The sequence below is a fragment of the Podarcis raffonei genome, chromosome 2 (assembly GCF_027172205.1).
Source record: "Podarcis raffonei isolate rPodRaf1 chromosome 2, rPodRaf1.pri, whole genome shotgun sequence".
Taxonomy (NCBI): Eukaryota; Metazoa; Chordata; class Lepidosauria; order Squamata; family Lacertidae; genus Podarcis; species Podarcis raffonei.
Window position 1 is genome coordinate 65297877 of NC_070603.1, and position 278972 is coordinate 65576848.

At 42.3% G+C, this 278972-nt stretch overlaps 1 protein-coding gene across 9 annotated transcripts; it reads left to right on the plus strand.

The window, feature by feature from the left end:
* Positions 1-7161: 7161 nt before the first annotated feature.
* Positions 7162-200445, plus strand: GRIA1 (glutamate ionotropic receptor AMPA type subunit 1). 9 transcript variants are annotated; one of them, XM_053377070.1, is made up of 17 exons: positions 7164-7683; positions 9791-9928; positions 110776-111015; positions 112543-112727; positions 117967-118020; positions 138844-139005; positions 141317-141484; positions 143345-143449; positions 144833-144943; positions 150297-150503; positions 152121-152491; positions 175501-175699; positions 176692-176939; positions 184260-184374; positions 194651-194785; positions 197360-197573; positions 197734-200445. In XM_053377070.1, exons 1-16 carry the CDS (start codon positions 7602-7604, stop codon positions 197549-197551), a joined length of 2712 nt encoding a protein of 903 aa, XP_053233045.1. In that variant the 5' UTR covers positions 7164-7601; the 3' UTR covers positions 197552-197573; positions 197734-200445. The 9 variants fall into 9 exon arrangements, 8 of the variants coding, with proteins under 8 accessions (XP_053233048.1, XP_053233047.1, XP_053233049.1 ...); XM_053377071.1 differs by having other exon boundaries at positions 7165-7683; positions 197360-197464; XR_008328948.1 differs by lacking the exons at positions 197360-197573; positions 197734-200445 and adding an exon at positions 183440-183554 and having other exon boundaries at positions 7162-7683; positions 194651-194757.
* Positions 200446-278972: the final 78527 nt, after the last annotated feature.

A 278972-nucleotide genomic window follows, 5' to 3' on the forward strand; every position in this document is an offset into this window, starting at 1 on the left:
CAAATATTTAAAGGTCACCCACCCGACATTTGGAGAAAATGAACAAAGTAAATGTGTGCCTAACAGCAGCCACCTTGGCAAACCTCTTATTTCCTGGCCCAGATTAACCTTAAACTATGCTGCTAAGCTGTTTGGCTTTAGGGTGCAATAACACCAAACAGTGTTTTCCAAGTTATAGCTCTCTTTGTCCAAGACAGTTTACTCATCTTAGGAGTTTAAAGATAGAGTTGTCCTCACCCTGATTTCCTTGACCCCCACCCACCCAAACACAGCATATTGACCATGGCAATGTGCTTTATGTGAAGTTGACCTTGAAGACAATGTCTGAATTTTGTAGCAGGGGCAGAATTCTGTGGGTAATGTGAGAAAGTGGGAACATATTCAGTCAGTAGTAAGCTTCTGGCCTCAACTCAAGATGTTGGTTGTCATAGCCTTAGACTTCTATATCCAAGAGAACAGCTCTGATCATAGCTCCCATTTCCCATATACAATTTGGTTCAGAGAATGCCCTACCTTGAGTACAATCATTGGGTTAGATCAGCCACAGGAAGGAGCAGGATGCTGGCTGTTCAGGAACTGTGGAACAAACTACTAGTGGAAATACATTGAACCTTTAGGAGCCATTAGGAGCAAAGCCCATCTTTGTAGAACTGCTTTTGGGAGCTGATGGGATTTTGCTTTGAGGTGTTTGTTCCTGTATTTTTATTTTTTTTTATTTTCTTTGTTGTCACAATGTTAGTTTTAAATATTGTAATGATCTACATTAGATTTTAAGAGAGACTTTTTAGAAAGCCATCATGACTCTTCTTGGGCCTATCTGAGGACAGAGCAACCTCTGGTCCTGTCTTATCTAGGAAGGACATCAAGGATTGGAGAAAGAAAGGTCTCCCATCTCTTTTAAAGTGGGCTGATTCTGCTTATCATACTGAATTTTAAGCCATAGCTCTTTTAAGTAACCATTTTTAAAAATCCTATTGATGGAATTCCCAGCATGAAGTAGGAAGGAGTAAGAACTTATTTGGTAGCAAGTCTAGAAAAGGTGTTTAAACTTAGATACTGTTCAGAAACCAAAGATGTGTTTGTTTGCCTCTTTTCTCTACATAATTTAGTTATCTGCCAGCAATTCAGCCTGTTTGAGCAAACATCTTCTCCTAGTTCTCAGACAGAGGTTAAATGTTAAAATGGGTTAAGTCTGGTCAAACAAGTGCTGTGAAATGAATAATTAAAGCAAAAAAGAGTTTCATTTTTGCCACATGGATATATGTATTTGGCCAGTTGTTCTCTGCATCTCACTCTGCTGCCTATGCTTTCTTGGCTTAATACAGTTTTATAAGGAGTAGGGAGGGGGATGTCCATTCTTACATGGCTGCCCATCAATAAATATTCCTCAGATAGAAATATACAATATGATTAAGCACAACAATAAAGGGGGGAAATTAATAGAACAGATTCAGTATTCAACAGTCTAGAATTGTTGTTGTTGTTTTATTGAACTTATTAGTTGCTTCTTACCCAAAGGTCTCCAAGTGACTTACACTGAATGTATATATATATATATATATGCACACATGCATGAATACCACACACATGGTATAAATTAATATACTATACAACATATCAGTAAACAAAAAATAAACCCCTATAACAATAATTTTTAAAAATAGCAATATGCAAACAATAAACAAAATAATACTCCCATCCATGAAATGATAAAAATAAAAAGTCAACACTGACACCTTCTCCCTAGCCCAATATCATTCACATCAACCCAGCAATGAGGATAATAATGATAATAATTTATTATTTATACCCCGCCCATCTGGCTGGGTTTCCCCAGCCACTCTGGGCAGCTTCCAACAGAACATTAAAAACACAATAAAACATCAAACATTAAAAACTTCCCTAAACAGGGCTGCCTTCAGATGTCTTCTAAATGTCAGATAATTGTTTATTTCCTTGACATCTGATGGGAGGGTGTTCCACAGGGCAGGCGCCACTACCGAGAAGGCCCTCTGCCTGGTTCCCTGTAAACTCACATCTCACAGGGAAGGAACTGGCAGAAGGCCCTCAGAGCTGGACCTCAGTGTTTGGACTGAACAATGGGGGTGGAGACGCTCCTTCAGGATTTTATCCCCCTACCCCCGTGAAGATATCTAGTGTCAAGGCCAGGTGCTATAAAACAGGAATGGTCCAGTATCTCTTCTATTTTCAAAGGGAGCAACTGCAAAAGCAGAGCAGGAATGTCATAGTCAAAGGGTTAGCTGCTCTGCAGGTGTCCTGGCTGCTGCTCATCTCCTGCCAGTGGTGGGGGTGCACCTGAGGGGTTTAAACTGCCATTTAAATACCTGGGATAATAAGAAGGCCTTTATCTGGTGCCAAGAAAGACCATAGAGAAGGCATCAGGTGCCTTATCTACCGAAATACCTTGCCTACATGGAAGTGTTTGTCTATGACATTATGTATTTAGCAACATGTGTCAGATGCCAACAACATAATCAGAAAGTGGTATCTAAATGTGGTACCTCCCTATGGATCAGGAGGATTCCCTAAAACAGGCAAAACCAGCTATGTCTGCACTATCAGAATAGAGAAATATTGTGTATATTGTGGAATTCATAAATAAACATCCTTATCTGTAGCAGTCCGATATCTCATTTTGCCTTACTGTACAATTGCATAATTGAGAAATAATTAAAGGAGGCAAGCACTGGTAGGGAAAGAGGAAAAAGCCATTTCTGGAATGAAGCAATAATATTCATATTCATTTACGCCGTCTCCGTACTGAAAGCTATACAATATTCTATTAAAAATTTAAAATGATCATCATAATTACATTCTGCCCCATATATTTCAAAGTAAATCTCATATAGGGATTATCCAGCCAGAGAACTAAAAAGAGTTTTTAAAAATGACAGTACTTCATAGGCATCCTTAGAGAAACGCGGGCTCTTCATATAGCATGTATAGGAAGAATCTATTCTGGCCAGAAACTGAATCATTTTGGGGTGACATCTTCCTTCAGCTGTGATATTTCTACCAGACAACTCCTATGACTTCTTAAGAGTCTGCCTGTGATGGTTCTGAAGGGAGCTGGTAATACTTGAGAAGGATAGTGGACTTCTATAAGGTGAAGTGGGCCAAGGAATTATGAACCATGAGGAATACTGCTGATGAATCATAGAATCATAGAACTGTAGACATGGAAGAGATCCTGAGGATCATCTAGTCCAACCCCCTGCAATGCAGGAATATGTAGCTGTCCCATACAGGGATCGAACCTGTGACCTTGGCATTATCAGCAGCACGCTCTACCCAACTGAGCTATCAGGAAGATGGGAAGTGTGACAAAGCTGTAGGTTCCAAATACTGCTGCTTTTAGCTAGCCTGGCAACAGCCCTAGCCAGTAGTAGTCACCCACCGGGGCCAGACAACCACATTTTGATGCCTAAGGCAGCAAATCAAGTTGCATAGTGCTGCAGAATGTGAACAGAATTGGCTTTAAATGAACATTTTCTTTCATATCAGTAGATAGAGCAAACACAATCTGCTATACTATGCTGTTAGCCTTCTTTTCCCATAGCACCAAATATATGGGCCCCAGCTGAGTAGTAGAGCATCTGCTTTGCATACAGAAGGTTGTTGTTTCAATCTCTGGCATCTTCAAGGTAGGTCTAGAAGCATCCTCTGCCTGGAAGCCTAGGAGCTCAGTGTAGACAATGCTGAGCTGGCTGAACTTTAAATGGTCTGACCTGGGAGAAAGTAGCTCCCTATGATCCCCAAAACCCAGCAAACTGAAGTGAGATCAGAGATTAATATTTGCTGTTAGGTACATGCTATGCTCTGGATCTGCACATGATTTGCCCACCATCTTTATTATTATTATTATTGCTGCAGTTATCCATGAGAAATGAACTTGTGCAGCTAGGGTGGGGGGGATACTCAGGTCTAGCTGCAGGGGGAGGGAAATCTGCTGCTGCTGCTGCCACCCCCAGCATCTGCCGCCTGAGGTGGCTGCTTCACTGTATCCAATAGAAGGACTGATCCTGCCACCCACATGGCATATGAAATGATGTGACTGAGAGAACTATGTAGGTCTCCCCCACGCATTTTGGTGTCAGGAGGCAAACTAGGTCATGATGATGCAACTCCTAAGGTGAATTTGTCTGCCTTGCAGAATTCAAATCAAGGATGCCTTGAATGAATCTTCATTTCAGAGATGCCTATCATGGAGAAAGGATTTTTTTTTAAGGATTCTGGTTTTACCAGGCACACACTAGTGTTTTGACCACTAGCTCGATCCTGAAGGTAGGAATTGATCACCCCTCCTCCCTTGGCTACGCAGAATAGAGTTGAAATCTACTATTTATTTACTGCTATAGGCACTTTGGAAATTCCTGCTGCTTAAGTGAGAAGAAGCAGATGCATATTTTCTATGGGAATATATTGTTGCATGCACCCTAATTTTGAGTGGTGAGAGACTCCAGGGATTCCAGGGTTCAGTTTCCTTGGAACAAAGGTCAATGGAGACTGTTGTGTCTTTTGAATATAGGGTTTTAGTTGCATATATATGCAACCTGAGCATAGAATGGATGAGCTCACAGCATTAACTCCCAACAGGTGTTGCTTCCTCATAGTTCTGGATCCAGCAGAGAGCAGGCATGCCTCTGTTTCTCCAGCTTCCCCCATCAGCCCAAACTCATGCACAGAACTCTGACTCTGAACTCAAAACCACAATTCTGTGTAAAGGGCAGTTGTCTGCCAGCTCCATCTGGTATGCAGGCTGAGACCCTACCTGCCCACGGATTATCTTGCCAGAGTGGTGCATGCTCTGGTTACTGCAATGCCCTCTACATGGGGCTACCTTCGCAGGAAACTACAACTAATCCAGAATGAGGCAGCTAGACTGGTGACTGGGAGTGGCCGCCAAGACCACATAACCCTGGTCCTGAAAGACCTACACTGGCTCCCAGTATGTTTCCAAGCACAATTCAAAGTGTTGGTGCTGACCTTTAAAGCCCTAAATGGCCTCGGCCCATTATACCTAAAGGAGCGTCTCTACCCCCGTCGTTCATCCTAGACACTGAGGTCCAGCTCCAAGGGCCTTCTGGCTGTTCCCTCACTGTGAGAAGTGAGGTTACAGGGAACCAGGCAGAGGGCCTTCTTGGTAGTGGCACCTGTGGAACACCCACCTATCAGATGTCAAAGAAATAAACAACTATCTGACATTTAGAAGATATCCTTTTTAGGGAAGTTTTTAATGTTTGAAGTTTTATTGTGTTTTTAATATTTTGTTGGAAGCCGCCCAGAGTGGCTGGGGAAACGCAGTCAGATGGGCTGCATATTATTATTATTATTATTATTATTATTATTATTATTATTATTATTATTTGTACTTCAAGGTCCGCCTCTCACCATATGAACCTTCCCTCATAATCTGAGGCCCTTCTTCATGTGCCTTCTTTGCAAGAGGTCCAGAGGGTGGCAAAACATGAATGGGCCTTTTCTGTGGTGGCTCCCTCCTTGTGGAATGCTCCCCCCCCCCAAGGAGGGAGCAGTACACTTGTTTGCTCTGCACATGGCAGGGAAGGACAAATTGCAGTAGCGAGGGCCAGACCACGAGTGTCCACAGGACTGCAGGTTTTCCTTTCAGGGCAACAATATCCCAATTTCCCCACATAAGTGAATGGCAATCATTCAGCTATATATTCCCAGAGGCACTATTGTGGTGGGATCCTAACTTGCCTCCTTCCTCTGGTTATCCCACCTACTAAGAATCAACCCTGCTTCGTTCTTTCCTAGCAATGAGAGCTATGCTCTTGCATTCAGGTCCTGCAATGAGGGTTTTTCACAGGCACTATTGCGAGAACAGGGTGCTGGACCATTGGACCATTGGCCTGATCCAGCAGGCTTTTCCTGTGTTTTCATGTGTATTGAGCCATGCTGAGTTCCCTTGAAACATAGAAGAGCAGGGTGGATGGGTCGGTGGGCATGCATTCAACTCCTGTCTTTTTAGTTTGCTGTTGCAGCAGGCGATGTTTTGGTTTTGCAAAGAAGAACGAGACTGTATAGATACAAAAGCCAGGATTGGTTGACTGGTTGATGAGTATGCCAATAGAGATGCTGGTGCAGCTGCAGCATTTATATATTTTTGCTAGGCAAGTCAAGCGCAGGATTGAGCTGCTTGGAGGATCCTGCTCTAGGCCGGCATGCCTGGTTGCTACTGTAGTATATACAAAGAATAAATAACAGCGATTGAACTGTGCCCTCCTCCGTTGCAGTGGATTTGCATTTACAAAATGAATGCCTGTGCCCTAAATGTTTTAAATCCCAGAAGAGATGTGGCGAGAGTGGGAAGGAAAGCTGTTCGCTGTAAGAGAGCCCGAACCTTCTCCTCCTCATCTCTCTCTCTCGCACGCACACAAACACACATAGAGACGCACACACCTCTCGTTAATAAGCCTAAGGTATATAAACTTCTAGCCTTTGTGCTGCCCTCTTTAGCCTGGATTCCTTTCCGTTGAAGGCAGGAACAAAATACATCTTCAGGAAGGCAAAATGGGACAAGCAGGTTAATGATGAGACAGGTGGGAGAAAACTCAGCTGGAAAGGGAAAAGACGAATGTCAGCCTCTCCTTTTGCCTTCCCCTGAAAATTACCCCCCCACACACACCTTCCTCTCTGGAGAGCCATTTGTTTCCATCTTACCCATCATTGTCTTAATGATCTGGACTGTAGCGAGCGACTTGGTGCTTCGCAGCCCTTGGATCCCAAGAGCCGAGCAACCCCGCCCGAGGACCTATTGATCTGTGACTAAAGAGCAGAGCCCTTTCTCGGCTAGAGTTTGCCGCTCAGGGAGCGGCGGGCAGAGAGGCTGTCCCAGCCAGGACCTGCCGAAAGAATGTGGAGGGAAGGCGGTTGGTGTTATGAGAAAAGGTGGTGGGGCTCAGTGGTTAGAGCACCCCAAGTTGGATGCCCAGTGTCTCCGGGCAATGCTGGGGAAAGAGCCCTGTCTGGAGAGCCGCGGGCAGCCGGTGTCGACAATGCTGAGCAGAGCTGGATCAATAGTCTGAGGCAGCTTCCGATGTTTCTATGGGAAACAGCACGTGGTGAAGGAGGGGACCCTCAGGAAAGAGGCTGCAAAAAAAAAAGTGGGGTGGACAGTAAAACAATGAGAGGGAAATGAGCAGGAGGAGAGAGAGTACAGTGTGTGTGTGTGTGTGTGTGTGTGTGAGAGAGAGAGAGAGAGAGAGAGAGAGAGAGAGAGAGAGAGAGAGAAGACTGTGTGTGCATGCATGTGTATGAGTGTGAGAGAGAGAGAGAGGAGGGGGGCTGTGGATGAGAAAGGGTTTCTCTCTCTCTTCCTCTCTCTCTCAGAGCTCAGTTAATCCTGCTGTCAGTTGGCGTTAAGGCAACGATCTAAGCGCTGGATTCCAGGAGAAAGAGACACCCGGCAGTATAGAAGGAAGTGAGGACCGAAAGGGGGGAGAGGAAAAGGAAAAAGGAAGGAAGAAAGAAAGAAAGCAAGGAAGAAAACCAGAAGGGGGGAACTACCAAATCTATGCTTGGACCTGGGCTTCTTTCTCGCCAATGCAAAAGGGAATATGCAGCACATTTTTGCCTTCTTCTGCACCAGTTTCCTAGGGGCAGTGTTGGGGGTCAATTTCCCCAGCAACATCCAGATAGGTGAGTGCGAAAAGGTTGCCCATTCTGGAGCGAACGCATTTTCCTGGATGGTTCTGTGTGTGTGTGTGTGTGTGTGTGTTAAATCTAGCCCATCCACCGCCTCCTCTCGCAAAGAAAGAATGGGGGTCTGGCCCATGCATGGGGTGGATTTGCTATAGAATTGGGGGATCGGGAAAAAAATAGATATTGATACGGGATGGATCTCTCCTTCTTAGTGGGTGGGGGACATGCCTGCACATGCCTGCTTCCGAAATGGAGGAAGCAAACAATTTCTCTCTCCTCCTAAATCTGGGACTCAGCATTTCATTTGGGGAAGGGTAGACCGGGGCACTTTGCATTCTTTGGCCATCCTTTTGTTTGGGGGAGTGGGGAATGGTTTCTACTGTCCGTAAGTAAAGAGATAACCTCGGGGAGAAACCAGTCTTTGTTGTTGCGCTGAAACAAAAGCAGAACAACGCCAGGAAGGTGTTGCACTCGGGCTCCTTCCATTCCATGCATCCACTTGTTTCCCGCCCCCCACCCTTCCCAAGCATCAGCGATACACCTTTCATTCATTTCGCCCCCCCCCCATTCAATCAGCAGGCAGCTTCTCTCCCCCACTCCAAATACATAATTGATAGTATTTGCTTCGGAGAACGGTCTCCCTCCTCGCCCTTATGTCTCTTTGCAATGCCAATTCCTGGCTCACCCTCGCAGTAAGGGCGGGGGGTAGAGAAACTCATGGGATAGCCTCACTTGCAGGATTGGCGCTTTTATTGCAGTTTTAACGTTCCCTCGCCGGCATCCTCCTTTCCCAGATTTCTTCGGGGAAACACAAAACCAACCTGCAAAATTAGCAGGCTGCCATTTCTAGCCCCCTCTTTGGCAACCACAGGCACCGAAGTGTGGGTTTAGTGTTTTTTATTTGTTTGTTTGTTTTCCTGGTGCAAAAATAAGCCTTTCCACGAAAAAACAAAACAAATCCAGAAATCGTGCATGCTGCTGAACGTGCGGAAAGTATCCTGCTATTATTCGTTGGAGGCTGCGCTTCCTGCTTTTGCTTTCTTTGCTGAATTAAAGTGTGAGAGCGATGAATAATATTGACGACGGTGATCATCCTTATGATGCTCTGTTCCATCCCGCCACTGACTCTTGTCTCTGCCTCATTTGCACATCTGCACCTTAGGGATGTCACACTCGATTTGCATTGCTGTCAAAACTCAAATGGACCCCCAAAGTGCCGAAACCGGATTCAGAGGTCTAATTGCACATTTAGCTACAATTAAGCCACTGTCAGCAGCACGCTTGGAGCCATTTGGGCAGTTACGCACTCTACCATGCATTTCTAAGATGGGAAACTAAATAAATTCAGTAATAAGCAGACCTTGTGGCACCCAGGTTTCTGCGAGGTCCTCTTGTTATCTGAATATACCCCTTGGTACAGCTAACACCCCTCGTGATACAGTGTGGCTTAATTTATTTGTAACAGTTATTTGGCCAATCCCCAGGCCCCATTGTCCAAAGAAAGGTGCTGCTTGGATAATGCAGGATTCGTTTTCCTTTGTTCCTTTCCTCTTAGTTCTCCAACAACTTGTTGAGTAAACATCTGCTCTGTGTGGGCAAATGTAGCAGATTCACATCTGGTGTAAGGGGGATGGGGGAAGGAGTCTCCCTTGGATGAAAAGGGGGTGGAGATGCTCATTCCTGTATTTGACCAGCTCCTTTTTAACCCTTACAGGAAATGAAGCCCACGGAAATGACCCCCCCACACACACACCCTCCCCGTTCTCCATAGCCCTGATTCACTCTTTGTTTACGATCATATTTGGGACCTGGTGGTGTGTTTTGTGTTTGCGTAATGGTCAGACTGCAGAGGATCCTAAAAGATCATGCCCAAATGCATTTGTCAGTCTTTAAGGCACAAGAGGATTCTTTGTTCTTTTTGCTAGCAGACACTGTCTGACATGGCTACCTTTCTGGAAACGTGTCTGGAGAAAAGTTTTTGCCACTCTACTATCAAAGCTGTGTCCTAGAATGCCTACATGCTGGAGTGTGGTCATAATAATGCCATTGTCACTTAATGTTTCACTGCTGATTAGTTTCCAACCTCTCTTCTGTTTTTCTCCAGGGGGATTATTTCCTACTCAACAATCCCAGGAACATGCTGCTTTTATGTTTGCGTTGTCTCAGTTCACAGAGCCCCCCAAGCTGGCTCCTCAGATTGACATTGTGAATATTAGTGACAGCTTTGAAATGACCTACACCTGTAAGTAGTGGCTCTCTCTACAAGCCCTCTCTCTCTCTCTCTCTCTCTCTCTCTCTCTCTCTCTCTCTCCCCCATCTTTTTTCTGCCTTTCCCATCTAGTTCACCATTGCAGAGGCTGTTGCTTTAAAATTAAAACACTTTATCAAGGTCTGTATGATGAGATCTCTAACAGAGTTCCACTCCCCAAGTTATGATTATTCCTCTTCCTTCTCCTTCTCCTATGCTTCCCACCATTCCTCTCTTAGTTCCCCCACCCATCGTTATGGATCTGTCATAACCCAAGTGTGCGATACATACAGAACAGAAAAGGAATTATTTTATGTACTGTATTTTGATAGCTATAACTTAATCGCGCAGCATCCTTTTTTTTTTTAAAGTAACCAACAGTTATCTGACATTGGCTGGAAGTGCAGTCAAAGCTCAGATCGAAAGTTAGCAATGCAAGCAAGGTGAGAGGTCTGAGCTGAAGCAGTTCTTCTTAGACTTTTACCAAGAGCTGTTAAAAGGTTTCTCAGATTAATAATCTTTTTTAAAAATGCAAAGCTTTTCATAGGTTTTGTGGGACATCTCTCCAGAAATCAGCATGGTGGAGGACTTCATATGATATTAGCAGGGCGGAAGCCCAACCAAGTTGATTAGCCATGAAGAGGCATAAAAGAAGTCCAGAAAACAAAGCCTTCTCCATTAAAATGGGATTGCCGTCACATTTTGGTCTTTGTAAATATATGCTGCTATATGCACAAAAAGGGGTTGATTCGGTATTACAGGGTTTATTTAGCTCAGTTTCCTGCTGTTGGTTACACATATGTGAGACCCAGTTTTTGTAACAAATTTGGTCTGATGTAGAAGCCTTTACCTTGTCTCTGACATGAATAATCCCAAGGTTCCCTTCCACCAACCAGACTAGAATCATTATTATGTTTAGAGTTGTAGTTTTGGCATGTTGTTAGTAAAGGATCGTGTGTGCAAATGGTGGATTTAGACTGTGACTATTATATATAGCAGAACACGAAGGACTCAGAGAAGTGTGGCATCAAGACGAGAAGATGAATCAGAATATGGGTCCAGAACAGATCTAGTTCTGTTGAATGGATAGAGGCTATGCTATATTGATGGGCTGACCTGAGGATTTGATTTACTGGATGCAGAAAACCACTGAATAGCATCAAAACTAGACAAACTCAGAGGAATGTGCTGCTGTTGGAAAGCTGATAATGACTTGGACAATTAACTACAGATATTAAGCAGGATATTTTATCTCTGACAACAAGAGTCTGACAAAGCTCAGAAGGAAACATTCTGCCCTTCCATCCTTTTGTTCAAAAACAGTTTGACTTTCTGAGCTTAACTAACTGTGTCAGCATCTGAGTTTACAATATCCTAAGGTGTCTAGGGTCATATAATATCATTGTTCATTTGGCTTGATGGGTCCAGGAGATCCCGCCCAGCCCTGTGGTTTGCCAGTTTCATGTCTCTAGTTGAGTTGAGTTAATCCACACAGAATTGAGATTATGCTTGCAATGGAAACTGCAAGCAAACCATCTCCCACTCCCACCCCCACCCCCGGTCCCAACGGAACAACACTTTTTGACTAGCTTATATTGGAGATTGGCTTTTTGTAAAACACTGTGTCCTAATGGCAATTGCATCCAACTGCAAACCTATTTGATTGCAGTTGCAATTAATTATCAGTGTTTTAGTAAATCAGAATCTTCCATCATTTTGTTCTCTGCAGATTGTAGGCAAGCTGTGCTTTCAGTAACAAAGCTAATCATGGAGTACTACACCTGTGCCTCTTAAAAATTCTACTAAAAATGGCCTTCCTTTCTTATATCACTTTTCTTATAACCACTGATTGTGTTGGAGAAACTCACAATTATTCATTTCCAGCATTTATATGAGTGCTGATTGCTTTGGTGGGCTCTTTCTATTCATAATGTGATGTAAATATTCTTATAAAGATTGTTTGTTTCCATGGAGATGCACAACACGCTCTTGGTTGCGTTTGGGCTTTTTTTTGTATCATGAGCTACCTTTGTCCTCAGATGCCCTGCCACTGATATTTTCAGCTATTCGTAAAGTAGGTGGCTCTTCTGATAAAGTTATTGCGTGGTGCCTTAGGACAGAACTGGCAGTAATACAATCAAAATGGTGTGTGTGTTCCTCATTAGTTCTTGTAAGACTAATGTGGGGGTGAGCAGCACTTGCAGGGATAAATTGGTAGGTTGGAATGGAGCCTCTAACCCTTTCACCACCTGTAAGTTACCCCCTGAAAATACGAGGGTATCCCCTACCCCCAAAAAACTGGAGTCAGCAGGGAGCCTGTCTTGGAAGGCAAAATAGCCTCTCAGGGCCATTTGCAGAATTGAGGGAATAGGACGGGTTAAAATCTTACAACCCTCCCTTTTGATCTCTAATCTTTTTGCTTCTCTTGCTCCTTCACTCCCACAGTGGGTTTGGGAACCACAAGGCAAAATCTGGAGGGCAGAAACTAGTTAATCGCCAGAAACAACTATTGCTATTGGATCTGTTCTTGCACAAATGGTTAAAAGCCCGATGGTGGTAGCTGGCAATCATTGCTGTAAAGTGGAAGTTTAGAGCAGGGGTCAGCAAACTTTTTCAGCAGGGGGCCAGTCCCTGTCCCTCAGACCTTTTGGGGCGGACTATATTTTGGGGTGGGGAAATGAACGAATTCCTATGCCCCACAAATATCCCAGAGATGCATTTTAGATAAAATGACACATTCTACTCATGTAAAAACACACTGATTCCCGGACCATCCGCGGGCTGAATTTAGAAGGCGATTGGGCCAGATCCAGCCCCCGGGCCTTAGTTTGCCTACCCATGGATTAGAGTCAGCATGATAAGCAAGAATCTAAAAGTATGTGTGTATGTGTGTTTGTGTGTGGTTCTTGAGACTAGTGGCACCAAAATGGAGTTTTATTTATTTAATGTGATTTCTAAGCCATCCTTCGTCTTAGAGATCCCAGGGTACTTTACTATACAAATATAGAATATCAAACATTAAAATGTAAAGATTTTTGAACCAAACTAAAGTTATTCCATTTAAAACAGTTGTCTTGAAGCATCTTGTGAAAATGTATTTTCTTTGTCCACATGTGCCACATGTGACAGGAGTTTTGCAAGGAGAATCCCCCAACCACCAGTGGTGCACAAAGTAAAAAGTCATCCACTGCCATCTAGCAGGTAATATTGAAATAGAACTAGGAGTCACATACAGTGGAACTGAGACCTGGTGCTGACAGGCAATAAGCCAGATGCAATGACTGACTGTTGCATGGTTGCCATGGCATCATCTTTGGTGATATAAAGCAATAATAAGCAGGCTATATATGATGCATTTAAATCTTGGGTGCTTCTGCAACAATATTGACTGCTACCTCCTAGGAAATGGGTCACGTTTGAAATTAAATTGTTATAGAAAGCATTTGTCTTCCCCTCAACATTAAAGCAATTTGAAAGGTAAAAAACCCATGATAAATACAAATATATAGCAATGTTGCTTTCATGCATTTTTCCTTTAACAATGCAGGCTTATGAAAATTTACTGGGTGCCTTTCAACAGTTGTGTTAATGTTAGCCCTTTAAAAAAAGAAAAAAAGTCTGTTATGGTGAGCACATTCTTTGTTTATGTTATATACCCCTTATAGGGGGCTGCTCAGAAGGAAAACAAATTAAAGGTGCATCTTTACTTCTGCTAATATCTGGATTTCAGAGACAGTTGCATGCTTCTCTAGGGAAAGACCTATCACCAAAAGCCATATCACCACCCAAAACATTTTTGTTGTGAAACAAAAAAACAACCAACTAGATTAATGAACTGTGTTGTTGTTTTTTTACATTAGGAATATTAATGGATATTAATGGAAAACACCACAACTGAACATGCCAGCCACAGCAGACCTAATCCCCAAACAGTCAAAATGGAGGGGCATCATAGTAGATAGTAAATGAAACAGTAAATGAGAAAATAAAACCTATGGGAAATGGCAGTATGTGAAAATGTAGGATGTGAACAAGTTAGATTTAGCTTGTAAGAGCAGGAGTAGCAAAACCAGAGCACTTAGCTTTTCTGTTTCCTCTCTTAGAGGAAATGGAATTGGTTTTCATTCCCTCCATTTCCAGTGCTCAGTCTCTTTCTGCCATGCTTTTTGAAGCAGCACAACATATGCTCTAGAGAGGAAGGTATCATCAGGGTAGGTGAAGCCTCAGTGTTTACAAAGGGGTGGGTGAGAAACTCTAGAAAGAAAGAAAAAGGTGAGACTGAACAAACAGCCCAGCGAGGACCAAGTGTGCTCAGTATTCATGGAATCACATAATTGTAGAGTTGGAAGGGACTATGAGGATCCTCTCATTCAACCCCCTGCAATGCAGGATTCTTTTGCCCAAGGTGGAGCTTGAACACACAACCCTGAGATCAAGAATCTTATGCTCTACCAACTGAGCTATCCCAGAAGCTGGCTAACTGTTTCCATTGGTGGTGGTGGTGGAAAAATAACATGAAGTAGAATGGAATGGGTGGTGGTGGTGGTGGAAACCTGATTAGCAACACTCCATGCTGGAACACTTTATTGCAGGCCTCACTTGTGGAGCATAATGTTCAAGCTGTTGGTTGCCAGAATGCTATTCCACAATGTATTGGACTCGGTCACTTGCAGGTATTCATCCACCAACCTCTTATTAACAGACACATGGCTCACACATACCATTTCTAGCAGGATGTACCCTTTCACCACATGAGCTGAAACAGGAAGTGCTACCCTGCCCTGCTGCCGCCACTGCCTTCACCGTCCAGTGGCAGAGGAGTGGTGCGGACATTGGCATTGCATTTGGGGGAGATCTTGCTGGCTTCCAGCAAGATCTCACCAAAATCACACCAGATCTTTTGTGATTTTGGTAAGATCTCACCCTAGATTGATGCCAGTGGCACTTCTCCACCAGCAGCAAGGGTGCTACCTTGGGCACTTCCACCAACTGAGGCAGCAGCCTCGTCTAATGGTTGGACTGTCCCTGATACTGAGCTGCACTTGGCAATAGCAACCATAATCTAGAAATCTGTTTGTAAATGCATCATCCACCGTGGCATGTCACTTCAGATTATAGTACGGCTACTTGTAGTGTTGTTTCTGTTGTTTTTACTGAATGAACGTAGAATTATGTTCATTCAATTATACTTACTTAGAAAACTGTATGCAAATTGCATGAAGCTAATTGTGTAAAAAACAAAAAACCCTAACTTTACAGTGGTACCTCGGGTTACAGATGCTTCAGGTTACAGACGCTTCAGGTTACAGACTCCGCTAACCCAGAAATAGTACCTCGGGTTAAGAACTTTGCTTCATGATGAGAACAGAAATTGTGTGGCGGCGGCGGCAGCAGGAGGCCCCATTAGCTAAAGTGGTACCTCAGATGAAGAACAGTTTCAGGTTAAGAACGGACCTCCAGAACAAATGAAGTTCTTAACCCGAGGTACCACTGTATTGGCAAGAGGACTTATATTTACCCACAAAATATAAGTAGCATTGCTATCTTGTACCTTTTATCAGCCGAGAGGCAATTGATCAGGATGAGTAGAAGGGTTTGTTGTTTTTTGGATCAGTGATTTGGGTCACAAGTTAACAATAACAAAAGGAAACGTATCATCCTACCCAGACTTTGGCATCAGCTGGGGTAATACCATCATTTATTAAAAACATAAGAGTCGGACATGACTAAACGACTAAACAACAACAAGATGAGCCCTACTGGATCAGGCCAATGGCCCTTTTGGTCCAGCATCCTGTTTTCACAGTAACTAACCAGATGCCTGCAGGAAACTTACAAGCAGGACTTGAGCACAAATCACTCTGCTCTTCTGTGGTTTCCACAACTGGTATTCAGAAACATACTGCCTCTGACCAGGGGTGCAGAGCAGTGTCTCCATCATAGCTAGCAGCTATTGTTATAAAGAGACAGGGGATCTATGGCCCACCAGAGGGCCTTCTAAGCAATAGCTTTGAGCACCCTCTTCCCTCCTGAGCTTTGGCTGGTGCTGAATTTATCTATCTTTCAGCACTAGCTAAAGACCATCTTCTTCTAGAAAGTATTTCAAGTGTAATATAGGGACTCCATTGTGAAAAATGAAATGCGTTTTAATAATCTGTTTGAATTGCATGCTTGATTTTTGGTTAATGTGTTTTGCTTTGTTGTGATCCACCCTGAGCTCAGTCTTGATGGATATACAATAAGTAAATTAGGGTTGTAAGATGAGAACAGATATGGCTGAGCCAAAACTTGGAGCTATGTTTATGAACATTTTCTTTACTCATCACATGTAACTCCCTTTTTGGTGACTTATTTTCCCCCAGGAGGTTTAGGGAAAGTTTACGCTCCCTGCCAATTCTGTACAGGAGGTTCTGCTAAGACAGTCTCAGGTAGTTCTGTCTTCCTGCCCCAATGTGGGTCATTCAGGTGGTGATAATTATTTTATTCTTCACCCTAATGATATTCAATTTCGGTACCTATTTCCCCCCATCAAATCAGCCACCATCATCTGAGGAACAGTGGCATCATCATCAGATATGACTATGTAAATGACACCAATGAGGACAATTCAAAGTAAGGGCAATGCTTCCCCAATGTGTCCTGTTAGCTTCATTTGTCCTCATTATGTCACCACATAGCCAAATCTGATTGCCTCTGGGTAAAGGGGAGGGGGTAACTGGATTGTTAAGACTAGTGCTGAAGCAGCAACCAGGTTGTACTGTGGACACCAGCCAATAGATGCAAAATAGGAGCAGTTTGGATTCTCCAAAAGCCCTAACCTTCTCACTGAAAATGTTTACTAGATAACATTTGGCTCTATCCTAATAACATGAAGCAATGGGGCATAGTTGGGTCAATGTATGAAGCAGCCTTCCCCAGCCAAATGCCCTCCAGATGTTGGACTACAACTCCCCTCTTCCTTTATGATGCTGCTTGCTGAGTAGAACTAGAAGTTTCGTGGGTGGTGGAAAAGCTGCAGTATGATTTGCTTAGACACCTGCACTTATTATGTGGAGCCTTCTTTTTTCTTTTTCTACAATTTTTGGTAGCCTTAATAAAAACACTTTTTGCTTCCCATGACAATCTTCAGATATCTTACTCATGCAGGAGCCTCGACATTTGCCTTAAAAAGTCTCTTTAGGTGTAAACTGCAATCTGGGTGCACGTTGGTCAATACAGTGTACCTGCTATCTAGTTTGGTGCCTTGTGCTCTGGATAGGATAGGCTGCTGGAGTTAGTGTACTGCAACCTTACGCCAAGGCAGTAGAGCAGATGGTTGTTTGACCCCTTTCCATTTTGGTATGATGACTTTATATACCAATCACACATTTTCCTCTTTATTTGAAACTACCAAGGTCATGCAATCATGTTGTTATTGTTGTTATTACTATATTAGTAGTGTTAGTTGTAGAAGATGCAGTGCTCCTATAAGCAATAGAGATGATGATGATGAAATGATAAATTTGTTATGATATTTTCTTTCATTTCCTTATACAACACACTGGAACCTTACTTTTCAGCTCTAAAATTGCCTTGTATTATTATTATTTTTAAAAAGCAATATGCACACACATCAATGTTCTCAACTGCAAGTCTAGATTTATTGCAATTAAACCATTATTCTGTTTGAGCAGGGGGAAATAGCCTCCGTTGATAAATGTGTACCAGCCACCATTTCTCAGAATAGGACTGTTGTAATTTATTCCACTAGTAATCAATTAAAATGCAGTTTTGTAATTAAACTTCCTCAAGCTTAGTTCTATGATACTATGTAAATTTGTGTGTGTTGTATTTGCTTATCCCAGGAGTGCCATAAAATTGACTGAAATGCATGTTCCCAACTGCAGTGATTCCACACACAGACCAATGATACTTATTGAATTTGAGCAGCCTAACTGTATGAAGGATTAAGATACAGATTACTGCATCTGGAGCCAAGCTGTCAGGAAGGCCATGGGTAATGGACTAGAGACTTTCTGGTTAGTGTCTGCTCTGTTCAGTCTCTAGCAATGGAATTAATGATGCTCTTGGTTCTTTGATGTTGCTGTTTTAAGGGCAGACAGAATAACAAAATAAAAATCTGGATCTAGTTCTCACCCTTGGACTCTTCAGAACTTCTTCTATCTGTGGATTTCGTATAATAAAAAATGTTCTGCAAAAGTCATTTTTGTTCACTTGTGGACATGGTAGGAACTCAGATATTGATTTGTGTCAAGGTTCAATGTTTGAAAAGTTGCTGTTTCAAATGCGACTTCTCAAAATATCGTCTGCTATCAATATTTTGGCTTGTGATTTCATCTCATTGACCCCCCCCCCCACTTTGTCTAGAATAGGCCATTGGCCATGGTGGCAAAGAATGATGGGTGTTGTAGTGCCACAATATTTGGGGGGGGGTCATGCTGGCTACCCTGACCTAGGATGCAGATGGACAACCTGCACCCTAAAGCTATATGCAGCCTTTGATCCCAGTCCTTGTAGCCTAATTTCATGTAAATGGTAAGGAGCAGGAATAGGAATTCAGGCAAGAATGGGGAGGGGGAGAAATATGTGGCCCCATTCTGCTATTCATCACTGTTGGACTTCTGGGTAGTGTAACTACTCTATCAAAGCCTCACTGTACATCCTCTGTACATTCTGAGCCCTAAAGATGATATTTACAGTACCCTAAAAACAGAATGAAAAGACAATTGCCTCCCCCAAATTATGGTAGCTCCTGGCTGATGCCCACCTTGTACCCTGAGAACATTCCCTCTTCTCCATCAGTCAGAATGCAAGGGGATCACTCAAAATTCCCCTTCTTCTGTAGTCTAACCCTATTCTCCTACAAATTTTCAGCTCTGCAGCACCTATTCCCTTTCTTTTCTCTTCTTGTGCAAGCCAAAGCTCTTCTGAGGGGCTGTACCATCAAATCACCCTACAATCCCTCCTTGTTCTCCCTGTCTCCTTTCTGAGAAAGCCAGCTAATTGCTACTTTGGTACTGTTTTTCAGTGAAACCCTTTGTTTTCTGGAAAAGCTCTGAATTGTTTCAGTGGCTTTATAATGTATAAAGTACTAAATGATCTGAACATTACCCACACTTGGCTCCTTAAAATTTGATTAGCATGCGAGTAAAACTGGCATCAGACTGTATTCCAGGTGAGTAAGGGAAGAGTTGCAGTGATTAGAGGTTTTCCCCTTGTAAACCATTTGAGCTAACTTCCCATCTACACCTCCACAAACATTCATTTTCTGGAAGGGCTTATTCCATGAAAATGGGCAAGTTGAATGTAGAAATGCTTTGAAACATATGACCTGAACTAACTTGGTAACACCATTGAAGTTAGCATTTCCCCTGTGAGGAGTTTGTCCCTTTAAAAAAACAGATTTTGCTATATAAACATGTCATGTAGGGTCATTTGTTTACTGGTCTCAAAAGAGTCTAGTAATATAATTTAAGTGCTATAATTTAAGACCCAAGGACTGCTAAATGAGGCATCTTCTTCTTTTTCCTTGTCCTTTTTTTTGTTTTTTTGCAGATTTCTTGAGACAGTTCTGTTATTAACCAACAGACCATCAAATCAGCTTGTCTTCTTCTGCTGTTTCATTTGGTTCTGTCTCCTGCTATGGCCATCTCAGAGACATTAGGAAAGGATGGTGGGACATAAAAGAATATCTTGCAGAAACAAATTGCCTGAGGGAGGTTAAAAATGAGTCTGAGATAGATTTTTATCTCAGCATTAGCATTCCAGCATCTTCTCAGCACAACATAGCTCAAAAATGATACAGCACATTACGTACACAGCAGTCTCCTTTCTGTTTGCTCAGTGTGTCAGTCATTATTCCTCACATCAGCTGCCTTTGTTCGATTTCCTCCATTCTGCTCTTTAAATGTCATTGCCAATCAATCCCGACAGCAAGATATTTTGGCTTGCTAATTTCCCCCACCGTGCCTTTCATCCCGAGTTGTTGAAAACAACCCCCATTTTCACCTAAATCATGGCATAACTCACACCCATAGCTGGAGAAAAGGAAGTAGAATATAAATCCACAAAATTGGTTGACATTTTTTTGAGAAAGTGATAGGAATAGGGTGATGAGAAAGAAAGAAACGGATTATTTACCCAGGCCCTGCTTTTGGCTTTTCCCCCTTTTGGCCAATGTGCAGCAATGGCGCAAAGAAAAATGGCAGAGGGAAAGTCTAAGATTAGTGAGTAATATGGGGCTGATGACAAGGGTCGTCTAATGAGCAAAAAGAGTCCTGACTCTCACTTAATAACGGAAGTCTTAGAGCTGTATCCTCAGGATAACAGATAGTGAATGCCTGGAAGTGAAGCTAGTTCCACAGAACCGGAGTGAAAATCAATATCTGAAATGATATGATACTTCCATTGGTTGCACTGCCTTTCGTTCAAGACAAAATATAGATAAGGCAAAAATGGGATAGGACCCCTGCAGTGTCGGAAGTTGTGATATTGTTCCATAGTGGAACATTGGCCATATCACAGTAGTCTTGTATGAGTCCAGTGTGGTCAGAGATGATGTGCGGCTGAATCATAGAATTGTAGTATTGGAAGGGACTCCAAGGCCCATCTACTCCAACACCTACAATGCACTAGTCTAACTAAAGCAGTGGTTCCAAGCCCATTTTTGGCCATGCCCTACCTAAGCATCTCTAAAATACTGATAAAACACTGGGATCAACACCCATATTAAAACAACAGTAAATATTATTGGTTTGAACTTGAGGACATTTCAAACTACCTGACCAAAGGCACTGAGGAAAGCATTTAAGGAAAAAGGAAAAGAAAGCACCAGACTGCATTAACTGAAGACAAAATATAAGTCTTCTATTACTGTACTACAAAGGGCCAGGGCTGCTGGGATAATCTGAAAATGAGAAACAGGCCTGGTCTGCTGGGAGTTCAGGGGAAATTTCTATGTACAGAAAGTGATTAATGCATTTAATGAACTATCCAAAAGAAGCACAAGATAGGAAACCACCACCAGGCTCTCTAAAGAATAACAATGAACGCCATCCCAGGCAACAAATTCAATAGCTATATCCAGCCTAGCAGATCAGCAGAGTAGCCCATGCAAGTCTAGAGCCATTACATCTGAGCTCCCTGTGCCAACACTGGGATCAACACCCATATTAAAGCAACAGTAAATTATCTGCATGCATGCAAAAAGTGTTAGGATATTTCCGTTCCACCTTAAAAGGGAGCAGGCTTTGTGAGTCACAGAGTCTGCGTATTTCCTGTTCACAGGATGTTTATGTTTTCAGTTGCTTTCGCTTGTTCTTGTTGCCTGAGCATACCGATGCAGGAGGTCATGTTTTTCTTTGTTCTGACCAACGCTAAATAAGTTCCTCAGTTTACTCTTTGCCCTTTCCAAATACAGTGGAACCTCAGTTTTTGAACTTAATCCATTCCAGAAGACCGTTTGGCTTCCGAAACATTCGAAAACCTAGGATCAATGGGCTGGCTGCAAAGTCAATGGGTTGGGGAACCTCCCCAGAAGCCGTTCGACTTCTGAAAATCGTTTGAAAACGGAAGCATTCACTTCCGGGTTGTCGGCGTTCGGGTTCCAAATTGGCTTCCGAAGCATTCAACAACCAAGGTACCACTGTACAAGGATTTCAGGCAGCAAGACTGAGAAAAACACCCTTCCTGAGATCTTGGAAAGCCACTGCCAGTCTGGATACACAATGCTGAATTAGATGAACAAGTGATCTAAATAGAAGGATGTATATGTTCAAAGCACGCTGACCATGCCAACCCACAGAATGCCAACCCACAAAATCTCCCAAGAATCAGTGAAGTATCCAAGGACACAAGGAACACACGTGTGGGGAAAAAGTCAGGAAAGATTCTGTTTGTGATTCTTCTACAAAGAGGGGGACCTGGATGGTTACATTAAAGGTAAAGGTAAAAGACCCCTGACAGTTAAGTCCAGTCGCAAACGACTCTAGGGTTGCGGCGTTCATCTTGCTTTACTGGCCGAGAGAGCTGGTGTTTGTCCGCAGACAGTTTTTCCGGGTCATGTGGCCAGCATGACTAAGCCACTTCTGGTGAAACCAGAGCAGTGCACGGAAATGCTGTTTACCTTCCCGCTGGAGTGGTATCTATTTATCTACTTGCACTTTGACGTGCTTTCACACTGCTAGGTTGGCAGGAGCTGGGACCGAGCAACGGTAGCTCACCCCGTCGTGGGGATTCAAACCGCCGACCTTCTGATCAGCAAGAGCTAGGCTCAGTGGTTTAGACCACAGCGCCACCCGCGTTACACTAATGTAACATTACATTACTTTACATTAAGCATGTACTAATTTGACCATGTTGTAACATGGGCAGCAAACTGCAAAGAAATTGTCCAATTTTCTAGGTTTCTAAACCAGATAATAAAATGCTGGACCATGACAATGCTGGGCTCTCAGCATCGCTGTAAGCCGATTCAAAAGACAATCGTGTATTGTTAAGATTCTTTCCTGATATTCCTCCCACCCGTGTGTCCTCTTCTGACTCTCCCATTTAAACATACCTTCTTCAGATTGGAGAATGATGCAAGGAACCACTGTTAACAATGTCTGTGGTATTGCAAGCAATTTCCTATATCTGATAAATTCAATCTTTCTTTCACTTTTTTCTAAAGTGCTCATAAAATCAACCTCCTAAGGAATTGTACAGGTTTCCTTTATTTTAATATGAATACAATTACTGATATAAACCAGGAAAGAATCTCTGCTTGACTGTCACAAAGTTCTGCTCATATATAGAGCTCAATCATCTTATCTAATGAGTGAGGTGAAGTCCAAAATAAAAGATTAGCATCCGTGAATTAACTTTTAAAACAAAACACATCCACAGTGTTTCAAATGTGTCCCCAGTCTCCACATAAGAAGTAATCTCCACTGTTTGTGTTATAGACACCCAGAAGTAAGTGAGTTCAATGGGGCTTATGCCCTGGTAACAGTGTTTATAGCACAACCCTCCGATATGTGATTAGATATCTTGCATTGGGTTCAATTGGCCTTGGCTATACCTGAAGGATAGCATACATTCAGGTATAACCAGGACTTGAGGTATACCCAGCCCGGACACTGAGGTCCACCTCCAAGGGTCTTCTGGCAGTTCCCTCACTGCAAGAAGTGACTTTACAAGGAACCATGCAGAGAGCCTTCTTGGCAGTGGCACCCTCCCTGTGGAATGCCCTCCCATCAGATGTCAAGGAGCTAAAGAAATATACAACTTTTAGAAGACATCTGAAAGGAGGCCTGTATCAGGAAGTTTTTAGTGTTTGACATTTTAATGTTGTGATGTGTCCTGGAAGCCGCCCAGAGTGGCTGTTCCAGATTAATTTCCAGGTTTAACTGGTTTTGTTCTTTAAAGTCCAAAACAGATTGGGACCTTGATATCTGTAGAACCATCTCCTCCAATATGAACCTATCAAGAAGCTTAGGTTTTTAGTGCAAGGCCTGCTTTGCATCTCGCCACTGTTTGAGGTTGAAGGTGGGAATGCCAAATAGCAGCTTCTTAACCATGGAACTTAGACTGTGGAAGACAAAACAGAGCACTGCTATTCATGCTGCATATGGATCCATGAATAAATTTTTGTACCTGCTTTTGACAATTTGATATGAAGCTATTGTCTTAGTTTTCCTTTTTATGTTCTGTGCATTTAGTCAGATGCTTTAAATTGTTGGTAGGCACCTTGATTAGATTTCCCTAGAGACAGAAAGTTGGTCTATGAGTGCTTTAAATGAAAAGAAATGTTTGTGGCATACATTGGTGAGAGAAGATATATGAAGCAAGCTGACTGCAAACTTGGTGTGGTATTGTCTTGAGTACCAATGCAAAGAGTTCCCATTGAGATTGTCATGTCATGAAGAAATAAGCCATCACTTTTATTACATGTAGATCCCATAATCAACAGGAGAATCCAAGCTGAGATTCTTCCATTGCAGGGGGTGGACTAGATGACTCTTGGGAAACCTTCCAGATTTACAGTTCTGTGATTCTGTGTGGACCTTCTGATATAATTTTGTGCAATAACATGCCACAGACATCAGTGTAACTCAGGAACAAACCTTAAAATCAGGCTGCAGGGTGTACATAAGCTAATGAATTGTGGCATAGTGTACATTCTCTCTCTCTCTCTCTCTCTCTCTCTCTCACACACACACACACACACACACACACACACGACTGCAGATGACAAGGAAGAGGGTTTCATGTTTAGGTGAAAATAGGACAGATCAATGCAAAATTTTGATTTGCTGAAGAGTTCAGACAACTATATAAATCAAAATGGACGGACGCATTGATCTGATGCCAAATATATTGAACTTAAGATATAGCTACTTCTCAGGTATGTGCTGCAGTCACTAAATGCTTAGTTTCCAATGCCTCAGCTCTTTGTTGTTGCACGATTTTACCTACTTGTACAATGTTTTATTAAGCATCAAATGTTCTCTCTCTTTCTTTTTGACAACAATCCTTATCCACAAGAAATATAATCAATGAATCAACTATGAACTCCTGGAATATTTTTTCTCATGAACTAGTCCATATGTTCACAGGAAATTGACTAAGTGTGTGTGTATATTAACTCATTTCCAGTTTTAGTATGAACAGAGTCTATCACTGACACATATATCTATCTCTATTTTAAAATTATTTATTATATCAAGTATGGTAATAGACCCTTCTCTGGCATGTGGTGACTAAAATTTGGCTAGCTTGTCACTCATCCGTCAGGTTGAGATTCTTTTTTTTTTTTTAAGAGAGTTTATTTTGGAAAGAGTCTAATTATGAAAATGAGGAGCAGCTGTGAGATCTTCTTTCGACGACTCATGGAATGTGAGCTCAATATCTTTCCTAGATATTAATTTATTACCAGGTGGTAGATACTTTGTGCTGAGCCTCTGCACTCTGTTTTGCTAAAAGGAAGCTGAGTTGAATTGAACACAATTTGCTTGGAGATTCAAAATACTAGGTCCTCTATGCAACTGGCTTGCCTTTTGCTAATTCAGACAGACCCAGACATATGTGTGCTCACACTCTCAGGGTATAGATGCCAAGACACAGGCAGAATGGTTACCCAGAAATGCCTTCCTGTAAACCCCAGAGCTGTTGTTACACGGGGAAGCCCCCTGATCAAAACCAAATGTTCCATACTGGAAATGTTAGTAGGGAAGTGGAGACTAAACACAAGGGGTAGTCCTATGTGTCAATGAGAGAAGAAACCAGTATTTCAGTACTCACAGCCAGTGTTCAAAACACTACATGTTAAATGCTGAGAAGATAAGAAGACCGGCCAACCAGGCAAGTAGAAATTCAGCAGCAGTTGCATAGTCAGAAATAGAGTTATAGAGATTTCGGTCAAGAAGTCAGGAAGGTCAGGTGGAAGTAGGGAACCAGGAGCAAGACAAAGACTAGCATGAACTTGGGACAAGGAACAGGAAAGATAGAAATTGAAGGTTGAGCTCAGGAATGAATTGGGCCTATTGGACCAGTTTGTGACCCTAGGTCAATATGAGTTAAAAAACAATGCCAAGCAATGCATAGAAAAGAACTCCACAAATAGTGTGTAAAAATATTAATATCAATTTGGTCTTGAGCATCACCATGTGTATTTCCTATCTATCTTTGTAATAAAGTGTGTGTGTTGATGTACCATACACCTCTTATTGCTTTTAAGCTTATTTTTCCCTCTGAAACAATTGACTTCTTTGTGGCATGCTGCAACTCTGGGTTAAAGATCCCATCCCATGTTTCTTGGGTGTTGTAAGATACGCTAGCAGGCATAGGCGTTTCCCCTTCTCTCTGGGAGCTTCCAATAAGATTCAACGAGCCTCTAACAGGTTTATAGTCTGTTTTATTTACAACAACACAGAGAGAGCTGCATCAAGCCACCCTCCCTCGGGATCTTAGTTGTTCACTCTGGATCCCCGCAGCAAGAAGGACGCCAACATCCTGCTCTCCCACCCCTGTACATCTGTTGAGCCTTAACCCTTTCAGACCTCCTAGTATGAGGGCTGGGAGGAAAGTCCCCGCCGCTCTCGAATGAAGAGTCTCCTAAACGCTCCCTCCCTCCTGGTTGCCTAGCTACTGACTCTAGCTCTTCCCCTGACTGTGCCATCGCTGAATCAGCTGCTGGGAAAGTTGAAGGAAGTGGGGGGCAAACTCTCTTCTTCTTCTTCTTCTTCTTCTTCTTCTTCTTCTTCTTCTTCTCAGAGGTTCCTCTGTCTGTGTCTGCATTCCTTCATCTTCAGAGTTAGAGCAGTCCCTGTCGTCCGATTCTGACCAACCTCTGACCAGGTGTTATGTGTATGGTGAGGTACAAAAATGTACAAAGTATATCTTGCTCAATATAATTTATGCTGGTGAAAGCTCTCCAGGGTTTTGGGAGGGGCTCTTTCCCACCCTTCCCTGGAGATGTTGGGAATTGAACCTGGGAGCTTTTGTGAATAAAACATGTGCTCCACCACCAAGCTGTGGCTCATCCCAAATGACTTAAGGTGCTTTCATGCATGACCACATGAGGTAGCCTTTCTCAACCTGTGGGTCCCCAGATGTTGTTGAACTATAACTCCCATCACCCCTAGCTAGCAAGGCCAGAGCTCAGGGATGATGGGAGTTGTAGTCCAACAACATCTGGGGACCCACAGGTTGAGAACCGCTGACATAAGGAGTACTTTTCCATGGGCTTGTCCCATGTCATTGCAGTAATGTCTGCGAATCAGAACAAGTGGGTGGAGCCTGTTGCATGTGTCCCTCCCATCAGATCATTTCCAAGCCAAGGGGCAGGCAATGAAATATTACGGCAACAGTATGGGATGAAGCCATGGAAAAGTACTCCCAGAGTGGTAATTCCTGAGGGGTGCGTTGTATTTCTTTCAGAAATTCCACTGTAATGTTTAGAGAAATGAATGACTTTAGACATCATATACAAGAGGCATGAAGAGAGGAAGCTTGGATCTTTATGGTTTCCTTTGCTGCTGCATGTTTCTCATATTTCTGTATGTAGCAGCATAGAGACTGTCTGTGTTCAGAAACTGCCAGTATGATAACTCATTTATTTGTGGCCCCATAATGGAAAGCAAAAATATCTCTTTCAATTCAAGCTGGATTAGTAAAGTTCAAAGAAGGCTACACAGTGAAGAAATTGACTTAGAAAGCTATTGTGAAGTTTAATTATTTGTCTTCCTTTTATTGACTTATGCAACAATATTTGAGAGCTGGTATAGCACAGTGGGCTGCACTGTCTCTCAGTTCATATCTCACCTCATCCATGAATGTGCTAGACACCCTGAAGCAAACAACTGTCTCTCAGCTTCAGCCCTCATTGGCAACACAAGGATCACACCAACCGACCTTTCAGGGTTATCACTTAGGTAATATATCTGAATTCGTTTGAGCTCTTTAAATGATATCATTATCCTCTTATAACATCACCATCAGGTTCGTCATTGCATGAATTTAGAGCTAGGGTTATTCTTGCATAACTTTTAAGAACATTTCTGTTGAGATATATCAGGTTACATTTGTGTACTTTTAATTAAACATTGGATTTGACCTTGTGACCCGTTGCAGACAGACAAAGATTTCAGGCAGGTTGTGTGATCAGGAATGGGAAGGAATTTAGAGGAAGCAAAAGATGCTGCAGTTGTCCAGAACTACCTAGTTAACTTTGATAAATTGTGCATACACAGACCGCTACTAATCAAATGGACTTCACACTTTTACCTATAGCAAAAGTATTTTTCTTCCTAATTTTATCTGCAGTCCTTTTAAAATAAAATCATTAATGGGAAAGGAATAATGATTAGCTCAAAGCAGAAAACAACTCATTATTAGCTCAAAGCAGGAAAGAACTCATTTATTTGTTGTTGACAGGTAGTCCCAGAAAAAGTGGTTGCACTGCAAAGTCTCTTTTACAATTTAAAATTTCTCTATCTGATCAGTGAAACTGTTTGCAAGCAATTATCAATGGCATGTTTACGATGAGATTCTGAAAAATACAAAAATCCCAGAACTGTGGCATTGAACGCAGGATTCATCTGTCTGAAAATGCCAGCATTCATATATGGAAAAGGAAGTTTATATGTGGTTGTGGCAATACACTTGAAAATTTGCTGAAAATGAGCCAGCTGCTAGCAAAAGCCCATGGGGTGGTTGAATGAGGCTGTCAGTGATTGAGCTTGGTGTTCAGCACCTTGGATAGCGCCTTGGTCCATATGTCAAGCAAAAGCAGAATATATGATGTAAAATAGAGGGGAAAAAGTACAGAGGGGAGGATGCAAAATAGAAAAACCATGCAAATATATCTAATTTACACAAGTTGTAGAATTATATTTGTGCAGAATTTGGATTGCCCTGGCCCAGAATAGTGTGGGATACACACACAGCTCTAACAGATTATAATTTAAACCACTGCAACTTTATTTACAATTTCTGAATGCTCTGATGCTTTATTCAATTAACTATCCCTGGTTTCAAAGAAATTTGGATATTATTATTATTATTATTATTATTATTATTATTATTATTATTTATTAAATTTGTATACCAACCCTTCATCTGAAGTTCTCAAGGCGGTTCACGGCATAAAAGACAATATTAAAAATACATGATACATAATATAAACAAAAACAGCCAATAACACACACACCCCCACACACAAGCACATTTAAAAGGATATAGAATTTTACCAGCCAAAGGCATGGTTGAAGAGGAACATTTTTGCCTGGTGCCTAAAGGTGTATAAGGAAAACACCAGGCAGGCCTCCCTGGGGAGAGCATTCCACAAACAGTGAGCCACTGCAGAAAAGGCCCGTTCTTGTGTTTCTGCCCTCTAGACTTCTTATGGAGGAGGCATACAAAGAAGGGCATCTGATGATGATCATAGGGTCTGGGTAGGTTCATACAGGGAGAGGTGGTCCTGTCACCACCATTGATAGTCCCATGCAAACCTCTCAGCTAAGTCATAATCTAGCACATTGTTTCTTCTGCATGGCTTTTAGCACAGCTGGCTGCAACAGGTGATAAAACAGAAATAAGTTCAAACTATGAACGTTAAACATCAGGAAGAACTTCCTGACAGTAAGAGCTGTTCGACAGTGGAATTTGCTGCCAAGGAGTGTGGTGGAGTCTCCTTCTTTGGAGGTCTTTAAGCAGAGGCTTGACAACCATATGTCAGGAGTGCTCTGGTGGTGTTTCCTGCTTGGCAGGGGGTTGGACTCGATGGCCCTTGTGGTCTCTTCCAACTCTATGATTCTATGATTCTATGATGCTGAAATAGTGGAGGCTTAAAGTAAGCTGAAGAAGGCTTGCTGTTTGACTTACATTCAGAAACATCCTAACTCAACTCTGCAGGCTTTGAAATGTAGCTGATCTATAGTCATTTTCTGTAGCTGCTAGAAGGATAGTACATTTCTGAATGTTAAAATTCACTCAGCAAATGAAATCATATCCAAGGTACATCTATTGTCCTGGAATATTAAATAAATTTAATATACAATGGTTGTTTCAGTGAGAAATAGATATAATCCCCAAGAACTTGTATATGACAGACACAGATAATTGTACTTTGTATCTTTCTGTGATGGCAGCACATTCTGGAATTCAGAGGAACCATTTTGGGCAGTGATGATAGCTGCTATTTGCCATCTGCTCTTCCAAACCCATTACAATTGTAGAGGAAATTTCGCTTATAATTAACATAGAGATTCATTCCTCTCCATTCTACTGAAGTGACAAGGGAGTGATTTATGTGCTCATTTCAATCTTCATCTTTATCCCATAACATGGCCCTGGAGGCCTGGCCATATGCCTGGGGCAGCCTGATTGACATGCTGGTAATCACCCTTGTGCAGATTCACCTGCGAGAATTTCAAGGAATTAAACTGTGGAGAAATGTTGACTTGGACAATCTGTTTTCTCAGAAGTGAATCTGATCCACATTTGTCACTGCACATACGCACTGATAAAGGATGTTTTATCTTTCAAACACAAACCCATATGGAAAATATAATACCTCAGAAATATTCAGTGAACAATGTGTGTGGAGGGGACTATGTTGATCTTAATATGCGAATATATATATTGAAAGTATACAAACAAGTATTGTGAATGAAAATATGACAGAACTCCAAAGGAAGTCAGCAGTGGGTTTCTAGCTTCTGTGCAGGACACCCAAACTAAACCAGAATCTGAACTTACCGCAATGTGCTGGGTTCTGCTTCAGGAGGACTTTTTGCCAATGAAGCAGGCATCCATATTTGCAGGTCATTTGTGTGTGGTGGGGGCAGAATAATTGTAGGCCATCATCATGTATTGCCAGGGCTTTTGCATACGTGTAGTCTACTACTCTACAGCATCAAAAAGGTCTCTGGAGCTGGCAGAAGCCCACAAACCTACAAACAACTTTTTCATTTCCAGATAATTTGGAACAACAGGATGCGCCCCTTCTAAGTCTAGATTATTATGATTACTGCTTATGCTGTGCACATCATATTTCTTTTTTATTCGAAAGGGTCAGCAAATAAAAACATGACTGAATTTGTCACAGCTAGATTAAAACTATGTGTGATATATTTGTCCTGAGAGAAATGCAGTGTATATTTAAGAATTATTGCTTTTTTTAAAAAAAGTATACTTATACTTTAGGGACAAAAAATAAATGGCATGTCCAGTTTCTACATTAATTAGCTAGCTAGTTTTTATACTGCTTTTCAGGGAAGCTCCCAAAACTCTGGGATTGCTCTGGGACAGAACTGAACTGCAAATATTAATGGCGTGTATACACTTCTGAATCCTACATGCAATGGTACTTAACATCTACAGCATTTTATGAGAAAGGTACATGCTTCAAAGACTGGAACATGCTTAGGCAGTATGCTAAGGATGTCTGGAATTTTCCATATAATTCAATCAATATGGATTGAGCTCATATTGTGTTTCTTGACCTCTGTAGCAGACTGAAGGGACTGCCTGAGCAGCCATTTGGGGGGACACTGTTAAAAGGCAGCAAATTATTTAGTAAATTATTATTGCATTTTTTGCTGCTGGGGAGGGTAGGAGCAGAAGCACATGCGGAATTTTCTGCCTTAGCTGGCATAATAATTTGGCTGGCTTTGGGTTCTATGTGCCTTAGTCTGGTGGAACAGCATTGTTGTTTTGCCTCAGGCAACAAAATGTCTTGAACCAGGCCTCCCAGAGGGATACATACACTATCACTAAAATTCTGTTCCGAGTTCAGAGATCCCAATAATCTGATCCTCAGAGCTTGTTTCATTGTCAATGCTGCTGCTGCTGCTGGTGGTGGTGGTGTTTTGTTCTCCAGCACAGTGCATTTTGCTGACAATCTTAGCTAGATTTAGCTGATTTTAAATCCTAGAGTAAGGCTATGATCACTGTGATCCCTTCCCAAATGGTCTACCAGGCTTATTTTAAAGTCTACATAAAAAGGCAGTTTGCACACTGTGTCAGATTACACCTGCCTCGATTGTACTGCATTAAGAGGGGAAATGGCAGCATAAATATGGAAATCACATTTCAGAGAATGAAGAATCAATATCTTTCAAGCAGCTCACTTTCAGCGCATTTGCAAATGATCGCTTTGTAATAGCCTATTCATATATATACATTTCAGTTATACACTCATATCATTTTCCATTCTTATACACTAGTTCTTTTGGACTTCCCATCCAGCATTCCATGACAGTTCTTTGTACAGTATATCTTAATTAGCTCCATATACAATAATACCTTCACTTTATTATCCACCTTCCCTTATCCTTTGTATTGTCAACTACTGGTCAAGAGGTAACCCCTACCTGGAATTCATACTTAAGATCAAATTCTTGTAAATATTCCCCTAAATACTCCTCATCTGTTTGTCGTTGACATTTCTTACTTTAGATGTTATACTTGCAAGCTCAGCATATTCGATTAGTTTATTTAACCATTGTTCTTTCCCTGGGATCTCTCTTTGTTTCCAGTTCCTTGCATATAATGTCTCTGCAGCTGTTGCTGCATATAAGAATAAATTATGGGCTTTTTTTGGTAATTCATTTCCAATTATGCCAAGAAGGAATGCTTCCAGTCTCTTGGGACAAGATTTTTTTTAACTTGTTGTACACCAGTTCCCAAAATTTCTTTGCCTGATTACATTTCCACCATAAGTGAATAAATGTATCCTCAGCTTCTAGACATTTCCAACAGATTTGTGAGTCTTTTCTATACATTTTGGCCAATTTGACCGGTGTCAAATACCATCAGTATTGCATTTTTAGCATATTTTCTCTTATCTGATAGCAAGCAGAGAAGTTCGTTGTTTGGTTCCAAAGTTTTTCCCACTCGACAGTTTCAATATTATGTTGTTGTTGTTTAGTCATTTAGTCATGTCGGACTCTTTGTGACCCCATGGACCAAAGCACGCCAGGCACTCCTGTCTTCCACTGCCTCCCACAGATTGGTCGAACTCATGCTGATAGCTTCGAGAACACTGTCCAACCATCTCGTCCTCTGTCGTCCCCTTCTCCTTGTGCCCTCCATCTTTCCCAACATCAGGGTCTTTTCCAGGCAGTCTTCTCTTCTCATGAGGTGGCCAAAGTATTCAATATTATACCCAATATCAATGGTCCACTTAATCATTGCTTCCAGAATTTGAAAAAGTGATTTTGGGGCCCAATAAAAAACTAATCTCTAAGATATATAAGTTCCTGTTAGAATGGGAAACTAATGATGAACTTATAAATGTAATAGCCTATTCATTTGGAGATCATAAACCTTGCTAACTCGTTTTGACCAAGAGTTTCCAGAATCCACATTAACAACAACAGCAACAAAATATTGTTCTAACACTTCAAAGATTGACACTTCTGAGAACTAGATGCATGGTGCATGTGATGAAATGGACTCTAAGCCATGAAAACATGCACCATGTTTAAATGAAAATATTGTTGGCTTAGCTGGAACAAATACCAAAGCAATCCCTGGCAGAATTAGCATGTTTACTCAGAAGTCTGTTTAGGTCACAGGAATGGAGCAGATCTGCTCTTGATGCTTTTGAATGATAGAGGGATGGTGTCCATCTGTGGTGTGTATTGTAAGGAGGAATATAGGAGACAACAGCTTAGGATGTACTTCGCAGCAGGAGCAATGGTGTCATCTGCTGGAGTGCCAGGGTAATTGATAGACTCTCCTACCTCTAGCAAGTGAATGAGGTGATAAAGAGGCTTTTCCATTTTGTTTGCAGCAAATTGGCATACAGGAAGTCAGCAAACAAGGAAATGAATCAAGCAGAGGCCAGATTCTTTTTTTCATCTTCTTTCCTACTGGGATTCTACTTCATGCTAGCACCTTGAATGATAATGCTTCTTTGCAGCATCTCTGATTTCAATTGAACTTACTTCCAGGAAACTATACATAGCATTCTTGAAACCAATAAACTGGGTCTTGTGCTATGTTCTGTGATTGTTCTTCTGAACTCTTCCTTGGGGGCATGGCTATGTGGGGAGTGATCAGTTCCCTATCATGATCAGTTCCTGCACTTCAAATTGCTTGCTTGGTTATTAGGCATGTTCGTTCAGATGATCTCTTCATTATTGTGACATATGAAAGAAAAAGAGCTCAGTCCTTTGGCTTTTCACTTCTAAGTTCAGCAGCTAATTCTTGAAGAGCAGAGGTGGCTGCCTTTAATCTACCAATCAAGACCCGTTGCAACTGCCTAATCACTAGGTCTGCCCCTACCTCCTGTTGCCTATGAATGCTCCCTCCCCCAGGCAGTAACTTTAAGATAGGTCAGTTTTTAAGACCATCCATTAGCTCTGAATTTGACTCTTGAGAATTAGCCATGTGAAGCAGGATCATTTTGACAACTGAATTGGTCCTTCTGATTATACTCCTATGAAATGGCCTAGTCACAGTCAAACACTGGAACTGGAATGAGTGGGTCCTCCGTCTGATCAGAAATACATACCATTTCATTTTCCTGTTTCACAGCTGATGTGTAAATATTTGTGTTTGCAGGATGTCAGTTGTTGAATTCCGAGGGCTGGATTCAGCCCAACAGTTGCACTAGTGGGAACCAGCAAAATGAGTCCTGCTAGCACAATGGGGCTCCCCCCCCCGCCCCTGAGCCCCACCAATTGAGCTCTGGAAGGGTAGGGGGACCCTGAGAAGAATGCAAGGACATAGGAGATAGCATTCTGTTTGGCAACAAAAATGCTTGTGCTGGCAGAATATAATAATGTTACAATGAATTCCTCCCTATATGGCGAGGCACTTGATGAAGAGCCATGATAGAGCAGCTACTTTGCATGCAGAAAGTCCCAGGTTTGATCCCTGGCGTCTCCAGGTAGGGCTAGGAGACAATCCCTGCAAGAAACCCTGGACAGTGACTGCCAGTCAGTGCAGACAATATTGAGCTAGATGGACCAATGGTCTGACTCAGGATGAGGGAGCTTCCTATGTACTATGTTTTGGAATGTGTTTGACTCTCACGTTATTTGAGCCGTGGTTTCTGCTTTGCTTCCCTGTACTCTCTTGGATAACCACACAATGCTTTTAAAGATGACTTAGATATGCTTGCTTTTCTGAATATCATCTGTGCATGTGACATTCATGTAGCTCTCCCCACCCCATAACCTGATATGCCCACTAATCTGCATTCTAGCAGTGAGATGGTGCATATGTGTTGACTAGTTATGGACAAGAATGCAAATCCAAGCAGAACATGCATCGCTCTCAGAGACAGCTCTACCATTAGACCAGGTGTGGAGGAGGTGGGTGCTGGTAGTGGGCAGGCAAAGAGCAGTGGCAATGTGTGGTCCAATGTTTGCCCCATGCTCCTTAAGCTAGTATGCTGCCTTCATATATGATGGGTGCTCTACTGTCACCAATGTTGAAGTAAGATTCAACTGCCAATCCCTATAGCTTTCCTAGGCAGAAAAGGGGTAGGGTATTGTCCTTCACCCCAGGCACCTCAGTCTTGGTCTAGCCCTGATCCCACTAAGAGTACAGTGGTGCTTCAGGTTACAAACTCTGCTAACTGGAAGTAGTTGCTCCGGGTTGCGAACTTTGCTCCAGGATGAGAAATGAAATCACGTGCCAGCGGCACAGTGGCAGCAGGAGGCCCTATCAACGCAAGCGTGCCTCAGGTTAAGATCAATTTCAGGTTAAAAATGGACCTCTGGAACGGATTAAGTTCATAACCCAAGGTACCACTGTAATGCAATACTAAGAAATATCCATTTTTATATACACATGCAGCCTTAGTTGAATACATCTATCATGCAAGGGGTTGGATTAATTGTATACACCAGCAGAAAGGAGATTGAATATGTCAGAAATATTATTATTATTATTATTATTATTATTATTATTATTATTATACCCTGCCTTTATCATAGAATCATAGAATAGTAGAGATGGAAAGGGACCATGGGAGTCATCTCTTTCAGCCTCCTGCAATGCAGGAATCTTTTGCATGGCACCACTATAGTTTTACTTCCATTTCTGCATGTGAACAATCTAGAGATTGCTCATATTGTTCACTATGAAAGGGAGAACAAGAGAGAGAAACAAATCACTATGGTAAGTGTTGCTAATAACATTCCTAAGGTTTCTGCCGATCTGGTAAAAGTCCAGTTACTTTCAAAGCCTGATTGGGGGTCTTCTCATGCACATATGGTTGGCCACCATGAGAAAAGAATGCTGGATTAGATAGGCATTTGGTCTGATACAGCACAGGTTAGTGGCATGGGAGGCCTTGGGTGCTCAATTTTGTGGGGGCATGAACCAGGCACCCCCGTGCAAGGATCCCTGCCTTGCCTGCCTCTGGGGGTCTATGGACCCCAGAGCCTAGCCTGGCCTGGCCTTGCCACCACATCCCCAGCCCCCTCACCAGAATCAGAGGATTCACTTGCCAAGGGCCATGTCGCCTGACTGGACTCCTTCCCACATGGGTGGGCAGGCAGCGCAGCACAGCCCTGCTTGGGTCTGGTGGTGAGGGCTGGGCAGGTATGGCAGGCTTTGTGAACCCTCCACGTCCCACACATGCCCACCTGGCAGTGTTGGCGGCAAGGGCTGGGCTGGCATAGTAGGTTTTGTTCACCCTCTGCTCCACATCCCTGCGCAGCATGCACACCATGTGCCAACAATCTCCACAAGGCCTCTGATACAGCAGAACCAATGGCCCATTTAGTCAGGCATCCTGTTCTCACAGTGGCTAACCAGATGCCTATGGAAAGCCCGCAAGCTGTGAATGAGTGCAGCAGCACTCTACCTACCCACAGTTCCCAGCCAGTGGTAGTCAGAAGTACAATGCCTTTGACAGTGGAGGTAGAACATAGTCATCATGGCTAGTAGGCACTGGTGGCCTTGCCCTCTGTGAAGATTCCATAAGAATCTTCTTAGGTTCCTGTGCAGTTGGGCTGTGAGTGGGGTGTGTATTCTTTTGTTCATTGAATGAATAAACATGAAGTAGTATTTTGCAGCCTGAGAGATCTGTGTCCAGGTTACCTACAATTACAATCAGTACTCAGTGTATGGTGGGGATAGTTTTTAAATACTGTGTCCTTTGACAAATGCAATAAGAACACACACACACACTATCTAGATAGTCTCAAGTGGGAAGAATAAGATATCTGCAAGGAACATCATGACAACACAAGCTGCTGGACTGAATAACTGCATCTGAACTGAAACTCAGGGAAGGAGGGGGAGGGCAATCCACATGTGGCTAAGGAAGCGAAACACAAATAGCATTCAAGGTCCCCAATTCTCCAGTTGGGATTGAAGATGTGTTTGCAGTTGTCGAGAGATGAGCTGTCTTGCCTCCAGGCCTTTTCTGTTCCTTAGTATGAATCAACCATAGATTGAATAAAAAATGAACCTAAGAATATGGGATTCCTGTAACAGAAGAAGCCCTGTATTCCCCTTCCCCCTCCTATGTAGGCTGAGTTGTGAGTTTTTTTAGAAGAAGCAATTCTTATTTTTTGTGCTGCTTAGGAAGCATTTAAAGCAGTGGTTCCCAATTAGCTAAATACTGAGGGCACCCTGTTTTTCAAAAACCAAGCCACAGGCCCCATACTTTTGAAATTTTTGATAACTGTATAGTAGTTACCTATGCAAAGCATTATTAATTTTTTTAAAGAAATTGTAGGATGGCCCCTAATAAGCAAAGGAATTTAGGTATACTAAAAAAAGAAAAAAAAGACCATAAAATTTGTGATATTACCACAAATTGCCTATCCCTAGACAGTAGGAAAAACTTGTCTCCATTGCTCTGCTACAACTGAATAAAAAATAAAGCAAATGTGTCAGTAACTTGCAAGTATTCTATATGCAGAAGGCTCTTTTATATGCGAGAGTATTCAAACATGCTATACCCTACTTGCAATCTGAGATGGTACATCTTAACAAAATTTTGCATCATATCGTTCTGCTAACTGAGGGATCTTGCACCTTCAAGACATAGGTCAGGTCTTGATAAAGTATTGGTGAAGACTGAGTAGAAAACAGCTGGAATTTTGTGATTTTGGTAGTAGTAGTAGTAGTAATTTATAATAATACAATCCTTCTGTGCTCAAGTTTCATCCCTGCCTTAAAGAGACTAATTAGTTAAATACAGTATTTATTTAGATGAGGTTTTTATTCTTGCTGATTACCCAACATCCAACTTTTGAATTTATTAGGATTCTTCTGTACACCTGTTTCCTTCCACCCTAAAATGTAGCCACATAGTTTCACACAGAAAACAAGGGGGGGTCCACATTTTGCACTAAATAGGCCTGGGTGATGTATTGATACATTGCCCAGGACTGGTCTGAGAGGCAGACCGCTATGGTGGCTTCACTCAGCAGTATATTGCAAGTGAAACCATCACCGCACTTGACTCCCTCCAGCTGGCACTGGAGGCAGAGGGACTAGTAGAGGATTCGCCAGCGATATACTGCTAAGTGAAGCTACCATCCCACTCTGACCTCATACTGGTGCAGAGGGAGAAACAAGCTGCATTTGTGAGGCACTGATACAGCTTGTTCCTCCCTCCACTGCTCAGCTGAGGAGTGCACAGCTGTCCTTGCCTCAGCCAACCAGTTTTACAGAGCCCTTGCCCCACCAACAGCTCGGAGAAGCTGGCAGCAGGGTGGGGGCTCCGTGAAACTTCTCCACTTGCCTCCCCTCAGCCAAGCAGTTAACGGGCTCCGTTAAAGTGCTTCCGCCCTGGTTGAGAGCAGAGGCTGGGATCTGTGGATCACCATTGTGCCTTTCACAATTAACAAGATAAGTGAGTCCGTGGCAGGGGGTGGTGCTGTGGACCCCCTGGCTGTGTTCCGCGGACCCCCGGGGTCCCCGGACCCCTAATTGGAAACCACTCATTTAAAGGATAATAAAAAAGAGAAGGCCATTCTTTATCCACCGATGAGAAAGAAAAGGCAATGTCATTTCTGTGTATATTTGTATAGATATTAAAACACAGCCTTTGTTAAAAGGAGGCGTTGAATCATAATTGCATTTCAGAATGTTTTAATTCAATTTTGATTTACATGGTTGTTGTTGTTTTTTAAAAAAACCACACCCTTTAATAGAATCATCACTCCCAAATTTTAAAATTGTAAGGGAACTCTTAAAGTTATATCTAAAGGTTTCCTCCATCTAGAAGAAAGAAACTGTTGGATACAACCCTAAACTGTAATCAATACCTTTAAAAACAGCATCTTCATTCTCATAATTTCTGGACAAACTTTTGAAAAATTGCACATGGAACAACAACAACAACAACAACAGTTTCATTTTCATGTCCATCACATGACTGAATGCATGGACACAAATGTAACAGGATCCTTTGCTCTCATTTTTCATATAAACAATCATTTAGCTGCACCACATTCCTATTTGGAAATAATAGTCATTCAAAACCTCTTTTGACCACCATTATTTTGTAAGATAATTTTTAAAGGAGAGTCATACAATGTGGTTATACAGGAGCTGTGTTCCCACTAGCATCCAATATTACTTCAAAATCTATTTTCCCACTTTATGCATGCCAAATAATATGACTGACTTGATTTTATTCTTGACTCCAATATATCATTTGCACAGTTGTCAACCTTCCCTTTTTTTGCGGGAAATTCCCTTATTCCAGCGCCGTTTCCCGCTGCTTTCCACTGCTATCCCAGATTGTTAGATATCCCGTAGACTGTCCCTAGGACAGATGAGGCTGCTGATCCCTTATTTTCGAGGCTGCTGATCCCTTATTTTCAAATCTTTGCTCATTCTCAAAAGAACAACTCACTGGATTATAGAGCAACCCAACATCTTTGTACTTTTGAAATTATTTCCATGATATCAGAGCAGCTCTTTGTCTAGCTTACACCCATCCTGAGAAATTCACTATAGGATTTGATTTCAGTCCTAATTAGATAAATATCCCATCAGTTATTTAAAACAAAAGTTGACACACTTATTAACTACATTGATGATAGTACAAAAACTTGAGAATGTGTGCCTGTACAGTCCGTCACAAATCTCATATACATTCTGCAAATGCCAGCTATGCATTTTCCTCTGCCTGGAAAGTCTCCTTTCTTAGACTTCGATTCGATGCCCACAGTAAAAGGGGAATATATTATTAACAGATGCAGCCAGGATGCAGCCATAAGCAAGTGTTAGAGGAATCCTCTGGTCAATCAACTGGCTGGTTGTCACATAAAAACTAACACAGCTTACTTTTTATATAGCATCCATCAAAAGTAGCATTGTGAGATGCTTTGTGGTGAAAAAGAAAGTCAAACAGGGAGCTAATGCTTTAAAGAGTACAGCGCTGTGTCTCTCCTGCAGGCAGGTGATGCACAGAGATGGGAGTAATTGAAATGGAAACAAGATGAAATTTAGACAGCAGTAAGGATGCTAATAGATGCTCAGGTCCCAACAGAGAGTTATAATGAGGGTGGAGTGATAGACAGGAAGAGTCTGCTGGGATTTCATTTCATGCTAATGTGGTTTGATATGTGGCATCCCTTCCATCTCAGCCCCAGGCCAATGTATGATATACCAATATACTTCAAAACTGACCGCAAGCACCTCTTACCCTACGTTTTAATGTCCCAACCTAGAGGGTACCCTGCCAATTCCAAGACATTTTTAACAGATGCACTACATGGCTGCACAGGTAGGCAGATGGGTAGGTTGGCTGGTTTGGGGTTGAGTGTATTTCATTGACTTATTTTGATTTCCTGCAATCTCTGACAATCCTACGAAATTATGTCTTTTGCCCCCACATTCATGGAATGAAAACACAAGAAAATAGATGGGTTGAACAGTAGACCATACCATCTCATTAATTTACAAGTCTGATCTGCAATGTTCTTGAATACTTAAAGTCAGTATTCCAAAATCTGGGTAGGTGTGCTTGCTGCATAGCTGGGTGATAGGAACTGTCATTCCTTTCAGCTACCTTGAATGGAAAACCCTGGTTCTAGGCATCAGATCCAGTGGTTGGCGTGTTGGGTTAGGCCCCTGGAGATCAGGGTTCAGATCCCCATTCAGTCATATATCTCAATAGGTGACCTTGGACTAGTCACAGTCTCCCAGCCTAGCCCACCTCACAGAATTGTTGTGAGGATAAATTGGAGAGATGGGGAGCCCTGCACACCCTCTTTAGTTCCTTGAAGGAAAGGTCAGATGTAAATAAGTTTTTTAAAAAAGAAGCAAACATAACAATAAAATAAAAATCAGATACAGGTGGTTTTTGCTTTTTAGTGCCCAAATCCCTTGAAGGTATAAAAAGATGGTCCTTCGGCTTCTGAGCTGGTAACCTTTATCATCCATGAGACCTGCAGAGCCCTGGAGACTCTTTACTCGAGGTCTCTTGTCCATCATAGGTTGTCGATCGAAGCCCATACTTGGCAACCCCTTAGGACTCACGACAACATTCCTAAAATGAATCAGGAAAAGTATCCTCAGCAGAAGCAAAATCAGCTGCAAAGGATTAGCCTGCAACTGTTTTAGGCTGAAGGAGGACTGACAGATGAAATTATCACTGTGATAGTTATGGACCAGTACTGTCAAGTTAATATTTTGAGGGGGAGGAATCAATGTGCCAAGGAAAAATAATGAGAGCAGATTAAAGAAATACTGTATAACTACATCCAAGGTTCAGGAGAACCACAATAACCTGTGCTAGGAATATGTATTCTTAAACTTCAATACCCTTTTTGGGTGTTAAGTGCAGAACTCAGATTGTAACATTATGGCTCTCGAAAGGTTTCCTGTGGAAAAGCAGTTGGATATTAACTCACCAACACTGCAGTCTTTTCCACGCTTATCAGCAGGCAGACCCTACTGAACTCAAAAAGACTTCTTTCTGATTGGACTGGGCAGAGTGGCAGGTGATGAGAGTGAGGACTACAAGTGGAGGAAATGGTGAAATGAAATATAGGGCGGAGGAATGGAGCAAATATAACAGATTGATCAGTATCTCATTCATTAAAATATGTGGAATGTTTTCTAATACAACTAAATTTGAGTCAGCTGTCTAACACAGATGAAACATGGGCTTGTTGTTTTTTACATGATACGTCTGTTTCATATGTTACCTCTTCTACTGAAATATCCATTACCAATATATGCATTCTGACAAGCATGAAAGCAGGTGCATATGTAGACTTGAGCCTATGTCAAACCAAAGCAGGAAATCAATGCTATTTCTTTCATACTTGAAAGGGCATGCATATATTTTTTCTGAAATATATATATTGATATACCAGAGTCAGAATCACCCTCTGGATTTTAGTTTTATGTTTCAGTTTGGTAACTTGAGTCTCCCCCTCCCCTTACTTCAAGATCATCACTGCCTTCTGCTTTTTTACTTTGCTTAGCATATTTGCTTCACTTACTGTATTTCCACTTATGCATTCTTTGTCAGTTTGTTTTCTTTCACAATCATAATCAGCTACAACAACCATTATTTAAAAAAGGATTCCTGTTATGCAGCCTGACACATATTCTTCACATTCCGAATTTCCCATCCACCTCTTTCTTGCTGTCTTCAACTATTTTATCTTCTTGGTACTATATAACTGTGACTCCGGGGAAGGTACTTTTTCTCTTGTCCTAGTTTCATGAAATGCTGGGTTTCCCACAGATTAGTCAGTATCAGTATATTATTTTCAAGCACTGCAAAGCAATCCACTATGTAATATCTCAATACCACAATATTACAATATTGCCATGCAGTAATTCCACAGTTGTAGTACTGTGCCAGAGAAAATGGTACACACCTCTTTATAGGGTTATTGCCCTGCATTTATCATTCAAGAAACCAGAAGGATGTTAAATTCTTATCCCAGTTCATCGGGTGATAGAGTATGTTTCATCATGGACAATATGCTTGGCGTTGTGATTCCACATTTAAAAAAAGGTAGAAATCCCTAAGCTAGAAATGCATTGAGAAAGCAAATTGGGCTATGATGTAGGACCCAATGAGCCACAATAATATTGCTTAGTTTGGAGGAATGGCTGTTGAAGTTATTGGAGGCAAAGTTGATATGTTTAATTAGAGAAAAACTATTGTTGAAAATTATTATGACAGATAAAGTAGCAATAACAAAGAAAGTAACTTGTCAAGAGTTGTGAGGATTTAAATGGGTGCTAAAATGATTCAGAGTAAATGTGCATAGAAGTTTAAATTTTGTGTAAATGAATAAATGAAATAGATGAGTTTTAAAGATGAGAAGCTGAGTGAAATTGTGCTTCAGATTTGACTTTCAGAATGAGGCTTCTTATTTTATGTGTTTCTGTGTGTATATGCTGTGTGTACATGGGTTGTATTCAACAACAAAAAAGTGTGACTGGAGCAACTTCCACATGCATAATGGGACTTCCCTCCTCTTCGGCCCCTGTGCATGCCCCATACCATCACCAATTCTGCTCCAGAGGTTTGGGAGAACCTCCAGAACAGATTTAGGGAGCACATGGGGGGGGGAGGGGAGAATAGTCCTGTTTCACAACGGACGTCATTCTATTCACACAAAGCACTACTTAGCACTACACTGAGTACAGCCTCATGCTTCCAGTTTTGTTTAAGCGTAGCAACTTGAGAAAGTCTGCACAAAGTTTAATTTTCATTAAGAAAAAAAATAGTTTCATTTCTTAGACAAATCAAAGCTAGTGTTTGATTACTTCGATTGCTTAATGAAACTAACTACCATGCACTTGATTAGTTTGCAAGGGTTTTTTTTTCATTTCAAAAAATCAGCTAATCAAATGTGAATCTCCTCAACACTATTAAGTTACACATTGAACTGAATGTCATAATTTTTTTTTGCTTCCTTTGAAAACAAGCAACCAATCACAAGCCTACCAACATGGCATGTTAATGAATAGCTAAGAGTAGATTAAACATCAGCAAGAGGTTTCTGACAGGTATTTAGCATCTGCAATAGGCCTGCTTGCTCACCTTTGCCTTAAAATTCTTAATTGTTATATCAAGCAGGTGTCAACAGCAAATGATGGGAAATATGCTAAAACTAGGTCGGGATAAAAAAAACACACCACCAAAACCAAAAACAAACCATTTAGGTGTATTCAAGGGCTTGTAAACACAATGGAACTTTTATCTTTTTCTCAGAAGCCAGCTGATCCCTCCAAGGTAGTTTGCCATGTAAAATGGATGAGGATAAAATAACTGCCAGAATTTTATGGACCAGAACAGCTATGGAGGCAAATTGACTTTTACCAATATATGCGTGTGCGTGGCAGTAAGCAAGAAAGTAAAGCAGAGCTGAAAAACAAATCTCCTTTACAAATGTAGGCATGCTTAAATTGAGCCACAGATAAGAAACCTAATATTCCTTCAGGTGAATGGCAGCAACAGTCCGAAGCTCATCCAAGAAGGGAGACATGTTGCAGGCATCTGAGCAAAGCATAGCTGAGGAGACAAAGGGGCAGATTTCACATTATCGTCCATGACAGAAACCATAATTTTAAGCTTTGTGAAAGTGTCTTGGTTCACTGGCTTCTAAAAACGAATCCTTTCTCCCAAGAGGGCATAATAGTCCTTTTACTGTCTCAGTAGCCTTGTATTGAAAATAGATAACAACCGGCATGCAATAATTTTATTTTAATGTATGTAACGGCTTCTTGCCATACATCCAGGTTCTGGTTACGGAGAGCAAAGTGTACATGCAGATATGGTGAGATAAACAGCAGCTCTGTTTAAGATGCAGTCCATACAAGTGTGGGGTGAGGCTTTCTTTGTATCACTCGCAATTAGTTTGGATGGAGAAGTCATGGAACCTTTCCCTTCTACCACATAGAAGCCTCTATGAAATTGCATCAGTGATGAGCTGCTGCCCTGTACTCATAACCAGGTTCATCACCATTAGTTTGAAATGCAAATTCACTTTGTTTGCCTGTACTCAGATATCTTGTGATGGGGCTGGCTTGAAAAACGGTGTATATAGTACTGGTGGAAATGAACCACTACGTTTACTGTTAGCGTTCCCCAATGGCTTGAAAGCTTGGCTCATATCCACCAGGAGCCATGTGTTCAGTAATATGAGCCCAACTCTGTCCTGGCTGAGATTAGATAGGCAGTTGAAAATCGGTGCTTGGTGGAGACTTTTTTATGTCAGCATTTTAAGTAAGTTTATTTCAGTATTTTAAGTAAGTTTTTCTGATTTTATAGTTACAGTGGTATCTCGGGTTAGAAACCTTTCGGGTTACAGACTCCACTAACCCAAAAGTAGTACCTCAGGTTAATAACTTTACCTCAGGATGAGAACAGAAATAATGTGCTGGCAGCATGGCGGCAGCGGGAGGCCCCATTAGAGAAAGCACACCTCAGGTTAAGAACGGTTTCGGGTTAAGAACGGACCTCCAGAACGAATTAAGTTCGTAACCCGAGGTACCACTGTGATTTCAACTGACTGTCATTTCTCCTGTTTTGTTGTTGTTGTTGTACATCACTTAAAGACTATGGTGTTTAGCAGCATATTGATAGTTACAGCAAACAAATAAAATTTAATTGGGAAGAGGGTGTGTGTCATTTTCTCTCAGGAGCAAAAAAGATATGTATTTGGAAACATATTAAAATAATGTTCTCAACAAGTCCATGAATTATTAGAGAGGTGGGTTAGTACTCTGTCGATATGAAACACTGTGGTGGGGGGGGTAGGGTGACCTGCTCCTTTAACAGTTTTGTAGCAGAGGGCAGTCCAACTGGTGTAGTACAGAATGCATGGTAAGCTTCGCCTGCTGAAATTCATCCTTTGACAAAACTATTTCCTGCTCTCCTCCTGAAGAAACAGGCTCATAGTCTGGGAGCACTACTGCTATTCAATCTGTCACTGGCATCTGAGGTGGCTTCTGTGTCTAGCAGTGCTTACGCCCAGCTTAGGCTGGTTAACCAGCTATGGACCTTCTGTAATCACCTCCCCTTAGGATTACTGCAATGAATGAACTCTGTGTGGAGCTGCACTTGAAGATGGTTCAGAGGCTACAACTAGTGTATAACCCGGCCGCTAGGCTGGTGAGTGAATCATCCTGAAAGGACCATGTGTGAGCTACCAGGCCCAAGTTAAGCTGTTAGTGCTGGTGCGTAAAGCCCTAAACAACCTGGCAGCCAAGTCCCTAATAGAGTACCTCCCCCCACAGCAACCATCTCTGCCCTGTCTCTTCACAGTTGGTGAAGCTACAGCTAAATGTTTGCAGATTGCTGTTAACTTGTGTCAGGGCCTTCTCAGCGACTGTTTCCCCATTCGTGGAATACCCTCCCTGGTGAGGTTCTTCTTTCTCATTATTAACTTCCAGGAGGGAGTGAAAAACATTCCCATTCAACCAGACATTTGATGGCTGAAAGAAACTGTTCCTGGCAACCTTGAAATGATTAACTATGCGGGTATATGACAAATTTAAAAATGTTTTAAAATACATTTCTATCTTATTTTAATTGTATTGTTTTATTGTACGGCTGTTTGTCACTCTGGGTTCCTTTGGAAAGAAGAGTTGGACAGAAATCTATCTATCATCTATCTATCTATCTGTCTAAAATATTAAGGGTGCAGGAGCCCAGTCCTCTTTTCTACTTTGCCACCATAGAAAAAAAGGAATATTATCTTTGGTAATGATAAATGCTGGGGTTCATATAGTACAGGGTGGGATTCCTCTTGCCCACTGTGGTTTGAAAGAAGTCAAATGAAGAAATCTGAATAGCTGAAGACTGCTTAGGAAATGCCACAAGCAAACATGGTAGACTTTGTGGCTATTTTGTCAGGGCTTGTTCAATCTATTGTCCTTTATTATATTGACTTACCGTGCAAGTCTTCGGTGGGCCTCACTACCAGCCAGGTGAGTGTGTATAGGAAACCATGTTGTGGGATTATGGCAATAAAATGAGAGAGAGAGAGAGAGAGAGAGAGAGAGAGAGAGAGAGAGAGAGAGATTGCTCAACATTAGGTTGAGAAATATATGGAATGTGATTGTTATGTGCAAATTCAAAATTAATTAAGAAAATCAATAATCAACTGCAAATCATTTATTAAGAAGTGGAAATAGGTCTAATGGAATAGTAGGTTAAATATCCTTGCTGTAATTTTCCTGTTGATTCCGAACAAGTTGTATTGTTGTCCCAAAGCAATGCTTCATTTTCTGGAAGCAACTCTCCGCCAGAAAAGTCTGTTTCATTCTCCCTTAGCTGGAGCAGGCTTTGTATTCTGCATCTTTGACGTTAGCAGTATCTGTACTTGCATCTTTAACATAAGCTGCATATCTAGACTTGGTAGGTGTCACAGGCTGCTCCTGGTCAGAACTTTGATTGTCATATAATTTGTAGCTCAAGGCTCTCATCAGATTGGTATGTAAATGGAAACAGATGCCTTTTGTAACACCTGTAATGGACCGTCTCAGCCATTAGATCTGGTGCAATCACGTTCTGAGGGCTCTTTCTCTCCAGGAGAAGTTTTTATTGCATTATTCATGGCTGCTATTTCCATAGTAAACTCTTGTCGTCTTATGATTATAGCTTGTTGGGCTGCCTCCCCCACCTCTTCTTGTTCATGTTTCTTGTTCCTAATGCAAAACCTAGGACCTTGGCATTTAGAATTCCTTACGGAGAACAGTCTTGTGCAGCAACAAGGGAATCTGAGATGCTAAAACTCCTTACTACATCTGTGATGAACAATCAAGATTTTCCAGTTTTCGTGGAGCATACTAGGGCTGTGCATGCCTCCCGCAATTCAATTCAGGGATTATCCAGTGTTTCAGAGCGGCCTCAGTCTGATCTAGGGCTAGCCCAAATGTTGGCCCCAAACTGATTCAGGGACTTTGCACAGGGATTTGGGTTTTTAAACCCTAATTAAACTTGGAGGGGAAAGAAGGAAACACACTCAAGGAGCCCATGGATCTCTTTCTCCTCACTGCCAGACTGTTGCCCTTCTTTACAGCTCTGGAGCATTCCAGGTGGACCAGATGCAACCCATTGTTACCTCAACCCAATCTGGCCAAATACTGGTTTCCCCCCCAAAAGACCCAATCCAGTTCAGGATCTAGATTCTGGCTGACTCAGGTGCACAGCCCTAAAAGATACATTGTGATTTATTTGTGGTACAGTTGTGAAGATTGCATTCACACCTACATAGGGTTGCTATGTAACTGTCTTAGTTTCAGTTGACTTGCCCACAAAACTCACCGAGATTCTCACACTAAAATGCTTGACAGCTAGACTGAAGATTAATTAGGATCTTAAGTTCCCAGATCCTTCTGCAAACAGTTAAAATCATTTATTAAGAGCAGCTAGCAGAATAAAATTCTGCTATGAGAGAGAGAGAGAGAGAGAGAGAGAGAGAGAGAGAGAGAGAGAGAGAGAGTAGAATAAATTATAAATAGTTTGCTAACAAAGACTTCCAAAGATCTGGGTGCAGCTACGTCCACCAACAGCCATCCTCCATTTTGTAAAAGAGAGCATTGGACTTCTGGATATATACTAGAAATTGTGATCATCAGGTGATGTTTTAATTATGTATTGTACTCCAATAAAGCAAGTTTATTAGGCATTAGTTCTCTGTGCCTTAATACAAATCACACAGCACAAAACATAGTCTTAAATATTTATCATCCATATGGGAGAATATTTAACATTCTGTTCCTTTATTGTGCATGGCGTTGATGAATATTTTATATCAATAGCAACAGGCCACAGGCTTAAAATGTGTTGCAAACTGGCTACATTTGCATGTAAAAGAATGAAAATGACAAATCAATTGGGGCTGAGGTTCTCAAATCACTTAGGTGTTGCAAACCTGTCCATTTCAATGATGCTCAAACCCTAAAGAAGAAGAACTTGTGTTAATGTGTGGATAGATGGGCTCCTAGGGCCCAGAATAATAACAGAAGCTTTGTGTAGGGCATGGCTAAAATAATAATGTGCTATATCAATAATAACCAGATGAAGTAAGACTGTGGCATGCAGCACAGGGAATTTCATTATCCACCAGCACACAGTAATTGTCCTTGCTTTTCTTCTATTTGTTCTTAATTCTTCTCATTTACATTTACACATGTTTTTATTTTTTTTGGGGGGGGGACATGGAGGGGCATGATGGCATGCTCTTATTTTTTATTACAGTTTAACAAAAATGAAATAAGAATAAGGTAAGCCTTCCCTGGTATGTACATGTTTGAGCTTCACGGGGCTCTAACGCAAACAGAATGGAAAGAACCAAAGGTAAATCAGAGCTTGTGTGAAAAGCAAGGAAAATAAATGAACTATGAAGGCCTGCAGCCACGTAGGAGTAATTCTGATATCAGCCTCTTTCTATATGAAACAGTTGCAGGTAATACAAGTGATTGTACTGGAAAACTCCCAAGCCTATCTTATCTTGTATGAATTCAGACAGCTCATCGAATAATGTCAAGATAATCAGTTATCCATGAGTGACATTTAGTATTGAGTGAAGATGGTTGAAACTGACAGGTTCCTGTATGCTGAGTTTTGGAAAAGAGCAGATTTCACTCCTCCCAATCTTTGGATTGCATGGCAGTGGAAGCCAGAGTGGTTTCTGCAACTCATTCTGATCCAGCACACATGCCTCTTGCAGGATCAGAAATTTCAGGTGTAAAGGCAGAAGCCAGCACACCGCTGAAGGTTTTTTATTCAGTGCAGTGCGTGTTTTAGTACTTCGTCCTTGTTTATTCTGATATCTTCAAGCAGTGGCCCCACTAGTTCCCTCCCTGTACCACAAGGTCTCTGGAAATGCTTTTACTTCCTACTAGCTGAATCTGAGGACTTCTTCATGAACCCCTACACCTCCAAGATAGAGGGGATAGGCAAAACATCACCTCCTCCCTTCGTCAGGTGTCATGTTGTTTTTTTCCAGAGTGGGAGAAGGCAGGGGTTGCCAGCCTGGGTTGCTTGATTGTCACATTATAAGAATGATATTTTTATGTTCTTTTATCCTTATTCCCATTTTCTTTTCCCTTTGTGTAGTACATCATTCCATCTGCCTAAGGTTCAGTACTGCCTTATATTTTAAAAACCTTCTATGAATACTCAATAGACTGAAAACAATAGAGTCATTGTAGCTGTGTAGGGAGAATGAGTGTCAACGGCTGGTCCTGCAGGAGTTCTGTTGCTAAGGAGAGCCTTGTGGCAGACAGATTAGCCTCCGCATGGAGATGGAAATACATAGGGTCTTTGTATGATTGGTTCCATTTCCTCCTTGCTTTAGGGTTCAGACAATTAAACAAAAAAATTGATGCCAAGAATGAAACAGGCATATCACTTGATCCCCAAACCTCCTGCATTATAGCATCTTTCAAACCGTGACATAGTATCCATTCATTCTTCATAGGGGAGCTACCGTTATTTCTGGGAGGGGAAGGGAGAAATGAAAGCATCTGCCATATAATCACTTTGCTGCAGCAATAAAACTGCTAGCACATTTGCAAAGCTAGCAGGGTCCATTATGGTTTCAAATTGCATGAGGGACCATGCGCTGAGATTCCTGCATTGCAGGGGGTTGCACTAGATGGCCCTTGGGGTCCCTTCCAACTCTACAATTCTACAATTCCATGTGCAATGAAGTTCACACTCCCATTCATATCAAGGCTGGGTGTTGCATGAGCATTTGGAAAGTGGGTCACAACAAGGAACAAGGCAGCCACAGCTTGCAAATTTATTACAGGTCTCCTAGTTTTCATTATCAAGTCCCAGCTGCTGAGGCTGTAAGATTATCAGTGTTCATTTTGTTAAGTAAGCATCTAACTGCTTTGGCTCCAGAGAAAATATAGAAAATGTACCAAGAAGTGCAATCAAGAAAGTAATGGAGAGAGGCAAACAATGCCCAAGTTTTTCCTCTTAAAACTTTGTGAGGGGAACCTTAAACAGCTCCCCCAAATTCCATTATTTTGCAATGCAGCTGATTAACCCATCAGTAAAATTATTGGCATTGCTGATGTTTTACAATACCCCAAATAATATAGTTTATTTCCAATGCATTTTGGCTTAAGCCACTGCCTTAAAGGATGTTGTGTGCTTCTGAAATAGTGAACAAAATATTAAGATGGTATCCTTCTGCCATGTGGAAGATCAGCAGTGGCAGATTTATTGTCTGTGGGGCCATGTGCACAGTCCTTGGGTAGCAGTATTCATTCAGCACCCACCCTAATGAATCAGCCTCCACTGCCTTTAATTGGGGAGACAAAAATGAAATATAGAAAAAAATTGCAATTCATTTTTTGTAGCCATGTTTCAAAGGTATCCTCTTACTTAATAATATATGCTAATAATTTGGGGGTTCCTTAGCCACTTGGGACCCTCATTCCCTGCAGACCTATAAATCCTCCACTGATATTCAGGCTAAGAAAGTCCCTCCAAACCTTCCTCTACTAGTTCTTGTGACTGACTGGTTAATCCAATGTGTCATTTAAACAGTGCACTAGCCAACTCTTTTCCATTCACAACCCCTGGTCACTTCTCATCTCTGTATTGTCATTGACCCATCACCCATGACTACTGATGAGCTGCTTTTGAGAGCAGCCAAATCAATGAATAGCAAAAGCTGCAAAAGAACTATAAATTCAACAATGAGGCTCTCAACATCTGGAAATCCTGACATTAAGGCAAGAGGTGTCAATCATGGAAAGCTTTCTTTGAAGTAAGACCCATCAGATTTCTGCTGAATCTTTTCTAAACTAAAATTCAGTGACAAAGTTGCAAATACTTCTCTGCAGAACTAGAAACACAATTTCCTGGGATGTTGCTGTAAATATGGCTCTAGGAGGTCTTGATTGATGCTGGGGGCTGAATAGAAACTTCAAGCACTGGTGTGAAGGGGTCCATGTGTGTGCCTGGAGACATCTGCAGCCTGCATGGCTAGCATTGGACCTTCCCTACAAGTCTCACCCATGTCAACTGGTAGTGGGGATAACCTGCTTGGGAAACCACCCGCACAAAAGGCTTGGGTGCTCCCATTCACAGGGAGTTCAGGTCCTTGGCATAACTGGGAGTACAGCTCACACATGCAATGGGAGTAAAGCACACATGCACTTTGCACAACCTGCTAACTGAATGCTGTCAATCCAATCATGCCCACTTTATCACCCTTTTCCATCCATGTTGCAGCTCTGTAGAGGGCTGTAAACACAATTTACTCACAGGTGTTCTGTCTTATGGATAGTATAGTATGAAGCAACACACCAGGTGAAATCCAGCAGGATTTCAATGAACTCCATAACGTCAACATCCTGGTGGGTGTTTTGCCACCTCTGGTTTTAGGTAACACACTACAAAGAGAGGCACTGTTCACAGACGCAATCCACAAAGACTTATGCCACCGTAGGTCTCTTAGCATTTAAGGTGGCACAAAACATTTTGTAGTTTTTGATGCAACAGATTAATATGGTTACCTTTCTAGTTACAGCATGGATTTTTGGAGCAAAGCTAAGTAAGCTGACTGTAGATGATTTGAGAAGAGAAAAGCACACCCTCCCTGCTAAATCCCTGTTCAAGAGGAGAGTTGGCTGGATCTCTCTGGGTGCACTCTATTGTCTGAGGCGCAGTCCATGCTGCTTCGCTTTTTTCTGTCAAATGTGACTCAGTCTGACCCTGTTTAACAAGGCCCTTCCAGACTTGGAGAAGGCAATGCAAAAGGATTTTGTGATAAGAAAGCACAGGAGAGTTGACCTCCTGCTAGCATGCCAGCCAGTCAATTACCTCCCCAGCCAGAAGCCATAGTTTAAGAACTTCTCATATCTTTCCTCACAGGGCAGAGTTCTAATGGCTTAAGCCAAGAACATCTTTAACAACCACATCCTGGAGAGACTGTAATCCATGAAATCTCTGCCTGGCTTGACTGAGCAAGCCAGTCTGTCTTGCAATTCAGTAACACTGAAGCCAGTCCCAGTGTGACTCACTTCCAGGTGAGTTGCTACCTATGACTGCAGACTCTCACAAATCACTTGAACTCCTGCAAAAATGCACCCTCTCTGAATGCCAGCTCCTTCCTTTGGGAATCTGGTTTTAGGCACCTTAGCTGAAGTCTCTTGTCCTTCCGGTGCTGGAGACAGAAGTGGCTTCTTTCAGCTCAAGGCTTTACTTGTCATAAAAATGCAGTAACCCTTGCAGTAGTAACGCTTTGATGGAGGGTATGAAAGGATTAAAGAAAAATATCTGAACCTAGAGTTATCTCACCCCAACCCTCAATCTCAGTCAACATTTTAATGCGAACCTGCCTAATTCACACTTCTTGAAACAGTACGCAATAAGCTATCCTTCCAAATCTGCAGTTCTCTAAATTTTGAAAGGTACTATTCTTTTTAAAAGTGTAAAAAATACCTTATTGTGCCTAAAACCTCTTATAAATAAACCCATGAAAATAAGAACAAAATGCATTCTATTAGGGGAGATATACAAAAATGTATATATTAGAATAAATATGCATTAAAATGCTGGGGGGGGGGAATCATGGGGACTTAACCAAAGATCACCAACTGCAGAACTGTCATGAACTGAACTTAAGATAGGAAAAATAAGAAACATAGAGAAACTGAAGTTGGTAGATTCATTCATCCCTACATAGCAGGCAAAAATTCTGCAGGTGATCTTCATGTAATTGTTGGGGCCAGCGTGGTACTTTGGGTAGAATCTGAGTTTGCTATAGGATACTCAGTTTCAAAGCCTTACCCAAGTGTGATCAAGTCCTGCAGCCACAGAGAAGAAAAAGAAAGTGCACCTTCTCAGATTCCCACTTCTTGTTACCTATTAGTGGGAGAACAGCCCTCTCCTCTGCTGAAATAAGACAGTTGTGTACTTTTGTTTTACAGATACAAATTGTCCTAAACTGTAAAACGAAATTTTCATTATCAGGGTGGATAAAATAAATGCAAAACTAGCTTCTGCCTTGGGGCAACATGTTTGCTGGTGGGTAGGTAATGGTGTTCCATCTAGGACTGCCTCTCTTTTTTAAAAGTCAACTTGCTCCTATGCCTGACACACAGAACTGCAGCAGGTGTGACTTTTGCTACCATGAAAAACACTGGTGGGAAAAGCCTCTCCACCTCATAGTCTGTAAGTTGAGCGCTGTTAATAACACAAAAATGGCTTCCACTAAATGGCTGGCAGTCCTCATTCTGTGTCAGGGGATATGGTCAATGTGCCATGATCTTCGTTTTTTTTTATGTTGAGCTTCAGACCATATTTTGCGCTCTCCTCCTTCACCCTCAATAAAAGGTTCTTTAATTCCTCCTCACTTTCTGCCATCAAGGCTGTGTCATCTGCATATCTGAGGTTGTTGATAATTCTTCCGGCAATCTTAATTCCGGCTTCGGATTCATCCAGCCCAGCCTTTCGCATGATGAATTCTGCATATAAGTTAAATAAGCAGGGAGACAATATACAGCCTTGTCGTACTCCTTTCCCAATTTTGAACCAATCTGTTGTTCCATATCCAGTTCTAACTGTAGCTTCTTGTCCCACATAGAGATTTCTCAGGATGTCCCTTAAATGTCCCTTAAATGATGTCCCTTAAATTTCAAAGGAAGCAGCTCCTCTCCCTCCCTCCCTGCCGGCCAGGGAGGAGGGAGGCTCCAACTGTGTTACTTGGCTGTGTTGCTCACCCAAGAAGAAGTCTAAGAACGACTGGGGGGTGGAGCTTGCATGCCTTGTGTGTGGCTAGTTAATGCAAGCTGAGGGGGGTTTTGAATGCTGGACGCCATTTTGTTGCACGTGCTGCTGCAAACTTTGCATTGCAAAGCCAGGCCGGGGAGCCATCTTAAGTTGAGGCTGCATAGGCCTTGTGGTGCTTGTGATTCGGATTCTATTCAGTTGAACCTCTGGTTACAAGGTTGGTTAGACAGTGTTCTCGAAGCTACCAGCATGAGTTTGACCAGACTGCAGGAGGACAGGAAGACTGGAGTGCCTGGAACAGGTGAGGCTGCAGGTCCTTTATTTTGGCTGCTGGTCCCTTATTTTCAAGGCTGCTGGTCCCTTATTTTCAAATCTGTAAGTTGACAGCTATGATGATTGAGTAAGCAGAAACTATCAAGATTTCAGTATTGGGTATAGGAGAGGAAAAACAGCATTGAAAGTGAATCCAACCGACTCCCTTCTGCATTGTTCAAAGATGATTTTTGTATTCGACCAGAGAACAGCTCGTCAGTATTTCTGGAGTTGTTCCCTGTCATGCAGATCCCACATGGGAGAAGAAGCAAAGCATGCCTTTCCCCAGATGGCTGTCAAAGAAAGCACAATAAGATGTTGTAGGAGGTGATCGTGCGGCAAGTCTCCAGCAAAAAAGGAAATGGAAGAGCTGGAGGTAGGCACAGTAACTCAGGAGGCTTTGCAATGGGATCCAAAGCTTTCCACCAGGGCTGTGAGTCAGCTACTGCAAATCCGGCTGTAGCCAGCTTCAGCTGGGTGAAATGCTGATTTATAGAGCAAGTTCATACCTAAAACCATTCTGTAAGGAATAGAAAACTATTTCCTGTCCGTCATGCTTCGCTTCCTACTCCTGCCGTATCCTTGACCATGTACAGTTGCCTTACACTGAGTCAGACCACTAGGGTTGTCCATGTTTCAACTGACAACAACTTCTCAAGGGCTAAGGCAGATGTTTGTCCCATCATATCCTACCTGAACCATTAAGCTGGAGGTACCATGGATAACACATGTCCCATGTGCTCTGCCACTGAGTTATGACCCCTTCACTCTGAGCTTGGTGACCCATCTTGATATTTTTTAATTCTCTCAATTATATTTGTTCTACTTAACCATTTGTTTGTTAGTTTAAAAAACTAAAATCCTCCAGTATTGTCCTAACAATCCGTATGTCTCTGCTGAAGATAATGTGGTCAGTGTTATCTAATAGGACCATATTGTTAAAGAGGTGTGGTTGTTCAGTGTGATGATTCATGGGATGTAGTCTTCAATCCTTTAAAAAGGAAAAATAGTTATCCCCGCCTCCAAAAATGCAGAGCTTTTGTCTCCTTCTGAGCTTCGTCCCCCCCCCCCTTTTTCCCCTTTTGAAATGAACAAAAGAAAATCTGTGTAAAACCTGTTGGCCTACTGGCTTTTCAATCTGTTTTATACTAAAAACCCAAGAGATACTCACTTAATAGGTAGCTGAAGCCTAGGGATTTCCATCTGATGCTTTGCCCTAGAAAGCGGGATCATGTTTTCTCACTCATGGAGGCAGACAGCACTTGATGGAAATATCAGCAGGGAAACAAAGGCGGGAATGGGGAAACCTCAAGTTGGATAAGCTTTGGGGCAATAATAAAGCTGATTTAATAAAAAAAAAATTCAAAATCAGCATATGAAAGCAGTTCATTATGTATGCATTTTTCTCTGGGGTGGGTGCTGAGGTCAGTATCTCAGATCAAGGCTGGGTGGGGGTACGTGGGTGCTTCTCAGGTAAAGCCGATCCCTTTAGGAGAAAAGCTAAACATTGGTTAGTGGTACAAAATGCTGAGAACAGGTTGCTTCTGATTTCCCTCTAGTGCAAGATTGTGGGAAGAAGCTGAGCATAATCAATCAGGGAAAGTGTTTACATCCAAAAGTAACGGGGCACGGGTGTCTGGAGGCATGATAGGAACATGGTTTATGTAAGACAGCAAATGGGAAATAAGTCTGCCTTTCTTCTCCCGATTCCTGAGGGACATATTTATAGTACAGAGTTAAACTGCTTTAAGAGATATTTCCTCTCCCCACAAGAGCACAGGAATTGTAGTTCTCTGAATAGGTCTATAGATTTCCGACAGAGAACTTTCAGCATTCTTAACAAACTACACTTTGCAAGATAATTCGTCCTGACCACTAAAAGCAGGAATTGCTCTATTTTCAGTTCCTTGGTGTTTAGGATCTAGATGGAGTCTCTCTTATGGCTTAATTCGGTACCTAAAGGGATTGTTTGTGCACTATAGTGCTACTAGCACTGATACTATGCTTATAGATATTATTGGACAGGTGCAGGGAGGATACAGGCAGATGGTTATGAATCTTCCAAACTTTTATGAACCCCTTCCACTGTTTAAAAGTTCTTCCTCTTCCCCAAAACAGACTCTGAATACATCTTTGCAGCCTTGTGGCTAAGACACTGGAGGCATTTTTCACATTCTGTTCTGGGGTCTGCATTAAACAAATGATACATTCAAATGGAAAGGTAATTACTAATTACCACTGTTGTTGAGAAACATTGTCTTAAAATGAACGCAAAGCTCTTTCCAAATGCTGGATAGCTTGCAATTTGCAACAGGGTAAAATTACCAATCACCAAATCTTATTAATATTCATATGTCCTCTTATGAAAACAAAAGCCTATATGATTATCTCATTCCACAAACCCAAAGTACAAATCACCTTGACTGCATATAGTCATTTTGACCTGTGACGGGTAAAGGCACCAGCAGTTCCTGATGAAATGGAAAGAGATAAATTGTTTGATTCTGGTGACTGGAGCAACATGGCAGCCATTTAAGTGTTTTTATGGCCATCACATCCTCAGTCTCCGCCACTTGGTGCCATGCCAGTTAGAACACAAATTCCACCGACTGACATTGTTGCTGGCAGGCTGTGAATCATAAACTGAAATGCATGTATATGAGATTTCCTATATGACAGGTGGGGATTCTTAACAGCAGTAAGGTATTTGGACACCAGTGGTTGCAGTGCACAATAAAAAAATACAACACACACACACACACACACACACACACACACACACTGTGTTATATTGACTTGGAGCAAACAGACGACCAAAGGCAGAATTGTAAAATTGTTCTGGCTGCCAGGATGAGAAGCAAGGGATGAATGTTGTAAGGCAGGCTTGGTCTTGGAGCTGTCTTATGAAATGACACAAGCAAAATAAGCAGCAGGTTTCAGGGGAGGGTTGGGGAGAAATTTCACACACTTCACATGAAAAGGTGAGCGCACCTACTCTGCTTTTTCCAAAACAATATGTGAACTGAAACAGAGTCACCCTTCAAAAGTCACACTTCTCCAACTTTTGAAGTGCAGTTCTCCAGCAAATTAATGTGTTAGGCTAAAATGTCAATGAAAATGCATGTATTAGTGAAAATATACAAAAATCCTTTCTTTTGCTATGCAAAATTGAGCACATTAAGTAAAATCACATACAAAAATGTGTATATATGGGAAAATTCACACTAAAATGCGGGCAAGTTTTCATGGGGACGTTTTAAAAAAAGATTTTGCAAACTGATTTGGAAATGTGGATAACTGAAGTTGGGATTGGGGGAAAAATAGACTTTGAGAGAAACTGATTCCTATTTCAGGGTCTGAAATTGGAAGGAAGGAAGGAAGGAAGGAAGGAAGGAAGGAAGGAAGGGCTCTTTGATAGTTCATTGTCACTTGGTTGGTGACCTCAGTATGAAATGAATTCATACCCATCATAGATGAGCTTGCTCTGTGTCTAGGCTTAATTTCTCTCTGTGTCTAGGCATGAGCTAAATTTCCACAGTTTTATTTGTCCTTGTATGTGTCAATATTTGCATGTTTGATTATGGGGAACCTTTTTTCAAGCAGCTAAGGCAATTTCACAGCAGTCAAAAGTGTTTCACTGTATTGCATGCAAGTCCTCAACCTTAATAAAAGGGAATAAAGCCCCACCATAGTCCCAGAGCGGGGGCATAGCTCAGGAAAGTGCCCAAAACACAAAGGGAAAGAAACTGTGTAACCCTGAGATTCTCTGACCAAGCTTCTGAAAGCTCCCCAATGTTTAAAGTTTAGATGCTTTCTTCACATAGCCTAAGAGAGAGCCAGTGTGGTGTAGTGGTTAAGAGCAGTGGACTTATAATCTAGTGAACCAGGTTTGCTTCCCAGCTCCTCTACATACAGCTGTTGGGTGGCCTTGGGCTAGTCACACTTCTCTGAAGTCTCTCAGCCTCACTCACCTCACAGAGTGTTTGTTGTGAGGGAGGAAGGGAAAAGAGATTGTTCGCCACTTTGAGACTCCTTAAGAGGAGTGAAAGGCGGGATATCAAGTCCAAACTCTTCTCCTCTTCTATGAGCTGTACCTCAAACAATATAACTAGGCAAAGTAGAAATAAAGTGGGTCTCTTATAAGCTTAATTGGGGGTTTGCTCCCCAAATTTGGCAGAGAAGCTGAGGGACTGCAAAGCTCCTTTCTACCCAAGACTTGGAAGATTTCCTGAGCTGTGGACTCCCTCTGGGATTAAACATTTCCCCCCAGTTCTTAAATATTAGCATTTGCACACTTTCTTTTAGTATCCAAGTAACCACCACCACCCCAACACACAAAAAGGCATAATATTAAGGTGGCAGCTGAAATCACAGTGAAGACTGGTGATTCTTTGGCACTCACTAAATTAAGAACTGGGACGTGGGTGGCATTGTGATCCAAACCACTGAGCCTCTTGGGTAGGGATAGGCAACCTAAGGCCCGGGGGCCAGATGCGGCCCAATCGTCTTCTCAATCCAGCCCACAGATGGTCTGGGAATCAGCGTGTTTTTACATGAGTAGAATGTGTCCTTTTATTTTAAATGCATCTCTGGGTTATTTGTGGGGCATAGGAATTCGTTCATTATTATTTTTTTCAAATTATAGTCCGGCCCACCATATGGTCTGAGGGACAGTGGACCAGCCCATGGCTGAAAAAGGTTGCTGATCCCTGCTCTTGGGCTTGCCAATCAGAAGGTCGGCGGTTCGAATCCCTGTGATGGGGTGAGCTCCCGTTGCTCGGTTCCAGCTCCTGCCAACCTGGCAGTTCAAAAGCATGCCAAAAAGTGCAAGTAGATAAATAGGTACTGCTCCGGTGAGAAGGTAAATGACATTTCTGTACACTGCTCTGGTTTCTGTGTTCCGTTTCACCAGAAGCAGTTTAGTCATGCTAGCCCCATGACCCGGAAGAACTGTCTGCAGACAAATGCCAGCTCCCTTGGCCTGTAAAGCAAGATGAGCACCACAACCCCAGAGTCATCTGCGACTGGACTTAACGGTCAGGGGTCCTTCACCTTTTTAAAAAATTAAGAACTAAATATGAAAGCCTGTCTTGCCACAGCTCTCATTTAATTGGCATTTGTAAATAACATCCATGGGTACAATATGGGCATAGTGCTACTGCTGCAGTGGCAGGTTGATTTGCCAGTTTAATTACCCTTGAAATATGTGCCTTCTCTCCTAAGCATTCCAATAAAATCTGCTTTCAAGAAACTGTCAAAAGTGCTCTGGGATTCAGAGAAACAACTTCTGACAGAAACCACTCCCTACACAGCCTCCTTCTCAAATATCTATTTCTCTGCACTGCAGCACCTTACAAAGGAACATGGGAGAGCCTTATTATCAGCATGAAATGTAGCAAAAGGGGAACTAGATTATCTGGTGAATATATAGCTAATAACTAAAGTATTTGGTCAAAACCATGGCTAAAGATATTGTGAGAGTAGATATATTCAAGTTATTCTGAGGGGGAAATGTGAAGCTCTTCAAACAAGACTCTTCCTATGTGCCATATACTGCTGTAATACTAATTCAATTAAGACTGAGGTTTCTTCCACCAAAAGCTGTGCCAAAGTAGCACATGGCACAATAGTGCATAAGAAAACCCTCAACTTCTGTTAGCCAGAGGTATTGCAGTATTTCTCAACCCATGCAGCCCCCAAAGCTGAGAGAGGGAATGCAGACCTGCCTTGTGTTCAGTCTGAAAATCTCTGCCTTGCTGCTGACTGAGTCACACTCTCTCTCCGCTTTATCCTGTTGATGTAAGGCTAGACCAGTTGTTTGGTGCATGGATTTCCTCAGGGCACTCCTGGAACCTGAGGAGGGAAATCACGATCTCAAGAGCTCCTCCCGACTTACATAGTGAGATTCTTGCTGCAGAATGTGTGTGTTTTTTATTGTTAATTAATTAATAAGATACTCAGCAAAAACAGTATTGGGGGAAGTGAGAGAAACATTCCACTGAAAGCAGCCATTAGATTCACACACTTTTTACAGACCAAAACAGTTGTTTATATGGGACTGCATAGAGAATCATGTAGGAGAACAGTTGTTTGGAAGAGGATAGAACAGAGCGAAGAGGAAGGCAGTGTGGGCACAAGGTGAGCTCTTCCCTCTCCTCTCCCACAAGGCCCTGTATCCTCCTTGGCAGTATATTGTTACCCTTCCTTCACCCTCAGGTCCTAGGATGGGTTACTACAACTTAAAATTCAGAATCAAAATGTTTAAACGGAGTACAGTCACACTCAGGTGTCAAAGGCCAGCGCATAAACTCCAACAAAATCAATCTTTTCAATGTCTGCCCTGAAAAATGCCAAGTAGCATTATAGAACTAAATATCATTGATTTAAGAGTCTCATGCTCTACCGACTGAGCTATCCCAGCTATCTGCATAAACGGTACTTCACTATGGTGTACTATACGGTGTTTTTGAAGAACCAGCATTCATTTCATAATAAAGATAATGCAGCACAAATAAGGCCTATGTTCCTTCATGCATCTACTCTAAAATTAATTTTTACTGGCAACCAGTTAATGGGTGTACTTGTAAAGCTATTACACTCTCCAAATAAAAGTGTCACGGTGTATTTTCACAAAGTGTTTCGAAATCCCTGGCTTGGATGGGAAATGCTGCAGAACTTCAGTTATAATAAAGCCACAACTGGCACCTCAGTAATTGTTGTTAAAGATATAAAAATATATTAACAAACAATTTCCAATCCCTCAGGGTTTCATAATGATGAGAGAGTGGGAAACCAAGAAGGGCATAACCAGTGAACTTGTTTAAAAGCTAGTCAATTTGATTCTACTAATTATAGATTAGATGACCAAAAACTGTACCATCACTGAAATCAAATCATGAGATTGTGTAAAATAGCATAATATTTTGTTAGCATTGTGGGATAACCAGTCTCATATAACCAACATGCTTAAGTCTAATTAATGCTTGAAGGTGTTAAGACCATAGAGTAAGCTGTCCTGCCAGGCTTAGCTCACTTTGGGAGGGACTAGGTAATCAAGCCTTTGTTCCCCTTCAGAGACACTCAGCATGTGAAGAGGCTAAGCAGGTTGCTGCAGCTTATCTGCATGGCTCTTATAAACCACCCTTGAGTTCCTACAGTATACCAACAATTTAGGAACTTTCACTACTGTATCTAGGCCAAGTTTTGCTGCCTTTGCAACTTTTGCTGAATGCTGTGTGGGAAAGCATATGAATCTGACCTTTGGAAAGTTTGTAAGTAAACCATTTTTAACTTACCAAACGTTTGGGTTTTCCCCCCTATGCTAGGGGAAATGGGGAACTTTGGAAAAATCTCAGAAGGGCATATTTTTAAGGCCTAACGGCGTATATATCAACACTTTACTTTGCTGCATATTTTTTTAATTTTAAATCTCAGCTGGGATTTTCTCACTAAAGAGTATTTGCCTCAAACCTGGATGCTGGCATCCGAGGAATTCTCCTTTATATACCTACCTATTTTTTTCCTTGCCAACCAACAAACATAACCTGATTTTATAAACCCTTTGGCCTGACAGCAGGCTACTAAACAGCATTAACTACCATTGAGCCCAGGTTATTCCACGAGAATAGGAGAACCCAGAAGGCTTATTCTAATTAATCAAAGTGTTAAATTAAAATTTCTGATCATACTGTGGATTGGTTAATAACATTGGTAAACTGTTTCATTCATTAGTTATTAATATTTAGTGTTGGCATCTGTACTATGAATACTTTATTAGAGTTCTATTTTTAAGCTGTTTTCACAACTATAAGGACAAGACCCTTAATGATATGAAAAAGAAAGAGAAAACTCACTTTCCCCTTCTATAGCATAATTCCAAGAGCTCACACAATATGGAAAATGCTACACATCATTAAACTAGCAATCAAGACCCAAGACTCTGTACAGTAAAGTATAATATCCCTTGAGAAATCACGCCTTCAGGAATATGATGCTAGTGATAACTCATTGCATTTTACAGGTAACAGACAATTAAGGTTATTCCTTGTTATAAGGAAGTATACAACTTTGCCCCTCATCTATGAGGTTTAAATTAGGATTGGGTCTGGTCCCATATAAGGATTTCATGAATGGCTTAAGCCAGCCTTTCTCAACCTTGGGTCCCCAGATGTTTTTGGCCTACAACTCCCATCATCCCTGACCACTGGTCCTGTGAGCTAGGGATCATGGGAGTTGTGGTCCAAAAACATCTGGGGACCCAAGGTTGAGAACCACTTAAGCCGTCTTCACACATTATTTATGTAAAGGATCAGTGCAGATACAAAAAAAAAAAAAAGGCTATGGAGTCATGTGTTGAGCTCCATCCCTGAAATTGCAATGCTCCCTGTAGATTCTCATGTACTGAAGGATAATCTCTGAAGCATTTTCTGTCCACATAGACTACATGCTTGATCTAAAGACAAGATTTTCCATGATTCTAAACTTCAGGGGAAGCCTACACAGTTAGAAAATAAATTATACCACAACATGTGAAGACTAGGCAGTGTGGGTGGGAGTAACCATACAATCTTAGTGGTGAGGCTAAATGTGTGGCCCCACATTGCTTTATAATTATACCCGTGATGCTCCCTTGCATAACTGACACATAAAGAGAGCTGTAATCTTAATGGTTTAGAATAAAATATAAAACCTTAATGGATAGGTAGATAGATAGATACATAAAACTTATGAGTTGTAGATTTCTACTTTCAAGCTGCTTTAACACGTGTGAGAATTACAATATTAATTGAGGAGGGAAAGTCGGTGTTTTGTGCATTTGCAAATATGTATGAGGGAAACTCTGTGAGTGCTGATGTTTACTGATAATTTGTAACACCATAGGGAGGTAATGAGAATATTTGGTTAAGTTACCAAATTCCCTCCTCTTCTCCATTATTTACAGATAAAGGGCAAAAGTTACCAAGGCCTAGCAATAAATATCCAGGAGAGGATTAATGAAACAAACATTTCCGACATATACCAATATAAATCTCAAAGTCAACTGGGCATCTTCATTAAACAAATAGATTTAATATACTGTTTAATCAGCTACTAACAAAGAACCATATACTTTGTGAAAATTAGAAATATTGGGCATATTCATAAATCAGTTCTGGTTCTCATCAGTTCATAGCATTAAGTTCTAATAGCCTTCTAAAAATGACCTAGTTTAACTCAAATGACCCAGTTTATATGTAATTTTTCAACATTTAGTCTTAAATGCCAACATTTAGCAGTAAATGCTAGGCAATGGCCAGAACAGTGAAAAAATCGGTTGCTTTTAAAATACTGGATTCCATGTATCTACCTGCTTCTAAAATAATGATATTATCCTCCAAATGCAAAATACTTAACTGAAACCTGTGTTTGTTGCTCCCTGACATTCCAAATCCTCAAATTAGTATACAGTTATTCCAACTCACCATATGTTTTAGGTTTTCATATTTTCACTACTCACTGATCACAAGATGAATAGTTTGGAAGGGGGCATGTTGATAGGAAAGTGTATAAACCTATGGAAGTGGCTTTACCATAATAGAATCATATCATTGCAGAGTTGGAAGGGATCCTAAGGGTCACCTATGCCAACCGGCTACACTGCAGGAATCTCCGCTAGATCATACATGACAGATAGTCATCCAACATTCTAGCTTGTCAATGTCCTTCTTAAATTGTGGTGCTCAGAAGGGACACAGTACTCCAGATGTGGTTTGACCAAGGCAGAATGGACTGGGACTATTACTTCCACCAGACTATGGATTTCTTGTTTTACTACCACAAAATTTGTAACCATTTCTTCTGTTACATCACCTGTTGAAGGGTATGAATGTGTGGCACATTCTGTGTCTAAATGAGTATCGTATTATACCGTATGCATTCCAATATAGCTGGGTTTAGGAGCCTCTGGATAGAGTTTGCTTCAGACAAACAGTTATTGGATATAGCAATCCTTGAGATTAGAGCACAAACACACACTCCCTTTAGAGGTGGCTGCTAAACTAGCACTGTCCCCTGCTGGTAGCTGAGCATGTCAGACAAAATCCCCACTAACCACACAGTCAGCAAGCACATGTGCCAACATGTTTTCTTTGGTGATCACTCATAGCCAAGTAAGATTGTCTTCCATAAACACGGTTTTAACAATGAGTCCATAAGTGACTGTGGAGGCCAATTCTGGATCCACACATCCTTCCACAGTGGGGACATTGGTTTCTGGGCGGGAGCTGATCACAGTGTGGATTTGCCAAGCTTGCCTTCCTCCTAGCATGTTTCTCCCTTGTGTCCTGAGTTTGGGTGTCTTCAAAGCCCTTGACACCTTTGGTAAAAGGCTGTTCTCCAATTGGAGCATTCACAGGCCAGTGTTTCCCAGTTGTCAGTGTTTATACTACATTTTTTAGATTTGCCTTCGAGACAGTCTTTAAACCTCTTTTGTTGACCACCAGCATTACGCTTTCCATTTTTAAATTCGGAATAGAGTAGTTGCTTTTGAAGACGATCATCAGGCATCCATCTGCACAACATGACCAGTCCAACAAAGTTGATGTTGAAGAATCATTGCTTCAACCCTGTTGATCTTTGCATCTTCCAGTACACTGATATTAGTTCGCCTGTCTTCCCAAGTGATGTGTAAAACTTTTTGGAGATACTGTTCAGTCAGCAAGCATAAGAAAAGGTCCTGCACATGTGCCAACATGTAGACATGCATCAACATACAGGGTGAGTCTTTTAAAAGAGGCCCCATGGAACATGTGTACTCTGTATCCACGGGGCCTCTTTTAAATGACTCACCCTGTATGTACAAAGAGTTCCTTGATGTAGGAGATTGTCTGAGTTCCTCTTCATTTGTAACATATTGAAGACTAAGCCAGAAAGGTTTGACTGCATAACATTTTTCTCTTGCATTTGTGGATTGGACAAGTAGATTGAGGCTGCAATTGCAGCCCCACTGATTACAAGCAAACATATAATCATAGAATTGTAGAGTTGGAATGTAGCAATGCAGGAATCACAGCCAAAGAACCCCTGGCAGATGGCTATCCAACCTCTGTTTAAAAAAACCTCCAGTGAAGGAGAAGTCCACCACCTTCTGAGGCAGTCCATTCTGTTGTCAGAATGTTTAGACAGAATTTCCTTTCTTGTAATTTGAACATACATGGGGCTGGAATGGATTTGACATTCCATTTCCCTGCTTACAAAGAGAGTTGCCACTAATTTGTGTTGGGCTAAAGAAGAAGAAGAAAGCAAACAGTTTGAAGTCTCGGCAGGGTGTGGGAAACAGATGCAGTCAAAGAAGTTTCATACAACAATTATTAAATTCAAAACCAAAGAGAAGAGCATGAAATTGGGCAGGTTTGTTCCTCCCCTGTCCCCTGTGGAGATCAAGATTGAGAGTGGAGAAGACAAAGAGTTAAAAGAGGCAAGGCAATGATTTTGTTCTTTCACAAAAGGTATCAATGCAAAGCTTTCTGAGCTAGAAATTAATGAAGATGGAGTCTGTATTATGAATTGCATCCCTTCTAGTCACAGTGGGAACCACAGAAGGAATCTCTCTGCTGTGGAGATGCTGTGGCTGTTCACAGTTTGCTGCAAAACCCTAGTGTTTTATCTTTTCTGCCAGTATCTTCTTGAAACATAAATAAATAAAGGCAAATACATACTAATGAGACCCCAGGGCTAAGGAATGGTGGGGGGACCATTGTGTTTTATCGGCCTGTGCTACTGGGTGAGGGGAGCCAGATAAGTAGCTGCCGAAGAAGCAATTAGATCTCCATCTTCCCCTACACAGAAGCCTGGATACACTAGGAAGAAAGCAGAAGTAGACAGACTAATGAACAAGTGCAAAAAATAGCCCAGTGATTCATGTAAGGACTTCCTTAGTCAACCTCCAAAGCCATGTCTTTGCTGCCAACTAAGAGAAACAAGCCTCCTAGTCTGCTTTCATTGGAAATGGGTTAGCAGGGAAGATTCTCTATTCTCCCTGGCTATTTCAAAGGTTTTGTGAGGTTGTGTGGGTTTCAGAATAGCTGCCAACATTCAATGAGCTGTCATCTAAGCCTTTTTTGACAGAAACCACACACTAGTGTTTTGACTAGAGGACAAACAATCCCAGCATAAAGAATGCAGTCTGCTGTTGCAGTGCTAGCTGTTAAGGGCAGGCAGTCCTCCTCCTGCTCAGCCCCAAAATGCTTGAGACTTTCCAAATATGTTTTTAAAAACCCTCAAGGGAATTCTGGGAACTTAGGAACAACCCCAAGTGCCTTGCCATTGCCTCCTTCCCATTGTGAAAGGATATGCTCTTCATTTCTGCATAGGCCTGGCAGAGTATAAAAGCTTGCAGCAGCCATTTAAAACACGACACAGAAGGTGCCTGCTGAATCTCTCTTGGCAGCGTGTTCCACAGGACTGGTCCAATGACACTAAAGGCTCAGTTTATCATTGTTGAGAATCAAATGAGCCTCACTCAGAGAACCTTTGTACTCATTTAATCCAACCCTCTTCTCAATGCAAGGTCTGAAATACAGGATGCAACTACAACATTCCTGACAGCGGATTTGATGAGCAACAGCAATCATGCTATCACTTCCTTTTTTTATATCATATTTTTTATTAATTTTAACATATAAATTATAAAATGTACCACAAAACTTATCACTTATACAATCTTTTTAGACTTCCATCAGCACCTCTGATGATCCACCCTTTTAACCACTTCTTATGCATTTCTTAACTTTATATTGCCTTTACATCTCTTAACAAATCATCCTCCCCCTTGTCCATTTTTACAATACTGATAATAATACTCCTCACAAAACTTCTTGCAACCCTACAAACGTCATCTGTTCTTCACAATTACTTTTCAAATAGTCCGTAAATTTACTCCAGTCTTCTGTGAATTTCTGGTCTCGCCGGTTTCGAATCCTTCCTGTTAGTTTATCTAATTCTGCATAGTCCATTAACTTCATCCTCCATTCTTCAATCGTCGGTAACACTTCTTGCTTCCATTTTTGGGCCAATAATATTATTGCTGCTGTTATTGCATATAAAAAGAGTGCTATCACTTCCTACCCAATCCCCTTACTCCAAAGTAAGGCAAAAGGGAAATGGGGAAGAAACAGTAGGACAAATCAGAGGTGGGTTCTCCAGAAATAAAAGCAGAATTAAACTAGAGAGGGTGTTCTCATAGCTAGCGGTAGATTTCCAAATTCTTGAAGGTAATATCAGGGTAAGAATGGTCACATTTTCACCCCAACCCTGCAATTAGCTGCTGCTGCTACAATGGGGAACTAATCCATTGGTTCTCAAGTATTAACACTGTGTTACTTCCTAGGCCTGCCTGCCTCTGTTTCATTTCCACTCCTTTTTAGTCTCACCTCAGAACCCACTTCTTCATCAAACAAGTTTAGCTTCACCTTAGCTTCATTGCCACTGCTACATAGGTCTATTCTGTCTTTTCTCCTTCATACTACTCATTATATTTGACCACTTAACCATCCCCATCCTATTTACAATGTGGTAGATTGCAAACTATATTGACAAGGACTGAAATACTCCTTTCTAACACACTTGTAGAAGCCAGAGAGCAGTGGCAGCAAACCGTCACTAGAATCTACTAAATAGAATACAGTGGAACCTCGGGTTATGGCGGGGTTCCGTTCCAGAGGCCCCGCCGCAACCCGAAAATGACACACATCGAAGCGCTGCATCTGTCCATGCACAAAGTTCAATTCAGCACTTCTGCACATGCATGAGTGGCAAACTCGGAAGTAACCTGTTCTGGTACTTCTGGGTTTGCCGCGGATGTTCGCTGAAGCGGACGCAAGTGGAGGCAGACGCAGAATGAGGTTTGACTGTATAAGATCTGTTTTGATGAATTAGACACTAGCCCATTCATGTCCAGTATTCTGTTTCTGCAATGGCTAGACAGAACTTTACAAATAAAGTATGAAGTCTTCATTGTCCTTAACTATATATCCCCAGAATTTGGTAATCAAATGTATTTCTCCACCTAAAGCAATGGATAAATGCAGGGCCATTCAGGACCTTTTGATGCTTGAGGTGTATCAGCAAATGGCCCTTCCCCAAATTAAGATGCACAGTACTCACATTATTTTGGCTCCTGAGGCAGAAAATCTCACAAGTGCCATTTCCCTGGCAGTAAATATATAATAATTATAAATTAAACACCCCAGAGTCATTTGCGACTGGACTTAACTGTCAGGGGTCCTTTACCTTTTTTTAAAATAGCTAACAATTTGCTGCCCTTTTATGGCAGCCAGTATCAGTTGCCTGAGGCTGCTGCCTCACTCTTCCTTATGGATGGATTTGTCCTTAATAAATTTGTGCAAAAGCCATCTAAGCTATTCACCATTATAATATCTTTAATTTCCATAAGTTAATTATGTGTGATAAGAGGGAGTTCTTTCCCTTGTCCAACAATTTCAATGTGTGACCCTGAGTTTTGGAATGATGAAGTACTATCTTCTCACCATCCAATCCTTCTATCCCATTCACGATTTTGCAAACTTCAATCATGCCCCTCACCTTTAAAGTCCAAAGGCACAAATATACTTGTCCTTCCTTGAAGGAAAACCATTGTTCACTGCAGTTCTCTTGAAACTTTCCTGTTACATGAACTAAGTCTACGACAGTAATAATTTTGAGACTGGTGACTGATAAATATGCCCTCGCTATAGATTTATATAATAGCATTATGAAACTTGCTGTTCTATTTTCCAACCCTTTCATCATTGTCATCGTAATCAGCTAAGGTCAAACTAGATGAGGCATTGGAGATCCTGTCTCCTTTAAAATCAACCTTGGGGTTGAGGTGGGAAACGGAATATAATTGTGGAGTGTTGCAGGAGGATCTAAACAATTTTCTCTCTTCCATTTTGCCAGTCTACATCTCTCACTCCCAAGCTGTTTGCCCCATGAAGGAAACCAAATGAGTGCATGGACAGAAAGTTTCAGTCCTGTTTGACACCCTTTCCAGTGGGTATTTTCAGAAGAAATTTAAAAAGAAATGTAAAATCCAGTCATGGATCTTTAGCATTTCATCTGGGTTGACACTAAGTTTGCTGTTTTCACTGCCAGGGCATACTGAGATGATACATTCTGCAGGATTTTAACCTCACATTTTCCTGAGTTGTTACAGTCTAGTCTGAACCCATCAACCTATGTGTGAAGATTGTTTTTGGTTAAATGTGTATCACTCTGCTCTTGATAATGAAACTTCTCTGCCCTTTCACTGTTCACTTTTGCAGTGTCTGTTTGCTCAGTTCTCACCTTTATCACTAACTTTGGCTGTGCTGGATCAAGCCAGTGGCCCATCAAGTCTAGCATCTTGTTCTCACAGGGGCCAGCCAAATGCCCATGGGACCTGAGTGCAACAGCACTCTCCCCTCCTGAGGTTTCCAGAAACTGGATTGCCAGCAACTGCCTCCAACCACCTCTGTCTTTACCCCAGAGTATTCATTTAGCACACATTACTTGGCTGGAGAATTTCTTGCAAAATTCAGACAAGCACAAATATTGAAGGATGGCTGTACCTTGCATCTTGAATGGCTTAGTTGACAAACGTTTCGGCTCCCGACTGATCAAAAACCGGAAGTGAGTGTTCCGGGTTTTGAACATTTTTTTGGAAGCTGAGCATCTGATGGGGCTTCCGCGCCTTCCGATTGGCTGCAGGAGCTTCCTGCAGCCAATCGGAAGCAGCGCTTTGCTTTCTGAATGTTTTGGAAGTCGAACGGACTTCCAGAATGGATTCCGTTCAACTTCCAAGATACAACTGTATTTTGGTTCCTGCATTGATTCACAAAGTGTGGATTAGGTAGGCTCGGCTTTAAATGCGAACTGGATCTAATCCCCCTCATCCATACTACTAGTACATAGCCTTCAGCTGGCATGATTTTTCTTTTAATGTTGGTCTTTGTTTGACCCACAAGCCATAACTGGCTAGTACCTTGCCCTTCTAGAGAAGGTGTGGCTACACGAATGAGCGATAGTTTCATCTAATCTGGTCTTAACCCAAGAAAATCTTTACTAAAGATTATCTTTTTTAAGAAATGTGAGATAAATTATGGATTTATTACATTATTCTTAAATTTACATGCTCATGAGACCAGCCCTTGAGATGCACCATAACTAGAGAAGCTTCAATGGCTGAGAATACTCTGTATTTTAATGCATTTGCAGCCCCTGATTCTTTCACTGAAGAGGTCAAGGAGACCTCTTTCTGCAGTCGTTGCTCTGCAGAAAGGTTAACGTGAACTGTTTTCTGCTGATTTCCCACTGCTGCTCATTAATTCCTTCCCAATATATTTATTGAGGAAATTTTGCCTTCGTGCAGCCCACTAAGGTATCTCTTTGCCTCACATCCATTCCAATTATGCTACACCATTTCCAATTATATTTTACCATTCTACAGTGGGAAGCCTGCATGCAAAAAGAAAGAAGAAAAGGAAAAATTCCACATTCTACAAAAATGATTAAAATTCCATTCCATTGCTGGCTCTGGGACTTGCACATGTGATTAAGTATTGCTTTGGATTTGACGAAGGGCTTGCTATCTTCAAAAACATACACAACCCTTTAAAAAAAAGATAAACATAACTGAGATTTAATCTTTCCATATAAAAACTCATCTTTCACTTCCTGGACATCTTTTCTCCATTTCCTCAGCACTGTTTTAAAAAGGAATAAAAAACATGCTAAGGCCTCAGCTAGTGGAGCCTCTTAATTTACTCACATTTAAATTAAGTGCTTGAATGCCACGGATTACAGTAAAACTATCCTCATGTTTATTGATGGTGCTAGATGATGGCCTCATTTAATTAATATTTATGGTTTTCTAACTAATCTTTGTACCATGTTGAGAAGGAAAGAAGAAGGAAGGAAATAGATTGTGAAATTCTCAAAGCTCTCCAATAAAGAGAAGAGGGATATATGAGAAAGCAACACTAGGCTGGAGAATATGTTCTTCGTTTTCAATTTTTGGAGAGAAACAAATTTTAGAGGAAAGGAAATGTTCTTCAAAAACATTTTGAATCTGTGGATGTTTATCCTTTTTATCCTATTCAGGATTGTTGATTCTGGTGGCTGGTGGCTGGTGGCTGGCTGCTGTTGCTGCCTCTGTGTCATTGTTGCTGTTGTTGTTTAGTCGTTTAGTCATGTCTGACTCTTTGTGACCCCATGGACCAGAGCACGCCAGGCACTCCTGTCTTCCACTGCCTCCCGCAGTTTGGTCAAACTCATGCTAGTAGCTTTGAGAACACCCTCCATCTCGTCCTCAGTAGCATGTTGGACGCCTTCCGACCTGAGGGGCTCATCTACCAGCGTCATAACTTTTATATGCCTGTTGTCTTTGTCCATGGAGTTTTCTTGGCAGGGATACTGAAGTGGCTTGCCGGTTCCTGCTCCATGTGGATCACGTTTGGTCAAAATTCTCCACTATTACCTCTCCATCTTGGGTGGCCCTGCACAGCATAGCTCATAGCTTCTCTGAGTTATTCAAGCTCCTTCGCCACGGCAAGGCAGTGATCCATGAAGGGGGTGTCATTGTTTGTTACCTCTTCCTTTTTCTGAAGTTTTCACCTAATCATAGTTTGCACAATGAATGGGATGACATCACATTACATAGCCCGTCAGAGTTGTCTATGAGATTGTGAGGGCACATGAGGGGAATCTAAGTGACTGGATAATTATTTTGATGAAGTATGTTGAAAACCATGGCAAGTACTTTCAGACATTGTTGAAAAGGTTCACAAAACTGAGCATTATCTGCTCAGTTCTGGATTGCTTCCTTCAATTTCAAGATGATCTATTAACATTTTGATCTTGGAGGTATTTGCAGTTGGAACACAGGACCCAGCAGTTGCAGGAAGAGTAAGGCAGCTGTCTTGAATAGCCAATTTTGGGTACCAAATTGTTCTAAATTTCAATGCACAGTTCTCCTAATATAAACATCTGGTTGGCCACTGTGTTGGCCACAGGATGCTGGACTTAATGGGCCATTGGCCTGACCCATCAGGCTCTTCTTATGTTAATTATTTATGTTTTACCTTGACTAGGGATTAGGTAGGCAGTTGTTGCTGTGTCATAGGTAACAATGTGCCTTCGGCCAGCCTGAATGGAATGTACCAAAACCAGTCTACCTCCTATAGTACCTAGATTTTTCCCTTGAATACTGAACAGAATTCATTTGTCCCTCAGAAACAAGAATGAATGAGAGAATCGAGTGGCATTTGTTATTCCATGCGCATCAAGGGCTCTATTAATAACTATTATAGACATTGTTCACAATGGTGCGTACATCAAAATAATAATCCCTTAATTTGGTTAACCTTGTTCGTATAATAAGGTTAAGGTAACTAAGAATTCCTGTTTTATTGAGTTATTTTGATTGCAAAGAACTTTTCTGAAAAGGGATGGATTAGAGATCAAAATAACTCCATAGATAAATGGCAGGTTAGGAATCTAATTAAATAAATAAATGCTTTCTAATTTATTCAATTGTTTTAAGGATTGAGGATCGTCTGTTGTAATAATTCTTTTGCCATTGAACGACTATTTCCTAATGAGGTTTGGTGTAGGTGTGACTATGTCCCCCCAGCAGGGGTGGAGAACCCATTAAGATGGTCCATACTCAGGAATTTGAGGGTTTCCTGAATGCTCTGTGGGATTTCCAGGGTGTCAGAACTGATGATCCTGTCAAGGCCTTAGACTCACTGAAGAATGAGGAGATTAGATAGACCATTAATATGACCATTCCCGAGTCTCCCTTCTGGTGGTATTGAGCATGTGCTGCCCCTCCAGGAAGTTGTGTACAATGAAGCAGGTCAAAGAATGGCTGGAGTACAAATAGTGTGAATCTTGTCCCAAAGATAAGCTGAACACCTATTTGAGCACCCCATTGCACCTACTGCATGATAGTGGGTGTTTAGTTTTCCACTTCCATTGCATCCTCAAGTAGCCATCCAGCAGAGTTGTTCCAATTGTACATGGATGGTCCTTGTGCATGGGATTCTCGAGCCCTCAGGTACTTGCTGTGACAAATTTCCTAGGCACTGTCAGCGTAAAGTCACTCCTATACATGCATACTGGATGTCCTGGTCGAGACATTTCCTAATGAGGTATCCAATGTGCTGTCTGATCTGGTATTGTGCGATCACTTGCTGTTCAGGTCAGAGGATGTGGACAAGGGCCTTTAGGCTGTCCATATAAATATACCCCCCCGACCTCGATTGTTGTGGCTGGTTCAAGGGAGCCAGGGAGCTGGACGAGGTGGGTTGAGGGTATGGTTAATGCATCTTTACACTACCGTAAAAGAGACGGTGGTAAATCCACTCCCCACCCCCTCTATCACATCTTTGCATGCCGTCTTACTGTTGTCACATATTGGCTGGGAATATAGGAAACTGTCTTACATCAAATAAGGAAGGCCACTGATTCATCCAGCTCAGTATTGTCTACGGACAGTGGCTCTCTGTGGTTTCAAATAGGGGAAATTCACAGTCCTACCTGACTACTGAGCTGTAGTCCTTACCTTTGTAGGGAAGAGAAGGTCTGAAGTGAAGCGTTTGCTCTACCAGTGAAGGCTGCACTGTTCTAAATGGCACAAGGAGTCTACCCACACACAACAGGTCTCCTCCTTCCAATACATAGAGTGTGTATGGTGTCTTGGTTAGAGTGTTTTACTGGAACCTAGCACACTAGGGTTCAAATCCCCACTCACTCATGAAGCTCGCTAGGTTACCTTAAGCCAGTCACTGGCTCTCAGCCTCACCTACCTCACAGGGTTGTTGTCTGACTGAAATGGGAATAATGTTAAGCATGTGTACCACCTTGATGGAGAGGTGGGATATAAATAAATGAAATAATTAAATGTGCTATTGAGCAGTTCTTAAATCACGAGTCCCATCTCTGCAGAACAAGAATCAGATCCCTTTAAGTAAAGGAAAACGCATTAAAGATTTCATATTGAACCACACCGACATCATAAGCCTTTTCCTACACAAACAGCAGGCAAAAGGGCAAAAAGAACTCCTGGATTATATTACTTTAGTATACTGGTGAGATTGTTGTATGACTGACGCTCCCTCGTATGGAAAAAAACCTTCTGCTTGGTATGCTAGGTTTTTTTGGGGGGGGGGTTAAGTGGCAAAATTTCCTACTCCTGGGGAAATGTTCAAATGTGTGACCAGCTTCCAACCACCTGCACCTGCAGTGTGATGTGATATGTATAAACTAGGAACAATTTTACCCTCTCATCCTCTGTGTGTGGGAGCTAGGCTCTTGATATGTGTGTGAAATAGGCAAAATGAAGGTATCTTAAGAGCTGAAGGCATTATGAACCATACACAGCAGAGAACATGGCACAGTCCTGTGAATGTCAATGACCCTTTCCTAGGCATGGGATAAGTAACTACCCACGACCTCAGGACCCTCTGTGCAAAGACATTTGCCAGTTGCCTGCCATATCTTTCTGCTGAAAACCTGCAAGGTCTGTCAATCCCAGACCCTTCCATTACAAAGACAGCAGATGCACTTAAAGTTATGAAGCCCAGAGTAAGCAAATCTAAAATGTTTAATCTATTATTAATCAGACAGTTGCTGAAATGATAGGGCTCTGGGGGACTTGAGAAAGACATCAATATTTATGGGCTCGTTAGCAAATGTTTCTCTCTCGTTTTTCTATTTATCTTTAAAGAGGCAGCAGGAGTATGAAGGATGTTTATGTTTTATGTCATTACATAAGGAGGCAATGTCATGTTTGGGGACAGGAAGATTCAGTACAAGGTTCTGAATATTAATCACAGAAATCAAGTGCTGGAGCTGGTATCAAGTCTTCACAGTCTTGTAACCAAGTACTTGAGCATTTCCAAAGGCATCAGGATATACCCAAATCAGAAAGTTGAAAGGTGGGCTTTGAAAAACAATTCAGTAGCCACAAGTGTGCATTGAACTAAAGATCAGGTGATCTCTGGCTTACAAGTAGAATCATAGAATTGTAGAGTTGGAAGAGACCACAAGGGTCATCTAGTCCAACCCCCTGCAACGCAGGAAGCTTTTGCCCGTCATGGGGCTGGAACCCACGATTCTGAGTTTAAAAGTATCATGGTCTACTGACTGAGCTATCTCAGGATCATGTAGCAGAAATGAGTCCAAGCAACCCCTTAAGACTGGATATCCTTTAGAGATGCCTGCCCTATTGTTGGTGAATGCTGGCTCCACAAACTGTTCATTTTAGGTTGGGTGGGGTGTTGCTGGTTTAGACCTACTTTGGGCATCTGAATGAAATCACCAGATTGCTCTACAATATTTTTATCCCACTTGATGCCCTATAATATATTTATCCCACTTTTCATCAGACCAGATTTCATAATACAGCATAAAACAGTTATAAAGAAACACAAAGGAAGCGGCAGATAAATTTTAATGCACACTGAAACTTGCTCAGTTAAAACGTTGCAATCTATTAACACGCTTCAATAATGTAAGTGTTGGAGCCACTTCAAAGTGATTTATGGCTTTAAAGGTAAGATCCAGGCACTCAAATTGAACCAGGTAGTGAACAGGCAGCCAATGAAATCCTTTTAATACTAGGACAATATGGATGAACTAGGCTGCACCTGCCAAAATTCTGAGTTGAATTCTTTACCAAATGAAGCTTCTGAGCTACCTTAAAGGCACTTACTAGTGTTCTGCCAAAAAATTATCTTGCATTTTTCAACCATTCTCAATCAATTAATGAGAAAGAACTTTCATTCAAAAATTATCAAAGGGGAGAGAAAATTATGTAATGTTATCATAGTTTGGATGCCAGATCTTGATATGCTTAGCTTACTTTCTGGGTGGCCAAGAAGTGTTTGTGGGTGTCTTTTCTTTCATTCCTCAAATCATCTCTTCAGTGTATGTGTTCTGCAGCCTACCTGGGTGTCTGTGCTTCCTGAAAGCCCCATGGTGGCTTGGTTGGACTTTTCTGTAAGTACAGTAGGTAGGGATGCCACCTATTGGCCTCTGTTCATTTTTTCAGCCAAGTCTTACTTTTAAAGAAATCAGTGAAGAGAAGGGGGTTTTTTAAGGTGAAAAATGCATCCTTTAAAACCACTGACTGCATTGGTCTCAGATACTCAGAAGCTACCTCCCAAGCTTAATACACATCAGTTAAAACCTAGGGAAAGAGGTTGTTCTTCCTATGGGTCTTTTTGAGATCAGGAACTGCAGGCAGCTTGGGAGGCTGCAGAGCCCCAGAGAAATGTTTAATGGAAGGAAAAGCACACATGGCTATGGCCACCTCACAGTAATAGAGCACGCTCAGTCCACACCTACTTGTATAACAAAAATCAAAAGAAAGCCTGAAGCATGCTGTGGAAGAGGAAGAAAAACAGAAGCCTCTTTTGCTTGTGAAGGAAACTTCTGAGATGTTAGAGAATGGGTTTTGGCACAGCACTACATAGACACTTTGCTGTAATCTAGTCAGAAGTTTAATACAATATGGGTCACCATGGCCATACTTTCTGGTGATCGGAGCTGCCGTATTTGGTAAAGGCAGTCCATTCCAGTGATTGCCTGGATCTCTGGTGACAGTGATGGCTAACTTGTGGCCACCCATATGTCACTGAACTACAACTATCAGCCCCAGCCAACATGGTCATTGGTCAGTGATGATGGGAGATGCAGTCCAGCAGCAACTTTGAGGCCCACAGGGGACCTACCTAAGCTGTTAACCTGCTCAGGGGGAGTTCGACCTGGTCCAGAATTGATAGAACACCCTCTCCCTGGTCATAAGAACCTGAACATCTCCATTGTGTCAGGATATATGCCCACACTAATACTATAAGATAAATATATAGTTTTGTGTGGCAGGACCAGGAATGCAGCACAAAGCAGTACCCAGTCATGAAAAAGAGTTCAGTTGTCCCCACTCTGCCAATTCTCATGCAAATCTCAGGAAAAATTGTATTTTTTTAAAAAAAGCGAAAATAGGCATCATCTCTCTTTCCAATGACTTGTTCTGCTTGAAAAGAAACATTACTGTGGGAGAGTATGTAGACCAATAAAACATTTCTAACTCTCTCATCTCCCTGAAGATTTCAAATTGTTTCCCTGAGTTTGTAAAGTATTTCTGGAAAGCTGAGCATGGCACCAAGCAGAGACCTATTGTTTACAGATTTCATTAGCTTGCTACTACTGTGGCTGCTCACACAGTGTCTGGGCTGCAGGACATCAAGAATGCATTCAGCTCTGTTTAGCTTATAAAGTGGTTTCTGACCCCTGGGCATAGAAGTCTATTGTTTGCCAGTTGAGTCATTTGCTGATGTTGCATCCCTTGAGGCCTTCTGCTGATATTGTTTTCTGCTGTCTAATGTTCCTTGTTCTCTTAGTCATCTATTCCAGTTTCTTCACCTATGCTAATATTATATATAATGGCTTCACGCCCACGTAAGCACAATATGATTTGCCTCAGAACCTATATAGAGAACTGTTTCCCCAAACTCCACAGCTGGAAGGTAGCAACACAATATGTTCATAGTGAGTTGCAGCTAAGTATATGAAAGCACAGAGGCATAGCAAGCTCAGGTGGTACCCGGTGCGGGGGGGTGGGAATTGTCAACCCCCCCACACACATTGACGGCTCGGGGTAGGCTTGGGAGTCGTGGGTGGGCGGCACGCTGAATGTTATCCCCGGGTGCGCCACTTGCCCACGACTCCTAAGCCTCCCCCAAACTGAAGGGAAAGCAGCACAGCTTCCCCCAACAGCTCGGAGTAGGCTTGGGAGTCACGGGCAGGCAGTGCGCCGAATGTCACCCCCCTCAGCGATGACACCCGCACCCCCTTTCCTATGCCTCTGTGGAAGCAGGCATGCTCATACTGGTCTTGTAATACTTTGCTTATTCTCTGCCCCTCTGAAAAAGCCAAAAGGACTATATGTGAGGCCAGTCCTAGACCAAATTACACCTGCTCCATTTCTCGAATACCTTACTTTTTATTGTATTTTGATGTATGATTGATCCCTGTTGTTTAAGAGGAGACATTTGCAAACGGGAATCTGCAAATCTGTACTTAATCATGCTATGTGAACAGTTTGTACTGTTTGTTTCAGCTGCTGGGTGGATCCTTGAGTACATGATCCATGACAGGCTCCTCCCGAGCTCTGCGCTCCCTGAGTCTGGCACCCTAGGCAGTCGCCTTTGTCACATGCCCGTAAATCCAGTCCTCGGTATGTCAGAACTGATCTTTGGAAAGAGAGACTGATATGCGTATTCTTAACCAAGAGTGTGGTTGTTTGTCGCTGTGGAGGGAAAGCCGGCCGTATCTGAAAGCAGAGGGAAAGCATTACTGTGACACATTTAGGGCTGCTGCATGAAACACACTGAGATGGCTGACACAGTAAATGGGGATCTTTTGTATGTGCATGTCATGCAGCAAGAGGCATTACAATGCCTGTCACTGAGAGGGAAGGATTATTGCACCTGTGACAGTCTGAGAAGGATTACCATGCCTATGATATGGGGAGAGGGATTACAGCACTTTTGATATAGCAGTGCGGTTTACTCCGCATATGGAAAGGCAGAGATATGCAGAGTGAGGGAACTTCTTTATGTGAAGGACAGTAAGAGCTTTCCAGCAGCTTTCCAGCTTCTTTACATATGAGAATTTCCAGGAGTTGCGAGTTAACTGGGAAAATTACTTTTTATTTTTGACATTCCCCTCAGGTATCTATCCTCTTCCTTTAGTATTAAATATATTTCTCTCCTTATTTATACTTCTTTTCTCAGTACTCAAATGTGTGCTAAAACATAGCTGTGGATCATCGTGTGCAGGCATTGCATCAGAGAGGAATGAGGGTTATTCCAGGGCATATTTTTTCTTCATTCACTCTCACTTACCTCCCCAAGACATAAACGGTTGTCATAGAAATCAGGGAGGAGTTCTTGAGAGGAATTTCTTAAATTCCTCCTCAACAGTTGCCTCCTACCTCCTGTGGAGTAATTCCTGCAGTAGTTTGAAGCAATCGGCAAAGCAATCTCATCTGGCTTCATGGAATACATATAGCAACACATATTTTCATGTTCTGAAGATGAGAGGTGTGATTACAGGAGATGGAGGTGAACATCCCAAAGGAAAAGACAGTGATGTTGTCCATGGCAAACAAAACAGAGTATGGGCTGCATAGTCACTCAATGCCTTTAGTAAAAAAGGAAAAAAAATTTGGCCAATACCGGTACCAGGGGTATGCTCCTGCAAAGGGAGGAATGGAAGCTGAATGGATTCATGGAACTGTATATGGGAAAACGTTCACTCTGAAAAACAAGCAAATCTCTCTGTGATCTTGTGGCAGATCTGCCCTTAGCTGCCCCTTAGCTGCCCAGTACCGTAATTCTACTTCATAAAAAAGCTTAATTCAATCAGTTTTCCTTTTTTTAAAACAAGCATTTCTCCTTGATTTTCCACCATATTGTGAATTCTCTGGTCTCTCCCTGTGAATCACTAAAGAAGGAACGTTCTCTCCTGACTTTTCTCCTTCAGCTAACCTTAAATTGCTGGCTGCTCTATGTATTGATGAGTAGAAGCAGTATTTTTACAGCTCACCCCTTTCTCTCATCTTCTCTGACTTCTCGTATCAGTGACTCCCCCTTTTAAGGAGGGAAACCAGAAACCCTTGTTAAAACATGTTTTATTATTTTGCCATCTCTGGAACTGCCAGTGACCTAAGTCCCCTTCATGTGCTATGGTAGATACACATATTAAGGAGGTCCACACATTGAAAGGTCTAGCAGCAGCCTCCAATATTGCACTGTTTCCTTGGTCCCATCCACAATTAGGTATGGGACTATGGACATCTGAAGAGGGGAAGTCTATGTTCATTAACTTCAGGTAGAATTCCATAACACCTAGAATACTGTACAACTGGTGTTCCAGCTCCCATGGAAACCTATATTGGCTTCCCCTTTCTGCTATATTGCATATGAACACTAGGGGCAGAGCCAGGGCAGCTGCACAATGTTAGAGTGGGGCCAGCCATATAGGCCCAATGGCCTTTTCCATACATGAAACATCTAAAAGCAATTGACATGTAGAGAAGGCGCTACATCCTAGACTATTCCAGAAGTAGGCCTGTACAAGCAAACCTGCTGGACTGATCATGCTCATACAGAGCTAAAAGGAAAAAGAGGAAAGTATTGTCTATGCTATGAAGTCATATGATCGACACCATTTCATGACACTAACAGTTTCAAAGCAGTAACATTGGGAGTGAATAATTAGACCCTGTTTACATAAATGATAGAAGGCTTGGAGACCATCTTTATGCCAATAAAGAGGGTTTTCTGCTTCTGTGGAATAACATTTGTTAGAAATATATTGACATAATGGGGGGGAAATCCTTTTTAGGATCTTAGAAAGAATGGCCTTGTCCTAACATTTGTGGCCACTCAGAGTGTCACCAATTTCAGAGAGGGGAAAGATTCTCAGTAGACCTCCTGAAACTGGTGTAAAGCCCAATAATACAGTTTAGGAAACTGTTACCTAAGAATAATTTTATATAGTTCTGGTCCATAGTGAATATACTTCTTCTATGCAGTGGGCATTTTGCCTCTATTTCATGAACACTGTCCTGAATATATCATCTGTGTGGTGCCAAGCATACTTCCAGGGCTTGGCAAGTGTCTCCAACAATGTTGTCAGAGTTGACATGCTGTGAAACAGATATGAGAATTTGCCTCAGGGCCATTGTGAGGTCCCATATACCACTGGAACAGATGCTGCTGCAGTTGACTGAAAAACTCATCCGCCCTGCCACACACATACAGTTCCTTCTATTATACATAGATTCAAATTGATGTTTAAGCAGCTGCAACATGCAGGCTATTTTGTGACCACGTAGCAAAAATTCTTAGCTCATTTGCACAGCTTACTTATACCCCATAAATGGCCACACAAATGCTGTTTCAGTATGTAGAGGAAGTTTGTTCAAACATTTAGAAGCCTGCTGGGGATCCTTGGTTCAGTTTCTTTGCCTCTAGATGTAGGCTCTCACAACCACCACTGCACATTTAGATCAACATTCTTATATTATTTGAGGGTACAAAGGCCTAGCCAACCTTTTCATCCCATGTTGCAATCCCAACAAAAACTGCCCCAAAACAGCTATTTAGTACATGGGGGATGTGGTTCAGTTCATGCTAGTAAGAGCTTCCCTCCCCTGTCAAAGAGAGCTTTGAGGTGGATTTTCATCAGGACCCCCAGTGCAGACACCATGTTGCAAAAGGAGATCCTGACTGGGGCCCCCAGCAGCTGCTATATACAGTGTTTGGGTTAAAACAAAAACACACACACACACTCCTGGAAACTTTATACTTTGATTTTTAGCTCGGGTGAGGAAGTGGAGTGGAGCCCATTGGCATTTTTCTCCTGTGGATAAAAGATCAGGCATTAATACAACAATGCATGTTTTGAAGACCATGTCAGTTCACAGGAATAAGGTCATACATATCTAGGCACTGGCTGTTCAAGGCAGCAAAGTGGTGCAGCAGTCAGATTGCTGAGCTAGGTCTGGGGGAGACTCGGGTTCAGATCCCCATTCTGCCAAGTTCTTTCAGCCTAACATACCTGATAGAGTAGGGTGAGGGGAAAAGTTGGAGGAAGGGCAAGGTATGTTGCATGGAGCTTATTGGAAGAAAGGTAGACTGTAAAGAGAATACATGTATGTATGTATGAATAAATAACCTTCCAATCCCTCATGTAGACTGGTTAGCTGAAACCATGATGCACCCAACTATAAAAGCTTTGTATATCCTGTTTGTTGAAGACCATTTTAATTGTGCTACCAAAAAATCAATCCCCATGGCCCAATTGAAAACTCATGAGATCTTCAGTGAAGCTCTACCTCATGGATTATATATTCTTGCCTTGCCATTTTATGATCTGGAGAAATTACCAGCTTCCTTTTTTGTCACATTCTATATTTTATTTCATGTTTGTATATTATCTTCTTGCAATATCAAGAAGAAAGTCACACCAGGTTGGAAGGTGTTAAGAAAAGTCCTTCTCAGTGTATGAGAAATTGGAACAAATTAGCATCCTTCAAGCAGCTTCTGTGAGTTTTCTTTTGTTCTTTCTGCAGAGGTTTTCCTTAAAATTTGTAGGTTTTTTCCCCCCAGGCGCAGGAACTAACTAGTGAGATGCTATTTGCTTTCCAAAAACTAATTCCTAATATACATGTAGAAACAGTGCTAATATGCCAGACTCCAAATGTCAAATGGCAGTTGACTTATTGTACTTTTCAAGTTGCTGTTTGAATTGAGCATACAATTGTTTTTCTTTTTTAAAAAAGAAAAATCTTGACAGTGCATTTATCTGGAATGTTTATGCAATTTCTCTAGCCCTCTGTTTCTAGAGAATCTTCCTTCACTTGCTAAGAATCTTTATTTTCCCAAACAGAGGGGAAATATAAGAAATAGAGAGAATATCTAGTTTTCTGAAATAGGGATGTCCAAGAAAAAAAATCAGTTCACGATTCTTTTCTTTTTCATTATTGTGTCTCTTATTTGTCCAATTCTCATTATTTGCAATTGCATTCATTTGGTTATGAACATCTATTTTCTTTCATTAGTTTACTGTTTTTACCATTTCTTCCCACTATTTGTTAGTGACAGGAGCTGCTGAACATACACACATACTGTATTTTTTCGTGTATAGCTCGCCCTCGTGTATAAGACGCCTCCTATTTTTAGGGACTCCAAATTAACAAAATGGGGGGAGATTTCCCAGAGTTGCTGAGCCTTTCGGGGGGCAGGAGGATTGCCCAGAGTTGCGAGCTTTTTTGGGGGGGTTGCCAAAAATTGCTCACTCGCCTGACCTACACTGCCACTCATACGCATTTCAAAAGCCACCTATCGTTTGTCCCCTCGCCGGCAGAAGCCGCCAGTCACCCACCCAAATGCCACAGCGACAACAAATCAACACCAGGGCTTGCCGCAGCCACCAATAACACGCCCAATAGCCGCTGACAATCTCTGGCTCGCAGCAGCAACCAACCCAATGTTCCCCCTATGCATTATCAGTGTATAAGATGAGCCCCGATTTTTAACATAATTTTTAAATTAAAAAACCTTGTCTTATACATGGCAAGGTATGGCATATGCTGCAGATCATATCAAACCAACCATTTCTGGTTGGAAGGAAGCTTTAAAAAATGGAAGCTCTGCTGGCAGCCACTACTTTGTCCCATACAAAGCACCCCCTTAATAGCAGCATCTGGGGTGTTTAGAGTGGAGGGCATGGCAGTGACCAGGAGCGGCCACAGAAGTCTGCTTTGTCCCTGCTGAAAACAGGTAAGCTTCTCTACTCCTAAATGGTACAAATGAGGAACAAAGGGATTATCAATGAGAGTCCCCAGTAAAACTCTTGTACTTACCTTTCCCAGCCATTCTGCATTTGTTTTGAAACAAATTACAATTGAATCAAATGGGCCCCTTTCAAGTCCCATGTTTCATTTATTCTACTGTAAATAGAAAATGCTATTAATAGCAGTGGACTGGCCACAGGCCTTTCATTTTAGGTCACACAAGTGTCCTATGTTTAGATCCATCTTTTCACAAGCAAATAGAATTTCTAGGCCTTGCCCATTTTTTATTAAGATTCTGATCTACCTCAGCAGGGGCACAAGCTCTTTATAATTGGATAAGTGATTTATTTATTTCTTACATTTTGTATCCTGATCTTTCTGAAGTGAGCTCAGAATATCACAAAATATCTCTGCTCTAGCAACAGGCCAGGAACAAACTAAAAATAATGATAAAAAGGTCCGGTCCTTGTTAAAGCAATAACTCAAATGTGCTCAGAGACCTATTTGAAGACCTTACCTATGCAAGAGTGTAGGTATAATGAATTTTTGGCATTTAGAAGATTGACTGATCAATCCTGTTCTCAAAGACTTTCAAGGGCAGTCTCCATAAAGATTGCATTCCATTTGAATTAATTTTATTCAGAAAATATCCCCTGGATGTAGGGCAAATCATTTTCCCCAACTATTTTGAATTTTTTAATTAAGTTTTTAATAATTGAAATGCATTAGATGTGGGGGCTTTTCATGCATGCCCATATAAATCTGTGAGTGTTGGTTCTGCATTTCCCACCTAGCTTTCAATGGAATAGCAGCCAGATTATTTGATCATTCAGATGTCAAATATTTTTTTCCAGAAGTGGAATTAGGCTAGTAGATAATGGCATGTCCATGGATACAACAGAACAGATCGAAGATGAGCCCATGAAACCAGCTATACTATAGCAGCAAACAAACAAACAAAATAGTAGTTTGTCCTTAGTGACATGCACTGAAAGGTAAGTGTGCTTTAAACTGCCTAAGAACACTTACTAGGGACTAAATAAGTCTTATCCAACTTATTGGGATTTTGTTTAGAGCAAGCACCATGCTGCATGTGTATCAATCTTATAAACTCACTACTCTTCTGGAATATGTAGATTACATAATACTTGAGATGTCAAGGCTGCAATCCTATCAGCCCCTGAAAGGACATCCCAGGGACTGTAGGTGATACTGGATCTCTCTCTCCCTGATGTCCAAGCTTATTTTTTTGACAAGGGTCATGAGTGGGTAAAAACAGGTACAGTGGTACCTCTGGTTGCGATAGGGATCCGTTCTGGAGACCCATTCACAACATGAAAAGCCCGCAATTGGAAGTGCCGTATCTGCGCAGGTGCACGGCATGATTTGGTGCTTGTGCGCATATGTGAAGCGTGATTTAGCACTTCCGCGCATGCGCAAGTGGCGAAACCCAGAAGTAACCCTTTCCGGTACTTCCAGTTCACTGCGGGACGCAACCTGAAAAAACATAACATGAAGCAAACGTAACATGAGGTATGAATGTAGATGCACTGGCAGGGGAAGGGCATGCAGTGGGTGTGGGCCGCCCCGGGTGTCATCCCTGAGGGGGGTGACATTGCTGTGCCGCCCCCCTGGGACACTCGCCCCACCCCTGCTGCTGGCTAGCACCGCCCCAGGGTGCCGGAGCAGCTAGCTCCACCTCTGGGTACATGATGCTGACCTGAGAGCAGTGGCTATCCATATAGCTATAACCTGTTCCTTCATGAAACATATGCTATAATCTGTTCCTTCATGAAACTTAACAAGGCAGCTTACAACATGTAAAATGCAATAACATCACTCTATGAATATGCATTAAACATAATTGAAAACTTCAATAAAACATCAGTAGATACTGGTTGGTTTAAAAACAAAATTGCATGGTGGTGCCCTGACTGAACTGTGAAGTTTTCAGAAAGATGGCAGGAATGGTTCCTGCTGAACCTCAACAGGTAGGGAGTTCCATGGGCAGGTCAGAGTTCCACATGGGGAATCACCCATGTGCCCTATCAGTGGGCACATGTGCCCTATCAGTGCCCTATCAGGGGATCTCAGTGAGTATAAGGGATCAGGGATTCAGGTGCTCTGGGTCTAAGTTGTTTAGGGTTTTGTGAATTAAGATGAGAACCTTGAACCCGATAGCAAATTGGCAATCGCTAGTTTTCTCAGCCATGGAATAACATATCGGCAGTAATCTCCTACTGTGAGCAGTGGGTCCACTGCATTCTGCATTAGTTGCACCTTCCAGATACATGTAAAGCGGGTCACCCCTGGCTTCTGGATCCCCACCCCCACCCCCACATAGGGTTGCCATGTGTCCTCTTTTCCCAGGACACGTCCTCCTTTTTCGGGGTAGCATTTGAGACAAATTGCATTTACTAGCTTTGAACGGGCGTCATAGCATCCTCTTTTTTGCTCTTCAAAATACGGCAGCCCTACCCATGAAGCACTCCTTTGGGTCTACAGACCCAATTCACAAATGCAATCTACGGTGAAAGCCTCTTTCTTCATGTCGAATCCTTTCCTGGATCAGGCCAAAAGTGTCTGGTAGCATTTTACGCTTGGCTTACCTAAGCCCTGAGAAAACCTTTACAATGCTGCATTCATATTTGCACTACACTTCTTGCGATATGCAGTGATGGATCTGTAAATTATAGCAATGAATCATTTCCTGAAGCTCTCCTAGCATGTTAGATTTTGCCTGAGGAATCAATCCTGCCAAGATGAACACCCATGTGGAACAGTACTTTCTGAGACAGCTTCCACTGACTTTGTTGACAGAACAGGAATGTGAGACAAGAAATCTGGGTTTCTAGTGATGGATTATAATACTGGGAGGAAAATAACAAATCCTTAGCCAAAAAAAATCATCTGTGAAAATATTTCTGTAGAAAAAAGATTGTTGTGAACACCAGGCAACAAATCTATATTCCCTACTTAAAGGTAAAGATAAAGGTACCCTGACCATTAGGTCCCGTCGCAGACGACTCTGGGGTTGCGTACTCATCTCACTCTGTAGGCCGAGAGAGCCAGCGTTTGTCTGCAGACAGCTTCCAGGTCATGTGGCCAGCATGACTAAGCCGCTTCTGGCGAACCAGAGCAGCACATGGAAACGCCGTTTACCTTCCCGCTGGGGCAGTACCTATTTATCTACTTGCACTTTGACGTGCTTTCAAACTGCTAGGTGGGCAGGAACTGGGACTGAACAACAGGAGCTCACCCCATCGCGGGGATTCGAACTGCTGACCTTTCAATCGGCAAGCCCTAGGCTCTGTGGTTTAGACCACAGGGCTACCCACATCCCTACTTTTTCACATCCATATATAGCTGTGTCGATGTGTGCTTCTTCTTTTTTTGGAAGTTTATTGTTATTATCAATTTTCTGGGGAACCAGTGAGTGGCCCCTCTTGAAGAGGTTTGGCCCAGGAAAAAGGCCCCTTCCCTTCAGCCTGCTCCTGGGTTCTAACCCTGTGCTGCGAGGCTCCAGCAGAGTCGTTTCCAGCACCCCTACTCAGCCTCTCTTGTTCGTAGCTGCTTGTGTTTGCATGGAGTTTCACGTAATTTCATTGTGTCAGCGGACAGTGTTTGGCCACCAGGTAACAGGACTGGGAAAGGGTTCTTTCTGTAGCATTTTCTCATAACACTGGAGAATATACTGTTACAACTTCTAACTATTACAACTTTTTTTCTGGCACGAGAGAGGCTGCAGGGGCAAAATGACCTCGCTACATTTCAAGCCGCTAAAAGTATACATGGCCTAGTACACTTTAGAAGCAGCCAAGCACACTGAAAGCAAACTGTGTGGTGGGTTAGACCCCCCCCCCCCAACATGATAAATCAGTCCTTCTAATGGCAGTTTGCAAGCAAAAGAAGAAAACTTGGCAAGCCTGTGAGTCCCTGTTTGGCTTGATGCAACACAATTGTACCTGTTTTCATCTGTCAAGAACTGCAAGGCATGATTAATGCCACTGCTCGGGCTGGGTTTTGACAGTGTCTGAGTATGAAATATCGAGGGCTCCTAAGCTCTTAAAAAAGAAGGAAAGAAGAAAAATCCGCCACCTTCCTCTACACTACAAACGGCTGCCAACACCAAGGAATATTGATTATGCAAAACCTTCCCAAGGAAATGGAGAGAAAACCCCTGTCTTAGAACATCAAAGCTTTCACGTTGCAACCTGTAACAAGTTCAGAAACAACCCATTTACAAAGCCTTCATCAAAAGGGAACCTTGCGCCGGAGATAGTCGCAGCCTTTTATGTCTCACAGAACTGCCACAAATGACTGTTAAGGGAAATCTTCAGCACTAAACTGTGTGTGCATGTGTAGGAAACCCAAGTTGTTAGTGACAATATTGTTCCTGCTCTTGCATTTTGTTCCTGCTCCCTACTTCCTCAGAGATCACTCAAGAAAATGGCTCCCAAATGGAGGGGGCTGAGGGGTGAAACATGTGTGAGCTGATGGCAAATTGGAAAGGGGTTGGAGTCTCCTACTCCCTTGAGCTTTTCCTTCCTTCATTTTGCTATGGCCTCCCTCCATCCTTCCTTGTACTCATTGTGGATTTTTGCTAGTCCCCTCTTATTAAGTAGGAATTGCAGAGAGGGGTGGATTTCTTGATTGGACATTGGGATCCCCCCCCCACACACTCCATACTGCTGAGAATAAATTTAAGAGGAATTCTGGGGAGTGGCATGTCTTAGTTGCTGTTGGAGCATTAAGACTGGGCAGATTGGGGACAGACGCTTTAGAAAAACTGAGGCATTGTTGTGTTATGAATACCCTTTAGCGATCTGCCAGTATTGTCTGCATAGTGAAACTTGGGGGGTCCCCATCAGCCCTGACATGTGCATTTGGGGTAATGCTGGACAATAGGGTCTGTGTGCGTTGAGTTTATACTCAAGATTCACATAGCAAGGAGGGAGTTGTTTCCTCCCCATTCTTTGTTGGGGAGCCACAGCCTGCCACGCTATCGCATGCTCAGGGGTCTGAGCGGATGCTTCCCTGCTGTAGTTAGATAAAAATCCTAACCTACCATACTTTTGGGCTTCAGTTAATTTGGTTTGCAGTTCCTCCAATGTGTCATTTTAATTAATAAGGCTATTGCGTGGGATTCAACTAAGTTGTTGCATGCATGGAAGGACCATTTGTGTAACAGGACTTTCCCCTCTCTTCCCCCCACCCCCTAAATCTGCTCTGGAGAGTCAGGGGAAACCCATGAACAGGTTTGGGGGGAGGGTTCACACAGGAAGGGAAAGTCTCATTGCACGAGTGGACCTTGCTTCGTGTACACAAGCCCTACTTAGCGCTATGTTGAATTTCAACCTTCATCCCAATGTTTGGTCTCATGAGACTTCTTTGTGGGTGTGGGGGCAAATTATATTCATTCCCAGGAAGTCCTGCTGTTATATAATGGATGTGACCTCTGATGCTCTTTTTACTTAATAGGAGAGCTGTTTCATGCAGTAATAGGTTACAGCAATCTAACAAACACTAGACATGTGTGGGCTATTGTCCTTCTGTGTGTTGGGTTCATCTGTTAGGAAATCATTCTTCAAGGCGTGACATTCCAGGCTGATTGGTTACAGCTGGGGATGAAAATAAAACAGAGGAAGTTGCAGGTCGCACTTGCTTGCACGAGGAAAGAGTACCCACATGCTGTGAGTTTATACAGCAGTGGAAAGATGTATGTAAATAGCTTTGTATATAAGGTAAAGGTAAAGGGACCCCTGACCCATTAGGTCCAGTCATGACCGACTCTGGGGTTGCGGCGCTCATCTCACTTTATTGGCCGAGAGAGCTGGTGTACAGCTTCCGGGTCATGTGGCCAGCATGACTAAGCCACTTCTGGTGAACCAGAGCAGCGAACGGAAACGCCATTTACCTTCCCGCAGGAGTGGTACCAATTTATCTACTTGCACTTTGACGTGCTTTCGAACTGCTAGGTTGGCAGGAGCAGGGACCGAGCAATGGGAGCTCACGGGGATTAGAACCGCTGACCTTCTGATCGGCAAGTCCTAGGCTCTGTGGTTTAACCCACAGCACCACCCATGTCTCTATTAGCTTTATATATAGTCGCAACTAAAATGCTTATGAACCAGCCAAGAAATAAAGTAACTCTTGACTGTGTATTTTGCACAAGTCTCGTAGTCTCTTGTCATCTGCTGCCAGGAAGAAACTCTGCTGTAAGCTGTTTAAAGCTGGTTTGTTGAGGGGCCACCACACATGCAGGTAAGCGCAGCAAGAGTGTGTGGGCGGAAACCTCTAATATCATCAACTGTTGTTGATGAAGGGCAAGTATGCACCTGATTTAGGGCTTTAATGTAAATGTGTGGGAAACAATATTCTGTCCCCAACATGCTAAATTGAATGGGGCTTATGTGCGTCCTTAAACCCATATGGACAATATATTCATACTGATCCCACAGGCTAAATCAGAGGTGGGAAAACAACAAATGAAGGTCTTGAAGCACCTTCTGACCTGGTTTTGCTTCTCACCTAGTCTTTACTGGTAGCTATGGAGGCAGGGGTGTTGTGGCTCAAGATGGCTGAAGTTGACCAGTTCCTGCTCCCATTACAGGCTTCATAACATAAAGCAGCAAAACTAAGGATACGATGGTACTCTACCATTATGATGAGGGGTGAATCATAACATGTATGACTAACTTGGGTGTCCCTTAAAGTAGCCAGTTGTTCACATGGATATGATCTGTCAAAACATACAGTATTAGCCCTTTCCTCATCGTTGATGTCCAAAGATATTAAATGCTTGGAGAAGGAATGGAATTGTGCCTGATGTTTGCAGTGATTGTTGTTGCTCTACCCCCAACTTAATAGAGAGACAGACACTAGCAGTCAATATGCCAACACTGAGCTCCCCCGTTCCAAACCTGGAAATTTGGTTGGGAAGAACTATTGTACTGCTTTGTATTAACCAGCTGGTTGGAGCCCAGCCTTCCACTTGTTTGGGGAAGTGATAATTAACTGATACAAAACTAATAATGGAGATGGGTGAATCGCTCTATTTATGGTCCATGTCATTTTTGCAGGTGTTCAATAGTGTCCCATTCAGTTGCTGCATTGATCTGTTGTTGTTTCAAATCACACTAAAAATTTGCAGCCAGTTGTATTTTTAAGTACTGTATGTATTTTTAAACATATTGGGAGATATCCAGTGTGAGTCATATTCAGAGCAGACCCACTGAATCAATGTCCTTAAAAGTTATTTAATTTTAATGAGTCTGTACTTATTTGGATATCACCCATTTCCTGTAAAAACAAAACCCCTTTCTAAATATATTTTCTCTCAAAATACACATGTTAAAATGTGTTTTGATATTTTATTTTATTTTAAGCCAGAAACTGCATTCAGGAAATGTGAAAGCCAGGAAATAACTAAATTTGAATATGAGTGTTAGTCCAGGATGCCAATTTGTGCTGGAATTTACAAAATTGAATTCCTCAAACACTACTATATATAAAAAAGATAGCCTTTACCTATTGCATGTGACTATTCCTAAAGGTTTCAACACAGTGATCCCATGGAGCACACTATGCTTTCATTGTTTTATTATGTGTCATTAGACCTTATACTTTTTATTGTATATTAACCCTTAGGTTTTGCCCTAATGTTTTGAAGTGACACTCATCTTAGCGCTGCTCACATCTTTTTTTCCCACAAGAAAGCAAAGACATTTGAGGACATCTCCAAGCTCCCCTTCGCTTTAATTTCTAGGCAGACAGGAAGACATTCTCCTGTCTGCAGCGTTTTGGGAAGGGATGGAGTGGGCCATACCCTGATGAAATTCCCGTGAACAGCTTGAGCGTAGGAAGAGTCTTTCAAGAGGAATCCATATGCTGCTTCCGTCTTTGCTTCAATTAGTCTCCACATGAGAACATTACAAGAATTGAAGGCAAGTAACTGAAGCATTACAGATAGAGATGGGGTTATCATTTGAGAGAGGATGGTTGGAGATGTGAAAAAATCCTCCCACTCAAATAGGGTGACTCCAGTTTGAAGGAGTCATGGGCTTTCTAATCCTCAAGTTTGAACCCCATTATTCATTTAGGGGCATTGATACAGTTATTGTCACCGCACTTCAGCAAAGAGATTGCAGCAATGTCGAAGCTGGAATTTGGCAAATTCATGGTGGATAAGATTTATCAATGGCCCCTGTGTTCATTTGTTCGTTTTCTTTGTATCCAGTTTTCCACACACACAAAAATCATGCTGAAGGTGGCTTACAACGAAGAAAACACAGATGCTTTTCAAACAAGCACTACAAAAACAAATTCATAGTAGCATAGTAACAATTTTGTAAGAAAGGAAAACAATAGCAAATACACTAACATAACAAAAAGACCACATTTCAATACTATCAATATAACAAGACTACTAAAACAACATGCAGCATCCAAAAGCAAAAGTAATAAGGGAGCTTCACAGTTTCACCTTAGTCGTAGACACACTCGTCCCATGATGTTGCTCACAGTCCCTCTCCTGCAGCCACTTGCACCCCTCCCATCATATATCGCACTTCCTGGATAACTGTTAGCAGAGGCACTTGAATAAACCAGGAGGAGTCCAGGGAGAAAATCCTGGCAAAGCTCTAATCAACAAGAGAGTAAAATAGGAGACAACTAGAAAGAAACAGAGGGACTGTGTGATTTTGACAGGCCTTGTCGAACTCAGGGAGAGATTCAACTAAAACACCCACAAGTAAACTCTACTGCAGCTAGAGAGCCTTCTGGAGCATTTGTTACCTCACTAAAGATCATCCCATGCATCCCCTTGGCTTAATGCCAACAGAGTTATTAAATTACACAATGAATGATATCTGCTGTTGCACTTTCAGCAAGAATAGGAATGGGAGAGCTATTGCATTCAGGTCCTGCTTACCATAAGCATCTGGTGGGCCACTGTGTAGGCCCTAACGTTTTGGTCTGATCCAGCCAGCCTTTTTTTAAAAAAATGCTCTTCCATCTGCTTCGCCTCCTGCCAGTTCCTGGAAAGCAAAACATTCTGATTATCGGTTACCAATAAGGAGAGGCCACAGGGGGGCTCTTCTGTACACATGGGAGACTTCTGCTGTCTGCTACCTCCCTTTCCCCAAGGTAAGGTGTGTTTTTTTCCCTTGGAAAAGGGGGATGGCGTAGTGGCAGAGAAGAGGATGGGTTGCCCATGGGATTTTTAAGCTGAGCACTTGGAAGCATCCCTCAAGGTTTATGAGAATGATCAATATGTAAGTTCAAAATCCTGTTTTATTTTTTTAAGCTTATCAGGAGGGGGGAAAGAAGCATTACTGATACAGAATAGATGCTTGGATAGAAAACCAGCCATTCTGTTCTAGATATCTACAAACAGTGCTATTTTTTTCTAGAAAAAGAGGTGCCAGAACTCACCACGAACACCTCCCTTGTTCTCTTACAATGGCAATGGCACCCACCTGAGAGGTGCCGGAACTGAGTTCCGGCTTTAAAAAGCCCTATCACCATAATCTTCTAAAATAATATTTGCAAAGAACAAAGACTCCATGGATCATTGTTAATGTGTTGTGGGCTGCACTTGTCCCCTCTTTATAGTCCGCTTTTAAACAGACAAACAAACAAACAAGCCAGAAAAAGGGACACGACAGGGGTGCCCAATCTCTCCATTGCTTTTTATATCGGTCCTGGAGGTTTTGCTGAACATGATTAGAAGGGACCAGTTGGTTAAAGGTATACAGGTCGGAGCCAAACAGTACAAATTGAGAGCATTTGCAGATGATTTAGTACTGACATTACAGGAGCCAGAATCTAGTGCTAAGAATTTGGTCAAGTGGCAGGATTTAAACTGAACAAGTCAAAAACTAAGGTTTTAGAGAAAAATTTAACACCGATTGAAAGAGAGAGGTTTCAGAATGAGACAGGTTTAACCGTGGTCAAGAAAGTGAAATATTTGGGGATTAATATGACAGCAAAAAATGGGAACTTATTTAAAGCTAATTATGAAAAATGTTGGACGGAAGTGAAAAAAGATTTAGAAATTTGGTCAAATTTGAAGCTTTCCTTGTTGGGTCGAATTGCAGCTATAAAGATGAATGTTTTGCCTAGAATGTTGTTTTTGTTTCAAACATTGCAGATTGTGGACAAAATGGATTGTTTCAAGAAGTGGCAGAAAGATATTTCTAGATTTGTCTGGCAGGGCAAGAAGCCCAGAATAAAATTTAAGATATTAACTGATGCAAAGGAAAGAGGCGGATTTGCCCTGCCAGACTTTAAACTTTACTATGAATCAGCAGCATTCTGCTGGCTAAAAGATTGGCTGCTTCTTGAGAACACAGACATTTTGGACTTAGAAGGTTTTAACAATGTTTTTGGTTGGCATGCATATTTGTGGTACGACAAGGTTAAAGCACATAAAGCATTTAAAAACCATGTTGTCAGGAAAGCATTGTTTAATGTTTGGATAAGATACAAAGATTTATTGGAAAATAAAACCCCAAGGTGGTTGTCACCAATGGAAGCGAAGGCTCAGAAAAAGCTCAATATGGAGGCCAAATGGCCGAAATATTGGGAAATTTTGGAACAGGAGGGAGATAGACTAAAACTGCAGAGCTTTGAGAAATTAAAAAACAAAGTGCGAGATTGGCTACACTATTATCAGATAATGGAGGCATATAATTTGGACAAGAAAATCGGCTTCCAGGTGGAAAAATCAAAATTAGAAACAGAACTGTTAGAACCCAGAACTAAGATTTTGTCAAAGATGTATAACTTGCTGTTGAAATGGAATACTCAGGATGAAACGGTGAAATCTGCTATGATTAAATGGGCACAAGATGTTGGACATAACATTATGTTTGCTGACTGGGAACAGTTGTGGACCACAGGTATGAAATTTACGGCATGCAATGCCTTAAGAGAGAATATTATGAAAATGATATACAGGTGGTACATGACCCCAATCAAGCTTGCAAAAATATATCATTTGCCCGACAATAAATGTTGGAAATGTAAAGAAACTGAAGGTACATTCTTTCACCTTTGGTGGACGTGCCCAAGAATTAAGGCTTTCTGTGAAATGATCTACAATGAAATGAAAAAGGTATTTAAATATACTTTTCTGAAGAAACCAGAGGCCTTCCTTCTGGGCATTGTCGGCCAATTGGTGCCAAAGAAGGACAGAACGTTTTTTATGTATGCTACAACAGCAGCAAGAATACTTATTGCAAAGTATTGGAAGACACAAGAACTACCCACTTTGGAAGAATGGCAGATGAAAGTGATGGACTATATGGGATTGGCAGAAATGACTGGCAGAATCCGAGACCAGGGAGAAGAGTCGGTGGAAGAAGATTGGAAGAAATTTAAAGATTATCTACAGAAATATTGTATAATTAATGAGTGTTAGAATGATGTTGGATTGAAATTAAGTGGTTTCCAGCTGTAATGCTTTAAGAGAATATGAAAAAAAGGATCATAAATAGGTAATAATATAATGGTAAGGATTTGCTGAACTAACAATTTGGGGTGGAATACAAAAAAGGGAGGTATGAGGAGGTCCGGGAAACAAGTTAAAAGAAAACAAGTAATCGAAAATGTATGTGTGTTTTTCTTTCTTTTTTTCTCTTAAAAAGTTTTTTTATTCTGTATCTTTGTTATTCTGTTTTTTCTTTTTTATTTTATTGCAACATTTTAACAAATCTTAATAAATATCTTATAAAAAAACAAACAAACAAGCCAGCAAACAAACACAAAACTATTGTGCACATGATGTGGTCAGATTAGGTGTATCAAACACATTTGCAGCAAAGAAAGGAAATCTTACATTTAAATACCATATGGCCATTAGCAATAACCACACTTTAATATTCATATATATGCCTCTCGAGACTTGAGATGTGGAAACGTCGGAGGGTAAAGCAATCATTTTTCTATTGACAGAAGAGATGGGCTAGAGAGACGTTAATGTATACTTTGCATGTGGTATATATCTTTTCTCAACTGCATCCCATTTCATGAACAGATTCTCTATTGACATTGCACAGTCCCATTTATTCACAGTGATTTGGCAGGGCATCCAGGTCTCTGAAATGTGCTAGTTTAGTAGATGAGAAAATAAGACATTGTCGATTTGGAAGGATGAAGGGAGGGCTAGGTGGGAATTATCCCTTTTAAAAATCTCAGCTTTTGAAAGGTGTAAACATGAATGCTGATGAAAAGTTATATGCAGGGGGGATACACAGGGAGACGATTAGAAGTGGTAGAGAAGAGAAACTCTGCAGTTGTACTACAAGGCTTTAGGGACAAAACATGCCAGATAAGACAAACTAGATCTTACACACAATTTGCTTATATCCTGACTTGATATGGCCTCCTGACATTATGGCTTGGTCTATGCCAAGTAAGGTCAAGCTGTGGCTGATGAGCAGCATGTTATTCCCAAACACACTACAGTTTGTGAAGTGCACCCCAGAGGGCAGCACATTCGGTTCCCTTGCATAGGGCACAGGGGGCCAAGGGGGTGCCTTCCTGCTTCCTTCCCAAAGCCTGGTAAGTGCTGGGCTTTGGGGAGGAGTGTGAGGGAGGTGTGAAATGACCCCAGGGCACCCCATGTGGAGGACTATCTACTCTTTGGATCTAAAATCTAAATCGGGAGTTCCATAGTGATGTGAGGCTTAAGTGGATGAGAGACAGAAGTTCAACTCTTTCCCTAGAGCTTAGCATGAAAACAGACCCCCTTTTTCCTGCAGGATGACCACTTAGTAGAACAACTCTAAGCCTTGAAGAAAACTGGTCATTCCAGGCATACAATGACAAATGTAAATGCACACCCAGAATTTATGCAGTGCTTTAAATCCCACTGTGTGGACAACACAACTTCAGACATTGCATACGTAAAAATAAGATAATATCCCCAGGAATCTATAACAAGAACAAAGGCTATTCTTTTATGCTGGGAAAAGGGGAAATTGTCCCAAATGGGCTTTTGGTTTATTCATACTTAATTTATATGCTTCTAGACCGCTGTGGGTAAAACCTCAGTGCCTAGGACTTGCTGATCGTATGGTCAGTGGTTCGAATCCCCGCGGCGGGGTGAGCTCCCGTCGTTCGGTCCCAGCTCCTGCCCACCTAGCAGTTCGAAAGCACCCCTAAGTGCAAGTAGATAAATAGGTACCGCTTTATAGCGGGAAGGTAAACGGCGTTTCCGTGCGCTGCGCTGGTGCTGGCTCGCCAGAGCAGCTTCGTCACTCTGGCCACGTGACCCGGAAGTGTCTTTGGACAGCGCTGGCTCCTGGCCTCTTAAGCGAGATGAGCACGCAACCCCAGAGTCGGTCACGACTGGCCTGTACGGGCAGGGGTACCTTTACCTTTACCTTATAGACCATTGTTTACCACAAAGATACCAGGGCAGTATAGAAAGGTTAATAGAAATAAAGCAAACCTATCCAGTATAATACCATTAAGGAGAAAACAATGTAAATAAAAACACCGAAGGTGGCTAAAGGTATACATTTAAATGTCTGACACATTTTGAGCCCTCAAAGGCTTTCCTTCCAGCTCCTAAAAGCTGCCGGAAGAAAAGCTGGCTTGCTTCCTCCAGTGTCCAGAAAGCTCTTCTTGAGTAGCCATAGCAACCCAAAGTTACCCATCTCGTTCTCTCAGAGTTGTCTGATAGATCAGACGCTAGACTTCACATTTTAAATGCAACCACCAACCCGTGGTCATGTCTACAAGGCAGCTGAATGGCAATGCTGGGTTTTTAATAAACAACAGCAATAAAAGCACTTCAACCTCTGTTTGGCTCAAATCCCAGCTTGCTATTAATTTACTCATGAACTAAAAAGGTTCAGATGTGTTGTGTTATTGTGCACAGCAATGGCCTAAGCACGAGAAGTCTCCTTACTTTGGATTTTATAGCTGGCATTTATAGCACTTAACATTGATTTACTAAGATTCCTTCCAATAGGAACATATTTCAGGCTTTGCACTGAGGCAAAGGCTAAGAAAGGTGCCTAACTTAGTTTTTGGCTAGCTTAGTTTTAATAGTGACAATCTAATCCTATACCTGTCAATTCACTGTCTTTGGACTTACTTCCTAGTAAATGTGTATAGGCTTGCGGTCTGAAGCAGCAAAGTTCTGCCACTGCAAAATCACACAGAAAAGTCAAAACATATATATTTTTTAATGCAGCATTAGCACAAAGGGAAGCTTTGACAAATAATGTAGAGGTCTAATATTAACAGCCACTCTCAATACCCTTCTGTGGCATTTAACTATTAACAGAAATGCCTGAGTTCTAAATTGCACAGGGAGCCTTCATGAGTGGAGGACATTCCCCCCTTTAGAAGACAGTTCCATGCAGGCTTGTAAGGATGGGAAATGTGGCTTGCTGGAAAGAATGGGGCTTGCCAGTGCCTCATCATTTGGTTATCACCATGTGACATAAATGAACATCTGAATAGGGCTCATGATTGTCAGAAACGTAGGTAAGACCCATGACATTTCTCCCATATCTCATATTTAGATAATTTTGGTGCACTGATTGGATGCTAATGTGAAGACAAATGATGCATTCTTGCTTCTAGAAAGTTTAATTTGTGAAATAATTCTATGTCAATGAGATATTATGAGATATTTCTGTTTATATAGCCGCATACAGTACATTTTACTATTTACAAATCCAGATGATTACATAGCAACAAGAACTGTGAATACCTTCCTGTATTTGTGTTTTTGTACATATATGTGTGTGTGTACACACACACACACACACACAGATATAATAACACCATTGCTTCCAGTGATTCAAACGTTCAATGGAAGCATGCATTTTAATAGAGAAAAGGTTAATAGCTGTGTAGGGGGTTGCAAGAAATTACACATTGAAAGCCAGCATGTTGCCTCTTTTGTATTCAGCACCTTGAACACCTCAAAAAGCTTTGTGCAAGTCTCCCACCCCAGATTCCCCACCACATGCTGATTTGGGGACAATGTTCAACATTTTGAAAATCCCAGAGTAAAGAAAGCATGCAGAACACAAAGCATGCAATTGGTTTCCTCTTGGATGTTGTTTCCATTCAGATGAAACTGTCCTTTGACTCCCGCTTTTTTGAGCCAAGTTTATTGGTCCATCCAGCTTATTACTCTGACCTGCTCAGCTCTTTGCGGTGTCTCTGAAGTTCTTGGCTCTACCACCTCATACCCTTATTAAATGGAGAGATGCAAAGGATCAAACTCTAAGACCTTCTGCACTCCCTACTGCCCTTTGCCCATGCCTTCTCTCTTAAAGATTAGCATTTAATAAGACTGGTGTAGCAGAGTGAAGAAAATGATGGTTTCTGGGATACTCGCAACTCCTTTTTAAAACATATGCAGCCAAGAAATGGTTTGTTTTGAAGGCCACAAGAGACTATAGTGATAGAATCAAAAAAAGGCAGGGAGAGTGTGTTGCCTTCATACAACTGCCTATATCAAAGGTCGGGAATGCGAGGGCGGGGGGGGGAGAATCTATTTAACGTGTGAGAGAAATGTGAGTGAATTTGTGGGATGCTGTGAAGAGATGCACTATGACACCTCTGCCATCTCAGAGCACCACAAGGACAAATGTTTGCGAGGGGAGGCAAGTTACTCATAATTCGAGCAGACATTTGCACCTTGTGATCACAGTTCCACCAGCTTCTCTGATGCAGTTTCAGGTTTCTCCATCACCATTTGAGGGACTGCCCTCAGGCTGAGCATGCTAATAATAAACTACACATACACATACATACAAACCAGGCAGAGCTAGAGTCCTTGGCACTGCCTCTTGACCCTGCAGATATCAACAAGCTAGATTGCTCACATCACATTTCTACAAAATTCAGTTTTTCATAGAATTAATACAACAACACAATTGTGCATTGGCATTCAGCCCAGATAAAGAAGTGGTATATTGTAATGCACTCACTGTGAGCCTGCCCTTAAAAACTGTGTGCAGGCTGCATCCAGTATAGAGCCAATATCTACCCAGTGCCAATGGGAAAATATTATACTGTTGCTGTGAAATTCCAGCGGGACCCAGAACAAATAAACGTTTTCTTTCTTATTTAAATGCATATCCTCCAGCAATATATGATAATGCACTCACCATGTGCCTGCCCTTAAAAATTGTTTGAAGGCTACAATATAGTACAGAGCCAGTATCTACCCCATGCCAATGGGAATATATTAATCTGTTGCTCTGAAATTCCAGCTGGACTCGTAGCAAATGAATGTTTTCTTTATTATTTAAATGCATATCCTACAGCTTCAGTATTCAAATGTTCTCCGAGAGGCAGTAACATAATCAAAACGGTACAAGCAATTAAAAGCCAACAAAAACGGCAGAATAAATGGGGAATACATGAAGTTCTGGAGGTGGAATGAGTGGGGACAGTGACACAGAAGGCAGCGACTGCAATTCCACCTCCACACATCTCAAATGGTGCTTTCTTATACCAGTGCTCCTGGGGAAATGATTTTTAGTAATTTCAGTGGGTGAGATCCAACTTTAGTCATACTCAGAGAATACCCATTGAAATCCACAGACCTCAGTTACCCATTGATTTCAGTGGGTACGCTCTGATTATGACTAATGTTGGATGTTACCCAGTTTCTTTGTCCGTTGACTGGTTGGCAACTGTGAAATAGGCTGCTGGTCTAGATGGGTCTTTGGTCTGACCCAGAGGTAGTGACACCCACCTTAACATTTTATGAAAACCAATAGGATTTCTATAGAGGACATAACCACTTCTCTTCAAAGAATTAGAACGTTAGAACACATTTCTAAAACAGAGGAGGGCAGATATATGCTTAGGAGCAACAACCACCACAGCTGGTGGCAGTGCTCCAAACTCAGCTCCCAGCTTTCCTCACCCAAAATTCATCCTGGCGATCATGCTTCATTGATGCTTTAGCTCTAGCACTAGGCCTGGTGCTTATAAGGGGGGGAAGGATAGGAGAATTTACTATTTATTTAAGGAAAGTGCTCATTACAAGTTAATAAAGGGCTCTGGGCCCTCTTTACACATTTCAGAGTACAGTGGTACCTCAGGTTAAGTACTTAATTCATTCCGGAGGTCTGTTCTTAACCTGAAACTGTTCTTAACCTGAAGCACCACTTTAGCTAATGGGGTCTCCCACTGTTGCCACGCCGCCGGAGCACGATTTCTGTTCTCAACCTGAAGCAAAGTTCTTAACCTGAAGCACTATTTCTGGGTTAGTGGAGTATGTAACCTGAAGCGTATGTAACCTGAAGCGTATGTAACCTGAGGTACCACTGTAAAACAATTCATGAAGATTTGAGGCTGGTGACAAAGTTATAGAAGGTGTGGTTTTTTGTTTGGTTTTTTGATTGTGAGGAAATCACCAGCTCTCTTGCATTTATTTGAAGCCCCACCTAGAAATGTGGCAGCCCCTCTAGTCACAAGAGAGCTGACTACCGACTACAGCCCTGGCATAATAATGTTTCCAAATCTGATCAGAATGATGGGTTTTCTAGGAAATGATAAAGTAAATAGAAAGGTGCTGTGGAATAAAAAAAAACTGCTGCCATTGTGAAAGAAATGGAAGAAATAAAGAAAAGTGGTGCCAGATACAGGAGGTCTGTAACTAAGTGATAGAGCACCAGCATCTGGAGGCCAGGCTGTAAAAGACTCCTATTATGAAGCTAGTTTTAAAAGAATGTCATGCATGTATTTCTATGTTGTACAGAATATGCGGTTTAGAATAGTGAAAGAAAAGAACATAACATTATTTCTGCAATGAATTAGTGTCATGTTTTTCCACTTAAGATTGTCGGCTAAGTATGGTGTGTCTGCTACACTTGGAGCTTTTTGTATTTGGACAAAATCCTCATGCCTCAACTATTGTTAAAGAGGTGGTAAAACTGTCAGTCTGGAAGGAGAGCATTTTGACAGGATAAATAGCAACCTTCTCACATATATTTGCAACTGCTTATAAGTAGACCTGCAATGTTCTCTAACCATCTGGTTAAGGGGCAGACTCCTGCTAATAATATAACACCTGCAAATAATATAACAGAAACATAGGAAGGTGTCTCATACTGAGTCGGACAGTATGCTCCATCCAGCTCAATATTGTCTGCACGGGCTGGCAGAAGCTCACCAAGCTTTTGGATGAGAGTCTGACTATAGCATGAAGTCTCCTGTTTTCCTCTTCTCCTCTCCTGTGCTCCTCCTAAAACCAACCCTCTGAAGCAAGGGCAGGGGGGACGTCCCATTGCACAAGAAGAAGTCTTTGCACTGATGGGACATGGCAGCTGAATACTGTCTTGTATGCAAAGCAAATGCTCTAACACTGCACTACAACACTTGATATCTATTTGTTAATATTATTTTCTAGAGAAATGCTTTCAATAAAGAGTATTGTCATGAGTGTTGACCATGATACTAGCATCTTCTGACTTTCAAGCATTCTGACAGGCTACTTACTGGACGAGTTTGGATAAAGCTTTGTATTAGCCTCACACCTTTACTTCTTAACACCTGGGTACACCCCTTAGCTACCTGCTGGATTTGTGGGGTCAATGTGCTGATATGGTTTGTACCAGTCTAGGCAAGTTAGCTTTTGTTCGTTCCCCTTTTGTCTTCTAATTCCCAAACTAGTTCTTAATTGTGTTCTAAAGGTTGTGCTGCTGTTTTTAATTATTTTTTTAATTAACATACCCCACCTATTTCTTGCATGTTTACGGGGTAAGGTCTGCAGTACTGAATCCAGTTACTTGTCCTTTTGGTCAAATTGCTAGAGAGTAATTGAAAGCACCATCACTGCCTCCTACCTTAGGCTGCTGAGATGAAGAAAGCTTTGGAGGAAAATTAGGAGTGGAATTTTGTGAAAACAAATTCCAAAGCTGAGCAGGTGCTTAGAGGCATCTTGCCCCTAAATTCTAATAATATGCCCCTGATCCCTGACCCCTCACCCCTCACCCCTTCTTCCTGGTCAGTATTTTTGGTTGTGGGTGCTCAATCTCAGGGTTCTAGTGAAAAACAAAAACCCTAAAGTAGCTTCTATAGATTAAGTCTCCCCCCTTGATTTCAAATAATTTAACACAGTGCTTTTTTCTGGGGGGACGCAGGGGTACACATACCCCTAAACATTTTGTGAATCTAAGTTTGGCCTCATTGAGGGGCAGTATTTCAATATGAGTAAGAAAATGAGAGTACCCCTAAACATTTTTTTAAGAAAAAAAGCACTGATGTAACAATAATTCATTGCTCTTTATGAAATACAGGCATCTTGGGAGTAAACCAGAATTGTGAGGTGAGATAGAGGGGCTGGCAAATATCAACAAATAAGTGGGTGCAGCACACATACATTAGCCAAAAACTATTATTCTATCCTATACAGCAGCTAAGGTAGCCCTCCAGTTATTGTTGGACTACAGCCCCCAGCATCCTAATAGGCAAGTGCACTGGGGTTGATGAGAGTTTGAGTCCAACAACATCTGGAAGGCCACGGGCTACTTACTCCTGTTATACTGCAAACTTGTAACTATTATATGCTTCATACCATCGTTTAATTTATATGTTACAGGCTTCTGTAGTACTCCATTTTAAATTACTTTTTAGTTAGGTCTTAAATGCAAAGAAGAAAAGGTTTATTGGAGCCATTCAGAAATAAAAAGGATGCTTGCTCTTTTTTTTAAAAAAAATGCTTTCTTCAAGGAAAAGCAATGTTTAAATTGTGTTATCTCTTATCCTAGTTACCGCTTTAAATAAAACACAGTCAGTATTCAGTGACTAATAGACATCTAATTAAATAGTACAATGTCCAAGTAACCTGTTCCATTAAACAAATAAGAATTACTCCCACAGCATCTTTTTGTTTTTCCCCCACAGGATTACTATTACTGACATTTAATATGAATTGCAAACTACCGTAGTTATGGGAGTATAACATGTTACCTCCTCAACAATGAATTTAATTTAACTAATTGAGATATTGCAAGGAAGATTACTGCAGTGGTTTAAGTTGAGATAGATTATTAAGAAAGCCAGAGAGTTCTCCATATTGTTCTGTTGAGTTATCTAATCCACAGGCAGTCCTTTCTGCAAATAATCTAATGGGCTTCAACCATTTGAAAAGACAGAACTCTGAGTTCTTTGCTGCTGCAATCTGTTTCAGAGGCTGGGATTAACAATTAGCTGAGAACAGCGTAGGAGGCGTGCTGAATGCTAATGACTGATACAGTGTTGAAGAAGGTAGAGAGATTGAAACGATGTGAGTGTTATAGAAGCAACTATAATTAATGTGTTTAGTGGCATCATAGTCTGCTGTATAAGGTATGTGGACCAGAAGACATAAAATAGCTTCAATTGATGGATTATTATTTTTTGTTTAGTTGTACCAACAATATTTCTTTAACAGGACTACTGACAGTGGGTTACACATGTACCAGACCCCGTCAGCTTTCTTTTTTTTAAAAAAAAGTACAGGAAACTTGCATCTTACACTTATTTAACTTATGCAATCACAGCTTTGTGCAGGTGGGTAGGTGGGGGGGGATAAACAAATAAATGGAGAGCAAAGGAAACCCACTCTCTGTTTATTCCCCCAACCACCTGCACAAAGTTATGATTGTGGGATTACCTGTTTTAGGGAAGGCAGTGTGAGGGCGCTGGCAGTATCCCAGAGCCCTCACACTGCCTTCCCTCAAAACAGGAGTGCTTAATGGGTTTGAGGAAGGCTGCAGGAGGGCTCTGGGATCCAGCCAGAGCCCTTGCACCACCATCTCAAAGTTGGGAAAGCAGACTTCCATCTAGCTTTACATTTTATGTGTAAAAAACCCGAACCCTAGTATAAGATGTGAGTTGCCTGTGTGTCAATTGACATCTATAAAGAAAGTTGGAAAGCAAAATGTGGAGGTAACTGTCTAAGGCTTCGGCAGGCAGCAATGTTGTAAAGGATTCTAAATCATTGTTGCTAAGCTCTCAGAGGAAGGAATGCTGATTAGCCACTCTCAGGAGGGAGGTCTCCCAGAGCAGCAGAAAAAAATTAAGAGAAGCTGGTTGTTTTTGCTGAATAGAGGAAAGTCTACCTACTGCATATACTGAGATATGTTTCCTTAAGCATTCCTTTGAATCCACATTATTTCATTCAAGTGTGCTTTATTTACAGTATAAAGTACAAAATCTGTGCCATTCCACATGTGCAGTGGGCCACTGTTTCCTTATCTGCACATCTATGGCAGGGAATGAGCTTCCATGCAAAGAGCTCAAGTATGATTTTCAGGCAAGATTGATTTCATACCTCTTATTTAGAAATTAAGCCACACCACACGGCATAAGCTTTTGAATTTGTGTCTTCACTTGCACACCCTTTGCCCAAAAAACTAAACATGCAAAAATGTTTCAGGGTTTTTAATTAGTTAAAGATGGGTGGATGAGGAAGTACTAACTGAGGGGAGAGCATAGCAACAACAGAGTGTGACTACATCCTACTGAGCACAACCCATAAGCATGGATGAGAAACACTGTGGTAGAGTTCAACTGAAAGTGCACCAACATCCACAAAAGGACACATGGATCTATATGATTCATGTGTGTTTTAAGACAGTCACATTTTTACATATTGTTATCCAACAGAGCGGTTCCATATGTATAACAGGAATGGGGGTGGGGGTGTCACCTATGGTTTTATTTCCTATATGCGTATTCATGTAATGTGAGAAGCAGCACTCAGATGCAATTTCTTACCACTCCCAACAGCATACATCACATCTAAGAAATTTAATGTGATTATCTTGAGACTCAACAGGAAGAAAAAGGAGCAGTATTGACCTACTTAACAATTCCTCAAAAGTAACATCTGCTAATTAAAGTACTTTGGGAGCTTATAACTGGTTTGCTGGAAGTCTGGTTTGCTGCAATGCGCTCTATGTGGGGCTTCCCTTGTGCTTGATCCGGAAGCTGCAGTTAGTGCAGATTGCTGCAGAGACCTGCATGGTTGCCAATTTGCTACCAGGCCAAGTTCAAGGTATTACTGTTAATACATAAAGCCCTTAACAACTTGGGAGCAATTTACCAGCAAGATCACCAGACCACTCAACCACTTTGTTCTACAGAACCAGCAATTACAGGTGCCACGTGGTATTCGTTCCACATGTGTGCAGGCAGACCCTTTCACTACACTCTTTTCAGTGCCTGCTAAAAACACTTGTTTAGACAAGCCAACCCAGATATTTAGAATATTGACATGTGTTTTAATCTGTTTTTAATTTATCAATGATCTTAATATTTTGAATGTTTTCAATAGTTGCTTTAGCTGCTTTTTACTGATAATTTTATTCTTTTGGGCTCTTTATAAACTGCTTTCAGGGTTGGGGGTTTTTTTAACAATCAAACAGTGAATAAATTTTATGAAGTAAATAAAATAAACTAGCACTCATAATCGTCCAGTATCTTTAATGGAATGCCTTAGTTGGCAACAGGTGTTTAGCTGTGCTGGTATCTTCAACCTTCTCAGACCCAGAACCCAAACATGCAATTGGGAACCCATTTCTTAATCTTTTAACATATATTCACATGTTGGAAATGCTTCTGTTGTGACCCACCTTGGTTCAGGATACAACCCATTAGTGGATTCCTACCAGTAAACTATGTGTGTCAAAAAAAGAAGAGCCACCATATTTTCTTCTAAGATACTCCATTAAATATATGCAACAGTCCCTTTTGCACTCTCTGAAAAAATTGGGAACACTATCTTGGAAAGTGGTATGGTGAAGGCTCAGGAGTATAGTCTGTTGAGGAGTTGTTTTTTAGCGGATTATTATTTTGTATTTGTCCCAATAGCTTTTCCATATTTGCTGTGAGGGAGATACCCAGTCAAGTTAACTTGTTAATCAGAAGACATGAAGCCTGAATGTGCACGGGAAACTGAGGAGCTAGGAAAAAGAAAGATAGGAAACTGCCTTATTCCAGGTCAGCATTATCTGTTCTTGTCTTGCAGGAGCTGTCCATGGTCTCAGTCAGTGGAGGTCTCTTACAGTCTCTGTTCCTTGGTGCTAGGGACTGAATCTGTAGCCTTCTGTGTGTGAAATGTAATCTGCGTCACTGACCTATGCTCTCTCTCCCATTTGAATTATGTTGGTATGTTTTTGGCTGGGGGTCCATGAGTATATTTGCAGCCAGAAGTTATCCTTGAAGAAATGCAGCATTAGTCTACTCGTGTTAGTTCTTGAAGAATATACAGGACAGCTGCTTGAAGAGGCATGAAATTGATCCCTGCCAGTATGGTTTTGATTGAGGGGTGGGATAATTTTCAGGCCAGAAATCTTACAACGATTCAGATTATTGTAAGAGTGGAAACTATTACTTACTTTTCCTCTTCTATATTCCCATACCACGAGCTCTGTTAGCTGATGGCGCTTAATATTCATGGCAACTTGTTTCATGGTGTGTTTTTAGATACCTTCTTCAGGTTTCCTCTTCAGAATTCCTAAAACAAACCAGAGTTATTACGTCTTCACTTCTTACATTTCTTTCAATTGGGGTGGAAGAATATAATTCCCCATAGCTATACTTTGGCCAGCTCTAGAAGATGTGTGTGTAAATACACATACAAACACATACATACAAAAAAGGAGGTCCATTTGGAATTAGTAAACTAAATGAACCACCTAGCTAGTGACAAAAACCCAAGCAAAATGAGCAAGACATCAAAGTAGGCTTTGTATAAGACCAAACCCCTTTCTTTGATAGTATTCTTCACACAGGGGAATGTAAGTCTGGATGATAAATCAAGGAGAACTAATTCAGTCCCTCCCCCCCCCAAGTTTCCCACCCATGTTCACCACTAATGTTAAAGCCAAGGGCTTGGTCAGAGGAGGAAAGGCTCTCAGCGCTAGCACCTAAGAATTTGATTTAGAATAATTGGAATGTACCATAAGCATGAGTGAAGTTAAATGAGCTTGACAGTATATAAGCCTGAGGTTTAGCACTCAAGATATGCTGCTGTCCCCCACCATGCACTTTTCCCCCAGAAAATTTGTAGCTATCAGCCTTCAAGCACTCCCATGGTCTCTTTCAAGTACTCTCCTGAGGAGATGATTGACAAGAGACCACGTCCTGCATAGCAGCAATGGGAAATATTGAAATTATATTCAAAGAAAGCTAGGCCTATCTGACATTTTGAAACCTTGGTTTCAGTTATGTAAAAATGCCTGTTTTCAGCCATTCTGCATTCTTACACACAGCCAAAAATATATGACCAAACTATCACGGTGTGAGTGTTCACTCACTCCCAGTCAGACTTGGTTGTCTGAATAACAAGTGATTTTTTTTAAACCAAATTTCAGGGGCAGGGATGGCATATTTGAATTACAGTTTGGACGGATAAAAGCTGATGGGTGTAGCACAAGTCATGCAATCAGTTATACGTTATATCTGGAAACTGATTGTGTGATTTTAGCCTACATGGCCCAGTTGGTGTCATTTGAATTGCTCCATGGCTCTGAATTAGATTAATATATAGCTCTTAGTAAACCTAGATCATTGGCTTACAAAGTGCAATGGAAATAACAAATTAATAGAGAATGTCAGCCAATGGCTACCAGTCATGATGGCTATATAACCTCCAGTATCTGAGGGAGGGAGTTTTCCTTGCATAATGGAATGCTTCCCCCTATGTCTCCCCTGCATATCCCCTCTGTGGGTGAATGTTTTTAATGTATTTCTCTTTACTCTTTGTTTTAAATGAATCTACAGTATATGGGGTTTATTGTCTATTTGCTTGGTTGTTAAGTCGCTTTGAGTTGCCTTGGGCAATATAGAGCAAGAGACAAATTTAATAAATAAATGAATCTGCTCTAGGGATTCCTTAGTTTGGAAAGCATGAGGCACATATAGGGACAGGAGAAGAGGAAAATCCAGTTGTATGAGCAGAAATCCTTGTGAGGATGGGACTCTGTAGCTGAATACTGTCCAGAGGCAGTACGCTTCTGCATACCAATGCTGCGATTTGTGAACCCTCTTTGTGGGCTTCCTATAGACTGACTGGCTTCTGTGAGAACAAATGCCTTCAGCCTGATCTACCAGGGCTCCTTTTATGCTATGTTCTTTAAATATACAGTGGTACCTCAGGTTACATACACTTCAGGTTACACACTCTGCTAACCCAGAAATAGTGCTTCAGGTTAAGAACTTTGCTTCAGGATAAGAACAGAAATTGGGCTCCGGCGGCGCGGCAGCAACAGGAGGCCTCATTAGCTAAAGTGGTGCTTCAGATTAAGAACAGTTTCAGGTTAAGAACAGACCTCCGGAATGAATTAAGTACTTAACCTGAGGTACCACTGTATTGTGTTGTTGTGTGGTAAGGTGTTATATATATATGATTCATTAATAAAAACCCAGTTTACTGTTTGAGGTAACATTAATGGTAATAACTCTTCTTTCAGCTTTTCAATGCTTCCTTTATGTTTCTTCCATAAAAACATTAGAATTCTGAATGAGACCAAAGGCTATCTAGCCCAGTATTCTTCAATGAGTTGATCATTCAGTATTTCTTGGCCTGGAAAAGTGAAGTCTGTTTCATTTACTCACATGTCCTTAAAGATAAATCAGCTTCAAACACACAGACTACTAAGGAAGCCACTGCAAAGTGGTAGGATAAACTGACATTTTAGAGCTTTATTGGATGGCCGAATGTTGATTTTATCATGAACTTTTTAAAGCAAAATTCAGGTTTTGAAATATGAGGCTTTAATGTGAATAGACAGGATTCCAGTCCTAACTTAGATGTTTTGATAACTACTAATTCTCCATGAAAGAAAAAAGTGCTCGCGTAGATCTGTACAGTTTGTTGCTATGATAAACTAACACCTCTTCTCAGTGAACTGTAAGTTTCCACTGGCTGTCAGAAGCATGTTGCTTTCATAAATGTTTATTATGTTGACTTCTTAGAACCATTTTTACCCAGTCCCTATGTGTTATATGTCACAGGATGATAGAGTCAGGCAACTCATAACACCACCCTTTTTTCCCTTTGCTTGAGTGAGTGTGTTGAATGCAACTGAAACCTGATACACAGCACACGCTATGACTAATATTCCACATGTGCAGGAATTCAATCTTTCCAGATAGAAATCTCTCTCCTCTCTCTTCCCTGCACACACTTTGGGGGTTCTCCTGACCCCTACCAACCCAAGAACCATTTTTTTGGGGGGGGAGTTAGTCTGCTTGCATAGGGCTTACACTGATGTGGTTCATTAGGGGAGTCCTGCCCCCTGCTTTTTAAACCTAAGTTCCTCTGTTAAGTATTTGAGAAACCATCACTCCAGGCCTTTTAATCTCACATGAGAGCACAGACCTGCTGTTTCCAAAATAAATCATATAGAATGGACAGAAGTTATATTCTATTAGTCAATGGGCCAGCAAGTTATCAACAAATGCACACTCATGATCTCTGATGAGTTCAGATCCAGAACAGACTTCCAACTCTTTGTTCCTCCATGCTGTTTTTTTAAAAAACATGTTTTGTTGGTTTCACACTTAAAACAGAATTACATAATAACAACAAATAAAACTCACTACCACCCTCCCCTCCCAGAGTGAGGTTTTGCCTCTATGTAAGTTCTAAGTAACAAATTGAAAGTGTCGTTCCACAGTGCTCCATGTGTTTTTGGTGAAGGCAACTATGTGCAGTGGATTGCACATACTGCATATTGCATGGGGGGGGCGTGTCCATCAAATTGTCAGTTGTCCTCAAGTTGGAAGGTGACTGTCTGTAGTGGGAAGCCTCCCTGCATATTTCTAAACCAAGATAATTCCTGAATAGGCTAAACTTTCTTGATTACTTCAGACCTTGAGGCTTTCATTCAATGAGATGTGGAGTAGTTTTGAATCATACATATACTTGCAAAGATAAAATGAAAATGAGTCTAATCTTTTTGCTGCCTCTCTGACTGACTTCTACCCCCCTCCCCCCCTTCTTAGTCTGTTCACAGTTTTCCAAGGGTGTCTACGCTATCTTTGGCTTTTATGAGAGGAGGACTGTCAACATGCTCACATCCTTCTGTGGGGCACTCCACGTCTGCTTTGTAACACCCAGCTTCCCTGTCGACACATCCAATCAATTTGTTCTTCAGCTGCGCCCAGAACTACAGGATGCCCTCATCAGTGTTATAGAATATTACAAGTGCCAGAAATTTATGTATATTTATGACGCTGACCGGGGTGAGTCTGAGTGAAGTGTGACACACAGCAGGATTGGTGAGGGAGGGGGAGTAGGGAAGAAGACTCCTTGTTAGTCATAGAATGCACCAAGGCCATCGGATCAAATTTCATTTCCCCCATAATTGTACTTGTTTGTGTAATTATTTTAGTCATTTCTTCCTTTTTTAACCAATTTTCACTTCACAAAGCGTTATACATAACATTATTAAAACAGTGAGCACCAGTGACAATTATACAATAAAATAAAAAATACAAATGGGGCAAAAAATAATAATAATACCTTTTTAAAAGCCCATTTCAGCATCTTCTCCCATCCCGTCAGGGCAAGAACCACTGGTGGCAGTTGGGTGGGGAGGCCCATCTCTGGGAGCAGAATATTGGCAGCTCACTAAGCATCTTTACTAGCCTGAGTTAGGCAAGTCACCATGAAACGGCTTCAGCATCAGTCCTCTCCAAACCTGCAGTATGGGAACAACAATACTAGCCTATCTTACAGGTTTGCTGAAAAGTATGTGACATGAGTCATTGCTTTCCCTTCAGTATATAAGTGGGGCTTTTTTTTTAAGGCCTGTAATTCCCTCAGATGGAAAACTTGAGAGGTTCTCACAACAGGGAGGCCACACTTTATCAGATATTATTCTTATTATTCTTATTCTTATTCTTATTATTATTATTAATACCCCACCCATCTGGCTGGGTTTCCCCAGCCACTTTGGGTGGCTCCCAACCGAATATACTATGCTTACAGAACCCCTCACAATTCTGTTCCTATATTAATGGAGTTAACTTGACTCACTTTATCAGTGCATTCTTTGGTGTCGGTTTGTGGGTCTGGTATGCTAAAGAGTCCATCTGTCTTTAGAATTTAAGGTCAGTTCCTTTCAGTCATGTATTGAGCCTTGCCCATGGCCACAACCCTGCAGTGGAGAAGAACAGAACCTGTACACTCCTCAGCTGGCGTCGTCTCACATAAATGTTTGAAACTTCAATCAAGCTGTATATATAAATGTTACATATTAAATTGCCCTGAAGCTTATAGATATACAGCCATACCTTGGTTCTCAAATGTAATTTGTTCCGGAAATCCATTCAACTTCCAAAAACGTTTGAAAACCAAGGCGCAGCTTCCGATTGGCTGCAGGAGCTTCCTGTACTCAATCGGAAGCCGCTTAAGCCGTGTTGGACATTTGGCTTCCAAAAAATATTTGCAAACTCATTTCTGGGTTTGTGGCTGTCGGGAGCCAAAATGTATGAGTGCCAAGGCATCCCAGAATTAAGGTACGACTGTAGTGGTAGACTGTACTTCCAAATAAATCATTTACAATGGCCACAATATTACTGACATTTGTACAAGGAAAGCCATTTAGAAGAACTAACCCTGGGATTCATAGATTTGATATACTGTGCATGGTGGTTTTGATATAAGTCACACTGGAAATGTTCTGCCTTAAAAGGTGGCATATGAATTTTTTTTGGGAGGGGAATGATTTATTTCTTCTTTCCCTCCCTCATCTCATCCCATCTCAGGTTTGTCAGTACTTCAGAAAGTGTTGGATACAGCTGCAGAAAAAAACTGGCAGGTGACAGCTGTTAATATAATGACAACAACAGAAGAAGAGTACAAGTCACTGTTCCAGAACCTGGAGAAGAAGAAGGAGCGGGTGGTGGTGGTGGACTGTGAATCAGAACGGCTCAATGCTATCTTGGGCAAGGTGAGTGCCAATATTAAGTGCTGCTGAGACAGAAAAAACAAGAAGGTGTCTTATGGCACCCAAAAGGCTACCATATTTATTACAGGGAAGTGGGTTTTAATCCACAAACATTTATGTCAGAATAAACATGTTACCCTTTTAAGACACTTTATAGTTTTCCCCCCCTACTGCAGACTAGCAGGCTCTGAATGTTTTCCTGAGTCAATAAAATTTATTTGAAGGAATTTAATAAGTAGATATTTGTATGGGATTTTCTTTGTTGATTTGCTAATACTTTTATTCTAAGCCATTGGGGGGGGGGCTCTTTAGGACTGCAACATATGACATGATATAGTCTCTCCATAAGATGGCTTTTTTTAAAAAAGGGATATCTCAATAATTAAGTTCTATTTAATCCAATACATTTTGCAACCTTAAATTCTGCTAGAGTCCACTAAATTTCCAGAAGTCACTTTTATGTCATGTGAAAGATTACATAAAAAGGGAGAAATTAACAGGTAAGGAAACAGGAAGATGGAATAATGTGCCATCTGATTAATAATAATAATAATAATAATAATAATAATAGCCCCACACTTCCTGGTCTCCCATCTAGTTCTCAGTCATACCATAATATTATTCTGGACCCCTGAAGCTATCACCTTATTTCTTCTAAATTGCCTTCAGCGTTCCCAAGATTATTTATTTCTTCATTCATTATTTCAATTTATATTCCTCCCTTCCTGCCAAAGGAGGCCAGAGAGGCAAACACATTATTTATTTTAAAAAACAGTTAAAAATATTATCTCAACCAGAGATCTCAGGGCTATCAGGATGGATGTCTTTTAACCATCAAATGTGTGGGTAAACCGGAATGTTTGTAAGTTCCTCATGCAAATCCACAATGAAGGAGACAGACACACCTCACCAGTGATGCCATGAATATGAAAATGATTTTTCACTTCTGATATGAAAAGCCCTTCTTCACTGTTGTGGTTCAGTGCTCTGAACAGACAACAGGTTTGAAACTATCATCATCTGTTCTATGTAAGATATAAACAACCAAATGTGTAAATGAGTCACAATTAAGTCAATTTTGCATGTGACACAACAGATATGAATTGTAAAAACACCACAGTTGTATTCACACAAAGTGGCCCCAGTAGGCCATACCAGTATATGGGAAGGCAGAAATAGCTGCAGAGATAAATGGATACCTTTTGCAAATCCATATACAGGTAGCTTGTTTGCACTGGTGCATGAAAAATTGCCTATGACAAAACAGCTGCTGTGCTGTAATTCTGGGATTAGAGTGTTTATCAGATTAATCTCACTGTTCCCCTGGGCTCATCCCATCTGTTTATTTGTAGTCACCTGTTGCCTTATGCCTGAAACCTGAACTGTGATTTATGCTGCTGAGGAGCTATGCTTTCATTCCAGAGATATTCAGCTATGATGCCAGAAATTTGATAAATAGTAGAAAATACAGATCCACAATTCTTCAGTATACACTTTACAACTGAAACATAATAACAGAAGGGAAGTCAGTAGGATTTGACTCAGGTTTCCTTCTCTGGGTGAAAAAACTTTCATCTTTGGACTACAAAATAAACATAGAATGGTGAAATTCACAACATGTTCCAGGCTTGTAGGTTTAACTTTCCTGCATCTGCATCTGGTTCTTACATTTTAAGACACAGTGGTAGATAGAAGTCCTTTAAAAATTCATTTTTCATCGCATTTCGTTTGATTTGCATTTGGTGGATTGCCAGAGATGATTGACAACATGTGTAACTTGAACCTGTTTCTTATCTCTTTCAATAAATAAAGACACACACAAGCCAGCCTTTTAGGTAACAGGCCACAATCCAAGCTTCCTCACGCAGAAGGAAAAAGGAAATAGCATCAGGAGGCACAACATGTTATTTGACCATAAAGGCTAACGGAAACATATAGCTTCAGCCCAAACATATATTAATTGTTTGGATATATGTTAGTGTCTTTTAAGAGATCTATGGAAGAAAAAGGTTCCTCAGGGTTTGTTTTTTATCGCAGTGCCACAATCTTGAGAGGGAACTAGGCAGTTGAATTTATACCCAGCATATAAATATTAAGGGGGGGGGGAATAGTAATTGTATACACACTGAAGCAAGTGGGCCTGTATGCAGGAGTTCTATTCACATTCTTTTTATATAAAATATATCTTATGAGATAGCAGTTTTCTGGGTTTGTTTTGGTACATACATCTGCAAACAGTGAGAAACAGACGACATAATTTTAAAACAACTGCCTCGCTTCCCATATTCATTTTGTTCTAGTTATTTCCAATCTGCACTGATGGCTTGTAAGGCAGTCCTATTCTTTTCCTGCCTGGCAATTGTACCCTAAAATATCATGAAGCTTAAGCCACTTCCTGGGTTCAGGAGAAATCCATGCAACTGAAATGAGCCTTTTGTGAAAGATCATGCTGATCTGCAGACGTTCCAGACTCATTTGCTGCAGTCATTATTTAATTATCCCACCCAGGAGATCTGCCTGGTGTGAAAGGTGGTGGAGCCTTACTTATTTGTATCCAGAAGTGCTAACAAATGTCTGCTCTGATAACACTAATTGAGGTGCTGGGTTATTAGCATAGGACTCAGACAGCTTTTAATGTATACTCAAGAGCATTTCTGCAAAAGGCTAAGGCAGGTGAGCCAGTTAACATATGAACAAGTGTCCAATAACCACTAATCCATTTGGTGATAATTGTAATGCCAGGGATCTTTATGACATTGTTGAGTATTCCTACAGATCCCACCTGGGCATTGATGTTTAATTGAAAACCCACACTTTTTCATTCTGTGGTCACGTGCTCTATTAAAAAGAAATCGAAAGGTCCCAGAATTTAATTTGTATTGTACCTATTCTTGTCTGTAGCTAAAAAAGCTCATAAAGATGCAGGAGTGGGTGGGAAGAAATGGACAGAAATAGCTCAGGGTTGCAGTCCTGCCGCTCTCCTCTCCATTTCCCAATAGGTAGCATTGCCAGTGTTTTGGTTCATGCAAATTCGATAAGAGCTAAGCCCAAGCATATTACTGTGCTGGTAGGGGACGGGGCGAAAGTGGATGGAAAAAACAATGTCAATAAAAGCAGATGAGGAAGAGTGCAACTAACTTTGCCCTTTAGAAAGAGTCTCTTCAGTTCTGCAAAGGCAATGGAAAGATATCTATTACTGGCAAAGGAACCCGACAGCATTATGAGCCATTCAGCATTTATAGTGACAAAGAACAGTAAAACTGTCTGCATTCAGCCCTGCAAAGGTCATGGTGCTGGGGAGAGAAATTCACAGACAAAACTACACATTTGTTAGAGAGGAATGCCATATATAAACTTATAATGTTGCACAGGCTAGATCTGTGTGCCCTTGGGGCCACCTTTGCTCTCCAGACATGGCGCAGATTGTCCACGGTTAAATGCTGCTGTGCCCATTTAACCGGAATATAACCTTTAAGGTGAGCCGGAACCTGAGAATGTTTATAAACCCCGTAACCCTGGAACAAGGCATAATGGTGACGGTTTCCATCCCATTTAAGGTAAAGGGACCCCTCACCATTAGGTCCAGTCGTGGCCGACTCGGGTTGCGGCGTTCATCTCGCTTTATTGGCCGAGGGAGCTGGCGTACAGCTTCCGGGTCATGTGGCCAGCATGACTAAGCCGCTTCTGGCAAAGCGGCACACGGAAACGCCATTTACCTTCCCGCCGGAGCGGTACCTATTTATCTACTTGCACTTTGACATGCTTTCGAACTGCTAGGTTGGCAGGAGGTGGGACCGAGCAGCGGGAGCTCACCCCGTCACGGGGATTCGAACTGCGACCTTCTGATCAGCAAGTCCTAGGCTCTGTGGTTTAACCCACAGTGCCACCCATGTCCCCTTCCATCCCATTTACAGACCTGCAATAGGCTCTTCTTGCAGACTGTAGGTGCTGACCAGAAAGGAAATGACTTGAGCATTAATTGCACCCAGGGATACTCAATTTAGTACCTTTCTGCCTTTTAGTGCCTATGGGTGAAGACCCCTGCCCTTAGGCCATTCAGCCAGTCCTTTAGTTCTGCTGGGGAAGTCACTGATGGAGGCTCAGAAAAAATAAAGTATCATCCCAGAACTGTCATAGAAGGCACCCCCAAAAATATTGAAGAGTGTGGCGGCTGAGAGTGGCACTTTCTCAGGAGTAATCTGTTGTGGGGATGGGAGCATACATGCTGGGCCAGAGCCAGTAGGTGAGGTCAGAGCCCAAAATGGGCAGGGTCACTCTTTTAATCTATTTCTGCTACCTTCTTTCTATCTCTCTGGCACCCTGTTTCCTCTTGCCCCTCACAGAAATGAGGGCTGAAAGTTTCCCACCTCCTATTTAAACCATGACAAACTGCTACAGAAGTCAGACATGTTAACCATGGCGGGGAAATGAAACCTCCATGTGCAGAGACATCCTACCTCTGAATATCTGAAAAATATTCTGGGGAGGTCACACCCTGTTTGCCAGGTTGATACACTTAGCTGGTTGCTGTTGAAACCTCAAGGCAGTTTTTATATTGTCCTTCTGCTCTCACAAAGACATAGCTTGTGCTTCTTTTTTCACCTACTTCTGCTGGCATACAAGAAGTAAGCATTCCACCTCTTCCCCCATCTGTGAGATGGTCTGTGGGCCCCCTATAACCCCAGGAGTTCATGGAGGCCAGTCCAGATGAAGTCTGCAAGTCCCATTTGAGACATTACGGCAAAAGCTGAGAAAGCAAAAGGCAAACTCCCTCAGCCTTTTGTGTGCTCTACCATTGTCTAATACACAAGCCAGCCCTGGAAGATATGACAGCAAACTGCTCCTGTCAGTAGCGGTGATCATCATCGCCCTTTGCTTGTGAGATAGAGAGCAGCATAATTTTCTAAAACATTTGCGATGCATGAGGATAATGTATTATGCGTTTGCACCCTACTTTGGGGATATAGTAACTGTACTCATTTTGCAACTTCTTCCTTGCTTATTCCGATCACGTAGCAACTGTAACCCCATGTGTCATTACAGACAGTTTCTTCTAGTTTGAATATGGGAATGGGTTTGTGTTTTTTTAAGTAGCTTCTCAGTAGTCCTGATGCAAATATTCTCATTTATAGTACAACTGAACTAAAATAATTGCAGAAGCAGGAGAGACATTGTGAAAGTCTCCTTGTTTTACCAGTAAATTATACTGCTAAATAAAATGTTTTGTGTTTCACCACCACAGATCATCAAGCTTGGAAAAAATGGGATAGGCTACCACTATATTCTTGCAACTCTGGTAAGCTGGATGTTGTTTGCTTTCTATTGCCTACATGTCTTTTCTGAGCATTTTTTAAAATTAGTTATAAATTCAGCACTTAGGGAAACTTAGAGTGGAATTTAGGGTGGCTTTAAACACACAACAGTGCAACATAGTGGACAGTTATCCTTCATCCAATTATACACAATGGTACATATAGATGTGTTCATCTGCATGTGCGGTGTTCCAACATGACTCTTGAAAATAAGTGCTTTTGTTTTGGAGTGCTGTGTTAGCACGAGATGTTGCATACACCACAAGAGTTGTGTGGTATAACAAACCCTATCTGTACGTTCCTTACATTTAAATCACATGATCTTTCCAAATTATTCTGGGAACTGTAGTTTAATGGTGCTTGGGATTGTAGCTCTGTGAGAGGCAGACTATGGTTCCTGTGAACCTTTAAATGTGTTTTCAATGTAGGGTGTGTATGCAGCCTGGAACTTGCTGAACCAGCCAACACTTGGTAGAAGTTAGTGCGATAATTCAGGTGTAGGGTGAAAAACAAGACTGAAGACAAAGTTAAACCAAAACAAATCAGCTTTTACCAAAGGTAAACAGTTATTTTATTAAAGGCAGTGAGAAATTTATTTAAAATCATTTGGGTCAGTTAACCACTCACAGAACTACAACTCTCAGAGTGGTTTAATAATCAGTCCCTCTTCCCAGGATCTTTGGGAATTGAAGCTCTGTGAGGGAAATAGGGGTCACCTAACTCTTAGGATATTTCCGTTCCACCTTAAATGGTCAGGCATGATTGTTGTGTATCACATGCCTGTTGACTTCCAGCTTCTTGCTGGGAACTTCAGTTTTGTATATAGCTTTTGTTCTGGCTGTTTTCCTGGACACGGAGGCAAGCAGTCATGTTTTTCCTTTGTGCTAATCTACGTTGAATAAAGCTGTAAATATGCTCTCCTGTCAGCGTCTTTCGTTGTGGAGACTCTGCAGAAAGGGTGTGCATGAGTCTTGGAATGTCTCTGAGGCTCGTGTCGCAAATTGACTGATCCTGTTCCACAGGAGACCGGTGATCGTCTGGAGATGCCTGGGGCCTGCCTGATGGCTCCATCTCCCTGGCAGTATCCCAATACTAACAACTCTCAGCACCTGTCACAAACCACAGTTACCAGGATCCTTTGAAGGAAGCTATGATTGCTTAAAGTGGGATGATACTGTTTTAAATGTATAGTGCAAGTGGGCCCTCATAGTCCGGCCAGAGCAGGAGAAGAAAAGATACCAGTCTTGACTGCATTGCACACTTTTGCAAATATGCATTTAGATTAATTTATGGTTATACTATTTTCAGATCCTGAAATACATGAGGTTTTGATTTTTGCTTTCAAAAGTCCTTTTAACATTCCAGTGGGGTTAATATTCAGATGCAGGAACTAGCATGCAAATTCAAAATACCTTGTTTGTGTGTGAACCTGGATAACAGGCATTTGGCAGGTCCCTATGAAAAGACTGTTCATTCTCCAGAGATGTTTAGTCTCTTAGTTCTCTGGTGAGAATGCCAATAATGGTTTAAGAGTTTGTTATTGTGTATGTCATGGCCACATGGCTTCAATATGTCCGCACTTCCAAACTCATTTAATCTAGGCCACCACACAGCTATAAGCAGGCAGTAATGACATTCACTTTCTACTAAACTGCACTGCATTTTAGTCAGTGTACCAAAAGTGAAGTGTTCCATGTCCCATTAGCAATCCCAGGAGCCCTCTCAGCAAAAGAACAGATTGGGACTTCAGTCAACTACAATATTCTAGTTAAAACTGACTCAGTGGTAAACATCATTTTATTGAAGTACTCCAGTGTTAAAGAAAGAGAGCCTGGGCTCCCCCTCCCGCCACACTCCCACTATGCCAGACAGAACCAGGGCAGCATGTAAATAATGTGATAAACTGGGGTTTGGAACCACAGGACAAATGTGGTTCACCCAGATCTCTATATTTGGCCCTTAGGACTTTCCATAGACCACACCCCTTACCACACCACTCCCTCCTCTACTTAGGCTGCTTTGACACTGCTTTGTGTTCCTTGGGTGCTTTTGGGTGGTTGAAAAATGTCCTTTTTGAGGCCTGCACCCTCTTTTGTTCCATTTTTTTCTTTTGGTGATGCATATCCTCTTTTTTGTGATCTGAACTGTTATGTACTGAACTTGGATCCTAGAACAATAGGCAGGTAGGATCCTAGAAGGCAGCAACCTGATTGGTCTGCAGGAGCCACCCAATCCAGCTCCAGGAAGAAGTGAATCAGCAACCTGATTGGCCTGCAGGAACAGTCCAATCAGGCTCCAGGAGGGGAGTTCAATCAGCCAATCACACGGGACTCATTGTGTAAATAATGTACAGTGGTACCTCGGGTTAAGAACTTAATTCGTTCTGGAGGTCCGTTCTTAACCTGAAACTGTTCTTAACCTGAAGCACTACTTTAGCTAATGGCACCTCCCGCTGCTGCCACGCCGCGGGAGCACGATTTCTGTTCTCATCCTGAAACAAAGTTCTTAACCCGAGGTACTATTTCTGGGTTAGCAGAGCCTGTAACCTGAAGCATCTGTAACCTGAAGCATCTGTAACCCGAGGTACCACTGTATATATAGCCAGAGGTTTTAGGGGAAAGCACTCACTCACTGTTTACCATGAGCTGAAATAAAGAGCATGAAATCAACACTCAACTACGAGTATATTTCATGTACCTAAAGTAAGAAATTTGAAATGAATTTTGTAAGTTCTTCCTCCTGCAAAACATGATGCATTTCATTGGTATTTTTCACAGAGTGTTTTTTTGGGGAAGGGATTTTTCATGCATGCATGCATGCATAAAAGATGGCAATTGAAAGGTCCATCTGCATATTTTCTGTTGAAAATACTTGGTGGTTGTTTTGGTTTTAAGAGATTGCCTGGAACTCCCTTTGGGGTATTCTGCTCAGCTATAAAATCTCCACACACGCAGAGAGAAAGAGAAAGAGAGAGAGAGAGAGAGTGAAAATGAAGGGAGCTAAGCTCTGCTCCCTCCACCTCAGTTGCTACCCCAACCACCACCCTCCATCTCAAGGAAGACACAGTTCTGAAATGTGGAGTTTCCTCCTAACTGTTGACACACTCCGTCTGATTTTGAACCCTGCACTCATTCGTATTTCCCCGCTCACGTTATCGGTGTTGCACCTGAGCAGAATACCTGAATAGGGCTTGAGTTTACAGCTCAGTTTTTCCTACCCTCTGCATGTGCTGCTATCAAATATATAATATGACTTATGTTCCAAGTGCAATGATTTGCCATTGCTACAGTTCTTCACAGTCAGCAATTGTGAAAGAGCAGAAACCGAAAACACACCCAGGCTAGTGAAATGCATTGTAATTTCCACCCCTGGGCTTCTTGACATAGTGAAAATGCAAGCCACACTCCATCTTGTTTAAGAAGTCTGTGCATGTATGTATGCCTTTGGAAGGTAATTCTAGTAAAATCATTTGGTGCATTATATCCTTTCCTGCAGCATGGCACTGAAAATCAAAGTGTATGGCCATCACTCATTAAATATTATGCTACCATCGAATCAAACTGTAACTACCATTTCCCCCCCAGCTAGTCCTGAGACCCGCGGGACGCGGGTGGCGCTGTGGGTAAAAGCCTCAGCGCCTAGGGCTTGCCGATCGAAAGGTCGGCGGTTCGAATCCCCGCGGCGGGGTGCGCTCCTGCTGCTCGGTCCCAGCGCCTGCCAACCTAGCAGTTCGAAAGCACCCCCGGGTGCAAGTAGATAAATAGGGACCGCTTTCTAGCGGGAAGGTAAACGGCGTTTCCGTGTGTGGCTCTGGCTCGCCAGAGCAGCGATGTCACGCTGGCCACGTGACCCGGAAGTGTCTCCGGACAGCGCTGGCCCCCGGCCTCTTGAGTGAGATGGGCGCACAACCCCAGAGTCTGGCAAGACTGGCCCGTACGGGCAGGGGTACCTTTACCTTTACCTTTAGTCCTGAGACCTTGCTATAATATATAAGATAAAAGTGAATGCACAATTGTTACCAAATACTATAGGCTGTGTGCTAAGTGGATAGTTGCATAAGCTTCAGAATATAGTTGCCATTGTTTTCAAATCTGTACTGGATCATTCAGTTGCTTTTAGTTAGGAACGGTTCTTGTGATAGGACTGCCAAGTTCATACGTGGTGAGCTGTCCGAGTGAACTGGCTCTCCTTTGTGGACTGGCTTGCATTGCCTTTTCTGTATCCACATGACTGCAAGCAGCCATCTTGCAGAGGCAGTAATCAAAAGTTTACCCGTGGTGCTCAGATTGTGAGATGTGGTCCTAGTCAGGCCAAAACTACAGCATTTTCAGCTCCGGCTGTTGCACTCATAAATTAAATGCTTAAAAATGACCTTCACCCCTCAGGAGCACCATTTGCTTTGATTTTATGCAACACGGAGAAGAAAACTGTGAATTGTGCAGCTCTTCAATGGGGGGCAATCAAGCATTTGGGGCTTCCTCCAAGCAGGTGGCCAAGATGCTGCGCTTCTTAGGAAAATATGTCTACATGCACAGAGTAAGAAAATTCACCCTTTGGTGATTTTTTTAAACACCCTGATTAACACCAAGCTAAAGGAGGTTCTTAAAAAAATCAATTCAAGTTCTATTATCTTAAGCATGGGCCTTAAGAAGCCTCTGGTAAGCTGGGTTAAAGGTAGTTTGAAGATCAGCACAGGTATTTCAGAGTGGAAGCACATACTCTTCCTGTCCTAGCCATCACTGAAAAAAGAAATTGTGCGTACAGAGTGAAGGGAGGCAGGAGGAAAGAACCATGGGGCAGAGAAGAAGCGGGGGGGGGAGTGCTGTCCCCTTCTTGCACTCATGCACTGTGCGCACCTAATTTTCAGCAGCTAAAATGGCTCATTTTGATGAGCAAACAGGAGTTTTCACAGCCCTGCTTGTAAGCAAACATTGTATAAAATGGAGTGATGTAATTTTTTTGCAGCCAACAGCACACAGAAACTGATGTTTTCCTGACAGGAACAGCTTTTCTAACAAAACGCCTGTTTACTACATGAAACTGCAAATGACTTTTTCATGTTCACAGACAGTTTTGTATTCCAGAAAAGTGCACGAGTTCTGATCCAAAGGGCCTCTTCAGCTGAGCAATGCACAAGGGGATGCACAAACCACTTTCCCTCCATTTCTGTCTTTTCCTGCATAACGTAGGAAGCAGAGGCTTGTGTATCACCACTGTAAGAGAGAATCATGTAGTTCTACCCAAGACGCCCATGATTTCTCATGTTACACAAGAAGTGCAAGGGGGGGCGGGAATCACACTTCGTTGTTATTGCAAAATGGCTTTCAGCACCATTCACATATTATGAGACAAGATAATGTGTTTGCCACGGCATGCACATCTGACTTTCTGCAGTTTTCTGAAATGTAGTTCAGATTTCCTGCACCTGAATACTGTGCCCCATTTGCAGCTCATCATGATGTGCCGAAATTACTTTTTTCACATATAAACAAATATAATGTGAGAAGCTGCTTCCGGTTGCATAGGAAAGATACATTATGAACACCAGCTTACAGAAAGCAGCCGTTTGGGGGGGGGGAGGAAATAGTCAAACAAAACTATTTGGGTTATCCTTCCTTTCTTTTTTTTGTAAAACGTTCATTCAAGGAGTCTTCATAAGGAAGCAAGAGGTGAGCTTTGGTGAATCCTGTAAATTGCTCAGCCGTGTGCTTTTAAAGTCAAGGAAGAAAGGGAGGATCACAGCCAGCTTTAGCAGAATGGGAAGCTTAGAAACCTTTAAGACCCATCTCTTTTGCCATTTCCCATCACCCCAGATTCAGGTCTCTTTGCTTCTGATGCCAGCGATTTAGCTGGGGGTGCTGTCTTTTGTGGGAGGAACACTGGTTTTCTGCTGAGCGAAAGAAAATGTGTGGCTAAAAATACGACACTTTCAAATGGTTTGCAAGGGGAAAGTGTTAGGGTTGCCTTACATCTAGAATGTTCTCCTTTTTGTCTGATCCCAAACCTTCCTTTGGAAAAGGTCTTGGTTGCAGGGGTGGAGGAAGGGGGGTACAGTGGAGGCGGGCTGCCCCGGGTGTCATCACTGAGGGGAGTGACAAAATGCCGGGTGGCACTCACCACAGGGCCTGCAGCACCCCCAAGCCACGTGTCTCTCCTGGGAGTGTTGTGGTGGCTTGGGCGCCTGCAGGTTCCACGCTACCCAAACGATCCACCTGCCACCTCCCCTTCAGCTGTAGGGTGGCTGAGTGGCAGACTCTTCCGAGACCCCACAGACCGTCCTGCCCCAGCTGGCCCCACCCCCGTGGGCAGCTGGTCCCACCCCTAGATGCAGGGCACACGCACCACCTCAGGTACCCGATCGGCTTGCTCCGCCGCTGGGTCTTGGTTGTTATCTTTTTTGTATTCTATGTCATCCACTCAAAGGTCAGTCATGATTAAGTGGTATATAAGTCCTATTCAATAAAAGATAGTAAATGAAGCTAGGACAAATATACAGAAAGTACATCTTAGGCATAATTTGTTGTTGTTGTTGTTTAGTCATTTAGTCATGTCCGACTCTTTGTGACCCCATGGACCAGAGCACGCCAGGCACTCCTGTCTTCCACTGCCTCCCGCAGTTTGGTCAAACTCATGCTGGTAGCTTTGAGAACACTATCCAACCATCTAGGCATAATTAGGATAATGTATTTATTAATTTAAGGATTTGTAACCTGCTTCCCGGTATATATTTCCAAAGCAGTCTACAACGTGAATGATCAACAACATAGTAAAATGAAGTATACATAGCAATTAAAAACAGATTTTAAAAAGCATCAGATCACAAAATTCACTACAGTAATACCATATACAGTGGTACTTCGAGTTACAAAACGCCTCAGGTTACAAACGCTTCAGGTTACAAACTCCGCTAACCTGGAAAAGTTACCTCAGGTTGAGAACTTTGCCCCAGGATGAGAACGGAAATCGTGTGCCAGTGGCGCAGCGGCAGCAAGAGGCCCCATTAGCGAAAGCACACCTCTAGTTAAGAACAGTTTCAAGTTAAGAACGGACCTCCGGAACGAATTAAGTTCATAATTAGAGGTACCACTGTAAAATGGCTGAGTCACTCTTTCAGGAAAGCCTCCTTAAAAAGATAATTTCCCAATAGCCATTGGGAAAGCAAAAGTGCTAGGCCCTTGTCTCAGTTCTAAGGCAAATATGAATGCTAACTGTGATATTCAGGAAAGAACATGTTTCATTACTTTTGAAAATCTACAATGCCTCCTAATTTGTTTCTGGGCAAAATTCAACATTCTGGCCTTCATCTACAGAGCCCTACATGCCCTGAGATGGCGAGCACTGAAAGAGGAGTCCCAGTGGCACAAGGGGTCAGTGTGTCTGTTAACCAGAAGGTTGGTGGTTCAACCAACTCTATGATTCTATGATCACCTTCCCATAGGAACCTGTCCACCCAACATAGCACTAAGTCTCCTGTTCCATCAGCATGAGGATCTCTCCATTTTCATTGGAGAAATGTTGGAGGGTATGATGTTGTGTAAGCAGAAATCATTGTGCTGATGGGAGTTGAATAGGCCTTTTCGGTGATGGTACCCTGACTGAAGACTCTCCACAGAGACATTCACCTGACATCTAGTCTGCTCTTTTAGGTGCCAGGTCAAATCAGTTTTATTCTCTTCATCCGTTGATAGCTATTAATTAATACAGAATTTGTCTATGTAATCTTTTACTTGCTTACTCTGCAGCAGCTAGACCTGTACTAAATCTTCTATTTCTTGGTTCATTTGTTCTATTTTGAATAGCTTATTTGATTTGATTTGATTTGATTTGATTTTTTACTGGATCCCATCTTCCCTTGCCCGAAACTGACTTGAAGACATGATTGAAAACTACAGTATAAATACCTTAAATAAAATAGATATTTACAAGTTTGGCATCCCAGCCAATCTCACCTGTTGAATGGTGAGATACCCACATGCCAACAAAATTTCCTATAACAGGCAACTGAAACTGGTGGATACTAATTTTTTTACGGTAAATTATATGCAGAAATCCTGTCCTGCGTCACAGGCTGATGATCTCAAATAGTGAACTACCCTTTAAAAGACCTCTGGGGTAAAGGGCATAATTAATCAAGGCACATCTAAAACTCTTCACATCAATACCCTTTGTGCCATTACTTGATGTATGTTCAATAAGCATCTATGAAGTGTTATATAAAGATTTATTGGCACTATTGGAATGTTCTGCTTTAATGAATTATGGGTCCATCATTTGTAAGGACAGGCGTGTACCAATAAAACCTTTATGGCACAGCTAAACATGATGTACTGTTTGAAAAGACTTTATTAAGCTGGCACCATATATTCTGGCTGTGTACAGTTTGAGTGCTTTTCCCTTTTCATAGCTGGTGTGTAACCAGAGAGCGCAACAGAAAGAAACAATCATGTGAACTTTTAGACTTCCAGGAAATCTCTGTTTTCAAAGCTGAAAAGAATAAAAATTCATTTCCCTTGGATCAGCTGAGAATAATGCTCAAGAGTTTAAATTGCTGCTTTCCCCAGAAAAGAAATGCACAGACACGTTGGCAAGGAAAGGATTGGGTCCCTGCTTCCATCAATTTTGCTGAGAAAACTGATGATTGAAATGGCCTTGTGCCATTTTCAACTGATACAGGTTGCATATATTTTGCACTCCGATAACCATAACTCAGTGCACAATGTAAAGCAAGAAGTCCTGAGATTAAAAGAGCTAAATCGAGCACCATCCAAATTCATCCCCCTTGTCACTCATGAATAAATAATAGTGACACATTTGTGGCTACATGAAATAGATCTCCAGGCTTTGAGGAAAACTAAAGAAAGGTTCTAGCATTGGAATAGAAGCCCTGGTTTTCACGAAAAAGGGGGCGGGGTGTCAGGGAAAATCACAAGGAACTTGAATTTCCTGAAATGTGGTAGAGTAGCAGCAATAACTGTTATGCTGCTGATATGTTCCTCATATCAGATTCTGCCTGACTACGTATCTCTAAAATATTTCTGTTTCTAGCTCCTCCCTTTACCTTCCAGATTCCTGGGTCCACTGCAACCCACCATATACTTCACAGGCTCCAAAGTAGACCCAGCCAGTTCTATCCAGGCTCTACATAGCCTTCTTCTCCCTCTGACACCTGATGGAGAACCTGTCCCTTTTCAAATCGGGCATTAGTAAATCTACTGTTAGATGAAAAATGAATAGCTGTGCAATGGAAGTGTATTCTCGCTAAGTATCCATTCAATAGCGTTACCTAAATAAAGACACATACCTTTGTGTGTTTACTCTGAAGTAAGTCCAGTGAGTTCAATGGGTTTTAATTCCAGGTAAGTGTACATGAGATCGCAGCTCTTCTTACTTTATGCTGAAATATACTTACTAGTAGAGAGTAAGCCCCATTGATCATGGTGGAACTTACCTTTCCTCTGTGCCTTTGCAGTACAGAGATGGAAGGAGCATTTTGGTGGTATAACCAGATCTGACATTGCAGTAATTCTGAGGCAGACAAGGAACATGTGTCCTGTAGGCAGGCATGTTGGAACAAGACTTGGGCAGATGGCCTCCTTTCTTCTAAACAGGCTCATCATTAATTGGTTGTGATAGAAATGAAGGAGAGATTTTCGTATTCCACTCAGGAAGTCAAATCTAATGAAAGCATTGGATATCTCTGGCATAATAGCTCAGTGTGGTATCTTACAGATTCCTCCCCACAAACAGAGTCTGAAATGTTCAGGAATTCTTTGTGTTCAGTCCGGATTGCAGTTCCTGGGGAAGTGACCAATTGTGTTTGTAAAATAATGTTACTTTATAAAAGCTTTCTAATGTGAGGGGAGGAAAACAGGCTTGTTGTTAAGGCATAAAGCCAGAGAGCTTTTCGGTGTTGATAGCCCTCAAAGCCTCCAGCTGACAAAGAAGGCTGAACCGACAGTCAATACTAAGGTATCTTTATCCAGGAGTGATGAATAAGCCCAGCTCCAAATCAATTCTCCAACAGTGACTGTGTCATGTTCATTAACAGATCCTAAAGAAGATAAATGTTTTCACTCTTACGACAAAACAACCAATTAAAATGTGTCATGTAAATAATAAGCATAAGTATTGGCGTTGTATCCAAGCCTCCTCTATCTGGACACCAACTACCTAAGTAATGAAAAGAGAAAAAAATGTTATTCTTGGGGGGAAATGTAGCATTCAGAAACTTAGGTGTCACATGGCTTGGCTTACAATTATCTACATGGCCTTGAGCTTTGAAAGTAAATAGCTCTGAGGGGGGAATTTACTGCCTTAGAGTAACGTTTGTTTTCTATGCATCTCATATGTGTCTCAGTAGCATGTAAGCTTTTATACAAATTACAATAAGGGACTGATAACGTATATGTTGGGTGTGTATCTGTATGCCTGGTGTGGAATTCATGTAAATAGCCAAGCTATTGAACAGACATGAAACATTGGTGTTTATAGCCCTAAGTCTTGGGCTTTATCATCCAGCTGTGCTACTGATTTCCTAAGACAATATACGTCTCCAGAATTCACGTTGTTCTAGCTGTGGAACTCCTACAGTCCTGTTCACTCTATGAACAGAGTAAAAACACAGAAGGGGAAGCAGGACCATATCTACTGGCACTGTTCCCGCTTGATCCACCCCATTTGGGTGAGTTTTAATAGTTTCCATAGATTCCAAAATACCTAAAACTCACCCAGATGGTGTAGAAATGTCTTGTACAAAAGCCCATGCACAAATGCTTTAAGAATTGCCTGTTTGTGGCAGCTTTTCATTCCCATTCTTTCTGTGTAAGTAGGAGTATGGGGCTGCTTGCTTTCTCAGTGGGTAGATTGGACGGATATATCTCAGTCCATTCTGACATTCATTCACACTTTCAAGTGGCATTTTCCATTCCACCGCAATTGGTTTATTTTGCAGAAGTCTTTCTTCCATTTCATCATTCCCTGCAGCAGAAAGATACAAGGTTTTACACATAGGGCTGCACACAAAAGCTGAACCGTTAACATACCTTAACATATATTTATAGATCAGTTGCCTTCCTTGTGTGTGGCTTCCACTGAGTCCTGAACTTCTTGCTTGGCTCCTGAACACTTGACTTCTGCTGCTATACCTGCTGCTGAGCCTGTACCATTACTTGCATGACTAGAGAGCTCTGTTTTAGATACAAGTAAGAACCTCTGCCCTTGTGTGTTGGGTGGGAGTCAGGCATTGGCGTAGCATGGGTTGCCAGAACCCAGGGCCACGCAGAGGGAGGGAGGGAAATGGGTGGAGTACGCATGCACATTCAACTGCCTAATGGTGTCCATGCCACTCAGGAGATCACAGGAGATAAGAAAAGAAGAGTTGTTCCGTTGTCTGAAGAGGTCACTTTCTGGTTTGCATGGAGAAGCCGTTTTCAACGGAGCCCAGAGAGGGAAGTGCGCAGCTGTACCGAGGCAGCACCAGGTGTTGAAATTTTGCGCCCCTAACAATTTTGTGCCTGGGACAACTGCCCCTGTGCCCCCGCCCTGCACGCTAACCACTGGAGTCAGGACAGCAACCCCTATCAGGGGATTCTCTGTTGGTCCGATTGTTTACCCTTTCTGCTCCCAGGGATGAATGACCTTTGGATGGTGGAGACAGAAGTATATTCATTATCATGGTGTGAGAGAAGAAGACATGTAGTAAGGCGGCCGCAGACTATTAAGTAGAGCCGGGCAAATGCTGGCTCAGAGGAAATGGTCTCTTCCCCTCATTCGGAAGGGGTTAGAACTGTGCATTTTGATGCCAGGCCTTGAGGGGGTAGGAGGTGTGAAATGGAGAGAGAAGAAGCCAGTGATCCTCAGAATTATGACGGTTGCCTGGGGGACTGTCCCCCCTCCCTCAAAGAAAAACAATGTAAACATGCTGGTATTTTAGGCTGTGCTGTGCAGGAAATGTTCAAGAACTGTCAGAACAATAGCTAGATTCTACTAGGAGTTCAAACACAGTCAAGGCATATTTCTGCTCATTGCTAGCAGGGCTTTAGTATCTCATCTGCAAAATGTAGGGTGGGGAGGAGACCCCCACTCTCAATGATGACTGGAGCGATCGGAAAAGTCAAGCTACTGGCTTGGGCTGGTGTCAATTGTCAAATGTTAGAGTGCCCCCAGACTCATTATTTTGAGGAAGGGATTCAAGTGCCTGCTGAAAATTTAGGTGTCTTCAGTTAAAGTGGATTAAAATCCTCTCTCACCTACCAGAACATTTCCTCTTAAAAAACAACACAGAGAGAGACTTTTTGTGGTTAGGGATGTACTGAAAAGTTTGGGGTGAACACATTATTGCAGGGGAGATGTATTAGCACTCCACAAGAAAATCAGAATCAATGCCCATTGTCATATAACAACCCCACAAGCAAATCAAAATGAATGCTCAATCAACAGTGGACACAATCTAACCACAGTGCAAGGTTTGTGCAAGCAAATCAGGGTGAATGCTCAATAAACAGGTTGATGCAAGGAATGCAAGGAGCCCTTAGTTATACTTAGATCTCCCAACATAGCTGAAGCTGCTACTGTTTTAAAAAATAGAAGAGGTTCATCCATTATGGAAGGCGTTATGGAGAAGACAGAAGAATGGAAAATTCATATTTTTTTTCCTTCCGCGTAGCTTAAATGTGGTATCTCATTGTCAGTGTCAACAGAACACTTGAAAGGAGTTAGCGATTTGTTGCAGAGAATGCAGGATTAGGCAACTAGGCTGGAGGTGTCATCTGTTGTACAGATATAAAAGAGTGCTTCTAGGTGGAAAGATTTTATGTTGTGCTCTTTGTTTTACATTCCATTAAAAATTCCCTACAGGTAAATGCTGGTAACTCCTCTTCAGTAAATTAACATGGTAGCAAAGGAAAGGACTGTTTTCTCACTGGGATATTTTGAAATGCTAATAGTCAGCCTAGTGTAAGGGTCAGACTAAATATACTTTGTAAGAAAAATCATACGGTCACAGACCTCACTATGATGAGAATGTATTGTTTTAATTTGAATTATATTATAGTGATTAGTTCTATATTTCCATCTAAGCATATAAATTAGCATATTAATTTTTTGTGCAAATATGTCTGTGGTCTTTGGGGGGGTGGCCCCAAGTAAGGTGAATGATACAAAAAGTTTTGGTCCTAACCAAGGACTGGGAGAGACTCTGTTGCAGGGAAAAAATGTATCTGCTTAAGCTTTTCTTGTTACTATCAATCCAATAAAAACAAAATACAAAACAAAAGTGGATCAGAGTCATTAGCTGAAAGTACCTTAAGATTGCAATCTTATGCACACTTACTTGGGAGTAAGTCTCACTGAATTCAATAGAACATTCTTCTGATCTGAGTAGACATACATGATTGCATTGCTAGTCAATACTAGTTATTATTCCTCACATCTGCTGCATTTTACTCCAGAAGATTAAATTTTCAGACTATGGAAAGAAGGACTGGAAGTAATGTTAACCATCACTCAAGTGTCAAAGTTGACCATTTTAAAAATGTTGATTAAGATGTGTGAAGTGCATTTTGAAGGACAGCTGATAGCAGGGTAATGTCGTCCTGAAAAGACCTTAACAAATATAAATTTCAATATGGTAAATAGCTGGCCAATTTGAGACCAGTCATCTCAAGTTTCCTATGCTGTAAATCTGCTGTTCCATTTGCATTTGATGAGAAAAACAACACAGGGCTTGATTTGTGCATTTCCAGGTCGATTGACGCTGAAGATGCAGTGGGAAGCCTAGCTGGATAGATTGCTGTAATGGAATGCAATTTTTTTAAAATCTGTGATTTACTGATCTTAAAAAGCTTTCTAAACTAAAAGAAGCATGAAAATGCATCAATGCTAACATTTCCTCTCCCTTGGTGCTTCCTGGCAATTTGTAGCTATGCTTGCTATTAATATTTCCTTTGCTGGAGCTACATACACAGAGTGATGCTGTGTAAGGCTGGGATGTTATGACTTAAAACTGCCATATGGCTAGTTTTAAAGCAATTTGACCTTTTCCCCTCCAGGTTTTTGATTGTTGCAATTAAAGAGTCAACTCAGATGCTAGACCTGTGATAAGTGTACAGGTTTAACATGTGCATACTCTGAAATGATGCAGTACATGCAGTTTAGCTGTGCAGTAAGAGACTGAACATTTGTTTTGTCAGTTACTACTGAAACCATTTTAATTTAACCACAGCATAAATATTAATTCTTGTTTCTACATCCTACAGTTATAACTGCTACTATATTGTTGTAGTTAGGAAGAAGCCATTGTTACATCTGACAGTTTTGATTTTATTGCTGAAATCTTTCCTCTTGGATATGCCAGAATACTGTAGATTCAGTGGAACTCCACTAGGTCTTTGCAGTTTCTGATATCAGTTGTAAGTGTAATTTCTTTGAAATACTTCACTAGTGTTTCGCAATTAGTGGGGTTCCCAGCAGTGTCTTCCCAATTTCCCAATCATGCTAGTGCTGGCTGTGGCTGGCTGTGGCCTCCAGTCAGGGCTGGATTTACGGTAGGTTTGATGAGGCCCTAAGCTACTGAAGGTAATGGGGCCCTTTATATGTCCAGCTGTCCTTTGTCAACAACAAATTGTCGCTGTTTTTTTGTGTTGAATATATGCTATATAGTAATTTATGGACCTAATAGGTATCTAAAGCCATTTGCACATGTTGCCATGCAACCAGTCCATGCAGAATGTAGGCACCCTATATATAGAAATGAGCAAACCAGTGATATTTTAGGGAGCAGGCTAGCAGGCGGGGCCCAATACTTACACCATAGGAGCCTACACAACACAAAACACTGTTGCTGTATGCAGGTTTTATTTTATTTGTTTTTTTATCTAATATTTTGGAAACGTACATCCAGTTTGTTTTTTTCCCCCTTTAATTTTTTGGGGGGTCCCAAGTGAGTGGAGCCCTAAGCTACAGCTTGTTTAGCTTATACGTAAATCTGGCACTGCCTCCAGTGGCCACAAGTGATGCCCGTGAGCCATCTCAGATGAAGGAAGGGTGTCTTGCTGCCTACCAATGGTTATTGAAACGCAAGCTGCCTAACCTAAGTCATAGGGTTGTTGTGTGAGAATAATATGAAACAAGCAAGTACAGTGTATGCAACTCTAAGTGCCTGGTTGATGATGATGATGATGATGATGATGATGATGATAATGATAATGATAATGATAATAATTTATTATTCAGACCCCTCCCATCTGGCTGTATTTCCCCAGGGAGAAAAGGATTTAATATAATAACACACAAAACAAAATATAAATAAAATGCCACCATAACACAAAGAGTATCATTTGCACGTAGAAGACTCCAGGGCAGGATCTACACTGACCTGTTTTACGTTATTAGAATGATATTAGATGTATCATTCTAAAATGTCACAGGGCATACTTGTAAATTAAGTGTTTCTTACCTTTGGGGTTGTTGTTTTTGTGAAAATGCTGTTTCCCTACAGCCAGTTGCTGGTTGCTTTGTAGTGCCCTCTGGTGTCACATTTTAATCACACATTATGAATGTTAAAAGTAGGACGTCATGTGTCCACCTGCATTATGAAAACCACTCCTTAACCCTTCCTTAACATGAAAAACCAGGAGTGTAGATCTACCTCAGGTTCAATTTCTGTCCTTTCCAGGTAGGAGGCTCTCAGGCAGAAGGACTAGGCAAGACCTCTTCTAGGCAGAAGGGCTAGGCAAGATCTTGAGAGCTGCTGCCGCTCAGAGTATAGTAAATAGTATTGGCTTGGGACCAGTGACCTGACTTCATATGTAGGGCAAGCTTCATATGCATAGGGGTCTATCTAGTTATGCCCCTTAGTTCACAGAAGACTGTTCAATCCATTGGTGGCTTCCATGAACAGAAGCAGGGAATGGTTCAGCTGATTCACCCTTCCAACTGCAGCCACATCCACTGTGATCCACCCCTCAGGTGGGAAATTCTCCAGAATAGTGTGGGAAGTAGTGAAGGGGACTGTAAAAGAGTGGGATAATTTGAGGGAGGAAATCACATTCCATTCTCTGTTTGTGGATGTCTCTGCTGGAGCAAAAAGTATTCAATGAACAAAGGGGAGCAATTGGATGCAACTCAATCTATTGATTTAAAATAAGAATATTCAGCAACCAGGTATTGTGTGTGCGTGCTCACACACAGAGGGGGGGGAGAGAGAGAGGGAGATGTTTTAAAAGTGGCCCCGCTTGAAGGCTTACATTCTAATGGCATGCAGACAAACATTAAAAAGAGAGAAGGAAAAAGTGAGTAATTATATTTTACCGAAAATTCCAGTTTCTGTGTATTATGTCACACTAACTGTATTCAGGAGTTGGTGCATGGTGAATAGAAATACTCTTGTAACCTGCTCCATAGATTTTTTTTCCTCCAAAAGTATATTGTCCACAATGGGGGGTGGGAAATTATGCTGACATGATACTGATCTAGATTGAGCTTTTGTCTGCTGATCTTACCATATTTTTCTTTAATTTACACAGCATGACCCATATAGTAAATGGTTGAGAAGAGCAACAATTATGGTTGATGTGAGATACACAAACACACACACACACACACACACACACACACACACACACACACACACATATATCACATTTTTTATGCCTCTTTCAAGTCTCACCATTCCAGCATTGCCCAGGGACCCTTTCTCTGCTGACTGATCCCACCAAATTCTATTAACTGCTTGCTTTTTGTTTTTAAATTTAATGGACCACTTTTGAAGATCTAGAGGAATTTTAATGCAGATGGGAATATATACGTGCAATTGCCGCAGCTCAGATTTGCCACCTAGCTGGTTTTATGAACTGTTGGGTGTTTTTTAAAGCTTGCTTGCGTCTTACACAGTGGGCAGTTTTACGTTTCTTGATTTAGATTGATAACCCATTCTATCCCAGGGGCTCTAGGTGGATAGCAATAATACCAGAACAGTAACAAAGCAAAACACTGCCTCTAAGGCATTGTAATCTAATCAATTAATAGAGTGAGCTAGCAAGGAAAAAGGAGGTTTCAAAAAAGTAGGAACACATTTAAACATGCTGTTTATAAATAGATTTTTATAAAATTTGAGAAGTTGTTCCTTTATACTTGCTTTTGCTTGTTTCTGTTATTTGCTTGTTTCTGTTAGCATCCAGCACTGGACTCTCAGAGCTTGTCTACATCTGAGCATTATTTAGCTGTTAATTTGCTTCCCCCGCCCCATTCAGATTAGACTGGAATAATCCACACCCACGTGTTTGAATTTGTATATACAGTGGTACCTTGGGTTACAGATGCTTCAGGATACAGACGCTTCAGGTTACAGACTCCACTAACCCAGAAATAGTACCTCAGGTTAAGAACTTTGCGTCAGGATGAGAACAGAAATCATGCAGCAGCGGCATGGCGGCAGCTGGAGGCCCCATTAGCTAAAGTGGTACTTCAGGTTAAGAACAGTTTCAGGTTAAGAATGGACTTCCAGAACGAATTAAGTTCTTAACCCAAGGTACCACTGTAATGAACAACTTTGGCCTTTCCTATTCATACCAATAGGCATTATCTTTTGTGTTTGGCCCCGCCATCTACTATTATGCTAATTAAATATAAACAGGGAGTACACACAGATAGCTATGCAGTATCATGTTATTTTTCTTTGGATCCCTCAGAATTGCACAAAAGCAGAAAACGGCACAAGCAAGCAACGTTAAAAAAATTATTTAATGAGCTTTACTTCTGCAGCTTTCTGGTTTTGTGCAAAACCTGAGGAATCAGGGGTGGGGATGTTTCTCCATCAAGAGTTCTGGAAATCAGGAGCACAGCTGCAAAAAATTGGAAATTCTCAATATAAATGTTTCAAATTAACCTGCTGCACAGTGTCTGGCGTGGAAATTTTTATGTGGTTTAATGCGGTTTGCATTTGCAGTAGTCTGATTTTATGCAAATCTGAGGGATCAAAGGAAATACATATATAGTTTTGGCCTGCATGGAAATTGTTACAAGCACAGCTGGAAAATACATGAAAGCAATGAGCAGATAGTTGGATAATCCACATATGGAGTAAACCTGAATTTCTAAATAGTGGCACACCATCTCTGGAATGCTCTCCACAGGGAGGATCACCTGGCACCTACTCATGTCTGTTCAGCACCAATCAAATGCTTTATTTTCCTAGGTGCCTTTAAATGTAGGTCGAGCGGGTGTGAGTTCTGTGTTTTTACTGCTCTGCTGCTGTTAATTTGTCATTGCAGTATTTGCTATTATTTGTTTGTTTTATTATTATTATTTGTAACCTTCCCCGGATGTGACAACATTGAAAGGCAGGGTAAAAATTCTTAAATAAATGAACATCAGTGTGATGGAGAAGTTGGAGAGGGTGGGTAACATGTACTTTCTACTCTACAGTCTACTCTGTTCCTTGACAGCTAAATCTGGTCAACTGAAAGGTCAATTGTTCTATAACTTTTATTTCTTTCATGGACCTTAATCTGAGAGTGCCTTATCCTCTATTGACATTTGATTGAGTGCATGAGATTTAGAGTTGGGTGAGCATCTCCTTGTGACTAATGCTCCTTGCAAATTTTGACACTTTCCCCATTGAATCATTCTCTAGGAATACATTTTCCCATTAGTCAAGCAGCCCTAATGAAAATGTACTCCAGCTAATGGGCCTATTTTCCTTTTCGCATTGAAATTCAAGTCATCTTCCCATTTTGGCCTCCCCTCTTGGCGATGTGGGATTGAAAAATAGTAGATTCAACCTTTCTGAAGGTGAAAGCTAAGATGGGGTTTAAACACACACACAAAATCAGGCCACTCAGGATACCCAAAAACTCTATGTTGCAGTACTTAAGGGATCAAAGGGACTTTTAATATTTTACCAGCTAAATGTTACGTGTTTTTATTAAATATTTTACTGAGTACATGCATACCCTCCAACCCGTCGCAGTGAAAAACTGGGCTGCAAGTCTTCCAGGGCCATGCTCCCATGTGAGTCACATGGCATGTGCGAGATCACGGCCCTGAAGACGTGCTTTTTTCAGGGCTTTGCTCTCATGGCACCCCAAATGTGTGTTTGGGGGTGCCGTGCAAGTTTGCAGCCCCCCAAAATAAATTCTTTGGGGAGGTGAGATCACGGCACCCAAAAACATTTGTTTTGGAGTGCTGTGCTCTTATGCAAAAAAAGAGGGATGTGGTATACACCTCAAAGTAGAGCCTAGAGCAGGAAATACAGTGGTACCTCAGGTTACATACACTTCAGGTTACATACGCTTCAGGTTACAGACTCCGCTAACCCAGAAATAGTGCTTCAGGTTAAGAACTTTGCTTCAGGAGGAGAACAGAAATCGGGCTACGGCGGAGCAGCAGCAGCAGGAGGCCCCATTAGCTAAAGTGGTGCTTCAGGTTAAGAACAGTTTCAGGTTAACTACGGACCTCTGGAACAAATTAAGTACTTAACCTGAGGTACCACTGTATGTTTTCTTCCTCTCTCATATAGCTGGAAACCTGAATCATCCAATGAAGCTGAAAGAAGGAAGATTCAGAGCAGACGAAAGGAGATTAACATTTAAACTATGGAATTGGAATTAGACAAATTAATGGAGCATAAGACTGTTAATGCCTTCCTGTCAGTGTGGCCACTCAGTACCTCCAGGATCAGATGGGTGGCCACTATGGAAAAAGGGATACTGGACTAGTCTGGTCATTTTGTTTGATTTTATGTTCTTATGCCTAGGAAATTTGCTGGAAAGTGGCAGGGGAGGAAGCAGCAGAGACTCCCCATAGCTTTCCCTTCTTCCTGCCCAAATCACTTTTGGAGCTAATTATTAAAGCCCAGGCTTGAGCTTTATCAGTGATGGCAGCTAGGGGGAGAAATTTGTTTCAGTTCATATTATCAGATGTTCCCTTTCCCAAACAATTTGACAGTCAGAACATGGGCATCCTTAGGAATTTTCACTTATCTCAATTCTGTGATGCAGTTCTCCAAATTAATAAAGTGGTACCTTGGTTTACAACCATAATCCGTTCCAGAGGTCCATTTGTAAACCAAAACAGGTTGTAACCCAAAGCGCGCTTTTGCCAATGGGGCCTCCCCAAAAAATTTGCTCGTAATCCCAAAAAAATGGGTTGTAATCCAAAAAAAGGTTGCAAACCGGGACACGCACTTCTGGGTTTGACGTGTTTGTAATCCAAAACGTATGCAAACCAAGGTACCACTGTACAATAGTGAAAATAGCATTCAAGTATGCATTGCATTAGGGAAAATTGCTTGAAGAAAATGTACATTAGCCAAAATCTCATGCAAAAAATATTTTATTAGGAGAAATTTGGACTATAGTGCTGATTGATTTTCATGAGGATTATTTATTTATTTACTTGCTTACTTGCTTACTTACTCATTTATTTATTTAAAATGCAGCTTGCTGCAGAAATGTGGAGAACTTCATTTAAGAATGGGAAAATGAGAAGCATTGAGAACCAAAACTGATGATCCTCCCATCTCTGGTGGGAAATGCTTCTATAATGTGGGGGATCCTGTCATAGCTAAGGCTACCAGGTTTTGTTTACAGTGACTGTATATTCAGTTCAGAGCACTACTCAAGGCTGAGGAAATGGGGGACAGATGGCTCCACACAGGAAGCCACATTTTCATGAAATAAGTGCAACCAGTTTTGTAGCACCGCAGCATTACAAAGATGTAGAACACTGATACATTGATATGCACATCATACAGTCTTCGGAGCTTTGGTTCACCTCTTTGTTTTGCTTCTCTCCTCCTTCTTCTTTAGGGCTTCATGGATATCGACTTAGGGAAATTCAAGGAAAGTGGTGCAAATGTGACTGGATTCCAGCTGGTGAATTATACAGACACCATCCCAGCCAGGATCATGCAACAGTGGAAGAGCAATGATGCCAGGGAACAACCTCGTGTTGACTGGAAGAGGCCAAAGGCAAGTGGTACTGAAAACCGTTTCTCTGAGGTAGCCTTAGCGCTGCACTCTTGTCATTGACATGCTTTCCATTTGAAATCAGAAACTCAAAGTTTTAATGTTCGTACCAAATCCGAACAAACTTGTTGGTCAGATTACATTTTGCTTGCTTAATCAAGAGAGGACCCCCGTGTGATATAAAAAGAAGAAGAATTGAACAACTCTTCATTTATTTAAATCACATATATACTGCTCAACATTGACGTTTCTAAGTGATGTACAGTAATATTACAAAAAATAATAATACAGTGGATAGAATCAATTAAAATTAATCACAAAAATAGAAAGCTGAAAATGCCTGCTGAACTATAAAGGTATGTAACAAGTACCTGGAATTCAGCTGGGAGGGGGCCTCAGTAATCTCAGCCAGGAGGGAGTTCCACAGAATCAGGCCCATGATACTGAATGCATGGCTTCTGGCGGCATGAGCCATGTATCTAAGCCATGGGGAGCCACTAACAGAAACTTTTAGAAGAGCTGTTTCAGACTGGAAGAGGGGGCGAAACAGCTTCAATTGGTTTTTGTTTCTATAAGGACAAAGTACTATATGGCAGAGTGAAATAGCTCTGTCAATTTCTGTCAGGGACTGGACTGATGAGGAATGGCATCTCCCAGAGAAGAGGAGGACAGTATAGCTTTACAATAGTGGTTTGCAGAAGGTCATGGCGCTGAGACAGAAGAGAGGCAAAGCTGGGAGATAATGGGAGAAGAGGGGGGAGGAGAACCAGAGCCAGAGCAGCTGGATGACACGTTATCACTGGAAAGCATTCCAACCCCCAACCCCCCTTCTCCCAGAACCTGGCGACCAGTGAAAGTGGTAGAGCAGAAAGCGAAGAGGCAATTGGCCCCAAGCAGCCACCGTAAAGGGGGGGGCACTGCTGATGACTGAGAGGGAAAGGGGGGGAGGAGATTACTCGGAGCAACGCCATTACCTGAGAGGCAACATTTCTAAGCTTCTCTCTGTGAATAAAAGACTTTGGTAAGAGCTTCTTGTATCTGTATTACTGGCAGCCTGCTGTGAGGAAGAGGGATCAGATTCCCTGAAGCCTGACAATTTCTAGAAGTACTCCCTGTTGAAATATATACAGTATATAGCTATATATCTGTATATCTATACTGTATATATACACCCTGGCGCACGAGGAATCTTTTGGACGTATATTTGGCTTTGTGAATCAGGCATGCTTCCTTTTCTAAAACAATATTAGCTGAACTCCCACATCTCTGGGCTTCTGTTTTGCTGCTAGGAAAGAGAATATGTCAGACTGACAAGCCAATTCTAAACACGTTTACTTGGAAAAATGATTCCACTAGGTTGCATTTCCAAGTACCGGTAAGCAGAATTGCAAGCTTAAAGTAATTTGCTTGGCCTGGGAGGAAAGACAGGGTATAAATTTTTTAAAAATGTGCATAGTGAAATACTACTGTTTGGGATCATGCTCCATGGCTATGTCCATAATTGTTTAGTTTTGAATTAAAGTGTTCAAAATGTAAACCTTTTTTAAAAGTAGCAATAACAATTTTCAAGCATAGCATTCTATCAGATCTCCAACTCAGCTCTGTGCCTTACTTTCTGGTACATCATTTCTTCACGTACAACATAAGTTCCTCCTAACCATGAAGTCCAAGACATTAAAATCTAAAATTGAAATGAATACCAGCAGGGGGTGGGCTTCCAAAACTGGAATTAAGTTGGGTCTACAAATCACAGGATATGAAACCAGCAAGTCTGAAACCTCCAATCCTCTGGCCAAATTTGGATCAACACAGGTCCCAATTTGGCCAACGATGCTGTTTCTCCCAAATCACACCACCTTGCCCTACACATGTCATCAGGTGTGGGGCAGGTACAGACACAGCTGGATTGGCAGCTGATCCCTTCAGAAAGCAAGGTTGAAGTCACTGCCCAACGTTTACTTGGCTAAGTCCTACTGATCTCAGTTGGCCTTACATCTGAGCAGACATGTGCAGGATTGTACTGGATATCAGTCAAAGCCAAGCATAGAGGCCTAGTCTTTAGCTCAAACAACAAAGTCTCATGTAATTGTTCTTTTAATTACAAAGCACCTGATCCTAGCTTGCTGACATATTCCCACAATATTTTCATTTGAACTGATACTAGTGAAAGCCCATTCAAACTGCAGCTTGAAATTAAATTCTGTTAAATTAGCTTTAATTTGTGGGTTCCTCTTTTGGAAAAAGCAGCATGAGTCTCCAAGTTTCCTAATTGGAGCCCTAATAGGGAGGACATATCTTTTTTTCTGTTTTCTAGTACACATCTGCTCTTACGTATGATGGAGTTCGAGTAATGGCAGAAGCTTTTCAGAGTCTCAGGAAACAGCGGATTGACATCTCTCGCCGTGGGAATGCGGGGGACTGCCTAGCAAATCCAGCTGTCCCTTGGGGACAAGGGATTGACATCCAGAGAGCTCTGCAACAGGTCAGAAAGCCAACTGTGGTGCAGAATCTGTTATTTTTCAATGAGAAATCTTTCAAATATGCAAAAAACATCCAGTTGTCCCTTTACTTCCTTAACATTGGCATGATACAATCAGTATTTTATGGAATGCAAACTGGACGCATCCTGTTGAATCATTAACAGCCATGAACACTGAAAATTTACAGCCAGATTGAAGATCCAAAGTTGAGTGGTAAACTTTGACCTGCCAATTTAGGAAAATAAAACTTGAAAAAGAAAAGACCACTAAAGACATTTGGAGAGAAATGCATTTCCGTGGAGTTCTTGTTCATAAGCTCACCAAACTTTATTTCCAGTCCTCCAGAAATCTTTAATGAGCAGGAAATGTGCAGGAATAGCATGTAGTGGAATAATTCCTGGATTATACAATTTCACACTCCTGAGGGTGGATGACATGTTTGAATGTTCTCTGTAAATGAAACGTATCAGAGATAAAGCTAAGTAAGTCCCCTTCTCCCTTGACTCAAGGGCGAAGGAAAGGGGTTCGGTGGGGGTGGGCTGTCTGGTTGTCACCACTGAGGGGGGTGACAAAATGCTGGGCAGCACTCACCACAGGCCCTGCAGTGCACCCAAGCCACCTGTTTCTCCTGGGAGTGATGCAGTGGCTTGGGTGCTCACAGGCTCCACGTTGCCCCAAACAGTCCGCCCGCCACCTCCCCCTCAGCTGTAGGATAGCTGAGTGGGAGGAGGCAGGCAGACTCCTTGGAGGCCCTGAGGAGTGTCCTGCCCCAGCTCACCTCCCACAGGTGGCTAGCCCTGCCCCTGGGCACCGGGCACCCATGCACACCGCCCCAGGTGCCCAATCGGCTTACTCCGCTGCTTCCTTGACTTGCTAGGTTTTCCATTGTTTTACTGGATAGGAAAGACTCTGCTGAAGCAGAGTAGCTTTCCCTTTTCTTCTACTACACAGTAATTTATTATCTGTGTTAACATCATTGTGCATCACTATATAATTCTGCATATCCAGGATGCATGGAATCAATAGAGACTGAGTACTTGCTTGTTTCTGTGTGGTCCGTGTGCGATCTAAATCTATAGCATAGCTTTTGCTCTTGAAAAGTGCTTCCTAAAAAACTGGTTTTGTTCTGAAAATAAAAGGGCATTGCAGGTTGATTCTGTATTATCCTGAAATGTGTCCATTGGAAAACAGATGTAGGTAGTCCTGGCATTGGGGGATGTATCCACACCTGCCCAATATTATGGGTGGGTGTTTACCAAGACCTCAATCATCACTTCTTTCTTCATTCACCTGGGGCAGAAGCAGGGAGGAAAAGGTGTAGGTAACCTAATCAAGCAGGTCGTGGGGTCAAATGCATGTAAACAACCACACCTATTCTTCTAGATGACAAGATGTATAATCAATTGACATTGAAGACAGCATGTTGAATATGAGCATAAATTATTCTGGATTGAGAATGACTACATTTTTGTGCTAGGAATGAGTTAGTGTGTACACGGCCCTACTGTATCTTTCACTGATGGAATTCTAACCCATTGTACATAACTAGCTGAGCTTGCAGAACCAATCAAATCATGATAGTTTTGTTATCTGGATCACCTTGCCAGGTAGTAAGGAGAATTCTACTAAGACACCAGGTGGAAATGTATAGGAATGTTTCTCCATATCCGCTCTTTGCAATGCAGTTAGGACTGAGAAGCAACCTTGTCAGCTTAGATATTACCATATCCAGATTTGGTATACAAAGATCTTGATACACTCATATGCAGGTTTGATCTGATGTTAAAGATTTGGCTGGAGGAAAAATACCTAAAGTCCATAACAAACTTTATCTTTTAACAGATTCCTGTATTTTTTTTAAGGTGCGCTTTGAAGGACTGACTGGTAACGTCCAGTTTAATGAGAAAGGACATCGGACCAATTACACCCTTCATGTGATTGAAATGAAACATGATGGGATCAGAAAGGTAACAGGCTACTTTGTCTTTGAAAACAGAAGAGAGTAATCTTTGAGCTGCAACTTGTTTTTAAGAACATTTCTTCTCGAAAGTTAGCTTCTGTTGCGAGAAATATATACGAGTAAATTTTGTCTGGATGAATCTGTCTGCTTATGAGCTGTGTCACTTCTCCATGTTTTTTCGCTACAATTCCATTCTGTTTCGTTTCCACATTAATCAAACTGTGATTCATTTTTTATCCTATCAAACTACATAACTTAAATGCTTATTTTCATAAATATTTTAATCTGAATTTTCTCCAGAAGCAGCGAGCCACGATTCTAGCTTTCTGGCAGTGGCGTTGCTGCTGCTTACTAGGAGGGAGAGGGGCAAGATCGCAGAAAGTCTGGGACTCTGTGGGCACATGGACAGAGCCAATCTAGTGCTCTTCTCAGGGCAGCTACACAGCCTTGACCTCCCTGCTGCCTCACCCCTCTGACTTCCAGTAATCATAATCATAATTTATCATTTATTCCCCAGCCACTCTGGGCGGCTCCCAACAAAACATTAAAAACACGATAAAACATCAAACATTAAAAACTTCCCTAAACAGGGCTGTCTTCAGATGTCTTCTAAAAGTCAGATAGTTGTTTATTTCTTTGACATCTGATTTGAGAGCATTCCACAGGGCAGGCGCCACCATCGAGAAGGCCCTCTGCCCGGTTCCCTGTAACCTCACTTCTTGCAGTGAGGGAACTGCCAGAAGGTCCTCAGAGTTGGACCTCAGTGTCCGGGCTGAATGATGGGGCTTCAGTGACACAGCTACCATGAACCTAACATTGCCACTTTACCTCACTGGGAAAGCTGCTTCTAATTTTCCCTCAAAAGGATTTTATTACATTTAAAGTGCTGAGAATTCTGATGCAAAATTCAGAGAACTGTGGTAGATAGCTTTGTTCCAATCCATGCCGTAGTCTGAGAGGTGAAGATTTTGTGTAGGAGTTTGCAAGGCGTTTTTTCCCCCTATTGGGAAAGTATCCATCAATTCAAGTATTAAGTACAACAGGGTTAGGAGAGTGAATTACACCAGCGGAATCTAAACTTACATTAATGATTTCACCACCACATGCCTGTGTTGAAGCAGGAAAGGCAGGGCCCCCTCAGAACCAGGAATAAATTGAAAAGGCCCATATATGTTTCCATCAACATAATAACACCATTATATGTGCTCTTTGTAAAATATGTCATGATTTTGCTGCCACGCCTTTAAAGTCAGGGTCAACAGGAAACTTAAGAGAGTGATTTATTTCTCACCATGCTTTAGAGTGGGTATTCTCACTAGTATTACATTCCAGGCATTTTGGAAACTATCTTTATGTCAAATATATGCCATGATCTCTTTGTCATCATTAGATTGGCTATTGGAATGAAGATGAAAAACTTGTCCCAACAGCCGTAGATCAACAAGGAGCAAATGAAACCACAACTCTACAGGATAGGGTCTACATTGTTACAACTATTCTAGTAAGTATTTCGGCATCCTTATGTCTACAATGGGAGTGGAAAGGGGGGGAGGAGATAAAGACAGACGAATGAGATCAATGATCAGTGAAGGTGTCTTTGAGAAGGTGGGTGAATAACATGGAAAGGTAATCTTAGTCGTTGAATCACTTGATAACCAGGTCAAAAGATGAAATCTATGTGTAAATATGGCTATAAACATTTTGAGGTGGGGAGGGTGAAAGTTAATTACTGCAAAAAAAAGTATAGATCAAGGTGCACCATTATTTATTACAGCAAACTATTCCCATGGGAATAGTTATTCATTCATTTATTTGCTTGCTTGCTTGCTTGCTTGTTTGAAATATTCTTAGGCTATCTTTCAGGATGGCACCCTCTCAAAGCAGCTTACTGAATAAAATAATGTGTACCCTCCCCCAAAAAACCAACCACGATTAACTTAGGTTCTTTAATTTCAGTGAGTCTACTCTGAGTCGGACTTAATTGGACACAACCTATCTAATATGAACTACCATTGTGCTCTAGCATTGCAAAATATCAGTGGGAAGAACTGGAATCTATCCAAATCTTGTAACGAATTTTTAAGCTCTTGAACAGATTCCCATATCGGCATGAGGATACTGTAATTTGCAGAGAAATGCAAGCAGTGTAGAATGTTCTGTCTGTCGGGATTCAAGCCAAAAGCCAGAGCCTCCAGCTTAGCTCTTAGTCCAGAGGAATTTGGCCACCCTCCAGGTGCCCGGCTTGATTCCTTATGACCTCCCGTCTGCGACTCCCGGCAAGATCAAAGGAGGTCTCCAATCGGCGATTCTCCTCAACGTGAAGGAGAACACACCACTCCCCCCCCCACTCCTCTCCCAGGGAGGGGGAGAGAGACAGACAGAAATATATTTACATGTCTTTATTCCTGTCTTTCACCAGTACAGAGAAAACATGTCTGCACACTCTGCTTCCACTGCAGAGAGAGAAAAAAACTCCACCCATGTACTTCCAGTACAGGGTCATGTGCTGCTCTGAGGTAACATCCGGCTCTCAGAGCACTTTACAGACAGTCCCAGTTTCCCACGGGACAATCCAATAACATCAGTTTCCTGTTTACCATTCCAGCCACCTGGTGCTTGCTTCTGCATTGCTCCTTTTTCGTAACATCCTCCCCCAAAAGAAACAATGCGTGTTGCAGCAAGCAAAGCATGATCCAGAGAAGAAAACAAACAGTTGTTATACACATAACACTCCCCTGTTGTTTCAGTTCCACCCTTGGAACTCCCCGCCACTGGTTTCCCCAGTGTACCTCTCTGGTTGTCTGGTTTCCAAGGAATGAGTGCATCTGCATTACCTTGGCTAGCAACTCTCTGTTGTGTCTTTGTCTCTGACTTAGACACAGCTCCAACCTGTCCTCGGTTGTTTACAACAGCAACACATGCAACAGCTAAGTTAGCAAACTCTTTTGAGTACCTCTTGGGTGGTTGACCCTTTGTAACTCTCTCAGACCTACGTATGAGGTGCTGATCCTCTCTGCTCACTGGTCCAGTCTCAGGACTCTTTGGAGAACTAGTTCCAATGGTAAACAGTGGTTCATCCTTCAGTTGTGAAGGCCTATCTATTGTGTGAGACTTCCTCTCAATGACTGTGACAACTGAGCTCTCCGAGCTATCAGTGTCATCACTTTCAGTACAGCTGTAATCGCTGTAATCAGTAAAATCATCATCATCTGAATCGTCCTCAGTGGGAAATGTGTGTACTATCACTCTCTCTTGTTCAGGAACACTCTCTAGAAATTTTGTGAGAATCACCTGACCAGATTCAGACAAAATTACTCTGTAGAGACCCTTTTCATACCCCACAAAAATGCCTCTGGCATTCTTTACTCCACCTGGAGCTTCTGTTCTCACATGAGACCCAAAAACCTTGAAATGGGCAACAGAAGGTTTTCTGTGGAACAGTTTCTCAAAAGGAGAACTTCCCAACTCTTTTGAAACCTTTCTCACTTTCGTATAACAGAACGACATTAGAGACTCGGCCCAGTACTCATGTGGCAGATGTGAACTTAGCAATTGCGCTTCCATTCCCTTTTGCAATTCTCTGTTCACCCGTACACAGACACCCCTGTTCCACGCTTCCGCTGAAACAGAAACCTTGTGTCTGATCCCCTTCTTCTGCAGGAACCTTTGGAAATCCTGTAAAAGAAAAATCTGCTTCTCATCTGTGAATAGACAATCAATGTTAGCATCATGCATACTCTTAACTTTGTCACAAAACTCTTGAAACCTCTCCAAGGCTTCCTGTGGCTTTCTCAACACATAAACCCAGACATAGTTGGAGAAATGATCCACACACACAAGATAATATCTTGCATTGCCTCTAGATGGTTCTAGAGGACCAATTACATCAGCATACACCCGCTGAAATGCTCTGTTGACTCCGGTCTTCTTCTTGCTCACACCTGCAAGAGAAACTACGTTAGACACAGATGAATTACATTCCATGTAATCACTTTGTGCAAAAGTCAACAAATAAAGTCCATCCTTCTGTTTGGCAGAAAGATATAACTCTCCATCTTTGTAGATCTCGCAGCTGTCAGCATCGTAGGACAGTTTCAGTCCTTTCTTTGCAATCTGCGAAACACTCAGCAGATTGAACTTCAATTCAGGAACCAAGTAAACATTGTTTATTGTCAAGTCCAGACTCTTTAGATAGACAGTCCCCACGCCGGCTGCTTCTAGCTCCTGACCATTGGCCTGTTTCACAGCGAAGCTTTGCTTCTTAAACGATGAAAAGAGTTCTTTGTGTGGGGACATATGGACGGTCGCTGCAGTGTCGATAATAAATGAGTTCCCAACATCTGGCGTGGTTCCTTTCGCCATCAAAGCCTTTGCAGGTTCCACCATAGGCTTGGTACGACCTTTGCCTGACGCCTCAGGCTTTGCCGAGCGGCCCTTCGCTCCTTTAGGCTGACGTGGCTTCTTGCAGTTCCGCTGAAGATGCCCAGCCTGTCCGCAATTGTAACACTGGACAGTATTCAAAGCTACAGCATCCTTTCCAGTAGCCTCATCGGTGGGGGAATTAGAACTCCGTTCCTCCCTCCCCCTGTGCTTTACTTCCAGTGCAGCATGCCGGCTGTGTTCTTCTAGAACCACGGCACTCAGGGGCACTCCCCCCTTCTTGGCATCCATGCTGAATCCAAGGGTCAGCTTTGCACTCAATCTCAAGCCAGCTTTCACTTTTCAAGCCAGTAAAACTCCAAAAGTCTCTGTTTACTGCTTCACTGGCAGGCTTGCCTTTGGGCTGTTTTTTCAAAACCCTTGCACAGCTGCGCAGATACACTTTCGATTTCCCAGGCTCTTTTTAGGCCACTCAGTAACTGGCAGACGTTGCCTAGCAACCTGCTCAGGACGGAACTCCTTATCTAAACCACAGGAATTCCTGGTATGCAAGCTTACTCTCAGAGCTATGTTTTTCAAACGCAGCTTGTTTCTTGTGAACCAGAAAATAAGCCTTTCTGCGTTCGTTCTCTCTCTCCCAAAATGCAGCATACCTTTTTTTTTTTGGCTCCGTTGCCTTGAAACACACTCCTCTCGGTGTCCAGCTGTCTGTTTCAGCTTCTGGCTGCAGGCAGACGCTTTTCTTTATCTCCTTAGGTGCAGAGGATGGCAACGATTCATCGACCTCTCACCTCTCATGCAGATTCTCATAGATCAGATATCCATCGGTCTGCTACCAGTTGTCGGGATTCAAGCCAAAAGCCAGAGCCTCCAGCTTAGCTCTTAGTCCAGAGGAATTTGGCCACCCTCCAGGTGCCCGGCTTGATTCCTTATGACCTCCCGTCTGCGACTCCCGGCAAGATCAAAGGAGGTCTCCAATCGGCGATTCTCCTCAACGTGAAGGAGAACACACCACTCCCCCCCCACTCCTCTCCCAGGGAGGGGGAGAGAGACAGACAGAAATATATTTACATGTCTTTATTCCTGTCTTTCACCAGTACAGAGAAAACATGTCTGCACACTCTGCTTCCACTGCAGAGAGAGAAAAAAACTCCACCCATGTACTTCCAGTACAGGGTCATGTGCTGCTCTGAGGTAACATCCGGCTCTCAGAGCACTTTACAGACAGTCCCAGTTTCCCACGGGACAATCCAATAACATCAGTTTCCTGTTTACCATTCCAGCCACCTGGTGCTTGCTTCTGCATTGCTCCTTTTTCGTAACACTGTCCTCATTTGCCATGATTATGGAAATTGCTGCCCAATGCTATCTAGGATCCTGTGGTGTCTTCTGCTTTTAAAGGGCAATGCCTTTAAAGGGCATTGCTTCATTAGCTGGGATATTTTTTCTATGTATTGGGAGTGCTGCAAGGAATGCTGAACAGTCAGGCAGCTAAAGCACCATCCTCATGCGTTGGGAGTAACAGCTGCCAAGCATCTGAAAGGAAGAAGCCATGGACATGGCTTTGACCTATAAAGTACTGGATTTGACCAGTAAAGCCCTGCATGCTTCAGAACCACAATAGTTAAAGGACTGCCTTTCTCCATAAAAACCTACCCAGACCTGAAATCAGCATCTGTAACCCCTCCAAGAGATGTCCAAAGGGTATTAACCAGCAAATGGGCCTTTTCTGTGGTAGTTCCTTGATTATGAAATGCTGCCCTCCAAGGAAGCTTGCCTGGTGCCAACATTTTTATTTTTCCAGGCATTTGGATGATACAAGTGGTCTGGCTTTTAGGAGCTGTTTCTGCTGGGTCTTCTTGCATGGGGTGTGTCTGGATATTGTGTGTTTCAAGTAATTTTAGGTGGACACTTTAATATGTCTTTATTGTTTTTCTCAATATCTAATTACACATTTTTGCATTTCACTTTTTTCTAAATTACTGTGGGACTCCTTTCACTTGACTGAAACACTAGGCACACAAAATAGATACTTGAAACAATAGATAAAAGAAACTCAAAACTAAAGATGAGCTACACCCACATCAGAGTCCTCCCATAGATAGATAGGAAACTGATCCTTTCATTACCTAGCCACAGGATGTCCTTATTCTTTTCCTGACTTTCTGCCAGGAAGCAGTGCATCATAGATAAGGGCAGGAGATCCTGGATGCCTGTGGAGGTGGCTGTGTGAATCTATAGTTCTGTGAAGGATATCAAGCTATCCTTGAGCTCATTGGTTATTTGAACTGAATTATAGAATTTGAGGGAATTGAATGTTTTCCTTGCTTTCCTTTTTTGGAGTTTACGGTGGGAACACTACAAACTCTTTTCTTTCATAATTCACCTGTAAAGTATTATAGCCAGCCTCTTTCCCACATGACATTAGCGTGATATACATCCATATGCTCTGTAAACTGTTCTGTTTCTCCCAGGAAGCCCCCTATGTGATGGAAAAGAAGACCAATGAGCCATTGCAAGGAAATTTGAGGTACGAAGGTTATTGCGTAGAGTTAGCTGCTGAGATCGCAAAACATGTTGGCTACAACTACAGCTTGCAGGTTGTCGCTGATCGGAAGTATGGAGCACGAGATCCTGAGACTAAAATGTGGAATGGCATGGTCGGGGAGCTAGTATATGGAGTAAGTTTCTCTCACTCTCATCCTGTGGCTTAAAAACTGTAACAGCTAATGAAACAAGGACATCCCCAAGTGTATCATTAGATGAACACTGGAAATTTCAGGTGATTTTGCATCAAGTCACTACCCATTTGTGTTCAGCTCCTGCATGGCTGATCATTATTCACCAATCACAGCAAGACAAATATTAAAATCTGTGCGAGTCAATGTGGTGTATCATTAATGATCCTGTGTCGTTGGCAAATAGCCACCTAAGTTGAACTATTTTCAGTCAATCGAAATTATTTGTGTCAACTATTTGTTAATAGCGAAGTATATCCTGATGAAAATAAATGGTCAGGCACAGTGCCAGCAGGAAAGTCTCCTCTTTCGCTTTTGTAGTTGAGGCTTGTTACTATCATGTCATTTCTGAATGGCAACATTAAGTAAGGAATTAAGGAATGGAGATGTCACAGGTAATAGATTGCAGCATCAGTTGTGGAATCCTACCCATCAGCTGAAAGGTTTGTTAGGAAGGAAAAATACTAGTATTTCCATTCTACAACACTTATTTAACATTCAGTTGTAAGGAAACCACTAAGCAGTTTCATACAAAATATGAAATATTAAAATTATTGAATAAAAAACTTAACAAGAAGTATTTTAAAATATTCAGAATGAATAGTTGCTAAAAAGAAATAAAACACCTGTAACTTTAGCATGTCTGAATGGCCTTTCCTGAACAAAAATGTTTTAATCAGGTTCCAAAAAGGGTTCAGCAAAGGCACCTGCCTGATGTTGATAGGCAGGGAGTTCCAAAGTGCAGGTACTGCTATACCAAAAGATTTCTTACAAGTATGGAACGAGTATTATATGGCACCTGTAGCATTGCTAGTTCTGCAGATTGAAGTAGTCAAGTGAGCATACATGGGTAAGGCAATCCTGCAACCACACTGTTAACTAACAGCAGCAGAACTTCGCCCAGTAGCAAATGGGCAACCAATGCAGGTCTCAGAGCAGAGTTATAAGCTGATAGGGCCTCACTCCTTTCATCAACCCTGCTGCAGCATTTAGCAGCTTCTTGCTCAAGCACAAGGGAAGCCCCACATTAGTTATCAATAATGATTAATAATAGGAAAGAAAATAGTACCAATCCACACTGGGATTGTTTTTATTTAAAACATTACAGTAAGACAGGGTGGGCCAACATGAGGCTTTGCAAATGATGTTGGACTACAACTCACACCATCCCTAATAATGCTGTGTTTTGGCCGATGGAAGCCCAGTAACGTCTGGAGAGAACCATGCTGGTTAGCCGGGCACAGAGATAAATGTCAACTCATCAAAAGAATCTGATAAAGAAACATGGCAAACTGAGGTTTCTGTACAAAATATAACCCGCACTTTCAAGCTTTTTCCAAACTGGCATTAAAGAAAAATTCATTGTGTCTGAAAATCAATTTTCACAGAAGAAAACAAATACAACCCTGATACATATAAATGGAAAGCGAAAATATTATTTAATGCAAAACGGAAAAAACAAAACAAAACAACAACAATTTGGTAACAAAATCTTGAAACATTGGTGCGTTGCGGATCTTCAAAACATTGGTCTCACTTTAGTCTCTTTTTAATTTTCAGAAAGCTGATGTGGCTGTCGCACCACTGACCATCACTCTAGTGCGAGAGGAAGTTATAGACTTTTCCAAGCCATTTATGAGCCTGGGCATATCTATCATGATTAAAAAACCACAAAAGTCCAAGCCTGGCGTCTTTTCCTTTCTGGATCCCTTAGCTTATGAGATTTGGATGTGTATAGTTTTTGCCTACATTGGAGTAAGCGTTGTCCTCTTTCTGGTCAGTCGCTTCAGTCCTTATGAATGGCATAACGAGGAGGTTGAGGAAGGCCGGGACCAGCCAGCCAATGACCAAACAAATGAATTTGGAATATTTAACAGTCTCTGGTTTTCCCTGGGAGCTTTTATGCAACAAGGATGTGACATATCTCCAAGGTTAGTAATTTTCTCTGAATATGCAGTCTTTGAGATAGCGCGGTGTGTATGTGTCCAGAATCACGTGGAATGGGACATTTCTTTCATAACTTTCACCTCCAGTATAATGTCAGAAGCCAAGAGATGTGTGATTAAGTTGAAGCAGGGTACTTGCTTCCTTAAAAATGAAGAATGGGATTCTTGAATTGGTTGCACCTCCCACTTGCTCCACTAAGCAAATTAGAAACACATCCTTTACAGGGTGTGTTCCTTTCTGCCTAGTTCCAATAGTCAGGCCTTTGATAAAGCCCTGTCAGCCATCTTTAGGCAGTTGGTGGCAACCCATAACGTAGAGCATTTATTGTGTTTCCTTTCTTCCTCATATGATAATCCTGTTGTGAGAGAGGGGGCTTAAAATAGAAAGAGCTTTGGAATTCCAGCTGCTACATTTCCCAAACACCTAGAGGTTTCGAGCTCAGCCATTCAGAGGAGTTGGTGGTGAGCGGGTGACAGAAACAGAGAGGGGAAATGGCTGCCAGGAAATGGAAAGAGGAACTCCAGAGGGCTGAGGATTAAGAATAAGGCTGCCACCTGCCCCTAGAAAAACAGGATCACCCTAGTTTGGGACAAAAATTGTCCCCTGTCTCGTTTGGACTTCAAACAGGACACATTTTTTCATGTCTTCGAGCTTGACCAGCCCAAAATGGCAGTTGTGTCACTGTTGGTGTGGCTGACAAGGAGCTTGGCCTGGCGTAAGTGACAAAAGAGAAGAGGGTTGAAAGAGCAACCTCCTCTCCAACCTTTGCCCTTTCCTCCTTTCTTTCTCAATGGTACCACTGCCCTCCAGTCTAGCATGGTGCAGGTCTGCCACTGCTTAGCCCCCTCTTCCACCCCAACCTGACTTCTCCCCTCCACGCTTGATTCCCTTCCATTGCAAGCATGGGCAAGAGGCTAGCGCTGTAACTCAAGCCGCCCATGGGAGCCAGATGTCTATCCCTTGCCCCTGCCCATCTACATGAGTCAAGGGGAAGAGCAGGGCTGCAGTGGTGAGGGAGGCGGAAGGCTGAATGTGGCGAACCTCTCCCCACCCCTACCTGTCCTTTATTTTGCCTGACCTATCCTGTATTTTGTCTGATCAAAGATGACAACCCTACTTCAGAAGCAAGGATCCACCGCAGTGGTGGGTCTGCTACCTCAGTTTCCCTGGCTCGGGCATTCTGGTGCAGAAGTTGATGCAGGGTGTATTGAACTGGAGACTAAACCATTTAAAAATCCTGATGCAAATGGCAGTTTTAATAAAGACATTTATTTTGGGTCAGTGCCATTTTGCTTCCCACTGCAACATTTCTTCATTTTTCCTTTTTGCTGTTGTTGATTCGTTTATAGTGTGTGTGGCAACAATGGGCAAATTCTGCTTTCTGATTTCTAGGTATACTTGAAAATGCCTAAGAGAAAAGAGTATGATATTACTTATGTGGAATATAAACATGCATTCTCCGTGCTTAATTCATAAGGCTGTCCAAGATGGGAATTTAGAGTGACACCGACAGATTCTCATTGTGTTTCCCTCCTTCAGGCACTACTTTTGGGTGTTGTGGGTGGAGGAAGTCTTGTAAAAAATTAAGTAGTTGAACTGGTTAAAGAAGTCTCTCTGAAAGCAAGTACGCTCTGCATAAATAAAACATATGTAGGCAATTTATTCATCTACTGCTGCTACTTGGCAGGCCAGGTGAAGACTGCAAATTTAAAGAGATCAGGAAAAAAAAGAATCCGTGACACTTGGCGCCTGTCTCACGCACAATCCCATATGCTAGCATCTATATGCTGTCTGAGCATATTATACAATTATCCCAAGCAGATCATTAGTGGTTGGTTTCAGTTTCTTCCAGCTTGCCATGGAATTCCAGAAATAAATGTGGAATTTGGGTTATGGCTGGGCATAACTAATTGTAGAAAGTGGGTTCAGTAGGGTGGCTGTGTCTCCTGCTTTGCAGAGGACAGTCCTCTATTTGAGGGTTGCTTGGAAGAACCCTCTTTCCCCTGAGCACAGACACACATGCAGGCTCTGCAGAGTTTTACAGAGCTCTGCCCCCAAATTTGGTAGAATAGTTTATGCCATGGTATAGCTGAGCACCTGTATTCAAATACTTTCAATCCTCATGAAATCAAATGAGCATTCGTTGATGCTTTTCCCCCATCATGGACTATTTAAAGGGGAGGTAGCCAAGAAGGTCCTCTCCAGATATTGTTGGATTCCACATTCCATCAGCCCCAGCTAGCATGGCCAATTGTTAGGACAACAGGAGCTGTAGTACAACAACATCTGGAAAGAACTATGGTGACTATTCCTGGAATACATCAGCCCGAGACCTATTTGCTCAGTGTGACTGGAAGCTAACTGTACTTCTAGTATGAGGGAAAGATGGAACAGTAGAAGATGAAACCAAAAGATGAAATCATATCAACACATTTCATTATTGGTTCACAACCAGTAGCAAACCTCTCTTGATATGCTCTGGTTCTGAGCTGTTTGTTTTCTGCTAGACAAATTACTCATGAGAGACCAGGCAGTAGAGAAACAAAGACCTTGGAGACAATTGGGCAGCTGTAACATTTCTGATACTAATGGGTTTTAAAAGGTCATTGCCTGATTACTCATTCTGATATATCTAATATCTTGAGTACATTAAAGTTCTTGTTAGGATGGAGCACCAGCAAAGAGAGACAGAAAAGCTTTTACCACCCTCTCTTATCTTAGCCACATGTGTTGAGATTAGATTATTACAATTGATAGAGCAAAATGAACTTAGTTTCGATCAGCATGTCATAGCTAACACTTTATGAAGTCATGATGGAACAATTTAAAGATACTTGCATGATCTACACTTCAACACCGGGCTGTGACAAATGGGCATGATGTTCTTCAAATCGGTGCACTCATTTATTTAAGCACTTTGATTAAACCTGAGGGCAATTTTGAATCAAAGGGAACAAATTGTAATTGGTGAGACTGCGACTGAAGGGCAGCCTTGTTTATTTTATTAAAGTAATTTTGGTCCAGGTATATTACTGAATTAGTGAATATATTAGTGAATTGAAATGAAAATGTAAAAATGGCCATTCTGTTCAAATGAGTAGCTTTGTTTATTAAATGTAAATTTATCTCACACCTCCATCATCTTCCAAACAGCACCCAGATTGAGATTTTGCTGGTATACAACTTTAATTACATTTATTAACTAATTGTCTGATGATCAGGTTGAGGTTTACTGATATGCACATTTAATTGTTTGAATGAAACCTAATGATTAATCAACTAAAAATTTAATCAGTGAACAGCTTTAATTCAAAAATCTAAAATAATGAAAACCAACACAGTAGATCCAGTTAGCACTTTTTAAACTCACATCTCCATTTCACTTAACCCCAGGCCATAAGAATATATACATCCCAAACAGAATTGCCCAGTTGTAACAGTTCCTAAAACAGTTGTATTTAGAGTACATGTCCAAAGACAAGGGTCAGTATAAATTCAAGCACATTCACTTTGCATGAACCCTAGCATCAAAGACTAATTCATTGCGGGTATTTGATACAGTATGTTGATGTAAGACACCCTCTACTATCTATACATTTGAAGGATGTGATGCAGTGCATAATTCAGATCCTGGCCTCCCAGATCTTAGTGTGGCACTCTAACCACTGCACCAGACTGGCCCACATTTGTCCCCACTTCAATGTGTGAATTAGCCATCAAACACCATAGGTTCTGCTATTGCACCACAACAGTTCAATCACAGCAGAGTTTAATGGAGGCAGTTCATATATCCACCTGGGGGCCATTGAACTGGTTCCCCTCATATGGTGGAGAAGCAGGTATGCACAACACACCCGTAATGTAACATAATGCAAATGTCCCACGCATAGGCCCAATTGTTCTCATCAAAAATGTGGGTGGGAACACACAGTGTCTTATGATCCTATGCACATACCACATGCACTTTACTGTGTAGAATGGGGCATGTCTGCTTCTCTACCATTCAAAGAGGCTCCTCGTCTAGATGAGCATGTGAACATGGCCACCAATTGATGTGAGGCCTTCCTTGCCATCGCCAGAGCATCCAGTATCTTACTCTTTCCCAGGGTTCTAATCCTGCTTTTTCCAGGCTTTGGGCCAGTCACTGCCTCTCAGCCTAACCTACCTCAGAGTTGTTGTGGGGATTAAATGCGGAGGCGGATGCCATTTTGAGCTCCTTAGAAAAAAAGGTGGGATATAAATGCAGTAAATAAATACTAGTAATCATGCCTCATTAGGCCGATATTGAAGATGTGTCAACTCATGTATTTTTCATCGCTACAGACATCATTTTTAAATAAATAAATCTGGCTTTACCAAAAGATAACCTACTGCAATATTTTTATTTACCACCATGAGCCCAAAATACAAAGACTACAAACAGAAGATACAAGACCCAGGGTATCTTTCTGGATGCCACTTACTAGCGCTACAGCCTGCTTTATCTCATGGCAGGAGTTCCTGGATAAAAGCCCAGGGCCTCTGTTAAGCACAAGGTCAAAGCTATTTATTTTATTCACGCTGACATCAATTCAAATTTGGTGTGCTTTCAATGTACTGCTTTTTTAAAATGACAGAAAAGTACTCAAACAGAGAATAACAGAGAAGCACGGCTGAGTCTGTGGGCATTTTCAACACCACGTGAACAGTCAGGGTGCAGAGGGAAGAGAAAAGAAATGGATCATAAGCATCAGAAAATAATGAAACCCCTCCTCAGATACGTAAATTTGCCCTGACACTGAAAAATGGAGCTCCTTTTTCAGGAACAGTTCCCTATGTGCAGAAACATCAAACTGCAGGGGGCAGATTTTCAAGGGAGTACCTTCAGGCCCTAGGTCATTACCACTGACCATTGGCCATGCTGGCTGAAGCAGATAGGAGCTGTAGTCCAGCAACATTTGGAGGGCAACACCCTGCCCTGGGCTGACTCCACCCAAACTGTTGGATCCTTCTGGACAGACAGGAATATAAAGGGCTTCCTGTTGCTGTTGAGATTTGCTTGACCAACATCATCTTCCTGAGCTCTGGTGTGTTTGTGAATCGTTCTGGTTTACTCTTCAAGTCTGTCTTTTGGGTCGTACAGTCTTTACTTGCTCTTTGACCTTTTGACCTTTTGTCCTTCTGTCCTAATTTCTGGCTTTTCACACAGATTCTGGCTCATCGCACCTTGCTTCCCCATGTCCCAGAGAAGATTCAGGGGGAGAAGACAGGAAGTAGAAGCCTTTCTAAGAGTGTGGGAGTTAATTTGAACAGCATTGAATGCTGCTCTGATTATTTTTGAGAGAAAATTTCTTTCCCACTAGGATTGCTAATATATTATTGAAAACTAAAACTGTAAAATAATATGCCCAGCTACTCTGCAGGCTCTTGATTTTTTTGTTTTGTTTAGCAACACATAATTATATGTGTATATTTTATTCATTTAGGTTTTCCATGCCTGGATATGCCATATGCCCAATCAGTGGTCCCCCCCCCCATTTATACACACACACTGCAAAGTCTGAACAACCTGCTAAGTACAGTATCAACACATTTACAATAAAACCAACAAAGCATTAAAAATGTTTTCAATATGCAAGGTCACAAAATCACAAAGTTGGATCATATGGTCCAACCCAACATGGGACTTGAACCCAGAACCCTGAGATTAAGAGTCTCATGCTCTACCAACAGAGCTATCCCTCGGGACAGCATTAAAATAAAACCAGAAATATTGTTATCAATAATATTAGCCTACACAACCTTATGTCCCTCATGCCCTGCCTGTTTAAATTGCACCGTGTTTAGAAAAAGTACATTTGATTTTTCATGTCGCCAAAGAAAACCCACAAGCACACACCTTCCTGCCTACTCACCGTGCCTAAGTACCTGAAAGTTTGGAAACAGCTGTGGAGACATGTTGATTCTTATTCCCAGTCAAACACAGAATAGGAGGAATTTAGTTGTATAAGGAGGAGGAGCAGCTTGGGAGAGCCTGCAATATCTCTAAAGGGGCAATTGATGATTGATGGTGATTCAAAGGAAGGACTCCATCATACCCTAAGTAATTGGTGTCAGAGGTTCTCAGAAAAGTAGAGGGACAGCACTATATAAGTGTGCAGCTGCTGGCTGACCCAGGAATAAAACTCTTCAAAGTACACCGTAAATATATCATTTGCTCTTGGTGGACTGGATGCCAGACAGAATGACTGTAATGAAATACACATCCCACTGAAGCTCGGAATCGATCACTCTGAATACACTATTTTTCTCTGCTACTGGGCTACAAATAATGATGTCTACAAGATATGTCCAAGTAAAAGTGCTATCTATCTGGTCAGTGGATGGCATTCTGCATTTATATCTATCCTTCCCTTGTCAATGTGGACTCATCAGTCCATCGATCTCTCTGTACAAAGTTAGATTCTGGTTAGTGGCCAAAAACACAACTGAGTGATTTCCTTCCATTGATGTCTTTCCTACTTTGCAAGGTAGAGTGCCTGGAAGAAGATAAAGAGATGTCAGGCATCCTGAACTCCATTCCTGGTGAATGGTCTCTTCATCAGCACAAGTGGCAAAGTAATCCCTTTGTCTTCGGTGGGTTGGGACCAACCCACAAATGGCTTTACAATCCAACCTAATCAAACCAGTGGCACCAGATCCATTTCATTTTGCTTTTATTGGTTTCTTTTTAAAGACAGGGTGATATGTTGGTAGGTAGTTGTGCAGAAGAAAATATTTCCCACCACTGTGTGCCAAGCAACATCAGTCACTATACCCTATTCTATACCTAGGAGGGGGAGAAAGATAAATAGGTACGGGGGGGGGGGCATGGATACTGGACATGGTGGCTAGATCTGCGTCCCATCTTGCAGTTTGTCTTTAAATGTACATCCTGAATTCAAAACAGTTGAAGACTATCTGAGTGATTCATCAGCTGTGTAACATGGTTGTGTGGACTTTATGGGTTCCCTCTTGGACTAACCAATGAAATAAAGGTTATTTTCCCCATCCCTTTTTATTTGCAACGGCCTCTCCCTAAATGTGTCCAGAAGGACGTACCCACCACTTCTGGGAGGAGAAGCGCTCCCCATTCTTGTCATTCACTGCAACAAGCAAGTCCTTCTCTTCAAACTCTTGTGCGTAAAATACTAGAAAGTCTTTAGGGTTGCCAAAAATGCTATAACTGAAATCAAAACTAAGTTGTCTCAAGCCGCAAGAAGATGCAAACAATGTATGTTTGCATCTGTTGGGGTTAGTAACTCTCATTCCCTATTCCTTGATAGCTCCAGTGGGAACAAATGATTCCCAGAAAGGGAATCTTCTCAGCCATGAAGAAACTACAGGGTTGTGGTGAGGGAGCAGAAGAACTATATCACTTGAGCTCATTGGCAGGAGGGTGGGAAATAAATTACATTCATCATTTAAACAGAATATTTCCCTCCCGACCATCAGCAGAGCATCAGCAGTGAAGGGACAGTTGCAACTGTTCCTGCAGCTGCAGCACCAAATGGAGCCCCTTGGGTGGCATGCCTCCTTTTCTATCTGTGGACCTCCTTCTGTGTCCACAGAGAGGGAGGTCTGCAATATCTTATATGATCCTTAGGCTTCTTATGGCAGCTTTTGTGTTAATGAATTATATATTATTTGTTGTTGTCATCGTCGTTGTCGTTAATGAAATCTATACACCACCCTTCAAAAATCAGAGGGCGGTCATTTCTTGTTGACAGCCAGCTTCAGAAGTTTGCTATAGGCAACCTAGAAATGATGTGCTAAACAAATAAAGCATTCCTTTGTGTGATCACAAGAGTTCACCAAGGGTTGCTTCAAGGACAGTTCTTCTGATATTGAAATAATTGTGTTTTTAAAGTCGGAATTACATCTGCATAATTGGCTTAATAGTGTATTACCTGTTCAGCAATGAGAAGTATTGAATTACAGCATCACCAAATAATTCATTGCCTTGGTTATCAATGCCCATTGGAAGGAAGAAAAACGGGGAGGGGAACTGAATTTTCAGTCTGGAGAATTGTGAAACTTGTTTAATTAGAAATTTGCTGTGAATAATTGATCTAAGCAACAACATTGCAGACTGGGGTGGGGGAAGATTTTTTTTAAGGTCTGAAATAAATATAATGTTGCCTGTTTCCCCATCATCACCACCATACCCAAAAGTCGAGATAAATGAGCAGACATGCAATCGCTTTTCATTTCATCTTCCCTGCTGCTGCTGTGATCTCAAGATGTGATGCTGGTGCAAATGAAGTTTCCATAAATGGTCCCCCAGTTGCTGCTTTTATTGCCCGGTTCATTCTATTTGGGCTGCAAACTTCAACCAGTCAAATGTCTCATAAGTGTTTGAGGTTATTTTGCTTCAGAGCATAAAGAATCAGAACCAGATAGATAGATGATAGATAGATGATAGATAGATTTAATGTTCAGATTGTTGCACTTACAGAGATACCAGTACGCCTGGTCACTAAACTGTGAATTGCTTAGCTGGGTTTAGACTTTCTAAAACTGGGGGTTGCAGAGTGTGTGTGTGCAGTTTACATTGCCTTTTCTCTCCTGCCAGACGTGGAAAAGTGTATGTAAGAATGTGCATACAAATGTGTAAAAGACCTAGGTTTCCATGTCGTCACTTTGAGAGATCCCAGTTTTCAATGGACAAATGTTCTAGTACTGATAAATTTATGGCACATGGCAACAAGGTCCCTCCACTACACAAAATGAAAGGACAAGGCAAATGATGTCCTCTGCACATGCAAATGTGACACGTTAAGAGACAAGAGTGCTTGCTTAATTTTTAATATGGAGACATATTCAAATATGCAGTCTGAAATGCACAGTTCAAGATAAATAATTCTCTTGTTCATATTGGCATGAGTTTGTAGGCAGGGTTAGACTCCTCTGTAATTATTGGATTTAGTAAAAGCGAGAATTAATCTGGGTTCGATCAAAAACTGTGCCAAGTGCTGAAGCCCCTGGATTAAGTTCATGCTAACAACACCATTCAGCTTTCTCATCAGGTAATCACAGATAGTAGCTGGGTGATTAGCCTAACAAAAGGAAAATAGATTGGGCCCTCGAGAGATTCATTGTGAGACAGCAAGATGGGTGAAGCCTCTCTGGGCCCTGGTTTTACACAGTAACACAAAAGGTCACTAGCTTTGGTGCAGGATTACAGTTTGCCTGATAAGCGATGGGCGGGGGTGAGAGTGTTGTTTTGCAAGAGGCCTGAGTAGCGGGGGACTCAGAGGAAAGATCTTTTGAGTACGTGAAATGGGGGTTGCCTGGGGCTGGTAACGTAAGCGAAAGACAAGGCGTTGTTTTTGCAAGGGGTTCTGGGAAGAAAAGGGAGTAAGGAGCACAATGCAGTGTGGGTTCTGATGGGAAGGAGACATAACTACATAGTGCAGGCAGCATGGCTGATTCCTCTGCTTGTAGGTCCACACTTGTTGCTCTTGGGAGAGCAACAAAGGACTCTCTTATGATGTGAAAGCTGGGGACTCTCTCCATTTAGACGCAGGGTGTAAATATGTGTAAATAAACCATATTTCATAAAGACACTGCAAACTCCACTGTGCCTAATTTCCAATGGAAACTCAAACTCCGAGTGTCTGGAACCCCCTGGAAACTTGTCACAGCTCGGCAGAGATTGGAGATGGCGAGTAACAATATGTTTCAGCTCTCAGACACACTGGTACTCTTTCTCCATTAGTGATCTTGTGGCAAAAGATCAGGCTGTGTGTACTAATTGGAAACACTTTATATTAGTGAGTTTGATATGGTTGCCAGATGCCCCTTACTTTTAATAGGTTACATTGTTATAGCCCCATATCACACAATAAATGTCTAAAGCTTCATTAAGGACATGAAAAGTCAGACAAAAGATATTGTGGCCTCTTAAAGACTAACTAATTTATTACGACATAAACTTTGTGGGCTACAGTCTATTTCATCAGGCACATAGTTATCCTAACTTGGCAAGCATACATACCTGTGGGTGTAGAAAGAAAAATGGTAAACAGTAAGATCAGAGTGGAATATAATGCAAAAGAAAATACATACTGTGAAAATTATGCTAAGGTTTAAATGGAGAATGACAGGGTGAATTACAACAAGGACAAGATTGTGTGTATTCCCTTTAATATTGTTCCGATTAAGAAACCTCAACAAGCAATTCTAACATTTGCCTAGTACCCTAGGAGAATTGTTGCTTATTCTCATATCCGAAGAAGGAGCCTCTGTTTTCCACTGGTATAGATGACGCATCATGCTTTGATCCTCAGATAAAAGACCCTGAAGAAGTGTAAAATGGATAGCCTCTTCCGTTAAAGGGCTTCAGAATCCTTTGCAAATACTAGTTCATTCTCTCAGTATCCCAGTATCCCAGATAAAATAGATCACAAAGAATGGGGAAGCCTAACATGGAGAGGAAGATGGGGAATGTTAATTTTAAAGGCTGTAGAAGCAGCGCAGGAAACAACAGAGACCTAAACTGCCTACGACTCAAGTTAAAAGTACTTTACAGCAACAGCAGGATAGAGATGTGGATAAGTAGCTGGCATCTGAAAACTGTGCCTTTGTCTAGTAAACTAATGATCCCATTCACAAAATCAGTATGCTTAGCCAAAGAATTGTTACTCTGAGCAATCTATTTTAGTACTTTCACCTGCCATGAGCATACTCTACCTGCAGCTCTTGTTAATGAAGCACATAAATCCAGGGCCAACTGAATCATTTCTCCTTGTTGGAAAGGGTTCAGAAAAGGTCCAAAATGCTCCTTACCCAAGAGCTCTGTAGCTATGGCTGCTAGACTGCCGGGGGATCCAGTAATCAAGTGAAGTGATGACTATACAGCTAATGGCATCACAGAAGGATTTCTAATTTGTTTTTTTATAAATATACTCAAAATGCAACAGAAATAACACTGAAAACTTCTCAGAATGCAAGTCTCAGAATAGACAAAAGCATTGGTTGCTTACATAGAGTCTAAGTCCAACCCCCTGCCATGCAGGACTCTCAGCTAAAGCATCCATGACAGATGGCCATCCCAACACAAGAGTCCACCACCTCTTGTGAGAGTCCATTCCACTGTTCATCAGCTCTTACTGTCAAAGTTATTCCTGATGTTCAGAATCTCCTTTCCTCTAACTTGAATTGATTGGTTCAAGTCCTACCTTCCAGAGCAGAAGAAAACAAGCTTGCTCCAGCCCCCATGTGCCATTTAAATATTTAAAGATACATCTGTACATCACCTTCATAATAACATGTTCTTTTAATGCACTGCATGCTGTAACTTTGATATCTTCATTCCATGTTGACTCGTGTTAAGCTTGTGGTCCACTAAGAGCCCAGATCCTTTTCACATGTACTGCTAGTAAACCAGGCGTCCCCATCTTATATTTGTGGTTCTTCCTGCTTACATGTAGATCCTGACATTTGTTCCTATCAAAATTCATTTCGTTAGTTTGGGCCCAGTTCTCCAATCTGTTAAGGTCATTTTGAATCCTGGTTCTGTATTCTGCAGCATTAGCTACCCCTCCCAGTTTAGTGTCACTGTCGTAGTCTCATGCTGCCCAACCACAGCAGAGCTCAGTGGCAGGAGAGGCCAGCCAACCAGCTCAGGGAGGTACTTGCCTGGACACAGAGTCCCTATACAGGGACTCTGAGTCCAGTCCTAAGGTTAGGAGTATTTGAGTTCACATAGTCAGATGGTCCGGGGCTCAAGAAACTGATGAGTCCAAGGTCAGGAGAAGCAAGAAGCAGCAAAGTCTGGCCAGGAACGACAAATATTGTTTCCAGCATCTGACTGAGGCTGGAAACCCTGCTTAAGAAAGCTGGAGCCAGCTGGTTCACATCAGGAGTAAGAAGGCTGATCAGCAGCAGGTGAAGTCACTCTGCCTTCTGCTCCTTCAGGCTGCTGCTCAGCAGGTGAAGCCAATTCCTGGCCCATGATAGTCACCTGCAAATTGGATGAGCATCCTTTCCATTCCTCCATCCAAGTCATTTATAAAGATGTTGAACAACACCGGGCCCAGGACAGAACCTGGCTGTCAGGGTTTGGGAGGACTCTGAAGAATGTTGGGCAAAGGAGGGGGACCAGTGATTTATTGGGTTTGACAAAGCAGGGACCAGGGATGATTGGAACTGTAGTCCAGGATCACAGGTTCCCTATGCCTACCCTATATCTTTGATGAGGTGCATTTTGCTTCATGAAAGTCTAGGCTGGTGTGGAGTTTGGATGTCAGAATAAAATAGGAGACACATAAACTCCATATATTTTGCTCTGAGCGTGTTGTAGGAGGGGCAGATGGAAGTGCAGAAAATAAAATAAACATCACTGGGAAACATTTATGATCTGCATAAAGGCTTTTTACCCCTGCAAACTGTAGTTTTAAGTGCCTTGTCTGGGGCTCATAAACAGTGAATGGCATTTTAGGATTAAAAATCCAAGGTTGTGCCTTCTGTCTCTTTGCCTGGATTACTAAACAGCTCTTGCTGTCAAAAATGCTAATTGGGCTTTCATGGGGGGTGGGGAAGGCTATCACCAGATGTGTAAATCTTCTTTTCGCTCCATACTGAAGCTGCTGTACATTTCATAAGACTGGGGAAAGGGGAATGAGTCGTCTAAACATCTGACTAACAGTAAATGGATGTAATCCATTCCACGAAAATTCATCTTGAAGAAAGCTTTTCACATAAGAGAAAAGAAATGGAAGAAAACAATGATTTGAAAATACTGAGGTGTCTAAGGTCATTAACATTAAGAAGGTGCAGTAAGTAAACCATGAAATTTAATTAAACTCACACAGACAGGAGTCCAATTGCAATGCCGCGTGGGTCAGAAGTCTTTTGCATTGTAATGGAGACATGATTCCATCCATTCTAATTCTGATCCTAACTTCAGATTAATCAGGGTGAGCAGCTTATTCATTAGTTCATGCATGGTCATTACCTGTTTAAAAGATAAATGATACCAATGCTTCCTGCGGTTGCAATCCTTTCTTATCAGCCTCCTGTGTCTTTGACAGCAAATTGATTGGCAGATGTTAGCAGCTGATGAAGATGCTTCTGTCTAGTTCTTGAAAAGTACCTCCTGCAGATCAAGCTACAGTTAAACTCACAGAAGCATGTCAGGCCAGGCCAGGCCAGGCCTCACCCCACCCCTTCTTGGTCGGGTGGTGAAACTAAAGCTTCTCTTTGGAAATGGCTTGCTCCTGCTGGAGCTGTGCAAGAGTCATATCTTTTGTGTGATGCAAAGGAATTTATGGAAGAGCTGGGCTTATAATTTAGGGAGGGGCACTAGCTCAGTTGTAGAACACATGCTTGGCATGTAGAATGTTATCTAGTTAAAAGGATCCAGTAACCCACCAGTGATGGGAAAGACATTTCTGCATGAGACCCTGGAGATGCAGCTGGCAGAGTAGACCATCCTGAGCTAGTAGAACAAATAATCTGCCCTGGTCTGCTACTGCATCTTTGAGAGCATTTTCCTAAGGCATGTAATTCAGCGAGCAAGATCAATCTAAGGTTTGGTCAGTGTCTGGATGAGAGACAGACTTGAAATCTGATGTATTGACCTTTTAGTCCCTGGAAGAAAGTGGGCCATGCATGAAAATAAATAAATCTCAGAAGGCACTAAAAGCAGCGAGTGAACAAATGTTTATCAGCTAAGAGAGTCATGGGTTTTCCATTCTCTTATATTATTTATTACAATTACAGCCTGCCTTTCTTCCAAAGAACTCAAGGCAGTGTATGTAGTTCTTCCTCTCCTGCCCTTTTATCCTCACAAGAAGTTTGTGAGATAAGTTAGGCTGAGAGACAGTGATGGACCCAAACTCACGCACGGAGGTTCATGGCTGAGTGGGGAACCTGGGTCTCTCTAATCCTAGATGATGTTGTGCCATCAACATGCATGGTATTTCCTCAAGTATAAGGAGACAGGTCCCTGTCCCAAAGAGCTTAAAAGCTAAAATTTGGTGTAGGAAACAACAGAGGGAGGGAAGGAAGGGTTTGGTTGCATTAAGGCAACAGATGGAGTTAAAATGAAGTTAAAGAATAATAGCAGTGCAGCGTTAGTAAATGACAGTTTCTCACCCAACATATACACCAGAAAAAAACTCCTAAAACAATCGAAAGGTGGAAATGATCCAGTAACTACCATGCTTGCAAGGACTGTAGACAGGTGCTTTCATTCTACCCCGGGCTGGATCTAGACACATCAAAAAGGTGTTTCAGGAAAACATGTGCTAAACTTCATAAATGGAAATCACATTGGCAAAAGACGGGACTCCGCAGCGCCATCTGGTCACAGTATTATAATGCATATAAAGTGCTTTCTCTTCACCAATGTAGCTTAGTCCCTGTCTTATCTTAACACTTCAGCTTGCATGTAAAAGCATTTTTAGTTGCATTTGAACGTGTGCCTTATGTCAGACCTCCATGGCTGATCAGGATTCAGATCCATAAAAGTGATAATTGGGCTATTCCTACAGTCTGAGTGGTACAGAGAGTAGTGCCAACTTGGGCTTGTGGGAAGGCACTGCCATCTTTTGCATTCTGCCGCAGGCCAAGAGGTTATAGATTTGGCACATTAAGTTTCATAGTAATTGACTAGAACAAAGGAAGTAGGCTGCATATTTAGAAGTGGAAAGACTTTACAGTGGTACCTCATGTTACGTACTGTCCCCCTTACGAATGCTGCGGGTTATGCACTCCGCTAACCCGGAAGTAGATGGCCCTTGTTGCAGCCTTTGCCCCGGGATGCGAGCGGAAGTCACGCTCCAACAGCACGGCAGCAGCAGGAGGCACCATTAGAGAAAGCACGCCTCATGTTATGAGCGGTTTCGGGTTACAAACGGACCTCCAGAATGGATTAAGTGCATAACACGAGGTACCACTGTATTTGGTCGTCAATTCTGGAGAGGGGAAGGTCCCTGTGCATTTTTCCTTCTCTACTTTTGCATAAAGTCACCCTGTGACAAATATGTCAGTTGACTAAATAAGCCTTTATTAAAAATGAATTGAACAGCAAATCTAGGAAATCTTCCCTAAGCAGCCGCAGCTTTAGAAGACCAGATTTGCCTTTCTAATTAAAATGCTGTCAGTTTTAAATGTAATTCTCCACAAGAAACAAGTTCTAGGGAAAGCAAAAGAGAGTGGTGGTGGTGGGGAGGAGGCTCAAGAAGCTGCTCAAACAAATTTCAAAGAGATTTATTTTGTATATTTCATGATGATCATGTTCATCTTTCCATCTTAAGTGTGTTCGGCTGGAGAATTGGTGCCGTTGGTAATAAGCTGTCGAGTAAATGCAAAGTACTGTTAGCTTCAGTTACCTTCAGCAGGGGATCAGATCAAAGAGCAAGTTGTCTGATGTGCGAGGTTACATTTTGTTTTTCAAAAATGAGAGATTAGTGTGATACAGTTCTTCCTTTGTTGTGCAAAGAATTAATCCATTAATTAAACCAAAACAAGAGGCCCTGACATAGTTTGAGAATGAGGCATCTCCATTCCACTCTTGCAGAAAAATTATGTCAAATTAGGTGTGAGGAAGAAAGTGGAGTGAAGATTTCTGCGTTGGAAGGAGCTATCTACATCCGAGAATGTAAAAAATTTTACCTTCCGAATAAAAATCAATGCATGCAAACAGTTTACCAAATGACTATGGGAGCAATTCAGTGTAGCACTATGGCAATCATTCCATCAGTGCAAGCATTTCAGCTTGCCAAGTTGAATGTTTCCCCCTCCTTCCAATGCACACGGCGGATGGGAAAGCCCGGTTGCACTAGCGGAAGTCGTTCCACAGACTTCCTCATTAGCTGAATCCTGCCCTATGTGCATGCTTAGTCATAGGTATCCATCCTTGGTGTTGAAACAGGTACAAGGTCTGAGCCCTAAGGCTTGGGGTGGAGCACTGGAGGAGCTAATGAGCGAACCACATACTGTATTGCCTGAGGAAATAAAATGGAATTATGTTCGCTACTGCTAGCTTGCCGTTTTCTCATTTTTATCTTCCAGTCTTTCACCTGCCTGATGTCCTGCCATCAGTATGTATAGTGCACATTTTTGCAGATCAAGCACAAGAGAAGTCATTTCTTCATCAGTTAGCAGCACTCTTAATACTACTACTACTACTACTAATAATAATAATAATAATAATTTCTATTTTCATTGTGACTGCTGCTGTTTTTTTCTTCAAGAAAAACCTTCCCTAGCTTTGATGGATAAAGTTTTACTTGTTGCATTTTTTAACTAGTCTACATACATACAAAAAGTTATGAAATCCCTAATTCCCGTTGCTTAAGTTCAACCAAAAAGAGTTGAAGAAGAGGCAAGAGGACAGGGTTGCCAACTGACCAGCATCACCTGTGTTTATGCCTTTAACAACTGCTTGATCCATAAAAATGATCAGATGAAGGTTTTTCATAGTATGACAATTATACTAGAGATTATTGCCATCCAGTTAAGGGTTTGAGGGTTCAGGACAAACAAAAGAAAAGTGCTTCACAGAGCATTAAACTATGGAACTACATCCCACTAGTGATGGTCACCAACCTGGATAGCTTTCAAAGAGGGTTAAATTCATGGTGGACAGAGGCATTGGACCACTGAATATCAGTTGCTGGGAAATGTAATGCTGTTGCCCCCAGATCCTGCTTTCAGGCTTCCCATAGGCATCCGGCTAATCACTGTGAGAGCAGGATGACTCTTCAGGACAGGATGACCAACATGACTCTTCTTATTTCTTTAAATGAATTACCATGTGTTAATGCTGGCAGATCAAGCTGCCGTTAAAGGCATAGGAGCAGTAAAAGAAAAAGAAAAAGGTGGGCAACCCAATGAGAGATGTCTGTTTCCTAACATAGCAAATTTAATAATGTGCAAGAACCATCTGGTGATTTCATCAGAAGAGGTCCTTTGCTCTCCCCACCACCACCACCACCACACACACATTGAGTTATCCAAACATTAATTAAAGCTTTCCTCTGCACAACTGCACCTCCGCTTATTGCTTCCATAGATCTGATTCTATGAAAAAAGATCCTCCTTATTCCAAACACCCACTATGTCAATGAAAGAGAATAAATCTAAAGGGCAGGTGCACAAATCCAAATGTCAAGATTTATGACACTGTGCTTTGGGAGTACAGTACTAAGCTGAGCTGAAGATAATAATTATTCTCTAATGAACAAAGTGCTTAGAAGGAAACAGCATTGCATCTTTTATTGTGACACAAAGCAGGTAAACCTTAGGTTTCAAGAGTGGTGGGATTACCCTATGCAGAAAGATTCAGACCTCAGGCTATCGATGCAGGGCAAATGAAACTTTTTTCTGCATGCAGGGGAAAACACACCCAAATCCTTAGTGTACCACAAGCGGAGGAAATCCCTCTGTTCCTCCATCAATTAAGATGCCTTCAAAAGAAAATGTATTAAATATCAGCAAAGTACCCAGGGTGGTTATGTGTGTAGATGTACAGTACATGCATACATACGAACATACATTCTCATGTTGGCTAGCTAATCAGAATCTGCTGAGCAACGTGTTTGTTTGTTTGTTGGTTGGTTTAAAAATTAATATTAGGAAAGGGGGAAATGTGTGTTCAATGTTGCCACTAGGGTTCAGACTAAACTTGCCCCCAACATATCTAAAATACAGGTTGGTTGCAGCATAATGGTTTAGCATTTCATGAGTGTACCTTCTTTTTCCCGTGGGTTCTCCTTGTCAGATTCAAAACTCAAGCTACCACCATAGTTGGAAGTTTTAACACTTTTCTGTATGAAGTCAGTATGTAGCATCTCACCATGGGTCTACAGGCTACAAACTGATAAGGCATGACAGAGATCTAAGACACATGGCTAGGCTGAAGACGTTGATCCAACCCTTGACATTCCCCCTGTGCTCTCATTTTGAAGAGTGGGGCGGGCACAGTTATTTGCACAGTTGATGTCCCCTGCCTCAGGCTAGGCAAGTAAATAGGTACTCCTGGGTAGACGCTGTACATGTAGGACTTGTTTGCAGTAGCACTGTAACCACTGCATCTCTGGAGGTGAAGGTGGAGTCAATGGAGCCAGCTCACTATTGGATTTGTCCCAAGTGCCACCCAAGAAAGGGGGCGAGGCTCTTTGGTGGCAAAGGAAGGCAGCAAAGTCACATCAATGGCACTTGGGGTGTCAGATATTGCGTGGGCAGACCACTCTCCTGAAAGCCCATTAGACCAGCAGTTCTCAACCTGTGGATCCCCAGATGTTGTTGGACTACAACTCCCAACATCCCTGAGCTCTGGCCTTGCTAGCTAGGGGTGATGGGAGTTGTAGTTCAACAACATCTGGGGACTCACAGGTTGAGGAAAGGCTGCATTAGACCCTTCTCATGGATCCATATCTCCCCACCTCCCAATTCACTGGGACCCTCTCCCAGTTCAGAGTTCTCCTTGGGTTCCAGTTTCCCATCCCCCAACCCGCTAAGGTCAGCCTCTTCCATTTCTCCTCCATTGCTGCCCACCATCCAACCACCCGCTCCAAGATATCTCCACATGACTCATGCCTTTCATTGAATGTGACATTGAACATTGTATATTTTTAATGTAGGATTGTTTAACTCTTAGTAGGGGGAAATAGCTTCCATGATGGTTCAGCGTCTGATTATGTATCACTGAGCTATTCAAAACCAAAATTAACAAGCCAAGCCCAACTGTCCACAGCGCTCCCCCATCCCCCCTGCTCTCACCCCTAAGTAATGACAGCAATATACAATCTGGTAGCGTGAGCCATCAATATAACTGACAGGCAGTTCCCCCCCCCCCTGCAGTGTTCAGTGATTAAGAATAAGAAAACCATGACTAAGGTCTAAAGGCTGGGATTTTTAACTGCAGCTGTGGGAATTTAAGTCATAAAAATATCTTGGCTTCTCAAAAAGGAGAAAAGCTGTATAATTTGCAGCTGGAGATGAATATGATTATTTGGCATGCAAATGCAGCTTGTCAGATTGAAGTGGCCGTCATCAGCAGAAATGATGGTATTAAATGCTAGCCAGTTATTCTTGTTTGGTGCCTCTGTGCTTGCTACAAGTGCTTCCCGTCGACAGGAAATGGGAGGGGAAGCAGGAAGGAGGCAGAGAGATGGAAAATCAAACAGGAGAGGAATCAGGAGACTGAGCTGCAAGCAGAAGAGGGGTGCAGATAGAACAGCCCTTGATTCCTCACCGAAAAAGTGGACATAGAACCTGCATAAAATGTGAATATGTTGAGATGCAAATTTAGAAATAATTTTTATGATTTAAATAGAAATACAATGCATCTCACCATGGGGGAGAAGACAGTGACTGGTGATGGCCTGTGTACCTGCTCAGTCTGCCAACATTTGATAGGCAGCTTCAAGGTCCATGCTGCTCTTTCTTCTTAGAGTTCTTTATCTTTAAAGCAGACTTCAAACAGAGGACTTTCCTCTGTAAATTAGAACACACGGCCATCTAAGAGACAAAGTCTGCAGCGGAATGAGAAGCAGGTATATGAAGGAGCAGTGGTGGATGAGACAGATGGCTGGGGAAAAGAGGGGAGAAGAGGAAGCCAGTGAGGACTGAGGGAAAGTGGATAGGCAGTGAACTTTAGAGGTCTTGGGCCCAAGAGATAAGAAAGGAGCAAAGAGGGCAGCAGTGGAAATGTTCAGATTTATCTATTGATATGAACTATGCAGGCCAATCTGTCTATCCTATCTAATGGATACACTTATGCAGTTTGACTTTATTTCTGCAACTTTGCATAACATATCCATGCATTCAAAGCATTTGACATTTGGGGCAAGTGCTGAGGTGACAGAAGGTGTAGAGAAGTAGTGAGAGCAAGTCCTTGAGACCCTCAACAATGCCACAAAATGAGTTAGAAAAACTCAGGCCTGTGGGCTAGCAGGGTGTTTGCAGGTTCGGAGTGTAGAGGGCTAAGTGACTTGTCCAAGTGACATCTATAAAGACCCAGCAGCTGGCACCACATTATTCTATTCTTAGTTCCTCAACATATTTGCTAGTCTGCCATCGTTATATCTTTTTAAGCTCTGGCCACATTCCTTGACAACTGGTATCTGTGAATCCTGGACGCTTAGAGTCTTTCTTCTAGGAATTCAAAAGCAAATGCAGCATCTGGACTTGCGATGAGATAGTCATTTTTCCATTTCCCCAGTTTCAGACAAAACTAAAAGTTTCACATTTATTCAGGATGGATTTGCCACTGGGCATGTGTTCTCTCTGATTTCCATCACCATCTCTCCCTCTCCCTTGCACTCTCTCTCTCTCACAAGCTGACCAGCTGCATTTGTCTAAAATGATTTCAAATCAAGCTGATATAAAGAAGGTGACTGCATCATGTTTGGAAGCTGCACCAGAGTTTAGATGCAATATTTAAATGCAGAGTTTAGTATGATGTAAAAACAATGCACAGTGTAAGGAGCAAGTCCGATTTAATGTTTTTAAATAGTGGAGATCAGTTAAAATGCATTGGTTTCCTCTTCTACAGCAAGTTCTGAAAACCTAGTTCTGCAGTATGGTTGATTTTTAACTGGGGAAAAGCCAGCCATGAATGGCTAGAAATCTTCGCATCCCTAAGGCTGCAGTCCTGTACACACACTTTCCTGGAAATAAATCTCATTCGCTACATTTGCATGTGATGCTCATCCATAAACTATTATGTACTAAGCTATTAGTTAGCATCAGCTGTGTGTGAAGGGTTTTGCTTAAGAGGTCTCAACTCATGGTCATAGCTTTTTTTGCTCTAACAGACTGATGCACATAGAGACCTATAAACTCAGCTAACTAGCCAGGCTAGAGGCCTTGTGCCTTATCTTGTGCTAGGAGCAGCTTTAGTCCCAAGGTTGTAAACAACATTCCACAAATGTCAATTTTGCTGCAAGACCACATTTGATAAACCAACAATAAGTCAGTGTTTGTTAGCATGAAACCAACTGCAATCCTGGGTTTGGATGCCACACCAAGCTAAATTCTTCATTGTTTGTTTACCCACTTCTGAAAAAGCAGAAGAGAAGTGGAATGCACAGTATTTCATACTAATAGCTTTTGGCTTCGCATTATGAGCAATTTTACACATTGTGTTATTAGACACAGCTAGGATAGCACTGCAATATACCTCTCCCTGCAGCAGATACTCTTTGTTTTAATAGTTGCAAGGTTTATTAGAGAAACAACAAGGATGAGGTGACAGATGACATGTCAATGAATAAACACAAATGTGGTGCTTAAAAAAAAAGTTTGACAGCCCACCCGAAGCATGGAGTGAGAGGCGCAGGGCAAAATGCATGGCTGATCCAGAGCTTGACTTCCTGGCTATGCCCGTCATGCAAATGGCAAAGCCATCTTTAAATTCTATGCTTGGCATTCACCTCGAACTAGACCACCAGGGAGGCTCACCTGGTGCCTTCATTGCATATCTTTTGGTACCAGGCAAAAATGTTCCTCTTCTCCCAGGGCTTTGACTAATTGAACCATCTATAGCATTTTAAACTGAGAGTGGGGTATTGTTTTTGTTGGTTACTATGGTATGTATTTTTGTGTTTTGTATCGCAAGCCACCCTGTGATCCTCAGATGAAGGGCAGTATAGAAATTTAATAAATAAACAAATCAAAATAAACCAGCACAATGCTTAGGTCTTGGTGGTTCCTACAGTGTGTACTTCCTACCAGCTGGATTAACTAGAACAGGGTGTGATTTTTCCAACTGTTAAGTTACACATATCAGTTCGAAGGAACTTTTCAGGAACGTGGGCAGCTAGTTCCTTCATGATTGTGACACTCCAGCTACCAAGTGGCACAGACGATGAAATGTCACTGCTGTTGCTTCTTGTGCGAATGCAACATTTCCCTTTTTATAGCTAGAGCTGCTATTGGCAATTTTGTAATGGGCTGAGCAGAGGAATGGCGTGGGAGGGTGCTTTTACCATTCACATACACAGTGCAGGGCTAAGCCCTTTAATTCCTATCCGTGCCATGCAATGGATATGAATTAACTTGCCCTTTCAACCACTACTGCTTCATCATCCCTAGGATTAATTACAGTTCTGGATTTTATATCAGAGTGGTAAAATGAAAATTATTATTAAACAAATCTCAGCTATTAAAAAGAAGAAGCAACTTCTTGTACACATGGAGACCCAGGTTCAGAAGGCTCTCCACAGAAGGTTTGCTCAGTCAGTAGTGCATAAGACTCTTAATCTCAGGGTTGTGGGTTTGACCCCCACATTGGGTGAAAGATTCCTGCATTGCAAGGGGTTGGGCTAGAGGATCCTCATGATCCCTTCCAACTCTATGATTCAAGCTTCATGGTACAGGAGGCCTCCCTTTCCTGTCTTCTGCCATCGATGGCAACCCCATAACTTTTCTTCTTGGTAATTCCAGTGTTTGGGTCCTTCGCTATTGTTATGGTGATATTCTTCACATGCTAGTCCAACTTCAGTGGACATAAAACCATTAGGGAAAGGCATGCTAGTTGCAAGTTCCTCCTGAAATCTATTGTTGCTTTCATCAGCTGTTGATTGTTCAAGCCGAGATAATTTGTGTGGAGCTGCTTTTCATAAGATTGTCGTGTAATTTGTCCTCATGCATCTATGAAAGTGACATGTTTTAGGATCTGTGTAGAGACAAGACACATGGAAGTGGTTTATTTACATAGTAAGCTGGCATTGAACAGTTGTTCTCTCAAGGGGCCTCCACATGCTGATCATTATATAGGAAGGTGGCCTCCAGGTGAAATTTGACAAGATACGATAGGTGCTAGTGACTGGAACCTTTTAATATAACCTCAGGCATGCACATTTAATATTGCATGCACATTTATACCTTTTTAAACTAAACAGTGCACAAAAACTAATGCTTGTGCAAAAGCAGAGCTTGTGGGTTGCACTCTTATTATTTTATACTCCTCTCCTTTAAATTTACCTTCACTCTTTCTTTTTCCCTTTTCCTGCAGATCTCTGTCTGGGCGTATAGTTGGTGGGGTCTGGTGGTTTTTCACCTTGATCATCATCTCTTCTTACACCGCCAATCTAGCTGCGTTCTTGACAGTGGAGAGGATGGTGTCTCCCATAGAGAGTGCAGAAGACTTGGCCAAGCAAACAGAGATTGCTTATGGGACTCTGGATGCTGGGTCTACTAAAGAATTCTTTAGGGTAAGAGAAATTACTTCTGACTTCACTATACAAAAGCAAGAGTCTCGTGCTAGCTCAGGAAATGCAGCACACGCGGGGTCTGCCAGATACCATAAATACTCCAGAAGCACAGCATAATTACACGCTTCCACAGATTACTGAGTAATTACACTTAGCAGCATCAAAAGTAATTACCCTGTGACTTGCAGCTCAGGTTTAGAGAATAATAAGTACTTGGTTAGCTCTGTAATTTAATGGTACCATTTGCCCAATGTAAATACATTGGTGTTACACTCAAGGGGAGCTTATGTAGCAAGGCCCCCTCCTCCAAAGTGCACTTCCTTTCAATGGTCTAATGCCCCCTGTTTCTCACTTCCCTCAGCCAGCCCACTCCATTTATGGAGTGCAGTGCAAATGTGACACTTCAATCGCTCCTACTGTTCATCACATGAGGCTGTGTAATACTGAATCCCACCATTGGAATACTGTCTACCCGCAACAGGTTTTCGGAAGTCTTTCCCGGCCCTGATATACCAGTTCACAATTACTGGCAATTCCAGTGATTGAACCTTGAACCTTCTGCACTACATATCATGTATTCTGCCACTGATTGATGGCCTCAATGCAGTGCTAGTTGTAGGAGTTGCGTTCCTAGCCTAGTTCCTAGTATTTTGCCAAAGTATTTGCATCTTTAGTTGCAAATCCCTCTTTCATTTCATTCAGCCTAGTTCTTGTTCCCTTAAAGGTGCCCTTGCAATCACAGAAACAACAGCAGAGGCCTACCTGCGTAGCGCCAACAATCCATGCAATACGTTTCGCCCCATACTCACTGGCAGGGATTGTGTGGAGGCCGTTCACCTCTATGAATCAGCCCCCAGCCCCGAGTCCTTTCTTCTCCCTACCTATGCAATGTGTGGGCACGCAGCCCAGCAAAATGTGTGTCTTCCTTGGTGTATGAATCTCTGCTCTATTAACACATGCTAAGAGCAGTGGATTTATGCTATTCTGGACAGAGATCTAAAATAGCGGTTTTTGAGAAGATGTGGACGTACATGAAGTCAGCTGAGCCCTCTGTTTTCGTGCCGACAACAGAAGAGGGGATGAAGCGTGTGAGGAGATCCAAAGGGAAGTATGCCTACCTGCTAGAGTCTACCATGAATGAGTACATTGAACAGAGAAAGCCATGTGACACCATGAAGGTGGGAGGTAACTTGGATTCCAAAGGCTATGGCATTGCAACGCCAAAAGGTTCACCACTGAGGTAGGTAGACTGAATGTGTTACTCCTTTAACTGCGGCCCAAGCAGTCAAAGCATCCATAAATGTGCCTCCAGACTCAATTACCACAGTATACAGATAATGATACTCAGGGCGTGGGTGGGAGATGTGAACTGCTGGACTGCTGCTTAACAGTGAAGCCAGTTTGTCAAGGACTGCTTTTCCCCCCATTTTGCAATGACTTCACTCCCTATGTTTTAATTGATTGTAACTGGGTATTTACAGCTGGCGTTGTGTGGCATACTGGCTACTGATTAACAAAGTAATACTTTGACGCAGCTTGCTTGTTTTATGGTGCATGAGAGTTGTGCAATATGTATTACAGTCCTTGTTTGGATTCAAACTTTAAAAGGGGGGATTCTACCGGTAAAAGTGTTTCAGTGTGTGCATGTCTGAACAAAGAGATGCAAATCTGTGTAGGGCGAATAAATGGAAAAGCTAAGTGTTTTCCTTTTAGCTAGGCAACAAAACAGCTCAAAGGTTCTTATGCTTAGCTGGTTACCCTTAGCAACCAAGTCCTAGTTGGTACAAGTACTGGGCCAAAGTGTTGCAGAGGAAGGCATGACTAGACAACATGCACGCAGGATACACACAAATGGAATGCACAACAGCCACACAGTAGAAGCGACAAGCTGAACAGAAACACGCACACAATAATGTGCGGGTGCATTAACCACGCACCAGAAACACTTTGCAGCATGTTATTATCCACACAATTCTCTTCATTTCTATAGCGATCAATGACGTGGCATACATGACTTGATTCTCTCACCTACACTCCAATACCAGGGCAAGGCAGGAATTGTGTGCCGCTGCAGGGTTTGGGTCTGGATGTGAGTCTTATGTTTTAAAGGAGAACAACATTTGCTGAGGGAGATTGCTATTGTCCTTTTTAAATTGAGATTTTAAAAGAATCCTGCTGTGCCAAAATCTTTAGTGTATATTGAAAAAGCTGCGGCATTTCTTCTGGAAAAAAAATGAGAACAGAAAAATGCAAAGGTTGATTTATCCTGTTCTTCAAAATATCCTCTGTACGAGGAAAGGAAAGGTGAGGAGAGGGAGACAAATATGGTCATTCTTAACATGACTTCCCAGCTCAATAGAAACAGCCAAGGGAGGACACTTTGTTTTTCCATTTGGTCTGATGGTGCTTCTTTGGAACATATGGTCTCAGTTTCCCTTCCCATAATGTTTGTTGTGTGTGGTCATTTTAACTGTTTAAACTAATATTATATGCTCTTCAGTCACCCTCTAGCATCTCTCTGCACTATTGCAGGAGAGCAGTCCAGGGAATGCATTCTGTTCTGTGACTGACTCTATTCTTGTTTCTATCAGAGTCCACAGACATTTGGTCACTGAAGTCATTGGGATCAGAATCAGTTGTGAGTGGAAAACATTAGGCACTATGTACCACCACCACGACCCAAAACAATGTAAACATGTCAATAAAAACAGTCCTGCAACACAATTCAGGCATTAAGAATAATAAACACTAAGCAATTATTTATTTATTGCATTTATACAACACCTTTTTCTCCAAGAAGAACAAGATGCCATATACAGTTCTCCCCCTCCTCATTTGATCCTCTCCAGCTGAGATCAGACAGGCCCCCTTCCTGTTGCACTTCTGGTTCTGACAGTGGACATTTTAATTTAATTTAATTTTATTTCTAGTTTTGACTGGTGGAGGGGAGGTTTCCCTTTAAAAACAACACCAACCTGAGTTACCTGTGCACTGCTTAGGGACAACTATAATTAAATGTTATATAAGTTGTTTAAATAAATAAATAGACAGAGAAAAGTAGAGGAGGCTGGCACAGTTTGGCATTTCTGGAAACAGCAAATTCCACTGCTCCACAGCAGCTACCAAAAGGCACTTTCCAGAGCTGAAAGGTTAGCATGTGAACAGCAGGAGAGAAAGCAGAGTGAACTGGATCTGGCTGGAAAAGGGAGTCACTGAGGAGAGGTGTCTCAGAGGGCAGAGGGATGGGGGGGGGGGAGAGAGAGACAATAGGAAAATGGAGTCTGAGAGCACAGAACTAGTAAAATTGATCCTCTTGAAATTACATATTTTTTTTCACTGGTCCTCCCCACATGCTTTTATTTTGGTGCACTGAGCATGCCATTTTATATGAATATGCAACATCATCCCATAGAATGAGAAATTTTACTCTTTGTCTTTTCCACTGCTTCATGGCTCGCAGTACTTTTTGGAAATATGCATTTGTGTTTTAACCTATTAATACTAAATAAAAATGAATATTGAACATGCAAAACATATTGGGGGAACCCAATGACACATAATAATTGTGTAATCCAGGGAATGTAAATGAGAAGAGGAGAAACTTTTACTCTCTCTCTCTCAGATAGATAAATAGATCTCTCTCTCTCTCTCTCTCTCTCTCTCTCTCTCTCACTCACACACACACACACACACACACACACACAACTAGAAAGAGAAGTGAATCAGGGGAGGTAGGCGTGTATTCTGTAATTGGCTTTCTTTCTCAAAGTGGTAACCTTTAAGCAAAGCTCCCCAGAGGCCCATAAACTTGTATGTCAATTATTCCAAGTCATTTAAATGAATAAAAGTGTTCCTTGTCAAAGATCCAACAAAACTAACACACTTCAGAGGAAAATGTGCCAGCCAACTCTGTTTTTCATCAAGGATTCTGTGACTGTAAGATATTGAAAGATGCTGTATGAGCTGCAGAGGAGAACCAATTACTTCAAACTTAGTCTCTTAAGGGGAGAAAAACATGGAACAAACAACCTGAGTACTGCAGAATGATCTGTACTTAAAGAACAACAAAGAGTTCATTGGGCTTTATAACGCCGTATTACCCACGCAGGAATTAAAATATTATTTCAGTTCACCGATTACTACATCTTCTTAGATTGCTAAACAATGACTGTACAAATGAGGCTGTGTTCCACTTTAGAATACAGATATAATCATCAGTGTTGCATCATCGGTGCTTGAGCTTAAATACAGCTCACACGCTCAGTGCCCGACATGTGATGTGTCAAATGTGACTCAAAAGTACACCATGTAATACATGCAAGGGTCCCAGTAAAACACCACACAGAATCTTTGTTCGGTTCTTTCAGCAGCACAGTACAGTCCCAGCAATTCCAGTTCTTCCTTTCCGCCCCCCAGTAGCAGTACTCTTTGTACAGGTGGGAACGCCAGATTGGTGGTGGCAGCAGTCCTGCCACTGCAAGCGCACAACCCTGACACCACAGCCATTCCAGCAGAGAAGCCAGTGTTCAAAGGGCATCTGTGCAGCTCTGCTGCACCACACATGCCACTACTGCTTCGTTTCTTTCCACTCCGTGTAATGGGACTAACCCACAAGAGGAAATGGGAGCCCCTTGCAATGGATCATTTGATCAGCCTCAGGTGTGCAGTCTCCCCCCCAACACACACACACACACACACACACACATTGATATAAATATGCACTGTTTCTAAAGAGGCAGTGGAGTTCAGACAGCAGGGAGTGAGATGGGAGAGAGAGACTACCTGACACAAAATTACACCCCAAATGTAAATTGCATAATGCACAGAAAAGTATACTTTTTCTACAACTGAGACACAAAACTTTTGACTCCTGAGTATGCTAAAGCTATCCAATATGAGAAGTTCTGGGTAAGGCAGCAGTATCTACCTTCTTTCTCAGAGGCTTTAGACTACAACTTCCATCAACCCCAACCACTGACTGTGCTGGCTGGGGTTCATGGGAGCTGGAGTCCAACAATACTTGGGCATCGCCAGATTAGGGAAGGCTGGTCTAACTGCACCAATTAAAATTGTTCATTATCCTAGGACCCCAAATAAAACAGCACTTGCTGAAGGAACCTATGCAGATTATTGTGTTGTTTGAGCTGTTAGAACTTTATTATGGTTTGATTCTTTTTGTATATCTAGAACATTATATGCCTTATCTTCTATAATATAAAATCAAGACTACTTCCAGCCTCAAACACTAAACATTTTAAAACCCCAACAAATCCCTCTATTTATTTATTTTTTTGAAAATGATATTTATTGAAATTTTACAGACAGAAAAGATTTACAGAATCAAAAAAGAGACAATAAAAAGTAAGAATAAAAAAAGAAAAGAAAAAAAAGAAAGATACAAAAATACAAAGAAAAAATACAAAATACATGAAAAATAAAAAACAATTAAAAACAAATCAGTATTTTCATGTCTTATATTTCATTTACTTGTTTCCTGACCTCCTCACACCTCCCTTTTTTGTGTTCCATTTCACATGATTAATTCAGCAAATCCTTTCCCTCTTTGTTTTTATCTTAACATATTATAACTTCGTATTTTCATCTAATTATCAATCCATTTTTACATATTCTTTTTAACCTTGTTGCTAAAGCCGTTTCATTTCAATCCAACATCATTTTAACATTCATTAATTTTACAATATTTCTGCAAATAGTCTTTAAATTTCTTCCAATCTTCTTCCAATCCCTCTAACACTGTTATCTAAAAACATAACAACTGACAACAGATCAGCATTAGGAAGTGCTGGAATAAAAAAGCGCCATTACGTTTCCATAGGAGGTGGGGAGGGGGAAAGGACCATTATATAGAACAGCCATAGCCAAACTCGGCCCTCCAGATGTTTTTGGCCTACAACTCCCATGATCCCTAGCTAACAGGACCAGTGGTCAGGGATGATGGGAATTGTAGTCTCAAAACATCTGGAGGGCCGAGTTTGCCTATGCCTGATATAGAATGTCTGGCTTTGGTACGGGCACAATTTCACACTACAGGATAATGGAATCTGAAGGAAGGCCTCCACAGCTAATTTCACAGATAACAAAATATACTTCCCAAGATATGCTGGAATGTTGCCTTTAAATCAAGAGCTAGGCAGCATGGCTTAAAAGAAGTCTCATTATTTCACTGTCAAAAAATCTACACTAGCTGCAGTTTCCAAACCCTTCAGGACGTTTTGCACATGAAATGTGCTGCGTTTATCAATCATTTAGGTTGCCATTTTTTAAAAATTACAGGTATAGCCTACAAGCTGTTCAAGACAACATATATGGTTATGCTCACAACAACCCTATGAAGTAGATTAGTCTGAGAGTGGCTGACCCAAGGTCACCCAGTGAACCTCATGGCTGAGTTGGGATTTGCTCTAACCACGTCACTGCTGACACAGATGTATGGATGACTGAGCAGATTCCTCTCTTTCAGGAAAGGTTAAAGGAGACAGGCCAGATGCAGTAGAGCAAAAGAATTTGACATTGCAAGCAATAGCTCCAGACCCCATATAACCATCCCGCCACTGGGGTGCCTAGGCAGTTTTATCATATTTCCCATGGAATCCTCATGGGGTGCTATCGCTGGCTTTTAAAAAATGGGACCCCTCATCAAGCAAACTGTGCCCTGGCATAACTGAATACAGGGAGCAGAAGAGAATGCATTTTAAGACTTACCAGCACAATTGAAAGGAATTGTAGCACCAATGCACATGGAAAATAAAGAGATGGCACTGTCTAACTGTCACCCTTCCTAACTTCCCTTCCATCACCATCCTCTTCCATCCCACTCCTGCAGTTTGATGTGTCCAGTCATGCAACCCCATTTAATCAACAGCACTGCTGCTATAACTCTGAACAATGATGGGAAAATAAACTGTCCGTCACAAAATAGTCTGGGAAACAGTGTCTTCTTTAGAGCATATTTAACACGGCATAGCTATATAGGATCTGTCCCATTGACTTCAATGGCATTCCAAACATTTAAATCTGATGAGGATCTCTTCCTGTTTCTGTTTTTCTATGTCATGTGAAATGTCTGAAGTGTTCTTTCTCAGTTGTGTGTTGATTTGAACATGTTACGCTTCTTAAATTGATTAAATGTTTATTTTCCCCCTTTTTCTGTTGCTTAACAAGAGATTTATTACTGACCGTTTTTATATGTCTTTTGTGACATGAGGATCACTCAGGAGGAATAGGCGAGCCAGACTCCCCACCCCCATTTCCAAATTATTATCTACATATCTCATTTCTTTTTTATTTTTATTGTTTGCAAAAGGCCAAATTGTTGAGCTGCAGCTGCAACTAGACAAAATGACACTTCTACCGCTCTTGTACTCAATTCTTTCCAAAGGCAACCCTATGCCAATGCTTGGAAATAAAATTTCCTATTGCATCAATTCAGGTGATGTAGAAGATGGGCATCCCGTGTGAGCAGCTGGGCCTTAAAGCAAAGCAAACTTTGCAATTCTGTTCTCTATAGCAACTTTCTGCACTGCAAAAATTCCCAATCGCAGAGAATGCTATGACCCCGGCCCCCTTTTCTTTTCTAATTGCAAGGGAGACAAAAAGCCACTTGGGGGAGAATACGAGAGCAGACTGACGGGTGCTGGTTCACCGATCCCTTGTTGTCACATGAACTTTCCGAGTGTTCTCCGCCTGTTACTCATCGAGTGTTATCTATTCATTTTAAAGAAACCCAGTAAACCTGGCAGTGTTAAAACTGAACGAGCAGGGGCTTTTGGACAAATTGAAAAACAAATGGTGGTACGACAAGGGCGAGTGCGGCAGCGGGGGAGGTGACTCCAAGGTCAGCCTCAGTAAGAACAACCTAGTGGGTATAAACGGCATGGATAGTAACCAGCAACCACACTGCCAACACACCTTTGCATTCAAATACCTGGGGAGAGCAAAGACTATTGGGCAGGCCTCTCGCTGGGTGAGAACATGCACTCTTTGCTTCATAAACAAAGCTCATGGGAAAGGAAACCATGGATCTAGATGGGGTGCCTGCATGGCCATTAAAAGAACTCCTGTTCATTGCACTAAAACCTCTGCGAGACAACACCCCACCTTTCCCCACCTCCGCTCCCACCCTTCAAAGTTTCTGCAGGATCTCTCAAGCATGACCATGGATAGGAGACTGAGATACTGTGCAGGGCTCTGCTACTGGCTGGTTGTCCCTTGCGGATGGGAATGGTCCGCGGCCACCGGCATTAGCAAGGCCATTGCAAGTATCTATGGCAGGTGGCTGAGGTTGCTGGTTACTCAAAGTGATATAGTAATACTCATCTTGCTATGCTGGAGGAAAGAAGGGCGCCAATGTGCTGGGAGTGGCGGGGATGGATGGAATGCTGGAGGGGGCGGGCGGGGCGGCCAGATGGAGTATTCAATCGTATCACTTTGTAAATGTATATAACTTGTACAATGAATGCTGTGAATGAACTGTCTGTGCTGAATAACATAAAATAACATTGGTAATGTTATTTATGTTATTTCCCCCCCTGGTTTGAAGAGGTCCCGTAAACCTAGCGGTTTTGAAACTCAGTGAGCAAGGCGTCTTAGACAAGCTGAAAAGCAAATGGTGGTACGATAAAGGGGAGTGTGGAAGCAAAGACTCCGGAAGTAAGGTCAGTTACCCCTGAAGAGGTCATGCATACCCATTTTATATTAAGAAAAAGATAAAATAAGTGTATTATCAAAAACTCTCTTGGCCCTAGAAGTACAAACGTTTGGAACTTTGCGTGAAGTGTATTGGCCTCCCCGCCCCCCGCTCCAAAGTCACAGTTACTCTTCATGTGAATGGCAATATCATATTGCCATGCACACAATTATAGAAACAGCAAAATAGTAGATGCCATGCCGTGCTAGAATTGAAAAAAAAGAAATGGCATCCACTATGACACCTGTAGGTATTAGGGTATTAGGAAGGAAGAAGACGCCCAAATACATAATATCAGGACTGTCAGAGAGGCATTAGTAATCATCAGCATTATGATAGCTGTAGTATATAATGATTACATTTTGCTTAAAATCCAATATTGCATTATTTTATTTTAGCATTTCTAGCACTCCAAAAAAACCCAATAAATATATACAAATCCATAGTAAAACAACAATATGAACTTAGGAGTACACTTCAGTAAACATTTTGAAACAAAGCTCTCTTTGTGTGTGTGTGTACGCACATACATATCTCACACAGTTCTTTGCAATCCAATAGATGCAAAAAAAGAACACAGAAAGGAAAAGGGAACATGGTACATTAAAGCTAACCAGGTGGAATGACCTCTGGTGGAAGGATCAAGATAATATGCTGGCAACAGTATTCAAGTACAGTGGTACCTCAGGTTACAAACACCTCGGGTTACAGACTCCGCTAACCTGAAAGTAGTATCTTGGGTAAAGAACTTTACCTCAGGATGAGAACAAAAATTGCATGCCGGCGCTGGTGTGGCAGCAAGAGGCCCTATTAGCTAAAGTGGTACCTCAGGTTAAGAATGGTTTTAGGTTAAGAATGGACCTCCAGAACAAATTAAGTTTGTAACCAGAGGTACCACTGTACTATTGGAAGTCACTCTACTTCCTAGACATGATGAACATTTCCATTGGCAATAGGCACAGAAGATGACTAGCAAGAAGAACGGAAGTGAAGAAAGAAACAGCTCCTGTTGACAGATTTTGAATGTACACAAAGAAAAACATTTGTGGATAACACCATGGAATGTAAAGAAATAGAAGAAATCAAAGAACAGAGGGTGGGCACGGCAGAAAGGTCAGAAAGACTCAGAACATAATAAAGCCATTTGATTTGAAGGAAGTTTGATAAAGGCAATTTATCTGTGCCCTTATCTGTGCTGTGGGCAATTTCCAAACTTTAGTAGAGCAGTTGAAAGAGACCAGGCAGTAGTTATACTCCAGGTTTGGAGGTATGGTGAAGGAAGTATGGTGAACTGCCCAAGGAAAAGAATTTAAGGGGCTTTTGCAAGAACTGAGGAAAAACAACAGAGCCCATATGGAATGTCGTCATGATCAGTCCCTTTCCCATGAAAATGCTTTACAGTGTTTTCCTTACAGCATAATCCTATACATGTCTACTCAGAAGTAAGTCCAACTGCATTCAGTGAGACTTACTTCCAGGTTAGTAGGTATATAGGACTGCAGCCTGAATTAGAGCACTTAGAAAAGACCACATTGAAGTGGATCATCTGAGTGGATCTCACAGGAATGATCCACCTATTGATGGGTATTTCCTGCAAAATCCATGAGGATTTTCTGTTATAACACATTCACATTCTCACACTGATGAAATCACACTGATTCCATTACTGTGTGTGCTTGTGAAAGAGAGAGCGAGAGAGAGATGATAGAGAAGAAAGTGTAAAATTGGAGGAGACATCAGTGAAGAGTCAACAGAAAATACTACCATGGGTATGACTCAGGAAATTTGACGTAAAGCAGAATGATGAATTCAGTGAGCAGACAGATAATACAGGGAAGACTTATTAGGTGAATCACACTTGAAAAACTAGCCCTTTTATTGACACCTGAGGAAGAGATGGACTCCACTGTGTTTAGATACTGAATTCTCTCCAAAATCCAGACCAGCTGCCTGGTAAGATTGGATTTCTCCTTCATTCAAGGACGTTATACCCCCGTACGGGATACTCCTTGTTGCAAGCCACTCCAACTGCATAAAACTACAGATAACAGTGTTCTGTGGGGAGTGACACTGGGGCAGCCATTCAGGGTATCAAACCAATGCCCTTTCCCCACAGTGTTGGAGGATGTGCCAATAGATTCAAAGCACTTGCCAATGTTCCTCTTTTCTCTTGATGATGGTTCTAGCTGATTAAGTGCCAAGTCTCTTTTGATTACTGTGCTCACCAAATATATGGTTGCAAACACTACTGCAGGGTGCCTAACCTGTAGCTCTCCAGGTGTTATTGAACTCCCAACTCTCATCAACCCCAGCCAGCATGGCCAATGGTCAGGGATGATGGAAGCTGCAGTCTGGCAATATCTGAAGGATCTCTTGTAGGCACTCTTGTCCTTAAAACTCTTTCAAAAACCTGAAATTCCATATTTCGCAAAACATTTATCTCTTTAACCAATGGTAAAACTGCTTACCTTTCTAAGATTTTGAGGAAGAGGGGATAAGAAGAAAGTTATGCTTTTTCCTTCCAGTAGTTTTGATTGCCTGTCCCTGCTCTATTGGTCTGTAAATTGTTTATAGTATCATGAGCATGCAAAATGTTGACAGAAGAATCCATTTCTGTTCTTCTCTGCAAAATATTACTTTTACATTAATAGCCCCCCTCCTACTGGGTTTTAGGTGCCCTGGGCAGCATCTCCTGTTAAGTTCAGACATTTTTTCATCTCCTACAATGTTACAAGAAGCTCAGCAATTACCATTCATATGAAGAGTAACTACTTAGCTATGTGCTTTGGGGGACTTTTTTCGGTGCCTTTACTAATAGGCCACCTTTATCAGTGCTAGAAAAACCCCATAGCTACTCTGTTCCAAACAAAATCCTTGTGACTCTGATCCCATTTAAAACAAGCAGCGGCAGTAGAACTCAGAACCACTACAATACTGTATCTCTTTTCCTGTCACCTTCCACACACTAGAATGAGAGAGCAGAGCAGAAAGGGGCACAGGGGTTTACGTGAATCCTACGACGTCAGTGTGGATCACATTAACTGCATGTTCTTATAGAGATGAGAAGCCAAACGTGTGAATTGCATGTAAACATCACCGTGGCTATTCATGAGGTTTGTGAGAGCTTCTTGACCCTCCATGTGTAAAATCTATTAATTCTGCATGCCGGGATTGCTGAGAAAACGTATGAATAAATGAAAGAGGTTAAAAAAGAAGAAAGAAAGAAAGAAAGAAAGAAAGAAAGAAAGAAAGAAAGGAAGGAAGGAAGGAAGGAAGGAAGGAAGGAAGGAGGGAGGGAGGGAAAGGGGGAGGGAAAAAGAAAAGAAAACCTAGAACTGGAAATTTTGTAGCTCAGAACCATGTGAATAGGAAACTCTGAAGAAAGGAAGGTTAATATTAAGAAGAATTAATACACAGCAAAATTAGATCAATATAAAAATGGAGGTACACATCAAATGTTGACCGTTGTCTTCTCCTTAAAAATACATACATACATACATACATACATACATACATACATACATCAAGTTCTGAAGGCTGATAGCACTTATTGTGAACTGTTTACAGAATCCAGCCACTGACTAGAGTACCTACATGGCAGGAGTGCCAACTTGGCCCTGCGACTGTGGGAGCCCGGGGCTGTGGGTGCCATGCACCGTGCATGGCCCTGGTACTGAAATTTGTGGGTGCCTTCACAGGGAATTTTGTGGGTGCTTGGGCACCCAGGCCCCAGGGAGTTGACACCTATGCTACGTTGCCATCTAATGCTCCCCAGGTGGATCCTCAATGCAACTCACTATTTGCCAGGTGGCTCCACTGCATTCTAACAGCCTCACACATGTGGCTATGTAGCAGTTCAGAGAACTTGACACGGGTACCAGCTTACCAGTGGAGTAGGGAATTTGCATGCATAAAACAGCTGCTGCATCTTCCCCAACCTTTACTGGATTCTGCTACCTGCAAGCAGAACAAACCCATCCATCCTTCATTCACATAGGTCAGTACTGGGTGCTGTTGCACATGAGTAAGCTGAGCAATACAAGAAGCTGTATGTGCGCATCAGTGGGGAAACAGAAACTGTGAGCTGATTAATGTATAAGGTGCTTACCAGGAGAGTCACATGATGCAAATCAGGGTGTTCATCCCCATTGATTGATTGATTTACTTACTTACATACATATATGGGAATACATGCCCTCAGTCACAAACTGGAACTACAATACATGGCTTAACCACAGACACAATCACGTTACAACTCATACACAACATCTTCTTGCACTTAATTTTCTCAAACGAGGGCCTTGTAGACTGTCATCCCTTTCACAACTGTCATACTTTACATAAAAGTCCCAATTTCGAAAGATAACAGATGTTACAGGGATTTTTCAGCTGCTAAATCTTGAATAGAATTAGGTATAGGAAGACCAAAAGTTACAATTGTTGTGCAATATACATATAGGCAAATGGCAAATGTGTTTAGAAACTTCTTCTTTTTTACATTTCAGCTTATATGTGTGTTTTTTAATGAGCTGAATTTTTAAACAAAACACCTAGCTGACTTTTCCATTTTTAAAGAATCTAATCTATTCAATCCATATATTCCCTTCTACCTAAAGAGATTGCGAGCCAAATCCATCTCACACTGGGCTATGGGGAGTTTGTAATGAGAAGAGCTTTCCTCCACTTGCTTCTGATGTCTTATCCAGCCTTCTTCCACCCACCAATGGCAAAAGGACTCAAGCATCACTCCACTAGCCAAGACCTCCCACTTCCACCGCTCAAATGGGCAGGCAAAAGAGCTGTGATACCCCTAGCAGCAGAGCCCTGAGGGAGGCCCGGAAATTGGGTGTTCCAAGGACACTGCAATTCTGAGCTAACATGCACTGGATCATAAGCTACTCTCACAGCCAGTGCTGGTGAGCATCAGGCCTGATGTGGGCCCAATGACTGTTCCAGCCTGGAACTAGTGCACATATAAGGCCCAGTCTGCCTGCCCACACCTGCTACTGTCACCATGAGTGGCTGGAATGTAGGTGCAGTGGTGGCCTCAGCACTTCACAGACCCTCAGAAGTGGCAGTAGGAAGTTTGTGTTGTCTCAGTAAGACAACCACATTTTCTTCACTCAGTCCTAGCAACAAATTAATCATCCGCTCATTTTATTGCTTACATGTGTTATGAGTTTGCAGCTTTGGTGAATTAGATTGGAATGATCACTTACAGTTTCTGGAGTTCAAAGGCTTCATTCATGCAGGAACAGATTTATCTTGGTTGGAGAGAGAGAGAGAGACAGAGAGAGAATAGCAGACATCTTGGCTCAACAAGTTGGGAGAAATGGCTCAGTTTTCAGGGGTGGGGTTAACAGACAAACATGCTACAAACAGGTTTACTAGACAGTGTCCTCAAGTGGTTTAAAGTAACATGTGCATTAACTAGAAGCTCAGAATAGAAGGAAATGCTTTTCTCCCAACTTAAATTATATAAGCAAAACAGACTGTTAATAAATATATCTATCATGTAGCTTGGTCTAATAATAACAGAGTGGGTGGCAAGATCTACATTTCTGTTTGCTTGATTTAAGTATGAGGGACTCCATCAAGGACCACAGACTCCGACCACAGACTCTTAATCAAGTCCAAAGATTGGGGTTAAAGATGAATATGCAAAATTTTATATATTTTTTAATTGTCTTCAGTGAGGCCTACTCCCAAGTAAGCATGCATAGGTTTGCAGCTGTAGTCCCATTAAAGTCCAGCTTAAGTTCCTAGTTTCAGTATTATGCATAAACTTTCCACAGTGTTGCCCCTCAGACAAAGCATTCCCTTTGCACAATAACCTGCCAGAACCTCAATCATAAACTGGAAGTTAAAAACATGTAATTACAAACACAAGTCTTTGCCAGGTCATGTCCTTTGAACACAACACTGACTTCATAGCTATTGGGAAATGAGGGAAAATCTTCCTAGAGGAGAGCTTTAAAAAGCTTTATATCACAGTCAGTGGCTTGTCTTTCAAAGGACTGGGCTTCATAAGTGCCAGAGGCCTAACAAATGAACTATACTAGCCCACAAGTTCTTACATGGTCATGGATGGATTTTCTCTGAGCTGAAGGTCCTTTACTCTGAGCTGTAAGACTCGTTTGTTTATTTTACAGGGTAAAGATTAATGTTACCATAATGTTAAAGATTACATAGTTCTCTGCATACCAGGAAGTTTCCTTAAATAAATAAAATAAATTTAGTTTTCATTGTCGCTGCTTTCCAAATTTCTCAGTTTTCCTTTCTTTCACGCCACTCATGAATACTAATAAGCACCTCACACTTCAGCAGCTAAGACTGCAATCCTAAACACACTTTATCTGATAATAAGTCCTGTAAAATGGGTCATACTTCTGAGCAGACATGTATAGTGTTGCACTGTCACATGTTTTACTTCCCTTATATATCTTGTGCAGTTGCATACACATGTTGTATAAGACTGAATTTCCAGAATCTGGAGTTCTGAGGAATATATTCCCACATTAGAAAAGAGAATTGGCTGTTCACGAAACAAAAGGTGCAAAGCACCTCTGTAAATTACAGATATGAAGTCCCTAAATGACCATGTTAAATGGTATTGTTCTTGAGGTGGATGCAGGATGCTTTATAACATACTCATTTGTGCTCCAGAGACCAACACCAAACTCCTCCACCTCCTTCTAAGCAGGGCAAAGGTGCTTTCTGTCAACCCCCTTAAGGTGAGAAGGGAGTCAGGGAACTTGGTCCTTAAAGAGTTTTCTTTTCTTCCTGTCAGAGCAGAATAAAATGGCAAGAAACGGGATGAGGGATAAACTGCCACCAGTTAAAAAGAAGCAGACCGGGAAGGTGCCTTGTCACCATGGCAACGAGGCCAGGAACATTTCTGAAAGATGGGCTTTTTTGCTTGCTTTTCACCTGCCAATCTTCCTCTTCCCTCCTTCTCTTCCCTCAAATGTAACTCTCCCTCTGTAGGAGACACGCTGTGACATTTACACTCCCACTAATAAGCCGGCTGCATGATGGGCAAACTCCTTGGGAGAGCATCTGTCACAAAGCCCAAACAGCAAGGCTCTGCAGCTGAGGGAAAGAGTTTGATTCTCTCAGGCAGTTAGTGCAGGGATTGGTGCCTTTCCCTCTCCCCCCCCCCACCCCCCATTTTCTTCATGTTCTATTATTACTAGTGCTATTAAGTCAGGAGACTGTAAGAAAAAGCAGCAGGCATGGTCTTTTGGAGCCAAGAAGCCAAGGCAAGCCATGGCAAGCTGGAATTGTTTTCTTGCCTTTGCGGTGTGTGGCAATGACCCTGGTGCCAACATCCAGCTGGGAAGGAGCTATGTGATTGCAAGACAATAGTCACTCTCCAGAGAACCTCTTTGCAATTAGAAACGCCATCCTTCTAGCAAAGAAAACGTGAAAGCCAAGAAGTGGCAAGATGCCTGTGGTGCAGTTTCAAGCCTAAATCTACATTGTGACAACTGGATTTTTGACAAGTGCACACACTCCCTCTCTCTCCCTCTCTCCAGCCAAGCTTCATTCGGCCTCATAACCCATATTTTTCATGCCATTCCACACACCCTGGCCTGTCTCGACTGTGGTAGCAAGAAGGAAAATTAGGATCACAGCTCTGAGTCCCAGTTGTGCCATGCAGCCTATAGACATTGAGCAGATGTATAAATGGCACTGCTGCTGATTGTACTTGTGTGGTAATTCAAGCTTGGGTGTATTTCCATTACAATTACATGCCCCCATTGGCAGCTCATTAAGAATCAAAGCACTGATGTATGAATAAGTTTCTATCAGGAGATCTTTGGAAATCTGAAAGAAGGAAATTTGAGCCCCAACTTGCACACACAGCACACCCTGAACATATCTCTCTCACTCAATATCCATTTCCCCTCTCATTTTGTGTGAGTGAGAGGAAGGGGGAGGGACAAACAAAAAGCATGAGCTAATATTTACGCTTCTAAATGTGAAAAGAACATGATCAGATCTTCAAAGTAGAGACCGGCTGTGAAATATCCCCTTTCTGCAGATGGGCAACTAGTGCAAAGGGTTTTTGAGCACCAGAATCATGATAAAATAGATAATTTGAAAAGGCTGGAATGTTTACAACTAGAAAATGCATGAAAGATGAATCTGGATTCATGGTTCATCGGCATGGGAAAGGCTAGAGAAGAGTTGAGTGTGCATTGAGCTCATTTCTGGAGCAGAGATTCTTATTTCCATCTCAGAATTTTAGGGTTCTGAAGGACTGAGTAAGCCAATATAATAAAGGAGCACAGCCTACTAGCATTCACATTTCAGTGCATAAAGAAGAGAGGGGAGAACAAATACTCCATGCCAAAGGTATCTGCATGGTAAGCTCCATTGTCAGAAAGCAACACTATAATTTGAATTTATAGGTCATATAGCTTTGGGGTTATTATGAAGCTACAAAGAGGCTGTGTGAGGGAACTAGAAGTTTGACTGCCTATAGATGAATACATTATAACTGATTATACTAAAAACTCACACCAAAATCGAAAATGATAAATAAAACACAAAACAAGGGTGTTGCATTTCCACCTTCCTTTTGAAAGAACGACAAAAAGTTGCATCATAAAGTTGCCAAGCTTTTATCCGTTGAGATGGATTCTAACAACAGCAGAGATCTCAGAAAGCACAGCATATGTTTCCAGTATCCCCTGCAAAAGAAGAATTGGCTGTATCTAAAGATCACATATTTGTGATTCAATCCATAGGCTTTAGCATTTGAAAAATACACTTTGAACACTTTGAACCAGCTGTGTTTTATTGAGAGAGAACTGAGTAGGTGAGCAAGTAAAAGTAAGGCAAGCTTCCCCGCTGCTGAACTGGAAAAGAGGAGCAAGATTAAACATTTTAAATATATATATATATTCCTACTTGTAAAGACCACTATCAGTTAATGAAAGCAGACAAACATTTTAGAATATGGCGGACATTTCAACACATATTTGCTGCATTCTGAATCATTTGGTTTCAAGGCAGAGGTTGTGTGTCGACTTTTATCAAACTTTATAATATTTGTCTGGTTTTATCTTACATTTACATTTGCCAGCTGCATTAATGACATGAACCTGATATTTATGACAGCCATGACAAAGTCCCTTTTTATTTGAAAGGTGTAATATGGTCTTGGAACCATACTGCTGAAAATTCAGGAACTGACTGAAGTACACACATAAACAACACTGTTCTATGTTAACCTTTTACGACTCAATAATCCCTTGTAGAAATGTTCCTCTGACTTGAACAGCCTATTCAAGCACTATTTACCTCAGGTAAACCCAGCAACCATCTGATATCTGTGGTCTGCATATTGTTAACTAGATGTGAAACTAGTTAACTAACTAAAACTCAGACTGAAGATGATGTATAGAATAGTCGTCACATTAGACACCAATGTTTCCTGTGCTGCTAATGCTAATACCGGTATTACAGATCAGCTTCTACCTTTGTAAAATAGGGAAGAATTATACCGATATATTTAACAGGGGCAGATAAATTACTGGGTGTTTTTAAAATCAGTTTGCAATCGACATCAAACACTAAAGATGATCAATAGGCCCTCGTTTATCAATAAAAAAAATTAATGCATCAAGTGAACTTAGGCACATAATAACTGCTTTTTTGAATAGAAATCAAATGCATGTCTATGGCGAGCACCTTTTCAGTGTCACTGCAACCTGGATATTGCACAAAGGGGGAGGGCCATGTCAGAAGAGAATAAAGCAAGTGATTTTGATTTGTTGCTCAGCAACAGAAGTTGCGGGGAAAACAATCAAAGAAGAAAAGGAATAGGCATTTCCAAGAGAGTGAGTTATTTTAGGAGAGGAAAAGATTGGAGACTAGCAAAATGTCAGCTCACAGTAGATAACATTTTTTTTATATCAATAATTGAAAGTCCCTAGGCATTTGAGGGCACATAAGTATTTAAGGATGATTCAAAACATCTAGTCCACACCTTTCCCAAAGAGTTGCAAAGCCACTGAAGTGTTTAATCAACTTTGTGTGTTCAGTGGGGGAAGAATATTCAGATGCAAAGAAGGGAAGTTGAAATGTCTTCTGTGTGTTTTAAAACAAGTGGTGGCTTCCCAGGCTTATTGTCTCATATGTAGCACTTTGTGTCGTTGTTCTGAAGAATAGTGTTGTGCTAACAGCATGTTTCCCCCTCCCACATCCCTTCTCCCTTTTCCTTTCTCTTGTAGGACAAAACAAGTGCTTTGAGTCTCAGCAACGTAGCCGGTGTTTTCTACATCCTCATCGGTGGGCTTGGACTAGCCATGCTGGTTGCCTTAATCGAGTTTTGTTACAAGTCCAGAAGTGAATCAAAACGGATGAAGGTGGCAACACATTCACAGGCCTTTCACACCTTCTTTATGATACCAGCCAGACTCCTAATATTCCTTTAGGAATGGATCCAGACTAGGATGGCTATTAGGGTAGAACGTCAATATTTAAAGGCCAAGGAAATGAATTTTCCCAGGCCTATTTAGTGTTCAGCCGAATAAGATCTCAGTAAGAGCGAATTTGCAAATGGTTTGTAGCCAGAATTAATAGTTGTGGGACATGTGTAGAAGCCTATGTTTCCAGCATTCCTAACAAACACAAAACCTAACCTGGTTTGAAACAGAGAACTAAAACAGGCCAGGTAATCTGGCTCTCTGTCCTTGCTAAAATGGGATTGCTCTGGGCTAATTTAAACATATCTCACCATGGCTATTCGATTGGTATTGGAAAGTCGTTCTGGGGGCAAAAGGGAAAGAGAGAATCCTTTGCTGCATCCCCAGCCACCTGCGTGTGTAAGGTTCATTTGATTCCTTTTGCTGCACTGCTGGGGAAATATCTAAGAGACAAGTTGCACAGGAAAGATCCACAAGTTTCAGGTGCACAATCCTTACTCAGGGGTGAAATTTACTATGTAGCCTTGAACAACTTGCCTTACAGAGCCATTACGAGGCAATTGTTCATCTAAATGACACAGGATACCATAACTTTTGGCATTGCTCTAAGCAGCCTTGCATTGCTTATGACAGAGAAAATATTCTCAGACATCACAAAAGCAGGTCTTCAGGGCAGGTTCATGCTTAATGAGGTCACTTTTTGTAAAGCCTCTTGATGGTGTCACATTTAACCCATGCGAAGATTTCAGCTCTAAAATTAGCTCTCTGCCCTGTGTGGAAAAGTCATTGTGTCCCAATCCAGTGAACCACCGTTGAGTTTCTTTGCAGAAGCAGGGATAATTTATGATTGTCCGTTCAGCTTTGTAATCCTGAATCAGTACTTTAAGTGCAGAATTGTTTACATTTGTAAGGAATTCCAAAGCCTTAGAGTGACATAGCCTTTGCCCGCCATCTTGGTCCCATGATCTGTGAACTCAAGACATACCCAAAGTAATGGTTGTGCATTTGTTGTCTTTGTTGTTATTCATTTTTTGTAAAGAAATTACCCTTCTACAGAGCATGAATACATAAAGAAATATCAACGCTCTCCCTCCAGCACTCCTCTGCCTTCTTCCACTCAGTTTCTCAACCCATTAACCACAAAATAAGAAAAGAAAGAAGGGAAAGCTTGTGCAAACCAACTCTTCAGGTGGAATCTGAACAGCAAATAACAGTCAGCTGACAACTATTTTAATTTGTATGCAACTGTAGAAACGAATGCCAGATGGCACCAGGCTTTTCCTTTTATTAAAAGTAACTCTGTCCTTATTAACCAGGTATAACATGAATATATCTCACAGTTAATACACAAATGAGGAAACGGGTTTTAAGGTGCAAAGGTTTTAGAGAGGCAATATACCTGTAACACCACAGCCACCTTGTGATATAGGTTAGGCTGAGATATATTATTGCTTGCCCAGTGACTTTCAAGCTGATGGGTATTGAAACCTGGTTTCTGATATTCATGCCTAACTGTCTATCAGTTGCACTACACTTCAAGTTTAGCCTATACTGCTGGGGAACCTGTGGCACTCTAAAGGATGTTGGACTAAACTCCCATTATCTCTGACTCTTGGCCAGGCTGGCTGGGGCTGATGGGAGTCCAACAACATGTGGAGGGCCAGAGATTCCCAAGTCCTGCTCTGTTGTATATGAAAACACCCTTCAAATTCAGTTTTTATTGTGTTAGGAGAGACAACTATGTGGAAAAGCTTATTCATTACACTCTTGTGATCTTTCACTCTTATCCTTATGATAATAAGCAATTCTAACTAGTAAAGGACTTGTGCCCTGAGAGAACAAAGAAAGTTTTAAGACTTTCTTCTACATCATGCTTACCTCTACATCATGGTCAATGCTTATCACAATATTTACAAATTGGGTTCATGTTGCTAACCTTGCCAGCCACCCAAATGTCCTTCCAAAGTTAACTTCCTTGTTGCACTTCTTTCCGTTTGGGAGCTGGAAGCGGGTGACATGCTGAAAACTAGTGGGGAAGAGTGAGGCTTGGCAAGGGAAAAAATGGGAGGAGGGAGAAATGATTAAACATCCGCTGGTCTTATCCAGTCCACCAAATATCCATATTAGTGTTATGAAGAATACAATTTCCCCTAACCATGACTTAAGTATATTTCAGATATGGGATAACTGAACTGTTTCCATTGGACCACCTAAGATGTTTTTTTTTAAAAAAAACCGCAGTGACAAACTTTCTACCCTAAGATACGTTCTTCACATGTGGGTGTTTTTTGAGCAAGAGGGAAAATAAACTCTGATAGAATAAATATTAATGACTTTTAAAAATGTGTTTGCTCTGAATATGTATGCCTGCATAACTTGTTCATTTCTAAGCAGAATTGACAGGGAAGGGATCCAAGAGTACTAGGCTAGACTGAAGAAATAAAATGTTGTCTATTACAATTGCCCAGCCATTGCTAAGGACAGGGGGAGACCCCCCTTGTCTCTCTTAAAAAGGGTTTTTGTTTGATCCCACAGCAATCAATCAATGAAGCCATACGAACATCAACCCTTCCCAGAGCATCTGCGGCAGGAACCAGCAGTGGAGAAAACGGACGGGTGGTGAGCCACGATTTCCCCCAAACTATGCAGGAGATTCCATGCATGGGTCACAGCTCTGGGACACCCCTGGGAGCGACGGGATTATAATTACCCTTGATGGATATTCTGGGTGAGAGCAGGGTCTCCCTAACCCCAGCCTCTCCAGTGCTAAAAACCAAACCGTTCAAGAAGAGGGACATTGCACTGGATCTTTTAGAGGAAACCAGATTCATTTTCCTTTGTTTTTGTTTGTTTGTTCGTGTGTATGTGTGTATGTGTTTATTTTGCAGTAAATCCACAGGCAGAAAGCATGACCTGTACTGCAATAAGGAGAGGGCAACTGGACTGAACAAAATTTGGAGACATCCCTGAATACACGGTTACAGGAACACTGAGGAAGACAGCGCCATTTTGTTTTTAACTTGGTTGTTAATAAGTTCTTAGTGTGTGCAATATATATATTTTTCTTACTAATTCCCGTGATGTCAGGGTGATCTCAGCCCTGCCCTGCTCAAAAGTTTAAAATCAGGTTTAGTTTGGGATGCAAACCATACATGTCTGCGCTACTAACAGTGAAAGGGGGTGGGTGGGAACAATTCCTCTGAGACAACAGGACTCTACTGTGTTTTAAAGTTGTTGCGACAAAGCTAACTAGGCCATCGACAGAGAATTCCACTATTGAATGAAGGATTTCTGAGGCAGTTGAAGCGGAAGCCTAACATACAGAAAGGAGTAGGAAGACTTCTGAATGGGATGCCAATGGTTGTATCTGCATTTGAGAGAGCCTAGTTAAACAGAGGTTAATGTGACCTGTATTCCTGAGCTTGAAAGTGGCTATCTGAGTTTAAATGTTGTGAGTGTGGGAAATATCAGTCCCCAAAATGGGAATTTGACAGGCTACCACAAGGACAGGTCAGCAGCCGCCTATGACCATGGCTGTTTCCTCTAGAAAATGCAAAATATCAATATATCTATAGATCACATATCATCCCTCACTGCCTCACTGCCTTTTCAAGAGCCATTTCCTCATTCCCACACTACTGTAAGGTTTCCTTTCCATGGTGATCTTTGAGTAGAAAACCATTCACCACCAGTTAATGATAGACATCAGGGCTGTTTTGTATACATCTGGTTTATTAGTCTTTGCAAGCCAGATCTGATGGACATTCCATGGAATAAGTGGGCTACATGATATTTATGTTGACCAAAAAGTAATAATTTTAAAAAGTTTCCACAACAAGATGCCAATATTCACCTAGATCCAGCCTTCCATAATAATTGCTTGCAACTGGCCACAGTTAAAAAGCAAAATCGGTTTCAAGAATCAAATCTTGGCCAGCAGCATCATTTGCAAAAAAGCCAAAAGACATGGTTTCCATCTCATCCATCATCGTGAAGGGAAGAGGAACACACAGAACTGACCAGCTGGTACCCTACTTGCTACTGATATAAAACCCAATCTCGCAATGAAACACTGAAATCCAGAGAGCTGTCCAAAGCACAAGACAACAGACTTGCTAGCAGTATTTCTCCCAGTCATGTGCTCCTTGACATCTACATTGAAACAAAAGCTTCATTTTTGTGTGCGTGTGCGTATGTGTGTGATATCACCACCGTGAACAGTGAAATACTCGAACAGAGTAGAAAACGTTGCCCTGAAGAAAAACCATTAAAGGGAAGTATCTCCTACTCCATCGTAGGTCTGGAAGAGGCCCAACCCTTCCTTGGTGATTTCCTGTCCTCACAAATGCATCTGCCCATGACTGGATGTTATTTCCAGACTTTACAAGGGGCTAAATCTTCCTCCAAGTGCCAGTGCAAAACCCATCAGTATAACAGCAACTTGTTATATCTAATATCTGAGACCTGTGTGTAACATAAAAGTGTAAAATAGGAGACTGTAACATAGAATGGAAGCAGAAGGATGCGATTAGAGGCTACGGACTGAAACGGCTTTGTTGTGGGGACCATCATGACGTCGCTTTAAAAAATGTGTGTGTGTGACTGGCAAGTGGCTCTAAACAAATAAGCTACCATACATGACTTTCTGTGCTTATGAAGCTTCAAAAACTATTAAAGACTGGCTTCTAGGAACTGATTGTACCATTCAGCACTATGTTGTTCCATCAATTTCTTCCACTCATCTTAAGACGACATCTTCATAAGACTGGCAGCACAGAACCTGCAGATCCCCTTCAGAGGGCACAGCATGCCTAGTGCCTGTTTTGTTTTCTCTCCGTGCTGCTGGAAGCCTTTTTGTCTTCATCTTCCATCCAGCTGTTTGTCATGGCTCAGATCTCAGCCTCCGATAATAACTCTTCAGGGTCTTGTTCTCCGTGTGCAATTCTTAATTCTTATTTTTAATTTTATGTCTGCTTTGGTTACATTTTGAGTTTAGTTCTGTGTGTGTCTTTATGGTGTGCACGGCTCACAAAACTAAGCCTGTTTTTGATGAAGAGATCTTTTGGATGTCCAAGAAGAGACCCGATCTTTCTTTCAAACACAAGAGTTTTCCAGAGCTCCCACAACTGTCTTACACCGTAAAATACAATGGGAGCAGAGTGCAAGGATTTTCTTCTGTATGGAATAAAAAATATAGCCCATAAAACTTTGAAAGAGATATAGAGAGAGGGAGAGAGAGAAACCTCAGTTGCCTTTGTGGCAAAGGAATCAAAGAGACCTATCTGACAATTGAGCCAGCCAGTTAGATGGGTTTGTGGGGAGAAGCCTTCTATGATAGGACAAATGCCTGTAACACTAGGACATGAGACTCATCTTTGAAATGTTTTTGATCAGTGGAAGGGTGGGAGCAGAAAAAGAAGAATGATTCAGAAGAAGAGGGGAAATGTTAACTTGTAATATGTATTTTTACTACACTTTTCTTAAATATAGAATAATGTGGTGGGGAGGGGGGAACCCTTAAAGACATTGACATTTTTCTCAACAAGAAACCATATTTAACAGTTTTGGCTTTCATTAAATTTTGCTCTTTGGTACCTGGATTTTTTATTTAAGAGTTATGTTTGTTTTCATTCATCATCTTTGGACCACTACAAATGTTTTGTAGATTGATGTTAAAAATTAAGAAATATTGCCATATATGATATGGATGCTTTCTCCATTTTTCTTCCCTGGCTGTATTCCTTTGTACTAAGACCAGATGAGCGGAAGAAAAAAAAGCCCTGTTATCACCGCTGCCAATACAGTAGCCATCTATGTATGGTAAAAGTAAATCCCTCTAAATCTTACCAGAAATGACACAGAGTTAACTGATTTCCCACATGTTTGTTTAGCTTTTGGAAAATTGTTTCAGACTCCAAGCATTGGCTTTAGGTGATGCTACCAGGATCTTTAGATCACCCAAGGTCCTGGTCTATATTCATTTCAAACTGAGCTCAAATCCAAGACACTGGGATCTGGCCTGAAATGGACTGGCAGAACATCCAAAATACATTTTGAGAGTCCAAGTTTTGCAGAATTTGCTGGCTTATCTATAATCATGCCAAGCAAACCTCAGTCTGAGCCAGAGTCCACCTGTGATAGCTCTAGCAAGACACAATTCTCTCAGCTGGGAATTAGATGGCATTGGGAGCTGGATGCAATCCCAACTTCCCAGCCATGTCTAAAGTTTACCAGAGCTCAGCTGCCCTACCAGCTTAGACAGGGAAGTGGGGAATGGGAAATGCCAGAGAAGCAGAATGTTTTTTGTCAGTCAGATTCTCTGACATGTTACCTGTTATACTCTAAGGTGAATCCACCAAATATTTATGAAAATGTTCAGGATATATGAACCTTGATTATTTGATCTTATTTTTCACTTTAGTGTGCCACACTAGAAATGGCCTGGTACAATCTGGTACTTGAAATGTAGAAAACTAGATTTATTCTCGACTGTCCTTGTGTACAGTACTGTGTTTTGGAAGTTGGCAAGTTTCTTCTACACTCAAACCATTTTCACTGAATGCATGGTTAGTGTAATGACACTTTAAAAAACGGTTCAGAAAGGGGAAAGTGTGCTCATGGTACAGGTTGTCGAAAGTAGCAAAGCAATTCCTGTTCAACTTCTGCAGTTCCACCCAGGTTCCAATTTCATATCAAATTCCTGCCCAGGAATTCACTTGAATGTGGCATATTATACACTATTGAATTGCACATGTTCATGGTTGAGCCATGATTACCAGATTCATATGATCTTATTAAATGTGTGGTTGATCTACAAAGTAATTATATCATGCATAAATGGGGCTTTGAATGCCACTACCTGATCTAATTTAAAATATTTCTACATTCTTAATCTGCATCAGGGCCGTCATTTACTCTAGGACCACAACCCTAATCACATTTACAAGTGAGCTGGTTCCATTGAAATCAAATGGAGCTTACTTAATTCCACGAATACGTAAGATCTCCAACTTTTAATGAAAGTGAATCAGGGTTCAAAAGTCATCCAAAACCAGCCCTTTCATAAGACTTCAAGCATGGCTATTCCCCAGACAGAGGAAGTGTGTGTTAGAGCCAAGTATCTTTGGAGGGATGGAAATACAGTGGCGTAGCGTGGGTTGTCAGCACCCGGGGCAAGGCAAGTAATTTGCGCCTCCTAACCCGTGGATTTGCGCCCCCTAACCCTAACCCCCAGATGTTGTGCCCGGTGCGGCTGGCCCCCCCTGCACCCCCCACGCTACGCCACTGTGGAAATAGCATCCATAGCTGTTTGATTTTGATGGCTGTCTGACTACTTACAGAATAAATCATTTCTGTTTCCAGAGGGGGAAATTGTTCTGGATTTACAGAAGGTAATTGCTATTGGTGTTATGCAACTGATGATATTAAAACCTTTCAATTGTATAACGACTAGAAAGCCTTATGATACATACAATTCCCTCATAACTGCTATTTTAGGGAAACATCTTCCATGAAGTATGGCTATTTTGAACCATTTCTGATCTTGACAAGGATTAATAACCATTGGGCATGCAGGAGAGATGACAGAACTATGGCCAAAGCATCACCATCTGTCCTAAGTTGACATATTCACAATCATATGCTTCACTTGTGGATTCTCTTGATGTCGCTTATGTGCTTGTTTGCATTTCCTGGCTTCCTACCATGGAAATAACTATGATGACTTGATTGGCGCCAATTATCTGTGGTGACAAGCAACCCAAAGTGCTAGCCCTGTAAACAGTTCATATAAATATGGCTGTTCTTTTTACCAAGGCTGTGTATACAACTGTGTATCCCTGAGGTCCAGTCTTTGGGGAGGCCAGGGGCACATTTGGAAACTTGAGAGCCAATGCCAATGTTTATTATTACAGAAAACAGCCAGCAGAAACTTGAGAGCAAACCATGGTCTCTGTCACAAAATGGCTGTCACAAAATGGCTTCCAGAATGGGAATGGTCAGTCACAGGATCCACAGACACACCCGGAGCAGGGGGGAGAAACACGGAAACTCAGACCTAGCAGTAGCAGCACATCACTAGATGGGGCAGGGCAGGACAGGGGGCAGGACGACCAGGTTGAATCCAGTGGCATGTCTATGCAACCCTGAGCAGGCCACGGCACTTACCCACCCCTACCCCGTAGATGTGGATGCCAGGGAACATCATCACAGATACAAGTTCACCCACGAACACAGCACTGGTGATGCCAACTGGATCCCACTACCCTATATCAACTAAAAGAAGAATTGTGACATTCTATACCCACCCCTCTTTAATAGGATGCTCTGCTTCAGATGCAACGTGGAATGGGCTGCACTTTCAATAAGACAGCTACAAAGTAATAAACGGTACCTACCAGGAGTATAGTCAGAAAAGCTGTTCATGGTCCAGATTAAATAAAAGTGGTGCTACAACCGCTTGCAAACATGCTTATATATAGGGCAGTCTCATGATCTGATCCTAATCATTCCATAACTTGTGTAAATGCTCAGAAGGTTGTTAGGAGTCTGGTCAGCCAACTGGAATATAACAAAACGTGTGGCCGTGATGACTTTTCTGGTCATGAGCTGCCTCTGCTCTCAACATCCTCACTCGTGTGCCCGGCCTGTTTCACCCTTCACTTCCTGCACTGGTAGGAAGGAGGCCCCTAAGCACGTTCAGCTTAAAATGAGCTTAAAAGCCTTGCCACAATTGTTTGGAGGCTTCTCTGCAAGTTTTGCTGAACACATTTTCAAACCTTTCTGCTCAGTGCAAGAAGGTCAGGACGGAGCCAGTGGAGACGGTACATTAGAGGCATGGTTAGCACATACAATACTACTGGGGTAGTAGTCAACTAAGTTTTTATCAGCGTAAACCCACTGAAATGACTGAATATGAACTTACAGGTATTGATTTCAATATATCTAGTATGTGTAAAAGTTGACTAGCACTCTTTATATTGTCACGTTTGGCAGCAGAGTTCTTACTTCCTGCTTAAGTGACATTTCTACACACATCCTCTGCGTTTTGACCTATAACTCCTTCCATAGCTAGCTTTCCACAGTGTTGTGGCTTTGTAGATTGTGTTTTATATGAAGAGGCATTAACTCATGCAATCCTGACTGATTTCAAAAAAGTTCTTTGTGCAGCCACAGTTCTGGCCTCATGTGTTCTTTCTAAAATTTGTAACTGGCACTCAGTTTTGTATCTAGGTTGAGAAAGGCAGCTCAGTCGTTGACTTTCGTTAATGCATTCAAGTAGAACTGGTGTTGGGAACCTTTGCCCCTCCAGATGCTACTGAACTACATCTCCCACCATCCCTAGCCATTTGTCATGCAAGCTGGGGATTGTGGGAGTTGTAGTTCAGCAACATCTGGAGGGCCAAAGATTTCCCACACCAAATGAAGATAAAGAAAAAAGTCAGAATCCAGAGAAATTTACTTACTTTCCTACTTGTTAAAGTATACCATCTGTGCCCCTTCCTTCAAAAATACCTTTCCATAGGGCAGGTTTAGGAAACAGAATTCAGAGTCAACCTTAAACTGTCAACACAGGATCAGTTTTTAATCCTCAGTCCCATTATTTGTTGGCAAAACCTTCAAAATAAGATTGTCATATATAATTGTCAATTTGACTATGGCTTGTGAAAAGGCTATTCCTTCTCCCGAGACATACATCGAAACTCTCTGACTATGACTATCTTCTCCTTCTGAAATCGGTGTCCTTCAATTTCAGGTTGGACCATTTCCCAGTTCCTTAGTCTGCATAAGGCCGCTCAGATACAGGCAGCTGTTTGCCCAGAAGGGGTTCTGTGTGCACATGCCTAGGGCAAACTTTGCCAGTGGATGAACACGGACATTTTCAAAACTTCTACCCCATTTTTCCAGATGGTTAACTGCAGGGAGGGCTGGATAGCAATGCCAGAGATGGGAATACATAACAGATTCAAAATTGGGTTAGCAGATTTTCAGGGACCAATTTCTGCATGCAGGTGCCAAATCGAAGGAAAATGTCCTCAATAACATGAGCAGCAACTGGGAGGGAAGAGTTGAGAACCATATGAGAAGTAAGGCGGAAAGCCGTAATACCTTATATTTTTGATGGAAGAATTCCACCTTTAATGAGATCACAGTTCCTCGGGATTCTTGGTTACCTGCTCTGCATTCTGTTCTGGGTGTGGAGTGTGGGGATATCAAATCCCATGGCTTTCAGCAGTAATTGTATACTCATAATACCTATACTTCTATATCCCAGACCATTCTCCCACCATCCAGTCTTATACCTACAATTGCCTGTATGATATATCTACCAAGACTATATCATTGCTATCCCAAGCTCAGCGCATTCAAGGGTGAACTGCTAGTCTCCCCCTTCAAGCCCTATTGGCTGTTGAGGACCTTTTAGGCTGGTAGGACAGAGGGCAGGGCAGGTAATAGTGGGATCCTAAATAAGTGTACATTGGATTGCAGTCTTAGGGTTCCCTATTTGTTCTAGAGCCAGCGTGGTGTGAGAGCCAGTGTGGTGTAGTGGTTAAGAGCGGTGGACTTGTAATCTGGTGAACCGGGTTCACATCCCCGCTCCTCCACATGCAGCTGCTGGGTGACCTTGGGCCAGTCACACTTTTTTGAAGTCTCTCAGCCCCACTCACCTCACAGAGTGTTTGTTGTGGGGGAGGAAGGGAAAGGAGATTGTTAGCTGCTTTGAGACTCCTTAAGGGGAGTGAAAGGCAGGCTATCAAGTCCAAACTCCTCCTCCTCCTCTTCTTCTTCTACTACGTACTACTACTACTGGTTGTGTTCTTTTGTCTTTAACAACAGCCTGACATGCAAATATTGAACAAGTGAAGATTTTTCCTTGCATGGGAAAGCTTCCAACCTGAGCTTTTGCATATGCCCTCAGAAGTAAGCCCTGAGATGATCAAGGAGATTTACTCCTATGTGCATAGGTACTCTGCCCCTTCAGCTGTAACAAAGACTTTCATTCTCTGAAATAATTCTTCCCATCTTCCCTTGAAGACTGATGCCTTTAATTCCTTTTGAGAACCCTTACATGATGTCAGCTCTCTTTCTTCCTTCTTTTCCCTCTTCAAAATGCACATTTTCCCTCCATCATTTGTATAACACCCATATTCAAAGACAACTTTTAGCACGTATGAGTATATTTGCTTGCATTCTTCCCTTTTTAATTTATGTTAACACTTGTGTCTTCCTTTTGTTGTCTCTCCTCCACTGTCAAAATTTAGATTTAGGGCAGGGTCCTGTCTTTCCCCCTTATTTTACTTTGTAAAGTGCTTCTAAATATTAATAACATATTCTTCTACTGCTTCACCAAAAACACAAGTCTATGAAGTCATGCCAAATATTATTTGGTCTGCAGAAAGCCAGTTGAATTACCCAGCTTATTCACCAGGCAACTGAGCCTGATGGGGTCTCATGTGTGGGTGGCTAATCTTGTTTATAAAGGAGACCTTGGACAATGCACAGTGGCTAGAGGGCTTGATTAAGCTGATTCTTAAAACATGTACTAATAAAGGAAGCTGCTTCTTCCTCCTCCTCCTCCTCCTCTTCACATTAAATGAATCCTTTCCTAACAATTCCCCCCACCCACAGTCACAATTTTTCTACCTCTACAAAGCGCCCAGCAGGACACTTTTTCTTTCATTTATCAACATACAGCAAGAGATTAACTTTGAAAATCAAAAAAAGATCACTATTAGTTTAGTCCTTTTTTCTATAGCAAGGTGTCCACCAGGTCACTGATGCTGACCTCAGGAATGAGAAACTGGTGGTTTCTGACAGAACACCATGGGCAGATTCAACTAACCCAATCTGCTAGTGGAAACCAGCACAAGGGGTCGTACTAGTACAATGGTGCTTTCTTCCCTCCCACTGTGCCTCTCTCAAATCCGCTATGGAGAGTTGGAAGAACACAAGGGAATGAGAGAAGAGAGAATTCCATCTGTGAAGCAGAAATGCTTTGCCCTGATGGAACAATCACCTTAGGGCAACACTGAATTCCACCCATTGTGCCCTAAATGGGATTGGGAGAGTAAACTTCGAAAATTCATTCCTCTATAGTTTTAAGTAAAATACAAGATAAATATGCATAAATGAAGAGTATGAGAAGAGTAAGACTCTAGTCTTAAGAGTTCCTGGAGGAGAAATTCAAGTCCTGGACATTTTCTTGGGAAACGAGGGAAGCAATAATTTAAGTACACCTAAGAGATAAACATGTCTTTGCACCTCCACATTTATAATGTGCAAAGCTGTTGTTTTTTCCAGGTACAAAAGCATCATGAGGATGATTTTCTTAAATGATATTTATTAAATTTTCCATCCATGAGGATGATGATTAATGGAATCAGAACAGCTATGGAGGTGAAATTTAACTCCTTCCTTTCTCGCTGCAGCCAGAAGTTAAGCCTTCTTCCCAAGCTAGTAATTGGCCTGTGAGGAAATCCTCCATTGCCAACAAACAGGGATTGCCCCACAAAGCAGCTAACAGCTTCAGAAATTGATACCTCTCAGGACTGCATCAGGGGAGGGAAGAGTGAAATTCTCCTTCCCTGCTTGCTGTGATTCCAATATTTACCAGTTCTCAGCTGAGCAGATGCTATTTGCATTTTTCAAGAGCTGCATGTTAGATCCTGTCACGTTTATTTAATATCATGTGTAGTTTGGCCCAAAATATGTAGGAGGAGGAAACATCTCCAAAACACATGGGTAATCAGGTTTTCAGACTTTCCTCAAATCACAGAAAGAGAGTGCTTGTAGTCTCACGAAACTGCCTCAAGTTCTAGACAACTTCATTGCTGATAAACCTTGTCTATACTGATATGATGTTGCTTCCCCTGCCTCTCAGCTACGGGGTAACTCTAGTTATATTGACTTCCTTTCCTCTGAGGCATTCTAGTAAATGGGTTTTTGTCACACATTTGTGTAGCACTCTATAACCTGTCGGTGAAAGGCAGTTAGGAATTATTTCAAATGAAACAGATATAGTTCTTCAGAAATACAAAGTTGCATAGTGCAATCTTCTACACGATCACTTGGAAGTAAGTTTTATCAATGTCAGTGGGATGTATTCTCAGGTATTCATAGATCAGATGTAATGATCTCTGGTAGGCAATCAAGCCCCGATAAGAAGTAATGACTCTCTGGCAGTTTAATGTACGTTTATTTTACAAAAAGACACATCCAGAGCCCGGCATCTTGCCTGCTCACATTTCGTTTGTTGGTCAGTCTGAAATTTCGCCCCTCCCACAGCAGGAAGGATGCCAGACTCCCGCCTTTTCCCTCTTGCCCTTCTGTTGCCTTCTGACTTGATCCAAATGCCTGGATCGGGGACTGAGAGGCTGACCTCCCCACTCTCACTCGACACAGACTGAAACTCAGACCTCTGCTTATTTGCTGATTGCCTAGCAATGCTCTGGCTGCCTTCCAACTCTTCCTCTCCTTGAGAGCTAATAGAGTCTTCTCTGGAAAGGGGGGTCGAACTGCCCTTTCTCAATTCTGACAGCCAGTTCTCATCTGCAGAGTTGGACTCATTCATTTAGTTCAATCTCTGAGTCTAACTCATCCCCTGTGCTCGGGGGGGGGGGGAGGCATGTTCCTGACATCAGATCCACTTACTGAAGAGTGCGCCCTGTTGCAGTAGTCGCTGATATTGTGGGGCAGTGCCATTCTTCTTGCACACTGACTTTGTTGCACCTTACCTGGACAGGCCTGAGAAAGGATGGTGCCGAGGTCAAGCTGTGCAGACATACTGCTGGAGCCTAGCCAGGGCTCCAGTGGGCACATTTGCACCACCCCAGCCTCACTGCTGCCTGCCCCACCTGGGTAATCTGCAGCAACTCCTGTGTCAGAAGTGCAGATCTATGCCATCACAGTGGCTGCTTTTGCCCCAGTGAACTTAGTGGGTCTTTCTTCTGAGTAGACAGCCATAGAATTACATTGTTAATTTTCCTGTGGAAATTTCAGCTCCTTTACTAGTGCTCAGATTGCCTAGTGTCCCGTTCTCATTTAGTGTTGTCCTCCATAATTCATGTTGATAATCTTCCACTCATGACACCATTTTAAAATTCCCATGTGGCAAGTGCATGACTCCTGCCGAAATGCCGTAACACAGCTGTTGTTGGCAATATATTCACAATTTTTTTAATGGTTCCACCACTCCCACTTCGGTGAAGACGAGCCTGGAAAGTTTGTCCAGGGATCTGGGAATATAGCTTCCCAAATTAGAGGCATTTTCAAAAGATTTTCACCAAGGTTCATAAGATTGGAATGCAGATCCACAATAACTGAGGGTACTTTACTATGTGCTCAAAATCCCAGAAAATCTTATTTCCAAAGAAGGGAAACAAAGTAATATTTTCAGGCCTTTCATCCCTGGTTTTAAAACCAATTGGCTGCAGTACAGTAAAGAGTTACGATAGGCAAACATAAACCCAGCGAAATCAATGGATTTAGTCACTTAAATCTGTATTGGATTATAGCAATTACAATTTCATTGCAACAAAGGTGCCAGAAGCCCAGTTATGTGTAAGTATTTATTTAGAAGTAAATCTAATTGGTTTCAGTGGAACACATAGGAGCATGAGAAGAGCTCTGCAGGATCAGGCCAAAGGCCTATTTAATTCAGTCTCCTGTGTTCACAGTGGCCAACCAGATGTCTATGAGAAGGCCGCCAGCAGGACCTTCTGAACCGAATGGAAAATGTGTGGTTGCATTTTTCTGTGCTTTATTTTAATATATGTTAAAATTAGCAGTGGGGTGGGGGATCCAGACTGTGATATGTGGGGGTGCTTCACCACTTCTGCACACAGCCAGGAATATTGTTACTGCACCGTGAAACAGCTCTTTGCTATTAGAGGGAAAATTATATAAACTAGCACAGAGAATTTAGTGCCAATGGGAGGTGCAGGAAATGATTTTTGTCATAGCCACGTCAAGGGAAGAAAAAGGCAGACTTTCCTTTATCACATGCTGGGTCCTGACAAAAAGTATTTGTGTGTGTGCGACCACATCTAAGTTTTGCCTTAAGTTCTTGAAATTGAAGGCAGTTGCTGGTCAATAGCACTAAGGAGAAAATCTGCCATATACAAAAAAGAGATCCTCTGTCAAAAATGGGGAACCTGTGGTCCTCCAGATTTGCTTACACATCAGCTCTCTTCAGCCACAGCCAGCCTGGGCATAGGTCAGGAATGATGGTAATGGTAGTCTAACAGAATCTAGACAGATTCAGGGGGATAGCCGTGTTGATCTGTCATAGTCATAATAAATAACAAGATGAAAGATGAAAAAATATTTTTTAATAATTCCAGTGGCACCTTAAGGATCAACTAAATATAAGCTTTCAAGCTATGAGCTTTCGTGTGTAATATACACTTCGTCAGATCTAGACAGAATCTAGACAGCCACATGTCCCTTATACCCAGTCTCCAGAGCGCCTGACCACAAACCATGGAAACCATAGTTCCTGAGCTGTTGTTGTTGTTTTCCGCAACCACCTTAGGAAGCAGGAAAGTCCTTCCAGATTTATTCATTCACTGAAGACACCAAGGATTGTGTTCTCTCTCCACCCCGTCCTGGTGCTGTTTTAAAAGATGCTATTTCTGTGAGCAAGAGCTTCACAGATTGCAGTTGGCAAACTACTTTGTCATGAAGCCAAGGCTTCTTTCAAACATGGCAAATCCGATCTAAGTCAGACATTCCTCCTCTCCTGTGGAACACAGAACTGCATGGGCCAGCTGATAGTGGGAAGCTGGCGAGACACAGCTTCAGAGGACAGCAAATCTGCACCTCTTTTGTGCCATAAGAATGAACCTGGGGCCAGCAACTGAACACTTTCCAGGCAAGCCCCGCTTGCTCCAATTAGCCTCACCAGGCAGTGGGAAAGTTTCAATACTATGCGGATTCAGTACAAAATGGAGCTTCTGTGCATTTATAAATGGTATAAGGAAGATATTGTCAACAATGAAGATTGCTTTATCAGTATTAAGCATAAGTGGAAACCCACAAATATTTATAGAGGGGACAAGAACAACTATCCCTTTTTGCCTCCACCACACACCCACACCTGCCAATCAGGTCTTCAGCTAGCTTCATCACTGCTTGCTTGTTTACATGTTAATGGTATGTATCTTTTGACCACAGCTTTTGTGGATCTATAAACCCTAGGGTTTTTGAAGTATGTGTATATGATCTGTATGTTGTCATTAGCTAATCTGCAACAACTCTGGGGGTGATTTTGGATTCCCATTTTGCAGTTGGAGTACTGAGTCTAATATAAGGTTTTATTTATTTATACTATCTGCGCTCCGAATTTCTAACAAATATTCAAGGAGACCATAGGCCACTCATAGTTTCACAGGTGAACTATGACCACATGGGATAATGCATGTTGACAGGGGGTGGAGGGGATCAGCTTTTTCAGGGATGCCATATAATAAGTTTGTGATCATGTTCCTCTTCTTTAAACATTTTTTTTCAAAAAAACTAAGGACATCATTTCATAAGAGCCTAGGTGGCAGTCAAATCCCCCACCCAATGTTTTTCAGCATAGGGATGTCATAAGCATTCAAATAAGGATGCTGATAAAAGTACTTTCTTGTAAGAGCCCAATACATCAGGCCAAAGGCCCATTTGTCCAGCACTGATCTCACAGCGACCAACCAGATGCTCATGGGAAGTCCAGAAGCAGAACCTGCGCAGGGAGCAAGACACCTTCAATTCTCAACAGTTGATATTCAAAAGTTGTACCTCTGACAGTGGAGGTGGAATGATATTGGCTAGCAGCAATTGGTAGCCACATCCTCCAATATCTATTTTAAAGCCATCCAAGTTGGCAGCCATCAATAAATCATGCAAATGTCCCTTCTCAAATGCCTGCAAGCAGGGTGGAGGCAAGTAGGCCCCTCCTCACAAACTCCATTTTGCCTTGATGCAATCAGTTTCCTCCTCCTCCTTTCCAGCCATGACTCTGAAATGTATCTTATAGCAATGAGAGGTAGGTGACAGAAGCCATTCTACATACCTCAATGGAGCATCTATTCCCACTAGTAGTCCCAGCCCCAGGAGGTAGAAGAGACTCTCTAGCAACATCTTGAAGGCACCATGTTGGTTTCCCCCCACATATAGTTCATGGGCCTCATAAATTGCTGTGACACATAAAACCGAGGTCTTGACTGCCATTCCCTAAGCAATGCATGAATTCATAACACTGTGCTCTTTCAGCCACTTTAAAATAGGGTTAATCCCCACTGTGGGAGTTATTTGTAAGCTAATATTTGCCCAGCAATCTCCATGGGATAATTATATACAAGATGCACATCCCTTTTATTAGCAAGTCTTTGATGGCTCAGTCTAACTGTCAGGGCACCTTTTCGTTCCTGAGGATCAATATGGGATAAAGCAACAGTCACAGAGTATGTTCATTACTCTGCAGGGATGGTTTAACATGCTCCCCAGATCCCTTTGCCAGTAATTCCTTCTTCATTCAGGCTGGCATCAGAATTAATGGCTTGTCGTGTTCTATAAGTCCCGAATTTTTAGATGAAAGGTACACGGTGTTGTTCGCATACAGCAGCATGATAAATCAATGCATTCCTGACGGAAGGATTTCTGGAGATGACTCAGCTTGATCTTGGAAAGCCTCAAAGCCACTTTTCCTGCAGGCTGATGGGTTGATTAGTCAACGACATTGCAAAACGTCTCTTTTCTTCACAGCCAAGAGCTCTCAGACAGCAGAAATTAACAGAGCTTTCCAGATTCACAAAGCAGATGCAACTTTCTCTTTGTTATGCGGACAAACACACGAAGTGATATCTTTTGAGGAGAACTTCAGCTTGTTTTGCTTAGCTAACTTTCAGTCTTGTAAAACTTCTTCCAGGTATGACTGTACATGAGGTGACTTTGCCTGGTGGTGCGTGGCTTAGAAAGCCGGGGTGGGGGGGAGAGAGAGAGAGACAGAGTGTCATCTCCCTGCTGGGCTCTTGTGCGATCTTGCAGGATAAGAGGGAGGAGGCACCAAGGCCTTTGAAAGGTTTCACCATGCAGGTTAAGGGCCATTTTCCCCCTTGAGCTTCTCATGCACGTATCCTTGGTTTAGAGGTGCTTGGGTTGCTGGTAGCTGACAGGGACAGAAATAATAATAATAATAATAATAATAATAATAATAATAATAATACCCCACCCATCTGGTATGATGTTTTGCCTCCTAACCTCAATTCGCCCTTGGCTGAGTGGGTTCCCCACCACCACCTTTCCTTCATTGAATTATGGCTTACTGATGGGAGGTGTTTGGTAGTATTTTGTTACAGCACTGGGTGGAAATGGCATTGGACAGAATCAGCATAGTAAAAGTGGGGCCCATAAGGGATCTGAGGGGAGAATTAGCTACAGCATGCCTTGAGCTTGGGTTAGGTCCTATGCCTGGCTGAAACCTCTTATCCTGGTCATCTAGTGTGATTCTGGATACTTGGCTTGCACCACAACAGGGTTCAGCCCATGAAGTAGGTTTGGGTGTTTCCCAACCCCCAATGGAGTGCCATTCTGTCAGCAAGGGCTTAGTGGGATGAGGAACTGGTCCTTGCCCTGCTGTCATGCCAACCCCGCTTACCTGCTGATAGTCAATAAAGGTTTGGCCTGATTTTCAACCAACACCTTGTGTCCTGTCTCATTTCTTTCACTGCTATTGTGGGCCAGTGAATATGTCCGCCTGGGCATTTAGTCTACCTTTAGCTAATTCAGCACCAAGAATATTATGAAACACTGAAGCAAGGAAAGTAAAATGTTGGTCTTGGACAACCTATTATATTGGGGGGGGGCAGACACTTGTCCAGTGGCAAAAAGCATTCTTTCCCACATAAACTTGCCTTTCTGGAGGGAAGGATCCGTAATAAAAACCAGCATCACCAAACATGAAGGTTTTCATGTTTATTGGGTGCATTGATCCATATTTATCTAACATAGCATGGAACCCATTTTACATAAACTTGGTAGGGTTGACAGGGGCAGGTAAAAATTCTTTTAGGCACAGACCCAATCTATGTAACCACACTTGGGCATCTCTGAATTTTGTTGTAAAAAAACCCAAACAAACCTAGAAACATAATCGCAAATCAGACTATTCAGCTCTACTGCTGTATGAAAAACATGAACTTTTTTCAGTAAAACAATCTCACCAGAAATTATTTTTTGGGGAATTTATGGTATAGTGGGCACTACGCAGTGTGGCATAGTGGTTAAGAGCGGTAGACTCGTAATCTGGTGAACCGAGTTCGCGTCTCCGCTCCTCCACATGCAGCTGCTGGGTGAACTTGGGCTAGTCACGCTTCTCTGAAGTCTCTCAGCCTCACTCACCTCACAGAGTGTTTGTTGTGGGGGAGGAAGGGAGAGGAGGTTGTTAGCCGCTTTGAGACTCCTTAGGGTAGTGATAAAGTGGGATATCAAATCCAAAATCCTCTTCTTCTTCTTCTTCTTCTTCTTCTTCTTCTTCTTCTTCTTTTTCCATTAATATTAGCTTATTATTATTACACTTTATTTATATATCACAATTCATCTCAAAGGGCCAAAATATGAACGAAATCCCTCCAGTTAAATCAGTGTGAAGCCTCTCATGGACATGCATGGAAGTGAATTTTGCCCGACAAAAACAGATGCTCCTTGCAGTAGCCATATCCATGACCATCATTTCTAAATGGTTGTGTTTGTCCTTTAACTGGTAGTCCAATGGAAACGTAAGTGGTACACAGTGACTAAGTTTTTGCAAATGAGATAAGTTTGCTCTGTGGGGAACAAACACCTTTTATTGTCCAGAAACAGGAGGGGACAGCATAGTGGGGTCTCCCACTCGAGCATCACTGGGATGGGGCAGGGCAAAGTAGGAGTGAGGTCAGGACTCTGCAGCCACATCAGCACTAGCACTGATTCCCCCAATGCACCCATGTTCCTCTGCCCTTGCTCCTGCTCTCCCCACACTGCTCTGTTAAGTGTCAGTGGTGTCAGGAGGGCAGCTCTCCAGAGCCACCCCAGCCCACCAGCTGCTACAGTCTGGAGAGTTAGCCAACCTCAAAAGTGCTTTCCCCTTCAGGCCAAAGCAACATAGCTTTTCCTATTTCCTACAGTTTACATAATAATAGATTGGGCATCAAAACTGCATCATTAATAATGATTAATTGCCCATTCATCATATGCAATGAAGTGTTCAAGCATGCATAATTCCTGAATAGTTTAGGCTGCAAACAGGGAATTGTCAAGATGGAAGCTTAATGGCACAAATGGCTCTTATGCAACGTGCCCTACTGACATTTCCAGATAGCCTGTAAATTTTGCATGAGAAGTTTTGCACCAATTATTTTTAAAAGTCACTGCTGAATTACTGGCAGATCTCAAATGGATGGTCTCTGGGTCTCAGATGTGCTACCAAAGCAGCTGCACTAAGCTCAAGTTCTTCCTTTCTAAGACTGTGTGATTTCAGCAGAGGAGCTGTAAGGTCTGAATTACATCCTGTCGCTGTTTGCATTCTGCTCTCTGACTTTCCCACCCAAAACCTAGCATCTCATTTTACAAAAGTGTAAGCATTTTGTAAAACTGGTTTTGCAGAATTGTTGCAGAAGGAAGGAAGTCCCCTTAACTTTTACCTTCTCTCATGATTTGTTTATGACATGTGTGAATTTACACCATTGTACCCTCATGCCAGGATATGATGGCAATTTTGTCTCCTAGACTGCAGAACTACATCTCTAGATCCTAGGAAATTATCTTCTAAAATTATGGGAAATGCCATTATGTGATGGTTATGGAACTTCAGCAGAAAATTCTTAGTACCCACAAAACTCATTTTTCTATGTAGAGCAGCCTAGAAACTACATTTGCCTGCCATTTGAATCCTTCCCTGAAAAGTCACCAGTTATGTAACCAGAGCAATCTTTACAGCAGAGTTGAACAAAACAATAGCTCCATCCCCTGACAGTTAAAGAAATAACTTGACAATGCATTTCAATGCATTTCCATGCTGTTCAGTTAACTCTGTTGGCTGAGATGTTAGCAAAGCATCATTAATGATTCTGGATCAGATGAAAAAATGATGATACCTAGGCAAAATGAGCCGGAATAGGGTCTGTTTAAAGGTAACAGATTTCAAAATAAAGACTAAATCTGGTCCTCAACGCTTTATGCTCATCAGTTATGAATGGACCATGGCATCAAGTTTAATTATTTTTGGACAACACTAATTCTTCTGAATTGAAGCTTATTTGTTCATTACCAACAGGATTCCAAGTGGTTACCAACACTAGCTTCACTGACCCTGCCTTAGTCCTTATTGTTTCAGAGAATTCACAGAATTGTATCTTACCTTTTGCTATTTCTGTTCTACAGTGGACTAAGACAGAATCATGGTAACCAAGGAAGCCATCTATAAAATACCATATTTTTCACCCTATAGGGCGCACCGCCCCATAGGACACACCTAGTTTTTTGGGGGGGAACAGCCTGCTATTCGCAAGCCTAGGGAGGCCAGCGGTAAGTCGCGCAGGTCTCTGCAGGCTTTGGAATGCAGGCAGCTCTGCGCAGCCATCGGGAGGCGGGCGCAAAGTGGCGCCCTGCTCCGGATGGCTGCGCAGAGCTGCGCTCGCCCAGTGACTGCAGGCAGCTCTGCACAGCCATCGGGAGGCGGGCGCGAAGTGGCGCCCTGCTCCGGATGGCTGCGCAGAGCTGCGCTCCCCCCGAGACTGCAGGCAGCTCTGTGCAGCCATCGGGAGGCGGGCGCGAAGTGGCGCCGGTCTCCCGAGGGTTGCACAGAGCTTCCTGAAGCCTGGAGAGCGAGAGGGGTCGGTGCGCACCGACCCCTCTCGCTCTCCAGGCTTCAGCGAAAGCCTGGATTCGCCCCATAGGACGCACACACATTTCCCCTTCATTTTTGGAGGGGAAAAAGTGCGTCCTATAGGGCGAAAAATACGGTACTTGCATCTTTTCCACTGCCCACACATCTTTCCTACAAGTAACTAAGGGATGGCTGACGTATTGTTTTTTTCTGTTTGACATTTAGATTGTAGAAAAGGCTCAATGTGTTTTTTTCACTATTATTATTATCCACTTTCATTAACATACAGAAGTCTGCCCCTTAAATAAAATTTTAAAAAACCCCTCTTTCTTCTGTGTATAGTGTCATGGAAGGTTTCAAGGACTCACTAGTTGGGAAGGTTATCCAATAATGTTATGGTCTCTCTTAGCAAGAACAGAAAAAACTTAGGACACTCACCTCTACCTAGATACAACTTGATCCGGTGTCAACTGGTGACTACTATATAATGACACTTTTGTTTAAATAACAATTACACTGATGAGTTCAGCTGCAGCATCTCATACCTTTAAATATGTTTAACTCTCAAAGGAATCCAAATAACTTGACTTCAACAAGTGATAATCTAAGTAGCAATATTATGTCAGTCTTACTAGATGGCTCACGTAGAGTTTCTTTAGATGGGTTTTCAGGTACTACTTGTGCATTTGACAATTGTACATCTTCATGAATAGGAAGAAGATGTTGTCAAGTTTCTATTAAATATTCCATTTTCAATCTCAGCAGAATATGATCTAGGTATTCAATTTTTCCTTGTGGGGTAGCTAGTGTTTTTATGCCTTGCCCCCATCAAGTTCCTGGCTGCAAAAGTGTAGCTCTCTCACTGAATTGTCTTAGTTTATACCCACTCTGAAGCAACAACTTCTCCCTGATTAGGCAATTTTAAAATAAGATTATTCTCTAGGGTTCAAATATAGATTCTGTTTTGCTTTCCCATTAGCAATTTTGCTGGGCTAGATTAAATAGCTACCAGTGGTGTTGAGGTGCAGAATCTCATAAGCCTCCAAACTGGTTCCAAACTTCCTGACTCCCAGTTCAGGGTTCTGAATCATAACTTCACTATCACCAGGGCCAAAGATGCAGAAATCAAAGCGGTGCTGATAAGCAAAGATCAAGCGCTCAAAGATAAGGGATAACAGCAAGGCATACAAATATCAGAAGAGTGCTGGAGGTTCTAATATTGCTTCCTCCTTAGAAGCTGCTGCCTCTAGCTGCCAACATTGTTAATTCCTCCCCCCCCCCCAAGCATTTGTCATTTCACAAACAGGATATTTCTTCTGAACTGTAATTGCTCTACTTCCAGTGGCATGGCTTCAGGATGGAGGGGCCCATGCAGCTTAAAAGGATTGCCGTTTTGTTGCCTCAGATTAGCTCAAATAGTGTGACAAGCATTCCCCACATCAAAATCAATGTTGTTAACCTTGAAATCTGCATTATTAATATTTCAACACTGGTCCCAACAGGAGTGACAGAAAGAGGCTCTCCTGGACTGGTGACAGCCCGTCCTCATTTGATTCTAATCATATATGAGTTAAGAAGACATCATTAAAAGTACATTAAGTTTAATTATGCCAGCAGCAGCCACAGACAGTATGAGCAGCAGCTTAATGCAGAATCCATAATTAGATAAGACCTAATCCATTAGATTCTTATTTGTTAAGAAAATGTGCCTCATATATATGTGTCAGTGCAAAGCAATCCATAGCAATCGGCAGGAGTATAACCATTTTTCAGGCAGATCCTGCCCCCCTTTTTTTTGCTCATTCTGTGATTTTTTGATTTTTTAAAAAATCCTACTAAACAAAGCATTTAACTGCTTTGATTTTTCTTTCTCTTCCAACAAGAATGCAACAAGACAGATGTATTGCTCAGACTCATTTAATTATGCAAGCTTGTTATTCTGCTGTTATTTATCATGTTTAGTGTGGTAATGCCTTAAGCGCCTAGAAGGAAACTGGGCTGCTTTATAAAGAGGGGCGGCAGGGTTGTACAAAGTAGTAAATCAGGGCTGACCAAATAGCCTCATCCAACCAGCTGCATGGCAAAATATTCATGCAGGCAGAGAATTACTGGGTGTAAAGACAAAGGTGCAGGAAACATTGGCTCCTTTCCAGTCTGTCTTAGACAACAGGACACAATTATGCACACAGAAGCCCACACAGGACTTCTTTACATGGTGGTTCTTCTCCTTGTACCAACTTTATTCATTATTTCTACAACATCATGAATAACAGGGCTTTGCTGAATAACATACAGAAAACACGCAGGGGGAAAGATGTCTTATACCAAGTCAGACAGCTGGTCCATCCAGCTCCAGACTGGCAGCAGCCGTCTAGAGTTTCAGGCATCCCAGATGCTGTACCACTGAGCTACATCCCTTCCCCTAAAACAGGGTTTGCCAGACTTAGGTCTCCAGCTGTTTTTGGACTACAAATCCCATCATCCCTAGCTAGCAGGGTCAGCTAGAATAGTCAGGAGGGACAAGGTCCAAATATGTGATCCTACCACAGAGAAACCAGTATTGTAGGTCACCAGCATCTCAATTTCAATCAGTAATCCTACCCCTCAACAGAACTCTTATCAGGCAATCCTAAACCTAGGCTGAGGGCCTAATGGCAAGGCACAGCAATGAGTGATTAGGAAGCATGTTCCAGGCTTCTAAAAAAGTAAACTGGTGTAAAGGAAAGACCATTGTCACTGACACCACAATGAGTGGGGAGAAGAGGTTTAAACCTTTCCCACACCATGCATAATAGCTGTAAAAAAAATGCCTCCAATTAGGTCAATTAGCTTTAGAAACAAATCTCCCATTGGTGTCATTGGGGGGCTTTTTCTAATGCTAACTGCTGTACAGTGGTACCTCGGGTTACAAACTTAATTCATTCTGGAGGTCTGTTCTTAACCCAAAACTGTTCTTAACCTGAGGTGCGCTTCCGCTAATGGGTCCTCCTGCTGCCGCCGCACCGCTGCCACACGATTTTCGTTCTCATCCTGGGGCAAAGTTCGCAACCCGAGGTAACTACTTCCGGGTTAGCGGGGTTTGTAACCCAAAGCATTTGTAACCCAGGGTACTGTTAGGATTCTTGCTCCGTGTTTGCAGTCATGAGATTGTTTTCTAACACATGACGGTGTATGTTTTCATCCCACAGTGTTGGAAGTGACGGAGACAGGATGTTTTGGTATTACTGTGGGACTATTGTGGGACTATTGTCATCTGTTCTTTCTCTCTTTGCTGTCTGATGAGAAAGAGGAAGGAGCTAAGTCAGAATGCTCTGAGTGTATTATATGTAAATAAACGTAGATTAGCCAAAATGCTGTGTTATTGAGTCTGTTACACACACTGCTAATACTCTGCATGATCCCTAAGTGTTCTAATGCCTTTTGATATCAGTTGTTGTGATGTTCAGGCTGGAGAAAGCTTTTGAAGCTCCCGACCAGGAGGGAGACAACAGTCGGGCATGTTTCTCTGCCAGGGTCCTACGCGCAAGTAGGATGATCCTAACAGGTACCACTGTACTGGGAAGGGGGGTGGGATTTTTCCTGAGCTCACAGCTGTGGAAGTCGGACTTAAACCAATCCTCCCCATGTGCTGCAGTGCCAATGACAATCACCCACGTCCCTGGTATTTCGCTTTGCAAAGGCCCACAATGGCTTTTGCAATAGGATCATAATCATATGATTAGCTGAACTTGTAGTTAGACCCTGAGGATTCTACTTGCCAACGTTGGCATCTACAGATGGGGATGGGGCACTAAGAGCAAGTTACAACTGGTTCCCTTTTGTTTTCATTACACAATTCAGGATGCTAGTTTTGACCTATAAAGCTCTATCTGACTCGACCTTATATACCTTAGAGGCTGCCTTCTTCGGGGCGATATGTTAATTGTAATCTCTAATACTCTACCATCTGTGCACAAATTGCCAAGTTTATAGCAGGCATTCTCACTTGCTGTCCCACAGCCTCTGTCTCTGGAGAAACACTTAGCTCAGCCTTGGACATTTTCCAGAAGTGTGCCGTGACATTTTTATTCCTGCTAGCTACTAATGGCTGGTCTTAAACAGGCATGGGTTCATGTTGATGGTGTGCTTTAATTGGTATATTACCTGTGGATTTGGGACTGAAGTCTTATACACACTTACCCGGGAGTAAATCCCAATGAACTCAGTGGGACTTATTTCAGAGTTGAGATGCATAAGATTGCAATGCTACTGAACACTGATTACAGGATTGTTCCCAGCCCCAGGATGCAGTGAACCAGAAATCCGAATTAAAAATTAAAAATAGCTTTGAATTTAAGAAAGTATGTGAGTGCCTGAAAATGATCTCGTGTGTGTGTGTGTGTGTGTGTGTGAGAGAGAGAGAGAGAGAGAGAGAGAGAGAGAGAGAGAGAGAGAGAGAGAGAGAGCCAAAATAAAATAAAATGCTTCCTCACCAAATGACTTTTTCCAAACAGGAATGCCAGGACCTTTAGATTCTTATAAATAATTCTGTTTTAGTGTGGCAATTCATAAAGCACAGTAAAGGGGCATCCTGTGATTCTGTTAATTGTACTTTCCAGAATGAAATAGTGATGATGATTAGGCAAGATAGCAGTTATTAAGAGCTCAAAATGGAAATGTTAACCTTGTGAAGTAGCTCTTGGACCGAATGCCTCTGATCGAAGATTTACTCACATTTTGTTTTGTTTCTTATATGGTACATCTTCCTTGAGACCTGTGATCATACTGGGAACAGGCTGTCCAGAAATTTAACAAGCATGTTTGACCAAGAATGAGAGAGCTTTAATGGCATATGGGGACTCTCAAAGGTAATAGTACTTTTAGTAGTACACTATGCGCCTGTAAAATGGTTGGCTGTCATGGTCTTTGGAGTGCTGTTCCACCAGAGCATAGGGATAAAAGGGGGGGGGTCCTCTAAAACTGTTTCTAGCCGTCTTGCTTTTTCCGCCCTCCTGCTTTGCTTCATTTACAGCACAACCCAAGACACATTTTGTGCAGAGTTTATACATAAAAGGAAACAAATAAGAGTTTGGCTCTCTTGATTAGCAACAATTGGGTCATACGGTTATGAGTGTGCTTGACAAAAGGGCTTCCATTGATCTTTAATTGTGTGGAATTACTCTTCACACTTTGGAATACTGGACAGAGGAGAGAAGTGAGTTGCCCAGTTGTAGGATCCAAAACAATCATGGTGCTCTCTGTCAACGTTGGCAAAAGCAGTGTCCAAAGGCAGTCTGGGGCCAGGGTCCAAGCAATCAGGATACGAAACAATGGCTCAGGCAGGAGACAAGGTGAAACCAGTCCAAGATAACATTCAGTAAGTCCAAGTGAAGTCAAGGCACAAAGCTGGTACACATGTATCATTCCAACCATTCTGGGCATTTTGAGCTGGAGCTACTGCAGCCACCCCCTAACCTCAACTGACTCCTAACAGCTGTCTTTCTTCAGAGGTCTCCTCGATATGTGGATCATACTCTTGAGGAGTTCCTGCCTGCAGTCAGACAGTTCTCCTGATCAAGGAGGGTTTCTGTTGGGTACTGGAGACACCAACTCTCCTGAATGCTGGTGAACTCTTGGCACTTCCTGCCTGGTGATGAGCAGTGGGAAACATTTGGTTCTTCAGGCCCAAGGAAGGTGTTTGTGAGGGTTCAGGCTCTGGCCCTATGGGCCCTGGTGGTCTAGGAGGTTCCTTTGAAAGCTCTTGTCCAACCGCCTCAGTCACCATAGTCTGCCTATCTTCTGCAGTCAGCTTTGAGCCCTGATCCAGACCCAGCTCCTCATCTGGTGCCCCTGCAGCCTCCAACTCTATGTCCACATCATTGCTGGATCCATGGGTCACTGCAGTACTTCACAGTTATTATGCTCCAAGTCAATGCTTTGCTCAAGTTGCAAAGAAAGGGTTCTATGTAACATTCAGCTGTTCTACACATTTGCATTAACTTGCTTTTGTTTTGTTCTTACTTATTTATTTCAGGATTTATATATCAGCCAATAACAGAAGTTCTGTGGTCAGTTTACAAGTATGATGTGCATTTTCCTCACCCCGGATTCTTTGAGGAGTAGAAATGTTTTAGTTTGTGCCTTGCCTTTCATGTGCTTAGCTTTTCAAAAGGATGACTAATGCCACCTGTCCAGTGAGCAAGACACAAACAGAAGAGAAAATGTAAGGATATTGGCAAAAGAAGAACACAATCAGATTAATGGGACAATAGGAAAACAAGGGTTTGAGTGAAAGCAAGAAACAGATGGAGAGGGTTTCAAAAAAATAGAGGAGAATACAAGAGAATTGCTTGAATGATATGGATGGAGCCAGTGCTATTTTTCTAGAAAAAGAGGTGTGGAGCTCACCATGAACTTCTCCCTTGTTCTCTTAGAATGGCAATGGCACCCATCTGAGAGATGGCAGAGCTGAGCTCCAGTTGCTGAAAGAAAAGCCCTGGATGGAGCTGATCTGAAAGGTTTCCAAAAGGGTATGGTGCAAAACAAATGAACGGGGTATGATTTGTCCTGACTACCATGATCTGTGGAGGCTTAATGAGTAAGTTCCCTTTGGATGCTCCAAGCATCACATCCTGCTGCGAAGCCATTCATTGTTAGAAAGGGTTGAAGACAGGTGGTGGCTTTCAAGACATCCACAATTCCGGGTCACCTGGCTTGGAAAGGCTCCATTGTACCACAATGTTGTTGTTGTTTTCCTCTAGCTGTGCACAGTGACTCACGACTTACTTCATTGTTCCCCTGGTGGAGATGCAGAGATTGAGACTTGTAAGCTTCATTTGTATGGAAATCAGGATGATGACACCTGCAGATGTTCTGTCAGTCAGCTTTGAAGCAATTAAATTGGGACCTGGGCAGGGAGAGGGGGGGAGAACGGACAGATATTACAGCTTGTTGTTCAAATGGTTTGGCACTTCCCCTGTAATGACAAGCAGGGTATTATTGTTTTTTTAAAGGAAAGACTTCACAGCGATGACAATGATCAGTGCTATCGTATTCATAGAAGCCAAACATCAACCCCACCGATGCCTGCATGTGTGGGTGGAATTCCATTAATCCCTCTGCCTCTGATTTGGAAGTAGAAGTACCAGGTGGCAAAGGCAACTCTAGAACCACATTGATTCTCTCCTCCGCTCTGCTTCCATCCATGAATATATAATAGGCACACTCCCAAATATCCCATTAACTGTTGCTAAACCTACACACACACACACACACATGAAAGCTAAGTTCTTGTGCCTTTAATAACAGCATGGCAAGCTGAAATTCATAAGGCTCTCCTGGCATACACATGCAATGATGGGGGGAAGCATCGCCTGTTGAAACTGCTTGTTTTGCAACTGCTAAATGCACAGTTTAAACATTTTGGCTGGGCGTTCTTTCAGGCATGCAATGCAGCTGGCAGGGGACACTTAAAATGGCTCACTACTGGGACATGACTCCTCACTGCCCTGAGAATGGAGGGCATACCACAAGGGGCCGCAACTGCCACCCATCCCGATTGCAGGGTAAGCAAGCCATTCTGCATGGTGTGGAGGAAATGGATAGAGAAAAAGGTTTTCTTTCCCTCTTTCTTAATAAGAGAGACAGAGTTGCACAGCGGTTAAAGGGTTGGACTACAGCTGGGGAGATCCAGTTTCAAATCCCCACTCAGCCAGAGAGCTCACTGAGTGACATTGGGCCAGTAACCCACTCTCAGCCTAGCCTACCTCACAAGGTTGTTGTGAGCATCAAATGGAGACAGGGAAGAACTGTGTTTGCCACCTTGAACTCCTATTTAGTTACTCAGAAAGCTATTTTTATTAAATTTATATCCTGCCCTTCCTTCCGATGGAGCCCAGGACAGAAAACACCCAAAAAAGTTAAAACAACGCAATTAAAAGTACCATGAAAACATACTTAAAAACAATTGAAACATATAAAAAATTAAATGCCAGAACCTGGGGTCATTCAGACCCTTTAACATTCTGTAGGAGCTGGTATTTTAACACTGCATCTATTTGTCTGTTCAGTAGCTATTCAGTAGCTTTTATTGATTTGTCTTAATAGTGTTGTTGATTTTGGCGATTTAATTGTGGTGAACCGCCCAGGGATATATTTTATGAAGGGCAATGCAAAAATGCCTTAAATAAGCAAATAAATAATAGCCCTAAAAGGGAAGAGTTGGCAAGCCTGACAGTAACTTTTAAAAAAAACAAGAATGTTTTGTGGGGAGGACCCCACCCCACACATATTCCAAATTTATTACATAATACAACTATACTACTTCCACTGGGAAGGTCACCCCGGCCTGTGTAGCATCGGGAGATGCCATGGGAACTAGACCAGGCTCTGCCTCCTCCTTTGACACCACAGACATACCATATTTTTCTGTGTATAAGACGATATTTGTTCCTTAGAAATAATAGGCAAAAATTGCAGGTTGTCTTATACACGGATAGCAAGGGAGGGACAGGTGATTGGTGGCAGCATCCAGCAGGAGACTGTAAGTGGCGATTGGGTGTGTGATCGGTTGCTGCGGCAAGGCCTGCTGATGATTGGCTGCAGCTGTGGCAATTGTGTGGTCGGTTTACGGCTGCGGTGAGGCGTGCGTGCAATCATCTGTGGTTGCGCTGAGTGGGCAGGTGGGCTTTTGGTGGCGAGTGTGCAGACGATTGGTGGCAGCTGCGATGCGTACTATTTGCAGTGGTGAGGAGGCTGTAGAGCAATTTGTGGTGGTGCCCCTCCCAAAAGCTGAACAACTGTGGGCAATCCCCCCCAAAAAAATGGTTGTGGTCCCAAAAATCAGGGGTCGTCTTATACATGGGGCCGTGTTATACATGCAAAAATACGGTACTTTCTTCCAGAAGTGCTGAGGCAAAAGGCGGAAAAGGAGTGGTGATGCACTGGTTCAAGGCAAGTTTTCCTTCTCTCTTTTGGTCCCATGCTCTGCTGTGAGCCAACTGACTCGCAACACAGCACAGAACCAAAAAACACCAAATTGGGACATCTGGGATTTGGATCAGAAGCAGGGGTGGCTTCTGTCAATCTGGGATGTCCTGGTTAAATCAGGACACTTGAGGTGAACCATATCTTCAGAATAGTTGAGAAAATGCATTGAACACACTGGGCCTGTCATTTTAAGAATCCAGCCCCAATAAACTTCAGCTTCATTCCCAGAGGCAGGCTTGCCACATCCACACACCCCAAAAGCACATAGTACATTCTGCCTCAGAAGAAGAGATGATAGAGCCCCCCCCCTTCACTACCATCTCTTTTCTTCCATGTGTGAAGATATGTTAGTCAAAGATCTCCTCCTTACCTGGTTGACATAGAAGCCCACCTAGTTCCAATCCAATTGGTAGCCTCTCCCTGTGTTCATCTCTTCTTTCCCCCACCCCCACCCCCGCCACCAATGAATAGGAATGGTTTTGTCTGTGAACTTAGCTTGGCATGGAATATGAAGAGTGACTAGTGGGGTGCCACAAGGTTCTGTCTTGGGCCCGGTCTTATTCAACATTTTTATCAACGACTTGGATTATGAACTCAAGGGCATCCTGATCAAATTTGCAGATGACACCAAACTGGGAGGGGTGGCTAACACCCCAGAGGACAGGATCACACTTCAAAATGACCTTGACAGATTAGAGAACTGGGCAAAAACAAACAAGATGAATTTTAACAGGGAGAAATGTAAAGTATTGCACTTGGGCAAAAAAAAATGAGAGGCACAAATACAAGATGGGTGACACCTGGCTTGAGAGCAGTACATGTGAAAAGGATCTAGGAGTCTTGGTTGACCACAAACGTGACATGAGCCAACAGTGTGACACGGCAGCTAAAAAAGCCAATGCAATTCTGGGCTGCATCAATAGGAGTATAATATCTAGATCAAGGGAAGTAATAGTGCCACTGTATTCTGCTCTGGTCAGACCTCACCTGGAGTACTGTGTCCAGTTCTGGGCACCACAGTTCAAGAAGGACACTGACAAACTGGAACGTGTCCAGAGGAGGGCAACCAAAATGGTCAAAGGCATGGAAACGATGCCTTATGAGGAACGGCAAAGGGAGCTGGGCATGTTTAGCCTGGAGAAGAAGAGGTTAAGGGGTGATATGATAGCCATGTTCAAATATATAAAAGGATGTCACATAGAGGAGGGAGAAAGGTTGTTTTCTGCTGCTCCAGAGAAACGGACACGGAGCAATGGTTCCAAACTACAAGAAAGAAGATTCCACCTAAACATTAGGAAGAACTTCCTGACAGTAAGAGCTGTTCGACAGTGGAATTTGCTGCCAAGGAATGTGGTGGAGTCTCCTTCTTTGGAGGTCTTTAAGCAGAGGCTTGACAACCATATGTCAGGAGTGCTCTGATGGTGTTTCCTGCTTGGCAGGGGGTTGGACTCGATGGCCCTTGTGGTCTCTTCCAACTCTATGATTCTATGATTCTATCTGGTTGAACATTTGCTTCAGACAAGTACGTTGCTGATATGTCCAAAATAGAATTATTTAGGACTATTTTGTTTTCGTTCTTTCCTAGTTCTGCCCCCCCCTCGCTCCCATTCCCTTATTTTGAACTTAAATAAATCTTTGTTTGAAGTTGGTTTGAATAGCCCATGGCTCAGACAGTCTGCACATTGCACAGACTTGGAAAGAGAGGTGATGGGAAGAACACAGGGCTGGCCCAATATAAATTTGCTGCATGACATGGACAAGAGGGTGTCATCGTCTCCCGCTCCATGTAAAGAAGCTGACTGAATTGGCAGTCTTCCTTTGCACACTGGTCTTGCACACCACACCTGAAGGCAGGGCAGGCTACTTTAGGGAGTGCAGGGCAGACTATGTGGCGCAGGCAGCTCCGTCCTCCAACACCTCTCTGCCTGTCCATCTGAGGCAGTGCCTCACTCTCCCTTCAGTGGTAGGGCCAGCCATGGAAGAACAGATTGGGCCCTTAGTGAGAATACACTTCTGTCAGGTGAATTCCCTTGAGCCATTTCCCAGGTACCACAGTGGCAGAATTACTGGTATATTTTGGTAAAGCAAAGAATCATGTCCTACATGGAACAAGATGAGTGGATAATTCAATTTCTTTCACAGTAGCATTTGACAGCAAAATTGAATAAATAAGAGGGCTCAGTCTTAGGCCTTGTAATTGTATTTGAAAAGCTGGTTTGGCTTTGTCCTGGACGTTTGAAATGGGTTTTTTCCATGCTATCAGCAGTGTGAAAATGATGTTAATGTAAGAAGAGCCCTGCTGGATCAGACTCAACTCCTGCGTTGACTAGCACCCTGTTCTCACAGTGGCCAACCAGATGCCTGTGAGAAGCCTGCAAACAGGACCTGAATGCATAAGCACATTCTCCTCTTGGAAGTTAAAAGTAGAAGTCGGCAAATGTATCTTCCTATTTTTTGCTCTTCAAAATATGGCAACCCTAGGAGATAGCAGCCGTGGACATGATGGTCCCCTCTTAGCTATTCCTGGAGGTTGCTGTGCGCATTAATCACTTCAAGCTTATAGGTTTTGTGAGCTTAAATAAAAAATAAAAATCAACTAAAGATATCTCGCTTTCCTTATACGGCAGTGGCCAAGCACTTGCAATAATTGCTCTGGCGGCAATAAATTGACTATGTACATTCAGATTTCAATTAATTTCCCTGTGTTAAATGAACTGGCTCCTATCGCTTTCAGCCATAAAAACCTCGTTAATTGAAAACATTTGCTTTATCTGCTTGAAGAGGAATGGACAAAAGTAGAGGCATGTACTGCAGTATGCAGCTATGGACATGTGATGTAGTAAAGGGTAGGCAGGTGTGAGAAAGAAGGGGCAAGGGTGGAGCACATGTATGGAAAGTGTGCCTCTCTCCAAACTATTTGAGCCAGGCACAGGCAAACTCCATTATCCCTGACCACTGGTCCTGTTAGCTAGGGATGATGGGAATTGTAGTTCCAAACATCTGGAGGGCCGGAGTTTGCCTATGCCTGATTTGAGTGCTTGCTTGGATCTCAAGACAGAAAGCTGGCATAATAAAAAGATAATAAAAAGACCTGTAAACGAATCGAAGAACAGGGCAGAAGCGGGTCTCAGCAGGTGGGGAGGTTACCAAGTATGAAGGGGAACCTTGTTTTCAAAATGACACCTTTCCATACAAAACCGGCTGGGGCTAAGGGCTGGACAAGCACATGGCTCTCGTGTTTCCTTCAAACATTAGAGAGAAGTGAACGGGTACAAGCTTTCGCCAAGCCAGAGCTAGGCAGTATGCCTTGTTGTCGTTGGCATCTGTCTGTCTCGAGAGTCAATGGAGTGTTCCTTTGGGAGTGAAGTCAAACTGCTTCATTAAGCAGCACCAAAGTTACCATGGTACAAGCCTGGGCAGTGTGTATGGAGGTCCTGGACTGGCCAAGAAACAAGACCCCTCTCTCGGTCTCACTGCTGTGGTCCAAAGGAAAGAAGAGAAATACATTTTACACTAGCTTGGCTGCAGGAGTTGCCAGAAGGAGGCATACAACTAAGGGTTTACTCCTTAGCCTTTTCTTCTCCCAAAGGTATTCCACAAGGCAGCAGAGGTTTAGGATCAGAGTTTTCCTTCTCCTAGTTGGGCTACCGTCCCAGGTTGATTTGCCCTTCACTTCCCTCTACAGCAGATGCAGAAACCACCTTCTTGGCTGTTGGGCCCACCATTGGTCTCATCTGCTCAATCCACCAGACCCTGTCTTTGCTTGCAGGGCAGCTTGAGGGTTCAAGACCTATCAGCTACCCTCACCTGCTTTAGCCACCCAGTTGGAGCTGTTTCTCAGGATGTAGCTTTTCTCGCATGCTGACAGCTTCTAGGAGCCACAGGTGAGACCTGAGTGCAGGGAGGGGACTAAAGGTGGACAAACAACATGTCCCCAACCAGAGGTAGTCTTGTTGTTGTTGTTTAGTCGTTTAGTCGTGTCCGACTCTTCATGACCCCATGGACCAGAGGTAATACCCCTCTCCTAATACCCCATATACCAGTTGCTGGGAATGGCAGGTGAGCAGAGTGCTGTTGCACTCACTTTAGGGCTTAGGGGCTTCCCACAGACATCTGGCCCATTCTAGAAACAAGATGCAGGACTAAATAGGCCAGCAAACTTGTCTTATATTCGTAAGTGGGCAAAATAATATAAGGTAGGCAAAAATGTTGTCCTCCTTTTAAAAAAAGGAATCACCCCACACATTACTATTTTTATTGAGCTTAGCTGTCTTTTCAATAACTTGCCGAGCTACTTTCTTCAAGACTTGCTTTTAAAAATAAAATGCACAGCTCCAGCCACGCCTGGCCTTCCTTGGAAATTACTGTGGTTCCTCACTGCCAAGTGAAGCTGTGGAGTAATTCCTTAAGAAGTGCTGTGTGTGATTTCCTCCCCCCCACCCCCACTTTCTTAGCCTGATTATTTTAAGCCCTCTGTGAGTCCCCCACCAACTGATCCTAATGTTATCTCATTCGCACAGTAGTCATTTCATTAAAAGGAAATCAGAGAAACTGACTTTAATAAATGTTAACACCCTCTGTGAAAAATCCAGCAATTAAAGCTTCTGCCCCTGGACCTTTCAAAATGACACAGAACAAATCCCCATCACTGGTAATAATAATTTGGCTCATCAAAGAACAGGGAGCATGTGGGGCTACGGATTGGGCAAAGGGAAGGGAAGGAAGAACAAAGATACTTTAAAGAATGAGGCAGTGGGTCACCTCTCTGATTTTCTCCCTCTATATTGACAGAGAGAACAGACAGGCATCATTAGAATGTGAGTGATAAGCCAATGCAGCAAGAAACTATATAGTTAATTATATAAAGGAGCAAATTGCAAATGGGTTGACTGATCTTACCATCTTGGACTGTAAATATTTAGTTTTTTGCTCTAATTTTATTTTTACAATAATCTTAAGAAAAGCTTTGTGTGGAAAACAAAATGGCAATGAATTTGAGATTTGCTTTCATTGTATTTTCAGATCTCATGCCAGGATTAATCAAGTGATGAAGAGGTGTGGTTTATTACAGTTGTGAAGTTGCACATATTAGGTGTTTGCAGTGAGCACAATATTAGCCATGCCTAAGTGCCGTGTTTGGAAGCAGCCCAATCTGCTTTGAATCCTTTCTGTTTTGTTCCAGTTTGATTCATTATTTGGGTCTCAGTCTGATCTGTTAATTCCATAACTTGGTTTACCCCCATTGACTACAAGGAGAAGTCTAAAAATGGCTATACCCACCCCACCCCCTTGAACAAAAGGGGATGAAATTTTCAGATGAGGGAGTCACTCCAAGGTGAATTAAGCCTGCCAAATTTCAAGCAGGTCTATCCAGGGGTCTTCATGCATGGAGCATTACAAGTTAATTTTTAAAGAGAAAAAAGCAAGTAAGAAAAAGTCTCTGGACTAGAGCCAACTGAACAGTTGTGCTAGCAGAAGCCAGTACAATGAGCCTTGCTAGTGCAATGGGATTTATTCTCCTTCTCCCATCTCATCCCCCCCCCCATGTTTTCACAAACTGGCTCTGGGGGAGATGGTTAGGAGGAACCCCAGAACAGTACAGGGGGGAAGAGATGGGAGATTCCATCAGGTACACAGAAACACTTGCACTGGTGGAGCAATCTCCTTGACGCAACTTTGAATTCCACCCAATTTTCTTTTTATTTTCTGCCAAAATAGGATGCAGGCACTGCCACCCCTTCTTACAGAACAAAGCCTGCCAAATTTCAGTTAATGTAAGTGCAGCAATTCTCTCACAGGAGCAGAAGTTATCAGTTTTTGTTGAGCACAGGAACAGAAATCATGTTCCCTCCCATAAAGGTAAAGGGACCCCCGTGACTGACTCTGGGGTTGGGGTGCTCATCTCGCTTTATTGGCTGAGGGAGTCGGCGTACAGCTTCCGGGTCATGTGGCCAGAATGACTAAGCCGCTTCTGGTGAACCAGAGCAGCGCACGGAAATGCCGTTTACCTTCCCGCTGGAGCAGTACCTATTTATCTACTTGCACTTTGACGTGCTTTCGAACGGCTAGGTTGGCAGGAGCAGGGAATTCCCTCCCATAGTTGTGTGTTAAACAATCAATGTGAAAACTGGGTGAAAGAGGTGAGGTGCTCCTGGGCATGAAAGCTGCCAAAGTTCAGAGAAATATACCCAGGGGTTACCATGCTAGGTATTTTGCCATTGTTATTTTTAAAATATAAAAAGTCACCATTCCCCCCACCCACCGCTGCACCTGCTAGAAGTGAAAAGGAAACAGAGGGAGAGCTACAATTTGTCATTATTAGGGGAAAAATAAGGATTGGGAAAGAAGCAGGCCACTCAATAGCCGAACTCCACCAGTTACACCCTGGTCTCACAGCCAAAACTCAGGAGAGAACAGTGACCCATGTGAAGAACAGGTCTGTTTGTTTACTTCAACATCCTTCCCACAAATCACTGTGATTGGAGTGCACTGGGAAAAACAAGTGACTGTGATTAACAGTGAGATCTGTCAGTCAAAATGAATGATTCTCCCCCCCACCCAAACTCACACACCTCTCCGCTCTCTCCTCTACCAAGCTCTCAGCATAGCCTCAGTCACCTTGGTTTCTCAGAACAGAAAAAGGCAAAAAGCCTTCAAAGAAAACTCCTTGCAGCTGACATTTCTTCTTGTGATTTCTCATACATGCAAATGTACAACACAAATCTCCTGGGTTCTGAACTCCTGAGATCAATCTTTGTGTTCATAAGCAGCTGCTTACTTGTCTATTCACAGCATCTAAGAGGATGACAGTTGTCAGATACTGCAAGCTCAACTGCATCTCGGACAATTTTACAGGGGCACAGCAAAGTTTGAGATATTGCCTCAATGGTGGGGAGAAAGCTCAGAGCACTGTCTGACCTGGATAGACTAAACAAATTCATTGGAAAATGTCACCAATGGCTCAGAAAGACTGGCAGCAAAATGATTTTTTTATTTTTATACTATTGATTTTTATTGCATTGTTCATTTGTTGTTTTAGATTGGACGCTCTTCAGTGTAGAATTTCTTGTTTTAATTGTGTGCAGAGCCATGTACATAGATGGCAAAATATAAATAAGTAACATCTACAGTAGGTCATAACAATATGGTTATATTTTTATATATGAAATGGAATAGCTACATGGAGTTTTGTTGCCTTTTTAAATAAACCAGGGATTCGTTGTATTATTCACCATATATATTACACACGTTCATGTGTTATACCTGAAGGAGCGTCTCCACCCCATCGTTCGGCCCAGACACTGAGGTTCAGCTCCAAGGGCTTTCTGAAGGTTCCCTCCCTGCGAGAAGTGAAGCTACAGGGAACCAGGCAGAGGGCCTTCTCAGTAGTGGCACCCACCCTGTGGAATGCCCTCCCATCAGATGTCAAGGAAATAAACAACTATCTGACTTTTAGAAGACGTCTGAAGGCAGTTTAGGGAAGTTTTTAATGTTTGATACAACAACAACAACAACAACAACAACAACAACAACAACAACAACAATAATATTCTGTTGGGAGCCGCCCAAAGTGGCTGGGGAAACCCAGCTAGATGGGTGGGGTATAAATAATACATTTATTATTATTATTATTATTATTATTATTATTATTATTATTATTATAGCACTGTTATGTGGTTGTGATAATAAAAGTTATAGGTAGCTATTACTTTTCCCTGTGAAACAAAGTAAAGCTTTAGATTCAGATGGTAGCCGTGTTGGTCTGAGGCAGTCAAAATAAATAAAAAAATTGTCCAGTAGCACCTTAGAGACCAACTAAGTTTTTCTGGGTATAAGCTTTCGTGTGCATGCACACAAAAGTGTGTATCTGAAGAAGTGTGCATGCACACGAAGGCTTATATCCAGAACAAACTTAGTTGCCATTGATTTTGAGGTGAAGAAAATGGTTTATTTGGTCATTTATATTTATGTTTAAAATGAAAAGGGTTGTGGTTTTTTAACAACACAAAGTTACTACACACTCCTACACCTGTAATTAGGTCTCATTGATCTGAATGGGACTTATTCAAATCAAGGTATGAATAGCCTAGAGCAAAGATGGGGAACCTGTGACCCACCAAGTATTGCTGGTCTCCAACCCTTCATCAGCCTCAGCCAGCATGACCTATGTGTTAGGTATGATTAATTTAATTCACACAGAAATGGGGAAATGCCTGTGTATTAAGGGAGGTTTGAAATGGGGAAATGGCTAAATGTGTATTGCTAACATGGGGTTTTTTCCACAGTAGTTTTCTGAGGCTCTCTAAGCTCCTAAATGGATTAATGATTACCTGTTGATTGTTTTCTGTTACTCTAAACTGAATGTAACCTTTGCTCATGTGAAAAGGCTGTTGGGTTGTAAATTCACCATCTAGAAAGGACAGTGGCTTTAATCTTTCTCTGAATGTGGCAGAGGACAAAAGGATGTGGTAAATGATTCTCCAGGACCTCCATAGCCGTAGGCAGACTAAGGCAGGCTGGAATGTGGGAGAGGGACACAGCTTGAATTTTTGGGATTATCTTTTATTTCTAAGATACTGAGCCTGTGCTGGATAGCACAATATACTGTATGGATATTTTTGATGTACATTTGATGTTTTAATCCTGTTATAAAGAAAGTTCTGCAAGTAAAACTTTGAATAATATTTTTATGGGTCTGGACAATGCATTATTTCCAAAAAGAGTCAGTTATTATGCTTCCAGTCACTAGAAACTGTGCAATATTAATATCTGCAATACTGTGGCTCCAGATGAACAGGCTCTGCCCATCTGGTGGGGCACAGGCTCCAATCTCTGGTCTAGAAGCTTGACTCATAAGCAAACATACCTCAATCCATGGCTCTTAGTACCTAATGAATGTGCTTTGAACTGGAACCTTAAATTGGTTTTTTAACCTGTTTGACTGGCATGGTACCCTGGAAATTGCAATTCTGTACTTGCAATTTTTATCATTGCATGTTGTTTTAAATGCTTTAATGCTGTAACCTGTCCCGTGTCATGGCTAATGCAAGAAAAGTTGTTGTTGATGATGATGATGATGATGATGATGATGATGTAAGCTCCCCTGGGACCTTAGGGTGAAAGGCAGTGATGAAAGAAAGAAAGAAAGAAAGAAAGAAAGAAAGAAAGAAAGAAAGAGAGAGAGAGAGAGAGAGAGAGAGAGAGAGAGTCTATAGGATGCTATAGGATTGCCTTAGAGCAAGTTAATATATGTAGGGATGGATAATCTGTTGTTGGATGTTATTGGACTACAGGTCCCATCATCCTAGTTCATTGACCATACTGGGGCTGATGGGAGTTGGAGTCCAACAACATCTGTAGGCTCAAAGGTTTTTCATCTCTGTTATTGACATGAAGTAGTGATTCTCACTCACTCATACACACACCCACTTTCTCTCTCTCATGCACTCCCTGCCCTTCCTGCTTTTATTGCAGCTGCTGATCTAAAGTTGGTTCATATTGATGAACTTCAGTTCAGTACTCCTAGTTGCTGGCTCTTTGAAGAGCAGCAGCTTCCTGCGGTTTTAATTTTTTACTGACTATTGACATTTGTTCTTAGTTGAGGGGGGCACATCATTGCCAGAGGTTCCAGCTAAGATGAAGGACTCACCCCGCTGGATTTTGCAGGCCTACACAGTGAGAGGATATGGCAAAGCATTTGAAGTCTCCGTTTTCAAATGTGGTAGAGATAGCATCACTCTCCCGCACCTTGCCATCATCCAAGCACTTAGAAAAGAAAACACCACGGAGCTGTGATTTTGTTCACGGCTAGAGAAATAAATTGTTTTTATGTTATTTATTTTGAGATGTATAAGTCACCACAAAACTCTCGTAGTGGCTCACAAACAAAATGTAAATGCATTTTTGAAGAAAGTATGAAAACTTTAAGCAGAAATTTTAAAATAGCCTTTGAGCAATGAATAAAGCATCTTCAGGTTAAAATGCAACCTACCCCGCTCCTGCAACTACCTAGTGGAATAGTGTTTGTTTCTTTAGCATCTAAAATTAGAGGCAAAAATTCTATTTAGGCATGTGTTATCTGTGGGTATCGAACCGCTGAAGAGGCCAGTGAGAATGGCCAATGCTTGGGTTGCCCAGAGGTTAAGAGCTGCTGCTCCTTCCCTCAGTCACAGAGCCCTGGGAACACACACAATCCCCCATGTGTTCTTTCAGCATGTGAGGGGATTTTTGTGAACCCTGAGATCCGTTACCTGACCTCTCCATGACTGCTTCCAGATGGGTGTTTGTTGTGGTGTGGTATAGTGGTTAAGAGCGGTGGACTCATAATCTGGTGAACTGGGTTTGATTCCCCGCTCCTCCACATGCAGCTGCAGGGTGACCTTGGGCTAGCCACACTTCTTTGAAGTATCTCAGCCCCACTCACCTCACAGAGTGTTTGTTGTGGGTAAGAAAGGGAAAGGAGATTGTTAGCTGCTTTGAGACTCCTTAGGGTAGTGATAAAGCGGGATATCAAATCCAAACTCTTCTTCTTCTTCTTCTTGTGGGACCAGTGAATCCATGCAAGTTTTTTGTCCAAAGAACACTGCTGGCATCAGACTGCCATCTTTCATTTCCCCTTCATTTAATATGGATTCAACAAGTAAAACAACAACAACCGATCACTAACAAACCTTTTGTGATCCCTCCATGGCCTGTTTCACATTAAGGCCCCTCTTGAAACAGCCAGTGGCAATCCTATAATCAAAAACAAAGGGAAGATCTGGCTGGTGCCAAACAACATGGCTAGATGGTCGATGGGGAGAGAGACTATGGCCAGCACATAACTCTGGTGCTCAAAAGTTTGCAATGGCCACCCATATGCTACTGGGCAAGGTTTAAGTTTATTACATTAATTTACAAGGCCCTTGGCAGTTTGGGCCCAGGATACCTCAGGACCGCCTAATCCTATATCTCCCTTCCTGGTCACCAAGACCTTTGGGGGAGTCACTGTTAGTGGCCTCACAGCTCAGATGCACAGATCATATCCACCAGCAGCCATGTTGTGGACTCAATTTTATGGAACTCCCTTCCAGTTGAGGTCAGCCCACCCTACTGATCTTCTGGTACCTACCAGATACTTTTTTATTCCAGCGGGCATTTTATTGAAGTTTTATAGTGTTTACTGATTTTTACCATTTATTGCTCACCTTTCTAAACCACTTAGAGACTATTGTATTTAAGCAGTATGTTTAAATTAAATTAAATACACATTTTATTGGATTTATATGGTGCACTAGCTTTCTACTTTTTGAAGGAGCCACGTTAGTCTGTTGTGGCAAGAACAACAAAGGAAGTCAATATTGTAGTTCTGGAGGCATCACATTGTGTCATCTTGGGAAGGTTGTTTCATTTCACTATGCCTTGTTTTGCCTGATAATCTGAAATTGTAGAGTACATTCTGCACTGAAGCTTCTAGACAAAAGGAATTGCTGATGGATGTCGTGGAGTTATCTGCTGAAAACACTTTGACTGTAATGAATCTTACAACTTAAACCTATATATATATATATATATATATATATATATATATATCCATTCTATTCTGCTATAGTGGCTCAGCCAGCCATGGATGAATTAGTTGATACTGTAGAAATATAGATAATATAATATTTTTGTTGTTGTTGTTGCATGTGTGTGAGGCATCAGCAATGATAAATAATGTGTGTGCTGGAACCTATGAGCAATGACGAGCGAAGCTGATAAGAGTCATTTGGTGATAGGAGAAATGACGTCGGCTTTTCCAGATGAGAAGTGACCAGCCAAGATTTTAAGATGGATCGAATATATATATATATATATATATATATATATATATATATATATATGGTTTTTATATGGTCCCAATAGCTGTGTGTATAGCTTGTGAAACAGAAGCTAGTCTCATTTCTTTCAGCTCAAGGTACTTCAGTTCATTTGTCCATCCAATATAGGAACCAGTTGATAAGCCTTATATAAAAGATATGCAATGAATGCTGAAGAACTGATTGCAGTACTGCTCTTAGCTCTATTCCTGGACACGTTGTGCTTGTTTGTACATTTAGAATGTCATAAAGGCATGGATTCATAATAAATGCTGGCTGCTACAATGTGCAAAAAAAGAAAAAAAAAGACCCTGAGGTATTAAATGAAATAGAATTGGCTACAGGCTAACAGGAAAACATGGTACAACACAGTGGTTCCTCGGGTTAAATACTTAATTCGTTCTGGAGGTCCGTTCTTAACCTGAAACTGTTCTTAACCTGAAGCACCATTTTAGCTAATGGGGCCTCCTGCTGCCACCGCGCTGCCAGAACACGATTCCTGTTCTCATCCTGAAGCAAAGTTCTTAACCTGAAGCACTATATCTGGGTTAGTGGAGTCTGTAACCTGAAGCGTATGTAACCCGAGGTACCATTGTATAGATTCATGGTAATCAGCATAGTATTCTCCACATGTTGCAGAATATAGCTCCCATCCACTCCAGTAAGCATGCGTAATGGTTGGGCAGTAATTTGGCTAGCAGAGACATAGCTAAACCAAATGTGGCCAATATCCTCAGAGTGGTCCTGTGGCCCCAGGAAGGGCTAACATAGACTGTGATCCAGAACATCTGCCTGTAAAATGGGTTCTGGTCTTTAGTGTTACAGTCCTTCCATTTGAAGAGAGTAGGAGGGATGGACCATCCAAGAAAGGCTTAGCTCTGCTGTCTCTCAACTAGTCTGCAAATTTCTCTCAAAAGCATTAGCAATACAAGATTCTCAGCTGTCCCAAAGGTAGCAATTGATATAGCCAAATAACATACCCAAAACTTTGGATCCAGACCTTGCAGACTTGTCCCATTCCACTGAATCCATATGTTTCCGTTCTTCCTTGCTGAGTAGTTTCCTGAAATGAACATTCAAAGCCACTGGATTGCTTTCACTAAATGTAGGGCCAGTTTGGCTTTTGATGGTGAGGTGCGGAGAGAGGAAAACGAAGCTCTTCCCCTACAGGTACATTTCTGTTGTCATTAAGGCCTGGCTTTCTCCTGTGCTCTAGCCCAGAGAATTCAAGTGCCTCTGTGGCAAAATAACATTTCATTTCCAGGGCAATTTGGCCTTAGGCAAATACAGATTTCAGCAATTGCTGCCCAGTGTGATGGTATCTCTGGCACCAGTGGCTTGGCTGATCTGCATAAAATGCTATTCAGTGCTCGGAGCAGGAAGGCTAAAATGAAAGCGGGTGGGAGAAGGTTGTTTGCTGGATATGTTTTGTTTTATTTATTCAGCGGCTTCTTTCTCCACAGAGTCTTTTCCTGCTTCACGCTGATAAGCAGTCTCTCTCTTTACTCAATCCCACCCCTGCTGGCTTTTGTCAGTCTAGTTTCTTCTGGGCTCACGTCATTAGCATGTTGACTGCATACATTAAGAAGGCACCTTTCACACTCTCCAAAACCTAAACTCAGCTAAAAGGACAAGTGTCTTGGAAGCAATGATTCCAGGTATGGTTGGCCAGAAAGGATTTGCTGTCATGGGAGCAGACTTTGGAACAGAGGAAGAAGAGGAAGAAGAAGAAGAAGAAGAAGAAGAAGAGGAAGAAGAAGAAGAGGAGGAGGAGGAGGAGGAGGAGGAGGAGGAAGAGGAGGAGGAGGAGGAGGAGTTTGGATTTGATATCCTGCTTTATCACTACCCGAAGGAGTCTCAAAGCAGCTAACATTCTCCTTTCCCTTCCTCCCCCACACCAAACACTCTGTGAGGTGAGTGGGGCTGAGAGACTTCAAAGAAGTGTGACTGGCCCAAGGTCACCCAGCAGCTGCATGTGGAGGAGCGGAGACGCGAACCCGGTTCCCCAGATTACGTGACTACCGCTCTTAACCACTACACCACACTGGCTCTCAGAAGCTGCCTTATACTGAGTCAGAGCCATTGGTCTATCCAGCTCAGCATCGTCCGCTCTGATTGACAGTGGCTCACCAGGATTTTCGACAACAGACATTCCCAGTCCTATCCAGAGTTACAAGGAATTAAACCTGGGAATGTTCACATGAAAGTCAGTTACTCTGCCACCAAGCTACAGCTCTCTCTCACACACACTTTCTTAAAAACTCACAAACATGATGAAGTTCTAACACTACCATTTGTGTCAGCCTTGGCTATATCACCAGACAATTGCCGGATGGTCACCTTTGCTGACAACCTAAAGAACACAAGAAAGTTAAATATATTTGGTTGTTTCATGAAGGCCACAAAGGGCTAGGCCCCAGGGAATTGAGGCATTCGTATTTTTTAAAAAAGAATGCAGCCACGGTTTTATGGCTATGGAATACACAACTTTATACTCAAATAAGCCAGCTGTCTGAGATCTTGCTTTCTCATGGTCCCTGCTTCACTGAGTGGTGGGGAAATTTCAAGGGCAGCATTTTATACAAGAAAGCTGTGGAGGAAAATAAGGAAAGAACATTTCCTACAAAGCGAATGAACAAGAGTTTTACGGTGTCACTCTCATATATCTATTTGTCTGAAAATATGCAAGCAGAGCAGGGCAACACATTGGGCAGAGGGGCAGAGGGGCCATGCTGATCTCTACAGAGCAGAAACCAGAGTTATCTCTAAAGTAAACTATTCCTCTATCTTTAAACTTCATTGGATTAGTTTTTAGAATCCTGTATGGTTGACATCTGGTCACCCACTGGGAGAACAGGATGCTGCACTAGATGGACCAACGGCCTGATACAGCAGGCTCTTCTTATGTTCTTGTGGTGATAGGGCTTGGCTCAAGAGCAAACTACAAAGGCTAGCCTACCTCTGGTCACTACATCATCACTTGAGCATAGAACCTGGTTTTCTAAGTGTGTATTAACAACTTATAGGCACACTGCCACAGATCTCAGAGAGTACGAGCTGCTTAAGAATTTGTGCTCAATTCCTGACAGCAACCCTGGGTTGTGCCGTTGCCATGCACCCACAGATCATGGTGAAACTCAGAAGACCACCCTTCCCCCCCCCCGCTTTCTTGGGAAGGGAATTATTAGTATCTCTCTCTCTGCCTCTTTTATGTTGAATGGTTTTAAAATAAGATTAGGCACGTTCATAGAGGATAAGGTTGTCCGTGGCCACTAGCCATGACAGGTATGTTCTACCACCACAAGTGGGAGACGTTGGGTAACTGGACATAGGAAGGGTTTAATTTCCTTCATGAGCATATATCACCCCATGAATTAGCTAACTGAAGGTGCAAGGTCGGCCAAGCCAGTTGCTATGGTAACAGCCCAGTGCCCTGACTATATTTGTGATTAATGCATGTAAGCTCAGCAGCAGAGTCTGTTAGTTGTCCTGTGTTACATCTTGAATTGCTGAACTTATTTGGAGCAACGGAGATACTTTGTACGTGCATGTATCTGTATATATCTGTAACTTCAAAAGCCTATAAGCTGTATAAGTCTTCTAAGCCTATAAGAACTGTTTTACTGAGCCGTATCTTCTGCAGCAGTGAACTATTTGAACCTTTACCTGCTTGCATATGTTGACTGGTACTGGGAGCAACTTCCATTGCATGGGTATCTCACCTGAGATTCCAAACAGGAGAGTCTTATTGTACTCAGTTTATGCTTGTGAGCTAACCATGGGCATCTGCTTGGCCACTATGACAACAGGATTCTGGACTAGAGTGTTCTTTGGCATGATCCAGCAGATTCTTATGCTCTCTGGACCCTCATTTAATTCTAAACTCCAATCACTTGCATTCAAGCTTTTCCTCCTTTTAGGCCTCCATTCTTTTCTTCATGGTTCTCTAGTACCCAACAAAGATAAGGCATTTATCCACCTGTCTCCGTTTAAGCTTATGATTCAGGCAACATGGTTTGGGTAGCCTGTCTAATTTGTAACAACTAATCATCATGCTGTTTTATCTTTCTGTTCTGGTGCTGCAAGCTGCAAAGCAATTTTAGTCATGAGCAGATCTGGCAACATTGGGCAGTTCAACCTGCTCACTTATTTATTTCCCTCTCCGCAAAGGAAGAGCTTGACACAAATTCTAATTGCCTGGTGAAGCTGCCAGTCATCAAAGCCCACTATGTAGGGTTCCCTAACAAGTGTACAAAAACCTGGGGACATCGAAGCATTTTATATAACTAAAGGCATGCTTACAGCAATATTGTCCTAACATGCTTTTAAACTGTTAATGACGCCAGCAATCCCTATACACGGGAGAGTGACACTCAAAAAAGGTAACTGCAAACAGGGAAAGTTTGCTTGTGTCAATCAAGCCCAGTTGCACCTTATTCTCTGAATAAGAGGATGTTTCATAAAAGTCCTTTGCTGAACTGGGGCCCAAGTGGAACACAAAGGCAATGGCCCAGACCTGCTGTTGCCGTCAGCAAGTATTATTCAGTAGCTTACTGACTCTGAACCTGGGAGTTTCCATTTATTTAGTTCATCGGCATCAAGAAAGGTTTTGGTTTTTCCCCTAAATTGAGTTCCATGATTGCTGCTGATGATGAAATGATTCTGGGAGGTTTTCTGTTGGTGTGTATAGCGAGTCATTTATTTAGGCAGAATTGTATTCTTATCTTAGGTATTGTGAGTGGCAAAGCTGCTTGATGCATAACTCAAAAGCAGCCACAGTCCTACGCCAACAAAAGCTGCCCCCTATAGATGAAGGGTGGGGAACCTGCAGCTCTTCAGATGTCGTCAGACTACAACTTCCATCATCTGTGACCACTGACCATGCTGGCTGGGGCTTATAAGAGGTGTAGTCCAATAATATTGGGAGAACTGCAAGCTCCCCATCCGTGCTATTTTGACTTTCTAATGGTGACATAGCTTTCTTAAAACTAAGCTCTCTGAGCAATCAGCAGTCTCTAAGCAAACAGGCTGTGTGATTGCTCCCTGGTGAGAGAAAGGTACTATTCCTATGCTCAGAGGCACCTTTTTAAAATTCACACCTCACTTTGTCTGCTTTGGTACTAAAAACAGATTTGGGGTCTGGGATGCGGTGCAGATGTAGACCTCATCACAGTGACCCTGCCAATTACAGTGCTATGTATCTGCAAATGCCAGCCATTATTTGATGCTGCATCTCCCTTGCCTAATTCCATATTCACACATCCCTGTCTCTAGCTGAGGCAATTGCTAATCTCTTTAAAAGAGCCAAAACCCTTTCAAAGCTCGGAGTGACAAGAGACAGAGGGAATGGAAGAATGTGCTTGTGCATCTGTTGCAGTGTTACAGTGTCTTTCTCTAACAAGAATCAGACACGGCAGGAGCAATAGGAGGTAGGGAAACACAGTTTTTTCTCTATACAGTGGTACCTTGCTTCTCAAACTTAATCCGTTCCGGAAGTCTGTTCCAAAACCAAAGCATTCCAAAACCAAAGTGCATTTGGTAATGCAAATTAATCTGTTCCAGACTTTTAAAAACAACCCCTAAAACAGCAGTTAAACGTGAATTTTACTATCTAACGAGGCCATTGATCCATAAAATGAAAGCAATAATCAATGTGCTGTACTATAAAATAAATAAGACAGTATTGTAGATGATAAAAAATTTTAAAAATCTTACCTGTACTGATGATAGTCACACAATCAATCAATCAATCAGTAGCTGAACAGGGTTCCACACAGTCACAAAAACAAATTAACCGAAAAAGCCTCAAAAACGGAAAATAAATAGCAAATAAATAAATAAATAGCAAAAACAAAAGCACCAAATACAGCGGTACCTTGGTTCTCTAGCTTGATGCATTCCGGAAGTCCATTTGGCTTCCAAAATGTTCGAAAACCAAGGCATAGCTTCTGATTGGTGCAGGCGCCCTGGAAACAAAAGCCAACAGCCGCATTGGACATTCGGCTTCTGAAAACCATTTGAAAACAGGAACACTTACTTCCGGGGTTTTGGCGTTTGGGAACCAAGGTGTTTGAGTACCAAGGCATTTGAGAACCAAGGTACCACTGTATGTATCAAATTAGGGCTGTGCCCCTCTCCTCCTCCCCTGTTTGTGCAGCTCCCCTTGCTTAGTCATTGCAATGTGTGGGAGGAGGAAGATGCAGGAGGCTCCTGTGGGGTTGGTTTGCATGCAAGGGGGTTATACACCAATAAAGTGTGGTTCAGGAACCTTCAGACTGCTATTTGTGGTAAGGATATGAACTAGGGGGGGTAAGAAGAGAGATTTCAATCTTCTTGCCATCTACAGCTCCCCTGACCCTCCTGTTAGGCTTCCACCTGCTGAGCCTCACTGTCAGGCAAGCCAGCCCTCCTTTGTGTGTTTCCACAAGAGGTCCAGAGGGTGGCAACACAATAACAGGCTTTTTCTGTGGTGACTCCCTGCTTGTGGGCTACTTTTCCCAGGGAGGTTCGCCTGACGTCATTGTTTGTTGTTGTTGTTGTTGTTTAGTCGTTTAGTTGTGTCTGACTCTTCGTGACCCCATGGACCAGAGCCAGGCCCTTCTGTCTTCCACTGCCTCCCGCAGTTTGGTCAAACTCATGCTGGTAGCTTCGAGAACAATGCCCAACCATCTCGTCCTCTGTCGTCCCCTTCTCCTTGTGCCCTCCATCTTTCCCAGCATCAGGGTCTTTTCCAGGGAGTCTTCTCTTCTCATGAGGTGGCCAAAGTATTGGAGCCTCAGCTTCAGGATCTGTCCTTCCAGTGAGCACTCAGGGCTGATTTCCTTAAGAATGGAGAGGTTTGATCTTCTTGCAGTCCACGGGACTCTCAAGAGTCTCCTCCAGCACCACAATTCAAAAGCATCAATTCTTCGGCGATCAGCCTTCTTTATGGTCCAGCTCTCACTTCTATACATCACTATTGGGAAAACCATAGCTTTAACTATACGGACCTTTGTTGGCAAGGTGATGTCTCTGGAGCCATTGTTTAGGCACCAGGAAAAAAAACATTCCTCTTCTCCCAGGCCTTTTGCTAATTAATGGGGGGGGGTATTGTTTTTGTTTTTATGTATTTTTGTGTTTTTATATTGTGAACTGCCCAGTGATCCTCAGATGAAGGGTAGTTACTGGAATTTAATCAATAATGGAACAGAGGAGGCCTGGGCATGATGTGAGGGTGTAAATGGGCAGAAACTGAAACTGCAGGATAGAAGAGAGCAGTGGTATCAGAAATGGAGCTGGGAAGGTGGAAAGCAAGCTTAATAGTTGCATGGATTAGGAAGGGGAAGGGAGTTAATGTGGGGGGAATGGCAGCGGAGTTGGTGAGCAGAGGGAGCAGGGGTGCAACTTCTAGTTCCTAAAAAGGAGGGGGAGGAGGAGGCGTGAGCACCAGCTGTACCCAGTGCTATTTTTCTAGAAAATGAGGTTCCGGAACTCGCCATGAACGCCTCCCTTGTTCCCTTATAATGACAATGGCGCCCACCTGAGAGGCTGAAAAAAGCCCTGGCTGTACCAGTAACAATTTAAAGTCTTTTCCTGAACACCTCTCAGCTGTACCATAGAATGTCCTAAAAGAACCTGCAGCAAAAATAATAACAGTATGTATTTCCTTGTGTTTCTTATGGATCAGGTGTGTCGTTGCAGGAATGTGGAGCCCTAATACGTTGTATACAAGGCCTAGCATACCCTCCCGAATGAGTAGCAGAATGTCTTTCTTCCCTGCTCACCCCCCCTCAAGCCATTTACCTTTCAACTCAATCATGCCTGCTTTGTGTTCTCAGCTCGGTGATGACAGTACAAGCACTTAGGGTTTCAATAAAAGAGAATAAATGGTGTCTGAAGACTTCCCCGTTACTCTGTAGTCCTCCCACTCCCCCTCCTGGTAAACAAGAGCTAAACAACCATATATATGTAGCAGAGGAGACACAGAGGAGACAAAGAGAAATTATAATTTCATTGCCAGAACTCCCGAGACCACGCTCCATCAACTGCAACAGATTTCATCAACATCATCTGGTGCCTCAGTGAGAGGAATACTATACCAGCATAATTGTTGCCTGGATCCTTTACTGCCCTCAGGTTGTGATTTTTTTTAATGAACTTTTTAGACTCCTCACATTTTTCCCTTCCATTGTTCAGGTTTCCTATGAACCAAGAACCATAATCCATGCAAATGCATGCCAGATACAGAAGAGTCCTACTCCAAGACCCTTTCATTCTGAAAGTCCTTCATGTTGCCCATACAGACATTTTCTGCATTACACCATCTCTCTGAGCAGCTTGCAGTCTGCATTGCGCAGATGCCACTGGACCACATCCATGTCTCCTGAAGCCATTCCCTGGCAGATCATTACTCCTGCAGAGGTGTGTCCCCCAGTATCCAACGCTGGCAGGAAAACATTTCATGCAGTTGCACTGATCCATGTGTCAAGCCTGTTAACAAATGTTTGGTCATTTGTGCATCAGATCAAAGCTTTCTTTGGCATCCAATATATACCGTGTAGGGACGTGGGTGGCACTGTGGTTTAAACCACTGAGCCTCTTGGGCTTGCCGATCAGAAGGTTGGTGGTTCGAATCCCTGTGACGGGGTGAGCTCCCATTGCTCGGTCCCAGCTCCTGCCAACCTAGCAGTTCGAAAAACATGCTTTCGACTTGCACGTCAAAGTGCAAGCAGATAAATAGGTACCACTCTGAGGGGAAGGTAAACGGCGTTTCCATGTGCTGCTCTGGTTCAGCAGAAGCAGCTTAGTCATGCTGGCCACATGACCTGGAAAAACTGTCTGTGGAGAAACACTGGCTCCCTCCGCCAGAAAAGCGAGATGAGCGCTGCAACCCCAGAGTTGTTCGCGACTGGACTTAACCGTCAGGGGTCTTTTACCTTTACCTATATACCATGCACACTATTTAGGATGTGTTTCTTACAAGGTGGTGATGCTTCAGCTCCATTAGCAGGGTTAAGCTGCCAGATTATTCTGCTTAAGGGCACCCAGCTGGGCCACAGACAAGCAACAGAATAAGAGCACAATATCCTCGCATATTCGCATGGCTCTTAGTTCAGTGGTGTAGCGTGGTTGCCATTTTCATGCCGAAAATAGTGAACCTGTTGTGCAGCCTGCATTGGTCCCAGTCTCAAGTCCTCGTCAAGTGTCCAGCTTAACATGTGGGGTGACACTGACAAAAAACGAGTGCACTAATTCTGTCCTCTTTCCCTGTTGCCATTCCACATCATGGAGGCTCCCACCTGCCTTAGAACCCGAGAAAATGCTCCGCTTTTATGTCTATAATAACAAATGAACAAATACATGTTACTTTTCTTCGACTGGGAGTCCATATTCCACCAGTGCTAATCCAGACCTAGTTCTGGCAGGTTTAACAGATTGAGGTGAAGTGGTAGGGTTGCCATATGTCTGGAATTTCCCAGACATAGCCAGTATTCAGCCCTTGTAAACAGAAATTGCTTTAATGTCCGAGAAAATCCAGTCGTATGGCAGCCCATGTTGGTAGAGTCATTTTTGATGAATTTCATTAAAAATAGCTCATGAATGTCAGGGAGGGAAACTCAACAACTTTGGGCAAAAAAAAACTCCAACAATTTAACAACCTTTCTGTCCAGATTTTCACTTTTTGAAATATGGCAACCCTAGAAGAGGGAAATGTTAATGTATAAGGGGTTTATCCATGCAGAGAAAAGGGACAAGAGAGGGTTATGTTAGGTGTGCTGGTTAATTTTGGGTGTGTTTGTCCTGCACCTGCGACTAGCTAAGCATGTGAGAGTGAGTCAGCAAACATGTGAGAGTGACTCAGCACAATATAAAGTATAAATATACAGTGGTACCTCAGGTTACAGACACTTCAGGTTACAGACTCCGCAGGTTACAGACTCCGCTAACAAAGAAATGGTACCTCGGCTTAAGAACTTTGCTTCAAGATGGGAACAGAAATCGTGTGGCGGCGGCGCGGCGGCAGTGGGAGGCCCCATTAGCTAAAGTGGTACCTCAGGTCAAGAACAGTTTCAGACCTCCAGAACGAATTAAGTTCTTAGCCCGAGGTACCACTGTACTTGTATTTGGAGGAAGTTTGTTCTTGGCCATTGCCCAGAGCCTAGTCTGTGTTGGAACACTGCAAGGAGATTGTATGCTGCTGGAAAGACTGTATATTACAACTGTATGTAACCTACAAGCTGTAGAACTGCATTATACTGTCAGTAAAGGGGTTGACCCTACCTAGAATTGCCTGGCATTTTTCTGTGCTATTGGCACTCTGCACATGCCCCAACAGGGAACATCTCTTTTCATAAACACCCTCTTTCTAGCTAAGTCTCCGATCCCTCTGCCATGGACAAGAGCCATTTGGCAGCAACCTCTGGCAAACAGGGGTCTCTTAAAATGTTGAGAAACATGGCTGGCCCTAGTTGCTCTGTGTACAGAACAATATGATGTTGGTAATGCAGGTGAGTGAACAAGCCAAACTGGTTAAGGGCACCTGCTATTTCTGTACCTGATGCATTGACTTACGGTTTCATACATACTAGCCAGCCCAGAATCTAGTTTTCTTCTTGTTGGTAGAGATTCAGAGAAGCAGAGACTGGGCAAGTCTAGTGAAGGTTTTGACCCACTTTCTTTGTCTAGCAAACCCCACCTGCCATATTTCAAAGTGTGCTTATTAATATCCCCTTGGTTTAAGGGGCAACCTGGCACAGACATGTGCCACTGGAGAAACAGAAAGGAAGAGCATCCTTGGCCGCAGGGAACTAGCTTCATGGTTCTTTGGATCCTGGCCTATGTTTGTTAGAAAAAGAAGACAACGCCTCCTTGTCAGCTATATACACAGAGATTCTCTTTGTGTGTTTCAAGGATTTCTTAGTGTGGCTATGGATATATTCAAACCAGATTTTGTGTGTGTGTGTGTTTTAAAAAAGAAAAAAAACCAATATATTGCCACTTTAGAAGACTGAAGTGAAACATTTTGTACTTGCTCCATGTTCCATGATGTGTGAGATTCATTACTAATTATGCAATTATTTTGTTCCCTAGCACTTTGCGAGGAAAGGAGTTGGAGAGCTTTCAGCAATTGGTGGTGTGTAGAAAATGATACGTTCCTTTTCAAAATCACTGTTTTTGTTGCATTATTTTTAGAGTGCAATTTTATTTTATTGTGAATGTGTGTGTGCACGCGCACACACACATTTTCTCTCATCAGTAACATGAAGATGGAGGGATTCCGTAGTGACCAATGCAAAATGTGAAAGCTTCTAAACATAAGTTGCAGGTCAGCATCAAGTCCATGTGGGAAGTTATAATCATCAGTGGAGTTTACACTTAGCTGTGGCAACTCCATAATTATTTGTTTCTCAACATTTATCATAATTTGCAAGGAAGACAAATGTCACAGAACTTCCCCTTAAAAAAGGATTTCATGCTAATGAGCATTATATTTCATCACCTGGCCAACAAGTTTTCCTTTTAATTTCATTCCTCTCCCCCACCTGATTCTGATAGAAGAAGTGATCCAGTATGAGAGAAAGGTGAACGGGGCAGTGGTCTACAGGGAGATTTTGATGCTGCTTTAGTGAATTAGGGCCTTTAGGTTCCCAACCACAAGATGTGGCATCACAGGTCTGCCTTGTTCATGTGTAAGGTCGGGGGGGGGTGTGTGTGTGTGATTTTAGCAACAAAACAGGGTGTCTGGGTGAGGAGAGCTCTGTAGACAGATGCCCCATCTACTTTTGTCCCAGCCTGGATCACCTCTGGTATCAGAATCAGGCTGAGGGGAAAGGGGAATATTTGTGTGGCCAACAAGATGAGCATTCAGCTGAGCATTCAGCTCTATACACATTCCAGGTTACCTCAGGGTACCAGTTTCTGGAGAGCAACAGCAGGGGATAAAAATAAGCTTCATGTATGACCAGTGGTCTTCCTAGAAGCCTCTGGCTGGCTCAGGGCAGCCCACCTATGAGGCAAGGTGAGGCAACTCCCTCAGGCAGCAGATCCACAGGAGCAGCAGATCCAGCCTCCAAGGAATGTATTGCCCATTGCTGCCACTGCTGCCTTCACGGTAGCGATAGCTGTGGCACACTCCTTGGAGGCCAAATCTGCTGCCTCTACAGCAGCCTCTTGGTGAATATAGGCACTGCCGGTCTCCTCCCGCCCTTGTTCCCCATGCAGCACTTTATTCCCTCCCCCCTTGTTCCTGATATAGATCTTCACTCACCCCATCTTCCCTGGCATGGGGGAGCACCATTTTGTGATTCGCCTTCAGGCGCCTGAGTTGGCTCGTTGTGGGAAACACTTAATTAGATGGGCCTTTGGTCTGAGGTCCACTAGGGCTCCTCTTAGAGTTGATATGAAAGCCACTTCCCTCTACTCCATGGGTACGCAAACTAAGGCCTGGGGGCCGGATCCAGCCCAATTGCCTTCTAAATCCAGCCCGTGAATGGTCCAGGAATCAGCGTGTTTTTACATGAGTAGAATGTGTCGTTTTATTTAAAATACATCTCTGGGTTATTTGTGGAGACTGCCTGGTGTTTTTACGTGAGTAGAATGTGTGCTTTTATTTAAAATGCATCTCTGGGTTATTTGTGGGGCATAGGAATTTTTTCATTTTTTTTCTCTTCAAAATATAATCCGGCCCCCACAAGGTCTGAGGGACAGTGGACCGACCCGCTCCTGAAAAAGTTTGCTGACCCCTGCTCTACTCTATAAGTGTGGGGGGGGGACAGTGATATCATTACAGTGGTACCTCTGGTTACGTACTTAATTTGTTCCGGAGGTCCGTTCTTAACCTGAGGTACCACTTTAGCTAATGGGGCCTGACGCTGCTGCTGCGCCGCCGCTGTGCAATTTCTGTTCTCATCCTGAAGCAAAGTTCTTAACCCGAGGTACTATTTCTGGGTTAGCGGAATCTGCAACCTGAAGTGAATGTAACCTGAAGTGTATGTAACCCGAGGTACCACTGTAAATAAATGCCGCCACTGCCATTCCAGCTCATTGGTTTTAAGATGCTGCCAGAAGTTGGAAACCCTTTCTCTTTCTGTCAAGGCCACATCCCCTGAGGCATAATATCTTGGGGCCTGCATGGCGTCAGTGGGTGGAGCCAGAGTCAAAAGTGGGTGGGGCATCCCTTTTATCTGTCTCTCTCTTTCCGTCACCTCATTTTCTCTCTTTCTTTCTACCACCCTTTCCCCACCCCTGCCCCCATTTTTATTTCCTCCCACATAAAATTCAGCCGAGGGTGGCATACAACACTTGGGCTGCAGGTAGCTCACCTCAGTGCTGCAGGGGTGCATGTCAGGCAAATACTAGAAATGACTTCAGGGTTGCCTAAAGTCTGTTCTCCAGTCCATTACTTTAACTTTCCTGGCAATGCTTCACTTCAGGTCAAAAGTGGCTTTCTTCTCCATCCATGCCCCAGGCTGTGTGTGGAGTTGGCACCATGCAAAAGAGGAAGGAAAATAGATGAAGTACAGGACGGAGCAATCTTGCTCAACGCACAGCAGTAATCACAGATGTTTTGAAAACAAACCTCTTCAGACCAGAGGCAGCAGCGGTGGGGGGGAGGGAGCTGCAGGAGGAACAAACCTGTTTCCAACAGATTGCTCTTCTGGTGCTTGTGATCAATCCACTGGGCTGGGAGAAGGCAGGCAGGGCAGAGCTCAGGAGGGGGCACCACCTGCCGGCAAGAGAATTCAGAGAGATTAGGATCACTTCCTAGAAAATGAAGTGACATTTTACCAAACTTATTGTGCTTTGCAGAGATATCTCACTGACTCAATAAGCAGGGAGAGCTGTTGTTATGCAGACCTGGGGACGAGTTGCATAACCCTCCACATCAATGACAAACGGACAGCATTTTCTCTCCATTTTGCCTTTGCACTGGCTCACAATTCCTCTCGAAAATGACGTGAAGGCTGCAGCACACTTCCTTGGGAGGAAGCCCCATGAAACTCAGTGGGGGTTATTTCTGAGTAAACAGACATCTTTTATCTCACTGTATGCTGCTTCTGGGACGCGGGTGGCGCTGTGGGTAAAAGCCTCAGCGCCTAGGGCTTGCCGATCGAAAGGTCGGCGGTTTGAATCCCCGCGGCGGGGTGTGCTCCCGTTGCTCGGTCCCAGCGCCTGCCAACCTAGCAGTTCGAAAGCACCCCCAGGTGCAAGTAGATAAATAGGGACCGCTTACTGGCAGGAAGGTAAACGGCGTTTCCGTGTGCTGCGCTGGCTCGCCAGATGCAGCTTTGTCACGCTGGCCACGTGACCCGGAAGTGTCTCCGGACAGCGCTGGCCCCTGGCCTCTTAAGTGAGATGGGCGCACAACCCCAGAGTCTGTCAAGACTGGCCCGTACGGGCAGGGGTACCTTTACCTTTACCTTTATGCTGCTTCTGTAGGTTCTGGTTGTGAACTTATCTATAAATAGATAAAAATAAATAATAACCATACCTAGTATTGCATGCCTGTTTAGAATCAGCAGAAATAATTGTGGCTTTGGAGATATTTTCTGCCCCTGCCATTTCTCAGGGCATAATATTATTGCATTGCTTCCCATATCCCTTAGGCATTCCAGAGCCAGCATGAGTACCTGAATTGGGTTACCTCAGGAAACTTGCATCTTATTATAATATTCTATTTATTTACATATATAGAAAATTGGGCATTGAGGTTGTAGAAGGACCTTCTCTCTTAAGTGTGCCTGTCACCATCATGATATGCTTTTCAATGGCAATTTTTGATGGCCTTTAGTTGAGTGGATCTCTTCCTGCCTCCTCCTCTCCAGGATGACGTGATGCTGGGTGCTGCAGCTCTGTGCTGCTGTTTTGTGGCTGTGATATTGGTTGTTTTTTTTTGGGGGGGTGTTTCATGATTTACTTCTTCTTTCTCCTTTTTTGCCCTGGGACCATTTGGTGAAGGGCAGGCTATATTTACAGTAAATAAATATGGGGCAAGAAAACAAACAAGCCACATCTAAAAGCAGCAAATCAAGGATCTCATATCCACACCCCAATATTCCTTTGAGTCTTCAGCTCACAATCTGCCAAATACTGCAGCTCCTTTTTCAGTCTCACAAAACCTGCTCCTTTTCTCTGTCCCAAAACTATTTCTGTTGTTCTCTCTCTCTCTCTCTCTCTCTCTCTCTCCTTACCTACTCCCCCTAGTTTTGGTGTTTTCACATTCTGAGCCATCCTCTCCTAATGAATTCCCATGAAGACACATCCCTTGAACTTCCTCAGTCATTACCAGGCAATTCACCTGAGGAAACTTATTTATTTATTTGAAGCATTTTTTTTTACTCTGCTCTTCAGCTAAAAAAAAGGCTCCCAGTGTAGCTCCCAAAGATCCACAAGAAAGATCTGTAACAAAGATCAGTAATAAGACAGTCTCTACCCTCAGGCTTATAATCTAAGAGGCAAAACACAAAAAGAAGGAGGGGAAAGGGGGGAGCAGATGAAACAAGCAAACTCAGAGATGACTTCTTAGTTACAAAGTTCTTACAAGGGCCAGCTGGAATAGGAACCTTTCAAGGAGAACTGAATGGAACCCGCCTCTCAGGAGAGACAAAGGAGTGTCCTTGCTTACCATATTTCCTTCTGTTGTAGCCCAGAAAAATATATATTCCTCCAGGGGATAGTTGAGGGAGGGATGGCATAATGGCACAGGTCTTTCAGCAGAGCTGGTCCTGCCATCCCTCTGTCACAGGCTGATGGAATGGCTGCCTGTGTTGGCATTGCACATTGTGTTTTCCTGCATAAAAGTCCAGTGAAAGATACCTCTCCGTCAGCATTCACCACAACACGATCATTTCCAGTGGGCTGGACATGTTAATCTGCTGCAGGGGGGTAGAGGCGCATCGTTTTATGGTACCTTAATTATGGTATAAGCTTTTTGTGGTGTTTGTTAGATGATGTCTGGGAATGTGAAATAACCAAAATGTGAAAGAGGTGAATTATCCCCCCTCCAGGTGAAGACAGGGGCAGCTGGGGACTGTGAGAGAGAAGGTGGGTGGATGGGGAATGAAATGTGAATTAATAGGACTGCATTGTCTGGGAGTTGGGGTTGTTCAGAAGTTTGGATAAGCAATGCACATATGATAGCAGGTATTCAACACTCTGAAAACATGGCTTATCTGGACCATAATGAATCACCTATTTTTTATTTTATTTATTTTTTATTTGTTTTTTTAATTGAATTTATACACTGTCCTATACCTAGATACCTTCCTATTCCAAACACATTTTCTTCCCTTCGCTAACTTTACTTGTTTGAGTGACTTAAAATATTCCGATCCCACCTTTTGACCATAGGCCTCAAGGCAACTTATACAATACTCATAAACAACCACATCATCAGAAAAGCAATCAATATTAAAAACTCAGCAGGCACAGCTGAAACTTTCATGCAGCTCCAACCTAGTAAGAGCAACAGAAGGAGAAAAAAAATGTAGAAACACAGGATGGTGCCTTATACAAAGTCAAACTATTGGCTCCTCTAGCTCAGAATTATCTACACTGATTGGCAGTTACTGGCACCATCTCCAGGGGGCCCTGGGGGCCTGGGCACCCATAAAATTTTCACTGTGGATGTCCGGCCTCTGCCCACCACCACCACTGCCTACTGCCTTCCCTCCAGCCCTCCAATGCCGTGGTGGTGACTGGGCTGGGGCCTCCACCTCTGGGACTCTGTTGGGGCCCGCTGTGGCCACAGACATGAACCCACATTCCACCATCCCACCACCACAGAAGCAAGGAAGTGGTGCTGGAGAGTGGAAGCAGCGTGTGGATACGACGTCATGACAGCACATTCTGGGGCCCAAGTCTGTGCCTCTACTGGCAGTGGTTCACCAAGGTTTTTGACAGGAACCATTCTCTCTCTTCCTCTCTCTTGTCTCACCCCCTGATTCCGCAGCTGCCTGCCTGGCAGTATGGGAAAATATTGCTCATTCCAAAGGTCTCAGCTGTAACAGAGGCTTCCCCCCTCTTTCCATCACTTCTTCCATTTTCCATTTTCCCCCTGGGTTTTCTCCTTCATCCCCCTCATCTTCTTCCAAGCTCCCCCTATCCACATGAAATAAAGCTGGAGGCCACACGTAGCCCTTGGTCCACTGCTCTTGAAGCAGCAACAGGTAGGTTTTCTTTTTTGTGATAAGTGTTCAATGGGAGAAATCCGCCTGACCCTTCTGTTCCTCCACTCCAGGGATTAAACCACAGTCCCCACTCAGAAACATCTCTTTATTGTCTTCCTATATTTAAAATTAGCATTCACTGTAAGTAGTGATTGTGGTAAATGGTAGTCATGTAAGAACACAGAGGCATTATAAGTGCACAGCAGTTGTATTGAAAGGCTCAGAAGATTAAATTATATACTCTTTTGTTCTAAAAGTGGTCTGCAGGTCAATTAACTTTTGTGCTGGAACACTGCGCAGCTCCCACTGCTATTGCTATGGACATTAGCACTCAGAAACTTGGCTGCATTGACCAGCTTCCAGCAGAACTGAATATTTGCAGCAAATGTTGCACCCATTAAAATTTGCTAATTTCGGTGGCATGACTTGTCATTGAAAAATTATTTCTGGTTCGGAAGCAAATTTATTCTAGTGATGCAAAATGAACTTAAAATGACCCATCGTGTTTTAACCCTAATTTTGACAAACATGTTATCAGTACTCATTTCTAGCCATAGAAGTAGCTAAACAAAATGGCTTGTACCTCTGTAACTGGCTATTGAAACTGATTTGAAACCTGAAATCAGGCTTGCAAGGATCAAATAGTGCAAGAATGCAGATATCACATGTGCATATAATGCTTGGTGCAATTATAATAAAGAAAACTTATTGATCAAGCATTAATATCAAAACACAATGAAGCTTGATGTGGTCATCAGCACTCAGTGGCATAGCATGGGGGAGCCACAGAGGTGGTTGCACCAACTGCAAAATGGTTAGGGGCACAAAATTTCAACATCCACTGCTGCCTCAATACAGCTGCACGCTTCCGTCACTGGGCTCCATTGAAAATGGCTTCTCCATGTGAACCAGGAAGTGACCTCTCCAGATAACAGAAGGACTCTTCTTTTCTTTCTTATCTCTGCGGTTGTGATATCCTGGGTGACACAGTTAGACAGTTGAATGTGCATGTATACTCCATCCATTCCCTCCCTCCCATACACCCCTCCACGCAGACCAAACTATGTCACTGGCAGCACTTCCAGACTAGAAGTTGGGTTTACTGCAGTTTTCAACCCAAACACTCCTGTTTGAGAGACGAAATCAGATTGGAGTCAGTGGTTCTCTGTAGACTGCCAGTTGGGCAGATATCCGTTCATCAAAATGCCAACAGTTTAAAATATATCCAAATCCCAGCATCAGCTTGTTAAAGCTTTGCCACCAAAAACCAGGGCAAATTAAAAGGCCTTAGACTTCTTCCAAAGGTCCACTTCAAAAAACTATGCATTCTGCGTGGAGAACTATAAGGACAGCCTCAAATGCACAAAGAATTTCCACAAGGGAGAGTTCTCCCATATATTGCCAGATGGTGGGAAGAGATATGACCATTTTTTGTTTTTGGTTTTGTACAATATTTATTTGATGGGTCCTACTGGCCTTCAGATTTCCCCATTATATGCTCATTTCAGCTGAACTTCACAAAGAAGCAACAGGAACAGAGAAGATGAAGGAGTGGGAGTGAGAGGCTGAGAGGGGGAAGGAAAGAACTTTCTGAGTTTCTGATGGAACAAAACACTTGGTGATTTTCATCCCTGCCAACAGCAAATTGCTTGTCAAGCAACTCACAAGGGAGCAGCTTTTGTCAGTTAAGTGTGAATAATAATTGGAACACAAGACTCCTATCATTTGTTGCAATGCTCTCCAAAGTCTCCCTGCTTTTTCATGTTCTCATGCCAACAGGCTCTGCCATTTGGTATCTTGGCAATGTTAAGAGAATGCTTCTCTTTTTAGAAGTTATCAGTAAGTGTTGAATAGGAGGTGTTTAAAGTAATTTTCAGGGCTAGAATGGAAATAAAGACTGCAATCCAAACCCCTGGTCTGCTGTGCTACAGGGTGTTGCAGTCAGAAGGGGAAGAGCTCTCCCTTGACCCAGCCTAAAACAGTGCCTTCTCATGCTAAAAGTTCAGGGAGGCAGAACTATTACTGGCAGTATATATATATATATATATATATATATATATATATATACTCATGAAAATTCATCAGCATTTTAGAGTGAATTCCTCCCAATATGTGCGTCTTTGTAGGCAATTTTAATAATTTATAATATAAACATTTTTGCAAAGCAATTTCCCTAATGTAATGTGTTTCTGTATGTTATATTCTGTATGCACCTACATATATTTATATTTTTTGCATATATTACTTGGCTGAAAAACTGCGCTGCAAAATTTAGAAAAATGCAAACTTCAAAGGGCGGCTGCATTTCAGTTCACATCTTGTCTTGGAAACTACAAATTAGGCAAGTTCACCTTTAAATGAAAACTGAATTAAATTTCCTCACCATCTCTAGTGCATTTATCACTTCTACCCCTACTTCCATGGGCAAGGTGCTCTTTGGTAGGTTGGTGGTGCTGAGAGGCGCAACACACACATTTTTTTTTGCCAGGGTTTTGTGTAAGTCTGTGTATAGGAAAACTTGTATCTCAAAAGTAAATAAACTGAGCTCTGCTTTGACCTTGAATAATATCAACTAAGGGATTGGCTGCTCTGGATAGAATCGCTTCACTGCTACAAATATAGTGCTTTGACTTCACCCCTGGAGATGCACTCCATTGTCTCCTGAGACAGACAGATGCCAACAAAAATTGCCCAATATAAGTTTGTCATGGCCTTTGGTAGAACAATAAACTCACAAACTTGAAATTTTAAAAAATGGCTGGATGCAGAGGTAATCAAATCCCCAGTAGTGGAGAAAGGGGGTGCGGTGGAGGCGGTCCGCCCCGGGGTCATCCTGAGGGGGAGTGACATTCGGCGCACCCGTCCATAACTCCCAAGCCTCCCCCGACTCCCAAGCTGTCAAAACAAAGGCGGAAGGCTGCTGGCAAAGTGGCGCAGCTCCCCCCTTCACCCACTGGCTCGGGACTCTATCCTGTCGGGGGAAGGGGGAGCTGTCGTTTTGACAGCTCGGGAGTCGAGGGAGAGTTCTGGGTAGGCAGCTAGCCCCCCTGGGATGAGCATGGCTAGCCCCGCCCCCAGGTGCACAGCATGTGTGCCACTCCTGGTACCAGAGCACCTAGCTCCACCTCTACAAATTCCTGCATGCATTTCCACAATGGAGCTCAGGTTTCCAGAAATCAGGATAGGTGGGAAAGGACTAATTGAGCAGAAAGAACAACAGCATACGGTATGGCTGCACCTCATCAGGCCCCAGGCACTGGTGTGGGCAGGAAACACTGAGCTAGAGTTTAATTGAAAACACTTAACATGCTCAAAAATAGGCATGGGCTCATGTACGCATTAACACTCTGGTGTATACACAGCCTAGGACTTCAAACCAAAGCAAACTAGATTTGTAACAGAAGGAGGGGGCCTTTTAAAACAGCCCATTATTTATTACCCTAGCCCAATCGACCAGCTGACATATGGTTTCTCCATAAAGCTGCCACTTGGATTTACCCCTAAAGGCTGCAAGCCCATGCACTGCGCAGCTAATGAAAGAGTCACACTCTGTCGCAGCAATTTCGGTCTTATTTGTCTCTGCATGCTTAGCTAGCCAAAACACATCAGCTATTGTAAGACTGGCACTGAAGTAAGAATGGCAGCAGTGGCGCAAGGGGTGTGAAAGCGGAACCCATGGGTCATTTTTCAAACTCTGAACTGTGCAGTAATGGATTTAGCACCCATCTTCCTACTCAGAGTTTAGTCTTGTATGAAGCTTTCAACGGTTTAGGTTTCTCAACAACTGTGCGTTCAATGCTGTCAATGTTCTATTACGAATTACAAGGGGAAATGGACAGACCTTTAAAGTTTGCATTTTAAAAGGTGGGATGCCCTACCTTATCTGAAGTTTTGTGGGCTGTTTGGACGGTCACGTCACATAATGTAGAGGTTTCCTTTTGCAAATACCCCAAAGAATTCAGAAGGATTGATCTAGGGCCTAGGGAGATGCTATGAATGAAAAATGATTTCAGGCTTTGTTCATTCATTTGTTTTCTCCTCAGTTGTCACTAAAGTCACAGAAAATGCTTTATCCTTCCTTTAGCAGATGGATGACACTTTACTGAGAATATATACACAACTGGAGCACAAGATAGAGGTCACAGCATTAACACTCCGTTAGGTTTCCAGGGACAATCTCTCTTTCTCTTTCTCTTTCTCTTTCTCTTTCTCTTTCTCTTTCTCTTTCTCTTCTTTCTCTTTCTCTTTCTCTTTCTCTTTCTCTCTCTCTCTCAAAATGCTTGTTCTTGTTCTTCTACCTCTAGGATGACATAGCATTTAGCCAGGTAAAATGGGGATGAAGGTCCATCGATTTGTCTCTGGCAACATGGCAACTCTTTGATCCTGAACATGCAGGATGCTACAGTGGTACCTCAGGTTACAGACTCCGTTAACCCAGAGCGGTTGCTGAACAGCTTGGTAGGTTTCTGGATGAAACATCGGCTCTCGATCCATTCCAGTCCGGCTTCCGCGCTGGTCATGGGACCGAGACGGCTCTGGTCACCCTAACAGATGATCTCCACAGGCAGCTGGATCGAGGCGGGTCGGGGCTGCTGATTCTCCTAGACCTGTCAGCAGCCTTCGACATGGTCAATCACGAACTCCTGGACCACCGCCTTGCCGACGTGGGGATCCAGGGCACAGTCCTTCAATGGCTGCGCTCGTTTCTCTCTGGTCGGGGACAGAGGGTGGCGCTTGGGGGGAATTGTCATTCCGCCACTCCTTGGTGTGTGGAGTGCACCTCAGGGTGCGATTCTCTCCCCGATGCTTTTTAACATCTTTATGCACCCCCTTGCCCAGCTTGTCCGGAGTTTTGGGCTGGGTTGCTATCAGTATGCCGATGACACCCAACTCTATCTGTTGATGGATGGCCATCCTGACTCAGCCCCAGACACAGTGACCAGATGTCTGGAAGCTGTGGCTGGATGGTTATGTGGGAGCCGGTTGAAGTTAAATCCTTCGAAGACAGAGGTCCTCTGGCTGGGACGGGGCGATATGGGATTGGGGGGCAACTCCCATCTCTTGTGGGGGTGCAATTAGTGCCAGCATCGTCCGTTAAGAGTTTGGGTGTAATCTTCGATACCTCCCTCTCTATGGAGGCGCAGATTACAGCTATAACAAAGGCGGCATTTTTTCATCTCCGCCAAGCTAAGCAGTTGGCTCCTTATCTCTCTCGCCCTGACCTAGCCACTGTGATCCACGCGACGGTCACCCACAGACTGGATTATTGTAACTCGCTCTACGTGGGGCTGCCCTTGAGGCTGACCCAGAAACTCCAGCGAGTGCAGAATGCCACAGCGAGACTCCTTATGGGGTCTTCGCTGCGAGATCATATTCAGCTGGTACTATACCAGCTGCACTGGCTCCCGGTGGAGTACAGGATCAGGTTTAAGGTGCTGGTTTTAACCTTTAAAGACCTATACGGCCTAGGACCCTCGTACCTACAGGACCGCCTCTCCTGGTATGTCCCACAGAGAAATTTACGGTCTGCAAATAAAAACATCCTGAAGATCCCAGGCCACAGAGAGGTTAGGCTGGCTTCAACTAGAGCCAGGGCTTTCTCTGCCGCAGCTCCAATCTGGTGGAACGCTCTGTCACAAAAGACTAGGGCCCTGCGGGACCTGACATCTTTCCGTAGGGCCTGCAAGACAGAGCTGTTCCACCAGGCCTTTGGTCAGGGCGCAGCCTGACCCCCTCCTCTGGCAAGCTGCACAGAATTTTGCTTAATGGTTGCCATCAATTTGATTTTAATTAATTTTATAATGAATGTTTTTAGAATGTTGGATTATTTTGATTGTTGTTAGCCGCCCTGAGCCCAGCTTTGGCTGGGGAGGGCGGGATATAAATAAAAATTTTTATTATTTATTATTATTATTAAATAGTACCTTGGATTAAGAACTTTGCTTCAGGATGAGAACAGAAATCGTGTGGCGGCGCGGCGGCAGCGGGAGGCCCCATTAGCTAAAGTGGTACCTCAGGTTAAGAACAGTTTCAGGTTAATAACAGACCTCCAAAACGAATTAAGTTCTTAACCTGGTACCACTGTACAGCCATTATGTTAACAATGAGTTGAGCAGTTCCGTGGTTCTCTTCTCCTACAACTCCTTTCCCCATCATCTAGTTTCCTATGTGAAGGGATGTTTTATGTGCGTTGGAGAGCTTTCAGACCTATGAGCACCTGACTACAGAGGTACAAGTCATGATGTTCTGGGAGAAAATGTTCTTGATGGGTGGGGTTTTACAATAAAATAAAATGAACTCCAAGGGGGTGTGGTTTATGTGTCTGACAGTGCAGACCTATACTTGTCTCTGCAGAAGTGAGCCACAATGAGTTCTGTGGGACTTCATCTCAGTGAGCTTAGAACTGCAGCATACATTTCTCCCCGTAGCTACCCTCAAACTTCTTCATTGAATAAAAAAGAAGACATTTGTTGATTCGACATGAATGCTCCATAAAGAGAAAATTGTGAAAACACTATGAACACAGCTGCTGGTAGTTTGATGGGTGAAATTATTGCCTTCCTTCTCCTGTTGGCTAGGCCACAAATTCTATATACCGATTTCTTCATTTCCCAATCAGCCCTTGCAAACTACTTCCAGAATGAGAGGCTGCACAGCCAATTCTTTCGTTTCAAAAATTGACACCTCTTCAATTTGTCATCACGTTCTATGCTTAGCAGCTTGATTTCCCATGCTCTGTGACACACTGCAATCCCCATTATGTTCCTGTCGATTTTGTCTTTGACAAGACAAGCAGCTGTCTTCATTCTGCCAGTCAAGCTAGCCAACAGCCATGTCAGGAGCAGATGGATAGCAAAAAGGGGGGCAACTTCTAATTCGCATTGCCTTTTTGTTTGCTTTGTCTTCTAATCTTTCCTAATAAAGAGCTTCACAACAGCCAAAAGCCTTGACCACCCCCACTTGCATCCAAGAAGAAGGATGCCAGCCTATATACACACAGACAAACACACCCCTTGGAACTTGCTTCCACAGGCTGTATCTTGTCTTCTCAGAGTTTTGATCCATCAGATTTGCACAAAACCAGAAAACCACCAAAGTGTGTGTTTAGAATGTACAATTGCCTGACAGTGTGCTTTTGCATACTTCCTGGCAGGAAATTAAAAAAACCAAAAATAAATCGGGTGTGCATGCAGCTTTCTGCACACCAATCCTTTTGGTACTTAAGCAGTATAATAGAATCCACAAGTTAGAAGGCAGGGACAAACACAAAAGGGAACCACCTGCTGGTATAAATGGGAAAGACCAAAGTTGCTCTTCTTGTACAAATTAAAATATGTGTGGGTGTGGACTCCTCCAGTCTAATTCAAATAAGGAAACATAGACCAACAGCTGAATAATGCTCAAATGTGGGCAAGCTCACCAATGTTCAGAGTTATTTACATTGAATCAGTTTTTGTGGCCAATTTGGAGAGATATTTCAACCCCTGTTTGCTTTCACCACCCTGAAGAATTTGATACCATCAATTCTATGGAGCTTGCTCCCACAAGAATTGTCTAATCTCGTTTTCAAGCCAACTAAACCAGTGGCCATGAGCACAATTCATAGCAACAAATTTTGCAAGTTGATTACATATTCTGAGAAAAAGTAAAGGTAAAAGGTAGGTAAAGGACCCCTGGACAGTTACGTCCAGTCAAAGGCGACTATGGGATGTGGTGATAATCTCGCTTTTCAGGCTGAGGGGGGCAGCGTTTGTCCACAGACAGCTTTCTGGGTGATGTGGCCAGCATGACTAAATCTCTACTGGCACACGGATGACCGTGACAAGTACCTGAGCGCATGGAAACGCCGTTTACCTTCCCACTGCAGCAGTACCTATTTATCTACTTGCATTGGTATGCTTTCAAATTGCTAGGCTGGCAGAAGCTGGGACACAGCAATGGGAGCTCACCCCCGTTGTGTGGATTTGAACCACCTACTTCCGATCGGCAAGTACAAGAGGCTCAGTACCTTGGTTTGTCTAGAGGACCAAACTTGAAGGCAGGACTAGAAGTGATGGGTGAGGAACTGATTTTGGAACGACATTAGGGGAAATGTGGGAGAGCTCTGCAAGAGTGGAACAGACTGTCTTGGGAGATGGCGGTCTCTCCTTTGCCAGAGACATTTAAGCAGAAACTGTAAGGCCATCTGTCAGAGATGCTAGAACTGCATCCTGCACTGCAGATCCTGCTTTGAGCACAAGGTTGAACTAGAATCCCCTAACAGCTCAGTACTTGAAACATTGTCAAATTGCTGCCATTACGACTATCCTTGTTCATCACCCTCTGCAAAAAAGTCCCTTTGACTCCATAATTCTATGATTATATGTTGAATCCACTGCCAATCTATTTCACTGTGTGACCCCCTGGGTTGTAGTCTTAGGAGAGATGGGAGAGGAAATCACGACTCTTCCCCACATAATTCATAATTTCAAAAACCTCTGACACCCCCCACTTAGCCACCCTCTTTTTAAAGTTTTTTTCATAAAAATCTTCAAGCGGTTTAAGTCTTTCTTCATAGGAAAGGTGTTCCAGCTTCTTGATCTAGGAAGCTGAATGTAAATTTTAATGCCATGCCTTTCCATTTAATAGAAAGGGGATGTCACGTTTAAGCTGAGCTGCAGATCTGTCTTTAACAGGAGGGGGAAGCGGTGGGCATTTCTGAATGTTTCTAGACTATCACCCCACCTCTAAAACATACTTTTTGGAAAGCATTTTAATTATCTTAAATAGATCAGATCCTTATTCCTCCCTCACACACTTCTTTCTGAAGAGCCAAGATGTCTCAAGTCTCTGCTACATGTTTAACCAAGCTTCTTGCATCTGCTTTCCCTCCCACGTTTCCATCTCTGTTTTCTTTAATATGGTATTCATTAAAACTGACCTTCAGCCTGCAAGGTTACAGTATCTATCTTTCTTTCTTTATTAAAGAAGAACATATAGAATGGCACAGGCGGAAACACCAGAAATCAGAAAGTCTTTTGTTTTAAGCAAAACAAGAGTTTTTTTTCTTTTCATAGAGAGTGATGGACAGGCATCATCATCATCACAGCAAGGCAATAATCTGTTAAGCATTGAGCTGTTAAAGAACTGCTTTAGATTAATCTGGCTATATTTTAACGTGGAAATGCACCTCCTAACTCCCTTATCTATTCCAGAGCACCTGGCACTGTGTCCTATTTAAATGTACAAATCCAAAGCTCATACTAGGTAAATATTCAGATTTCCATCAAACACATATATTCCGTGGGGGGGGGGGAGATCCTCTATATTTGGTCTTTGGATTTCCTCCACCTCTGCAGGCGTGGGAGGAGAGGAGCTGCCAAGGGCCTATAGATTTTGTACATGAATTGAAAAGCATGACCTTGCTCCGTAATCTTCGTAGCAATGCATTCCAAAGAAAGGAAAGCTATTCTGCTGCTTGAAGTGAGTTCACGGCAGTTTTCTTAAATGCCCTTTTTATTTTATTTTATTCTAAGCAAAAGCAGCAGTAACGGTTTGGGCTGCAAATCAGTTTTCCACGATGCCTGCTGAGACTGGAATGGGATGAAAGGACTCGCAACCCAAGCTGGTCAGATGCTCGTCGCCTGTGAAAAGGGGTCATCACTGGGCAACATTTTGACATCTCGACTCCGGCTTCCCTCTTCCTCTTCTGTCCTCAGTTCTCTGCTGTTGTGCCACTGCCTGCCGGATCTTTTGTTCCAGGGCAGGTAAAGCATTGAACCTGTATAGGTCTAGCTTCTTTTCCAGATAGGCAGAGCAGCTACCAATGAGACTTACACTGATCATGCACAGTGGCTGTCAGTGGATGTGGTACCCTGTGCACAGTGCCTCACTTGTTGGCACTCTGCAAAGTGCTAATCACTGGGCTTTGCAACACTTGGTGATCAACCGGTCATAGGGGCTTGCAAAGCTCTGTTCACAAAGCCCATTTCAGCTCAGCTGCATTTTAGAAGAAGACATGAGATCAGTGCCAGATTTACGTATAAGCTAAACAAGCTATAGCTTAGGGCCCCACTCTCTTGGGGGCCCCAGAAAATTTTAAAGGAGAAAAAACTGTATGTACATTTCCAAAATATAAGATAAAAAAAATAAAAATAAAACCTACATACAGTTAGAGCTTAATAATTATTTCACTATTAATATACTTCTTCTTAATTGTATTTCACTATTAATATACTTCTTCTTAATTGTATTTCAGTTCAACAATTACTTTGATAAAATACATATTTTGTTATGTGCAAATGGCTTTAGATACCTATTAGGTCCATAAATTACCATGTAGCATATATTCAACACAAGAAACAGTGACAATTTGTTGTTGACAAACGACAGCTGGACATATAAAGGGCCCCATTACCTTCAGCAGCTTAGGGCCTCATCAAACTTAAATCTGGCCCTGCATGAGATGTCGAGCAAATGGGTGCGGCTTGGCTGAAATACCCTCACCGGCCAAATGGGGAAACTTGGCAGGCCTAATTATATTTTTCTGAAACAAAAAGCTTCAACCAGAAGACTGTATGGCAGAAGGAGACGTGGAAACTGCACCGGAAAACTCTGTTGCTCTGTTATACAAGACTAAATTAATTACCACCTCCACGCCACTCTGACAGAAGCGAGCTCTGTTTTCCTTCAATGTGCAAACTTTTATTGCTCTTTCCAGGTTGGGCCTGTCACTTATATTACAATGCGGTTAGACTGAAAGTCAGAATTGTTGGATAACAGGGTCCTCACGACAGAAGGCGTCAGTGTCGCAAATTTGAGAAATGGGTTCCTCAAGGGTAGCTTTTGCCTGCCAAGGTTCTTTTTAAAAAGGAGCTCAGGCAGCTTTTAAAGCACTGCCAGTTTCCTCTCAGCTTTCTCAAAGGGAAATTCAGTGCAGAATAATCAATCAGCCTAGATATTGAATACTGCAGTTTCAGGGGAATGCCTAGGGCAGCTCTAATTTTCTACCTCCAACTTCAAGCAGACAAAGTCTTGGACCCTGAAAAGTCTCACCTGGCTTCAGATGCAGAGAAATGTGTCTCTAATTGCATCGGTTTGCCCTGAAGTAAACCCAAGCCCAAACATTATGCACTTAAAATTATACCATTAGAAGTGGTTGATACCAAAGACCTAAAACTGCATATGCAAAATGCATCAATCTAATGTTCCACCCACACCAGAGTTGCTGTGGATTGAGCCATTCAAATGCACATTCCCTATAACCCTAGTGGAAGTTGCAATTTATGCGCCCCACCCCTAATTTTTAAAAATCAATTATTTCTAAAACACATTTCCAGCTATATATTTTAAGAGAGGCAGAGAGAAACAACTATCACTGAGAGATGATAGATGATGATGATAGATAGATAGATAGATAGATAGATAGATAGATAGATAGATAGATGATAGATAGATAGATGATAGATAGATAGATATAGATAGATAGATATAGATGATAGATAGATAGATAGATAGATAGATAGATGATAGATGATATAGATAGATAGATGATAGATAGATAGATAGATAGATAGATGATAAATAGATAGATAGATAGATAGATAGATAGATAGATAGATAGGGATAGATATAGCATGGAAGTATTGTGAGCTTAGGACAAATTCCTGGGTTCAGATTTCTTTAATTCTGATTATATATCTTCTGCACAAGACTCTGGTTTCTCACTTTTCAGTTTTCCTCCTTTACACATCAGCTCACAATTATATATATATAAAAGAAAAACCCATAAAAGTTCATTAGCATTGTAGTGCAGATTTCCCTTAATATTCACATTTTTGTATGCAGTTCAGCCTACAATATACATTTGTAAAGCAATGTTTCTTAATACAATCCAATGTTATTGCATATATATGTTTTTATAAATACACATTTCACACTAGCAGACGCAATTTTGTCCACAAAAGATACAACTGGAGAACTGCTTTGCAAAATTCAGAGAAGTGCGAATTTCGAAGGCTGGCTGTGTTTCAGTTCGCGTTTTGTTTCAGAGAAAGTGTGAATTAGATAGGTTCACCTTTGAACGTGAACTGAATTCAACTTCTCCATCCTTGCCATCTGTAAATGCCACTGTTAGCAGAGCAGTGTGAGTTGGCACTTGTGGTCACTTTGATTTATGTGTGCCTCTCATCCATCTACATTTCTTTTGCATACTATGTCGACGTAAAGATGAAGCAGTACATTTACCTGTAGTATTGCACACCTTACTGGGGTGTATTTCACACAAGGCACCCATAACGAAGTATGGATGCCACAAAGTGCAGGCAAGTGAAGGTGTGTAGCAATACAGACACTTTTGTTTTCTCAGTGTTGTGATACAGCTTAAGACACACATTCACACCTACGTGCATTCTGCTGACATTTCATTTAAGGAATGAGGGAGACAGCAGGGAACTAAATACACACCTTATTATGTTTTGCTGGGTCAGCTGATAGCTGGCTGTGTTTTCCTTAAGTCTGCATTTTGTTAGATTAAGGCCTGCCTATTTTTCTTTCTCTCCTTCTTACCAGCTAGCAACCCCTTTCCTGCTTAAGCATAACTATTTCTTCACTAATTCTACAACCAATATATTCTCCTTAAAACCTATATATCCAGCAAGCAGCAGAAATTCTCTGCTCAGTCTCCATTATCTAGCCAGGTGGGAGCTCTCTATTCTCCAGTGTGGGCAGGTTGTCTTCCTTCAAACCAGTGAATACACACATTTTTTAAAAAAATGCTTGCTGTTTTGCTAGAAGAATATTTTTGTGTGCACCCCAGTCTCCAAGCAATGAGAAACTTCAAGGGTGCCTACAGCTATCCAGAGTTCAGTTGCCTTGGAGTGAAGGTTAATAGAGACTGTGGTGTCTTTAAGGGTATATACATGTTTATTTACACTTATATACAACCTAGCCCTAGAATGGGCTTACAGCATTAACACTTCAACAAATCTTGCTATAGCTCAGGGCCCAGCACAGAGCAAGACAAGTCTCTGTCTCTCCAGCTTCCAGCAGCAGCCCAAACCCTCCGGCCTATTGCTCTCCTTTCTATGAAGATGTGGCATCCAGCCAAATAAGGGCATACCCCACAAGTGTCCAGGGAAAATCAGGACACCCTTGGTTTTTCCTGTGAGAGCATAGCGGCCATTTTAGGCGTAATGATCTCAAACAATTTGCCTTGAAAAAAGCACTTTTGGGGAGCTGTGATCTCACGCAGCACCTCAAATTGCACATTTGGGGGGCATTTTATATAAATATATTAGTAACTTTGTATTAATGTAACTGTGTTTTTTTTAAATGATAAGTTGTGTGTTGTTGCTTCAGAACACTGCTTAGAAATATTTTAAATATATTAAACAGTATAGAAATCAAAATCAATCAATCCACATTTTGGCCACTAGTGTTTAATGAATGCCAGAAAGTGCTGTATATTAACAGTATATATTTTATTTTCTAAACGTGATGGTATGACAGCCCTAACAAACTCACTAACGCTGACCTTGCTTGGGCTGAAGCACTTCAGTCCTAGTTCTAGTTCCAGGGTACATGCCATACCATAATAAGGCATCGTCTGTCTATTCAGCATCACATTTCACCACAGCTAGGACTGCTGCTACTTTCAAACTCTTTCAGCATGTATCCTTTGGCTGAGTTTCACAGTGAGTGGATGCTGTTTCTTGTCCCCTGCAATGCTGATTTATAGTGACAAACAAAGGAACAAAAACATCATTGATCAAAATGCTTTTCTGACAGCTGATTCTCATTCATTCCTGCAGGACTGTGCTCCCAGCACTCTCCCTCTCTCTCTCTGAAAGAGAGAACAGCAATCTAGGAAACATAATCTCATCACCCAAATGAACTCACTTAATCAAGACCCTCAGACTCCACTATCAACACAAAGATTTAAACAAATTTGATTAATTTATTTCAATTTGCACAAAATTTCTTCTCAAATGATAATGACTGAAGAGAAAAAAGTTAAGGTAAACAAAGAAGCACTGTCATTGCTTTACAGTGGTACCTCAGGTTACAGACGCTTCAGGTTATGTGATTTCGGGTTGCGCACTGTGCCAAAAACGGAAGTACCAGAACGGGTTACTTCTGGGTTTCAGCGCTAAGTCGAGCTTTGCGCATGCACAGAAGTGCCGAATTGCAACCCGCACGTTTGCAGATGTGGCGCTGCGGGTTGCGAACGGTGCAGGTTGCGAACGTGCCTTCCCCACAGATCACGTTTGCAACCCGAGTGTCCACTGTATTTGTTTATTAATTTATTGGGAGGTGTCACATCATAGTGTTCTGTTATATAAAGGGAAACCTTTTTTTGTCATTTTTCTCAGTCTTGTAAGCACTGCTTTCACTGGACAGCTAAGACTTATTTCTGAGTGAGCCAGCACAGGGTAAATTCAGCATGCTTTTCAAAAGTCAAGGGAGCTGTCCAAGAAAAGGAGCAAAAGCCCAGTTCCATCTCTATTGAGCATTCATGCCGATTTGTTTGCAGGAAGGTTATACTGCAATGAGAATTCCTCTTAAATTCACCATGATTTGTTTGATTTATAAGTCTTCTCATTAATCTTTCATTCCATCAGTCAATTAAAAGGGGGGCAGGGTTTTTTCTGTTATTTTTACTGAGTAGTGAATGATTTTAAAAAGTTTTTTTAAACAGTATAGAATAGCTGGTGAGAAATTATTTTGGAAACAGCCTTGAAAACTGTGGTTCTTGTCACATTAGCTTACTCTACAGGGTTAGCCATGTGGCCCTCAGTAGCCTACAAAACATTAGCCATTCCTGCAATTCAGTGAGGTTGAGTGGCCATCTGTCTGGGATGCTTTATGTGGGGTTCCTGCATTGTAGGGGGTAGAACTCTACAGTTCTATGATTTCATGGGTATATAAAGGTGGCACACCTCTGCCCCAAGAATAGCTCCAAAATACTTTGGAGGTGGTCAGCCTGAAGAATGATGGCTGGAGAGCCGTTTAGGCCTCTGCTGAGTCAAAGAAGACACAGTCACAGAATTTCCAGTGCAGCTAGTGTGCATTTAGACATAGAAAGACTTGCACACAGAACCATATTTCACTTCCCACAACCCCAGCACCAGCTCTTTTGAGCTCCTAGCAACCCAGTTGCTTAGCAAAACCATTCATAAAATTAGGCTTTTAATGCTGTTCCATTTCTTTCTTTTGTTGCCTCTCCTTTGTCTATGTAAAAGGGCGAGCCTCTGTGAGACAGAACCATCTTCCTAATATTTGTATTTCAAATTCCTATAATGGAGCAGAATCAAAAATATAGACAAATAAGGCATGCCCAGAATAACAACAACAAATCTTCTTCCTGCCATCCTCCTCTCTAGGACTTTGGTTGTGTGTGTTACTAGGTTAACATTTCAAAATGAAGCAACACCCTGGGGATCTGATATATGAAATTTGGGTGTTGGGTCTCCATGACATTCTGTGGAACGCTGACAAGAAGGCTGTTCAGCCCAATCTCCTCCAGGACCTCACTTGCATTGGGGCTTAGGGCTGATCTGGCTGCTTTCAATGCCACCGATAAGCCCTGCAATACGTAAAGTAGTACACTTCTCATCGAGGGAGCAGGCATCATTCAAAGGGAAGAACCATTGACCTTGACAATTGCTCAGTGCTAGTGAATAGGCTTTGTGTGTAAATGATTCCCAGTGGCCCTTCCAGTTAAAAGGATCAAGGAGCTGGAGATGGGAAATATGCATCTGCCTGAGACTTTGGGGAGTCCCAGCCAGTCAGAGTAAACAGGTCTAGGCTAGATGGACAAATAAGCTTGGCATGGTACCAGATGGCTTTCTTTAGAAACAAATTCTTCACCACTGTGTGTCATCACTGCCGGCCCTCTCCCATCTTACATGACAAATGAAGCAGCGCAGCTCCCAGACAGTTTGTTTCCTGGCACAGTTTTGAAGCATGACTGCTGTTAACTTCTAACTAATTTCTAACTAAATTTTAGAAATTTAGCTGCCACTGTGGCATGGGGTGTGGGGTAGTGAGGGCTTCAGAAATCCTTACAGACAATCCTGCATTATTCTCATTTCCTGCAGCTTGAAGCCATTCGTTTGAGTCCTACCCTCGAGAGCAGGAGAAAACAAGCATGCTCCCTCTTCCATGTGACAGCCCTTAAGATATTTGAAGATGGCTATCATGTCTCCTCTCAGCCTCCTCTTCTCCAGGCTAACCATACACAGCTCCTTCAAATACTCCCCATAAGGCTTGGTTTCCAGACCCTTGATCATCTTGGTCACCCTCCCCTGCACACGTTCCAACTTGTCAACATACTTCTTAAATTGTGGTGCCCAGAATTGGACACAATATTCCAGGTGTGATGGGAGTTCTGATACAGCAACACTCAGAAGGCTCCTGCTTTAACATCACCAAGTCCATAAAAGGCAAGAAAAACCCTCGCCTGTCTCTAGCTTAGCCCACAGAAAATCTGGTTGTTTTGTTCTACCTGAAATGAAGGGGGGGAGCATAAGTAATTTATTTGGAGTGTGAGAAGAGGGAAGGAGAAGAGGCCTCACAGTAATTATAGATAAGCAACCAAGCGTGCCATGCTATTAATGTCTGCTTGGTTCTAATATGGAGAAAGAATAGGAATCTGCATTTCCCCTCCCCCATTTTAATTCTTTTAACAGGCACTTTTCAAGCCTGTGGCATTAAAAAAAAAAAGCCACCATTGCTCTAGTTTCTGTTGACCTCAGTAGAATGGAGCTGAGAGTCAAGTTAAAATGAAAGAACAAAGCAACAGCCCCTGGGCAGCCTGTGGATTCTACCTTTTCATGTTCCTTTCACCCATGGTTTTGAAGCAGTGGCTATTGGCCCTTTCATATATGAAAGGAGCGTGTGATGGCTTCAAGGTCTTTGGAGAGGCACAGCCACCCAAATCCTAAAAAGAAAGTGTCAGAAACACAGTGGAGTGATGCTAGTCATTGTGGGATCAGGTAGACATTTGCATTCAACCACCATAACTAGAAACATGTTCTACAACCATGGCAGTGGGGGCAAAGCAAGCACATTGCACCTATCCTGCTCAACGCATGTCTCAGAAAAGAGAAGGTAACAAGGACTATGATCTCCTTCATTGCCGTTCCATCTGTACAAGGGGAAAGGCCATAATTCAGTGGCAGAGAATCCACTGGCATCTCCAGATAGAGCTCCTTTATGAAGTCATGGAGAGTGGCTGCCAGTCAGTGTAGGCAATACTGGATTAACTAGACCAGTATAACATAGTTTCCTATGTTATTTTGCTCACTCTAACTGCAACGTCTTTGTGAAAGGCTGTCACAAATATGATAGAGCACCTCTCCCCCCCCTCACTGCCCCAGAAAGGTTCAAATTACAAGAAAAGGGGATTTCACTAGTCACTAAGAATAATATCCTGACAGTATAAGCAGCTGGGGGATGGAACACGTTGCCATGAAAAAGAATAGGCTTTCCTTTGTTAGAGGTTTTTAAGGCTGGGCAGCCATTTACCAGGGGTCTTGCTAGAGGGGTTGGACAATATGATATTTGAGGTGCCTTCTAATTCTATATATCCCCTAATGGAGAGATCCACATGTAAGAAGCATTTTATGTGTTTGCTGATGCACACACAAATCACTGTAGAACATCTGGTGGCAGGTACCTGTGATGATTCTTCAGAGGTTCCCTTCTTTTTACTCTGACCCTGTGTGGGAATTAGGGAGTGAGCTTTTTGTTGAGTTTTCTGCTGTTTTTACTTGTATAATGCCATCTATGTACATGGCACTTTACAAAGAACTGGTAGTTTATAATCTAATATAGACATAAGGAAACAAAAAGGAAGGGGAAAATGGAGCCCTGAGTAGGCAGAGGAAGAAAAGGTGATTGTTTTGATTACACATACTTTGGCTTAGTTACAGTAAGTTATCTGTCATATTGATGCTAAGGCTCTGGGTGAGATCATACAGAGTTGTGGTTTTGACCTCCATCAATATACTGATGACATTCTGCACTAAAAGAGCATCTTTATCTCATTATTGAGCCTACCTGGTGGCAGTGAAAGCAGCAAAGGAGGTATACTTTTCTGCCTCCATTGCATCCCCATTATGTCATCTGGCAGAGCTTCTCCGGGTTGTACGGGGCCTTTTAGAGGCTGGCCCAAAGGAGGTGGTAGAACCAATGGTAGCTCACTGTGACTTGTTTGCAAAGCATTTTGAGGATAAAATCACTTGCACCCACCAAGACCTTGAGTCTGCTATTATAGCAGATGAATCTCATGGGGTATCCAAAGCACAGTCTAGTCCTGTTGTGTTGGATGAGTTTCAGTTGGTAAGGCTCAAGGACGTGGACAAGGTGGACAAGGTGCTCAGATCGGTCAGGGTGCCACTTTGTGAACTAGACCCTTGTCCCTCTTGGCCCTGGCTGGGCCAGGGAGGTGCTCAATGTCTCTTTATGAGAGCAGGTGGTCCCTGCCTGTTTGAAGGAGGCAGTGGTAAAACCACTACTTAAGAAACCTTCCCTGGATTGGGAAAACATAACGAACTACCAGCTAGTTGCTATTCTCCCTTTCCTGAGCAAGGTTCTGGAGCAAGTGATTGCAGACCAGATCCAGGCGCTTTTGGAAGAAACTGATTTTCTGGATCCATTTCAATCGGAGTTTAGCCCCAGTTTGGGCATAGAAACTGCTTTGATCGCCCTGTATGATGACCTCTGTCGAGAGTGAGACTAGGGGTGGGTGGCTCCGCTTTGTGGTGGTTCCAGTCCTACTTGGATGGCCGTTCCCAGAGGGTGTTACTTGGGGAATGCTTTTCAGCCCCTTGGAACCTCCAATGTGGGGTTCCGCAGGGCTCAATCCTATTCCCTACATTGTTTAATATCTACATGAACCCACTGAGTGGGGTTATTCAGAGGTTTAGAGTACGTTTTCAGCAGTATGCTGATGACACTCGGCTCTATTTTTCCTTTACATCTTCAGGTGAGGCAGTGGAAGTGCTGGACTAGTGTCTTGCCTCAGTAATGGACTGGATGAAAGCCAACAAACTGACACTCAATCCAGATAAAACTGAGGCACTGTGGTGGTTCTCTAGACCAGATGGGTGGGAGATCACCTACTCTTGATGGGGTTACACTTCCTCTGGAGAAGCAGGTTCATAGCCTGGATCCTGGATCCTTTGCTGTCGCTCAAGGCTCAGGTGGCCTCAGTGGCCCGGAGTGCCTTCCATCAGCTTTGGCTTGTGGTCCAGCTACACCCCTTTCTGGTCAGAGATAGCCCAACTACTGTTGTCTATGCTCTGGTAACCTCAAAGTTAGATTACTGCAATGTGTTATATATAGGGCTGACTCTGAAGATGGTTTGGAAACTTCAGCTAGTGCAGAATTCAGCATCCAGGTTGCTCACCGGAGCAAGACGGTTTGAGCATATGACACCGATCCTGGTAGCACTGGCTACCAATTAGTTTCCAGACCCAGAGCTGGTGTTGACCTATAAAGCCTTAAATGGCTCAGGACCGCAATCCCTCAGGGACTGCCTCTTCCCATATGAACCTACCTGAACGCTGAGATCATCTTCTGAGGCCCTTCTTCATGTGCCTCCTCCTTGAGGTGTCAGGAGGGTGGCAACACGAGAATGGGCCTTCTCTGCAGTGGCTCCGCATCTGTGGAATGTTCTCCCCAGGGAGGTTCGGCTGGCACCTTCATTATACACCTTTAGGCGTAAGGCAAAAACATTCCTTTTTAACCAGGCCTTTGGTTGATTTCATTGACATCCAATGCCTTTTTTAAATGTGGGGGTTTTGGGGGGGGTATTGGGCTGTTTTTATTTTGATTATGTATTTTGTGGTTTTATATTTTGGTTTTATTCCGGGTATAGGGTGGTATATAAATTCAATTAACAACAACAACAATCTTCGAACTACTGTCTGACATTTTATCCTAGAATCAGTGGAGACTGGGTACTTTTTTTCCTACATAGTCCACACAAATGTAGATCTATTGCATATTTGTTTTGCTCCTGAAAAGCAATGGTGGAGAAACTGCTTTCATTCAGAAAGCAAAAGCTCACTGCCGATTAATTCTGCATTAACCTGCAGTGTGTCCGTTCAAACGCAGATGTGGACAATTGCAGGCTTCCTTCTTCATTCAGCTGGGGAAAAGGTGCAAACAACCTAATCTGGCGGAGGTTTCAAATGTGTATCAGGTAAGGACACCCATCCTTGCAGGTGGCAGGATCTGGAATCAATCTACATTGAAAGCAGCGTATTGAGGATGAGCATAAACAATTCCTACATTTTTGTGCTACCAATGAGTGTCTATGCAGCCTGAGCTAGTTGGTTGCATGTCCCAGACCAGCTACTGAAGCTTTGCTGGCCCAAACTGGAACCAGCCAGGCCACAAAAACTTGCAACTGAACCTGAACAGAAACAGCAAAATTAACAGTTTGCTCTGTGCTTTATGTACCACCCCCCACAAATACTTGCGCAAAAACAGAGAGCTTTGGTGCATTCAGAAACGGGACACTTGATTTGGGAGTTGAAAAGTTTGGGTGCTGGAGGAAATAGTCTCTTTCTGTTGATAACCACCAGCGTGCTTAATTTTTCTTCCTTTGTCTGTGAAGTCCTCTGATCTATAATGACACCTAGTGGAAAGAGGATTCATTGCAAAAGTACATCCCAATGCACTCAATACACTGTGCCGTCAAGAGACACATGTAACCCAAGATGTAATACACAACCCATATGGCAAGGGGGTGAACTGCTGGCCTCTTTTGCCGTATGGTATATAGTAACCCCCCTCCCCCCAATCAGACTTGGGGGAGAACCCCTTTATTGTACCCAATGGAATGCTTTTTGCAAGCCCAATTGCAATAGGAAGGTGCATTTTCAGAGAAGTCACAACTGGGGAAAGGAACCCTCCTCTCCTTGTGTGTGGCAACCCTTTGCTGAAAGCACATACTAAGCTACAATTAGTCTTGAAAAAGGCCTTCTATCACCTGCATGCCCCCCCCCCCGGTGATTTTAAGCCGTTTCCTCTGCTTTTTCCATTGCGTTGCCATACATCCAGGTTGTCCCTGGCATTTTGCCGATTCGGCAAAGCCACTTTTACACCCAAAAAACAGGAAATGACAGAAATTTTCCTGGCATGTGGTAAGCCTACCGACCACTGATATGCAACCCCCTAGAGAGCAAGGGTAGACATCATAATGCCTTCCAGATTTTGATGGACTGCAACACTTGTCAGCCCTTATTAGTGTGGCCAAAAATCAGAGACATAGAAGCTGTGCATCACATGTGCATCACATTAACTACCCTTGCCCTAGAGACTTGGCCAAGAGGGAATATGCAGGGGGGAGGGGGAGTCAATATCCCCCAAGCCAGTATCAGAGGCTGCAAGGGAGAGAAGAGGGGGGAGCCCCATTGCACTAGTTGAAGTCCTTCCTCAGAGCTGGATAGATGAATCCTGCCCACGGCTTTCCTGTATACCACATTACTCTGTTAGCTTCCACCATGCTTCACTTGAAAATACTTCAGGCCAGTTACAACTTTTTCATGTATCTGTCTACTGCCTCCCCAATTATGAGAGCATAAATACCCAAGTGATTGGAACTGCAAGGAGGAGGGGTCTTTTTGGATCTCTTTACAGCTGAAAGCTAGAGAATCCTTAAGGCAATTCCTGTGAAATATATAAACCTCGGATAGATCCAAGTAGACACAAACGCTGTGCTCAAAAACACAAAAGTTTATTAGTTTGATAAGAAAATAATAACAATAATTAGACCAGCAGGGAATAAAATGATACAGATTCAAATGAATTCAGAGTGGAATAATTCCCTAACACATTTTCTACCAGGTAAAATAAACATCTCACTTATAGTGGAATCTGAAACGCACTTTCCCAGCAGTGAGTCTCACTGAATTAAATGAGACTTACTCCTGGGTAACTGTATATAGAACCACAGTTTCTCTAAGTAATAATTTTGCAATGAAGAGAGAGCACACAAACACAATTTAAATACTATCCACACCCACATTTACAGACTTGGGAGAAAAGAGGGAAACAAGGAAGTCCATGTGGGGTTAAAACACACACACAAGCAGGATGAGTATATCTGCTGGTTGACTATGCAGTTTGAGAAATCCTAACTGCCAGAGGGTCAGTAAAACAACCGCTGCCACCCTCTCTTCCTTCAACCTGGCCTGGCTCTGAAAAAAGGCACTTTCCAGTTAAGAAAAAACTTGTGCGTTTGTCAGTGGCTTTAAACACTCCCTTCATATTTCCATTTCCTATAGCATGTGAAGCAAGCAGCAGCAGCAGCAAATCCCTTCCATAACAGGGATATATATATACAAAAGAGGCATTCACTCTATTCCCACTCCATTGCTGGGATAGCCTCACTTCTCCTTACCCATAATTCCAAGGCCACGTGAACAGCCTAGCACCCATCAGACTCCAATGCTAATTGGCTCCCTTTTTTTCCCTCCTTGTGGAGACACAAGGTTGGACTGCAAAGGCCAAGCAGCCAACTTTGAACAAGAGACTGCTCCACATGGGGCAGGACGGACAGCAGTTCCCCACACAGACTGGCTTGCCATGTACAAAAAGACTGAAGGTTGAGGCTACCAAGCTGTTACACTGACACCTCCGTGTATGAAAATGCCTCTGGGAAGTCAGAGTTAAAGTGTCTATCATACAAACTTCCTAGACACTCGAAATGAACCAGAGGATTTTATTTTATTTTTACATGTTGAAAAGAAACTAGTACTGATTTCAAGAACCCAACTTTGCCCCATCCCTTTTAAGCATCATTTAACATCTTTGGTTGCAGAAGCTTATTATTCCCCTTAATGAGGCACATTGTACAGAAGAATGGGCTCGACTCAAATGCTTTAGAACAAGACATTTGAAAGAAATAAACAGCTGATGCCAGCATGACAAAACAGGCAGCGAGGCTGCGGAATCTCAATTATACTCTATAAATAAATATCACTTATCCTGACTTAGGACTTTTAGCTAATGGGACAGATACTGTGATTGGCTGGAGAACCATGTCAAAATGCTGCACGGCTTATAAAGTAAATAATATCTCTTCAGATGCTACCAAATAAATACAGAATGAAATTCAAGATGAAAAAAAGAACCAGCCTAGCCACCCACCACAGAAAAATTCAGGACACTAGACAATGTTGATGTTCTCTGTTCCTTTGCAATCCATTAAAGAAAACAACATTTGCAGTGAAGTTTACGCAGGCAATGAAAAATAAATAATTACAATGGTAACTTAAAGTACTGGTTTTCTTCTCCTTGTGTTTTTAAGAACAAAGGGCTCATTCACACTTATGTTTACCCTGCCCCTTTCCCCTAGGAAAACCTACGGATTAGCAATGGATTGGAAGAAACGGCAATCGGGTTTTCTGCGGATTGCCATTTGCTCCAATTTAGTACTAAAGAGCAGGTTTTCCAGGGGAAAGCAGCCAGGCAAAGGCAAAACCACTTTGACTCGTTCATACAAAGTACAGGATAAGCAGAGAACTGCTCAGACCTGTGCTTTCTAGGAGCTAACATGATGGCCTTTCAAGTCTGTATACTAAACCTTCTGGACACAGTACAGATTCCAGATTCAGAAGCTTCCAGACTGTGAGACACTTGCATCCTGTGAGAAAGCAGAGGTAACAAATATGGAGAAAAGCTAGACAAGGCCCAAAACTCGCACCCATAGGCATTTTGGTAGCTTGGCACTCCCTAAGTTATCTGATAAGCAGAGCAATCCTAAGTGTAGGAAGCTAGTGGAACTATAGCCCCGTCCCAAATTCCATTTAGGAGCAGGGCTACTGCCCGTTGAGCCAGGATAAGCCTGGCAGAGAGGAAACGCGCCAATAAAATAAAAAAATTTCAATAAAATTTGACTTACACCACCCTTTTTACTCGCATAACAGTGTCCTCAACTTGACTCAAGATAGCAACCATTTCCAGACATATTGTCATCATACTGATTTGCTTGGGGGATTTTCAGCAAGTTCCCTCCTTTCTCTTTGAACCATTCCTATCCTATTACCAGGTGGTTGGGCAGATGAACCTAGTAGGAAGGATTGTGGTTGCCCAGGAGATGGTGAACATGTGCATTGCTAATTGTAATGTGGCAATTATTGGACAATCTGTCAAAATAATTTATTGGGGTTTTCTGAACAGAAGGTTCACCTGCCTACAATAAAGTCTTAATTCTTCTTTCTAAATAAGAGGACCTGTACCCTGTACCTAACACTATTATTCGATGTCATTGGGAAAGAATTTAAGGTAAACCAAAAGGCAACAGAGCTAGAAATCTGGAGACGTCAATAACA

Bases quoted from the DNA above. Each gene is read 5' to 3' on its own strand.
- GRIA1 (XM_053377069.1), top strand. From the start codon at position 7,602: ATGCAGCACATTTTTGCCTTCTTCTGCACCAGTTTCCTAGGGGCAGTG. The intron at 112,728-117,966 runs GTGAGTGCCAAT...TCACCACCACAG, and splicing joins TCAATGCTATCTTGGGCAAG to ATCATCAAGCTTGGAAAAAA. The intron at 150,504-152,120 runs GTAAGTTTCTCT...TTTAATTTTCAG, and splicing joins TCGGGGAGCTAGTATATGGA to AAAGCTGATGTGGCTGTCGC.